Source organism: Aythya fuligula, chromosome 1, assembly GCF_009819795.1.
Source record: "Aythya fuligula isolate bAytFul2 chromosome 1, bAytFul2.pri, whole genome shotgun sequence".
Taxonomy (NCBI): Eukaryota; Metazoa; Chordata; class Aves; order Anseriformes; family Anatidae; genus Aythya; species Aythya fuligula.
This window is the reverse complement of record NC_045559.1, coordinates 169,116,387-169,404,744: the sequence shown is the minus strand read 5'-3', so window position 1 is coordinate 169,404,744 and position 288,358 is coordinate 169,116,387.

The following is a 288,358-nucleotide window of genomic DNA, read 5'->3' as shown; positions in this document are numbered from 1 at the left end:
TAACCTGATTTGCTTGACAAATCCTTTCAGATCAACTTCAGTGTGTATAGGAAACAGCTGTCCTATTACTAAATTACAATTACTAAAAAAACAAACGTTAGTAATCCAGAAATCACTACACTGTTTGCTTTTAACTCTTTACTGACAATAGCCCTTTACTTTCCCAAGAAGTGAAAATCTGTTTTTCTTCCCAAAGATGCTTCAAGATACTGCATCTTGAGCAGTATATAAACAAAGAGTGTACATCCATTTCAAACACGTGAGGACACTATTTTAGCATCATTTAGTTACATGTTACTGAACAGTGTTCCCATGATCTTCTTTGAATGCAGTATTTAACTATGAATACAGGTTTTTAATATGAATTAAAATGAACCATGTCAAATTACAGTTTTTTTGTTTGTATACAAATTTATTTGCATATGCATGTTGAAATATAAAAATACTTTCTGATGTAAACACATCTACTTTTTGCTCAATCTTGTAGTCATTGCTCTAGCCTTATACAGACTTAACTGGAAGAAAACTGATGGAAAGCACTCTGTTTTCTTAAAACTAAAAAGAATAGTCTCATTAATTGCTTTCATGTTATAAGAAATAGAGTTTCATGACTATATTTCTCTGTTGATTTATTATTTTTTTTAGCTTTATACATGAAAATTTAAATTTGTTCTCCTTTCAGTTTCTTCAGTTGATAAAGATGACTGAACCAAAGTACACATGCATGCCTTATATAAGTAATAGTGATATGCCTATAGCTACCGGACATTAAATCCAAAGTTTTGCACCTAGCCATAATCTTAAATTGCCCTTTCATCCATTAAAACATCATCTCAAAAAGACACAAACATAACCCCAAGGTAAAAAGCTTTTCTTTTCCTAAAATCATTAACTTTTTATTTCTTGTATATCCTTCAGTAAATTTTTGTCTTTGTTATCTTCAGTTAGGGCTTCTGAGATAAACTTTCTGTCTTAAAAATGAAACTACTAACAATAACCAATGAAACAAACAAAAAATAAAACAACAACAAAAACAACAAAACAAAATAACTGTCAGTTCTCCAAAAATCAAGAATACAGCTTGCCTGTGAAAGCAGAGGCTTATTTACCTAAAAGATATGAGATCTGAGCAGCCATCATTACTCAGATAATTAGCCTATTGATTAGCAGCTCTGTGGATCAGATGACCAGTGTGTCCTTGGTAGTCAGGATCATGGAATTCGTTCCTTTCAAATTCCTTTTTTCTTTACTTCAGTGAATCTAGATATTAGAATGAGCTTCTTTGTTTTTTAATTCTTATATGTGTATTTATACACTGATCTCTTTTGCTAACCTATTGCTTTCAGATCTTTTAAAATACGATTAGCAAACTGACCATGTAAATTAAGCAACAGAATAAAAATATAAAATACTTTGTATGACATTCTAAACACCCAAAGCCATTCCCCATTTCCTGTATATATACTTTTTTTCTATGAGCTTATTCAGTATCATAGTTTTAGCTGCTGTGGCAGTGTGATGAGCAATGCTTTCCTGGAAGTGGCTGAACACCTGCCTCCTAATGGAAAGTAATGAATTAATTCCTTATTTTGCTTTGACTGCATGTACAGTTTTGCTTTACCTAGTAAACTGTCTTTATCTCAACCTATGAGTATTTGCACTTTTACTTTTCTGATTCTGTCCTCCATTTGGGAAAGGAAGGGGAGGAGAGGAGAAATTTGTTTTATAGCTGATTAACCATTTACTTCTCCTTTTTCTCTAATCTATACATGTTTCAAACCACATCTGTTAAAGAGTCTCCTCTACCCAAGGAGATAATTTCCCTATCTCTAATTTCTTTTTCTTTCTGTCTTTCTTTCTCTTCTCTTGTTGTCTAATCCTCCTAAACTATCTTTTGTTTCACAGATTGCCTAACTGATACATATCTAAATAAACTCAAAGCTTGTATTCTAACCTTGTATTCTGCTTTTAAATTTACTGCCTTTATTTCAGACCTTGAGAAGGGCTTGCATGCCCAAAAGCTTGGCTGATTTTTTTCAGTCATACCAGTTAGTGCAATAGAGATACTACTCCTAATGATAGATCCTGCCAATAAGAACAATTGCATTGAAAGATAAATAAGAAACAATATATTATAACATAGATATCTCATAATATTTATGCATATATTTCTGAGTAAATATCTATATAGCTCTAAACTGGAATACTTTTGTTAGGTTTTCAAATAAGTTTTAGTGATTGTATTTGGAAATAAAATATATATATATATATATTTTTTTTTTAAATAAAAGATTATCTCTAACATATGATACAGTATTAATGTAAAACATTGAACATTTCCAAACAAAAAGTTTATAACTTATTAGTGATCTTCACACAAACTTATTTATAACAGAATGATTTAAGCTAGTGTACACAAGTAGAGGAAAACAATTGGTATTTAAGAAATCACCAGTAGCTCAAGAAGCACATAAATACTACACTTCAATGACAGATCCACATACATTCCCAAGATCTTCTGTTGATACTATAAAAACAGCAGATGAATATTCAGAAAATCAGGTATCTAGAGATATCACCCATCACATAAACAGAGATGGCATTTTTTGAGTTCTAAGTATCAATTGTCAATAGCATATTTTGGCTTACAGGCATTTGTTATAGTGCCTCCAACGGACTGCCGTTATTTAAGTGAAGATCATGATAATGTTGCTAACAAGGAGTTTTGTCAATACTTTTCTTATAATTGTACTTAAATCACCATCATTTTAATTATAGCTTTAAAAATAATGTAAATTGCATGATATACTTTTTTTTGTTTGTTTTTTGTTTTTTGTTTTCAACTTTTGCAGTATTGGTATTCATAAATATTTTTATTTTAATGACAATCAATTTATTTCCATGTAAACAGATCAGCCATTTAAATTAGAAAGAATCAGTAATGAGATAGACTAGATGACAAGTATTCATTTAAATTTCCTCTTCCTTTTTAGGCAATTCTTTAAATTATTTTCAGTCAAGGTAGAATTGTAGAGAGAGCTTTAATTTTTTATTTATTTATTTTTTTTTTCCTTCAAAATCTTTGTTATTGCTTACTAACTCAGTTCTACCATAACTAAATATATGATATTAGTATGTAAAGCCAAACATTATTGTTGTTAATTTTATTGTATATAAAGAAAGATTATATAATCTTTGTGTGTGTGTGTGTTTGTGCTAGTAACTATTACATGGAATTAAGGGTTTATTTTGAGAAATGAAGTTCCAGTAAGTTACTAAGAATAATGACAACAAGTAATCACTTTATTTTTATTTACACATTATCCTGGGGATGTGGTAATTTACCTGTAAATGGTAAGAACCATATTCTCATTTGCTTCCTGTACCTTGTAGGACGTAGAACTTAATTTTGGAAATTAAGGTACTACATCACCTCGTCTTTTTTAGTCAGCTTCTATGGTTTGATTGTGTAAATCTTATTCTATTTCTTGATGCTGCTGACGAACCTCAGACTTTACATTTTTATTATTTTTAGATAATTGAGATTCATTATTAAACATTAAATGGTAATACTTATTAGAATTAATATAAATATGATTCCATCAGAATAAAAGAATTATATTTTATTATTCAATTAGAAGTACCTCAATATTTTACTTAATTAGAAAAAAAAAAAAAAAAGGAAGTAAAGTATTTTCTTCCCCTTTGACATTCATTATCCTTTACCTTCCCACTACAAATGTGTTACAAAAATGGGAGAGCAATGTTCAGTAGGATTGTTATATTGTTGCAATTGGAAACATATTGTGTAAACACAGTATGGGGGAAAAAAAAAAAAAGGAAAGAAAATAAATAAAAGTATTTAGTTTCAGAGCTGACAGAGAAGCATAATACATTTTCCAAAATACTCATGCACTGTTCTGCATGCCTATGACTACTGAAGTGCAATACACAGCCCTATGAGTATGGAGAGAGACAGCCCTGGAATCAGTTTCCAAACAGAAACCATTGTGAAAAGAAAGGCATGTAAAGTCACCGCGCCTTGAGAGAGGTATGCCAGAACTTCTTGAGGACTAATGTGAATGTTAATTGTAGCCCAAACATACAGAGGAGATACATCATTGTTTCTTATTTGGAATTGCAAAGGAGATGATCCCAGACAGGATCACAACCTTGAAACCTTTGCTGAAGTTAAAAATCTACAGGCTTTTAATACATGTATACTGAGAGAAAATATAAAATAAATAAATACATAAATAAATAAGTGTCTGGAAGAAGAACAGGATGAGTAACAGGCATAATCTTATCTGAAGGAGACTGAGTAGTAGTAAAAGATGATCTGTGGTGAGAAACATTTTTAGTTGTCTTTTTCTGAGATAGCACAATTTGTTCAATAAATTTTGTTCAGGTTTGGGTTTAATGTCATAGTGTGGACTGAAAGATAAGTATCACTGAGGAAGAGCTGCTTTTAATATTTATTTGCAGACCAATACACACTTCCCCAATTTAAATACAATTGTAGCACTCTACTTGAACTGTACTGTTTTGGGACAACTGAGATTGTAAGGGTTCTTAAATGACACAAATCAGGGCATGGCATAGCCTAGCAGCTTCCTCCAGGCCAGGGTCAGGAGACGGGAGCAGGGCCACCAGGGGAACCAGGGCAGACACAGTCCTGCGTGTCAGCTACATTCTTGGAGCTAGGCCAAGGCCAGGACAGACTGTCAGGCCTAGGCCAGGACCCACAGAGTGGACTGCTGAGCCTAGACTCAGCCCTGGGTGAACTGCACCCAGCATCAGTCCCCAGGGACTCTGGGACTCAATAGTGCCATCCTGAGCCGCACAGACAAGCCCCACAATGTGGAGCCAGCACCGTAGGCCCTGATAATGTGTGCATCCTGTTGTTGCATACGTGTTGATATGGTTTCCAAAAAATAAAAGAAACATCAAACAGGAGGACAAGAAACAACAAGCATGAAAAAGAGGTGCAGTGCAAGAGGAAAGAGAAGACACTGATCCCCACAGGCATGAACAGATATTGGTAAGTTTTTAGAACGTGTAATGTCAAATGAACATCATTAATGTGCTCTTAATAAACTAGTATTATACTGCTAATAATAAAATATCATTTGATACTGCAGAGATTCAATAAATGAAGGACATATATTACATATATTTACTTTCCATATCATTACCTGAAAATGAAGTAGGTAATAAAAGTAAAATTTAATTCTTATAAACCCAAAGGAATTATTTAAGTATTTTAATTAGCAACTGACTAGATAACTATGATTATATGAAAATAAATGCCAATTCACATGCTAATTTTAGGCAATTAATTGATATCCAATCAACCTATTGAAGTTATTTTGTTAAACACCAGTTAAATCCTAAAGCTCTTTGCGAGTTTAATTTATAAATTACAGTGCAAAAGCGCACTTATTGCTGGCATGGTTGGGTTAATTATAAAGCAACTAGATTAGGTAGGTATTACTTTTTAACTTTATTAAATCTTATTAAAAAGGTTATGTGTTTAATGTACAATAAACATTCAATTTAAATTAAATAGCTGAATTTAATTAACTTTTTAAAGTTTCACACAGTTATGTGATGTTATAGAACTACTGTTTCAGCCCTGAGAGCATTTCTAAGCTGTCTGCTCCTCTCTTATCATTGACTATTATATTTAAAAGACATGTATGATATCAAGACCAGAAAACTCATTATTTTCAAGCCACATCTATTCTTCACACCTAAAAAAGGTTAGCATTAGGTTCTTATGATGTACACTCTTACGTTCACAAAACCTACTTTCACGTGGGTTGACAGACGCCTTCATGTTTGTGAGTACTTAGATACAAAAACATTTGCTTTACATAATGAATTTTTCAAAGAAAGTTTAATCTGATTAAAACAGAATGGTTAATAAATACAGTCATTTAAGGTAGTTCAGAATTAGATTCTGTATATTTTACATGTTAGAATAAACTCTGATGATTCCAAGTGCTTATAAAGATAGTACTGAGTTCACTACATAAGCATCCTGAAAATGACCAAAAGATTCAAACATTTATTTCAATTACTGTTGCAAACAACGTGATTGGAAAGATACAAAAACAAAAATATTCATTAAATTAAGGCAGATGCAAACATGCTAAGACAGCTAGCACTTCATTTTACAATCCTCTTTCCTGACACTGGAAGTTTTTCTTTATTCCTTGGAAACAGTAAACAAAAGGACAAGTAAAATTATTTTTTATTTGTATCATTTTAAAATCATGATTAATATGATTATATAAAACATATATTTACTTACATTTCATCTTTTAAGAAGAAACGATCAAAATCTAGTTCAGTATTCCAAATATGTATGCATATGATAAAATATTTCTGTCTGTTCCACCACTTGCCTAATTCCTGTTATAATTAACCAATAGAAAGAGCACACCTAAAGAGCAGAAACATTCTTTCATGATGTTTGCCTTACAATTTATAGTTCACACCCTCGAATAAAGAGTGGTATTGTTGGGCAAATAAGTATGAAGTAAAGTATAAGTATAGAAATAAGTATTATAAATATATAGAAATAAAGAAATAAGTATAAGTAAATGGCTGGTTAAAACTTCAACGAGTACATAAAGTTTATTAATTTACTTTGTAAACTTTATTTACTTGAGTAGCATACTTAGGTTGTAACATCATGATAAAGTGACAAGGTTCTTTTGTTTAGGGTTTATGAATCAATAACGATGCCTTCAAAGATTTTCTGAGTTCTGTTATCTTGTTGAGGTTTGTACTATATGTCATTAAATACTGAGATGATCTCAGCATAATTCCTTTCACCTTTTTTGAGTTTACAAACTTTAGAATTTCAATTTATCGTTATTGAATATATATATATGATAGTTAACCACAAAACAGTTAGAACTGAGTTAAATTAGATATTGACATAATTAAGCATTTGTACATCTTCAGGTAAATTTCCATTCAGAATACTTTCTCCATAATTAAAATAAATTAAAATGATACATCAGATTAAATAAAGCTGGATAGGAATTAAATTGGGCTTGAGTAAACAGATAAAAATTTTGTAAAAAGATTTTATTTTCAGTCTGTTTCTTTTCAAATTCATGAGAAATATTTTACCTGTTTCAACAGCCTACGGTGCTGGCTCCACATTGTGGATCTTGTCTGTGGGGCTCAGGGTGACACTATATGCACTCTTAACTTACTTTACTAATATATAATATTTAGTAGTTTATACATTTAAAATGGCTAGCTTAAATATAAAATTCTCAGTGGTGAGTTTTCCTTTTTTACTCATAATAAATAATATCTAAAGAAGACTTGGTGATTGTTCAGAGATAGCTGTTTCCTGCTCAGCACATAGTGTCAGTTCATACTTGATCAGTACATGAGAAAACATGGGACATGGAATAGAATTCCCCAAATAAAACTTCATAACAACTCTTCATAAGCCCAAGGGTTTGCAGGGTTCCTTACAGCTCAGCTCTTGGCTTCCCCAAAACAGAAGATGAATGAATTTGTACACCCACCCCTATAAACAGGGATGTTACTCTAAAGAGTAGACAAGTAATTCCTTAGTCAAATTAGCTAGGCTCACATTTAGTATTTTATGGTGAAAACAGTAAAATACATGATTATACTAAAAAGTTGGTAACACAGTTAGTAAGAAAAATGCAATAATAAAACAGAGTTCTAAATGAATGCATAATGCATAATGGTATTGATCAATCCACCTTCTAAGAAGCCTTTATTCTATCTGCTAGTCATGTTGATGTGAAGAAAGCACTTCCCTAGTGAATCTGGAGAAATAAGCATTCTTGTCACTGTATTGTTGGGTATATTTTTTTGTTTGTTTGTTTGTTTTGTTTTAGTTTGTTTTGTTTTAGTTTGGTTTGGTTTGGTTTGGTTTGGTTTGGTTGGTTTGGTTTGGTTTGGTTTGGTTTGGTTTGGTTTGGTTGGTTTGGTTTGGACAGGACAGGGCAGGACAGGGCACGGCAGAGGGTGGGGAGTTGCATAGGTAGCATCTCTGAGAAGGGTCCATAAACTGATAAGCTGGACCATGTCAGATAAGAGCCAGCTTTAAAAGAGCCCTAATGCTGACCAAAGTTGAGCCAATGAGTGACATTGGTTGTGCCACTTTATTATGAGAGCTTATCTTAAGAAGGGTTAAAAAAACTGTGCAACACCAGCTCAGAGAGAAGAGAAACCAAATGTAGAGAGAAACAGCCCTGCAGACACTAAAATCAGTGAAGAAGATTGACAGGGGGTGCTTTCCAGGTACCAGAGCATAAGTTCTCCTGTGTCCCGAGGGAGAAGCCCATGGTGGATGGAGCAGGTTGTCCCCTTGCAGCCCATGGGGTACCACTGCAGGACACATTTCCACACTGCAGCAAATGGAGGAGCCCCCAGCGGAGTAGGTGGATGTGGCCTGGAGGAGGCTGCTGCCCATGAGCAGCTCTGGCCAGAGCAGACTCCAGGCAAGAGATGTAGCCCATGGACAGGAGACCCCATAGGAGTAAGTGATCTAGCAGGAGCTGCTGATTCTTTCCTCTACAGGCTGCAGTTCTGGTCTGGAGTCCACTCCTGCGTGGTCCCTGCATGGGCTGCAGCCTTCTTCAGAACATATCCACCTGCTCCAGCAGGGGCTCCTCCATGGGCTGTAGTGTGGAAACATGCTCCGCTGTGGTATCCCATGGGCTGCAAGGGACAGGCCAGATTCATCTGTTCCACAGTGAACTCCTTTCTCCCAGAAGCTGTTGTTGCACACATTATTATTATTTTATTTATTTATTTATTTTCCTTTCTTTAATATACTTTCACAGACTCACAGCCAGTGGTGCTTATTGTCTCAGTTTTGGCCAGCAGCAGGTTCCTTTTGGAGCTATCTGAAACTGGCTCTTATCAAACATGGGGAAGCTTCTGCAGTTTTCTCATAGAGGTTACCCCTGCAGCTTCTCCCACCCCATTAACAATAACACTAAGCCCAATACAAAAAGTTTCTCAGAATGCAGGAGAGCAGAAAGTAAGAAATTTTAGTTTTTTGGGGGGGTTGTATTTTTTCTTGATGACGGTTTTTGAACAGATACTCATACTCAATTTAATCTTACTTTCTATTCAAAATGACTGCCAGGGCCAATCATGTACTATTAGACCCTTTACCTTCCACTGCATCCACTCCAATGGGATTTAGCTTCTAGTGCCAAAGACCAGCTATAATATTGGATAATATTGTGCCACTTTGGATCAGACTAATGTAAAAATTGCTGTGTGAGAAAGAGCTGTGAGAAGTCATGTGTGACTCCTGTCCCCTCCCTCCCTTTGATGTGGGATTTGCATTTGGGCTCCCAGCAGTGATCCTGACCTGCTGACTTAAGTTCCTGCTTTGACTTTAGACATCATTGCTGTGGTCTTGTTAGGCAGTCATTGAGCTGTTGGATGACCCTGGTTATTATCACCAAGCCTTTTCTGCTTTTCTTGTTCTGGTGCTCTTGTTTTGTGTCTCTGTTGCTGAGAGTACTGCTCTACATGCTTTGCTGTCTCTCTAGGCTTCAGACACCCCATCACTTGCTGTTGTAGTTTCCTGACAATGTCAACTGAACTGAAAATATACATAATTAGTAATTTTCCACGCACACAAAAGAAGTGAATATTGTAAAAATTATTGAAAAAATGACAAATCTCTTGCTAATTCAGATAATATATGTAATGTAGATGGCTTAAAAAAGTAATTGGTATTTTGTTACTGACTTTAACAGTCAGTCCTCATGCATTTGTAGAACTGTTATTTCTTTAACACTAAGACTTTAAAGACGTAGTTAAAAAATAAAAAAGAAAAAAGAAAAAAAAAAGAAAAAAGAAAAAGAAAAAAAAAAAAAAAAGAATGAAATTTCAAGGTCTTGCTTGAAATTTCAAGCCCAGGAAAGACTGAAGACTTTGGAATGTTGGATCATCAATACAGATCTCTTAGCCTTTTACTAGTAATGAGGAAAATCATATTTATTGGGCTACAACGAAAACAGGGTGAGGCTAGACCCCAACTCCTTTTCTTAAGGTAAAGCTGTACAGTTTAGTAAACACTGACAATATCTTCAGTCACCTACTCTGTGTTATCCAGCTTAAGTTACAGCTTGGCACCAAGTAGCTGTTGAGAAGGCAAATGATTACAAAGGAAGGATGTAAGTGATTTGAATAAAAGTATATGTAAGTGTCACCGGTTTCTATGAACAGGGATCTGCCCCTGGCATGCATTGTTTATCAGTAAAAGCAAAGTGTCCTGTTTTCCTGAATCTTAAATCACCCAAATGCCACTCTGTGAGTTTGCTGAAATGAGCAAGAAAGATTTTCTTAAGTTCTGTGAGGATTGTTTGCATTTGGTTCTTATGGTAGGATGGCACCCTGAAATATCTTGTAGTATTTTACAATGTCTGATGTTTACAGGTCAGCCAAATATATCTTTACTTTAGGAAGTGCAGAAGAGTAAGTAATACAATAGCTTTAAAAAGAATAATTGGTGTGTGATGTCCATATTATACTATTATACCCATGGTATACCCATGGAGCTGGTGGCTATTTTGATAGTGCTGGGGGATGTCTCTTTTTTTTTTTTTTTTTTTTTCCTCTTTGGGTATTGTTTTGGATATTGCTCTTATCTTGTGAATTGATTACCCATTTGCAGCTGGAGTGCAGAGAGTGCACTGCTTGAAAATACCCTCAGTTTAGTTTCATTGAAAACAAATTCATTTTATATGCTCTGAGAATTTTCCTTAATGCAAATCAAAATGCAGTAAAGGCATATGACAATTGTGCTTTCAATTTGCATCTGCAATGAGTTCTTGAAACAGTCCTTCCAATTGTTGACTTACTGAGTTTTGATTTGCATAATGGACAGTCTTCAAATCTACAGTCTCATTCCTTTTCATTGAAAGTGTACTGTTAACAACCATTCAGTTCATGGGACAAGACTTGAGTTGTACTAAAAGTCGCTATGGCCTTTAAAAAACTCTGTAAAGTAAGAACCTCCAAAATACCTGTAGTATTCACATTAGTTCCTCAGGTGCAGCTGTTTTGCTCAATAACCTGGCTTATAAGTACCCCACAATATTTGCATATTATAAATATTGTATGTATGGAGTCTACTGGAAGATTTGTTTGTGAAGCACACCCTTATGTGAACTAAAACACTGGTTCATACACTTTAGGTCCTGCTCTGTGTAGTTTTGCAGAGGTATATGTTAGCATGTACCTCTGTAAATACAACTACAGCATTGTATTTGTCTCATTTTTTGTAGTAAATGTACAAAGAAGGATTTGGCTCATACTCACAATAGTGTTTAGCTTTTATATTAAACTTTTATTTACCACCTTTCTAACAGATTAAAGAAAATTTGAAAATAAGAAGTTATATTTAAATCTTGACATAAAGGTTGCACTGAAGTAGTTGTAAGCCATTTTGTAGAGCTATTCTCCAAATAAGGATTTGCTATGTATTTTCCTGAATAGTATCTTAGTTATTTAATTGCTCCTTCACTGAGCTATATAATTTGCTCCAGAAAGGTAGAAACATGATATTAATCTGCTTCAGTTTGCACGTTTAATGCTCAAATACCACTTTCCCAAGATGTGTATTGTCTACTGTTTTAAATATGTTCTGTGGGGAACTGTCACACTGAAATGCCATGCTGCTTTACTGATGATGGTTCTACTAAGTATTAGACAACTTATCTAGTTTCCAGGCAATAATAACATTGTGTATGTGGTTTGTTATTGAAAGTGTCTGCTATTATTTTGTCTCGTGGTCTAATAGAAAACATGTGCACCCTGCAAATTCAGAAAGAAAGGCAAGATATGAAGAATGCAGCTTAATTATATTGCAGCTTTATTATCTGTTCTCCTTTGGGAAATACACAGCAAAGATTCATATAGTCCAGTTCACCATTTATTCTGTATTTGTCACCACTTATTTGGGAAAGGCAACTACTTTTGTCTTGTACCAGATGTAGAGTACTGCAACTTTTTTTTTAAAGAATACCTTCCTCTGTGGATTCTCAGAGAATCAAACCTCTGTAAATAAAAGATAGCAGGACTTGACACCTGCCGAGAAAGGGCACAGACAATTATTTGGTTACCCTCCATTCACAACCGCAGCTGGTACTTTGACAGCTCTACTCTCATACCAACAAAAAGTCTGTCTGTTCCTTTGTCAAAATCCATCTGTTCCTTCCTACCAGTCCTAAATACCTAGTACAGCACTTTTTGATAGGTACCAACTTGGTTCCAACTTGTTTATATGCATTCAAACATTGCTACCTGATCTTTCATGTCTGATTTTGTTCTCTGACAGAATCCTGCAGGTCTTTCTGCAGGAAAGGAGTATATACAGGCCTTCCAAGAAAATGTCCCATGTATGTGCTAAAATTTATACCACGATAAAAAGAAAAAAGGAAAAAAAAAAAAAAAAAAGTTAAAAAGGTCAATCCCCTGAAAAATTCCAAAATTCTAATTCATATATTACTTCTAGAAGCTGTCTTGTGCTCGGCTGTAAGAGCATAAGCAGTGCCAAAACCAAATTGTTCCTATTAGCACTGACCTTCTGGACTGGCACTGGAGAGCTTGGATCTTGGTGGCTACAGAAACATACTGCTTTGCTATCACAGTGCATGCTATTATTATAAGCTAAAAAGTTCTCTGTGATTCAGCAATCCAAGTATGTGACACTACTTTGTATGTTTATATCACCTCAGAAAGTATAATGATGGAAGCAGATGGAACCTTCATCATCAGCCATAAGCCTTTATACCTCTTGTTTTGTGTTTTAGTTTTCCATTGTGGTGTCCATTTGATAAACTGAATAGTGATCAACAACAGAGATTGGGTAAAAGCTGATGAGGATAAAATTAGTATGTTATAGAAGGTTGAATTAGAAAAAAAATAGAAAAAAATAGAAAAAGAAAGTTAGAAAAAAAATAGAAAAAAAGGCAGGAAAAAAATGTCTGTGTAAGCAAAGTAGAGGAACATTTGAACAAAAGAAGCTCTTGTGTAAGAAAATTTACTTTGAGTACCTTTACATTGTTTTAAGAATTTTATTTTAGTATATTTAAAATGTACTATATATTTACGTTGTATATTTAAAATGTACTATAGAGCTACCTTCCTTGACTGTTGCTTCCTAGCAATACAGGACATGCTTCTTTCCTCTTGAGCCACAGTAGACACAGTAAATGCTGACTTCATTAGATATTAACCATGATGATAGATTAGATATTAATCAGGATGTGACCTAGTTCAATGACACTGACTCATAATTTTATTCTCAGAAGTGACAGTCCTGGCAGTGTTTTTTGTTTGTTTGTTTGTTTGTTTTTGTGTGTTGTTTTTTTTTGGGGGGGGGGTTAGTCAGTTCCAAGAAAAAGTGGGAAATGTTGAAGGTACCCAATGAATTTTAAAACTATTTCTTCTATCTGTAAAAAAAATGAAAAATAATTAATGGGAAAAAAAAAAAAAAAAAAAGACTTTGCAGATATTAGAATTTATCTAAATTTTTTTATACCATAACTAACTGACAACATTTCATCTACTCTTAAATTTTTAAATTTATCTGCTCTTAAATTAGCAAATGAGGGAAAAAAGCATTTTTAAATGTAGGCATTGATCTCTTCTTTCTGGTGACCAGCAATAGAACCCAAAGGAAAGGAATGATGCTGTGACAGGAGAGGGTCAAGCTGGATGTTAGGAAAAGGTTCTTCACTGAGAGGGTGGTCACACACTGGAACAGGTTCCCCAGGGAAGTGGTCCCAGCACCACGCCTTGTGGAGTTCAAGAAGCATTTGGACAACATCCTCAGACACATGATCTGATTATCTATCTATCTATCTATCTATCTATCTATCTATCTATCTATCTATTGGGGTGGTCCTTTGGGGACCCAGGAGCTGTATGCGATTATTTGGGTCCCTTCCAACTTGGATTTCTATGTTTATATGATTTAAGAGTGTGTGCATTTTCAAGTGTGTGTGTGACCCCTTGGGCTCTAACATGCCTTTTTCATGATTGCTTCTAAAACAAAAATCATTTTTTTAAACAAGTTTTGGTAGTGAGCAGCCTGAACTACGTGAAAATTAAAAATTATAATTTTAAATAATAATGAAATATAATCATTATATATAATAAACATTACATATTATAATGAATTATAATAAGTGATAGAGTCATAGAATCATAAAATATCCTGAGTTACACAAAAACCATTGAGTCCAGCTCCCTGGCTCCACACAGGACCACCCCAAAATTAAACCATATGTCTGAGAACATTTTCTGATATCCATCTTGAACCTCCTCTGTGGCAGCTTCAAGCTGTTCCCTTGGGTCCTATCACTGGTCACCAAAGAGAAGAGATCAACACCTGCCTCTCTGCTTCCCCTCAAGAGGAAGTTGTAGACCACCATGAGGTCTCACCTCAGTCTCCTCTTCTCCAGGTTGAACAATCCAAGTGACTTCAGCTGCTCCTCATACACCTTCCCTGCTGGACCCTTTATCATCTTTGTTGACCTCCTTTGGACACTTTCTAACAGTTTTATATCTTTTTTATACTTTGCTGCCCTAAACCTCAAACAGTACTCGAAGTGAGGCTGCTCCAGCTCAGAGTAAAGTGGGACAATCACTTCCCTCAACCAGCTAGCAATGCCATGCTTGATGCACCCCAGGATATGGTTGGCCCTCTTGGCCTCCAAGGCACACTGCTGGCTTATGTTCAGCTTGCTGTCGATAGAAACCCCCGGATTCCTTTCTGCATGGGTGCGTTCCAACATCTCGTCCCCCAATCTGTACCTTGTGAGGGAAGAGGTATTAGGTATCTATAAAGGCATGGTTTGACACAGTAATATACTAGAATACACTACAATGCACTTAGATACCTCTGTGTAGTTCCTTGGTCCTTAGATATTCCTGTTTAAAAGTCACTGGTGACGTGGAGGTCAAGTACATTGCAGTCTTACACTTTTTTCATTCTAACAATATTTTAACTGGGAATGTTCTCTGTAGTGATCTATTTATTCAAATATATGTATATATATATATATATATATTTTTTTTTTTTTCTGACTTTGGAATGACATGCTTAAAAAACTTATTCACCATTGGAAATTATACAAGAGATGCTGCTGGCCAGTTTGTGATCTCCTTGCTCAAATCTTTCACAATGAAATTAATCCTACTCAGATATTGCATGTAGCAAAAGATGAAGATTTTTTTTTTAATAATTGTGTGAAGTTCAGTTCTTTATTGTACAGAACATTAGAAGATCATATATATTTATATAATTCTTTATTTTTAAATCTCTATTTGCAATCTTAATCACATGATATTAAGTTATATTTTCTTAAGAGTCGAGATTATGTATTGTTTCATAAAGAAAATTTGGAAAAAACAGTAGAAGACCATATTTGCAGTTAAAGATACAGAGCACATTTGTTATTCAGTAGTCAATGTCAATTCTGCCTTTTCCACTCATTTGATTATGTCTCTGATCCTGTTATCCTCCAGTTTAATCCTTATTGACTCACAATAATTTATTTTAAAAGAAAATGTTTTCTATATGTATGCAGTAGATTGTCTATGGAGATCAAAGTTTTTAGTATCAGATATTTTATTTACACAAGCTGAGAATTTTCTATGCCCTTGGTATAATATGGGAAACAAAGTACATGGCATCTTACTGTTAGTGAACTCATAAATTTGGAAGAGAAACAGGGAATGCTATCTGGGGGAATACTGAAGGTGAAAGCCTTTTGTAGATGGCAATTCTTAATCTGTCACCATTAACTGATTTCTATTAAAGAAAGTGACATAGTATCTCTTTTTGTTATGCCCCTTATATGGGTGAGCGATATCTAATGCTCAAGAGGGTATAGAACAGTCCAGTAGTATGAACTTAAAAGTATAGTCAGAAGTAAATCATGTCTTCATGCTCATAACTGTTTTCTAGTTTGGCCTCTGACTGTGGTGTGTACATGTTACAACTTAACAGATATTATTTATGAGGAAAGAGCAGTTAAAGCTAAGCCAGTAGTTAAGGGGTTGAGAGTTCTTAGGGATTGTTACAACTATGAAGAATTTAAAGTAGTTAATGACTGATAATATTTCTCTGTTTTCTGAGCTACTTCTGTTAATATTTGCATAGCTGCTAACTGCTATCTGGTTTTCATGGGCTGCAGGAGTACGGATTTTTATTTTCCATTGTTTGTATTTTACAACAGTATGCTGAATTATTCTAGTAAATATGTTTATTAGTCAAAAGATATTTTCTCTTTCGTCTAATATATAAGCTCTTTTTGAACAATAACATTTATTTTGCACTGTGCCTTAAACACCATTCAAACAGTTACTTATTGTAATATTTTCTTGTATTCATGTTACATCTCTGATTAGCTGGCTTTTTTTTTTTTTTTTTTTTTTTTTTTTCCTATAACTAATTTAACTATTTCAATTTGTTAATCTGCAGTTCTAAAATCTCCTTGGAGTTCTGTAAAATTATGTGCCATTGGCTACAAAAGTTCATTGGTTATTTCATGTAGCACTCTCTGCTATATTTAATCTGGCCCTGCTGATTCAAAACATTAATTTAGTCCAGGTATTTTCTCATTTGCTCCTTAACAGTGTTGATGTCTGTTCTCTTATGTTCTTCATCTAATCCCAGCATAATTAGTCATTTCACACAAGAGTCCTTCTGAGTGAACTGAAGCAGAGCAAGTACTTAGTAATTTCACTTTTTTTCCCTCCCGTGTATTTCCTTTCTGATAATTAGAACCCCTCCTTTTCCCTTTATCTTCCATTTTCTCTGAAGGATCTAAATAGTTGTCTTTGTTTCCTTATCAGTCACAAAATAATATTACTACTGATGTTTGCTTATCCACATTTATTTTTTATAATGTCTTATTCTGACTTTGCTTACCCTTGCAATAAAGTGTAGTTGCAACAAAATCTTTTCTCTGTATGTTGTGGAATTTCTGCCTTCAGTGCAGAAATATTTCTTATTTTTCATTTGTTTCAGTTGTAGAACTAAATGTCATATGGACAAATTTCAAACCAGTTAAAAAGCCTTGTAGAATATAATATTGATGGTCCTTAAATCATTTTCTATAAATAGACAAGTACTGATTCAAAGATTTGAAGCTGTGGAAAAAAGCTAGTGAAGTGACTACCTGGATCTGACTTACTGGAAAATATAGGCACTGACTTTGGCATTGATTTGACAGAAATCCTGAAGAGGAAGATATGGAGGCTTGACAGTTCAGTGTGCTACAAACAGGGCAGTTGTAATACAGGTAGAAACTTTGTGGTTATGTTGTATAACAGACACCTTATCATCAAAATCATTCAATGTACTTAAATAGCAATAATGTAGGAGAAAATGATAGAGCTTCACATTTTAAAACCTATGGACATATCTAGCAATCGTCCCCGGTCATTCCAAGTGAGCAAAAATAAGAACAACAAAGCAGAGTAAAACTGAACAAAAATGTAACAAGTAAAAGGCAGCAATACACTGAAAAGAATGAATTATACTTAGTAGGATCATAATCTTTGGTAAGAGTGACAACTGAAGAGGCTGTACTTTGAATTATGATCTGAATTAAATATTCATTTAGCTTCTGAAAGGTGAGGTATCCTGTTTGTTATTATTTATCATACATGAAACTTGTTCACTGCATTGTACAACAACAGTGCTGAATGGGCTTTTTGAATTTTCTTACAACTCCAAATACAATTATAAATAGCTATTATTTTAGACACTTGTCTATCTTAGCTTTCTTTAATCTTTAACAGGAGAGTAAGGTGTCAGTTATCAAAACTTCTGTTCCCTGCTGGGTGTGCCCAACTCTGATCCACCATAACACAAATTGTGTAAATATATTAATTCATGACACTTATGGTTATTCAAGAACATAGATATTTTATTTACCTGGTAATAGGCAACAGAGAATGTGCAGTAGCAAAAACATTTACTGCAGAAGGCAAAAATGGACAAGATCAACTGAAATTTGAATGATGTTTCTTAGCAGGCTCACTATGTTTGATTTGCAAGTACAGCCTAATAGTCAAGGACACAGAATATTCCATTCAAGACCAATAAAGTAATTTTAAAAATACAAGACAAACAAACAAACAAACAAACAAACAAAAACAACTGATTATTCAGGGGAATCTTGATATTTAATTTTCTAGGTAAATTTACCTGGAAGAGACAAGTAAAATTTTGAAACAGTAAATGAAACAGAGGCAAAGGTAGGAAAAATAAATAAATAAATAAATAAATAAATAAATAAATAAATAAATAAAAGTCATTTCAACCAGGTGCTAGGTTAATTTAGGTGCTACTGTAATTGTATACTTCAGAACATAACGATATAACTGGATACTTTGTAGATGAAAATGTTTGAATTTTTTGGCCTAATTCAAATCAAAATGTTCTGCATCATCATTTATTAACTGGGAAATTGACATTTCCAAGTGTCTTTCAGAAAACAGGAGAATTACACATGGAAATTATTAGATTGGCAGTTCAAACAGTAGGATGCAACTGACCAGCTTTGTGGCTAAATCATAACACATAGCTACAATTATATTTGCTATCACATGCTCATTATGTGTATTACTTTTATTTTGATTCTAAACACAAATGGAAATGCAAAAATGAGAAAATCTGATCATCCAAACACATTTATCATTTCCATATCCTATTATGCCTAAAATCATGTTGGCATCAGCTATGTATTATTCTATGGTCATCATTTTCATTCACAAGTTGGTCTATGAATATTAACGTATCTTTTGTAATTCTTGGTATCTGATGTTTTGCATAAAAAAAAATATGCACAAAATACATTGCCTTATATGAGTTACTTTAGAAAATATATTTTGGAAGTGTATGTCACAGAGTTTGAGATCAAATATTGTTGTACAATTGGGGAAGAATTTTTATTATTATTATTTTTTTTTTTTTACAATATGTACAAAAAACATTACAAGATTTGATCTTGCACTGTTGCCTTTATTTTTTTTTTGCTTTCTTGAAAATCATGATGGCTGGTCTAATGAAGTGAGTTAAATGCTGTTTTTGCATTTCAGTGCTTCTAGGCAGCTCTGTAAAAATGGATGGAAAATAATAGACTTGGTAAAAACTTCAATGTTATTAGTAGGTCTGTAGTTGTAGATTAGTAGGTCTGGAAGTTGTAGCACTTCCTTAAAGTACTAGAAGAAAACTGTCTCCTTTAAAATTAAACCTTAAGTTCTTAATTACACAAAACAGAGATGCAAATCAGTATTTAAATTTCATTGCCAAATGTTAAAATCTAATGTTTTTGAAGAAAACAAACTTCTTATACAAATCTCTTGCTTAAGTGAGTGGGAGCTTAGAAAAATTATGTTTGTCAAAGTTCTTAATGCAGTCTTAGGTGACTAACTTTGAAAAAATAGGTCCAAAGGGCTAAATTAATGCTTCTATATCAATGTGTTATAATTGAATATGTCTGTTCCTCTTTATATATCAGTTAGGTTATTAGATGTGGTTGTGGTGGGAGAATTTGTTAGAAGACTTTATCAGACGAGTTTTAGACTTCTAAACAAAACTTTCTTAAATTCATTCATTAACAGCACACTTCTGCCTTCTGTATAGTTAACACTAATGGCTGTGGTCCATGATGATTCTTAATTTGTAGAGATCAGAGTGATCAGGCTTGAAAGCTCTTTGACAGAAGTTGGAACTGAAGGAAGCTTGTCATCTTTCTTGTCTGATTTTCTTTAAATATGCTTGATGTTTTTATGCTATTATGCCCTTCCTAAAACACACGTGGTCTCCTCTGCTTTTGATACTTCTTACTTTGCTTAAGATTTTGTCAGTCATTTTCTGCCTATTTGCAGACCGCTGTGCTTATCTTGTCTTCTGTCTGGCAACTTTCTGTTTTTCTGTCACTTGGATACTTCTTACATGCAGATACATGATTCTCCAAATCTCACATACTCATATAGAATGCTTGTAGATTGTGGCTGGCTATGCCATTGAGTGTTGTAAAATGTGTATTGTTGTTAGTTACACGATTTTAATGTATTCACCTTTGGGTTCAATGCCAACTAATACTCATTATATCATGATTAATTCACATAAAACTTGTTTTGGTGTTTTTTGTTTTTGATTTATTTATTTATTTATTTATTTTACTTCTGACTGTTTCATTTCTTTTTTTTTTAATTTTAATTATTAACTATACAGATACATGTATTGCAGCTGCAAGGGACTTGGGACTTCTGTGTGTTAACAAATTACATTTGTTTCACCTATTTATATCTGTATGTGTCCACCATTAAAAGCTGGACACAAATTACATAAAACAGTGTCACGGTTTCAGCTAGGATAGAGTTAATTTTCCTCCTAGTAGCTGGTAGGGTGCTGTGGTTTGGATTTAGGATGAGAATAATGTTGATAACACACTGATGTTTTAATTCTTGCAGAGCAGTGCTTACACTAAGCCAAGGACTTTTCAGCTTCTTGCTCTGTCCTGCCAGTGGGCGGGCTAGGGGTGCAGCAGGAGGTGGGAGGGGACAGACCCAGGACAGTTGACCCAAACTGGCCAGAGGGGTATTCCATACCATCTGACCATCATACCATCATGATAAACAATATATAGAAGTGGCTAGCCAGGATGGGGTGACCAGCTGCTCAAGGGTAGGCTGGGCATTGGTCAGCGGGTGGTGAGCAATTACATTGTGCATCACTTGTTTCATACATATTATTATTTATTACTATTACTATTATTACTCTTGTCATTATCATTATCGCTATTATTATTATTATTATTATTATTATTATTATTATTATTATTATTATTATTATTATTATTTTCCGTCCTAATAAACTGTCTCTATCTCAACTCACAGGCTTTTTCCTGATTCTCTCTCCCATCTAAGAGGGAGGGGGGAGGGTATGTGAATGACTGTGTGGTGTTTAGCTGCTGGTTGGGTTAAACCACAACAGTCCTTTTGGCACCCCCATGTATGGAATATCTCTTTAGCCAGTTTGGGTCAGCTGTCCTGGGTCTGTAACCCCTCCCACCTCCTGCTGCACCCCTAGCCCGCCCACTGGCAGGACAGAGCAAGAAGCTGAAAAGTCCTTGGCTTAGTGTAAGCGCTGCTCTGCAAGAATTAAAACATCAGTGTGTTATCAACATTATTCTCATCCTAAATCCAAACCACAGCACCCTACCAGCTACTAGGAGGAAAATTAACTCTATCCTAGCTGAAACCAGGACAAATAGTAAGATTTAAAGAGGCCTCTGAGATGTCCTTTATATATATTTTACCCATTTATGCCCTTTATAATTCAGTTCACTTAATTTTACTGTCTTACTAGCATGTAAGTACAACATTTCTGTTGTTGTTCAGGGATTAACATTTATGAAAAAAAAAAAAAAAAACAACAAAAAAACTTAGTCCACCATTTCTCCAAACAGTTAGTTTGCTAAAATAGCATCAGAAAATAAAATACTAATATTAATACTTCTAATAAATACTAATACTGCTAATGCTAATAATCTATATTAGCTTATATATGCATATTCTTTCCTTATGATAGATAAAAATCTACATTTTGTTGTGAGAACTTTGTTTTTAAAGTCACATGATATATGCATTCTTTAATGGGTAATATAGAAATCCTCAGTTGTTTTTGTTTTGTTTTGTTTTTATCAAGAATATATTTTTTAATAATGATAACAAAAGTCCTATAAAAAATAAAATTAAAAAAAAGAACAACAGACAACAGAAGACAATAAAAACAACAACACATAATGGAGTTATAAAATAACACACTAAACTAATTCAAGACAAAAGTCATTGCTGGAACCTTAAGGAAGAGAAATATGACCTGGTAATATTTTGCAATCTGTTGCATTTTGCAACAGATTCTACTGAAATTACAAGCTGTGACAAACACCTCTACTTCTGTTTTTGAGCTCTGGTATTATGGTGTCATTTTTGGCCTATGACTCCTAATGTAATAGATTTTAAGTAAAGAATATCATAAAAACATGCTAGATATACACAGGATAAAAGTGGAACTGTGTACAGTAATTTCTAAATTTCAGAAATGCTACTGACAAAAGCAGCCCATTAACCTCAGGAAGTGCCATGACTTTTCCAAGGTTGTAACAAGCCTAGTAAGTATCATGAAAGAAAGGAACAGATTACAAAACAGAATAACTCACAGAGGAAATAAGCATAATAAATAATATGGGGCATGGTGAGATTAAATACAATTTAGGAAATTGAAAGAGCAAAATTAAAAACTGCTGAGGCATAAAAGGAAAATTCCATATAGGTAGGCCTATGAATCAGAAAGACAAAATAATAATATGTAGCCTTTTTTTTTTTTTTTTTTCAGTTTAAAGATTGTGATTTCTATATTAGACCTGGAATAGCTTCTAGTCTGGGAAGGCTTACTGTTTTTTTGGAAGCTGTGTCAGTTAGACTGATGAAAGATATGACCTGTCATTTCAGACTTTGCTTTTGCCTTATTTTTTTTTTTTTAACTAAAAATTTACCAGTCAGACTATGAGAAAACACTTGCAGAGTTAGCAGTTAAAATGCTTCAACACCATTCCTTCTCTTTTTTTCCTTGATACCCAATAAACTCCAGAAAAGGATGTAGCTTTATAAAAGTAAGTTATAATGGCTCCCTAGAGCTGCAAGAGTGAAAAAGCAGAAAAGCTATATCTATTCAAAATTGTTCTTTCAGCTTCTGTGGAAAGATGCTGGAGCAAGTATCAGGGTTTAAAAGAAAGAAAGAAAGAAAGAAAGAAAGAAAGAAAGAAAGAAAGAAAGAAAGAAAGAAAGAAAGAAAGAAAGAAAGAAAGAAAGAAAGAAAGAAAGAAAGAAAGAAAGAAAGAAAGAAAGAAAGAAAGAAAGAAAGAAAGAAAGAAAGAAAGAAAGAGAAAGAAAAAGAAAGAAAGAAAGAAAGAAAGAAAGAAAGAAAGAAAGAAAGAAAGAAAGAAAGAAAGAAAGAAAAAGAAAGAAAAAGAAAGAAAGAAAGAAAGAAAGAAAGAAAGAAAGAAAGAAAGAAAGAAAGAAAGAAAGAAAGAAAGAAAGAAAGAAAGAAAGAAAGAAAGAAAGAAAGAAAGAGAGAGAAAGAAAGAGTGGGACAAGCTAAGATTAAAGTGGCTGTTGACATGCAGAAACTAAACTGAGCTAAATTACATGTTGTTCTAGGAAAGCGTTTTTTCTGTATGTGTTAAGATAGCTTTACAAGAATGTTGTAAATGTACTGGAATGTTTTTCTTCCAGTAAAACAATATATATTTTCTTCTCCACATTTTGAAACTCTGAAGAGTTAAATGTGTATTTTGTGTTTACTGTAGTTAAGTGTAATTTTTGTCTAGTTTCATTCATTATGATGCTACTGTGCATTGTGAAGAGAATAACAGATAACTTTTTATAAAGCTGTTATTCGTGATAGGAATTGAAGATTTCCTTAGCGTTCATGTATATGTGCATTTACATCTTGTTCCTTGGACAGTGACACTGGGTGAATTCTGTTACACTGTGAAAATAATGGCTGCTCATCTGTGAAAATCAGACTGTGGCAAGTGACCTTACCTCTACATTGTAGTAAGTGCAGATATAAATCTATAACTATGTATGTGGTTTAAAAAAAGTTGTACAGTGAAACTTGAAAAAATTATTTTCTTAGATTCTGGCTACTCACAAGGTGGATTGTTTTTGCCAAATACTTCATTAACCTATTACAGTCATACCCTTTGTGAGCAACACTAGCCAAACATGGAAAGATTCTGCTGGAAACAAAACTTCAGCATGACAACAAGAGACCTTTACATTTCAGTGTATCAAGAATATATTGTAGTGAAAGAGCTACAGACATATTTGAAAATTAACACACTTTTATCACAGATCACTTCTATTCCAAACTTATTGGGAATTCATGACACTAATGACAGTGTATTAGCAATTGGTCTGCTTTAGCTCTTTCTTCACTTTCCCTTTTAGCTCTTGAACTTTCTTGTTAAATAATAATTTTAAATTACAATGTTAGCTCTTGGAGACAGCTATAATAATTTTTTTTGTGTGTGTCTGTGTATTAAACTTGTTAAGAATCTAGAGCAACAGTGTCCTACTTTTGAAGAAATACAACTATCAAGTAGTAAATAATTACTAAAACAAAATGCACTACTCATAGTGTCACATTATACTATTTAGGATAGACCTTTGTTTTATATAGGTATTATGGTAAATTTTTAATTATGGTGTGGGTTATGATGTGGGTTAGCATACTACTAGTTTCATCAAAATTATTATGTATTTTAGCTTGCTGTATATTTCATTTCAGTTTTATGTTTCACACACCTTTTAACCAAAGTATGTACTCAGATTCATAAGATGTTGCAATTGCTGCTTTACAAATTGTGAAGTATACTTTGATACATGTTGTTATTTATTTCTCTTTTAAAAGATCTCACATTATTGCTTCTCATGCTCCTCATCCAGAAGCAGTTATGGTGGGTTTAAGCACTTCAAGTCACTAGTTCTGGTGTAAATAAAGACATGTCATCACAGTAATTCATAAGATTAATGTTATTAAGATTGCATCATCTTGTAAATTACCTAGCTAATAAATAATAGTAATGTCACATAAAATCGTAATTAATAGGTTCCATATCATCATCAAACCTACCATTTTATTGATGTCCAGATGATACACGTGTAATGGAGTATCTGTGAGATCAGAAACTGATCAACTAACAGGTTCCATCATATACACATTCAGTTTTCTTTCTTAGTATTGAGATCTGTTAGTAACCCTGAGGCCGTCTTGCTGTTCAATGATGAGTGTCTTCAGGAAAGCATTAATCTGTTCAGTTAACATGTAACACTAGTAGAAAAGTGTTACTGAAGTAAAAATCAATATTTAATCTTCTCAATCAACTCACTACAGTACCACTAATTCTTCCCAGCAATTTTGAGTATTCTGTTTTATGAAGATGAAAAAATAATTCTAAATTTATGTAAAACTTTCCTACCATTATGTTTTCAAAATTAGAAGTGCACCTGGAATATGGTTTATATTAATCTACAGTACATTTCAATTTTAAGAGATCTGAACCTATAAACCTTTGTCACAAATCAGTTCTCTTGCTTTGATTCAAGAAATCACAATATTGTAAATGTTGCCTGTTATAGAATACAACCAGTAAAAGGACATTTTTTACAAAATCCAGTTCAGTAAAATTTGCAAGTAGATAGATACATCCCACTGATTTTGTTGTTGCTGTTGTCAAGTTTGCTCGCTGTGGTGGTTTTACTCATCTGGGCAGCTGAGCTCCATCACAACCTATCTCTCACTCCCCCCTTCTCAAAGAAAAAATGGGCGAAAACCCTATGAAAAAGGGCTCAAGGGTTGAGATAAAGACATGGAAATCACTCAGCAATTACCATGTCCGCCAAAACAGACTCAACATGGGAAATTAATGTAATTTATTACCTATTACTAACAAACTAGAGAAGTGAGAAACAAAAGGAAAGAAACTCAAAACACCTTCCCTCACCCACCCTCTTCTACATCCTTCCCCCAGTTGGCACGAGGGAACAGGGAATGGGGGCTGTGGTCAGTCCCTGACACTTTATCTCCGCCACTCCTTTACAGTCACTCTCTGACCCTGTTCCATGTGGGGTCCCTCCCAAAGGATGCCATCCTTCCCAAACTGATCCTGCATGGGCTTCCAACAGGCAGCAGCTCTTCAAGAACTGCAGCATGGGTGTGTACCATCTGTCTGGAGCAAACTGCTCCATTACGGGCCCCTCACAGGTGGCAGCTCCCCCCATACTTCTGCATGGGCTTCTATCCATGGGCTCCAACCCTGAGACCTGCTCCTGCGAGGGCTCTCCATGGGCCACAGCCTCCTCCAGGCCACATCCACCTGCTCCACTTGGGGCTCCTCCACAGGCTGGAGCATGAGATCTGCTCCACGTGGGACCCATGGGCTGCACGTGCTACCTGCTCCACCAGGGGCCTTTCCACAGGGGAACTTCTGCTCTGGCACCTGGAGCTCCTCCTGCCCTCCTTCTTCACTGACCTTGGGGTCTGCAGGGCTGATGCTCACTCCTTGCTCTCCCATCTGTTGTTCTACAGCATTTTTTTGCCGGCTTTCTTAAACATGTTCTCATAGAAGCACAACAGCATTGCTTATTGGCTCAGCTCTTGCCAGATAAGGGTCCCTTTGGAGCCCTTATCTAACATGGGGCAGTTTCTGGACTCTTGTCATAGAGGCCACCCCTGCAGTCCCCCCACTACCAAAACCTTGCCACGCAAACCCAATACAGAGATTTTTTTTCTGTGAAAAATCAAATATTACACAAATCAATATGATCACAGATTTTTTGTCCAAGTTATCACCAAATGTTGACCATTCTCCATTCTGGTATGCAACTAATGAAATAAATGATTTATTTTTTTTTCATACCTTTTACAAATCACAGGTATAAAGACTATTTTGCAGATTCACAGGGCTTGAGGTTTTATTGTTCTTTGCTTTGTTGTTGCTTTCTGAAACGCAGAAAAAAAAATATTTTTCCTAAAGTTATGCATTTAGTTTTGAATTGGAGGAGAAACTATCTGTCCAACTATAGGACAGAACAAAACAATGTATTATATGAGAGCTAAAAGATTTTAATCATTTAAAAAATTAATCATTTAAAATCATTAAAAAATTAAAATCATTAAAAAATAATTAATCATTTTTAAAATTGAAAGAAACTAATACTGCTGCAGTTCTTTAACTAATATTTTTCCTAAACAGTTTTCTATCCCCGAAAGTAATGCCTGTTTCTCTCTCTCTCTCTCTTTTTTTTTTTTTTTTCTTTTAGGAAAAAATAATTGATATTCTTCAAAGAATATTATTCTTAGATTCTTATATTATTCTTATATCCTATATAAGATAATATATATTCTATAATATTATTCTTATATTCTATATCAATTATTCAAAGAATAATTCAAAGAATAATTGATATTCTTTGGACACAGTGTCAGACAAAAGATTATATATGATATATATACATATAACATTATATAGAGAGAGTAGAGTTGTTAAATATATATATATATAACATTATATATATATATCATATATAATCTTTTGTCTGACACTGTGTATATATGATATATATACATAATGTTATGTGTATATATATATATATATATAATATAGAGAGAGATATTAAATCTTATCTTCCCATATTTAAGGAAATTTAGAAGTAATGTAATAGCGATACAAAATTATGTTTCTGTTAACCCGGGCTCAAAATAACTTTTTTTCCTTTCCTCTGGAAGTAAGAAGAGGAAAAAGAAACAAACAAACAAACAAACAACTCTACATCCTTGATATGGGAAACAGCACAGTCTATTTTTCATTCTTCACTATGAATTTTACTTATTACTATTTTATCTGAATATATATGTGTAAGGACAGAGGAGAAAGGTATGACCCTCTTCTCCCTTGGATATTTACTTAGGAAGGTTGTCCAGGTAGTTTTCTCATATGTATAATAAATCCATCTTCAACCTACTTCTAAAATTTCTCACGGTTATCCCAATCTGGGCTAGTGGTAGATTGCCTGACATAATTCAACGTTCATGTGTCTATAATTATAAAAGCTCAATGAACACAGTATGACATTTGACAATTTCTGACAAATTAAGAAAACCCAGTTATAAAGTTGGAACTTCTACATATCAAAAATGAAATCTTCAGTTTGAAAGATAAGATGCTCTCATAGAGTATGAAAGGATACAGTCATTCATAAAAAAAAAAAAAAAAAAAAAAAAAAAAAATGACAAAAAAATATACATTTCCTAAAATAAAAAAAAAAAAATAGTGTCCAAGATTACCCTTACACTTTTAAAGATGACAATCCAAACTAACAAGACTTCCTGCAGTTATTAGTTTTCCTTTCTTCATTCCAGGAAGTGATGATAAATGGAAGTAGGAATGAAGTAAAGAAATGGAATTTCTTTAATGAAACACAACCATTTCTCTGGCAGTTCCAGTTGTTTACCCTGCTGCCAGTGAAGATGTGCTAGAGCAGAAACAAGAAGGATAAAGCACACTAAATGACATTTCTGTGTCATTTAATATTTATATTTATATTGCCTTGTAGAAAATTTCACCTTATTGAGAAGGTTACTTCATTCATCTCTATTCATCATAGCATTCTTACGAGAAACAGGAACTAACACTAATATGACTAGTATAAAATTTTCTTGTATTTCTTTGATGTCTTTCCTTTTTAATGAGATTATAGCCTCAGCCATCATTTGACAGCTGTTTTCTTTCAAGGGATTTTTACTTAAAATACATTTTTTAAAATATTATAATTTTACTGCTCAATGAACCTTACAATAACAACATTTTAGCATCTATCCGCCATGGCAGATGGCAAACTAATGAGGCCTGCTGTAGCTGCATACTGATATCTTCTGTACACAACACTTCTGTGCTCCAAGGGGAGGTCAAAGAGTTACTTTTATTTATATTCTTTGTTGTATTTGATTGTTGAAAATCATAAAACAGATTATTAGAGAGAAAAAAACAAACAAACAAAAAAAGGCACCTCTTAATTAGATTACTAATGTTTACTGCATGTGATCAACCTACAGAGATGAAAAGAAAGACATAGTCCGTATTTCAGTGTGGTTTAGCTTATATTTTTTTAAAAAGAAATAGCACTACTCCAAGATGATTTTTTTTCCCCTCTATTTAAAATTCATCTTAGAATCAAAGCTAAAGATGATTTTACTATGCATGTCACCAAGCAATTTCAGTAAAGTTTATATTTTACTTTCGTTAGCTTTTAGATATTAAAGATGGGTGCATAGTTAACATTTCACCTCATTTTGTGCTTCAGGACATTAGTGAATATTACCCCTCCAGTGATTCTGTATTTTTTTCTTAATGCAGATACCAGATAATTTTCATTAGATATAACGGAGGCTAATCAAGTACAACTTCATTTTTTAGTGACTTTATGGAAAATGATGTAAAGCAATCATGAAAAATCACAAGTCTGATAATAAGATCAATTGACTTGACTTCAGTCATCTAAAAGTGAGGTGTGTGACATAAATATGTGATCTAGTTTCTCTGACCGAGAGAGGAGAGCAAAGCAGAGCAGAGCAAAGGAAATTCAAAACAGAGGAACAGACAAATACTCCTACCCAGTTTAAAAGAATATCTGGAACATTCTTTGGAGTGTTTTTCTCTGAGGAGAACTTCACCTATAGCAACAGACTCTGTTGCTTACTTGTAGATAGGTTTCACATGTCACAGACATTTTTATTTTTCCTTTTTTTTTTTTTTTCTTTTTTCTTTTTTTCCACTCAGAGGTCTGTCATGAGCAACATGAACAAAGACCAGAGAATGCAGTTCTAGATATGTAACATATTGCCTTTAATATTTCACAAAATTTCTTAGTCAATTCTATGGTCATATTAATGATTGGGAGCTGTCTTGGAATCCCAGTGATCTTATTAAATTAAGATCAAAAATTGAAATATTGGAAAGTAAATTACTTTCAAGTATTTAGTCTGAATTAATATTGGACATAAGCAAGTAAAGATGATGACAACTCTCACTCTAAAACACTGTTCTTCACTGTTTGCCAGGGCTGTTCTGTGCAATTATGTGTCAATAACATATTCCTGAGACCATCCATTATGAAAAGAACAGTCCTGAAGTAATAAATTTTAAAACATCAGTAATATTTATCTGACCTTCATATACACTTCAGCTATCACTTTTCATCTCTTTTGGCAATGTATTTATTTAAACATTTTTTTGTAGAGTACAAAGCTGTAGACTTGGAGAAATGTGGTCACTAAGTCTAATCAGTATTCTTACAATATGTAGAATCATTTTAATAGATTGTATTATTACTCAATTTCTAATACAGATTTTATTCCTGTAGATGCTTAGGGTCTAACATTGTTTTCATTTGCACTGAGAATATTTTCAATATTCTCATTTTACTCACAGTTTAAATATGCTTATATAATTTGATTTCTTCACATTTAGATCTGTTTGTATACCAGTATGAAAGGACTTCAAGACTACTGTATTTTAATAGTAAAAAATATATGTATATATTTGGTTTGCTTTCTGATTTAACATAGATAAAAATACCTTGGCACAGCAGTACAATTTTAAATATTATCATACCCTGAAGATATCTTTTTTACAATTATAAAAATTGTACACTTATACAGTTATATATACTTTTTTAATTATTATTTTTATTTTTATTTAAGTTGAAGTGTTGTTCTGAAATGTCCTGGCTGAAGTAGCTCATAATTTAAGATAATTACCACTTAAAGGAAGGAAAAGAAACTAACAGACTTCATCTATGCTAACCCTGTCAGTCACATATTAACAAAGTCTTAAAAACATATACAGTTAGCTTCACCTTTTTCTGTCCCCACTCTTTGAAGGTGATAAAGAAACAAAAAGATAAAGCAACAAAAATTCCTACAGAATAAAAACTACTACTACTGTAAAGTAGCTATAGACAGAATCACAGAATCACAGAATTTCTAGGTTGGAAGAGACCTCAAGATCATCGAGTCCAACCTCTGACCTAACACTAACAAGTCCTTCACTAAATCATATCACTAAGCTCTACATCTAAACATCTTTTAAAGACCTCCAGAGATGGTGACTCCACCACTTCCCTGGGCAGCCCCTTCCAATGCCTCACAACCCTCTCAGTAAAGAAGTTCTTCCTAACATCCAACCTAAAACTCCTCTGGGGCAACTTAAGCCCATTCCCCCTCATCCGGTCACCAAGCACATGGGAGAACAGACCAACCCCAACCTTGCTACAGCCTCCTTTAAGACACCTGTAGAGAGCGATAAGGTCGCCCCTGAGCCTCCTCTTCTCCAGGCTGAACAAGCCCAGCTCCCTCAGCCGCTCCTCGTAGGACTTGTTCTCCAGACCTCTCACCAGCTTCATCACCCTTCTCTGGACTCACTCAAGCACCTCCATGTCCTTCTTGTAGCGAGGGGCCCAAAACTGAACACAGTACTCGAGGTGCGGCCTCACCAGAGCAGAGTACAGGGGGACAAGCACTTCCCTAGACCTGCTGGCCACACTGTTTTTGATACAAGCCAGGATGCTGTTGGCCTTCTTGGCCACCTGAACACACTGCTGGCTCATATTCAGCCAACTATCAACCATCGCTCCCATGTTCTTCTCTGCCAGACAGCTTTCCAACCATTCCTCTCCCAGCCTGTAGCTCTGTTTGGGGTTGTTGCGCCCCAGGTGCAGGACCTGGCACTTGGCCTTGTTGAACTTCATACAGTTGACCTCAACCCATTGATCCAGCCTATCCTGGACCAATCCTCCTGCAGAACCTTCCTACCCTTGAGCAGATCGACACATGCACCTAACTTGGTGTCATTTGCAAACTTACTGAGGGTGCACTCGATGCTCTCATTCAGATCATCAATAAAAATATTAAACAGGACTGGTCCCAGTACCGAGCCCTGGGGGACTCCACTAGTGACCGGCCTCCAACTGGATTTGTCTCCGTTCACCACAACTCTTTGGGCCCGGCTATCCAGCCAGTTTTTAACCCAATGAAGTGTACACCAGTGCTAGCCAGGTGCAGCCAGTTTCTTGAGGAGAATGTTGTGGAAATGGTGTCCAAAGCCTTGCTGAAGTCAAGGTAGACCACATCCACAGCCTTTCCCTCAACCACCAAGCGCGTCGCTTTGTCATAGAAGGATATCATGTTCGTCAAGAAGGACCTGCTTTTCATAAACCCATGCTGACTGGGCCTGATCACCTGGTTGCCCTGCAAGTGCCACGTGATGACACTCAAGGTAGTCTGCTCCATGAGCTTCCCTGGCACTGAGGTCAAACTGACAGGCCAATAGTTCCCTGGGTCTGCCCTCTGGCCCTTCTTGTAGATGGGTGTCATGTTTGCTAGCTGCCAGTCAATTGAGACCTCCCCTGATAGCCAGGACTGCTGATAAATGATGGAAAGCGGCTTGGCCAGCTCCTCCGCCAGTTCTCTCAGCATCCTTGGGTGGATCCCATCTGGCCCCATTGACTTGCGTACATCCAAGTGACATAGCAGGTCACCAGCCATTTCCTCATGGATAGTGAGGGCCACATTCTGCTCCCCATCCCCTTCTACCAGCTCTGGGTACTGGGTATCCTCTGGGTATCCAGATGATTTATAAAGATGCAAGTTATTCATTCCTTTATTAAAATAATTAGTGGAATGTAAGCCTGGCATTAAGTATAGGTTGGGCATTTTTCAACCATGTCTTCTTTTCTTGCAGAAAATTGAAGCACTGCAATATTCTAGGAATACTTTTAATGCCACTGCCACTGCCTGAGTGCATGTTTATAGATCTTGGTATCAATGTCTAAAAATAAGTGCTTTCTTAAGTCAAAAACAGTATATAATAATTCTTACCAATCTTTGGATGTTTATCCTACATATTATTTAAAGGATCTTTAATATTTCTACTCAACATGAGGGGCTTTTAAGAATGTCATTAAATACTATGCTGGTCAGAAGCTGCTCAATCAGTGCATTTCTTGAAAAGTCATGCAGGAAAACATTAAAGTATTCTCTTCAGTTAGGAATGTATGATTTTCTTCTAGCCTATCAATTGAAAATATAGTTTGAATACTAATAGTAAATTACAAAGTCATCTTGTATACTGACCACTTGAAAATGGTAGTACATCATTTCAAAAATTTGCTTTTATATCTCTAGGTGGTGCTATATGTACCTCTATTGGTTGAAGCAGTAGAAGGAATTTTAATATAAAATTATACAAATCCTAAGTAAGACAAAATAACTAGAATCAAATGAATTAATGTGGAAAAGTTCTTTCTGCTTTTTCTATAGTCCATGAAGCATGTGTTGCCAGGTGATTATGCTCATGAGAAAGTTAATCCCGTGCTGTATTAAGTAGGAATCACAAACAAGTACTATAGAAAGACAACTTCTATTTCCATAGAAAATTTTGGGCTAATTCCTTGTCAGAAGTGAACTGGAGAAGCTCTTTTTCAGTCAGTCTTATTATATACCAAATCTGCCATTCTCCCCATACATATGTATTTCTTTTCCTTTTAACTTCTTTTTAAAATATAGCAGCTGAAACCAAGAGATTCCATTCATCTGTGCTAACCAGCCATATCTATGAATTCCTTCTTGGATAGGTAATACATGGATTTTAAAACCTATACACTTCTAATTAAAATAAATAAATCTGGAAAAAAAAAACAGTTGTTCAGTAAGCATCTACGATTCTGTTCCAGTGGAATTGGATTGATAGTAAATCAACAGGTGTTGATTACCTGTTAGATAATTCCCTATGTTCCCTTATGTTCCTCAGAGACAGAATTACACAGTTCTATCAGTATCACATATACAAAATCCAAGGAAATAATATAGATACATAGGCATAAGAATTTGACTAAACTATCAGAGAATGATTTACATTGGAAGAAACCTTAAATATCATCTAATTCATACACCACTACCATGGCAGGTCTTGAACAAAGCCAGGAATAGAACATCCACAACTTCTCTAAGCTACCTGTTCCAGTACCTCACCACCCTCATAGCAAAGAATTTCTTCCTAATGTCTAATCTAAATCTACCCTAATATGGTTTAAAGTCATTACCCCTTGTCTTATTGCTACACTTCCTGATAAAGAGTCTTTCTTCTGCTTTCGTGTAGCTCCCCTTTAGATACTTGAAGGCTGCTAAAAGATCTTCCCTTCTCCACACTGAACAACCCCAGCACTCAGCCTGTCTTCATAGGACAGGTGCCCCAGACCTCTGGTCATCTTCGTGGCCATACTCTGGACCTGCTCTGACACATCCATGTGCATCTTGTGCTGGGTACCCCAGAGCTGAACAGAGTGATCCAGGTGGAATCTCACAAGATCAAAATAGAGGGGGAGAATCACCTCCCTCAGCAAGCTAGTCATAACAGAATGACCAAGGTTGGAAGGGACCTCTGAAGATCATCTACATGTAGTCCAACCCTCCTGTCAAGCAGGATCACCTAGAGCACAATGTACCTCCCTTGACCTGCTGGTAACTCTGTACCAAGTGCACCCCAGGGTACTGTTGGCCTTCTTGGCCTTCAGTCATGATCAGCCTGCTGTCTACCTCAGCCTGCTGTCCCCCCTGCTTCTTTTGATGCAGCCTAGGATATGTTTGGTTTCCTGTGCTGCAAGCACATATTGCTAGAAAAGAAATGAATGGGTAAAGGTCTTCAGGATCAGGGATAACAATTAAATAGTCTTGACTGAGACACTGTATTTAAAGGAAGACAAAGAATGGTAAAGTGTTTAATGATATGAACTTATGGAAGAAAAAAAAAATCTCATAAGAAGAGCTGCGTCCCATTCTTGAGACTTTTCCAGACATCACAAAGTATGTTGGATGTAAGTGCAAAGCAAAGTCAATATGTACGCTTCGGTTAAATCCCTGTGATACTAAGAGAGACTTCTCTCCAATTTAGTCTTCAGTTTAAGAATCAGTATGAGACATGGAAACAGAGTGTGTCACCTTGATGAATCTCAGGGACATCACCAGATTCCAAATATTTTCTTTAGAAGGTGCTTTTTAATTAAGACTTGGAATGCAAAACGAAAAAGATTCCAGCTAATGATGTCAGCTCAGAATTCAAGCACATCTCTCAACCTGAGATTTTAACAGCATAGTGTCATGTTTTATTTAAGATGGACAGCTGCAAAAAATGAGCATGACACTTTTCCAAGCAAGAGTGCATATTCATGCAATTAAGCATAAGCTTTTTTTAGGACTTTTTTTGACGTCATTTGCATAATTTAATAAAATATAAGGATACAAAGATAAAGCAAAATGCTTCTTGGCTTATTACATTGTTTCACAGCATTAGACATTACCCTGTCACAAATTCAGCTTGTGAATGCTGCTTGCTGGTAGCATCTGTTAATATAAATCTTGTCTGTGAACAACAGACTGCTGTGTTCCTGGCTTTGTCTGCTCTGTAACTTATTTGCAGTAAGGAAAACAATACCTTACCAACAAGTAAGGAATGTAGGCCTGATTCAAAACGCAACTGTAGATTGTTCTATTGACTTCAGTGTGCTTTGAAATCAGCTTCTCTAGAGAATCCCTTGTAAAGAAATTTCTATGAATGCTCATCTACACTTAGCATACATTCAGACTTTCATTTATTTTCTTGCAACACACACTAAAAATTCTCTTGGAAATCTTTTACAATGAAAATAACTATAATCATATGTCAGAAAATAATAATTCTAGTCTATTTACAGGGATAATTACATTTTTACTGGAGAAGGAGACCTAACTGAGAGAATAAGAATATAAGAATGATTCTACCCTAGTTGTTAGGTCATACATACATATATGTCTAGTATTTGCTTAAATGAGTGTGTAAATAATGCAAAACAATTTCAAGAAAATAAGTAGCATTCATATCTTCAAATCCTCCAAAGTTCCTTCAAAGCTGACCAGATCTTGGTGAGTAGGGAATTCTTTAGTAAGGGAAGAAAAACAGCTTTAAGATGCCTAGAATAGAAATAGGTTGTAAATGAAATGTTTTATATATTATTTTTTTTTTGCTCTAATAATTTGAATAAAAGGGGAATGTTTTACTTCTCTACCTCTGTCTTCTGAGAAAAACAAAACACAACAAACAAACAAAACAACAAAAAACGCTGTATTAGGACTTTAGTTTTTATTCTCTTCAAGCTAATACAGGCTTTTGTGTTATTTGTCAAGACCCTCAGAGCATGAATAGGCTTTAAATGTTCTGACAAGCCTCATCTGAATCCCCTGCACTCCGTTTCTTGCCTGTGGGCCAGCAAGTGTCTTTCAAGCTCAGGATCAGTCCCTCAGATCTAGACCGAAATATACATGTATTTTAGGTGTGCTGGAGCACCTCTCCAATGAAGACAGGCTGACAGTGCTGGGGTTGTTCACTGTGGAGAAGAGAAGTTTCTGAGGGAATTTATTTGTATCCCCCAAAATCAAAGATGTAAGGAAGATGTGAAAACATGGATTGTTTTCTTGGCTCGATGGAGCTGTATTCACTCTGAAGGAAGCTAATGCTGCAAATTCTTAATATTACTGGCAACAACAGTTTTTGAGGATTATTACAGTTGACTTTTAATGTCCATTCAACAGAGCAACTTCTATCCGTTCCACAAGTATCACATCCAGAAAAGCCCTTATAACATCTTTTCTATGGCCACTTGTCAGCAGCCTAACATATAACCACAGATAACATTTAGTGGATTTTGCTGCAGTGCTGAACTTTTCACTAAAGATGATCAGCAAGGCCACACTGCCAATTGCCTGGCTCTGCCTCAGCCAATACACCGTACAGGTCTTTCCCAGGTGAGCATGAGAGTGTGCTGCCACAGGGAAAACATAGCTGAGTTGCAGGCAGTTCTCTATGAATTTTTCGAAAACCTACCTGACAGTGCATGTTCACACTAGGAAACTGCAGAGAATTAACTCACAAATCCTTCGACCTCAATTTCTGTCCAGAGAAATGGCCATTGCCACTTGACCATAGATGGAAATTCTGAAAGTTCTTGCAGCTAATCAGAAGTTATAATTCTTATACATAAGTTACATTTACAGAAAAAGTAGAAAGTATTTTGGAAATGCCCAAAGAAATCTAAGTTGGACTCAGCAGAGACAAAGTGATGAATGTATGAACTTGAAACAAAAACTGGGTTACATAGCCTGAACCTGGTTCAATAACAAAATAAAGGAGACAAGCTGTTTGGAAGAACATAAGAAGCAAAGGGGAATGGAAAGTGAGGATCTCTGCCCTCTGAGGCACACACAACAAAAGCACTAGCTGGAAAGAAGAAGTTAAGTCTGCATAGCACATTCAATTTTTTTTTTTTACAAAGAGTGACTGATGAGGTAGGGGAGAGGAGAGAAGAAAGCATTCTAAAAGAAAGTTCCAGCCTGACCTCACCAAAGATCTGTACCTGGATTCTACAGCAACGCCTAGATCTGGTCAAATGTCACTCACCCATAGCTTACCTTCTTCCTAGCAGATGTGGAGTTGATCTGATGTATCCTGTACTTGTTGATAAGAAAGACATAGCTTCTGTAAGGCTCCCTTGTCCACCTCTTTGAAGGACCAACTGGTGAATGAACCGAAGGTATCCTCTCAGTTGGCTGGTCTTGTCAATGAGTGGGAACTGACATCATTTGGTGTGAACTAACGTGACTGAGTCATCTAAATATAGACATTTTAGGCACTTTGATCTTGTCTGATTGCCCCCGCATAGGTGTTTAGTGCCATTAGAAGTATCTTGTGGTATCAGTCACATCTCGATATTATTAAGATAATGTAGGGAACGTATGGGAGAGCTGTATGCTTCAGAAGTAAGGCTTTAGGATGGGTGGGAAATGTTGAGAACTTTAAATCACTCCAACAACCTCTATTTTGGCAGCCATATTATCCCACAAGTGCCTATTTCTCCTTGTCAGTTGCTAGGGGATTGTGGTTGATTAGCACTACATTTGATCAAACAAATCCTACCAACATAATTTTGCTTGTAGTGTTATATTTTTGCACTTTAAGAGGACAAAGCTTTGAAGTTGAAAATCTTTTCTAAATACCCAGCCTGAAACACCAATGCCTCATGGAGCACTTCATGTTGCACAGTAAGTAGAGATGGTAAGAGATTTATAAACGCACACTGTTTCTGGCTCGATGAAAAAAGATCTCTCTCGTTTTGTAACTGCAGTAAAATAATGTTTATATTTGAAGACTTCTCCTTGGTCTGTCTGCTCAAAATTTTTCCCTAAAGGTTTGAAGTTGTTTGATTATCAGGACCAAATCTCCATGCTACTTCTGAAAGATGCCTTACATCTATCACCCCTTCTGTCCTGACAGCACGAAGACATGAAGCAAAGGCAGAGTAACTCTGGCTCCTTTTGTGCTTTTGAGAGCGATCCCCTTCCCCCAGACCAAGCGTTGCTGAGGTGCTAATCTCCATACCGCTTATAGTTTGTACAGAAGACAATAACCATATACCCATTATAGAGAGAGATCTGTACCGGCACTACCCTACAGGAATACATAGGTTTGTTCAAATGTCACTCACCCGGTTTTCCTTCTTCCTGGCAGAATTGTAATAGATCTGATGTATTCTTTACTTGCTGATAATAAACATAATTCAGGTGACAAAATATCAACTTGCTTTATTGGAGTTGGACAAGCTGGAACAGGTAGCTATTCCCCATATGTGAGGTAGAGAAAGAAAGGATATTAAAACCAAAAAGGAAAACACAACCTTGTGAAACCTAGAAGTGTCTTACATAAACTGTCAGAGCAGAGTGCCTTGTGCACAATTAATATATATTTACTTATAATCTGGAGTATCAAAGGCTCTTTTGCTTTATGTATATATACATACAGGAGTGCTTAAATTAATATTTTTTTATATATGAGTAGAATATATCACAGAATAACAGAATGTTAAGGATTGGAAGGGATCTTGAAAGATCATTTAGCCCAATCCCCCTGCCAGAGCAGGAATACCTAGATCAGGTCACACAGAAACATGTCCAGGTGGGTTTTGAAAGTCTCCAGAGAAGGAGACTCCACAACCCCCCTGGGCAGCCTGTTCCCAGGTGTTCTGTCATCCTTGCCATAAAAAATGTTTCTTCTCATATGTTAGTGGAACCTCCTATGTTCCAGCTTGCACCTTTATATATTTATAAAAATTAATAAGGTCAATATATATGTACATGTATTATCAAAGATTTTAAACACAAGATATTTAAAGATCATGATTAAATTATTTACCTAATTTTTACTTTATCATTGTATGCATAAGTTGGGAATACTGTAAACACCCTCTCTGTGATTCAAATAATGTTAGAAAAAATCCACTTCTCATTTGGGCTACAATGCCATAACGGTGAACAGAATTCATCTCACTACAGTTTCCTTATGGAGAATTACTAGGCAAAAGCCAATTAGAACTTATCATACTGCTACTCCTGTATTAGAGGTGTTGTTTAAGTGAACTTGCTGCTGTTTCTTTTCTCAGCATCTGGACCTATGCCAGAAGTTCATGGGGATATAATTAAGGTCTTCACATGCCAAACAGTGAATGAAAAACTCATGAAACATTACCAAGTAGTGTTTAGGGGGTAAGTTTTAAAGAAAGTCCTGCCAGGAGTAGAGGAAATGATACAAGATCTGGAAGTGGTAAATGCTTTGAGGATATTTTAAGAGAACCAGACAGCTGCTCAGGAAACTGAAAACATACCATCATGTTCATTAGTTCTTATTCCTGAAGAGAGGTTGAATTTGGGACCAATTCAAACTGAGGGGCAAAGGATTAAGAGCATATCTCATTCTTCAAACTTACAGGAAAGCTCAGCTGTCATGCCACATTAAACAAGTATCTACTACGTACAGAAAAAAAAAAAAAAAAAAAAAAATGAAGCCATTACATGTACTAACAATTTCTGCTGTACAAGAACAAACCATCAAAATGCACTAAGGTTACACAGTGTTTGATATACACTATAACCTGTGTTACAGTACTTTGTGATTGTAAATATTCATTTAACCATTTAATTTATGGCATCTCACTTTTAATACATCTGATAAAAGCATAGCTTTAGAGGTAGAGACACTGCCATTTTTTATTTTATTTTATTTATTTTTATATATATAAAAAAAAAGAAATATCTTTACACTCTGAGTTTTGAGTCTGGTAAGAAATTGGCTGGATGGTCACACTCAAAGATTTGTGGTCAATGACTCGATGACAAAGTGGAGATCAGTAAGGAGTGGTATTCCCCAACCAGTACTGGGACTCATGTTGTTTAACACCTTAGTCAGTGACATGGACAGTAGAATCAAGGGCACCCCTCAGTAAGTTGGCCGAAGACACCAAGCTGTGTGGTGTGGTTGGGACTCTGGAGGGAAGGGATGCCATCCAGAGGAACTTTAATAGTCTAACATTAAATACAGGCTGGGCAGAGAATGAACTGAGAGCAGCCCTGAGTAAAAGGACCTGGGAGTGCTAATTGATGAGAAACTCAACATGTGCGCTAGCAGCCCAGAAAGCCAGCTATATCCTGGGTTGCATCAAAAGAAGCATGATGAGCTAGGCAAGGGAGGTGATTCTCCCCCTCTGCTCTTGTGAGATCCTACCTGGAGTACTGTGGGGCCCCCAGCACAAGATGGGGATGGACCTGTCAGAGCAGGTCCAGAATAGGGCCACAAAGATGACCAGAGGTCTGGAGCATCTCTCCTATGAAGAGGCTTAGGTAGTTGGCATTGTTCAGACTAGAGAAGAGAAGGCTCCAGGAAAAACTTATACTGGCCTTCCAATACCTGTCATTCCTATAATGGGAAATACTGAACTGGACCCAGCATTCCAGATGCCTCACAAGTGCTGAGCACAGAGGAAGGTGAGCTCCCTTGAGCTTCTGGTAATGGTTCTCCTACTGTAGCCCAAGAGTCTATTGGCCTTTTTGGCTGTAAGGGCATATAGTTCCAGGTTGACTTGGTGGTTAACAGAACATGTGTGCAAGGCATTATTCCTGACCAGGTGAAAATTATTTCCCCTTTTTGGAATTTCGTGACATTATTGTCCACCCTGTTGATGTCTCTTTGAAAGGCAGAACAACCATGTGTTTTGTCAGTAACTCCTCCCATTTCTGTATAGTCTGCAAACTTGCTGAGGGTACACTCTGTCCAATCATCTATGTCATTAATGAATCACGGAATCATCTAGGTTGGAAGAGACCACTGTTAGACATTTTTGCATGCAATATTAAGCCCTGGAGCACACTATCGGACACTGGCCTCCAGCTGAACTTTGTGGTGCTGATTGTAACTCTATGAGCCAAGCAGTTCAGCCAGTTCTAAATCCACCTTAAATTCCACTTATTTAATCCTCTGGTCCATACATTTTCCATTTGTCAATGAGGATGTTATGGGAGGCAATGTTAAAAGACTTGCTTAAGTCAATCCTTTTGCTGGTGCTATATCCCCTTCTCTGCTCGTGTCTTCTTGTATGTCTTTTTTTTTTTTTTTTTTTAATAGATGTAATATAGTAGTGTAGATGTAAATAGATATAAAATAGTAGTGTAGCCTGGGAGGCAGCTAAGCACCACACGGATATTTGTGGCACCACACAGCCACAGTGGGATGCAGGACAATTTAAAAATAATTAAATAAATAAATAAATAAATAAAATTGTGGGTTGAGCTACATACAGTTTAATAAGAAAGAAAAGGAAAAAAAGAAAAAAAAAAAAAAAAAAAAAGAACACACTAAGCAAGTGATGCACAAAGAAGTTGTTCACCACTAGCTAGACCACATTGGTCTAGTTCACATTGGCTAGACCAATGCCTAGCCAAGCATCCCAAGCAACAGCAGCACTCTGGCCAAATCCCCGAGTTTTATTGTTCAGCATGACACCCTTCTGGCTAGTTTGGGTCAGCTGTCTTGGTTCTGTCCTCTCCCAGCTTCTTCTGTACCCCTAGCTTCCTTGCTGTCAGGGCAGTACGATGAGCTAGAAAGTCCTTGGCTCTGTTTAAGCACAACCCTGCAAGAATTAAAACATTATTTTCATCTTAAATCCAAAACACAGCACCATACCAGCTACTAGGAAGAAAATTAACTCTATCCCAGCTGAAACTATGACACAGAAACAAGAGAATTGAAAAACGTAAACAATTCAGGGTGTGCTGACCCAAAAGGCACTAAAATTCATTAGATAGAGACATGCATTTTCCATAAATCCAAGAAAAAATTGCTTTTACCTTTTTCCTGTGCTCAGTCAAACATAACCTTGTGCCTAAGGTTACAGATCTCTGCTAAGATGCAGAAATTAAATGGTGTATCATTAGCTCTCTCTGGGGCATAAATTATCTCAAATGCAAAACATCTGAGAGTATCTCAGATGCAAAGCACCTGAGATACATGAACATGATATATGAACAGAATCAAGTCCTCATAAAATTCATCTGTATTTACTGTCTTTTTCAGATACTGTTTGAAGATTTAAGAAGATTGATGGTTGTATTTGACTTTATACATGATCTAGTTATTAAAACAACTGCCCTATAAGTCTACTAACTATAACACTTGGAGATTTTACGTTGAGTGCTTTAGAACATCAAAATGCAGACTTTCTACTGTCTATTTTCTGGGCAAAGATTGACTAGTATGTCCTTCATATTCATCTAAACAAGATGAATTCTGTGTTCTCTCTGGTAGCACAATTTCAGTAGAATATACTGATAGTGCCTTATCTTATCTCTTAGTCAGGAGTCATCCTGGACCAGAATGCAGAACTATCAATATGCTGTGTACATTGTATGCGAACATTTCCTGGAAATTAAAATAATAATAATAATAATAATAAATGCACACCCTCTGGTCATACTATTTCTTAAAATACAAGCTAAAACATTGGTGTGTTTTCAACGCTGTTTTGGTCACAAATCTAAAGCATACCATCATGAAAACTACAATAGAATCATAGAATTATTTAGGTTGGAAAAAACCTCTAAGATCATCACATCCAAACCTTAACCTACCACTGCCAAGTCTACTACTAAACCATATAAAAAAAAAATAAATAAAATAAATAACTCTATTAAATAACTATATATAGTTATTTAATGTATTTATATATTGAATATAGTTGTTTATATATTAAATATAGTTATAACTATAAATAACTCTATTAAATGAATAATAACTCTACTTGTGCTTAGTTTTTATCTAAAGACTACTAACTGCACCACTTCTACTACCGTGGAGTAATAGCATTGACTTGGTAACCGAAATTGACTAAAACAGGTTGGAAGTACATGAAAGGAAAATAAGATGTATCTGTATCATATTAGTGTCCTGTTAGTACTTAGTACCTTATTTTATCTGCTGAGTTGCTATTAGTTGCATTTCTATTATAACAAACTGGTTTTATTCCAAAATATGCATCAAAGAGAAATTTCAACTGTAGCTTCAATGAAAATTGCATTCACCCACATAAAAAAAACACACAGGATTAAAGAGTAATGAAATGGTAAGTTCATTGCATTATAGATACTCTTCCCCAACAGTGCTAATAAATAACCAAGTGAGATCCAATACTGTAATAAAGAAATTTTTGATGCATGTTTTCATAGAAAAATAATAATTTTACTGTAAGATTACAGAAAGAAATAATAATAATAATAATAAAAAAGAACTAGAGAAAAGTTCAGGTAATTTGAATTCTTTCTTGTACTGTATCATTTCTTTTTGGATTTTACAGAGCTATAGATTTAGTTTATAAATATATATAAGTTGTTTATTTTTCCTTTCCTCAAGAAAATTAATAGGTAGTTTATTTTATATCACTAAAGAGGAAAGAACCTTATTCTAAGCATATGTTATACACAGTATCAAGTTGAAAACAACAACAACAAAAAAAAACATCTAGAGCTCTTCACTCCTTACAATGTACAGCACATTTACCTGAGAGCTTGCCCCAGAAAACTATTTGTCTCTCTTCCTCCAGAACGGTTGCATACTCTATTTCTGCCAGCTGGACCTATAACAATAATTAGGGACGTTAGTCTCTGCCTACCTGGAATAATTGCAGTGTAATTATCCTTACCATCCTGAAAAGGTTCATGAATGTAAGAAAAAAAAAATCAATGGTTGGACAAAGGACAAAAGGATAAGCAACAGACTGCTTGTCACTATGAAGTACATCACTTTGGACGAGACAAATTAAAAGATAAACTTGCCGAGGCGATTGGCTCTGGGGCAGATATGTTCTGCAGTGGAGCGGGGGATCGGACAGGCAGGGCGAATTTTTCCGGCACCAAGCCCATTCGAGGGAGCTGCCAGGATCCAGCAGCCCTTGCGAGGGAGGTGAACGAGATCAGAAGGAGGCGTAGGTGGAGCCAGCAGCACCCTCCCCCCAGCCATTCATAAGCTGCCCTTAGGGAGCATGAGCAACCAGGAGCGTGGTGACCAGGATGGGCAAACAGGGGGTAGCATGTCAGAAGGGAGTGGCACGGCAGTTAGCACGGCTGTTCCCACAGGCAGGGAGAACTGGAAAGGCAGAGTGCTCCCCCCCCCGCCCATACAAACACCTCCTCTAATGGTGGTCTACTGCTAGCTCAGCTGCAATGGTGTACACCAGGCACAGTGTGCCCAGGAGCTGGCGGGGCTCATTGAGGGGGCTTTAAACTAGGTGAGAAGAGGGATGGGGCTGAAACAAGGCTTGTTAGAGTTGTGCCAGGGGTAACAATGGCAAGGCTGGGAGAGAAGGCAATGGCCCAACTGAAGTGCATCTACACTAATGCACACAGCATGGGTAACAAACAAGATGAGCTGGAAGCCATTGTGCGGCAGGCAGGCTACGACTTGGTTGACATCACGGAAACATGGTGGGACCACTCTCATGAATGGAGTGCTGCAATGACTGGCTATAAGCTCTTCAGAAGGGACAGGCAGCACAGAAAGGGTGGTGGTGTGGCTCTCTATATTAGAGAGAGTTTTGATGTCACAGAACTTGAGACTGGGAATTATAAGGTTGAGTCCCTATGGATTAGGATCAGCGGAAAGGCCAACAAGGCAAGCATTCTGGTGGGGGTCTGTTATAGACTGCCGAACCAGGATGAAGAGATGGATGAGGAGTTCTACAGGCAGCTAACAGAAGTTGCTAAATCATCAGTGCTTGTTCCTGTGGGGGAGTTCAACTTCCAAGATATATTCTGGAAGCACAACACAGCCCAGAGAAAGCAGTCTAGGAGGTTTCTGGAGAGCGTGGAAGATAGCTTCCTGACACAGCTGGTTAGTGAGCATACTAGGGGAGGTGCCCCACTAGACCTTCTCTTCACAAACAGAGAAGGACTGGTGGGAGATGTGGTGGTCGGAAACTATCTTGGGCAGAGTGACCATGAAATGGTAGAATTCTCCATTCTTGGAGAAGCCAGGAAGGGGACGAGTAAAACCGCTGTATTGGACTTCCTGAGGGCTGACTTTGAGCTGTTCAGGACACTGGTTGGTAGAGTCCCATGGGAGGTGGTTCTGAAGGGCAGAGGAGTCCAGGAAGGCTGGGCACTCTTCAAGAAGGAAATCTTAATGGCGCAGGAGCGGTCTGTCCCCACATGCCCAAAGATGAGCTGGTGGGGAAGAAGACCGGCCTGGCTGAACAGAGAGTGGTGGCTTGAGCTTAGCAGGAAAAAGAGGGTTTACAATCTTTGGAAAAGAGGGTGGGCCACTCAGGAGGACTATAAGGATGTTGCGAGGTGGTGCAGGGACAAAATTAGGAAGGCCAAAGCTCATCTGGAGCTCAATCTGGCTACTGCCATCAAAGACAACAAAAAAATCTTTTAACAAATACATTAGTGCAAAATGGAGGACTAAGGCGAATTTCCAGCCTTTACTGGATGCGGGGGGGAACTTAATTACAAAAGATGAGGAAAAGGTGGAGGTGCTTAATGACTTCTTTGCCTCAGTCTTTAGCGGTAAAACCAGTTGCTCTCTGGATACCCAGTACCCTGAGCTAGTGGAAGGGGACGGGTAGCAGAATGTGGCCCTCATTATCTAAGAGGAAATGGTTGGCGACCTGCTATGTCACTTGGATGTACGCAAGTCAATGGGGCCAGATGGGATCCACCCGAGGATACTGAGAGAACTAGCAGAGGAGCTGGCCAAGCCGCTTTCCATCATTTATCAGCAGTCCTGGCTATCGGGGGAGGTCCCAGTTGACTGGCGGCTAGCAAACGTGACGCCCATCTATAAGAAGGGCCGGAGGGCAGACCCAGGGAACTATAGGCCTGTCAGTTTGACCTCAGTGCCAGGGAAGCTCATGGAGCAGACTACCTTGAATGTCATCACGTGGCACTTGCGGGACAACCAGGTGATCAGGCCCAGTCAGCATGGGTTTATGAAAGGCAGATCCTGCTTGACGAACCTGATCTCCTTCTATGACCAAGTGATGCGCTTGGTGGATGACGGAAAGGCCTCCCTTGACGTCAGCAAGGCTTTTGACACCGTTCCCCACAACATTCTCCTCAAGAAACTGGCTGCTCATGGCTTGGACTGGCGTACGCTTCATTGGGTTAGAAACTGGCTGGATAGCCGGGCCCAAAGAGTGGTGAACGGAGACAAATCCAGCTGGAGGCCAGTCACTAGTGGAGTCCCCCAGGGCTCAGTGCTGGGACCAGTCCTGTTTAATATCTTTATCGATGATATGGATGAGGGAATCGAGTGCACCCTCAGTATGTTTGCAGATGACACCAAGTTAGGTGCATGTGTCGATCTGCTCGAGGGTAGGAAGGTTCTGCAGGAGGATCTGGATAGGCTGGACCAATGGGCTGAGGTCAACTGTATGAAGTTCAACAAGGCCAAGTGCTAGGTCCTGCACCTGGGGCGCAACAACCCCAATCAGAGCTACAGGCTGGGAGATGAGTAGTTGGAAATCTGCCAGGCTGAGGACCTGTGAGTACTGGTGGATAGTTGGCTGAATATGAGCCAGCAGTGTGCTCAGGTGGCCAAGAAGGCCAACAGCATCCTGGCTTGTATCAAAAACAGTGTGGCCAGCAGGTCTAGGGAAGTGCTTGTCCCCCTGTACTCTGCTCTGGTGAGGCCGCACCTCGAGTACTGTGTTCAGTTTTGGGCCCCTCACTACAAGAAGGACATGGAGGTGCTTGAGTGAGCCCAGAGAAGGGTGACGATGCTGGTGAGGGGCCTGGAGAACAAGTCCTACGAGGAGCAGCTGAGGGAGCTAGGTTTGTTCAGCCTGGAGAAAAGGAGGCTCAGGGGTGACCTTATTGTTCTTTATAAGTACATTTGAGGAGGCTGTAGGGAGGTGGGGGTTGGTCTATTCTCCCACGTGCCTGGTGACAGGATAAGGGGGAATGGGGTAAAATTGCACCAGGGGCATTTTAGGTTGGATATTAGGAAGAACTTCTTTACCAAGAGGGTTGTGAGGCATTGGAATGGGCTGCCCAGGGAAGTGGTTGAGTCACCATCCCTGGAGGTCTTTAGAAGACATTTAGATGTTTAACTTAGCAATATGGTTTAGTGAAGGACTTGTTAGTGTTAGGTCAGAGGTTGGACTCGATGATCTTGAGGTCTCTTCCAACCTATACTATTCCGTGGTTCTGTGATATCCCGAGATTTCAAGCATGTAGGTTTTTTTAATGTTTGCTCCCTGAAATAAAATATAGGATTCTATGGAAGTGTATGGACTTCTTATATGATATTGAGCAAAAAGTGAAAATGACACGTCAGGATGAGATTCCAGCAGGTGATATGGCAAACAAAAGCTTGCTGGTAGCTAGAAAGCAAGAACTCTCACAGTCTGTGTTGGCTCATCCTGAGACCACAGGGTGATGACTTCAGTTAATTGCCCTTCCCAGCTGCAAGTGCTACCCTAAATACAGAGTTCATGTTTCTTCTAAAGTAAGTCTTAGTTTCCAGTGTTTAGTTCACTCACCCTGGATATGAGATTGTTATTTGAAAAGCTGAAAATTCAATTTTCATCCTCACAATAATACGTCTCAACTATTATATTGCAGAATATATTGATAACCACCTGAGTCTGTTATTTCTCTCTCTTCTTGTAGCCTTGTCACAGGGACAAACAAAACACAACAAGATTCACTGAGGACAGGAAAAATAGAAAAATGTAAAGATGTTGTTTTTACAGATACTCACCTGAAGGGTAGAGAGGGTCAATCTCAAGTCTCAAGTCTGAATGAGACAGTCACTGGATAAAACAAAAATAAACTGACAGTTCCAAGAACAGAACTGAATATTTCCATGTAATATCTATGGAGACTAAGTAATTCTGATTCTTTCTTACTGGAAGTGTATCTTGAATTGTTCCTTCTGTGCAAACAGATTCTTTATTGTTAGTCCCTAGAACACTGGATGCATGCTGTGGGTACATATGGGCACAGGACCGTCCCTTTGACACCCTACTCAGGACAAGTTGGTCTTGGTTTTGATCTGGACTCCAGGTCAAAGGTCTTGAATGCTCAGCCTGGGGATTAATTATCTTTAGCTTCACCCACCAATCTAAGCAAATCTTAAAGCCTTTGTTTGTGGTAGCTCTTAAATATTTTTGTGAAATTGATCCTTTTGGTAATTTTTGTCCTGATCAGGTTCAGCTGCATGAGACTTCTTAAGCAGTTTTGTACCTATCATAAACCTACTGTGCACATGTGCAGCAATTTAATTGTGACAAGGGTAAATACAAGAGTAAGGATCCCTGGATTAGTTAATAAATGACTAGGGGATTTTAGATCACAGTATTGGACCTAGGGAAAAAAAAAAAAAAAAAAAAAAAAAAGCTTAAAAAGCTTAAAAAGCTTAAACCCTCTACTGGATTTGACTATTTATACCAGTGCAATTTGCAAGTGTATAGAAAATATTCAGACCATTTCAATGTAAGTAGTAGGGAACTAGAAAGACACAGCCCCTAACAATTTGTTTCAATGCCAGGACTCAGAATTCTAAGTCCAGTCTTGCGATATTTTTTCTGGTAAAAATTCAGAACTGTGGACTTAATAATAGTGGGTTTAAAAAAAAATCTTGTAGCAATAATTATTTCTGTGACAGTCCAAACACTGAAGAGCTTTTTTTGATTACAGTCACACAGCACTGAATCTTTCAGCATTTCTGTCACAGAGCTCTTAGTAAAATTCAAGCCAGCTACTTATCATTTAGTTCTTCAACTGGAAAACCATTAAACAATAAAGAGAAACATGAACAGGAAGAAGGATCTATACTTGCATGATCTCCCTTGCCAGGGAAATAACTCTTTGGCCTCTGAGTACTTGGCTTGCTAATGCTTTGCAGCTTTCATTTCTATACAATAAATTATGTGTCACAGCATCATGTGTAAATAGTGACAAATGATTTTTTTAATTTTATTTTTTAATAATCATTGCATGTAACATCTTAGAAAAAGTGATACTAGGATCTGATTTTAAAATTCTGCTGAAGTTACTAATTTACAATTCAAGATTTCTCTCCAGATCTTAGGCATTTCGCAGAAGAGAGGAAGGGAAATAAAGGCAAAGGAAAACAAACAAACAAACACACCAATACAAAGTAACTCCTTATGTTATTTCCTCCTCCCTATCTTTAAAATAAACAAACAAAATATATACATACATATATATATATTTAAGAATCCCTAAATTGTTAGATTTGTTTTGGGATATTTTTTTTTCTTATGTTTTACAGATGAATTTGCAGAAGCATTCAAGCCTAGAAAATACTGTTTCTTTCTCTGTTACTTGTGTACATTAATCTTTGTATAAGGCTATTGCCTGACCTGTTGTGCCTTAAACCCTGGGAATACCACATACAGAATTAAATCCATAGGTTGTCATAGCATAACACCAGAGAGAAAGAGTTGATAATAGTAATGTTTATTGTATTACAGTTTTAAATGTATTAATATTAATGAGGCATTTTTATGTATTAATTTGGATTGTGTTAATGTAAATGGTCTTATAATGACTGTTGCATTTTTATTAGAAGTTTTTAATTAAGCTAACAGTGCATCCTGAAGTCTATGTATGATTTATTCCCTTTTGCCCATAAAAGAAGTTGAGTATAATATTGCCTATTCTCTCTGTCTTTCTCTTTTGTTATTTTCAGAATGTGTATAAAACTTATGTTTTGCAATGTAATATTTATATTTAAATATTTATCCTCTATATGTTCCTTTATTATAAGGGGCCCTTTTTTCTGGTATTAACTGTTCTGTAGCATACATGTCTTTAATACAGAATTAGGAACAAAAATTAACAAAAACTTTGTATTTTGGTGCAGGATGCTTCTGCCTTCTATTCTTCCAGGTATTACTGTGTTGAGTACTTGGATGAAGTCTGATTTTAGGAACTGTATTTTTGTGTCATTTCTCCAAGTACAGTTTATGATATACTTTGCATTGGTAAAGTTTCTCAAAACTGCATAGGGAACAATACAAAAAATAATAATCCTGAAGTCACTAAGGGTGCAATTTGTTTCACTTAAATTTAGCTATATTAGGTAGTACGTAACTACCTAATATAATGTAGCCATGTCCATTTCATTTATAATCAATAAAGATACACAGACACTTGCAGGAAAATATTGCAAAATCTATAGATTACTGGGATTACAGAGACATGATAAAGTAGTTTGCATGACTCAGGTGCTGCCATGGGTGGATACAGGATTTTAAGTGCAGGTTGGGGAACTAAGGAAGTATTCACCTCAATGTAATGGCTGACCAAGATATTGACAGTTTATGGATAAAGTTCAGGAAAGAGACTAATACAGATGACATGATGGTGGGTATTTTCCAAAGACCACATGATCAAGAAGAAAAACTGATGGAGACTTCTTTCAACAACCAGAAGTCTCACATTTCTAGGCCTTAGTTGTCCCAAGGAACTATAATAATCCTGACATCTGTTAAAAGGGTACCATGACTAGGGATTCTCTGGAGAATATTTTAAAAAAAGAAAAAAAAATAAAAAAGTTGTAGATTAGATGCAGGTCACTGATGTGGCAATGGTCACATTAGCCAACATTGTTAATTGACAATGGTCACAATGGCCAACTAAGGAAGTTGCTAAACTGGATGTGTTACTCACAGATGAGGATAATTTACTTAGTGTATGAAGACTGTTGGCAGTCTTGGCAGCACCAACTATGAGTCAAGGGTCTAGTGACAAAGTATATATGGAAGGCTAAGGTAGCACCTTCTTTGCCCTGATCTTTACTGGCAAGTTTTACCCTCAGACCTTGTAGGTTATTGGTTCTAGTGTTAGATTCTAGAAGAGTGAAACATTAACATGGGAAAAAAAAAGGATGTAGTTGAGAACTGCTGAGTTGTATTTTACATGTATATACATGTATTGAACATAAATATTCATCCTTGGAACAAGATGGGGTGCATTCTAGGGTGGTGAGGAAGCTGAAAAATGCCATTGAAAGGATGTGAGTCTTTCAGTTTTTGATCATGGAGACTGGAGGATGTTCCTGATGATGGGAAAAATGTAAATATCATATATGCATTTAACAGGACAAAGCTATGAGAAGCTACAGTCAGGTCAACCTAACCTCAGTACGTAGGAAAATCATAAAGCAAATATTTTAAAAGCCATTTACAAGGATCTGAAGGAAAAGAGAGATGGTTTAAACAAATCAAAATGGTGTGTGACAAGCATGATGTCTTTCAGTGACAACATAACTATTCTTGTGTATAAAATGAGAGGAGTGGATGTTGTATAATTTGACTTAGCAAGGTCTCCTGTAAAAACTTTAGAGCCAACGTAGTGAAATAAGGTACACAGAAAATTGGCTTGGCAATAGGCTTTAAGGGAGTGGGGAATGACAATATTAATTAATCTTTTTCATGGGTCAATACAAAGTTCAATGTTGTTTAATGTCTTTATTAATGTTAAGTTATTAAATTTATTAATTTAGTTTATTAATTAGTTTATTAATGTTAAGTTAATAATTTTATTACCTGTGAGATGGAGTGAATTTTTTTGCAGTTTTAAGGATGAAGAAAAACTTGTCAAAATGGTCCATACACTGAAAGGCAGGACTGCTGTTAAGAAAGACCTGGCAGCCTGGAGAAGCAGGATGACAGGAACATCATGAAGTCCTGGAACATCATGGAAAGCCCTACACCTGGGGAGGAATAAGCCTATGCAACAATAAAGACTGTGGGCCAAAAACACTAGAAAGCAGCTTTTCAGAGAAAGAAATGGCCCTATCTAAACATGTCAACAGTGTACCCCTGCATATAAAAGGCCAATCACATCCTGACCTAAAATGGCAGAAGTGCAGCCAAAAGGTCAAAGGGAGTCATTATTGTCTCTTATTCAACATGTCTAGAAGATTGTTCACAGCTTGGGATTCTGCAGTACAAGAAAGGCATTAACATGCCAGACTGAGTCCAACAAAGAACCGCCAAGATGTCTGGAGCTGGAGTACAAGATGGACAAATAGAACCAGAAAAAACAGCAGACAAGATTAAATGAAGATATTATTGCTGTCTTTAATTATTTGATAGGAAAGTATAGCAGGGACAGAGTTCTTAGGGGTACACAATGGTGAGATATGAGTCAAGGAGTACAACCTTTAGGAGACAATATTACAATTAGGCATTGGGAAAAAAAAAAAAAAAAAAAGCGAAGGATAATTTACTCATGTAAGTAAAATGGCAAAAGGAATTGATCATATATGAATGCAGCTAGGCTTGTACATCTCTTGTTGGTGCCTAAGAGGAGTAAGTGGTTGGTTTTTGGTTTTTACTTCAATGGGAGACAATGTGAGACAACAGAGAGATCCCCAATCTGACACCTTTCTGAATCTCTAAGTGGGGAAAAACTTCTGTAAACCATAAATATACGTATTTGTGAAGGAGATGAAAATCTCCGACCCTCACAGGGCTAAAATGAAATGTTGAAACCAATTTTAAAAACAGAATTAATGTCTTTCTTCACCTTATGCCCCTCTGTAAATTGTGATAAGTGCTGACTAATATAGTTCCTTTTACAAGGAACTGTAAATTTTTGGAGCTCAAAGTCCTTACAGAATGAATCCTGAATAAATGAAACCTTACTGTGTCTCATATCTACAGAAAACAGAAAGATCATTGGGGGTAAACATTCAATTTTTATAAACTGTGAAGAAATATCTGGAAATAGCTTTCTGGAAAAAAGTCTTTCTTCATTGACTGGAGGTAGACTTAATAACTAGTTATGCCCAACTGCTAGACAAATTGTTTAGATAACATAAATCCTAATCCTCAAAGCTTTGGCTGCTGTTGATTGACTACATGTATGACAGTCTTTCACTTGTAAGTGTAAGAGATGTAAGACTACTGGTATAATCTACCAGTGAAGGAAAATGTAATACTATCACAGCAGGAGACAAATTTCCCTTTAAGTGTTGATATATAGATACTAAAGAAAAATTATACAGGGTTTTTGGATTTCAAAGTACTCAGCTATTACCTGTACTCTTAATTTCATAAATGACTTATCTATACTAGAGAATATTTGCCAGATGTAGCATATGTACCCTGGTCAGAGCACTCCTTCATTCTGAACTCTTACTACATCTAAGCCATCTATCTGACTGCAGAGTTCTAAAAATTAGATTATATTTTTCCCCTTTAAAAAGAGATAAACAAATGTAGGTAAAAAGGGAAGCAATAAAAATAAAATGAAGAATCTATTGATTAAGTTTTCTGCTTTCTTGTAATGTTTGCTTTGATTTGTGGCATACAACAGGCAAAGTGAAAGGGAAGTAACTACTTAAATTGCTAAAATAAAACTGAATTACAATGAATAATTATAGCAGTTGGCTCTATTGTTACCTATGTAAGATATAAAGTCGGTGACAAGAAGAGGGGAGGGGAGAGAAAGGGAGGGGAGGAGACAGAATGGAACGGAACGATTTCCTGTTGGTCCTTGAGTTTTTTCATTCATCTTGAATGTGAATGAGAAATATTTTCTAACATTTTGTTTGTTTTGACAGTAAAGCTGCTTGTTTCTTCAATTAAGAATATCCTCCAGCAGAATGGGAAAATTAGTTCTATATTTTCTCTTCTGTTACTCTCAGGGCACTCAGTAGCTATTTTGATGTCTGCTTTCAAGAAGGCTTTTTGATAGAAAGTTTGATCTAACAGTAAACACAACTAATAATTTCAAAATTCTGAAGAATATACACGTAATTGAAAATACGAAGTGAAGGTAAGTGGCTATGGAAAATTAACTGATGTTCAATGAGGGTTCCCAAACTTTTGGTAGTGGTCTGGCCTAAAACAGGCAAAAAATAAAATTACCCTTACGGCATTTGGGAGCAAGAAATCTCGTTATAGCAAGCAAGCTAGGGGTGTACAAGAAGCTCGAAGGGGACATAGCTGTTGCAGGAAGCACGGCCGAAAGCATGACAGACACCAGTATGGTCAGATCATGCTCCATTTTATTACCCAAATAACCTAGCTTTTATAGTGAACTAAAGAGAGGCAAATAGTGTCTCACACAAGATTATCAGTCAAAAGCACTCAGACAAGCAACTACAAGAAAACAACCCCACCTGCAAGAAAACAACCCCCTTGTGATTAGCAGTCACATAGACCTTGTCCTTGAAGCCAGCTGCTGACAACTGGATTTTTCTAAATTCCTCAATTGGGCAATGTGGGAACACTGTCATGGGAACTTCTCATAGTTGCCCTGGTAGCTTGGTTTGCTCAGCTGCAGCAAGCTGTGGGATCTTTGCTGTTTCAAAAATCCCTCAACACATAGCTAAGATAGGTGACCCAAACTGACCAAAGAGATATTCCATATTATATGCTGTCATGCTTATGAAATCTGTGTGTGTGGGGGGGGGGGGGGGGGGGTGGAGAGAAAGAGAAGGAGAGGGAGATGTTCAGTGTTATCATTTGTCTTCCCAAGAAACCATTACACATGATGAGCCCTGCTTTCCTGGAAGTGACTGAACACCCGCCTGCTGATGGGAAGTAGTGAATTAATTCCTTGTGTTGCTTTTCTTGCACATGCGGCTTTTGCTTTACCTAGTAAAATGACTTTATTTCCACCCATGAGCTCTCACAATGTTACTTTCCTGATTCCGTTCCCCATCCCACTGTGGGGGGAGTGAGCGAGCATCTCTTTGGTACTTCCTTGCCTGCCAGACTAAACCACAATAATGGGCTATTTTGGCTTTAAAATTTTGCTATATCCCTTAACACACAATAACTCCCTAAATGCTAGGATGCTGTAATATGATTCAATGCTTTGGAGAAATAAGAGAAAATGAAACAAGCTCTGTGAGAACAAACAATTTTTAAAGAATGTTTTTGTTTTGTTTTGTGTTTTTATTTTTATTTATTTTATTTTTTTATTACTTTTGAGGTTAATCATAACATTTAAGATAAGAAATGTTCCAGCAGTGGGATCCTTTAATCTCTTATAAAAATAATGATTATATGAACTTTTTTCTTTCTTTCTTTCATGATCAGAAAAGAAATAATGGTGTATTTGAAAATGTGCAAAAGTCTGACATCCTATATGTTCATTCAAATGGAGAGAAGACCTGATCAAATTACCTGATACTGTTTAATTATCTTATGAACTTATTATCTGTTGCTTTCTTAAAATTTGAAACAATTTATTAAGTTACTTTGTTTTTTACAGGTTTTAGCAGATGAACATCTTCTAAGGTCAGTAGGGTATATTAAATCATTTAGTCAGACTGCCTATACAGAATAGGTCATAGAATTGTTCAAATATTTATCCCCACACATTGTGATTGACCTTAAAATTCATTCCAAAAAGGCACCTATTCTTGACTTGAAGATTTCAATACAGGAGTTCCCTTCACTGATTGGTGAAAAATGCACTTATTATTTAAAATAGAGTAAAACGATTCTTGTGAATTTGTTTTATTTATGGTCTATTATCTCACGTTTATTGTGAATATTAGCCATTTCGACGTTACTAATGTGGACAGCTGAGCTATGTGTTTTTATGTTTGACTGATTAACTTAAATATTTTACAAGTGAAAAGTAACTCTTTACAGGAAGAACTATCTTCTCCCTCCCTCCCTGCCTTCCTTTCCTTCCTTCCTTCCTTCCTTCCTTCCTTCCTTCCTTCCTTCCTTCCTTCCTTCCTTCCTTTCTTCCTTTTCTTCCTTTCTTTTTTTTTTTTTTTCCCTATCACTCCAAAACTCTAAGTAATTTATGTGCATTGTTTTCTCTTTGTATAGAGTGGATCTGAATGCCTTTTTTGAAACTGAAGGTGGCTCTGAAGGAAAAGGAGATATGCAACTCCTGTTTCACATGTGCCCCAGTTACCCAAGACTCCAAAATGCAACTCCTTAAGGCATGGTCTGACAACCCAGAACAGCAGCTCCAAAACTGAGGTTTACCTGAGAGTGAGATTTTTACGTGTGGACACAAAACAGGAAAGCTGAGGACTTTGATGTCTAAATAGGTAACATCAGTCAGAACTTGGTTTTGGCATACTTCAGCGGGTTTTGAATTATCACTAGGCCTGTAATAAGAAAAAAGAAAGTCGATTATGTAATGAAATGATAAATATCTGCTTCTTACCATCAAATAGACTTGGCAAAACAAGGGCACTTACAGGTTGGACACAATGTGAAGAGCTCAGTCCTGTGAGGGAGCAGTAATGGCAGACTACTCCATGAGAGAAGGTGAGCTGGGATCCAAAGGTGACAAGAAGCAGGCAGTGCAGTTGCCTCACTGGCAAGGAGTCAAGAAATTAAATTAGCAAAACTGGATCTGGATCAGGTCCAGAGACAGAAATCAGTATCAGGTATAAACTGGTGATTATTGAGCAGGTCCATCGTGATGAAGCCAGGAAGCCAAGTCATTAACTGAGGTATGGGGTCAGGGTCAAGGGGTTAGAAGATGGGGCATAGATCACATCTGTGGTGTAACACAGACAGGACCAAACAAGAGATCCTCAACTTCATCCAGCTCCCAAGGGAAAGGAGGGAAAGGCCTTCATTTCAAGATCGTTTGTTTCCACAACAGTTCCTATCAGCAAGGAAGCTGACCTTAGATTTAACCAGACAAACTCCCAGGAGAACCTGCACTCACCCTGGCGAATACTGTTAAATTCTGTTCAAACTGAAGCTCAGAATCCTAATTTCACCAGGGTCATAAACAGCAATTCAGATTATTGAACTCCAATCCTGCCTCAATTTCTTGCATCAAGACTCATTAAAGTGCCACAATTATTCTCAAAGTTCCCTAAACATCTGAAGTTAGTCACTAGCACACAAATGCACATTGCTAATAATGGATTACACTCTAATTCTCAATTCCTTTTTTAATTTTTTAACATGGAGATCAGGTATGTAGTCAGCAAAGGTTGTTCATGTAAGAGGATTGCCAACATGATTACCCTGAAACATCATGATTCAAAATAAAAAAAATATAAGCAATGAAAGGAATAGTTTTATCAGGATGTGAGATGTGTTCATCTGATTCATGTCAGTATGGAACAATGCTAGGGCTGCATTGTATGATGAATGTGACCTTCTGTTTTATATACCCTTGTATAACCACAAGTCTAAGAAAAACAGAGTGGGTAATGTATATAGTTCTTGTATCTTGCAAAGGAATGTTTTAGCAATTCGTGTCAATAGAGAGCTTGAAGGGAAATGTATTTGTAGACGTTTCCTTGAAGTCTCTGATATCTGGGGGGTTTCAGAATAACTGCTAACTATTATGACTATTGCATGGGACACTATGCAAGTCTCTGATATCTGGCCAGGAGATCAGGAAGACAGGGAGAGCTGAAGAACAACTAAAAGACAAAGCTTGCAGGGGACGCTGCACAAGTCTCTGACATACAGCCAAGTTGGACAAAGGAGAAGGACAAGAGGGAGGAAGACTATGAGCCTTCAGCACGAGAGACCCCCAGAGACCCCTACAGGGACCACCGGAGACTGATACGCATGCTCCAGTAGGAGGCTTTGGATTCCGGAAACTAATTATAATAACCCTGTTTTTTTTAGAAGTAGTAATGAATATGTATTAGCCTAGGAGCATAAAAATCAGCTGCTTGATATAACTGGTGTGCATCTTGGTGGAGCAGAGACACCCAGCACTGTTTGCTTACCTCTATTCCTTTAATAAATTGTAAACTTATCTATAGCCCTATTTTGAAGACTGAGTCATTTATTAGAAGGACACTCACTCCCACTGTACTTTTTTTTTTTCTTTCCACTGAATGTGTGAATGTGTAGGTGATGAACATAAAACAAATACAAGAATAATTTTGAAAAAGTGCAGTTAGTGTTTCAGGTAATAGAATAACTGAAAAAAAATAATAATAACGAAGGCTCAATTTAGGCACATATATACTAATTATTTCTGAAAACAGGTAATTAGTTGTGATTACATGTTATATTCCATTGGCTCGTGTGTGAATGTAGGTTCTTAATTTTAAGCATTTTGAATGTTTTGGTATTAGTGATTTATTCCAGCTCAGAAAAAGAAAACTGTGACAAAAAAAGATAAAACCATATGTCCTATATCAACCATAGATAGTTAACAACAACAACATGAAAACATTAAGTGTAAATTACTTGACAGCAAATTTCACAGCAGCAAGTTCATTTTTTCCACTCTTCTGACAGGTTTTTTGATTGTATCTCTATTTCACACAATTTCAGAGCAAACTAGAGATACAGAAGCACTTCATAAGAAGGAGGAAGAATTCTAGTTTCTAAACACACATTTAAATGAAAACTTGGTGACAGGAAAGCTCAAATTGCTCCTTTGAAACTGAAACAATGATGGGGCATTATGTCAGAAACAGATGAATATGAAAGACTAAAACGATCTCCATCACACATGTAAGTATAGAAGCCCCACCTCTGTAGAAGCATACGTGCTTGTAATTGTGACTATTTTTGTTGTCACAGAGAACATTAATAGAGCTGATCACTCCCCAACTTTTATAAAAGAGAACAAAGAAAATAAAAAAGAGAAGAAAAGGGGGAAAAAAAGAGTGATGAGTAAGCTTCCTAAAATTGTTAATTCTGTTGTCGTTATTTATAAGTACTAAATAACTGTCAGTTTAACATCTGGATATTAGCTAAGACTAAAAACAAACAAACAACAACAACAACAAAATGGAATATGGAAGCTATATCTTATTGCATTGTCATCTTCTATTTTACACAAGGATGGGGGAATTCTGTGAAAGTTATCAGAATATAATGATTGCCATTACTGCTATCTGGATAGATCCTCTGCTTGATTGTAAATTAAATATAATTCATAACTGCATTCTGTACAGTTCTTCCTCATCATTCTTATTTGCTCTGTAGCTCCATTAGATACTAGGAAAGCAAATTATTGTATATTCCTAAAACAATGGTTGTTTCATCAGTAATTGGCACCATGGCCAATTTTTTAGGTTCAAAAGCCACAACCTAATTCTCATGCCGTTTTTTCTATTTTTTTCCTTCTCCTTTTTTTTTTTTTTATTGTTTGAATGTAACAAACTGCAAATATTTATTTACAAAATTATATAGAGCTAATTGCTTCTGCTATTCAGTTACACAACGTATAATCTTTTTATTTCTCGGTTCATGAGAGTTCATACAAACTGCATATACTTTGAATGTGAATTCAGCACAACCATTTAAACACACTGCAAAAATGAAACATTTGATACCTGCATGTTTTATGCTTGAAAAAAATAACCTATTGTTTATGTGAAAGTAATATCCTAAAAACTGGTCCAAGGATGCCTCACATGGTGAAGTGTTGAACACTTGTCATACCTTGTTCCATTCAAGCATGACAGTTGTATAATTTCAGCAAAAAATATAGTAAGTCATGACCTTCAAGATACATGGTACGGAGTTTCTACATTCCTATTGCATAAAACTTCACTCTGGAAATTATTTATCTCAGAGAAATTCAAAGATAACCAAACAGAAACAAAAACAAACAATAACAACAGCAATAACACCCACAACAATACATCTACAACAACAACAAGTTGTGAGTTTATATGTTTTGGTGGTTTTACCAAGTTGGTCAGCTGAACTCCAACACAACCACTGTCTCATTCCCCTTCGTCAAAGGGAAATGAAGAGAAAATGCAATGAAAAGGGCCCAAGGGTTGAGATAAGGAAAGCGAGACTCAACAGTTATCATCACGGGCAAAACAGGCTCAGCATAGGGAGATTTAAATAATTTATTGCCTATTACTAACAAGCTAGAGCAGTGAGAAACAAAAAACAAACTGAAAACACCTTCCCTCAGTCCACATTCTTCAACCTCCTCCCCTCAAGTGGTGCAGAGGAATGGAGAATGGGGTCTGTGGTCAGTGTGTAATGCTTCATCCCTGCCACTTCTCAATGGTCGCACTCTGCCCATGCTCTAGTGTTAGGTCGCTCCCATGGGATACTGTCCTTACCAAAATGGTTCTGCATAGGCTTCCCACAGGCAGCAGCTCTTCGAGAACTGCTCCAGCATGGGTCCATATCACAGGGTCCATCTATCAGGAGCAAACTGCTCCAGCACAGGTCCCCCATGGGCAGCAGCTTCCCCCAGACTTCCTGCTTCTGCGTGGGCTCCTCTCCACAGGCTGCAGCTCCGGCTCAGGGACTACTCCTGTGGGGGCTCTCCACAGGCTGCAGCCTTGTCCAGGCCACATGCACCTGCTCCACCGGGGGCTCCTCCATGGGCTGCAGTGTGGAGATCTGCTCCACCGTGGGACCCATGGACTGCAGGGGGACAGCCTGCTCCACCAGGGGCCTCTGCACAGGCCGCAGGGGAACTTTGCTTCATGGCTGGAGCACCTCATGCTCTCCTTCTTCACTGACCTTGGGGTCTGCAGGGCTGGTTCTCACTCGTCACTCCTCTCTCACAATTGCTTCATTCTGCTTCAATCTTTCTTCAATCTGCTCTCACAGAGGCACAACCAGTGTTGCTCATTGTCTCAGCACCAGCCAGCAGCCGGTCCCTTTTGGAGCCAGCTGGAGCTGGTTCTGATTTGACATGGGGAAACTTCTGCTCACAGAAGCCACCCCTGCAGCCTTCCTGCTACCAAAACCTTGCCAGATAAACCCAATACACAACTACAGTGTAAATGGCCAATAACTTAGTCTGAGTTCCCTTACAGAGTGTTTCTAATTAGCAAAGTAGATCTGCAATTGAATGTACAGTTTGATCTACTGACGGTTTTCTCTTTTGGTCAGTGAAAAGTCAATTTCACTGTGCCTTGCAGTGGAAGATGCACTGAAAAGTGAGATGAATCTTTAACAGCAAACTCAACTGACACCATTTTTTGGCAGACAGGGTTGTAAATCCTCTAGACTCTGTTCTGTTCCAAGACAGCAATAAGTCTAAATATATATATACACGAAAGTGTGTGTGTGTGCATGTGAGTGCATGTGTCTGTGATTGTCTTTAATGGTACTAGTAATATTTTTATGAAACATATCCAACGTTGGTCAACAGGTATTGAATCTACCGTCTTTTCTCCATTAAAAAATCTACCCTGGAACAACTACTCTCTAGTTTTGAAGGAAAGTCTATTTATGAGGACTTGTAAAATAATAATTTTTATTATTTTTTTTTTTACCAATACAAGATTGCAATAATCCAAGCCTCATTGAGTGCCTTCATTGCAATATGGGTTTAAGATAAATAGCAGTACATTTTTTTCCCTATGTTGTATGAGCATGTCTTCTTTTCACAGTTATAATGTCTAAAACAACATTATTCTCTGCTAATCATAAATTTTCGGGAACTGACATGAGTTGACCAACAGGTTTTGAACCAAATGAAGAGGAAAATATTTGCACTTATTCCTTTAAACTTTAGTTACCTGTGGTGAATAGCGGTCTTCTTCAAAGAACAATACTTATGTGCATAATGATAACAGAATGCAGCTACTTTTAAATTACTTGCCCTTTGTCTACCACAATTTAAAAAGAGAAAAATAGGTTTATCTTTTTCTTTCAGGTAGGGCTATGTGCCCTTTTCCACAATACGTGCTTTTCAAGATGTACCAAACACATTGCATAATTGGCATACATTTCCCTCAGTAGGCATCACAGTGAGAAAAAGCATGTGAGAATGCAGTATTTGGCTAAGTCATGAAATACTGCTTTTTGAAATAAATTGCATAAAATAAATAGCAAGAAATGTTAAATTTCTCAGGGTATGCATTCCCTTCTAGTGAAAGCTAGAACAATAAAAGCTTATATCTTATGTACCCCTTGCTATGTAAGGGCACAATGAATTAACAACATTGTATAATACATTTTAATATAGTTTACAAAAAAAAACAAGACAAAGATTGTTACAAAGACAAGAATACAAATGATTCTGTATACTTGTGGTGGTTTTACTGTGCTGGGCAGCTAAACCCCACAACCGCTCTCTCACTCCCCCTCCTTTAGATAAGGAGGGGGAGAAGTAAAGCAAAGAACAACTCACGGGTTGAGATAAGGATAATTTAATTAAAGGGAAATAATTATAATAATTAAATAAAGACTACCATGAACTAAACAATTTAACTAAGGGGAAAATAAAAGGGAAAGGGGAAAAGGGAGGAAAACAAACAAACAAAATAAATGAAAGCTATATGGAAATGCAGAGGAAAGAAATTACTCTCTACTTCCCACAAATGAGCGATGATTGACCACGTCCTTGAAGCAAGGCCTCAACGCACGCAGCCGGTGTTCGAGAGGAGGACCGACGTCTTCTCAACGAGAGCCCACCCCTCCTCTCTTCTTCCTGTTTCCACCTTTTATTGCTGAGTGTGACACCACATGGTATGGAATATCCCTTTGATTGGTTTAGGTCAGCTGCCCTAGTGATGTTTCTCTCCTCACTTTTTTGCCCACCCCCTAGGAGGGTTAGAGAAAGGCCCAACGCTGTGCCACTGCTGCTCAGCAGTAGACACAACACTGGTGTGATAACACTGCTGTTCCAGCTACAAGTACAGAGTACGGCACTGTATGGGCTGCTGCCGGGAAAGTTAACATTCCAGCCAGACCCAGTACAACTTCCACCCCTTATTCCATAACATTTGTGTCACACTCAGATCCCCATACTTTAGCATACAAGCATTCTCATCATTATCCCTTGTCCTTTAACAGGACAAGGATTTAACAGGACAGGATTAATAGGCAGATGTATCTTTTCATTCCATAGGTCTTTCTTGGAAAATGTTCATAAGAACTGTTGATGATTAGGTCTTCATCTGCCAAAGTGGCCACTCAAGGCAGGCGGAGTTGGATGTCTGGACACCAGCACCAGCTTAGTTCAAGTCCTTGTTGCACTGCCCGGCTCCTTGCAAAGTTGACCTGTCGTTGATCCTACAGCATCTTCCTACAACATATAACTTAGATTATAGATTAGTTTTCTCTCAATGTCAAATCTCCTTGAGGCACACACTTGATATCCCCATTCTTTTGCATGAGCCACCAGGTATACCCTGGTCCTTGGGCGAAGACAATCCCACGAGTGGGTTTGCCTTTTCCCGAGGCAGGAGCAACCCACACTGCCTTCCCCATCCACCTTCCTATATGCACTACGGGAACCTTAGCTCCTTTCACAGTGTGTAGGGGTTTTGTTTCGGCAGGACCAGCACGGCTGTCAGACCCCCTATTGTTAACTAGCCAAGTGGCTTCTGGTAGATTTGTGTCCCATTGTTTCCACGTCCCTGCACCTAATGCTCGTAACATAGTCTTTAACAGTCCATTGTACCTCTCAACCTTCCCAGAGGCTTGTGGGTGATAAGGGATGTGGTACACCCACTCAATACCATGCCTCTTTGCCCAGGAGGTAACAAGATTGTTTCGGAAATGACTCCCATTGTCAGACTCAATTCTCTCTGGTGTACCATGACGCCACAATACTTGTCTTTCCAGGCCCAAGATAGTGTTTCGGGCTGTGGCATGGTTTACAGGGTATGTTTCCAGCCACCCAGTAGTTGCTTCTACCATGGTGAGTATGTACCGTTTGCCTTGGCGAGTTTTTGGGAGTGGTCCGATATAGTCAATTTGCCAGGCCTCACCATATTGAAACCCTAACCATCTCCCCCTGTTCCAGGGAGATTTTACCTTCATGGCTTTCTTGATTGCAGCACAGGTCTCACACTCATGGGTAACCTGTGTGATGGCCTCAATGGTCAAGTCCACCCCTCGATCACGAGCCCATCTGTAAGTGGCATCTCTCCCCAGATGTCCTGATGTTTCATGGGCCCATCGAGCTACAAACAGCTCACCCTTACGTTCCCAGTCTAAGTCCACCTGAGCCACTTCAATTTTCGAAGCTCGATCCACTTCTTTGTTGTTCTGATGTTCTTCAGTAGTGCGACTCTTGGGCATGTGGGCATCTACATGACGTACTTTAACATCCAGGTTTTCTACCCGGGCAGCAATATCTTGCCACAGGGTAGCAGCCCAGATAGGCTTACCTCTGCGCGGCCAGTTGCTCTGTTTCCATTGCTGCAGCCACCCCCACAGAGCATTTGCCACCATCCATGAGTCAGTATAAAGATACAATACTGGCCAATTTTCTCTTTCGGCAATATCTAGGGCTAGTTGTATGGCTTTTACTTCTGCATACTGACTCGACTCACCTTCCCCTTCCATGGCTTCCGCAACTCGTCGTATGGGATTCCACACAGCAGCTTTCCATTTCCGATGGCTCCCTATCACACGGCAGGATCCGTCAGTAAACAACGCATACTGCTTTCTGTCTTCTGGCAACTCATTGTATGGTGGTGCCTCTTCAGCACGGGTTACCTCTTCTGTTGGCACTCCGAAATCTCTGCCTTCCGGCCAGTCCATAATCTCTTCCAGGATTCCTGGGCAATTGGATTTTCCCATTCGAGCCCGCTGTGTAATTAACGCTATCCACTTACTCCATGTAGCATCAGTTGCATGGTGTGTAGTGGGAATTTTCTCTTTGAACATCCAATGTAACACAGGTAGCCGCGGTGCCAAGAGGAGCTGTGCCTCTGTACCCACAACTTCTGAAGCAGTTCGAACACCCTCATATGCTGTGAGTATTTCCTTTTCAGTTGGGGTGTAATTGGCTTCTGATCCTCGATAGCCCCGGCTCCAGAAGCCCAGAGGTCGACCTCGAGTTTCTTCTGGGGTTTTCTGCCAAAGGCTCCAGGTGAGCCCATGCTCCCCAGCTGCAGTGTACAGTATATTTTGCACAGCTGGTCCAGTACGGACAGGCCCAAGGGCTACTGCATGAGCTATTTCTTGTTTGATTTGTTCAAATGCCTGTTGTTGCTCAGGGCCCCACTCAAAATAGTTTCTCTTTCGAGTCACTCGATATAGAGGACTCACAAGCTGACTATAGCCTGGCACATGCATTCTCCAGAATCCCACGAGGCCTAGGAAAGCTTGCGTTTCCTTTTTGCTAGTTGGCGGAGACATTGCTGTTATTTTATTGATCACATCCATTGGAATATGGCGACGTCCATCCTGCCATTTTACCCCCAAGAACTGGATTTCCTGTGTAGGCCCCTTGACCTTGCTCTGTTTAATGGCAAAACCAGCTTTCAGGAGAATTTGGATTATTTTCTTCCCTTTCTCAAAAACTTCTTCTGCTGTGTTGCCCCACACGAGGATGTCGTCAATGTACTGAAGATGCTCAGGAGCTCCCCCTTGCTCCAGTGCAGACTGGATCAGTCCATGGCAAATGGTAGGGCTGTGTTTCCACCCCTGGGGCAGCCGATTCCAGGTGTATTGGATGCCCCTCCAAGTGAAAGCAAACTGCGGCCTGCATGCTGCTGCTAAAGGGATGGAGAAAAATGCATTAGCAATATCAATTGTGGCATACCACTTGGCTGCCTTTGACTCTAGTTCGTACTGAAGTTCTAGCATGTCTGGCACTGCAGCACTCGGTGGCGTGACTTCATTCAGGCCTCGATAGTCCACTGTTAGCCTCCACTCGCCATTAGACTTTCGTACTGGCCATATAGGACTATTAAAGGGTGAGCGAGTCTTGCTGATTACTCCCTGACTCTCCAGTCGGTGAACCAACTCATGGATGGGAATCAGGGAGTCTCGGTTGGTGCGATATTGCCGTCGGTGCACCGTTGTGGTAGCAATTGGTACCTGTTGTTCTTCAACCTTCAGCAATCCTACAACAGAAGGGTCTTCTGAAAGGCCAGGCAGGGTAGACAGCTGCCTAATCTTCTCTGTGCTCAAAGCAGCTATGCCAAAAGCCCACCGGTATCCTTTTGGATCCTTGAAGTACCCTCTCTTGAGATAGTCTATGCCAAGGATGCACGGAGCCTCTGGGCCAGTCACAATGGGATGCTTTTGCCACTCATTCCCAGTTAGACTCACTTCAGCTTCCAGTACAGATAGTTGTTGGGATCCCCCTGTCACTCCAGAGATACAGGTGAGTTCTGTCCCTTGGTAGCCTGATGGCATTATGGTACATTGTGCGCCAGTGTCCACTAAAGCTTTGTATTCCTGTGGTTCTGATGTTCCAGGCCATCGGATCCACACAGTCCAATAAATCCGGTTATCCCTCTCCTCTACCTGGCCAGAGGCAGGGCCCCTCTAGTCCTGGCTGGAGCGTCTGCCACTTAATTCTTGCAAATGCACAAATTCTGGCAAATGAGAGGTAGAGGTCCCTTCATCGTGGTCAAGAATAACATCAGCTCTTCTACTGCCTCTGGGGTACTGCCCAATAGAAACTGGAGCAGCATTTCTCTTAGGAGCCCCTCTTCTTGCTGCTGTATTTCCTTTCAGTTCACGTACCCGAGCAGCTAGGGTTGAAGTAGGTACACCATCCCATTTCCTCATATCTTCCCCATGGTCACGCAGATAAAACCACAAGGTGCCACGTGGTGTACGTCTTGGGTACTCTCTCTCTTGAGCAGGCGAATGCTGATTCTTAGTGGCTGAAGTATCACTCTGTCTAGATGAGGGGGAATATACTTTCTCCACAAGCTTGTCAAGTCCTTTAGACAATTTCTCCACAGCTGAGACACAGGACTGTAGCGGAGCAGAGAGATTGTCTTCATATTTTTGAAGTTGGCAGGAGACATCATACATTGTTGGTCCCATCCCCTCATCCCAGTGAATTGCTGCCAGGGTACTGGCATGTGCTGCTGGTGCACTCCGCACAAATTTACGCCACATGGATGTTGTGCACTGGACTTCATCGGGATCTTGAGGTGTCTGGGCATTGTCCAAATCACTATAAATCATCTCCCGCACAGCTAATTCCCGCAGATGTTGGAGACCTTTATCCACAGTGGTCCACTTGCCTATGTGATATACAATATCTTCCTTATGGGGATATCTTTCTTTGATAGCTGCCAGGAGTCGTCTCCAGAGGCTGAGGGCCTGTGCTCCTCTCCCGATTACTTTGTCGATTACCCTTTCTCTAGAGAGGGATCCCAGCTGCTTGGCTTCATTGCCTTCTAATTGTAGGCTACTGGCCCCAGCATCCCAGCATCGGAGCAGCCAAGTGAGGATGTGTTCACCTGGGCGTCGACCATAATCCTTTCGTATTTCTCGCATCTCACTCAGGGATAAGGATCGAGTGATTTCTGATTCCTTTATGATTTCCGTCTCGTCTTCCTGCTGTTTTTGTGATGGCTCTGCTTTAGAGGTACCTGCCAATTCCCCTTCTCCCTCCTTCTTAGGAGAGCCTTCTTCCCTTACTAAACGAGCTGACCTCCGTTTCCATTGTTTTGACTTGACTATGGGGGCGACTGATACCATAGTTGGTTGGTCCTCTGGGTCAGCCACAGCATGTGTTACCTGGTCATCAGATTCAGAGACTTCCTCCCTCTCTTCAAGTTGCTGGATGATGTTAAACAGTGTTTGATAGGAATAAACCAGGACCCAGCACAATGCTGCAAGCTGTTGTTCTCCGGCATTATCAGGATCAGGACATACAACTCTCAAACATTCTACCAAGTTTTTAGGATTTAGCACTTGCTCAGGGGTGAAGTTCAAAACTATTGGAGGAGACACTCGTGACAGGTATCTGCTAACATCATCCCACACACCGTGCCACTCACCACGAGACTGTTTCGGGACAGATTCCCAAATAAGTTTTTTAAACAATCGACTAAACTTAGAGAGAAAATGAAACCTGTTATTCAGAATTAGAAATAGCAATACATGGGTTACAGATGGATCTTCAAAATACTCCCAAACTGTTGTAATTAGCCCACTGTGAAAGAAGGGAAAGGTACCATTCCTGATATTATTAATAAACTGGTGTCCAGATGAGAAAAGGAAGGCAGTGTAGTTCTGAATATTCTCTGAAAGATAGTTTCCATGGGACCCAAATGATAACAGCGCAGAGCCTGAATTCCAGAGTAAAACCAAGGTCAGTGCTTGGCAGCACAACGAATTAAAAAAAGTGAACACAGATTGTAGCACTTGGTCGGATCGGATATATAGGAGAAAGGAGAATATGACACGAATTGCATGACATATGAACAAAGCCATTATTATTAACAGGGCAAGGAACATGGTTACTAGCAAGCAAGTGTGTTAGTTGTATGCGTTTAATCAATTCTATTGTTATCTCAACCCTTCGAGCCCCACGTTGGGCGCCAAAAAGGACTGTGGTGGTTTTACTGTGCTGGGCAGCTAAACCCCACAACCGCTCTCTCACTCCCCCTCCTTTAGATAAGGAGGGGGAGAAGTAAAGCAAAGAACAACTCACGGGTTGAGATAAGGATAATTTAATTAAAGGGAAATAATTATAATAATTAAATAAAGACTACCATGAACTAAACAATTTAACTAAGGGGAAAATAAAAGGGAAAGGGGAAAAGGGAGGAAAACAAACAAACAAAATAAATGAAAGCTATATGGAAGTGCAGAGGAAAGAAATTACTCTCTACTTCCCACAAATGAGCGATGATTGACCACGTCCTTGAAGCAAGGCCTCAATGCACGCAGCCGGTGTTCGAGAGGAGGACCGACGTCTTCTCAACGAGAGCCCACCCCTCCTCTCTTCTTCCTGTTTCCACCTTTTATTGCTGAGTGTGACACCACATGGTATGGAATATCCCTTTGATTGGTTTAGGTCAGCTGCCCTAGTGATGTTTCTCTCCTCACTTTTTTGCCCACCCCCTAGGAGGGTTAGAGAAAGGCCCAACGCTGTGCCACTGCTGCTCAGCAGTAGACACAACACTGGTGTGATAACACTGCTGTTCCAGCTACAAGTACAGAGTACGGCACTGTATGGGCTGCTGCCGGGAAAGTTAACATTCCAGCCAGACCCAGTACAATACTGCACTCGAAAGATATATTCTATCTCTCCTTTGCCATTTTCCATCATCTCAATTTCAATGCATGCTTCATCATTGAAGTTTATTTGTCTGCTTCTATCATAGAGAAAGCTGCAGTGGCATGGTATGGAACAGTGGGCACATACATTGCTCACAAGTAAAATATATTTTCTCTAATATTTTTAGAAAAAAAGTATACTATATATAAAGTAATTTCTTCAATATTAGGATAAATTCTTTTGAGAATATAAGTTTGTCTCTGAACTAACGTCTCAAGTTATATGATATAATTCTCAAACTCAGAATCTGAAGATATGTAAGGGTTAGCTTATGAGTCGTTGTGTAGAACCACTTTTTGGGGTTTTGTTTTTCAAATGTCAGTAAAAATTCATTGTTTAAAAAAAAAAAAAAAAAAAAAAAAGAAAAGTGTATTTAAATGAGAAGCCTACATATGCCTGCCTTGTAAGATTTTGCATTTCTCAAACTCTAAAGGAAGTTTCTTTCGATTGTTCTTGTAATTTCATGTGGATCTCAGAACAAACAAAAATTAATTTTACTTCCCACTTTCCTATTTTTAGTTCCTTATTTAAGTGGCAGAGACATATGAACTACCTAAATAATGCTTTGCTGTTAACTTTACTTGATATGCCAAATCAGTTTAATTACAGTTTCTATAAATAATCCATGGAAAATACTTCCCTGAACAGAATGCACTTTTCCTTCTGTATGTGGCACATTTTAATACTTAAAAGCATTAGAACAGATGTTAGGTGCCTCCTAAACTTGTTTTCAGTTTTCTTTTATTTATATGTTAATGAGAATTTAATTACTTCATGAATACTTAAACAACCTGAGGGTGCCTGATATCATTAGCTGGAACATGACAAGCACCTCAAGTGACCACATGGGAAGACTAAAATTGCTTTTAGTTTAGTTGAAGACAGAAAGATGAATTCATTTCACCCCCTACTATGACACACAAAACACCTGACACACAAAACTGAATAAATAGTGGGCACTGCTTATCCACTTCAGCAAGACAAAAAGTATCTGTGGAAGGAATGTACACATAAATACATAAATTGTTTCCTTTTCAATTTGCTTCTCTATCCTTTAATAAAGAATCTATGAATGTCGGTTACTGCATCTTATTTTTTCTTAATAATGTTTTAGGGCAAAATTGTTTTCTGTCATGTAAATTTCCTTGTTCAGAGCTTGTAGAATTATGCACAACTTAGACATGCCCTGGAGTGGTCAAATTATCCAGGACAGAAAACAGTACAGAAAATGCTTAACCAAGTCTGTCAGGAAACTTTTTGTAATGCAAATATTATATGTGGGTGTTCCAAAGTAACAGATAGGCATTGACTCTGACCCATGTAAATAATCAAGGAAAACAGGAGATAAAATGATAATCATGGAGTAGGATTATTAAATCTATTATTATTAACAGACTGCAACCTACATACTGTGTTCAGTTTTGGGCCCACACTACAAGAAGGATATTAAGGCCCTGGAGCATGTCCAGAGGACTACAAAGCTGGTGAAGGACCTGGAATGCAAGTCCTATGAGGAGCAGCTGAGGAAACTGGGGTTGTTTGGTCTGGTGGAGGCTCCTTATTACTCTATACAACTACTTGAAAGGAAGGTGTGGGGAGCTGGGGGTCAGCTGCTTCTTGCAGGTAACTAGTGATAGGACTAGAGGGAATGGCCTCAAGTTGCACCACGGAAGGTTCAGGTTGGAAATTAAAAGACATTTCTTCTCAGAAAGAGCAGTAAGACATTGGAAGGGGTTGGCCAGTGGAGTCACCATCCCTGGGGGTGTTTAAGGAAATGTTGGATGTGGTGCTTAGGAGATGGTTTAGTGGGTGATATTGGTGGTAAGGTGATGGTTGGACCAGATGTTCTTGGAGGTGTTTTCCAACCTTATTGATTCTATGATTCTGTGATTTTCTGCATGTCGTATTTGTGGTCAGACAATGAATTTACTGTTGTGTAGTACACACGAAGAAAATAGTGTTTCTGAATTATGTAGGACACCACTCTTACATTGTTCATATGGTTCACTTTCTCGAAAAAAAAAAAAAAAAAAAAAAAAAAAGCAACAACGAAACCAAGAAAATAAACAAACAAACAAAATTCCCAGTCTATGGGAGGACTATCTTTGGAAGAATTTAATTTCATTTAGATTCTGATCACGTAGATACTCCCTCTTCAATAACTTTTACTTCTGTAAATACTGCAAAGAAGAGCATGTCTTAATGCAGACACTTTTTAAATCATAAGATAAGGTTTTGCATCTTACAAGAAGAAACATGTTTTTTGTTATTCACAGTATCGTATATCCACTAATATTCAGTACTAAAATAAGTCAAAACTGTAGCTCCTGTAGCTCAACTAAACATGACAACAAGGCTGTAAATAAAAATAGTATTCAAGTTCCTAGATTGAACACTTTGTCTAATTTGTTATCTCTCTTGGCTAGGCACGAAATGGAAAGTAAGTGCAGCTTAGAACAAAAAAATAACCAAGAGTAAGATGTAGAGGATAGACCACAACACACTGTAAGAATGATGATTTTACACATAAAAGAGTGCAACTCCTTTCTGAATGTAAAACTCTTGCCCTGAGGTAGTCATATTTGTCAGAGTAACATGCAAGCAGCAAGTATCTCACTGACCTTTCTAGTTTTGTAACAATATTATCCTTTTAACGCTGATGTCTGAAAAATGTTTGCAGTATATTAGGTCCAAAAATGATTTCCTTGATAATCACACATGTCCAAGTTAAAGCTGTAAAGCTTTAGTTTGCATTTGCTACTTTTTTCCCCATATCATTTATTTCCTGCTGTGCAGTCATTGCTATCACTTGTCCATGTACCAGTGAAATTTTTTATTAGTTAGGCCCTAGGATCTAGGACAGTGAAATACAAGGCCAAGCACAATAGGTGCAACATGCCTTCAACATAGCCTATAAGGACCAAGAATAAGAGCCTAAACTTGAAAAAGAAAAAAAAAAAAAAAAAAAGATAATCAGAAGAACACGGTCCAATGACAACTTCTCTCACATAGCTCCTTCATGTCTGATCCAAGGCTGCACAACACCGTATAAGCTGGCATTGAATACCAGTAGCTAACCTGTGACAAAGGTCCTGGTGCGTTCGTGGTTGTTTTCCTGAATTATATTTTATTAGTTATTTTATTAAGTTATCAGTTATTTTATCAGTTATTTTATCAATTATATTTTATAGTTATTCAGATGCTTCTATATGGTAATAATAAGAAAGCACATGCACATGCACATGCACATGCACATGCACATGAAGGCTAGGGTTGGCTACCACCTCAGCAACGCTTGGTCTGGGGGAAGGGGATTGCTCTCAAAAGCACAAAAGGAGCAGAGTTACTCTGCCTTTGCTTCATGTCTTCGTGCTGTCAGGACAGAAGGGGTGATAGATGTAAGGCATCTTTCAGAAGTAGCATGGAGATTTGGTCCTGATAATCAAACAACTTCAAACCTTTAGGGAAAAATTTTGAGCAGACAGACCAAGGAGAAGTCTTCAAATATAAACATTATTTTACTGCAGTTACAAAACGAGAGAGATCTTTTTTCATCGAGCCAGAAACAGTGTGCGTTTATAAATCTCTTACCATCTCTACTTACTGTGCAACATGAAGTGCTCCATGAGGCATTGGTGTTTCAGGCTGGGTATTTAGAAAAGATTTTCAACTTCAAAGCTTTGTCCTCTTAAAGTGCAAAAATATAACACTACAAGCAAAATTATGTTGGTAGGATTTGTTTGATCAAATGTAGTGCTAATCAACCACAATCCCCTAGCAACTGACAAGGAGAAATAGGCACTTGTGGGATAATATGGCTGCCAAAATAGAGGTTGTTGGAGTGATTTAAAGTTCTCAACATTTCCCACCCATCCTAAAGCCTTACTTCTGAAGCATACAGCTCTCCCATACGTTCCCTACATTATCTTAATAATATCGAGATGTGACTGATACCACGAGATACTTCTAATGGCACTAAACACCTATGCGGGGGCAATCAGACAAGATCAAAGTGCCTAAAATGTCTATATTTAGATGACTCAGTCACGTTAGTTCACACCAAATGATGTCAGTTCCCACTCATTGACAAGACCAGCCAACTGAGGGGATACCTTCGGTTCATTCACCAGTTGGTCCTTCAAAGAGGTGGACAAGGGAGCCTTACAGAAGCTATGTCTTTCTTATCAACAAGTACAGGATACATCAGATCAACTCCACATCTGCTAGGAAGAAGGTAAGCTATGGGTGAGTGACATTTGACCAGATCTAGGCGTTGCTGTAGAATCCAGGTACAGATCTTTGGTGAGGTCAGGCTGGAACTTTCTTTTAGAATGCTTTCTTCTCTCCTCTCCCCTACCTCATCAGTCACTCTTTGTAAAAAAAAAAAAAATTGAATGTGCTATGCAGACTTAACTTCTTCTTTCCAGCTAGTGCTTTTGTTGTGTGTGCCTCAGAGGGCAGAGATCCTCACTTTCCATTCCCCTTTGCTTCTTATGTTCTTCCAAACAGCTTGTCTCCTTTATTTTGCCATTGAACAAGGTTAGTTGTCTATATAAAGTAAATAGTTTAAATAAGACAAATATTACATAAATTGATTACATCCTTGTTATGAATGTTATTTTAGCTGCTATTAGGGTCTAAACAGGAATCTCCAGGGTAAAATCAACATGGCCAAGAAAATACAGCAGTGTTCTATTTATATGTCTGTATCAGATGTAATAAGAAGATCCCTTTGTACTTTTTCAAGTGAAACGGACAGTGCTAGAGCAGGTTTAATCTCATCCTAAATTAGATATTTGAAATAAGGTAATCACACCTTAAGTGGAAAGGAAATGGATCTCAGATTCATATCCTCCAATAGCCTGAAAAGAACAAAGATCCATTACTCTTTTTATTTCTTTAAATTTATATATGTTTTTAAAATTTATCTTTTTGTTTGTTTGTTTGTTTGTTTGTTTTTAAACTAGGAAACAAGTTTGAACACTTATATTGTTGATTTTCACTCAAGAAAAGCTCAGTAATAAGAGAGGAAATAACCAAAACTACCTGAGAGAATTTTTGCCCCAAAATTGTTTATGCTGCAGAGAAATTTACAATAATGAAGTTTTTTAGATGATCATCAGCAGGTTTAAATCGTAACTATGAATTTACCAAGAGGCAATTGAGATGAGTGATTCACTTTGAAAGGTAGTATGAAAGATGTGGTGGTTTTACCGCGCTGGGCAGCTAAACCCCACAACCGCTCTCTCACTCCCCCTCCTTTAGATGAGGAGGGGGAGAAGTAAAGCAAAGAACAACTCATGGGTTGAGATAAGGATAATTTAATTAAAGGGAAATAATAATAATAATTAAATAAAGATTATTATGAACTAAACAATTTAACTAAGGGGAAATAAAAAGGGAAAGGGGAAAAGGGAGGGGGAAAGGGAAAAATAAAAAGAAGGGAGGAAAACAAACAAATAAAACAAATGAAGGCTATGTGGAAATGCAGAGGAAAGAAATTACTCTCTACTTCCCACAAATGAGCGATGATTGACCACGTCCTTGAAGCAGGGCCTCAATGCACGTAGCCGGTGTTCGGGAGGAGGACCGATGTTTTCCCAACGAGAGCCCACCCCTCCCCTCTTCTTCCTGTTTCCACCTTTTATTGCTCAATGTGACATCACATGGTATGGAATATCCCTTTGATTGGTTTAGGTCAGCTGCCCTAGTGATGTTTCTCTCCTCACTTTTTGCCCACCCCCTAGGAGGGTTAGAGAAAGACCTGATGCTGTGCCACTGCTGCTCAGCAGTAGACACAACACTGGTGTGATAACACTGCTGTTCCAGCTACAAGTGCAGAGTACGGCACTGTAGGGCTGCTGCCGGGAAATTTAACATTCCAGCCAGACCCAGTACAAAGAAGGATATCAGCTTGTGTTGGAGAGCCAGCCCTTGAAGTGAGAAGAGAGTGCCTGAACAGAAATCAAACCTGGTTTGACACTACCAGAAGTCACCACATGACAATTTGACCGCTGCCCAGGCAGGGCACAGCATCCTTCCTGTAAGCTGCTGTGAGCAGCTGCATTCAAGCTACTGGGGTGATACTGTGGGTTACAATACATGGGGACCCCACGTCAGGTGCATGGCCTCATGGATTGCTTTCCCACTGGTGTTTGCGTAAGTGAGGTATAAGGTGTAATTTTTGTGCATCAGAGATGTAAAAAAATATGGAGCACCTACATCTACCCCAGGGGGTTTGCTGTGTGTTCTTGAGGGAAGGATTAGAAGTCCCTATAATGAGTTGTAGAAAGACTTTTAGGACATTGGTCCACAATATATAGCTCACTGACTACTAGTAAATTACATGTTGTTAATAAATCAGTAAACCACTTCTATTCTGATTTCTTTCAAGCCAAGTGAATAGATGAGTTTTCTCCCTGCAACATATGAGCTAAATTATTAATGATTATTTTAATTAATAATTCAGATCTCTGATTTCCACAACAAAAGGAAAAGTATTTCAGTCAAAAGAAAAGCCTGATAAACAGAACTTCTTTTCTACATTTGAAAACAGACACAAGCAGAATTTAATAAATTGAAGACTGCGTGGGATTTTAGAAAAGATATGTGAATCTATGAAGTGGAACTGCTTTAAGTTACATGTGCTATGCAGTTAAAAAACAAAGAGAAATTAAATCAAAAAGCTGTTTAAATATATATATATATATATATATATATATATAAATCCTAGTTATCCAGATGTTTAGCTTCTTGTATATGCTACCTTTGACAAAATTTTATCTTGCAGTTAACCACTTACTTATAGTTGATTATTTTTATAGCAATAGCTGTTATATATATATATAATATATATATATCAGGGACGGGAAGGATATTAACTAAGCAGGCAACTTGCAGGAACATTTGGAACTTAGACCATCCTAAAACTGTTCTCAGCAGGTAACTTTGATGCTGCCATCCTGTTCTGAAGACAAAAATAATTTGCTGACATAAGTATTGTCAATGTTTTGCCAGCTAGCCTCATTCCTGACAAACTGCACTGAGGATATTGAGTCTATTAGGATAGATCACAACTTCACAGCAGAAGACATGAGGGAGCTTTTAGAATAAGCCAGCTTTCCTTACTAGTTAACTTATAATCAAGATGAAGTAACAGCAGTAGTTCATTCACTGTGTTCTGGGTATGTTAACATGGCATGGTATTTTATGTATATTTCCTTGCTTGGGGCTATGACACTTCACACTATGACAAAGTTCCAAGATGAAATCCTAATGTCTTTGAACTCATCTGGAAAAGTATTGATTCTGCAAGGCTCTGGATGACACAAGTAGTCAAAGACATCTGAAAATGCTCATATTACCACAATTTCAAAGAATTTAGCACTCCATTTTAAAATCTGTGTATTTGATTCAGTGTTTCAAATACTACCTTCTAGCTACAGAATATTCTATTGTAACAGTAATCTTGGCTTTGCATGTTTAATGGAAGAATAGATAACATTACATTAACATTTATGTTAATTAAGGCTGCAAACAAACAAAAACAAACAAACAAACAAACAAAACTCATAAAATAATATGTTAGAGGAATTAAAAAACCTAATCACAAAGATTAAGTGTTTTGTTTTGTTTTGTTTTTCCTGAATCAAAAGTCATATAAGAAAGATCAGAAGAACTCTGGAATTCTTTCCCATTAGCTGCTGTCCAGTAAAATAGAAAATCATCTCTTTCTCAATTTTATTTGCTCTTCATGAACCTTGAATTCTTTGAATGCCAGTAGACCAGACCAGTGCAATATGATTCTTCTCCTTCTTACTCTCCTCTTTCCTGGAGTCTGAATATTAACGTGATTTCTTGTGAACTAGAAGAGAAAATTCTGATGAGTCTTCTCAGAATAGATCATAGGTGAGTTCTCTATGCTAAATGGTAGAGCATAGATTCTTCTCTCTCTCTCTCTCTCTCTTACATATTTCAATACATACAAATGAAAATATGTTAATTCCTTTGTCTGAATAGTCATAGTAAAGTATTCCAGATATTGGATTATATAACTAAATGATATATAGCAGTTTGTGAGCAGTTCATGGTATAGCCCTATATAAATCCTACACTTGTATTGCTGATATACATCTATATTCAGAAGAACCAAGTAGGATCTGGTTTGATAAACCTAATTGAATCATTCACATGTGAATATGTGAATTCACATATATTTAACCTCAAAGTTATTAACCAGTGGGAAAATCCTTAAAATGTTTTCCTTATTTTACCTATTTGCTGACAGTTTCTTTTCTGGTATTTATTTCATCATCTGGTATTTCATCTGGTATTTATTTCATCATTTCATATTGCAGTTGAAAAGTACATTTTTGCACCTTTTTCAACAAACAAATAACAAAACAGCCATGTCAGGAGTTCCTGAAGCAAGCAACTGTGATTTATCTATGATGAATTAATTTATTCTGTCCTGTTTTCACAGTACAAGCTTGACTTCTGCTTGTGAGTAGTTTATGATAATCTTTATGAAGTACAATGGCTTTAAAACTAGTACAGGTGCACTGCTTAAAATATTAAGAGAACGTGGTTGACCAAAACCACTAAGCAATTCCTTTCTCATAACTGTCCTAAAGCTATAATTAAGTGCTATTATAGCTATACGAGACTACATATTTTTTTTCATTTGAAATTAATGTTGACAGTCTAATTTTAATACACAAAATGACATATTTTAATACACAATGAATATAAGTGAAGTTCCATGGTTCTCTGCAGTAAGAAATAACATTGATCTGAAAATAATCTGCCTTGAAGTGGTAGAATTTGAAAATCATACATTTAGAAATTTATTTAGAATTATTAATTTGTAAACAGCAGGTGCTCTTCAATCTGACTGAGTGATCTTGCCATTTCTGAGAGCATAAAATTCAATCAAAGAAATTAAATGGAAACTGTGGATAAATAACTCCAAAGAATTAAGTCAACAGTACTAAAGCCATAGGCAAAGGAGAACCTTTCTACCTTACTGCAATACTTTTTCAAGTTCATATTTAGTACTAAAGAGGAATACTAACTCACTGTGATGTCTCAGCATAACAAGATAGAGTTACTATAATTTCTTCAGTTTCACAGAAAATCTTTTTAGCACTTAAAATATATTTTTTATGAGTAAACTTGAAAAATTGCACTGCTTAACTGTATCCTATTTTATCTATTTATCCTAACATTATCTAAATGGGAAGCTAGAAATAGCTTGCATAATTTTAAAGTAATGAAAGTTCAAAAATAAGGCATTTCCTCTTGTTTATCTAGATGTTAATCACCCAAAGAATAAAAAGGGGAAAAACATTTTTTTCATTGATTTTCAGAGTTTTGCTATTCATATGTACAGGATATATTAACAGCAAGAGGAAGGCCAAGGAGAATCTCCATCCTTTACTGGATGCAGGGGGAAACATGAATACAGAAGATAAGGAAAAGAGGCTGAGGTTCTTAATTCCTTCTTTACATCTGTCTTTACTAGCCAGACCTCTTATCCTTGGGGTACTTAGCCTCCTGACCTGGAAGTCTGGGACAGGAAACAGAAGAAACCCCCCACAGTTCAGGTGGAAACAGTTAGAGACCTGCTGCTCCACCTGGACTGTCACAAGTCCATGGGTTCAGATGAGATCCACCCAAGGGTGCTGAGGGAGGTGGTGGATGTGATTGCTGGGCCGCTTTGCATCACCTATCAGCATTCATGGTCATCCAGAGAGGTCCTAGGTGACTGGAGACTTGCTAATGTAACACCCCTCTATAAGAAGAGTTATAGGGAAGGAGGACCCAGGAAGATACACTCCTATCAGCCTGACCTGAGTGCCAGAAAAGGTGATTGAAAAGGTAGTCTTGAACGCAAACACGCAACTGGCTTGCATAAAAAACAGTGTGACTAGCAGGGCTAGGGAGGTGATCGTCCCCCTGTACTCGGCTCTGGTGAGGCCGCACCTCGAGTACTGTGTTCAGTTTTGGGCCCCTCGCTACAAGAAGGACAAGAAGTTAGGAAGAACTTCTTTACCGAAAGGGTTGTTAGACATTGGAACAGGCTGCCCAGGGAAGTGGTGGAGTCACCATCCCTGGAAGTCTTTAAAAGACGTTTAGATGTAGAGCTTAGGGATATGGTTTAGAGGGGACTGTTAGTGTTAGGTCAGAGGTTGGACTTGATGAAGTTTGAGGGGAAGTGTTGATCTGTTGGAGGATTGGAAGGTCCTGTGGAGGGACCTGGACAGGTTGGATCAAGAGTCAGAGGCCAGTGGGATGAGGCTCAACATGGCTAAGTACTGGGTCCTGCACTTTGGCCACAACAACCCCATGCGACGCTACAGGCCTGGGGCAGAGTGGCTGGAAAGCCATGCAGAGGAGAAGGATCTGGGGGTGCTGACTGATGCTCATGAGTCAGCAGTGTACCAAGGTGGCCAAGAAGGCCGACAGCATCCTGGCTTGTATCAGCAATAGTGTACCCAGAAGGACTAGAGAGGTCATTGTTCCCCTGTACTCTGCTCTAGTGAGGCCACACCTCGAGTACTGTGTTCACCTTTGGGGCCCTCACTACAAAAAGGACATCGAGGCACTGGAGCATGTCCAGAGAAGGGCTACGAGGCAGGTGAAGGGCCTGAAACACAAGTCCTGAGAGGAGCAGCTGAGGGAACTGGGGTTGTTTAGTCTGGTGGAGGCTCAGGGGATACTTTATTGCTTTCCACAACTACCTGCACAGAAGTTGTGGGGAGCTAGGTGTTGGCCTTGGCTCACAGTTAACCAGCTATAGGACTAGAGTGAATGGCCTCAAGTTGCACAAGGGGAGGTTCAGGTTGGAAATTAGGAAAAATTTCTTCTCAGAGAGAGTTGTTAGGCATTGGAACAGGTTGCCTAGGGAAGTGGTGGAGTCACTGTCCCTGGGGGTGTTCAAGGAAGGTTGAATGTGGTGCATAAGGACATGGTTTAGTGGGTAGCATTGGTGGTAAGGTGATAGTTGGAGCAGATGATCTTGGAGGTCTTTTCCAAACTTAACGATTCTGGTTCTAAGAAAATATAATTAAGTAGGTAGAAATCTAATATATTTAATATATTAGAATTATATAATAATAAATATTAATTATTATTAATTAATAAAATAATTAATTAATAAAATAAAAATTATTATAAATATTATAATAAATAAATATATTCTAATAAATAATTAGAATATATTAGTCAGGAATAATGGAACACTTCATTTTCTTTGACACAATTACTAGAGCATATTGCATACTGTTATATTCACTAGTTGTTTGCAAAGGCAGAAATATAAAGCGGTTTGTTTGTTTTTCCTGACTTTCTGTGGCTTTTTTTACTTTGTCTTGAGTGGTTTTCTAAATTGAAGGCAGGACAGTATTTTCTGTCAGAGCTATAATTCACTCATGTCCTAGAAAAGGAAATACACCTGTACTGAATTTGGGTAGTAGTGTTTCTTTAAAAATAAATAAAAAAATAAGTTGCATGTAACCATTTCTCTTGTTGGGTATTTGAAACAGTGTATACAGTCCAAAATGGAAGTTAATGAGCACTAGTGTCTAAACTGTGAATTTAAGAGAGTTTGTGCAGCAATAATCACTTGGCTTTCAGCATTGCTGTGATGATCCAGTTTTGGGGAGTAATTCCTCTAGTGATTCAACAATGCTATTGTTGTGATACAGTGTTGAGTTATTTTCAGTCATGATATATTAACATACACTTGTTTTTTTATAATGTAATGTAATCCCTTAGCTCTGGGATTTCAGTGCTGACCTGAATCCTTTGTAGTGTTCATATTGAACTTGAGCTGAGCTCAAGAAAAAAAATTCAAAATATGCTGCTTTTGAAAGCTCCAACTACATAAAATAGTGTCTAGCTACACCTGAAAAATTGTTTGCCTACCTCCATTTTCCATAGCTATTAGCTAATCTCTACTTTCAGCTTTGCAGCAGTGTTGCTGCATACCCACCTGATTGGATGATACACACAGTAAATGTCTTAAAGCTTGAAGGCATCTCAGCTCATCCAGTAGAAAAAAAAAATATGAAATAATAAAAATAATAAAAATTTATGAACACCTTTAAAACTAAATGAAAAACAAATGAGCAAAACCAAAGGCAGTCCATATGTATGAAACCTGAAGGGAATTTTGAGAAGAGATAACAGATAAAGCCCATAATGCTTGTCAAAGCTCCCCTTATGCTTCTTTATGAGTTTATCCTATGCACATGATGATATACAAACCCATGTTCAGACTTCTGTTTAGATGGTCTTCGTGAATTTGGAAGAGTAGATGCAGATTTGTTTAGCACAGATCTCATGTGCATCATGGTGCTTTTTATCAGCTTCCATTGTGCATTATCTTTTCTTAAAGTAACCTAAGAAAAAAAGATGACACAGAGGAGATTTTTGACAATGCGAAAGGATTTTTGTAATGGACATCTTAAATCTGAGAGTGGTGGCATTCAGGATGAAACGGAAAAACCTCCAGGTTCTAGAAAAATGTGGATCCATGAAAATGTAGAAAGAGTATGCATTAAGATTATTTTCCTGGCCTGGTACAATAGACCTATTATGGTATCATTTGTAGTAAGTTCTTATTATATTTCTGAATACTTGAAATTTTAAATGAATAAAGATTGATTACCCTGCTATAACTTTACTAACAAACATAAGGTTTCCACAGTCTTATATTCAAATACACATCACAATTAGGCTGTGGGCTAAATCTAGTAAAGACATATGAAAAATGTTAAATTATTTATATAAGCTAAATGGCTTTATTGGTCAGCCTGATATCTCCACAACAATGAAAGGTAGTGATTAATGAATTGTTCTAACAAAGGGGAAAAACAGGTTGAAATCCACTCAAAGAGAGAAGATATTTCTTCCTGAATGAATGAAATTCCTGAATTTCTTCCTGAATTTCTTCCTGAATTCATTTCTTCCTGAATGCAAAAAAAAAAAAAAAAAAAAAAAGGAAGTAAACTATAGGATATTTAGTGAAAAATTTGTATCATATTTTCTTTCCTTTTCTTTCTTGCTTGCTTTTTTTTTTTTTTTCAGATGCATTTTGTTTTTCTTGAGAGATTTCAGGGTTTTAAACACACACGCATATAAATATACATGCTTGTGGTGTGTATATATTTGTATGTACACACAGAATCAAAGAATCATCTAAGTTTGCTAACACCTTCAAGTTCACCAAGTCCAACTGTAGAACTGAGCTACCAAGGCCCAACACAAGACCAAATCCCTTAGTGAAATGCCCATACATCTTGAATACTTCCTGGGGACTCCATCACTTTCCTAGGCAGCCCATTCCAATATTTGACCACCTTCTCTGTTAAGAAATTCTTTGTAATATTCAATCTAAATTTCCCCTGGCACAAGAAGAGGTTGTTTCCTTGTGTTGTATCACTTGTCACCTAAGAAAAGAGACTGACACCCTCCTCTCTGCAACCTTCTTTCATATAGTTACAGACAGCGATGACTTCTCCCCTCAGCCTTCTCTTCTCTAGGCTAGACAAATCCAGTTTCCCCAGTCGCTCCTCAAAACACTTGTTTTCTAGTCCCTTCACCAGCTTCATTGCTCTTCTCTGCACACACTTAACCAATTCACAGTCCTTCTTGTAGTGAGGGGCCCCAAACTGAACACAATATCTGAGGTGTAGTCTCACCAGTGCAGCTTACAAGGGGGCAATCACTTCCTTAGTCCTCCTGACTGTGCTACTTTTGATGTATGCCAGGATGCTGTTGACCTTCCTGGCCACCTTGGTATAGTGCTGACTCATGGCTGTTGACCAGCACCCTCATGTCCTTTTCTGCTGGCTAAATTTCCAGCTACTCTTCCCCAAGACGATGCTGCTGCATGATGCTGTTAGGACCCAGGTGCAAGACCCAGCACTTAGCATTGTTAAATATCAAGCATTTGGACTTTTCCCATTGACCTGCCCTATGCAGATCCCTCTGCAAAGTCTTCCTACCCTCAAGTAGAGCAACAGTCTAACTTGGTATCACGTGCAAATATATATATATGTGTGTGTGTGTGTGTGTGTGTGTATAAACATATTGGTATATATTTTGATAACTGCTATATATATGTGAGCAAGAGAAATGGGATTTACTGTACTTTCAGCCATGTAGCAAAGCTGTCTTTATTTTCACAGAAAATAAATAAAAGATATGCATCTTCAAAACTAATATATAAGCTAACCTAAAATAAATATCAAAACAAGCCCTTTGATAGCTTGAATTCTTCTCACCTATGCATCTCTGTTGTCTAGAGAAGAAATTAAATTTTAGATGGCTAAACTTTAGCCCAAGAAATCCTGGCTGTAGACTCTCAACACTCTGTCCAGGGAAATACGATATTCCTAAAACACAGTCACCTTCAATATTGGTCATTGACTGATGTTTTGCATTTTGGTCCTAGATGTTTAACCTTATTATTCAGCTTTGGATTCTTTCTGTTATCTCTGAAATAAATTCCCAAGGTCATGGAAGAGTTTGAATGGCAAAGAACCTGAATCCTTAATCCCAACCCCCAAACTGCCCAATTTGCCACTGGTCTTCAAAACACTAGTAGATGAATGACTTAAAAGTAATAAGAACGATGCAAAAAATGGGATGTTAGTACTGTTTATGGTGCTGTTTTACAAAAAAAAAAAAAAAAAAAAATGACGTGTTTTCACTGTATATGCAATATACAGGGCAATTCTGACTGCATTCTTTACATGAGAAATTGTGTTAGATCTTCTTTTCAGGGATACAGGATTTTCAAAGTCTTTCCCCTTCCCTTCCCTTCCCTTCCCTTCCCTTCCCTTCCCTTCCCTTCCCTTCCCTTCCCTTCCCTTCCCTTCCCTTCCCTTCCCTTCCCTTCCCTTCCCTTCCCTTCCCTGCATTTTCTTTCTCCCTTTTTCCTCTCTTATTTTTCTTTCTCTGTCTCCTGGGTCAGGTGAGGTATAGATCAAGGTCCAACTTTTATAACTGAAAAATAAATGCAAGTTTCCTTCTTCTCTCATTAGAAAGATATGCTCTATTTAACATAACATATCTTATTTACATTTTTTATCATTAAAAAAAAATATTTTTTTAAATAATTCAAGCAAATGCAACTACAGTCATTTTTAAAAACAGTTTTCTGGAAAATTCTGGTGTTTTGCAGAAACATTTAATAGTCATAAACTGACAACCATGAAGATAAAAATGATTAGCATGGATTTTAACTCATTTCTCTTGTTTTTAAAGTGAGGTTAGCGTGATATATTTTCTAATCATTTTGAAACAATCACACATGATTTTTCACCAATTTTCATGACAATATTTTGACAGAATAGCAAACAAAGTCCAAAGTAAACAGAATCCTTGCTAGTGATGTGTCTGTACTGCTATGGCATACAAGAGAGAATGAGCAACACCAACCACAAAGACAAAGAGCACAGTTATGGAGTCACAAATAAAATGAAAGACTCTGACATGATAATTGCTAAATATCTCTTTCTAGTTAAGCAGAAGCAATATTAAGAGGTAGTTGGTAGTTTCTAGCTGTCATTTTCATTGCATGCTTTGAATTTTGCTTTCAAATCCATCCATACATCATTCCTAACCAAGCTCTAATATTTCAGACATAAGTCCTTGTAAGAGAAACAGTAATCTAAGAAGTAAATTCCATGAATTACCAATGAATGAAGAATTTTCTAGAACCCAGCTTTAAACTATTGTCGTGAGTTACATTAGGAGAAAAAATGTAATTCATTTATGTACCAATACAGAATGTGTTGTAGCTCAAGAATTTATTTGGTCCTGCACTAATAATGGAGGACTCAAATCATTTCTGCTTGTTTTGAATTGTGATCTTGTAGGTCACACCTGCAAGTAAAGCACTCGGTGGATCTGTTTTCCAGTTACATGCTTGGATAATGTGTGTTTTACTTGTGGCTGCCAGAATACCAGATCTAATAGAACAGTGATAATCAAAACAAGAACAAAGTTAGTAGAAGGAATATAATGAATATACAATTGCATGTGTAAAACTGCATCACTAAATTACAGTATGTTTGACAGTTGTTTTTGGTGATGAGTCCTCATTAATAGGAGATAAGTAAAACTGAGTTTCAGGTAACTCAATTCTTTCTTTTTGAAGGACTTCTAACAGTTTATCAAGATATTAAATCCCTTTCCTTTTGTTGTGGTTTAACCCATCCGGCAGCTAAACACCACACAGCTGTTCGCTCACCCTCCCCCCTCCCTCTCTGGGATGGGGGAGAGAAACAGGAAAGTGAAGCCTGTGAGTTGAGATAAAGACAGTTTATTAAGACAGGAAAACAATAATAACAATATTAATAATGATGATGATGATGACAATAGTACTACTACTACTAATATGTACAAAACAAGTGATGCACAATGCAATTGCTCACCACCAGCTGACCGATGCCCAACCTAACCCCGAGCAGCAACCCCCCCCACCCCATTCCAAATAGAATACCCCTTTGGCCAGTTTGGGTCAGCTGTCCTGGGCCTGTCCCCTCCCAGATCTTGCTGCACCCACAGCCTGCAGGGAGAAGCTGAAACATCCTTGGCTTGGTGTAAGCACTGCTCTGCAACAATTAAAACATCAGTGTGTTATCAACACTCTTCTCACAGAATCACAGAATCACAGAATTTCTAGGTTGGAAGAGACCTCAAGATCATCGAGTCCAACCTTTGACCTCTAACAGTCCCCACTAAGCCATATCCCTAAGCTCTACATCTAAACGTCTTTTTTCATCCTAATCCAAAACATAGCACCCTACCAGCTACTAGGAGGAAAATTAACTCTGTCCTAACTGAAACCAGGACAACTTTATAGCTAGTTTGAAAACGATATAGGTTCCGTTAACAATTAATACTCTATGATTCTTACCTAATTTCTGCCTTTCTTCTTTTTCTCTCGTTCATGAAACTGAATTTATGACACACTTTTTACTGTGGATTCAAAGAACACCAAAAAGATATAGAATTGATATTATGCTTCCGATGAATTTGAAGATTAGCAAATTTTATTAAACAAGTAGATTGTTTTCTGTTTGTGCAGATCTGTATAGTTTCTGCTTTCACAATGGACATTTAATTTTATGGATCAAAACAGTCATGAGTTTAGAAAATAAATGTAGAGTTCAAAATTCTATTTTGTTGATATGAATTTTCCAACAATAAAAAATACACAAATGATATCTTCTTCTTTCTATAAATATCTGCAGATATTCTTAATCGCCCTTAGTTCTGTAAAAAGGTGCCTTTCAACTGTAACATTAAAATAATGCAAATGCCAAGTGAGTCTACCGTAAACCTCAGCAAATGAAGAATAGCAACTTCTGCAATGTAATTTTATTGTTTCTTTTGAACTTTGCAGTCTGAAACTAGAGCATGATCAGGGTGGAGTAAAGAGAGTGGCAGGTCCTACCAGCCAGGACAGTGGATCCTGACTGCTTTTAGTTAGCTGTTGATGTCACTACTTTTCAGTAGTACCTATCTCATATTTCTATTAATATTTTCTTTGCCAGACATTATTTCTGTATCCTGACACACCAACCAGACCCTACCTCATTTTCTGTTTGTTTCACCTTGCCTTGCCTTCCCTAAAGACCAGCTGAGCTATAGATAATGGTTTCTGCCATGTGTTTCATTTCAGCATCTCAGAGTGTGTGCCAGTGTTTCAGACTCTGGGAGCTCTCATTAACAACATCACTGCTCACTGAGATAGGAGGATAGAATGGCCAGCAAATTTTACTTTTGGCTGAACATCTCATTAAGTAATTTATATTGTTCTTCAAAAACTGCAGTGTAATAAGGAAGATGGAAATGCCAATGGAAAAAAAAAAAAAAAAAAAAAAAAAAAAAAAAAGAGCCAATAAGCATATTTACCAAGATGAGAATCTATTTCAGAAAAGGATATCCATAAAAGAGATAAGGAACCCTACAAACTATGGGCCATCAGTTTCATAAGATTCATAAGATACATTTTGTAATTTTATTTTATTTTATTTTATTTTATTTTATTTTATTTTATTTTATTTTATTTTTCATCCAAACCTCACTCTGGAGGGTGTGATATAACTGTGGTATTAATATGACATGAATCCCTAATTTGAAATAGGAACACTGAGAAAATCAACCCTGAGGAAATGAAGATATATATATATATATATATATTGTTTTTTTTCCCCATAAAAAAAAATTGTATAAAGATTCTTTATCCCAACCAATGATTATGGGAGCAAAGGTTAAAAAGACATCCTTAGCTGGCAGGTGGATAGTTATGATCATTTAATTGTTTCAGAAGTCCACAGGATACTCTCTTTCAAGAAATATATTTGCATTATAGAAATAGGCTGAAAGTCAAGGACGCTTTGATATGAAGTCTGGGGTACTGCTACAATAAAGTGCATGATTATTAAAAATAAAGTTAATAATTCAAATAGTATTTACAATTGGTGGATTAAAAATAAAAAATTAAGAAAAAAATCTTAAAAAAAAAAAAAAAAGTAATTTATAAAGGAGGGGTAAATAAAAGAAACATTATAAAATATCCATGACCTGGATAGTGGAAGTTTTGTTAATATAAAAGTTCTTCAATACTTTAAGTGTTTGAGAAGTTAAAAAATAAACATATATTAGTTTCTTAAAAACTATTGTGAAAAAATGTCAGAATGAGTCTGTCATAATTTGTGATCATTGATCTGTCCTCACCTTTCAGGTAAATAACATCTAATGATCTGAAAGAGATGAACACTTTACAAATGTTAAACTATCCATCTGTGTGATTTTAATCCTCTACATCTCAAGCAGTTTGCATTTAAAAACAGAAGTTAAATTCAAAATTTCTCCTCTCCTCTCCTCTCCTCTCCTCTCCTCTCCTCTCCTCTCCTCTCCTCTCCTCTCCTCTCCTCTCCTCTCCTCTCCTCTCCTCTCCTCTCCTCTCCTCTCCTCTCCTCTCCTCTCCTCTCCTCTCCTCTCCTCTCCTCTCCTCTCCTCTCCTCTCCTCTCCTCTCCTCTCCTCTCCCTCTTCCTCTTTCTCTCTTCTCCTCTCCTCCTCCTCCTCCTCCTCCTCCTCCTCCTCCTCCTCCTCCTCCTCCTCCTCCTCCTCCTCCTCCTCCTCCTCTTCCTCTTCCTCTTCCTCTTCCTCTTCCTCTTCCTCTTCCTCTTCCTCTTCCTCTTCCTCTTCCTCTTCCTCTTCCTCTTCCTCTTCCTCTTCCTCTTCCTCCTCCTCTTCCTCTTCCTCTTCCTCTTCCTCTTCCACCTCTCCATTGAATTTTTCTTTAGCTTGTAACTTGAGGCAATTTTGTCTATCGCTAGTTACCTGTGAGAAAAGGCCGACCCCCAGCTCCCCAAACCTTCCTTTCAGGTAGTTGTAAAGAGCAATAAGGTCTCCCTTGAGCCTCCTTTTCTCCAGACTAACAATTCCAGTTCCCTCAGCCACTCCTCACAGGACTTGTGCTCCAGGCCCTTCACCATCTTCTTAGCCCTTCTCTGGACACTCTCCAGGGCCTCGATGTCCTTCTTGCATTGATAGGCTCATTGCTGAACACAGTACTTGAGGTGTGGGCTCACCAGAGCCAAGTACAGGGGAGTGATCTCCTCCCTGGTCCTGCTGGTTACTCTATTCCTGATACAAGCCAGGATTCTGTTGAAGTAACCTGTGCCCATGTGAACAAGAAGAAAGAACAGGAAGGAGTAATTTTGGCTGAATGGTCTAGATGGAGCTAAAACAAAAACAAAAACAAAAACAACAACAAAAACAAACAAACAAAGAACAAAAACAAAAAAACAAACAAACAAAAAAAAACAGGTGTATTTACCAGGTACTCACAGCCTCTCTTAAAACTACACAAAGTTTCTTTTCAGAACAATTATTTCTGTACAGCTCATATAATGAAGAAGATGGAGGATGCGGAATGAGGGTTACACATGCAGGATAGGTACGTATGCACATGTAGGTCAATCAAAGCAGAACCTGGAGGTATGCCTGTTCTGAGGATTGTGTCCCAAATACTCATCCTGCTTTGCATGTAAGTTACAGATTCCAAATTAAAACAGAAACTGAGAAAAAGCCATTATTCGCCTGAGGACTAGAACTGCTACTAGCTGTTATGAACTTCTGACTTACTTTTACTGATGAAATTCTGAGTCAGTGAAAAAACAAACAAACAAACAAACAAACAAAAACTGAAAGTCTGCCTTTTTCTAGGACTCTTTAGAAGCCAGATGACATGTATATATACATTCTGAGGCTACAAAAGAAATTCAGAGAACATCCAGATGAGATAATAAGAAGAGGATCTGTCTGCATCTAAATAAAGTATAAAAATTCATATATTGCATTGAAAATGCACTGTTATAAATGTATAAACAGCAAAGTGAGGAAATATGAATAAAAGAAGTTAGTTTTGCTCATTTTTGCCTCTTTCTTTTATTTTTGTTCTTTTGTCTGTCTAAAAGCTTTTTGTTTGTTTGTTTGTTTGTTTTTAATAAAGCACTTATTCTCTGTAAGCCTCATGAACACTTGTTTAGAGATAAATTGTATGACAATCTCTGCAGCTGACTGATACCACTAACAACTCCTCCATGCTAGATTCCATGTGTTTTCTTTGCAATTCAACCTCATTTAGTACCAAGCTTTCTCAAAAGACACAAAATGCAGAAGTCTGGTAAATGCATGCATATGTTGAGATGTAAAAGAAAAGGGAGAGCAAGACATTACATTTATATAAGTGAGGGTAGGCATACTTTGTTGTCATATGGTTCATATGGTATGCCTGTGCCAGTCCAGAAAATAGACAGTACCATTGGCATAGATTTTTTTCTCAGCTAATAAACCCCTCCTCTCAGACAGCACAGTGCTGCCACTTGGCTCCTGGATTACAGCCAGAATCCACCAACCCAGATTGGAATGCAGGCAAAGCAATCTCATATCACACTGCACCTGCCTATGGAGACACACTGTCTTCCCAATATGTATGTATATTCCATTCTCTCCATGTCAGTAGCTGACATTTGAAGATGTCAGCCAGATTGCACTGAAGGCAGTCGCAGTGGAAAATGGTTTTTGATATGAAACTCAAAGTGAGAAATTTTATTCAATGTTTAATTTTTAAATACTTTTAAAAATATTCAAACAAATTATCAGAAGCTACTTCAAACTGAAAAATTAGCATCAGAGAATCTCCACATACTGGCAAAAATCTTAATAGATATGAATTGTAATAGCTGAGATATACATATACATATATTTCTCTGAACATTTATACCAAGCTATTTTTATTTTTATTATTTTTACTTTTATTTTTATTTATTTTTTTCTGATATCTATGTTTGGTCTGTTTGTTTGTTTTATTATATACTTTTATTATATACTTTTCCTCTTCCAGATGATCAGAGTTAAGGCATTTGAATAATATTGATACTTGCATCAAGTATTCTAATAGAATAAAAACATATACTTCCATATATTTCTGCTGTGACTGAAGCCCGAGAACATTTTTATAATATATATTTCTTGATGATAAAACTCTTTCAGATTGCTTCCAGGGGCCTACAGATTTAGCCAAAAACACAACTTCATTTATAAAATAATGTTTTGTGCTTAAATAAATAAATAAATCCAGGTCCATTAGTTTCCAAGGAAACTACAGTAGCTTCTGCATTTCTGCATATCTTTAGACTAATACATTTTTTTATTAAAAAAAAAAAAAAAAAAAGTTGTCATGACTTTGAATATGAATTACAAATTCCTCTTCCATTTTGTAGCAAAATATTTCACAGATTCACTGCACCTTAGAAAACACAGAATGTTTTTGTAAATCAGCTTAACACACAGAGGTTTCTTCCTGCAATAATTTGTAAAAAGTACACTTATACTACCATATTTTTTTACCAGTTGCATTTACAAAGAAGAAAGTTTAGAATGACGGCAATCAATCAGTGAAACAAACAAACAAAACCCCCTACCAACAAATAAAATTTTGAAAGTTTCTGGTCAAAATAACAGAATAACAAGCCCCCTAAATCTGGTTGAGAGGTAGTTAGTTTGAGTGACAGAGTCTTCTCACACCTTGTGGAATTCTTTATTTATTTCCAAGTTATTTCTGCTGGGGTTATATACTCTTGCTAAAAATCTTATCTCATACTAGAGAACCAAACAGTCTAGAAACACATTCCAGTGTTCCAGCCCTTGTAAAGATTAAAAAAGTAAGCTAATAAACCTAAACTGAGGTAGGTAATGAACTAATGAATACAAATCAAATGCATACTTTATATTACTGGGAAAAGTTTGCATTTGCCTGTTCAGAAACAAAGATTACTTTTTTTTTTTTTTTTTAATCAAAATTTTCCTTTGTAATGAGCAGTAGAAAAAAACATATATATTAAAGGAATAAGTCTCTACAGTCCTTAGATTAAACACAAGTTAGCTGCTTTAATTTAGCATTCTGATTCTCTTCCATACATTGCAATTGTTTACTTGCTTATGTAAATGGGGTGGGGGTGGATAATAAAAATAAATAAATAAAATTTTATATTGGCAAAACTACACTTCATCTCTAAATGAAATGAGAATAGAGAACATAATAAATAAATGAAAATAACAGATAAATTAAGGTACTGTAAACATAACAAAAATAAGAAAAAAGAGGAGGATAAAGTACTATTGAATCTTCAGTTTTATACTGATACGAAAATAATACAGTTCTACTGCAGATATATCTAGAGAAGTCATTAATCTTCAAATATTAATCCTAAATATGCATACAAAATGTAAGCACTATAAATATAACTTACAAATAAAATTCAAAAAGATTGTAGTGATTTGATGATTCAAGCCAAAATCTATTAATTTGCTAATGAAGTGAGTTTTAGATGTACTTTACCCAAATCCGTTAACCTTCCCTTCTTTTACAAATTAATTGGAATAGCACCAATCTGCTGACTCTTGAATTTCCATTGTAGTAATGATATGTTGATTTTTTTGAATAGTTAGTGATGTCAGGTCCCTCAATAAAGTCTGATTGCCTGTGACTATTTATAGTTCATGCTATAAATAAATGACACTTATTACTGAATACAGAAACAGTTGCAAAACATCTAGTGTTTTCACAGACAGTAGGCTTATTATTTAAAATTTCTACGGTCATATACCTTTTGTTTTGATTGCATTGAACATAGAGTAAGAAAGAAAAAAAAAACTGCTTGAAAAGTAATTATCTAGAACTAAGCTTTCTGTCTACAAAATCTTCCAAAGTACTCATGTTACAACCATTCAAATATGTTTAAGTATTAGTACTTTTTTTTTTTTTTCCTAAACGTGTTTTTAAAAGTTCTTATCAGCTACTTTACATATATTTACGTGTGTGTGTGTGTATTGATTTTGAAAAATTTGAAATTGAAAATGTTAAAATCATGAAAGAGCATTTGGCTGTGTTGTTTGCAGAACTCACAAGTTTGGTATGAAGCAAAGGACAGAAAATTAGAGGCAAGCTTTGGGATCTGTAACAACTAGTGTACTGATCAGAGCTCTGTTGCCTGGATTTTAGCATCTTTCCTGGAACAGCAATCCAGCCTCATTTTTCAGTCTGGGATTTTGAGTTTCATAGTCAGTTATATTCTTCATGGTATATATCATTCTTACTTGTGAAATGAAGTTTCAGGAATAAATATTGACTAAATATTGTACTAAAGTCTTTGAGAATCATGGAGACTGTGAAGAACAAGGTGCATGAAAGGCATTTGGTTCTGTAAGATGGTTGGTTCTGGTGCCTGCTTCTTCCTGTGATGTCTTATTTTATTCAACAGTTACCTAAACAGCCTATGATCTCAGGAAACTATTTCCAGCTGAATGTCCCATACCTTCTGGGGTGGAATTATATGTGTGCACAAGACATAGCACTTTAATGTCATAGCTCAATAAATGCTTAGATGTTTCTGCAACAATAAAGATCAAAATAACAGTAATGAAGAGTGGTAAGTATTATGCTAGTGTTTTTATCGTGATTCAAAGTAATAGGACAGAGGATTTTTACTAGTTAAAAAAAAAAAAAAAAAAAAAAGGTTCCATTAGTGACAGAATTTTACAAGTTTACTCCACTTTCTCTAAAACAAACAACAACAACAAAACACTTTTCAAAGTAGCAGCCCAGTCTCCATTCATAAGTGCAATAACTGCAAGCATAACTGCAAGCAATTAATAAACAACATCTAATAAAATGAAAACTCTGCTTCAACTGTGATACAGGTAATTCAGTGTTGAGAGAAGACTCTGTTTTGTCTTTGATAGGTCCTAAAATGTGATTTCATTGGTAAAAAGATTCTAGATGTGTTCCCACTGTTAAAAAGCAACTTTTTGTTCCACCTTTGTTCTACAATAACTTCTATGGCTGCAATCAATCACTTTAGTCCTGTACTGCTCAAAATCAATCAACCCTGAATGTATTGAGTGCATTCAGAACTGCAATTCAAATATTAAGTAAGAATATATATACCACAATAATTTCTCTCTGTGACCATTTACCCTATAAAATGCATATAAATTATACTGACTCCTGTAAAGAAATAAAGAGTATCTTTCCACCTTATAGGGAGATTCAAGTTTTTCTTAAAATTGACACCACTGTTATTTTTAAGTATTATATAATATATTATCTTGCCCATAATGTCTACTATTACTAATAGAACTAATGTGTGTGAATCAAACAGATGATGCATCCCTCAATAAGAAAAAGAACAATTTTATGTTAATTTTATCAGACTCAGGCTAAATATTTTGACCTCAAGACAGCAGTCTAAACATATCCTAGAATCTTTCATGTTCTTTTTCCATAATACATGATTTTTTATTTTTTTTTTTTGTAGTAGTAACAATGTTTGTGGAATTTTTGATTCTTTTACAGAAGAGTCTGATTTCTCTTACAATGATTATTATTGAGAAGATAATAAAAACTGGAAGCTCCTATTTTCAGTCTAGTTTTGGTACTGAGAAAGAGACACCTTAAAATGCATCTGCCTTATATGTTTATATCAGGGCAGACTGAGTCACAACATGAAAATGCCTAATTGTCCCCATATGCAGAAGTAGACTATGGAAATAATCTGATTTTTTAGGAAAAGAAGCCTAGCTTTCATAAAGTAAGATTTTTATTTTTGTTTAAAGAAAAATAAATATAAAATTCAGAACAAAGAAGAATGACAAAACAAAACAAACAAAATAAGCTATTTACAAGATTTACAAGTAAATAGAAACGAATTACCAGCAATTCTTCTATTTCCAGCTCACCAGACTCTATAAAATGTTCCCACTGGCACAATCCTCCTTCTCTTGGACATTCATGTTTTTTACTTGGACATCATGAATGATTGGGAATGATTGGGATTGATTAGGAATATGATCTGAGCTATGGAACAGCCCAACATTTAATATCAAAACAGATTTTGAATCTTGAATTGATTTTCTATGAGTATTGGAGTGCTTGGAGTTTGATATTAAGTAAAAATGGTTAATTATTTATTCAATGAAATTTGATAATCAAAATATAAGTCCTTGTAAAGTTGTAGAGAATGAAACAGCATGACTCAATACTTCCAATTTGAGACAGACAGCAAAAGGAAACAAACATACAAGTAAGTTAGTGCATTACAATTGAACCTACTATTATTCAATGTTATAAAAAAGTCTGAAGTTACAGTTTGTTTAAATGCATCTTTTACTGGCACAAATAAAAGTGCAAAATTAGTAAAGCAAACTATTTTTTTTTTACTCATTATTGTTGTTGAATTCAACTTTATTAAATGTTTCAATGCATATTGCTTCTGAATCAAGTTGTTTGTCTGAGGTTCCCTCCAAAGAAGGATGCTATACACAAATCACCCTGAAAACAGTATTTCCAAAGAAGTTTCCTTAAAGTGTATTTTCCTCTTCCTCTTCTTCTTTTTTCTCGTTTGTTTGTTTCAAATTCTTTTGAAATATTGCAGTTTACATAAGAAAAAAGTATCACTCAATACATACTGATCACAAAATATTTGCCCCCATTTTATACAAAATATTATTCAGGCAGTTCTCTAAAATTGATTTCATTTAAGAAAAATGAACCTGGACAGGTTGGGTTGATGGGCAAAAGCCGATGAGATGAGGTTCAACATAGCTAAGTGAGAGAGCCTGCACTTTGGTCACAGCAACTCCATGCAATGCTATAGGCTTGGGAAGGAGTGGCTGGAAAGCTGTGCAGAGAAAAAGGATCTGGGGGTGCTGATTAATGCTCACCTGAACATGAGCCAGCAGTGTGACCAGCAGTGTTGTTGGCATCAGCAATGGCATCCTGGCTTGTATCAGGAATAGTGTAACCAGCAGGAACAGGGAGGTGATCGTCCCCTTGTATTCTGCTCTGGTGAAGCCTCATCTTGAGTACTGTGTTCACCTTTGAGGCCCTCACTACAAGAAGGACACCGAGGCTCTGGACTGTGTCCAGAGAAGGGCTACGAAGCTGGTGAAGGACCTGGAACACAAGTCCTGTGAGGAGTGGCTGAGGGAACTGGGGTTGTTTAGTCTGGAGAGGAGGTGGCTCAGGGGAGACCTCATTGCTCCCTCCAACTACCTGAAAGGAAATTGTGGGGAGCTGTGGGTCAGCCTCTTCTCACATGTAACTAGTGATAGGATTAGAGTGAATGGCCTCAAGTTGCACCAGGGAAGGTTTAGATTGGAAATTAAAATTGGTCTTTTCCAATCTTAATGGTTCTGTGATGCCAGGAAGTGCTTAGATAGCCAGATAGCTATCTGGCTATGTATTGATCTACTTCCTGTAGACAGATTTCATTGACACCACATTTGTAAAAAAGAAACTAAATATATATTTGGGAGACATTTCATTTCCTTGTTTTTAATTTCTATAGATTGATATCATTATTTAGTTTAGGACCTTAAATTGAATAAAACTGCAGAAAAGAAAAACTGCAGAAGTCTCCTGTGCACAAGAAGAAAACAACAACAGCAACAACAACAAACATTATGGTGAACTCTGTAATGTCTCATGCCTTCAAAGCATAACAAAGTATAAGTGAGATGAGAAGAAATGACACATTTGCCATTCAAGGATTTTTAATAATTTAAAAGACAGATCAGATTTTAATCGATTAAGAGCACTCAGAAATGAAATCATGAAAATTCCTCCTTCCACTGTGTATACAAGTTCATGTCAGTGTCAAGCCTATATTTTTTAGCTTTTTTTGATCACTTAAAATCGAACAAAAAATCCCACAAGTGTCTTCTTTCTCCAAACTTTCATAATAGGAACTAAATACTTAGTGTTATAAAATCTTGAATCACACAGAATCACAGAATTTTCTAGGTTGGAAGAGACCTCAAGGTCATCGAGTCCAACCTCCAACCTAACGCTAACAGCCCTCCACTAAACCATATCCCTAAGCTCTACATCTAAACGTCTTTTTTGAAACTATAGCTTCTTGAAGATGTCTTCATTATGCTCTGAAATACATCTTAATACTCACTGTGAAAATTTGCCAGTGTTCCCAATTGTCAGTTTTAGCTTTGAGAAGCTGCTGAAATACTAATTTTTATACCATTTTAATATATTGGTTTTATTATACACCAATAGATTTTGCACTGCACCATATTAAAATAATTTTCCTTGCAGAATTCTGCTGATCTTAGACCACTTTCTTACTTCCTTGTTTTTCCTTGGGATAATTACAATTGAAATAAGACAGCAATGGTATTTTAATACTGTTTGGTTTTGTTGTTGTTGTTGTTTTCTTTCCCAAGGATGATTCCAGTTTTTACTTTCTTTGAAAATCTGCAATTTTATAAGCACAGAATGTAATCAGGAATAAATACTTCCCCTTTTCAACTGCCATCAAGAGCTGGAAATGGGAAATTGAATCATCTTAAACACAATGCTAAAACAGGATATAATTTGATTGGGACTCCTTAGAATCTCTTTTTTTTATGATATATATTAGACGAAAATTCACATTAATTTTACAGGAGGGACAGTATTTGACAAAGAGGCGTGAAGCATGCTGATATTATGCCTCTTTTGTGTCTGCTCTTTTTGACCACTTTTATTATATAAACAGAATGCTCATCTAAAATTTCATATTACTGCTAAAAATATAATAAATAGAATAGAGCAGAACTGAACAGAACTGAACAGAACTGAACAGAATAGAATAGAATAGAATAGAATAGAATAGAATAGAATAGAATAGAATAGAATAAAAACACCAAACACCTGTCAGGACATTTATCCTATCTATTAATGATTTAAAACCAAATATTTTAGTTCCAAAGTATTTTGCTCAAAATTCAAAATATTAAAATAATAATAATAATAATATATATATATATATATAGGAACTTTAAAATGAATGTCAGTTTAAAAAAAAAATAATAAAAAACAACTTTGTTTTAACATTGTAAATGTAGTTTAACTTCAAAATGCAATTGACAGCATAACGTATACATAATTGATCCTTACACATACATAACGTAGACAACTGATCCTTAAAGTAATGGTACTTAGTAAGATGAAACTGTGCTTTTAACGTATCATATATACTGTGTTATTGCTGTTTTGTTGTTGTTTCCTTATTAGATTTCATGGATTTCATGGATTAGAACCCTTCTTTCTAATATGAAATTACTTAATCTTTACATAATTATATTTTTTCCTTTCAGGGAAATTTAAAAACAAACTAACTAAATAACTAACAAAAAACAAATAAAACAGAAAGAGAGAGAGTTTGGGCTTAGGGGAAGAAGGAAAAGGGTAGAGATGTGAATAATTACTGTAAACACTTTTTTTTTTGTCTTTTTTTTTTTTATCATTCCTGTTGCACAAAATCTCATAAAACATCTTTATGCTATTAAATATATATATATATAATCAACATTATTAGCATATTAAAGGTGAAAGAATTCCAAAGCGCCTTTTCCTTTTTGTTTGTGGAATTCAACATGATTTCATTTTCAGTACTTACCACTGTTCCAACCTATGCATACTCAGACAAATCTATTTTCTTAGATGCTTTCTAACCTCTAATTGTGCCTAAATTCACCTTCATTTTGGCACAGAATTCAAAGTAGCATTCTGTGCTCAAACATGCAATACTGCTGTACAATAGCAAGCAAGCAGAGTTTTTAAATTCTTAGATGTTCATGATCATTTAATATCCATGACTGTCTGTGATTCAAGCACTACTAACCTCCTGAGATTCATTCTAAGAGTACTGCTAGCTACCACAGCAGATGCTGCAAACTGACGATGAATGTCAAAACATTAGTGCATTACTTTTGCTGTTCTTACTATTAATGCACATCTCAAAACAAAGAGGGATTTCTTGTTTGTTTTGTTTAGATTCTCCCTTTTCCCTTCTTCCCCTCCCTCCCTCCCTCTTTCTTTTTCTTTCTTTCTTTCTTGCTTGCTTGCTTTCTTGCTTTCTTGCTTTCTCTCTCTTTCTCTCTCTCTCTCTCTTTTTCTCTCTTTTCAGGTTAATGTCTCCTAAGGTACCTCAAATTTTACTACTCCAAGCTATTAATACAAGACATTTATTCAGAAATCAATAGGCAGACAGAATAAAGTGGTCAGTATTAGAATCACACATTCAAAAAAACTTGCCTTTGAGAGCAGTAAATTTCTCAGCTGCAGCATGTTGCTCAGGACTGTATTCAATCACTAAGGATGGAGACTCCACAACCTCTATGGGCAACCTGTTTTGGTATTCCAGCACCCTCACTGTAAATAAATAAATAAATAAATAAATATATATATATTTTAAATCACAGATTTAGAAGGAAATATCTGTTTTTCAGGTTGTACCCATTGTCTTATCCTTTTCACTGAATACTACTCAAAAGAGGATGACTCCATCTTTTATGCTCATCCATCAGATTTTTATAAACTTTGATAAGGTTCTCCTGAACCTTTTCTTCCACAGGTTGAACAGTCACAACTTTCTCAGCCTCTCCTCTTTCAGATGCTTCAAGCAATCATCTTTGTTCTTTCACTGAACTTGTTTTGGTATATCCATGTCTATCTTGTACTGAGGAACGCAGAACAGAACGCGGTACTTGAGGTGAGTGCTGAACAGAGGGAAAGGATCACATTGCTTGACCTGCTGAGAATGCTGGGCTTCTAATGAGCCCCAGGGGCTGTTCTCTTTATTTGCTGCAAGGGCACATTGCTGGCACATGGTTAAATTGTGCAACAGGAACCGCAGAGCCTTTTTCTCCATTCAGTTAGCTCCCAGTTTATACTGGTGGATGGATTATGTAGCTTACAAACTCAGCACATTGTTTGCAACTCATGTTTTGAGTCAAAATACACCTTTGTAGAGGTATAAATTTTAAATGTTAAATTCACATACGTCTCCAGAATATCTGGAAAAGAGGTATGAGTTTGATTACTTATTTTTAATAATATTTCTTTAGATTATTAAGATTTTTAACAATTACCATGTAGATATGAAAACTGTTAATGTTTTACTAGGGCAAATATTCAAATCAGACAGTAAGAGCTTTCTTTCATCACATTAATAAGACTCATATAAGAATCATTAACTAAAGAGATTTTATTTTTTCTTTAAAAAAGAACAAAAAAAATACAATATATTATACAGATGAAAATTAAACCTGCTCACTTAAGGATATCTTGGGACCCAAATATTAAAAGTTTTAGAAGGATATTTGTTTATTTATTTGTGGCAGTTTAAAAATAACCCTTTTTCCGCTGACCACAACTGTGTAGAATCCTATAGGGAAGAAATATCTTTATTGATGATTTGGTTGAGGAAATTGAGTGTACCCTTAGTAAGTTTGCAGATGACACCAAGTTGGGGGAAGTGTTGATCTGTTGGAGGGTAAGAAGGCTCTGCAGAAGGACCTGGACAAGATGGATCAATGGGCAGAGGCCAATGGGATGAGGTTCCACACGGCTAATTGTTGTGTCCAGCACTTTGGTCACAACAACCCCATGCAGCACTACAGCCTGGGGCAGAGTGGCTGGAAAGCTGTGCAGAGGAAAAGGATCTGGGGGTGCTGATTGATGCTCGCCTGAACATGAGCCAGCAGTGTGCCCAGGTGTCCAAGAAGGCCAACAGCATCCTGGCTTGTATCAGCAATAGTGTACCCAGGAGGAACAGGGAGGTCATTGTTCCCCTGTACTCTGCTCTAGTGAGGCTACACCTCAAGTACAGTGTTCACCTTTGGGGCCTTCACTACAAGAAGGACATCGAGGCACTGGCGCATGTCCAGAGAAAGGCTACGAGGCAGGTGAAGGGCCTGAAACACAAGTCCTGTGAGGAGCAGCTGAGGGAAATGAGGTTGTTTCATCTGGAGAGGAGGTGGCTCAGGGGAGACCTTGTTGCTCTCTATAACTACCTGAAAGGAAAGTGTGGGGAGCTGTGGGTCAGCTTCTTCTCACAGGTAACTAGTGATAGGACTAGAATGAATGGTCTCAAGTTGCACAAGGGGAGGTTCAGCTTAGAAATTCAAAGGCATTTCTCCTCAGAAAGAGAAGTCAGGCATGGGAATGGGTTGCCCCGGGACATGGTGGAGTCACCGTCTCTGGGGACATTTAAGGAGAGGTTGGATGTGGTGCTTTGGGACATGGTTTAATGGGTGATGTTGGTAGTAGGGTGATGGTTGGACCAGATGATCTTGAAGGCCTTTTCCAAACTTAAATGATTCTATGATTCTATGAAATGCATCTTCATCATTTAAATTAAAACATATTTAAAATTTACAAAATAACTTTTTGTCCTGCCAAAGTTTAACTTAAAACACTTTTTTTCTTTTTCACAAAAGTTCATAATAATTTAATATATATATTCGAAGAATATCTTCGTTTTTTCTTTTTTACCACTAAAAATTCTACCATCATCCATTGAAGCATTTTTTCCCCCCGGTGTTAGGAAAAGTTCTGCTTATCCACAGGGCAGACATCTCTCAATATATCTGTTGAGACATAAAACATGAACATTTAAAAGAAAAAAAAAAAAAAAGAGAGAAAAAAAATCACCATTTTTCAGAATTCAACTCTTTATAGTTAACACAGAACTGGTTAGTTCCTGGACTGCTATTAGGAAAACAAACACCATTTTACTTTAGAAGTCTCATTAGTACTGTCCTGTTCCAGAAAAAGTTCAGTGATGACTGAATTTAATGTGGGATTTATCCAAACATAGATATCCTTTCCAAATTAGTTATTTCAACTTTATAGTCATTCCTGAGAAGAAGGGCATGTCTTCTCTGACCTATTTTAGATATTCTTTGGATTATGACCAAAACTTTTTTTTTTCTCTGCTGTTTATGAAGAGATCTGAGAATGAATAGATCATATGAAGATGTTCAATAGATGTCTATTCCTGCATGAGGGGAATCCCATGAATAACTGAGTACTTCTACTGCAAAAACAGTTCAATAGTTAAATAGTCTCTGGCTGTTGATAGCTTACTGGTGTACTGACTTTGTAAATGAATACAGAGCATAAGTGATATATTTTAGAAAACAGGGGAAGACAAAGATAAAGATGACTGGAGCGCACAGTATTTAAAATTGAGGTTTTCTCTTTAATGGAATATTAATATTACATTATACTCAAAACTGCATTACCATATGGCTGTCTTAATACCCCTTAACAGTATTTTGTATGAATTTATTGCACTCTTCCAAAGGAAAGACATAGAAGAAGGATGTGTCAATATTAATGCTAATAGAGGTTAAACTGTTTTCATTAACAAAATGGATTCCTGCTCAGAATAGGACTGTCTGATCAGCAGGTCCCTTCTTTTCTTCTTGTTCCTCCCATGATTTCATTTGCTTCCACTGGACACTGAAAAAACAGAGAATGAGAAAAGTCTATTCTGTCACAACCAAGCATTCAAAAAAACATATTTTTTAACAGGATAAAGTAGAAGACATAAAGAAATTCAGAAGAAAACACAGTTTTCTAAAATTAAAAAATAGAAACAAACAAACAAACAAACATTTTTGTAAGGCTTAATTAAATAATGAAAGTGTAATATAAATTGCAGGGCTTATTTATTTATTTATTTATTTATTTATTTTATTCCCTTGATTTTTAATCTATTTTTTTTTTCTTTTGGTCTTGACCTCATTGAAATCATTGAGATGCTTCAGTAATCATAATTTGTCTTAATTTGTTAGTTAACTTTTTACATTGTAGAATCATAGAATCATTTAGGATGTAAAAGAACTCTAAGACCAGTTCATCTAGTCCAACCTTTGCATTAGTCCTGCCAAGTCCACCAATAAACTATGCTACTAATTTCTACATTCTACACCTACACATTTCTTGAAGACCTCCAGGGATGGTGACTCAACCACTTCCCTGGGCAATCTGTTCTAATGTAGAATAGACTAAAGGTCTAAGGTCTTCCCTGAGCCTTCTTTTCTCCAAGCTAAACAACCCCAGCTCCCTCAGCCGTTCCTCAGTAAATTAATTCTCTAAACCCTTCAGCAACTTCTTTGTCCTTCTTTTGACATGCTCCAGCACCTTGATGTCCTTGTAATGAGGAGCTTCAAACTGAAGACAGTATTCAACATGCAGCCTCACCAGAGCAGAATACAAAAGGCCAATCATTTTCCTAGTCCTACTTGCTACACAATTTCTGATACAAGCCAGGATGCTGTTCACCTTCCTGGGCACACTGCTGGCTCATATTAATCTGGCTATCAACCAACACCCTTACATCTCTTTCTGCCAGGCATTTTTCCAGCCACTCTTTCCCCAGCCTATAGTGTTGCATGGGGTTGTTGTGCTCCAAGTGCAGGGCCTGTCACTTAACCTTGTTGAACTGCATATAATTGGCCTCAGCCCACTGGTCTTACTGTGAAATGTGTTCATCTGATTTGTATCAATATGGAACAATGCTAGGACCACATGGTATGATGAATGTGACCTTCTGTCTTACATACCCTTGTATAACCACAAGTCTAAGAAAAACAGAGTGGTTAATGTATATAGTTCTTGTATCTTTCAAAGGAATAGTCCAGCAATTTGTGTCAATAATGGATAAGAGAACAAAGGGGTTTCAGAGTAACTGCTAACTATTATGACTATTGCATGGGACACTGTGCAAGTCTCTGATATCTGGCCAAGAGATTAAGGAGAAGAGGAAAGCTGAAGGATGACTAAAAGACAAAGCTTGCAGGGGACGCTGCACAAGTCTCTGACATCTAGCCAAGATGGACAAAGGAGAAGGACAAGAAAAAAAGCCTGGGAGGAAGACTTCGAGCCTTCAGCATGGGAGACCCCCAGAGGGACCACTGGAGACTGATATGCATGCGACAGTAGGAGGGTTCAAATTCCCACAACTAATTATAATAACTCTGCCTTTTCTAGAAGTAATAATGAATATGCAGGAGCCTAGGAGCATAAAAACCAGCCACCTGATGTAACTTGTATGAGTCTTGGTGGAACAGAGACTCCCGGCACACCCAGCGCTGTTTGCTTACCTCTATTTGTTTAATAAATTATAAACTTTGACTGTAACCCTATTTGGGACTTAGCCATTTATTACATTACCTATCCAGTTACCTTTGCAGAGTCCTCCTACCCTCTAACAGATCAACACTCACACCTAACTATGTGTCATCTGCAAACTCACTGAGGGTGCAATTGATCCCTTTGTCCAGATCATTGATAAAGATACTGAAGAGAACTGTCCCCAATACTGAGTCCTGGGGGACACCACTAGTGACTGGCCTCCAGCTAGATATAACCCCATTCAACACAACTCTTAAAAACCCACCCAGTTTCTAATCCAATGAAGTGTATACCCCCTTCCAAGCCTTGAGCAGCTAGGTTTTTTTCGGGAGAATGCTATGGGAAATGGCATCAAAAGCCTTACTGAAGTTTAGGTAGACCACATCCACAGCTTTTCCCTCAACCACTGAGTGAGTCACCTAGAAGGAGATCAGGTTCATCAAGCAGGGCCTGCCTTTGATAAACCCATGCTGACTGGGCTACATCTCCTGGTTGTCCTGTAAGTGCTGCATGGTGGCACTTGGTAACTCCATGAGCTTCCCTGACACTGAGGTCAGACTGACAGACCTGTAGTTTCCTGGATCCTCCTTCCAGTCCTTCATGTAGATGGGCATCATGTTTTCTAGATGAGTAGAAAATATTCAGTCATCATATTTTCTAGACAACTAGAAAATATTCAGTCAAGTGGGACCTCCACTGATAACCATGACTGCTGAGATATTATGAGGGAAAGCATCTTGACGAGCACTTCCACCAGCTCCCTCAGTACGTCCTGAGGCAGATACCATCTGGTCCAACAGACTTGTATATATCTAAGTGCAGTATCAGGTCTCTAAATGTTTCCTTGTGGATTATGGGGTCTCCCTGCCCCTAGCTCATGGGGCCAAGTACCCAGAGAACAACTGGTCTTGCTACTAAAGACTGAGGCAAAGAAGTCATTAAGCATTTTTCTCATCTCTTGTCACTATGCTCCTCTCCCCCCCCCCCCCAATACAATAAAGACTTGAAATTCTCCTTGGTCCCCCTTTTCTTGAGCATATATGTATATATGTATATATACGTATATATGTATATATATATTAGCAGCAATAACCAAATTGAACTCAAGCTCAAGTCCAGCCTTCCTGGACTCTTTTGTCCTCCAGGACTACCTCTCAAGGTACTCTGCCAACCAGTATCCTAAACAGGCCACAGTCTGTCCTCCAGAAGTCCAGGGTGGCAGTTCTTCTAACCCCTCTCCTTACTTTTCCAAGAATCAAAATTCCTGATTTTTGAGCCCAAGATATCCTCTAACCTTCACATCACCCCCAATTCCTTCTGTATTTATGAGCAAAATGTCCAACGGGGCACCATCGCTAGTTGTCTCACTCACCATCTGTGTCAGGAAGTCATCTTCCACACACTCTAGAAACCTCCTACTGTTACCTCTCCACTGTGTTTTAGTTCCAGCAAACATCTGGTAAGTTGAATTCCCCCATGAGAACAAGGGCTAGTGATTTCTCCCAGTTGTTTGTAGAATATTTTGTCTGTCTCTTCACCCTGGTTAGTTGGTCTATAACAGATGCCCACCAGGACATCTGCCTCATTGGACTTCCCCCTGATTCTTACCAATAAACACTCAACCCTATCATCTCCATTTTTAATCTCAAATCAATCCAAACACATCCAAACATATGGGGCTACCCCACCACCTCTCCTTCCTAGCCTATGCCTTCTGAAGAGATTGTAGCCATCCACTGCAATGCTCCATTCATGCAAGCCATCCTACCATGTTAGTGATAACAACTATGTCAGTTTTCCTGCTGTACAATGGCTTCCAGCTTCTCTTCTTTGCTGCCTGTACTGCATGCATTGGCATAGATGCACTTCTGTTGGACTAGCAGAAATCCTGACACCTTTTCTGGGGGAGAAGCCCTAATTCCTGAATGATCATTCCCAGGCACCTTTGTGATTTCTAACCTGTCAAGGTCCCTTGTGCCTTTGCTGTTGCATAGTTCTCCATCCACTATCTCAACAAGGGTGACAGACAGATGGACCTCGCTAGCACATCATCCCGTAAACATTGTTATACCACCCCTGGGTTTGTCTCTGTCAAGCCTAGTTTTATCTCTTTTTGCCTTCAAATCTACTTTGAAGCCATACAATGAAATAAAATGAGCTCTGATAACTCCTGAGCAAATATCCTTTTTTCTTCTTAGAGACAGGTGAACCCTTTCCATTGCCAGCAGGTCTTGTGTCTTGTAAAACGACCTGCAATAAAAAACCCAAAGTGCTGCCTGTGAAACTAGGCTTGGAGTCAGATATTGATTTGCTGGCTCTTCCTGTTCCTTGCTTTGTCAATTCCTGCAACTGGAGGGATAGAGGAAAATTCTACTTGTGCTGCTTACCCCTTAACTACTTGTCCAAAGGCCCTGAAGTCTCTTTTGATTGCTCTCAGACCTTGCCTTGAATCTTCTTCATCAACTACCTGAAAAATCAGTAACAGGTCCAAGGGCTGAATGAGGGCAGGAAGTTTTCTCTTCACATACCTAATGCAAGACCCAGCAAGGCAGCAGACCTCCTTCTGAAGTGGGTCAGGCCTGCATATTGGGCCTTCTGTTCCCTTCAGAAAGAAGTCTCCCACAACAAAAACCAGTCTATTTTTTTTCTTGGTGGGAGCTGTTTTAATGCAGCGTCTACCAATGTGACCTTAGCATTACCTCCAAGACAGATGTACAGTGTTCCTCAGTATTGTTTAGATCAGCCTGCAAAGCTTCATACCTATTGTTCAGGGGCACCTAATAAGGTGGGAAAGTCCCTGAGGGAACATGTCTGTAGCACTTGGCAGGGACTTGTTGCCATTGCTCCTTATCCTCTAGGTCAGTGCTTTCAGCTGGGTGAAGGGAAAGAAACCTCTCTAAAGAGCACCCCTTCTGCCTGCTGGGCCTGTCTCAGGGAAGGCAGGGAGTGACTCTAGTAATCTGTTTCCTTCTCAGACTCCCAGATATTCCTCAGCCCATGCACCTCTGTCACTATGTGGAGGAGTGCCTCCACCTGGGTGCACCTCCTACAGGTGTGCTTGCTGCTACTGTCCTGACCTGGAGTAAGAGTAGGGCACACCCTGCAGCTCAACACCTGGGTGGCAGATGTGTTCCCCCTGGGGCTCTGCCTGGAAGGCTGTGTTGCTTGTGCTGAGCTCTGACAGGCCCTGGCCTTCTGCCAGGTGGATGCCATTGCTCACTGATCAAGCTGGCCAAATTTCCATGCCCTCCTGCACAAACTGCTATGCCATGCCCTGACTGCAGCACCTTGCCCCATTTGCCCATCCCAATTGTGGTGCCACTAGTCACTGCGCTCCCTCAGGGCTGCTTTTGTATGATGGAGTGAAGGGGGGTGAGGTGCTCTTGGTTCTACCCAAGCCACCCTTGTGAAGGCTGCCAGCTCCTGGCATCTTCCTCTGCTGCTTAGAGTTGTCTTAATGTAGGAAACCCCCTGCACACTGCAATCCCCCAATCTGCTTCAGAACACATCTGTCTCAGAGCAGATTGCCTCAGCGAGAGAGATGCACCACAGTGTCATAAACAATGCCATATAACCACTGATATTACAGTTGAACACCAGTGTTTAGTGTAAGGGTGATTTATGTCAGCATTACCATTGTCTTATGCAAACAAATTTAGCTATAGAGTGTCTGTATCTGGATACATTTTACCTGGCATCTAATCATGGGTTCACATAGTTCCGTTTGTTTTTCTAACAACAACAACAACAAAATCATAGAATTTTGATTTACCATCCATATGAATTTCAAAGTGGAAGAAATATCTGCATGGGAAAAAGGAAAGAAAAAGTTACACTACAGAATTCATGGGCAACATTCCAATGGTACTGGAAAACTCTGGAATGAAAAGACCTGATCTCATTTCTCACTATTTCTGCAACCTTTTTATCATGAATAAGTAATTTTTCCCTACAAAAATATAAGTTCTTGCAACCTGTCTGTAGTATGATGATGTTACAATGCTTACTTAAATTACTTTATTCAGTTATTCTGTATAAACAAAAACTATAAATTACATTATTATATTTTAAAGGACTACTAATTGGCTTTCTAAAATGAAATAAAATTTCCATACATAGTAAAGACACTGTGAGTTATTTCCTGTATGACGAAATGGAGAAATATTGAATGTAAGCAGAAAGAAATAACAGTATATGTGTGTGTAAATTTTAAGTATTGTATTTAGTTTGTTCTCATAATTATCAAAAACATAATGTGGAAATACAAAATATTTTTGAAAAGTATATGGACAGTTTCAAAAAGAATATGAACATTTTTAAGTGTTTGAGCTAATGTAAGTACTAAAAAGTAATAAGGAATAATTCTAAGCTGTAGGGAGTGCTAGTCATCAAACATGTAAACATATATGAAGTTATGCAGGATAGAAAACTGCATCCTGCGTACCTTTGTAACTACCAGGAGTACCTGTGTGAAGGTTCATGCCAAAATGAAGTATAGATATTTGAAAACACTGCTATGTCTATGCAAGAATTCTGTTGTAGTCATAACTTTTTTTTTTTTTTTTACTTTTATTTTTTCCCCCTAGGCAATAATAAACAAACTATTCTAATAGTTTATGAAATACAGCCCTTTCTCAGGTATGACATTTCTAACATATTTCACTCAAGCTTTCCTATTTAATATAGTTTCAAGTAATATAACTTCCATGCATCAGCTGAAAATTAATCAACCTGCAGCATGTGCATTTGTCAACATTCAACATATTTTCAATAGAATAAAGTCAGAAAATCTGGTTTTCTGAGATACAAGTAACATTTCTATTCTGGTTTTACCTTCTCAGAGAGAAAAAAAAAAATGTTTTAAAATGTCGACTCTCAACAAAACATAGTACAATCACTTTATTCTTATAATCAATAAAAAAAAAAAAAAAAAAAAAAAAAAAGGTTCAATGCAAACACACAGAGACCCCAAATAAATGAAAATCTGTGTTTTTCCAGCTGCAGGGAAAGTAATATGCACAGAGTGACACCAGAGTATAATGCTCATTAACCAAACAATGTACCCATCTCATTTCACTGTTTTTCAGTCTGACACAAATAAGTTCTTCCCGTGCTACTTTGAGCTGTCCAAGCAGGATCACAGTGTAAAACTTGTGTTGTGTAATCACAGGGCTATGTGTGAGTTACTAAGCCCTGCTAAAAGACTTTGGAGACCTACCAGACAGATCTGAAGTACTGCTCTGACCACAAATTCTCTTTCAGGAAGGAACCTTTGTTTATAAGTCTCATTTATGTAATATAAAATCAGATGGCTTGTGCAGATCCTAATGAATGCTGTTTAAGGAAAAAAAAAAAAAAAGTCCCTCAACAACAAAATCCAATGATTTTTAATAGACTATTCTGTTCTTCAAAAAATAATAACTTAAAATTAGCTACTATACAGGTGTTGTTCCACTGAAGAACTATTGAAATTCTTTTCTAAATTCTTTGCTTAATAGGCCTTACCAATGAGAAAATGAGCTGGAAACTTGGTTCACCAACTAAATGTCATTAACCGGATACGTATTCTTCAGACTTAATTGCACATTACAATATCAAATGTTTGAATGCCCAAAAGATAATAAAACGTAAATGCCACTACCATGAATGTAATAACATCTTAATAACTTAAAATACATTACATGTGAGAAATTACCATCAGGACGTAAGAAACTGCAAGTAGGGTAAATCATGTATTCATGTATTTGCCAAATGACAAAATGACTTGTATGAAAACACGATCAATCTGTTTCTAACTCTTTTCCCTTTTAGTTTCTACACTTCTCTTTTAATTGAGTATTGAATCTCACTCTAATTATTCTGAAACATACAGGTGACTCCCCATTTTTATAAAAGCATGTTTTAGTTATTTTTTAAATCTGTGAATATTCCTCCAACTGTCTACCTTTGTAGAACAAAGCTTAGACTATCAAACAAAAATTTATAGAAAACTGTGACAAAATCTCTGCTGTGTATCATTTGTAAGGGTAAATTTCTTCCCTAGTTCTATTGTAAAATGTTTGCATGACTCATCTTCAGCAAATGGCTGGAATAACATCATTTCTTAAGATGAGCGTGAACTGTGTTTATGTATATTGAATACATGAAACTGGCTGAAAAGCTGTTTGCCCCAAATTGATCATCTTAAAGAGGAAAACAGCCCTTGGACTGATTAAGCCATAACCAGCAAGTTACAGAGGCTTTTGAAGGAATGAAGGAGGCAGCTGTGAAAGAAATCTAAAGAAAGCATGAAATTGCAGGCAGAGGCAGGGGAGAGACCTTACAGTGGAAGCAGCATCAGTCAGACCTAGTTTGACACTGTCAGATGCTACCCCTTGGCATCAAAACTCCTGCCCAGGCTGGGCATAGCAGCCTCTTCACAACTTGAGCAGCTGTGTTCCAGCTGGTGGAATGGCTCTGTGGGGTATAACGTGGGGGCCAACAACTCACCTGGGCGTTTTGCCTCATGGGAGACTTGCTCTCCAGCTTACGCATTAGCAGGTTGTAGAGTTTACCTGTACAGCTACAGGTAGAGGCAAAGGTAGAGTATCCATGTCTTCCCCCAGGGAGAGGGAGCACACTGTTCTCCCAGAGTGGGTGTTAGCAACTCACAAGGCCTTTGAGAGAGGGGGTATGCATGTAACTGTGTAAGTGTATGCGTGTGTGTGAAGCAGGGAGAATGAAAAAATTGGAATTAGTTATAGAAGAGTGTTTAGGAATTTGATGAATTTATTAACATTTTTACATGTGTCTAGTATTTGGTTTATCTGATGTATTGCCGATATTGCTAATTACATATTGATAAATTAATAAACCACTTCAATCCTGATTTATTTATGTTACTGGGGGAGAGAAGGGTAAACAAGGTGAGTTAAGTAGTTCTACTTTGTAATAATCATGTGGTAAGATAAATAAATACTATACAACACTAGTTAGTATCAGCAAAGAAATAGTATTACTTCTACAAAAATGACTGGTCATGACTCACACTATGTTTTAATTACTTTAAAGAACTTTCACTGGCAAAACTGATAAATACAAATCGTCTTAAAAAATTAAGCACATATTATGTAACCCCAGTTAGTCACCTTAAATTTGATATATTTTAAATCACAGAATCATAGAATCTTATAATCATAGAATACTTTGGGTTGGAAGGGGCCTGCCATGGGTAGGGATACTTTCCACAAGACCATGTTACTCAAAGACACATCCAGCCTGGCCGTAAACACTTCCAGGGATGGGGCACACACAACTTATCTGGGTAACCTGTTCCAGTGCCTTACCACCCTCACAGTAAAACATTTCGTCCTAATATCTAATCTAAATCTACCCTTTTTTAGTTTAAAGCCATTATCCCTTGTCCTATCACTATACTTCCTGAAAAAAGAGTTTCTTTCCAGATATCTTGAAAGCCCTCTTTAGGTACTGGAAGATCACTGTAAGATTTTCCTGGAGCCTACACTTCTCAAGGCTGAACAACCCCAACACCCTCAGCCTGTCTTCATAGGAGCTCCAGCCGTCATGGTCCTCCTCTGGACTCTCTCCAACAAGTCCATTTCCTTCTTATGTCAGGGGCTCCAGAGCTGAGTGAAGTACTCCAGGTGGAGTCTTCATGAGAATGGAGTATCAGGGGAGAGTCACCTCCCTTGACCTACTGGCCATGCCCAGGATATGGTTTGCTTTCTGGGCTAGAAGCACATATTGCTGGCTGATGTTGAGTTTTTCATTAACCAACACCTACAAGTCAGTCTTCTCAGGGTTGTTTTCAATTCATTCTCCACACAACCTGTATTTTGCTTGGGATTGTCTTGGCCCAGATGCACTTGGCCTTATTGAAATTCATGACATTTGCATTGGCCCAAGTGTTGGACTCCTTAAGGTCCCTCTGGTTGGCATCCCTCCCTTCCAGTGTGTTGACTGTACAACTCAGTTTGGTGTTGTTGGCACCAAACACTAAATATCTCTAGAGTCTTCTAAAAATACTTCCAAAAGTTTGTAGAACAAGAGAAGTTTAGTGCAACTTGCCAATACTGAATCACCTTTTAAGATGAACACATAATTACAGAATCCCATCGTCTACCAGATGACTTAATTGGCTCTTAATTGAAACAGGTTTTTCCAAAATAGAGATTTAGATTCACAGATTATTAGACCAAAGATGTTGAACGATATACTGCATTATGGGTTGTATTGGTCTTATGGGAGAAAGCGAAATGGCAAAGACTGCTGAGACTGATGTATCCGAGTTATTAATGAATTCAATGACATGCCATGTCCCATAGTGTAGTAACATGGTCTCAAGAAAGAAATTCTTTGAAAGAGGAAGAGGCTGAAATGATTTTCTATTCCAGGATGTGCTTTACAACTTGACTTACTTTTAAGGACTGACTCTAAGTTAAGGGGAAAGTATGGGGTTCCTACTAACATCAACCCATGGAAACCAAAACATTTCAAGGACTTTGAGTTTTTAAATTATTCATGACATTCTTTTCCTTGGAGATTATATAGTTTATTCTATTACCTGAGAACAAAATTAGAAGGATAACAGGAATGCTGCACAGAGTAAAGACAAACTTTAGGAAACTATCAGGTATAGATGAGGCAGATGTCAACAGAATCCATTAAAAAACGCAATTTATTTGAATTTCTCCTTTGCTTGTCTCATATTGGTGATATCATCATGTCCGATTCCATGCCAATTTAGCCATAGTTTTGTTCTTTTCCCCACTGATTTTTGCATGTTTTCATAATTTTCATGTAGACTTCTGTATTCTGTCTTAGCAGAAGATTTCCACAAAGCCCTAAGGTCCAATGTCATCTGCAGATACTTGCTCCTATTTCATAGCATCAGATAATTTTACCCTCATGTTAAGTAAGAACAGAAAATATCCCAGAGGATCAAAAAATACACAAGTATTAGCCAAAGAAAGTAAAACAATCCTGCAGTAACTCATCACATGGTAGTTCTTGCCTGTAGGAAAGCCTATGGATTTCTCTGTAGGAACAGATATTACTCAGGAGCTTTCCTTCTCTAGTCTGCCTGATCTGAGGGCTAAAAGCTTCTAGTAGGATCAGATTCTTCCATATTTCCATTCCTAGTGTTGACAGAGAAGTGCAAAAAAATGCATCTAACCACCTAAGTGTCACTTCATCCAGCCCATGCTTGATGCCTGTGTGGTATCATTATAGTTTTCATTCTTCAAGCACCTACTCAGTCCATCTGGAGTTACTAGTGGGGATAAGACATGTCAAAGCAAATTGTACTGCCTCCTACTGTGGCACAATTCCAGCCTCCCACTGTGACACAGTTCCAGTGGGGGCTTGTCTTCAGAGGAGTTCTATATGCCTCAAAGGCAACAAAGAGCTTCAAATTATGCTTCAGTATAACCAGTAGGCTATGCAGACTGGATGTTTAGCTAGTATTCTTTAGATTTTATTTATTATTTTTTTTTGATCATCAATGTTTGAGAAAAAAATCATGCAGATATACAACAACTTATCTTCTCTGATGATAAAGGTATCAGATCAAATAACTGCCCTTCTGATCTTTGAAAACTGTGCAAAAATAAGCTTATGGGTTTTGTCTCTACTTCAGAGATAAAGTCTACAACTGTATCATAGAACTTTAATGTTATTGATTATTGGAATGAAAGTGGGAAGGTACAGAGCTTAGTTTTATATAACATTTATTTAAACAATATTTCCATAAAAAACTATTTTCATGTTTAAACTTTCTTTTCATAGATATTTTTTTATTTTATTTATTTATTTATTTTTGTGTGTGTGTGCAGATATAGAGCTGTAGATGGATATTACATAGATAAAGATATAGATATAGATAAATAGAGATATATGCCCTTGGAGACACAAAGAAAAAAAAAAAAGGAAAAAAAAAAAACATACAAAGTTTTTTTAGCTTTTAACAAATGAAAATAGGCACTGTCCTTTAAAAATATGGTGAGGGGAGGGCACATGTAAAGAACCGAGGAATTCTGATAGCTGAAGCATTTCAAATAGATGATTAATTTACTGATAATATTTATCCAGAGATTTAACTGAAAAGGGAATAAAGGTAAATAATTTCACATTTATAATAGAGGAATGATGCTCACAGTAAGGATTTGACTCTAAGATAAAAGACAGAATAAGATGTTCATGAGCAGTATGCTATCTATCCAAAACCACTGAAAAAAAAAAATATTGGCCATCAGAGATCACTTTTTCAACTAAGGTGCTGATAGGTTTGCTAATACAAATAAGATTCCTGTCTATGTAAGTTTTAGCATCTCCTACTTGAAAAAAATTTAATATACTTGCTCCATTTTAACTTGTGCATTTTAGCTCATAAGGTCAAAGCAACCCTCTTATCAGCCAACAGCAGAGCCACAGCAGGAATAGGAGATGCCATCTTAGATTAATGCAGGTGAAAATTGCCTCCAATTTTTCATACTTCTGTCTCTTGTGTGCACTTTAAAGTTTCATTTTTATCTCAGAGTATTCTCGGTCACACACCTCCTTATATTTCAGGAATATATTTGAATGAATTTTTACTTACAATTATTTTTTTCCAAATTTTGTGGCAGAATACAAGAATAAGCCCCAAGAAATATCTATGGATAATGTAAAAATGTAATCTCTTACCTTAAATATACTTTAAAAATTACTATATCTTACAAGTGAGATTTACTGTCATAGATGTCGAATCCATGGCAAAGTGTCAGCCAAAAACTGTGTTTCTGCTATGCTAGAAGTACAGTCAGAAGCTTTCTGATACCCTGATCATTTATGGAGAAGATAATTTTGAATTATGCACGATGCTTGTATATTTTTTATACTGCAATGTGCATTTCATATCTTGAAATTTCTTCATATCCTCATATCTCTCTGGCAGTTTGCATTGCAGCCTCCAAAAAGAATGCATCATTCTTTTACCAATTTCAACAGACAAGAAGTAAGAAGTCTAATATGTGGAGGCTTTTGTAGTGCCACATAAGAATACTGTAATTAATTAATTTTGCTCAGTTTTCAATTTGGGGGAAAAAAATCACTCCATATGGGAAAGTATAGGAAGTTTATTTATTTTTTTTTATTTTCCTAAAAGATTTTTAAAAAGTATTTATATATATATGTATTGCAGTTTACTGTAGGTTTAATTAAAGGTTAATTTACTAATGATCTCAATTGTTGTGTTTCCTCTGTCTTTTCTATTTCTGCTGTCAAAGTGAAAAATTCTTAACACAGACAACTGCACATTAAAATCTACACTGATCTTGTGTTTACTCCCGACTGAGAAGGCATTATTCTTTGCTGAACAAAACCTTTTAACATATTACTGTCTTGTAATGAAATTGTTATTTCAAAAAAGTTACCAGTTTTCATATTACTAGGGTTGGAATGTGAAATATGCTCAGAACTTTACCTGAGACATGCCTGTTTCAAATGATTGTGTACCTGAAAAATGTGCACAGTAATAACAATTGCTTTTGTCCATGCCGCATCTCATTAAAAGGATCTTTCTGTACAACCATGGAGGATAACTGTATCAAGCCTAACACCTTCTGAAGTCAGCATAGTTTGAGGCAGTGATAATTTAGCATGGAAGCTGCTATTAGCCTGTGTAAATTATTCATATTTTTAGCAAAATTCTCATGTGGAAAACAAGAACCATAAAAAAGAGTTAGACAATGTGAAGAATACCAAAGTTAGCGAGTCCAAAGTGCTTGACACAGTCACAACATCATAGGAATATTGCACTCACTTTAAACAACATATGTTACAAACAAATTCCAAAAGAATATTTTTACAATTGTCTTTAAAAAAGTAAGCATAGCTTTTATTATCTTGTAAGATTGAATTGTTTCCACATTAGAGAATTTTCTCTCCAAAATAGAGATTTAAATGCAAAAACTTGTAGTGTTTTTCTCTGGAACTGAAGGGTAGATTTTTCCCTTATGAAAATGCATTTCAAAGTATTTAAATAATATGTATACGTATAAAAAGTATCACAACAACATGAGTTTCTGGTGGTTTTAACGTTGCAGGCAGGTAAGCTCTACACAGCTACCCAGTCACTCTTCAGTCTCTCCCCAGCAGTGCAGGAGAAGAGAGTAAAGAAGATAGAACTGATAGAAAACTTGTGGGTCAAGATAAAAACAAACAGCTTAATAAGAGGAAGGAAGGAAGGAAGGAAGGAAGGAAGGAAGGAAGGAAGGAAGGAAGGAAGGAAGGAAGGAAGGAAGGAAGGAAGGAAGGAAGGAAGGAAGGAAGGAAGGAAGGAAGGAAAGAAGGAAGGGAGGGAGGGAGGGAGGGATTCACTTAGAGCATCCCTGCAGAGAAGGACTTGGGGGTTCTGGTGGATGAAAAGCTCAGCATGAGCCAGCTTTATGCACTTGCAGCCCAGAAGGCCAACTGTGTTCTGGGCTGCAACAAAAGAGGAGTGGCCAGCAAGTCAACGGGGGTGGCTGTCCCCCTCTGCTCTGCCCTTGTGAGGTCCCACTTGGATTACTGCATCCAGGTCTGGAGGCCCCAGAAGAAGAAGGATGTTGATCAGTTAGAACAGGTCCAGAGTAGGGCCAAAAAGATGATCAAGTGGCTGGAGTACCTCTCCTATGAAGAAAGGCTGAGAGAGCTGGGGCTGTTGAGCCTACAGAAGAGAAGGCTCTGGTGTGACCTGATTGTGACGTTTCAGTACTTAAAAGGGGCTTATAAAAAAAGATGGAGATCGACTCTTTGCTTAATCAGATAATGACAGGAGAAGGGGGAATGGTTTTAAACTTAAAAAGTGGAGATTTAGATTAGAGGTTAGGAGGCAATTCTTCACTCAAACAGTGGTGAGGCACTGGAACAGGTTGCCCAGAGAGGCTGTGGATGCCCCAGCCCTAAAGGCATTTGAGACCAGGTTGGAAGAGGCCCTGAGCAACCTGATCTAGTGGGTGGCATCCCTGCCCATGTCAGGGATGTTAGTACTAAATGATCTTTAAAGTCCCTTCCAACCCAAGCCATTCTGTGACTCTGATTCTATGATACTGTAGAATACTTTGGCCAGAAATTAGGACCCATTATGTTTGAGATTATAAGAGTTAAGTTTTTCATCAAATTCCCTCATATATTTCTCAAATATTAGTCTGATTCTTCTCTTATGCTTACAATTATTTTAATTTCAAATAAATTATAATCTGCTTGAATTATGTAAGTTAGAATCTTTCTATCCATACCAATGTTTCAAAGCTTTATGTTATGCAAAATCAAATAGTTTTATTGTCTAACTTAACTTTTCACTTATTGATTTTATGTCATTAATAGCATGAGAAACCATGTGTTTTCCTCTGATAGTATGGGCCACCTTCTATATGTTTTCAGTTGTGTTATTTTTTGATCGTTTTTTGGTTTTAATGTATTTTCATTTTACTTTTCTCACAATTGCACAATAAGCACAGCATTCATAATATTCTGCATTTCATCTATTGCATACACTGATTTCTACTTATTAAAACTTAAGGCTAAATGCTTTTGGTTAGCTACAGATGATAACAGTTCACAAAAGGTTAAATCTATCTAATGTAATCAAAGTTTTCTCTTTTAATGCCTGCCCCTCTGCTCCCCTGTACTGGGTCTGAGTACTATTGCTGAGTGTGCAATAAAAAGTGAAAACAAGAATAAGGGGGGGAGGGGGGGGGGTGAGCTCTCGTGAAAATGTCGGTCCTCCTCCCGAACACCGGCTACGTGCATTAAGGCCCTGCTTCAAGGATGTGGTCAAGCATCGCTCATTTGTGGGAAGTAGAGAGTAATTTCTTTCCTCTGCACTTCCACACAGCCTTCATTTGTTTTATTTGTTTGTTTTCCTCCCTTTTTTTCCTTTCCTCCTCCCTTTTCCCCTTTCTTTTTTTTTTTTTTCCTTTAGTTAAATTGTTTAGTTCATAATAATCTTTCTTTAATGATGATTATGATTATTATTATTTCCCTTTAATTAAATTATCCTTATCTCAACCCATGAGTTGTTCTTTGCTTTACTTCTTCTCCTCCTCATCTAAGGAGGGGGAGTGAGAGAGTGGTTGTGGTGCTTAGCTGCCCAGAACGGTAAAACCACCACATGCCCTCATGAAGAAGCTGCAGGTGACCTTGAGGCCTCCCCTCAGTCTGATCTTGTCTAGGCTAAACAATCTAAGTGACCTCAGCCAGTCTTCATACGTCTTTCCTTCTAGAGTCTTCAATATCTTTGTAGCCCTTCTTTGGACAGTCTCCAATAGTTTTATGGCCATCTTATATTATTGTGCCCCAAACTGCAAACAATGCTCAAGGTGAGGCCATGCCAACGCAGAGCTGAGTGAGACAATCACCTCCCCTGACATGCTAACTACACTTTTGTATTGCGTTTATGTCACAAAGGGCTTGGTAGCAGGGAGCTGCAGGGGTAACCTCTGTGACAAAAGCCCAGAAGCTGCCCCATGTTAGATAAGGGCCAGTTTCAGCTGGCTCCAAAGGGACCCACTGCTGGTAAGAGCAAAGCCAATAAGCAATACTGTTTGCACGTCTGTGAGAGCAGATTTAAGAAAGGGAAAAACAACTCCTGTGTCACAGAAGCTGAGTGAGAAGCAGCCCTGAAGACACCAAGGTCAGTGAAGAAGAAGGGCAGGAGGTGCTCCAGGTGCTGGAGCAGAAGTTCCCCTGTGGCCTGTGCAGAAGCCCCTGGCGGAGCAGGCTGTCCCCCTGCAGCCCATGGGTCCCACATGGAGCAGATCTCCATGCTGCAGCCCATGGAGGAGCCCCTGCAGGAGCAGGCCCTGGGTCAGAGCTGCAGCCCATGGAGAGGAGCCCACTCAGGAACGGGGAGCCTGGGGGGAGCTGCTGCCCATGTGTAGTGGGTTTACGTGGCAAGGTTTTGGTAGCAGGGAGCCATAGGGGTGGTTTCTGTGAGAAAGATCTAGAAGCTGCCCCATGTTTGGGAAGGGCCCCATTGTTTTCCAGATCCGAGCCAATAAGCGATGTTGTTTTGCGCCTCTGTGAGAGCATATTTAAGACAGGGAAAAAACGCTGCGCCAGACAGCAGCCGGGAGAGTCAAGGGAGTGGGAGAACAGCCTTGCACCAAGGTCAGTGTAGAAGGAGGGGGAGAGGTGCTCCAGGCGCCGGAGCAGAAGTCCCCTGCGGCCTGTGGTGAGGACCATGGTGAAGCAGGATGTCCCCCTGCAGCCCATGGAGTACCACGGTGGAGCAGGGTTCCACGCTGCAGCCCGTGGAGGAGACCACGGTGGAGCAGGTGGCCCTGCACCGACGGAGGCTGCCGCCTGTGGAAGACCCCTGCCGGAGCAGATTCCGGGCCGGACCTGTAGCCCGTGGAGAGGAGACCACTCAGGAGCAGGTGATCTGGCAGGAGCTGCTGCCCGTAGGGGAGCCAGGTTGGAGCAGTTTTCTCCTGAGGGATGGACCCCGTGGTACGGACCCATATCTGGAGCAGTTCTGGAAGAGCTGCTGCCTGTGGGAAGCCCACGCCGGATCAGTTCATCAAGGACTGCATCCCGTGGGTGGGACCCCACAGCACAGGGGATGAGAGTGACCGAGAAGGAGCGGCAGAGAAGAAGTGCTGTAGACTGACCATAACCCCCATTCCCCGTTCCCCTGCGCCGCTCGGGGGGAGGAGGTGGAAAAGGGTGGATGGGGGGGGAAGGTGCTTTTGTTTTTTTTTTCCTTTGTTTTCTCACTTCTCTCGCTTGTTAGTTGTAGGCAATAAATCTTACTATCTCCTTATGCCGAGTCTGTTTTGCCCGTTACAATAATTATTGTGTGATTTTCTCGTCCTTATCTCAATCCTTGATCCCTTTTCACATATTTTCTCCCCATTCCTCTTTGAGGAGGGGGAGTGAGAGAGCGGCTGTGGTGGAGCTCGGCTGCCCACTCGAGCGGAACCACGACACCATGGGGGACCCATGCTGGAGTAGTTCGCTCATGATAGATGGACCCTGTGATATGGACCCATGCTGGAGCAGGTCTCGAAGAGCTGCTGCCTGTGGGAAGCCCATGCAGGATCAGTTCAGGAAGGATGGCATCCCATGGGAAGGACACCTTGTTGGAGCAGGGGCAGAGAGTGACCGTGAAGGAGCAGTGAAGACAAAGCATTAGGGACTGACCACAGCCCCCATTTCCCATTTCCCTGCACTGCTTCCTGTGACAGGGGAAGATGGACATAGAAGTGTGTGGACTGGGAGAAGGTGTTTTTAGTTTTGGTTTCTCACTGTTCTAATCTGCTATTGATAGGCAATAAATTATATTAATCTGCTTATGCTGAGCCCATTTTGCCCAGGATTATAATTAGTAAGTGATTTCCCTGTCCTGATCTCAGCCCTTGAGCCCTTTCCATCATATATTCTCCACTTTTTTCTTTGAGAAGAGTGAGTGAGATGGTGGCTGTGGTGGAGTTCAGCTGTGTAAGCACTACAACTGTGCTTAAAGCAGCCCAGGATATGGTTGTCACAATCATTAGTAGACATAATCATTACTAGACAACAAATAACCAAGAGAAGAGACCTCTTAAAATTAGCTCTATTGTAGTATCAAGTTACTATTTGCACCTTCTTAGACACAAAGTTAATCACCAGATAATTGCTAATCCATAAAATCACACATCATTAGTTTCAGCATTCATGGAACTGCTTACTTAAAAACTGTAACATTGCAAACAATAAAGGTAAATTAGGGTAAAATAATATTAATATTTTTCTTCCTTTTTTTTTTTTTTTTTTTTATTATTTAATTAAATCCTTATTAATTTCCAGCTTGCTGACAACCAAATAGAAAATTTTCAGTTACAAGATTAGCTGAATCATTGAATCCTACCTGTTGTACAATAGAAGACTGGTTATAATCCTGTTTCTATATTGGAACTTCTAAAATATGTTTTGCCTGGAGAGGGCAGTTTTTGGCTTGTCTGTGTGAGCTGCATACAGTACATTTTAAAACAGTGTCATCCTTACTGATTGCTTTTTCTGATTTGCCATTTACTTGTCTTCTGTTTATTATTAGCCTTGTTATTACTGAATGAACTCTTGTATAGTAATGAACCTACCAGCTACTTTTTTTTTTTTTTTTTTTCCTGTGTGTATTTTTCCATTGTACAATGCTTTCCAAAGACTTAACAGTTTTGCATATTAATGTTTTTCCTTGCAGACCCCTAAGGGACTCATCTCTAAAAAGTAACACCAGACCCTACAGTATAATGCTTGACTTTTTCTATCAACTATTGTTCTATACCTACATAATCTTATCTATTTGTTGCTGTCTAGAGGATACAGTGTTGACCCTGCCTGCTCAATGTACCTCATGCCTTCGAGCAGTGAGGCTTTATAAGACTTATCCCTCCACCTATATCAGCAGTTTCATCTGCAGAAATACATTCTGACTGAGTAAGCCTGGGGTAGACAATGCTTAATTCTCCATTACAAAATCTTCCAGGAATAGAAGAGAGATTTAGCTGCAGGGCATCTACCCTGTCAGCACCCTATTATCATAACACACCATTTACTCTGTTACTGGTTTTAAGTTGGCCTTATTCAGTCTGATTATCATGTTAGAGCCTTTTCCTGTATCACTGTACACCAGTTTAGAGCGTAACTTTATTCAGCTGCTTATTGTCTACCTATGACCAAATACAGTTCAGATTTCCAACACTTAAATTAGATGTTACAAAGTCAAAATGCAGGCCAGTTGTAAACTAAGAAGGAAAATAACATGAAATGAAGTAAATCAAAGAAGAAATAGCTGTTGATAAAAAAGAAATAAATTATAGTTCCAAGATATACATATATTTTTCATAACTGACAGAATAGATTCATTCTTTGCATTGATATGGAGTACAGCCAAATATAATAGATATCTATGTGTTGGATCACAAAGATCACACATAATTTACTCTTTTCCTCCATATGATTTATCACAGAATCACAGAATCACAGAATTTCTAGGTTGGAAGAGACCTCAAGATCATCGAGTCCAACCTCTAACCTAACGCTAGCAGTCCCCACTAAACCATATCCCTAAGCTCTACATCTAAACGTCTTTTAAAGACTTCCAGGGATGGTGACCCCACCACTTTCCTGGGCAGCCTGTTCCAATGCCTCAAAACCCTCTCAGTAAAGAAGTTCTTCCTAACATCTAACCTAAAACTCCCCTGGCGCAACTTAAGCCCATTCCCCCTCGTCCTGTCACCAGGCACGTGGGAGAACAGACCAACCCCCACCTCGCTACAGCCTCCCTTGAGGTACCTATAGAGAGCGATAAGGTCGCCCCTGAGCCTCCTTTTCTCCAGGCTGAACAAGCCCAGCTCCCTCAGCCGCTCCTCGTAGGACTTGTTCTCCAGGCCCCTCACCAGCTTCGTCGCCCTTCTCTGCACCCGCTCAAGCACCTCCATGTCCTTCTTGTAGCGAGGGGCCCAAAACTGAACACAGTACTCGAGGTGCGGCCTCACCAGAGCCGAGTACAGGGGGACGATCACCTCCCTAGCCCTGCTGGTCACACTGTTTCTGATACAAGCCAGGATGCTGTTGGCCTTCTTGGCCACCTGAGCACACTGCTGGCTTATCCCCCAAGGCGTCCAGCACCTTATAGTAAACTTAGCACAACAAATAAAAACATTAGGCCGCAGCATCAATATCCAGCAAAAAGAAAGGAGGAAGGATTAAGGGACTTAACAACCTATAATTTATTAAACATACCTCCAAGTTTATAAAATCATTTTCAAGGTTTTAAAACACTATTTGTCATAGAAATCTATTTTTTAAAAATCATCTGTCACTATTCTGACTGCATCCAGCTGAAGCTGAGGGAAATGACTGTTTGGTTCTCAAAGGACAAAAAGGTAGAATAAATACAACATAGAAACTCAATAAAAGTTTATAAGTTAAATGTGTTTAGAAAAAATCATAATTCAGTTTATAAGAATGTAGTTAGCATTTGGTACCTTTTTTCAGTGTCCAACTATATTCTTAGAAATTATAGTTATGTCTTGAAGCTGCTATAGTTTTAGTTTTTCTTTCTCTTTCCTTCCTTCCTTCCTTCCTTCCTTCCTTCCTTCCTTCCTTCCTTCCTTCCTTCCTTCTTTTTTTTTTTTTTTTTTCCAGTTGTAAAACAACATAGAAATGTACACTAATGCTCTAACAAAGAGCATGCTTCCAAATTACATTTTCTTTTTAAATTTAGAGAATATTAAATGTCATTTTAGACAGATAACAGTTTGAAAAAAAAAATGGCTTGAGTCAATAAACCTTATGTAATTATGTAATCAGATTTTGAGAAACTACTTGCCTGATTAAGATACAAAGATATGGTCTCTTGCTTCCTCAAAGTTGAAAAATAAAGTATCAAATTCTGAAATGACATTATAAATTTATCACATATCTAGAACCGGTTTAAAATCTTAGAAAAATATCAATACGAAGCTTTAGAGTATTTCCCAGTCCATGGTCCAAGAACAAGTGTTTGTGCCATCATAGGTTAATAACCATGTCTCGCAGTGCTGATCATGTCAGGAATCATTCTAATACCACCACAATATAGAAAATTCTGAAGCCTGGGAATGTTCCTAGTACAATCTAATTTCTAAAATATGCATACTTTCAGTAGCTTCATAGCACTTTGTTCCGCATACTGTTTCACCTCATGGATGTTTCTCCTCATTAATCCTTGTCATTTATTTTACTTATTTTACTTTCTGAAACACTGTACCTATTCATCATTCTGATTTTATTGTTATTGTTGTTTCTCAATTTACAAAATAACATATTAAAATACAAACATTTTATTTCTTGAAAATCTAAATGGAAAGAAAATATTAATAGTTTAAAAATCTTTAACCTTTTAAAAGGAAATGAATGCTCCATTGTGTTTTTTCTGAAAGACTCATTTGTCAGAATCTAAATTAAAAAAAAAAAAAAAAAAGATTTGCTTCTGATGCCATGTTTCCCGCATTGAATCATATTCTAAAAATAACCATTCTTTTTAGTAAATACTTCCAGGGGTAATCATATCACTCAATTACACACACAGATGTGGAGAAAAAAAAAAAAAAAAAAAAAAAGCCTTTTTAAAATTAGATACCTATCCTTCTACTAGTGCCTGACAGCGCTTCAATAATACATCTTATCTGCTGAAGACAGCCAAGTACCTTTAGTAGCATTCAGAGGATGACACAGAGAACCTTAATTAGAACCTGATTTAAAGTAATGATCTTTAAAAATATTTCAGCTGAATCATAATACCTTTATTCAAATACATTTTGTAAGTTATCTGTATGTCTGAATGGGAGTTTCATATGTTTCACAGTTGCTGCAGTTCTCCAATTAGTATTCAGACCTATAAGCTGGTTTTGAACATAGTCTTCAGCAAAATAACCAACAGATTAACTGACCTTCCCCCAAAATTGAATAGATAGATTTCTATTTTGCATAGTAGAATCCAATTTACAAAGGTATGGAGTGTATTATTTCAATAGCAGCTAGTCTACTATGCAGGCAGAAAAGCAAATGTGTGATGTTGAGCTGAGAGCAAGTAAAAGTAAGCTCACATGGTTGTTCAGGTGCAACATAAGGGTCAAGAAACTTCTCGACTACTTGACAGCACAGAAATTGTAACACAGAAATGATCGTTCTATACTTTTATTGTTTTTTATACTCTCCCCACAGCATTAGATTCTGCCTATTGTCAGAGAACAAAAAATGGTTTATCTGGTGGAAACCAATGTGCAGGTTTTTTTTATATTTGTTTGTTTTTCTGTTAGAAAAACTTTTCATCCATCCAGGTGTGAGAGGAGAAAGTCGTGGTTCCTATCACTGTTCCCTAGGTATCTTCTGTTTATATCCAATGGTAGTCTGACTGTAAAATGGGCATCTATTTCTCAAGAATAAAGCATTTCTAACTGGGCATCTAGTGACCTCTGTGTTTTAAAACATTTACTATTGATTCTAAATGTCTTCTGGAATTAGAGATTCAGAAGACAGGGACTGAATGTCTACATGAAATCACTACCTTTTTGGTTTTCTGAACTGTAGTTTTTAGCTGAAGTTTAAATTTGATTATCTATGTGCACATTTTAAGTTAAACTTTTACACAACTCTGGACAAACTATCATTCACCTGCACAATGTTCACAATTGCTTTTTTCATCAAGCAAAATAAGGGAGGGTTACATTTAGTCATCAGAGTAATGATTCTTTGAAGAGTACAATACTGACTGTGAATACGATTGAATATGTGAACACTCCAGTAAATATGATTTTGAGCATTATTTCTGAAGGCCTTTTCTTAAATTTGTCTGGGGCATCATAGGTCTGGGATGTTTTTAGCTTTAATTTGTTATAATGGTTCCTAGTGGTCAAATGACCATCCTGTTGTAGTGGAAGTCCTAGAAATACATCTACTAAATACCAGATGTCCCCAGCAAGTCAGTCAAGATTGAGATGCTGACCTGCAGGCTCAGACAGACATTGATTAGAAGGATTAATATAGCAACAAATAAAAGAGATTGTCATTAATGATTTTTCTTCTATAGAAGTTTTAAGGACATTATTAATTAGGTCATTATGTAAAGAAAACTTGGACTATTAATGTTAGTATTATTCCATTATACCATGCTGTAGTTATCAGGTGCAGTAACAGATGCTTCTGATGAGTAAGTGTGGCAACACTGAATGCAAAATAAGTAAGAAATATTGTATCTGATACAGCAATGTAATTAAGTGTAAGTCTAATAATAAACATAAGCAATAGAGAAGACAGCAGTGCTGAAGTTGTATTTTACCAAGTCAAAATCCTATGTATGTCAAAGCACTGAATTTTCTGCTTTCTACTTTACAGTAGCTCTCACATGATCTGATACACCTGACTAACCTCATCTCCTTCCATTACAAGATGACCCACTTAGTAGATGAGGCTGTGGATGATGGCTACCTGGATTTTAGTAAAGTGTTTGACATGGTTACTCACAATATTCTAACGGAGAATCTGACTGTTTTTGACTTGGACAAGTATGTAGTTTGGTCTGTGAAGAAGTGGCCAGATGGCTGGCCTCAAAGAGCCACACTTAATTAAGTTCAATAAAGTTGGTGGCTGGCCACCTCCCAGGGCTCAGTACTGCGGCCAGTTTTGTTTAAAACCTTTATCAATAATCTGGATGAGAGGATCAAGTACCGCCTCAGTAAATTTGTGGATGATACCAAGTTAAGAAGTATTGTTGCTCTGCTTCAGGGTAAGAAGGCTTTGCAGAGGGATCTGATAAGGTAGATCGATGGGAGAAGTCCAAATGCTTGATATTTAGCAATGCTAAGGGCTGGGTCTTGCACCTGGGTCCTAACAGAATCATAGAATCACAGAATCACAGAACTGAAGGGGTTGGAAGGGAACTCAAAAGATTATCAGGACCAACCCCCCTGCCAAAGCAGGTTCCTCAGAGCAGGCTGCCCAGGTAGGCGTCCAGACGGGCCTTGAATATCTCCAGAGAAGGAGACTCCACAACCTCCCAGGGCAGCTTGTTCCAGTGCTCTGTCACCCTCACCATGAAGAAATTCTTTTGCATGTTGGTGCGGAACTTCCTATGCTCTATCTTGTGAACATTACTCCTTGTCCTGTCCCTGCAAACCACTGAAAAGAGGTTGGCCAAATCCCTCTGTCTCCCACACCTCAGGTATTTATACACATTGATGAGATCCCCTCTCAGTCTTCTTTTCTCCAGGCTGAACAGAACCAGGTCTCTCAGCCTTTCCTCATAAGGAAGATGCTCCAGGCCCTGTATCATCTTTGTCGCCCTCCGCTGGACTCTTTCCAGGAGATCCCTGTCTTTTTTTGTACCGGGGAGCCCAGAACTGGACACAGTACTCCAGGTGAGGTCTGACCAGGGCAGAGTAGAGGGGGAGGATCATCTCCCTTGACCTGCTGGCCACATCCCTTTTAATGCACGCCAAGATCCCACTGGCCTTCTTGGCAACCAGGGCACACTGTTGGTTTACGGTTAACCTGTCATCCATCAGGACCCCCAGGTCCTTCTCCTCAGAGCTCCTCTCCAGCAGCTTGTCCCCCAGCCTGTACTGATACTTCAGGTTGTTCCTTCCCATGTTCAGGACTCTACACTTGCTCTTATTAAACCTCATTTGGTTTATTCCTGCCCATCTCTCTAGCCTGTCCAGGTCTCACTGAATGGCAGCACAGCCTTCTGGCATATCAGCCACTCCTCCCAGCTTTGTGTCATCAGTGTACTTGCTGAGGGCAGACACTATTCCCTCATCAAAGTCATCACTGAAGATGTTGAACAAGACCGGACCCAGCACTGACTCCTGGGGAACATTGCTAGTCACAGGTCTCCAGCCGGACTCTGCGCTGCCGATCACCACTCTCTGATCTCATCCAGTCAGCCAGTTCTCAACCCACCTTACTGTCCACTTGTCTATCCCACACTTTCTCAGCTTTGCTAGCAGGATGTCATGGGAGACAGTATCGAAAGCCTTGCTAAGTCAAGGTAGATGACATCCACTGCTCTCCCCTCATCCACCCAGCTGGTGATGCCATCATAGAAGGCAACAAGGTTGGTCAAGCACGACTTCCCCTTGTTGAATTCATGCTGACTACTCCTCATAACCTTCTTCTCTTCCAATTGCTTGGAGATGGCTTCCAGAACAAGCTGTTCCAACACCTTTCCAGGGACAGAGGTGAAACTGACTGGCCTGTAGTTTCCCAGATCCTCCTTCTTGCCCTTCTTGAAGAGCAGAGTGACGTTGGCTGTCCTCAAATCTTCAGGTACCTCTCTCCTGTTCTCAGGAGAGTGGTTCAGTGATCACCTCTGCCAACTCCCTTAGCACACTGTCGTGGTTCCGCTCGAGTGGGCAGCCGAGCTCTACCACAGCCGCTCTCTCACTCCCCCTCCTCAAAGAGGAATGGGGAGAAAATATGTGAAAAGGGATCAAGGGTTGAGATAAGGACGAGAAAATCACGCAATAATTATTGTAACGGGCAAAACAGACTCAGATATATATCAGACTCAGAGATAGTAAGATTTATTGCTTATTACTAACAAGCTAGAGAAGTGAGAAACAAAGGAAAGAAACCAAAAGCACCTTCCCCCCCCCATCCACCCTCTTCCACCTCCTCCCCCCGAGCGGCGCAGGGGAACGGGGGAATGGGGGTTATGGTCAGTCCACAGCACTTCTCTGCCGCTCCTTCTCAGTCACTCTCATCCCCTGTGCTGTGGGGTCCCTCCCACGGGATACAGTCCTTGATGAACTGATCCGGCATGGGCTTCCCACAGGCAGCACTCTTCCAGAACTGCTCCAGATATGGGTCCGTACCATGGGGTCCATCCCTCTAGCAGCAAACTGCTCCAACCTGGGTCCCCCACGGGCAGCAGCTCCTGCCGGGTCACCTGCTCCTGCGTGGGCTCCTCTCCACGGGCTACAGGTCCAGCCCAGAATCTGCTCCGGCAGGGGTCTTCCACAGGCGGCAGCCTCCGTCAGTGCAGGGCCACCTGCTCCACCGTGGTCTCCTCCACGGGCTGCAGCGTGGAACCCTGCTCCACCGTGGTACTCCATGGGCTGCAGGGGGACAGCCTGCTTCACCATGGTCCTCACCACAGGCTGCAGGGGATTTCTGCTCCAGCGCCTGGAGCACCTCGCCCCCTCCTTCTGCACTGACCTTGGCGCCTGCAAGGGTGTTTTTCTCACTCCTCTCACTCTCCCAGCTGCTGTGTGGTGCAGTGTTTTTTTCCCTGTCTTAAATATGCTCTCACAGAGGTGCAAAACAACATTGCTTATTGGCTAAGATCTCGAAAACAATGAGGCCCTTACCAAACATGGGGCAGCTTCTAGATCCTTTTCACAGAAACCACCCCTATAGCCCCCTGCTACCAAAACCTTGCCACGTAAACCCACTACACACACATGGATGCATCCCATCGGGACCCATGGATTTGTGTGTGTTGAGCCCACTCAGATGCTCCTGAGGAGGAAAGCTCAGACATTTTATTCCTTGTATTAACTTTGCCATACTGTGGAACTTTCCCAGGAGGTGCTGCAGAAACTTGATGTTCACTAAAGTCCAAGAAACTTTCAAAGAAGTTCCTGGAAGAATAATCTTTCAAGAGTTATTAACACAAAGTCACAGTCTCTGGTTGAGAGATCCTCACAAGCCACTGAACCCCTTTATTCTTGTTCTTTTTCTTTTGTTCTTCCTTAGGAATCTGTTGTTGGATGTTGCTACTGTAATGAAACTTTGGTCTGATCTGGTTTGGCAGTCATTATTTCAAACTGTTATAAAGTTATAGAATCGAGTTCAGCCAATATGGAAGTGAAACAGAAAGATCATGGCTTAGTTAACAGATTAATCATTACTGTTTAGTTAAATTAACTTTTCAGTTTAGCTGTCCAAGATAGAATCCATTATATATCAAGGAAAAGAACAGTTGCTCCGATTAGAAAAAGAATCACAACTCCGATAAGATGGTTACATTAGTATATAAGGAAACGATAACATAATTCATTCAATAAGAGTTAGGTAATGAATCTTTCTCTTACCATTTGGAATGCACTGAAAGACCCACCAACTAGAGCAAGCTTCACCTAAATATAGCTCTGTGACTCTAGTTGTTTTATGAGCTGTGAGTGTATTAACTTTGTTTAGCCAGGCTATATTCACAGTTCTATAAATGCTTATTCTTTAAACAAGCATTACTGAACAGTGCCTCTAAAACCTTGGGTCTTTACTTATGAGTTGTGGGACACTGAGATAAAGTTATCTTCAAAGCAAAAATATTTATAACAGTGTTTGGTTTTGTTTTTGTTTTGTGTGTGTGTGTGTCATATTGGCTGTCATAATCAAAAAAATGGAGAACTCTCTTGGTTCAAATGGTTTTGTAAATGACAGATAACATGTTTGTTTTAAACTTTGCATCATTTGTTCTTGGAAGCACCCTTTCTCGTCTAGTCTTGGTAATGGAAAATCAGGAGATGCAAAATTTGCTTGATATTAGAAAAAAATGATTATTGGAATACAAACAAACAAACAAACTTTGATTAGTGCAAAAAGGTTTTAAAAAGAAAGAGGATTACATACTAGTATTGAAAACAGGAACTGATTCAGAGTCATTAAGAATGACATTAACAGATGTAGTTTCATTCAGGGTACGCAGTACTCATTGGATGTGGGAAAACAGTGGAGGTAACTTCATGGTTAAAGCTAGGAAGTAATCCATATGTACTACTCATACCAGTATCTCTTGCCTCTATTGTCAACACTGCTAGTGTGAAGCCATTCCATGTTAATGTGGTAACATTTACAGAACTATTATGTAGGAATGTATAGGAATAAAACTATCTCATCCAATTTCACAGTTTGGTATTAGTTAACAAGGGTTTTTGGTTGCTTCTTTTTGTTTGTTGTTTTAATTGTTTACCCTACCTCTCGTATAGTGATGCAACTTACATTCTTAAAAGGGAAGTAAGTTTTTGTTGGAGAAGATAATCCATCAGACTCAGCTGTAGTTTATTCCCTCTTTTTGAATAAATTGATATGGTCTCAGAACTGATGGTCTGTATGAAAACTACACGTTATAGGGCAGATTAAAGATTATAGGGCAATGTTTGGTCTTCACTGAGAGTATTTTGCGTGAACAAATCACATGGATCATAGACACATAGAATCATGTTGGGTGGAAGGGACCTCCAGATGATTGTCTTATCCAACATCCTACTCAAATCCCATCCATTTAGAACAAGTTGTCTAGGATGTTTTAACTGTCTCCAAGGACAAAGATTGTACAGGCTCCCCAGGCAACTCACTGAGTGTTTAATCATCTTCAGGTTAAAAATTTATTTCCTTATGCTGAGTTGTCACCATTGCCTCTCATCCTTTCTCTGTAGATCTCTGAAAGAATCAAGCTCTGTCTTTTCTCTGCTCTACCATTAAGAAGTTGTAGACAGCAGTAAGGCCTCTCCTTGGTTTGCTCTTCTTAACGTAGAACAGGACCTGCTCTCTTAGCTTCTCCTTACATCATGTGTTCCAACTCCCTGCCCACCTGTGTGACCTCTGATGGATTTGCTCCAGTATATTCAGTCTTTCTGGTACATGGGAGCCCAAAACTGAGTGCAGCACTCCAAGTACAGTTCCACCCATGCCAAAGAGAGGGGGGTGAATAACTTTGTGATTCATATCAATATATTTATTGATGAAAACAGTGATTTAGCAGGGCTCAACTGTGAATGAGACAGAAATGTAACATTTAGATTTTAAGTTCTAAGGGTAAATGTAGCATTAAGAAGATGCATGATGGCAAGGTCACTTGATTATTTACTGCACAGAGGACAGAGTCAGACTAAAAATGTCAAGGAGACCCTCATGCTGAGTCATGAGGTTCAGGATAGTGTCCCTTTTGCCATACAAACTCTGAGGAGTCTAGCCACAACCATACCTTATCCCAATCCCACACTTAAGGGTTTATGCCTAAAGGATTATATGCACAATCAATCCTTTATATCACTTAGCTATGATTACAAAGTTTCAGTACACTTAGCAAATTGAAAGGTTTCAACAAGCTAGCTCTTAGTCACTTGCTAAGTATCTGTCTCTGGTAAGAAATCTCTCTACCTTGAGGAATAACCTTGAGAGGTGTTCCTGCTTAAGAGGAAAATCCTGACATGCAGCTTGCTGCAGTACAAGAATGCTCCATGGGCTCTAGGCTGTCCCCTATTTATGGGGTAAGATGACTACTAGTCATATTTACATACCAGCCATATTTTGTTGGTGCATGTTCCATAAGACCTTGGATCTATTTCCCCTGAATTGACCTGGAATCTGGTTCAGCTATGATAACCAGACACATGTATCATGGCTGCCACTGACGGTTATTGCCTGAGCATGGTTACAGGTAAAATATCAAGTTAGTTGGCCCAAGAGGAGTACACTGCCACATGCCAGCTCAATAACCTGCTTAAAGTCAATTAACTGGCTCAAGAAAATGTGTGCACATCCTTTTGCTTAAAGATATACAGTTAATTTTTTGGGTTTTACTTAGATGAAACTTAAAATACAGACCCATTTTCATGTTTATCATTCTTGAAAAAGAGCTACATGTAATGATCAGCAAATCTGGATGGAAATGGTTTTAAAATTAATTCAAGAATCAGTGAGAGAAAGATTTAGGGCATACCTAAGGTATTTTCATGAGACACTTATAAATTTTAATGCTTACAAAAAGAAGGGCTTGGAAAGGAAGACCAAATCTCAGAAATATTTCAATAGCAACTATGTAAATGCCAAAAAATACATGACTTAAATAGCACTGACAACATTGATATGTGTTCTCTTTTCAACTACTTTTTTTTTTTTTTTTTTTTTTTAATAAGTGTGCAATAGGGAAGGATGGCACATAAAGTATAAGGCCTATAATTTAAAAAATCTTTAAAAACATAATACCTTCAAAGTCTTACACCTATTAAGCATAGTTCAGGGGAAATAAAATTGTGTCTGGTCTGAAATAGTGCCAATTAAAGATAAGTAAAAGGCTAATATTAAAGTCAAAGGCAATTCTACATGTTAGGTAAAGTTTCACAGGCAGCATCTGGAGAACTGTCTTCTTTTGCCATGGTCCAAAAAGGATCAGTTCATTGGGACAATGTCGAAAGAGAATTAACACTGTTGCTTGTCTGAGGAGTAGACCCAAGAGAGGCAGAACTCTTGAGTGTTTCATGTTTTCCAATGACTCCCTTGCTGCTATACGAACTATAGGCCATTACTTCACAACACCCTTATAAGGACTGCCAAGCTAATAAAGCAAAATGTTTGCATGTACTTAACCCACAGGGGGGTGAGAAATAATCTGGCCCTCAAATATAAAGAAAATTATTCTAGCAGGAGCAAGTAGTTTCCCCTCAAGGTAAAACAAAGACTACAGTTAGAAGGAAATTTGAGAGGAGAGAAGGACACCAAACCTCTACCCAGTCCACTCCTTCCAAAATAGGATGACATGGAAAGTACTTAAAAGGTGTTGGTATCTTGAAGGCTAGGTTTGTTTTTTTTTTGTTTTCTCCAGGAATAAGATTTGTCATAATGATATATATTCTGTAGTCCTACAACTGTCTGTTAAAAACATGTTGACAGAAGAAGTATGAAATTAGTATTGAATTTATCTGCAGAGAGGGACGTGGGAATCCAGGTGGACAGCAGGTTGACCATGAGTCAGCAATGTCCCCTTGTGTGCCCTTGTGGCCTAGAAGGCCAACAGTATCCTGGAGTGCATTTGGTAAAGTGTTGCCAGCAGGTCAACGAAGGTGATCCTCTGCCTCTACTCAGCCCTGGTGAGGCCACACCTGGAGTATTCTGTCCAGTTCTGGGCTCCCCAGTACAAGAGGGACATATAGCTCCTAGAGCCAGTCCAGAGGAGTGTCACAAAGATGATTGGAGCACTGGAGCACCTGTCATATCAGGACAGGCTGAAAAGACTGGGCCTGTTTAGGCTGCAGTTTGCTTTCACTTGGAGGGGCATCCAATACACCTGGAATCGGCTGCCCCAGGGGTGGAAACACAGCCCTACCATTTGCCATGGACTGATCCAGTCTGCACTGGAGCAAGGGGGAGCTCCTGAGCACCTTCAGTACATTGACGACATCCTCGTGTGGGGCAACACAGCAGAAGAAGTTTTTGAGAAAGGGAAGAAAATAATCCAAATTCTCCTGAAAGCTGGTTTTGCCATTAAACAGAGCAAGGTCAAAGGACCTGCACAGGAAATCCAGTTCTTGGGGGTAAAATGGCAGGATGGACGTCGCCATATTCCAATGGATGTGATCAATAAAATAACAGCAATGTCTCCGCCAACTAGCAAAAAGGAAACGCAAGCTTTCCTAGGCCTCGTGGGATTCTGGAGAATGCATGTGCCAGGCTATAGTCAGCTTGTGAGTCCTCTATATCGAGTGACTCGAAAGAGAAACTATTTTGAGTGGGGCCCTGAGCAACAACAGGCATTTGAACAAATCAAACAAGAAATAGCTCGTGCAGTAGCCCTTGGGCCTGTCCATACTGGACCAGCTGTGCAAAATATACTGTACACTGCAGCTGGGGAGCATGGGCTCACCTGGAGCCTTTGGCAGAAAACCCCAGAAGAAACTCGAGGTCGACCTCTGGGCTTCTGGAGTCGGGGCTATCAAGGATCAGAAGCCAATTACACCCCAACTGAAAAATAAATACTCACAGCATATGAGGGTGTTCGAGCTGCTTCAGAAGTTGTGGGTACAGAGGCACAGCTCCTCTTGGCACCGCAGCTACCTGTGTTACATTGGATGTTCAAAGAGAAAATTCCCACTACACACCATGCAACTGATGCTACATGGAGTAAGTGGATAGTGTTAATTACACAGTGGGCTCGAATGGGAAAACCCAATCACCCAGGAATCCTGGAAGAGATTATGGACTGGCCGGAAGGCAAAGATTTCGGAGTGCCAACAGAAGAGGTAACCCGTGCTGAAGAGACACCACCATACAATGAGTTGCCAGAAGACAGAAAGCAGTATGTGTTGTTTACTGACGGATCCTGCCGTGTGATAGGGAGCCATCGGAAATGGAAAGCTGCTGTGTGGAATCCCATACGACGAGTTGTGGAAGCCATGGAAGGGGAAGGTGAGTCGAGTCAGTATGCAGAAGTAAAAGCCATACAACTAGCCCTAGATATTGCCGAAAGAGAAAATTGGCCAGTATTGTATCTTTATACTGACTCATGGATGGTGGCAAATGCTCTGTGGGGGTGGCTGCAGCAATGGAAAGAGAGCAACTGGCAGCGCAGAGGTAAACCTATCTGGGCTGCTACCCTGTGGCAAGATATTGCTGCCTGGGTAGAAAACCTGGATGTTAAAGTACGTCATGTAGATGCCCACATGCCCAAGAGTCGCACTACTGAAGAACATCAGAACAACAAAGAAGTGGATCGAGCTTTGAAAATTGAAGTGGCTCAGGTGGACCTAGACTGGGAACGTAAGGGTGAGCTGTTTGTAGCTCGATGGGCCCATGAAACATCAGGACATCTGGGGAGGAATGCCACTTACAGATGGGCTTGTGATCGAGGGGTGGACTTGACCATTGAGGCCATCACACAGGTTACCCATGAGTGTGAGACCTGTGCTGCAATCAAGAAAGCCATGAAGGTAAAATCTCCCTGGAACAGGGGGAGATGGCTAGGGTTTCAATATGATGAGGCCTGGCAAATTGACTATATCGGACCACTCCCAAAAACTCGCCAAGGCAAACGGTACATACTCACCATGGTAGAAGCAACTACTGGGTGGCTGGAAACATACCCTGTAAACCATGCCACGGCCCAAAACACTATCTTGGGCCTGGAAAGACAAGTATTGTGGCGTCATGGTACACCAGAGAGAATTGAGTCTGACAATGGGAGTGTCCTGGTTTTAGTTAGAACAGAATTAATTTTCTTCCTAGTAGCTGGTGGAATGCTGTGTTTTGGCTTAGGATGAGAAGAGTGCTGATAACACCCCGATGTTTTAATTGTTGCAGAGCAGTGCTTATACCAAGCCAAGGACATCTCAGCCTTTTGCTCTGTCCTGCCAACAGGCAGGCTGGGGGTGCAGTAAGAGCTGGGAGGGGACAGACCCAGGACAGGTGACCCAAACTAGCCAAAGGGGTATTCCATACCATCTGACGTCAGGCTAAACAATATATAGGGGTGGCTAGCCGGGGGGAGGGGGCCGGACTGCTCGGGGTTAAGCTGGGCATCGGTCAGCGGGTGGTGAGCAATTGCATTGTGCATCACTTGTTTGTACATATTATTATTACTTTCCTATTATCACCATTGTAACATTATTGTTATTATTGTTATTATTATTTTGTTATTATTATTTTCCTGTCTTATTAAACTGTCTTTATCTCAACTCACGGGCTTCACTTTCCATTTCTCTCCCCCGTCCCAGAGAGGGAGGGGGGAGGGTGAGCGAACGGCTGCGTGGTGTTTAGCTGCCAGCCGGGTTAAACCACGACAGGGAGTCATTTCCGAAACAATCTTGTTACCTCCTGGGCAAAGAGGCATGGTATTGAGTGGGTGTACCACATCCCTTATCACCCACAAGCCTCTGGGAAGGTTGAGAGGTACAATGGACTGTTAAAGACTATGTTACGAGCATTAGGTGCTGGGACGTGGAAACAATGGGACACAAATCTACCAGAAGCCACTTGGCTAGTTAACAATAGGGGGTCTGACAGCCGTGCTGGTCCTGCCGAAACAAAACCCCTACACACTGTGAAAGGAGCTAAAGTTCCCGTAGTGCATATAGGAAGGTGGATGGGGAAGGCAGTGTGGGTTGCTCCTGCCTCGGGAAAAGGCAAACCCACTCGTGGGATTGTCTTCGCCCAAGGACCAGGGTATACCTGGTGGCTCATGCAATAGAATGGGGATATCAAGTGTGTGCCTCAAGGAGATTTGACATTGAGAGAAAACTAATCTGTAATCTAAGTTATATGTTGTAGGAAGATGCTGTAGGATCAACGACAGGTCAACTTTGCAAGGAGCCGGGCAGTGCAACAAGGACTTGAGCTAAGCTGGTGCTGGTGTTCAGACATCCAACTCCACCTGTCTTGAGTGGCCACTTTGGCAGATGAAGACCTAATCACCAACAGTTCTTATGAACATTTTCCAAGAAAGACCTATGGAACGAAAAGATACACCTGCCTATTAATCCTGTCCTGTTAAATCCTTGTCCTGTTTATGGACAAGGAATAATGATGAGAATGCTTGTATGCTAAAGTATGGGCATCTGAGTGTGACACAAATGTTGTGGAATAAGGGGTGGAGGTTGTACTGGGTCTGGCTGGAATGTTAACTTTCCCGGCAGCAGCCCATACAGTGCCGTACTCTGCACTTGTAGCTGGAACAGCAGTGTTATCACACCAGTGTTGTGTCTACTGCTGAGCAGCAGTGGCAGAGCATCAGGCCTCTCTCTCTAACACTGCTAGGGGGTGGGCAAAAAGTGAGAAGAGAAACATCACTAGGGCAGCTGACCTAAACCAATCAAAGGGATATTCCATACCATGTGATGTCACACTGAGCAATAAAAGGTGGAAACAGGAAGAAGAGGGGAGGGGTGGGCTCTCATTGAGAAAACGTTGGTCCTCCTCTCGAACACTGGCTGCATGCGTTGAGGCCTTGCTTCAAGGACGTGGTCAATCATCGCTCATTTGTGGGAAGTAGAGAGTAATTTCTTTCCTCTGCACTTCCATATAGCCTTCATTTATTTTGTTTGTTTGTTTTCCTCCCTTCTTTTTATTTTTCCTTTTCCCCTCCCTTTTCCCCTTTCCCTTTTTATTTCCCCTTAGTTAAATTGTTTAGTTCATGGTAGTCTTTATTTAATTATTATAATTATTTCCCTTTAATTAAATTATCCTTATCTCAACCCATGAGTTGTTCTTTGCTTTACTTCTCCCCCTCCTCATCTAAAGGAGGGGGAGTGAGAGAGCGGTTGTGGGGTTTAGCTGCCCAGCACAGTAAAACACATAGAAAAGAGAGGACTGAGGGGATGTGTATCATTGAAGTGTATAAATACCTGAGGGGAGGGTGTCAAGAGGATGGGGCCATATTCTTTTAAGTTGTGCCAAGCAAATGGACAAGAGACAAACTGAGGCACAGGATGTTCCGGCTGAATATGAAGGGGCACTTCTTTGTGACTACTGTGAGAGTGACAGAGCACTGGAAATGGTTGCCTAGAGAGATTGTGGAGTCTCCTTCTCTGGAGATATTCAAAAAACCTGCCTGGATGCCATCCTGTGCAATGTGCTCTTGGTGATCCTGCTCTGCAAGGGGATTGGACTAGATGATTTTCAGAGGTCCTTTCCAACCTCAGCCATTCTGTGATTCTGTGATTGAAGATTGTTTAAAAATATTAATTATATATAAAAACATTATTTTAGAAATACTTTATATTATTGGCCACTCAAGCATCAAAGTAGGAGTTTTTTTTTTAAGTAAAAAAAAATAATAATAATAATTAGGTGTAATAGCAGTTAATAATGACATATAAAGGGATACCACCCTCCAGAAGTCACATTAGAGTTGTAGTCTGATAAATGCACTACAATATACGCCAAAATTCGGTAACTACAGCCTTCAAAGTAACTTAAAAACCAACATCTATAGCATAAGATTGATTTTTAAGCATGAGGGAAAGAGAGAGGAAAATGAATACTTACAAAGAATAAATCATTTGCCCAAGATTTCACAACAGATTAGGACTATGATGTGCTATAATAGGTTAAATAGGACTGAAATAGCAATATAAGAGCAGAAGTACTTTGAGAAGTTTGTATTCTTTAGAATTAAGGATGCTCATAAATGGCAAACAAGCACCTATCTTTGTCTAAGGGCATCTGAAATGGAGAAAACAGGCTTTGTGGCATTTCAGTATCCTAAGAAGATTGATTTAGTAATCAATGATGTAAGCCCTTGAAATTTGCGATGCAGTGACAGTCTTGTTTCTTATATAATATATCTGTGTTTAGCATACTCACCCTAGAATTAAACAAAATGCATGGCACTTCTCTCTTTCTAATTGTATTTGAAAGAACAGTTCTGTCACCTCAAATATTTCTGCTAAATACTAGACTACTTGTCTCCCTCTGAAGTATCTGTTGACTTCTGTACTAATATTCTTTGCTTCTTTTGTACAGTATCACTTACTTTTAACTCTTAGCTCCTCAAATAGTATGCTTTGAACTCCTGTTATAAGCTAAAATTTGACATATTTAATGTGTCTATCTACATGAGGATTGCAAAGAAGATCATATTCACTTGCTTGAAGGGACAGGCTTCACAAAGAAAGCTTAAGGAATTGAGAAAATAACATCAGAGGACAAACATTTCCTTAAAATTGTCAGCCTCCACACTGAATCAATATGTTAAATCCAGTCATCTGACCTTGACTAACCTTTAGGCATAGACGTATTATCTAAGTGTACCCCTACAATGTGGAGTGCAAGGACAGGATTTGAATTTTACTTAGGTTGTTAATAATGTAAACATTTACACTAGATTTTTTTTTTTATATATATATTGGTGTTTGTTGTTGTTGTTGTTGTTGTCCATTGACTCTAAAGTCTAGACAGTTAGCTTAGAAGTTAAAACTACCTTCTAGATTTTTAAGTATGCTGAGATAAATTCCACCTGGATATTGCAATCACACCATTTTCTGTTCCTGATCTGTTTACCAGTGCCATCCTGTATCACTGTTCCTGTAAAGAGCTACCCACTTCAGAAATGATACATAAAAAGAAGAAAAAATCTCAAAAAAAAAAAAAAAAGAAACAAAAACAAAACATCTTGAACAAAGCATTTTCCACTTTCCTTTGTTTAACATTAAACTATTAGACATGCTGGTTCTGACTTAATACACTTTGTATTCTAAGTGATCAGCTCCCAAATACAAAGTTGGAAGGGACCCACAAATATCGTTGAGTCTCTTCCAACCTAGAAATTCTGTGATTCTGTGAGTCGAACTCCTGGCTCCATACAGTATCACCCAAAAAAATCAAACCATATTTAAGCACTGGTCAAATGCTTCTTGAAGTCCAGCAGACTCAGTGCTATGACCACTTCCCTGGAAAGCCTGTTCCATTGCCCAACTACCTTCACAGTGAAAATTAATTTATTGCCAATTAAAATGCAATTACTTATTTAGGTAGCATGAAACAAAAAGTCAAAAATATTAAACCAAGTACTTTCTTCCCCTCTGTCCCATGCTTCACTCCTTCATTCCCAACTCCTCTACTTCCCTTTGCCTACCCTCAGGCGGCACAAGGGGAATGTGTGCTGCAGTTCTTTTGGGAATATCTCTTTGGTCTACCGTGGCCGCCTCCAAATGTAGCACTCTCACTCCTTCTCCAATCTTGGAGTCTGAAGGGTTGTTTCTCTCACATTTTTCTCAGCCCTTTTCATCTTGTGCACACCATTTTTAACCCTTTCTTAAACACGCATTCCCTGAGGTGCTGTCATCTTGGCTGATGGTTCCAGCCATGCCCTGCGGTAGGGCTGTTGGAGCTGTCTGGAACAGGCTGTGTCCAGCACAGGGCAGTCCTGGCCTCTCCTCACAGAGGCCACCCCTGCAGCCCCCTACTGCCAACACCTGGGCTCCTGCATCCAACACAACTGTTGTCTATCCTTGAATCTTGACCATTTTGTCATCTGCCTATTCTTTGTTCAACTGTACTGCTGAAGAAGTGGGAGTTATGACAGCACCAAACTCAGATCTCATTCATGGCAATATGTCTCAAATAGTCACTATAGTTTCTAAAAACTTTCAAAAAGAGTTTTAAAATAACTGTTTGGCTATCAGTATTGGTTGAGTTAAATTTGTGGTACAGAATCTAAGTAACTGAAATAATGAAATACTGTTAAGAATAAAATGCTCTAGGGCATATACTTAAAGGAAAGATGCCAGCAGAAAAGCCTTGACAGAAAAGCTGTTTTTTCCTTAGCTTTCAATAATATTTTTTTTCTTTTTTCTCTTTACCCTGTGACAGTGATAACTTCCCTGCCAAATACAACCACTGCCTCTTTAGATTGTAATTTTTGTCAGCAGACAACTCATTTCAAAATATCTACATATCTTACAGTTTTGGTGTCTGGGAAAATTATGTCATTAATTCATTACAGGACTTAAGGACAGTATTTTAAGGTCCTAAACCTCTGAATATAGAGGTTTAGAAATATAGAAATATTTATGCAACAAATAATATGAATCCTCTATTCTCTTTACTTTACTTTTTTTTTTTTTTTTTAATTAAAAGCTTTGAATTGAATTTATATTGATTTTTTTTTTTTTCCAGAATTCTGTGGATATCACAGACTTGACAGAAATACACAATGAGAACCACATCGACTCCATTAATCCTTCATGTTTGCCAAATACCAAAGCATCCCAGCACCATGTTGCTGGTCTGGTTACATGTCACACGTCACAGAAGCTGGAGGTTTAATCACTGCCTTCATTTAAAACAGCATAAAGTCCCTAAATGCATATTTGATAAAAGACTGCAGAAGATCAAGGACCTGCAAACAAAACATGTTAAGCATAAAGAGCTAACCCAAATGAAAATGTCTCATTCTGATCATGCCTTATGTTTATCCTTTAAAGTATGCAGAAACACTATGGAAAGAGACAGATGTAGCTTTCAGGCCAGATGTACAAGTGAATATTGTCTGTTAAAATGACCATGAGAAAACCTTGTTGAAAGATTGTCTGGATTAAGTGAAATCTAAGCAAAGAAAGCACGTACTGTTTTATTTCTCCTGGGTTCAGGGAGACAGTGTTTAATGTTTTTTACTCTGTTTGTAAGCAAATAACAGCCCTTATTTTTAATTCTACTGTGAACATCTGTGATTCTGAACTATGGAGAGCCATTCAAGTAAAAGGAAAAGATGTATGTGGGATGAAATAAATCCTAAAGGAGAATGAAACATTTGAGGATTTTGAAGTCAGATTCTGTTTTATTCAATTTCATTATTATCATATTTCATAAGTTATCTCTTGGATTTTGGTAGCTGAATCATAAATCATGGTGTTACTGAAATGAAACAAGGATGACAAAACCTAGCTTATAGTAATTCTTATAAAAGCCTATCATATAAGCAAATGCTTCTCTTTCTGCTTATATTAAATTGAAGTATAATTAATTTTCTCCTTTGTTAAACACAGATTCACTTCCCCATCTTCAACGGGAACGTTTTTGTGAATTTTGTGAATACTAAAATAACATGACCTCACTGGACAGTATCTGGGTTACAAGAAGCCTGCTAGCATGTTACTGGATGCTGTGATGCAATGTTATAAGATTTATGACTGAAACAATATTAAAAGGGGACATAGAGGGTATTTTGTCTCAAGACTATTTCTGCCATAAATCCATTTCCTTTGTTTATAAGATAAATTATTTAAAAATCTTATTGCATGCTGAAATAAGATGCATATAGTTTACTTGTCAGTGTGTTTCCTGAAAGAGAGAAAAATATCTATTTCTCCCTTGTCTCTTGCCTGTTTAATTATCATATTCAGGATGCAGTGAAATTCTTGGCATTGTTGAGAATGTTTTTTTGTTGTTGTTGTTTATTTGTTTGTTTGTTTTTATTCCCAAGGGAAAATAAATTTTTCAAAAGTGATTAACAAACACTATTGCTTTCGGAAGCCCATATTATTTCTGATTTTGAAGTGTACGTGTCACATTTTAATGCATCTTGTCAGGTTTAATCAATCAAGTTGATGCATGTGAGACATGATCCAATTTCACATGATCAGGATTACTTCATTTGACATACCAGCATGTGACATTTAAGGTCAAAGTAAAGACAACAGCAAACAAACAAAAAATTTGCAGTGTCTTAATAGATTTTAAGAATAAAGAACTAACCTCTTGAAGCCACATAAGGTATTTGTGTTCAGATGTGAAACACTTGTACTTTAACTGTCTGTAGTATTTTGGTGTCCAGATTAGATTTTCTGCATTAATAAATATATCCAGTACAGTTTGTCAACACAGAGCTGGAACCTGAACGCTCTAAGAACCTTTATTTTGTGTTGATAATTCATCTGTAAAGACTAATAGAACAACCCAATACGGAGAAATAGAAAATGCTTACCTTTCTGTTTTTGAAGACTGGGTAGAGAAAGTACTAAAGTATACAGTACATGCTGTTGTTATTCCAAAAGCATCCTCTGTCTTTACATATATATTTTATGAAAAAGCAATTGAATAACAAATGCAGAACTGATTTATTTTTTCTTTCTACTATATATATATAATATATATACACATATGTTTACTACATTTGATTTTAGTTCTGTGATATTTGTTACTAGGCAGTAACTAAACAGGTAAAATAAATAGGGAAATGAAATTGGTTTATGAGCTAATATAGCCCAAGTTGGAAGTAATAATGGATTTGTTTACTATTATTTGTGTTTTTATCCCTACTGAGACAGTAAGAAAACCGTGGCAAAGTGTATTTGTGATTCCAATTTTCCCGCTACAGAGTCTTGTAAGTACGTAGTAATAACTTAAAGCTTATTTTGGCTGTATCTTTAGAAAGTTAAAAGAAGACAATTACCGGTAAAATAAATAATCTTTTAAGATTCCTCTGTGGAAACGTGGAAAGTTGAAGCACAATAGAAGGGATTAATACAGGTTATACAGTGTGGAAGTCACTTTACTTGGTATAAACCTCAGGGTAAACTTGTCTTCAAATACTGCTAAAGGTAGGATTTTATATATTAATTTACCCAGTGGATACTTGACATATTACAAAATAGACATACTTTTGAAGAGTTAAAATAAAAGGTATCTCTTATTGGCTGTGTTAGAGCAGATTTTTTTTTTTTTTTTTTTTTTTTATGTACAATAATTGCCATGAATTATTGTGAACAATTTTGTTTGAAAGTGTTTACAGTCACTGTCCTCCTTCAGCTGCTTTGCAATCTACAATTACAGTTTCAGGTGTGATGTACTAAGTTAATATTTTTTTTTTAATTTAAAAAAGTTTATAAAATGTTCGTCTCAAATTCTATTTGAACTAAATTGATATTTTTAAAAAGTTCTTTATCAGGCAAAACTGCCCCCCCCCCCCCCCCAACGCAGTTTGATATCTCATTTAACGTAGTGCTCTGTTGCAATGGTGCCCTACCAGGTGCAGGTGTCCAGGTGCTGGTGGTGGGGTTCTGCATGGCAGCATTTGTTAGAAGAGACCGGGGCTCCCCTGGGCCAGTCACAGCTTGTTCCAGCCAGCTCCAACAGCCCCACCACCAGGTATGGCTGGGCCCAGCAGCCAAGATGGTGGCTGTCACATCAGGGGAAACAGTTAAGAAAGGGTAACAGATGCTAGACAGACAGAGGAAGAAGTAAGAAAAGAGTGGAGAAATAAAAGTGTGAACACCAAGGTCAAAGGAGGATGTGCATTGTGGCACCAGAGCTGGTAGTCACTGCAGCCCATGGAACATCCACGCCAAAGAAGACATATATTCCTTAGGGAAATGTGGCCCATAGACGGCACACCTGAGAGCAGAGGAAAAGTGTAAGAAAGAAGCAGCAGGATAGGGGCAGAACCACAAAAGTAAAAGTACGAGAACACAGGGGTTGAGATAAAGACAGGCAAAGCAAACGCTGTGCATGCAATCGAATCAAAAGAAGGAATTCATTCACTACTTCCCATCAGCAGGCAGGTGTTCAGCCACTTCCAGGGAAGCAGGGCTCATCACATATAATGGTTTCTTGGAAAGACAAACACCATTACTGCAAAGGTCCTCCCTCTTCCTCCTCCTTTACCCCACCCACCCTTTATTTCTGAGCATAATATCATATGGTATGACAACACAGATGTCTTTATATGCACACCCAGACTCCCTACTGGCAGGGCAGCATAAGAAGTAGAAAAGTCCATGGTTCTGTGTAAGCACTGCTCTGCAACAGCTAAAAGTGTCAGTGTGTTATCACCACCACTATCCAAAGCACAGCATTTACAAAGACTTTATGAAGCAAATTAACCCTATCCCTTCCAAAAACATGATAGGGTGTCTGGAATGAAGGAATAAAGTTGAAACTGGGAAAGGAGGCAGGAAAGGTGTTGTTTAAATGTTTGTCTTTATTTCTAGTTACACAAATTAGTAATTAAAATTAATTTTAATTGGAAATAAATAAAGTTAACTTTCCCTAGTTGAGCCTGTTTTGTCTATGATAGTAATTTTTAAATGGTCTCTGTCTTTATACTGACCCATGAACCTTATTCTGTTTTCTCCTGCTGTCCCACTAAAGAGGAGAAGTATGTGAATGTCTGGGTGGGCATTTGACTGTTTGCCAAAGCTACCATAGATACCCACAATTTGTTGTTGTTGTTTATTTTGGTTCTTTTTTAAGCTTATGACATAGGAAACATATAAGTCGGAATAGTAACTGAATAGTAACTGTTCCTGTGTCCACTGAAAGAGCTTCTGTGCATGTGAAATGAAAAAGAAAGGAGGTCAAAGGATGGTTTTGTGACATATTCATATTTGCAAAGATAAGCATTAATCTGAGGATGAAAAAGCTCGATTTTAAACATTTTAATAAAGCAATAAAGGAGATTTATGTCTGGTAAAACATTGTCTGGTAAAAAACATTCTGAAGAGAGGCACCCACTGTCTTTTGAATTAACCAGATTAGTTTCACAGCTCTCAAGTTAACTTGACCATGTTTCTCTGTATATGCCCAGGGATTCATGGCATGGTGATGAGGTTATTAGCCTATACTACAGCATGATATCTATGCATTACATATATAAATGTATACAAATATTAAAATATCTAACATAAAACTTTATAGACATGAAGCAAATCTCCAATTACATAAAGCGGCTTTAATCAGTGGGGAATGGATTGGGGTGCTGAATTTTAAAATTAGTAGGATAATAAAATAATCTATTGAAAATTAATAGATAAAAATAAAAATCCTACAGCAGTCATATTAACATGAATCAGAAGAACATTCCAGCAAATTTACTAGGGATTATTTTATGACTCAGTCCATTCTACTCAGGACTATATTACTATTGAACTACAGCTTGTAATAGCAAAACAGCAATGCTATTGTCAATGAATATTCACAAATAAAACACTAACAATATATTTCCATTTCTATTTAATTTAATTTAATTTAATTTAATTTAATCTATTAATTTAAGGATCATGTTCCTTCTTTCCTCCCAAATGTTATTTTCAAAAATGTTATTTTCAAAAGGTATTTCATGTTTTAGTATTGCCTTAGTTACAGAATTCAGTCCTAGAATAATAATTAAAGGTAGCTTCTGTCATTTTGATGCTGCTCAAGCATAAATTAGGAAGACTGACATATATCCTTCCAGAGATGTATATATCACAAGCAGATGCACATCTTTATAAACTGAGTGAGTAACAGAGAGCAATTTTCATATTCACAGAATACAGGGAAATAGTACTATGATTTGTACTTTGGGAATTATTAAATCTTCTGTTAAAGGCTGATTGAGAATATGAGGTTTGATTTTTTTATTTTTTTTTTAATATCCTGTTAGCTCAGGTCACTTCTGCAACCTGATGACAAATGTTTTTACCAACATAGTCTGAAACAAATTGAGGTCAGTGTACATTTTCTCATAGCCTTGCTCTTAGATTTCTTCCATGAACTGCAGAAGGTTTCAATTTACTGAAGCACTGAAGTAGGTAAGATCCAATCAAAGTAAAAGCAGAATCAATAAAGGCTCGCCTCAGAGGGCTAAATAGTAGTGACATCAGATGGGGAAAAGTTGTTCGCAGATCCAAAATACTATTGTTCCGTACCCAGAAGAAAGTGAAAATGCAGCTGTTTTTATATGACTTGTTTACTGAGATGTATTTGACATGTTTGGCAACCAACAATGTGGATTTTCTATGTAGGATAGGAATGTACCTATCTGTTTTGGCAAACACACAGGAAATAGAGGCAATTTGTGGAAGCCAGTTGGAGGCCAGTCTGAATTCTGCTAATCTTAGTAACATATTTATGGTTGCCTTATCACCTAACATTTAAGGGTTGATTAATCTTAGTAACATATTTATGATTGCCTTATCACCTAACATTTAAGGGTTGATTTATGTGAATTATATATTTTAAAACACTATGATCAATAAAACATGCATAAAGTAGTCTCATAAACAGTTGTGTGTTTCACTGGATATGTGAGTCTTGTAAAAATGAGTTTTACATCTGTAGAGCTCAATTCTCTTTGGAAATAAACTAACTACATGTACTTGTGTACAATTATTTGAAATAAATTCTCATTTAATGGTAGCATTATATTATATAGAATATATGATTTAAGAGGAACAAAAGTGTAATCTCTAGTTATAGAATAGTTGTATAAGCATGTTTATATATACTTTTAATCTTGCTTTTAAGAAAAATTATTTTTTTAGCTGAGTATCACTTAAACTGCATTATACTCAGTGCAGCACTGTTGTGTCAGCAGTCATACAAATTATTTTTCATCATTAACTGTGATTTTCCTTTCCTGACTTCATTTATTAGAAAATAGAAATCTGAGGTGGTTTTTGTTTGTTTGTTTGTTTACTTTTGATGACATAACAAACCTATGAGATGACTTTTCAGTATTTATTGTTTGTAGAATTTTCACGAATGACGTCTTAGTCTTGTATAAGGAAGTTGTGTGAGATGTTATGTTTATTTATTTGAATATCTATTTGAAATTAGTCTAATTAATAAAAATAGAAAACATAAAATAAAGAAAACACTGTAACACAGAATTCATGTATGACTTCAGTTACTTCAGTCCACAGTAACTGGTAACTGATAAACTGCATTCTTTTTTTTTCTCCAAGGTAAATAGATTATCCTGTTCCATTCGAAGAACTAATCTGGCAGAAATCCTGTCTAAAATAGCTAATATGGTCCTGCCTAAAATGGCTTTTACTGTGCTTGCTCAGAAAAATTATGGAATAAAATGGTTGCTGCCAGGCCTATGAATTTGTGGTAATGTCCTGACTTTTTTTGGATCTTCTTGGGGTATGAGCTAGAGAAAAAAATGCCAAAAGTCCTCTGAAAATATAACATCTGGCCATTCTTGTTCAGACTAATGGTTTATCAGGTTAAATATACTATTTCTAAAATAGTAGCTGTTGTGGGAAGAAAATAAGATCAAGGCAAGCTTATAGCTATGTTTCCATGTATTCTTTCCTATCTGAAATACATTGATCCCATCAATCTGCAAAATATAGGACAAAGAAATCGTTTTTTTTTTAATATAGCATTATAACAATATGAACAACTCTGCTGGGAAAATGGCACTAAATGAGTAAACACAAGTTAAAGCTCTCCATATTTCTGTGAATTAAAGAAATATTTACCCTCCCTACTGTGATCACCAAACCCATGATTTCAGGAAACATCTTGGGGAATATCCTTTAGATATCATATTGATGGCAGCAGCATAGTGGTCCGTACAGCACAAGTAAAATAGCAACTGTACAATCTCTTTTTCTTTTTTTTTTTTGAAATCTAGCTGTACCATGACATAAACTAGTATATCATAATTATGGAATATTTCCTAATAAATTTAGTATATTTTATAACTCAGAATATTTGAAAATTTTTTAATTTATTAATGTTGAGCATAAAATCACACAAATATGCATCATAAAAGACCACTCAATACTCTTTTATTGACGTACAGTGGAACATAATGACTACAAATATCACAGAATCACAGAATTTCTAGGTTGGAAGAGACCTCAAGATCATCGAGTCCAACCTCTGACCTAACGCTAGCAGTCCCCACTAAACCATATCCCTAAGCTCTACATCTAAACGTCTTTTAAAGACTTCCAGGGATGGTGACTCCACCACTTCCCTGGGCAGCCTGTTCCAGTGCCTCACAACCTTTTCAGTAAAGAAGTTCTTCCTAACATCTAACCTAAAACTCCCCTGGCGCAACTTAAGCCCATTCCCCCTCGTCCTGTCACCAAGCACGTGGGAGAACAGACCAACCCCCACCTCGCTACAGCCTCCTTTAATGTACTTATAAAGAGCGATAAGGTCGCCCCTGAGCCTCCTCTTCTCCAGGCTGAACAAGCCCAGCTCCCTCAGCCACTCCTCGTAGGACTTGTTCTCCAGGCCCCTCACCAGCTTCGTCGCCCTTCTCTGCACCCGCTCAAGCACCTCCATGTCCTTCTTGTAGCGAGGGGCCCAAAACTGAACACAGTACTCGAGGTGCGGCCTCACCAGAGCTGAGTACAGGGGGACGATCACCTCCCTAGCCCTGCTGGTCACACTGTTCCTGATACAAGCCAGGATGCCGTTGGCCTTCTTGGCCACCTGAGCACACTGCTGGCTCATATTCAGCTGACTATCAACCATCACTCCCAAGTCCTTCTCTGCCTGGCAGCTCTCCAACCACTCCTCTCCCAGCCTGTAGCTCTGCTTGGGGTTATTGCGCCCCAGGTGCAGGACCCGGCACTTGGCCTTGTTGAACTTCATGCAGTTGACCTCAGCCCATCGGTGCAGCCTATCCAGATCCTCCTGCCAAGCTTTTCTACCCTCAAGCAGATCGACACATGCACCTAACTTGGTGTCATCTGCAAACTTACTGAGGGTGCACTCGATGCCCTCGTCCAGATCATCGATGAAGACATTAAAGAGGACCGGCCCCAGCACTGAGCCCTGGGGGACGCCACTAGTGACTGGCCTCCAACTGGACTTGACTCCATTCACCACGACTCTTTGGGCCCGGCTATCCAGCCAGTTTCTAACCCAACGAAGCGTGCGCCAGTCCAAGCCATGAGCAGCCAGTTTCTTGAGGAGAATGCTGTGGGAGACGGTGTCAAAAGCCTTGCTGAAGTCAAGGTAGACCACATCCACAGCCTTTCCCTCATCCACCCAGCGCGTCACTTTGTCATAGAAGGAGATCAGGTTCGTCAAGCAGGACCTGCCTTTCATAAAGCCATGCTGACTGGGCCTGATCGCCTGCTTGCCCTGCAAGTGCTGTGTGATGACTCTCAGGAGGATCTGCTCCATGAGCTTCCCTGGCACTGAGGTCAAACTGACAGGCCTGTAGTTCCCCGGGTCTGCCCTCCGACCCTTCTTGTAGATGGGCGTCACATTTGCTAGCCGCCAGTCAACTGGGACCTCCCCCGATCGCCAGGACTGCTGATAAATGATGGAAAGTGGCTTGGCCAGCTCCTCTGCCAGTTCTCTCAGTACCCTCTGGTGGATCCCATCTGGCCCCATCGACTTGTGCACATCCAAGTGCCGTAGCAGGTCACCAACCAGTTCTTCATGGATAGTGAGGGCCACATCCTGCTCCCCATCCCCTTCCACCAGCTCAGGGTACTGAGTATCCAGAGAACAACCGGTATTGCCGCTAAAGACTGAGGCAAAGAAGGCATTAAGCACGTCCGCCTTTTCCTCGTCTTTTGTAACTAGGTTTCCCCCCGCATCCAGTAAAGGATGGAGATTCTCCTTAGTCCTCCTTTTTGTGTTGATATATTTATAGAAACGTTTTTTGTTATCTTTAACGGCAGTAGCCATCTTGAGCTCCAGATGAGCTTTGGCCTTCCTAATTTTGTCCCTGCACAGCCTCGCTACATCCTTATAGTCCTCCCTAGTGGCCTGCCCACTTTTCCAAAGCTTATAAACCCTCTTTTTTCTCCTAAGATCAAGCCACAATTCTCTGTTGAGCCAGGCTGGTCTTCTTCCCCGCCAGCTCGTCTTTGGGCACGTGGGGACAGACCGTTCCTGCACCATTAAGATTTCCCTCTTGAAGAGCGCCCAGCCTTCCTGGACCCCTCTACCCTTCAGAACCGCCTCCCAAGGGACTCCACCAACTAGTGTCCTGAGCAGCTCAAAGTCAGCCCTCCGGAAGTCCAATACAGCGGTTTTACTCGTCCCCTTCCTGGCCTCGCCAAGAATAGTGAACTCCACCATTTTGTGATCACTCTGCCCAAGACAGCTCCCGACAATCACATCCTCCACCAGTCCTTCTCTGTTTGTGAAGAGAAGCAGAGATAAATATATATTCAGAGATAAATATATAATATAATAAATATATAAGCAGAGATAAATATAACCAGAGATAAATATATATTCAGTTATTAAAAAAAAAACACAAAACTATTCTATTATGTATTTGCTAATGTTACCACATTGTTCACTGCCTTTATTATGAAGAAGGTTTTTCTTCATATTTAACATAAAATCTTTCACCAACAAAATAAGGAAACCAGGTGATTGTCCTTTTCATAGAAGTGTCTTTAGTCAGCTAAATAAAGTAAAACCAGTGTCTTTGACCTTTCCTACTAAGATATCTTTTCAAATTTTCTTGCCTTTTTTGCCATCATTACCTGTTTACAATTTTGACTATAATTTTCTTTCAAAGTAAGTCCACATGAGACTGAAACTTAGGAAAGAGAAAATATAATCTGAATTTAAAACACATGGCTTTCTAAATTAAATATATATATATATATATATATATATAATTTATTTATTTATTTTTCATAAAAAGAGTAACTTTCCCCCTGTAGTTAATTTATGGACCACTGTGGTCCTCTAAATCTTTTGAGATGTTTAAACATTTCATCAAGCATAACAGTGTCCTACTGTCAAGCAATGCTTGTTACAGATTTCAAATCACCTTTATCTTATCAATTTCAAATTCTAAACTTGTAATGTGTTTGTAAATGCTCTAACTTGATTTCATTGGATTTGTTGATACCATCAATAATGTTTGGAATTTCCTCTTAAGTTCTACCAACTAACTAAAATGAAACTATTGAACAAAATTACATCCAGACCAGAAAACTAACATACTACCCAATCAAATAAATAAATAAATAAATAAATACATAAATAAATAGTGCCAGCTATTGATTCAGCATGAATTTCAGTCAGTTGTGACCTGTCTCTGAAGTATCTGGCTATTCTCTGTTTTGATTTTGAGAATGTCATCTTAGACACTATAAGAGTTTGTTTTTTTTTTAAGTAACAAAATTATTTACAGTGTTTCAATGTCATCCACTATGCTAGTTACTCTGTCAAAAAAGAATACTGGATGATTATGTCCCAATTTGTTAATGAGACTTGGACTCTTTAGAATTGCATACTGAAAATCAATGATTAATATAAAAGGCACTGGAGGTAAAAACCAGCGTATTCACGATCATAATTCTTCCTTCATACAATCTGCTTTTGTCTTGTCAATGTCAGTTGAATATTGATAACTTCCAGCAGCAGAATGTACACTTAATTTTTCAAGCACAGAACAGACAGCTAGCTCAGTGCTCAATGAACTACTTTTATATGCTAAAATTCTACATTTCCACTTTGTTGTTGTTGTTGTTGTTTTCCTTAAGCTGTTCAGGTTTCCTATAGTTCCTGTAGGAATACAGAGAGGAGTGTAATCTTTGTTCTATGCATGCAAATTGTGTTGGCTGTGTCAGACATGTTTAGCTGGTTATATATATGAAAATGTGTTCTGAATGGAGAGTAAGTGCATCAGGCTATCAAAAAGAAAGGTCTAAATATAAATTTATACTGCAATATTACCCTACTTATATGTATTACTACATGTAGAGAAAGGAAAGGAAAATATTTTGAAGTCAAAATATTGGTCGTATTCAACTATGCACAAGCAAACTTGTATTGTCCATCTCCCTCTTCTCTTCTTACTTCTCCCTTCCCCGTTTCCTTTCCCCAAAGGAAAAAAAAAAAAAAAAATCCTTTATTTTCTTTGACAAAAAATGCTACATAATTTTTTATTAATAGTATACACAATTCTTTTTTTTTTTTTTTTTTCCCTGACAAAATTCAGAATCATTTCAGCTGGAAATCTATTGGAGAGCTAAGGCTGTCTTGGTCCTAAAATATGAACTAGTAAAATCCATTCAGTATTAGAGTTATCTCTCTTTTTTTTTTTTTTTTTTTTTTTTTTACCATTTATACAATGGGCATGAAAATAGTAATTAATGTTTGCTTTCCCAAAGCCATTTTAACTAGTAACACATTTTACTAACACATCAGTACTGAATACATTTAATTTTACATGTCTCAGAGTCTCAGTCTCTGAAGTTAGGAAGGACAGTCATATTACCTGCTTATATAAGACCACGTTAAACATACAATAGAAGTACTGCATCCCATTCAACAAGCATAAAGACTTATGGAAACTGAGGATCCTATTATTTAAATATATGTCACATTTGATACAAATTAACATTTTAAAGAGCTGTTAAAATAAAAATCAGAGGATCCAATTCACCACACATTTGTATATGTGAAAATATGGTTTAGTCCCAAATAAGAAATAATATTACTTATTATATACAAACATCATTTCACATGTAAAGTAAAAACTATGGTACCAAAGCAAAAGCAGCACATGGATTAGGTGTAGAAACTGCATACCGTATCAGTTTTTTTTGAGTTTTGTTTGTTTTAATAGATTTCCTTTACAGCAGCATATTTGTTTAATACTTGCATAATATATTACTGCTAATAATATAACACATTCAGAAGCTGGAAACATCATGTGTAAATAAAGCAGGTGATGTTCAGCCAAATTTCACTCTTCTTTTTAGGATGGTCAGTGAGGGAAGATTTTGAAAACATATAAATGTTTCTGAAGTCATAAAGACATTAGTGTCTTCCTTTCTCTTTGCTGCTATTGTTTGTGCACCAAGCATAGCATGACAAGCATACCTGAGGGTATAATCACTGTTATATACAGGGTTTCTGTTCAGTGAAATCTGCATTTGAGATGCAGAATTGTTAAATGGAAGAAGGCTTTGTGGAATATTAAAAATTAAAAATAATAAACTAATATAAAACTAGTCAAAGGGAATTTTTGGAAGATCCAGTGTGTCTGCTCAGAACTCTACTTAGCACAACTTATTATTTATTTATTTATTTGTTTGTTTGTTTGTTTGTTTATCACTGTGCAGTCCATTAAGGATAAGTAATTTCCTTTTTCTATGTGTATGTGTGCATATGTGTATAATAGAACCATAAACGCATATTAAGAAAAAAAAAAAAAAAAAAAAGAGATATTGCATTACAGGTGAAATGTCAGCTAAGTCTGTAAGTTAGTGTCTGTAACTCTATTAAAACTTTTTTTTTTTTTTTTTTTTTTTTTTTCCCCCAGAATTTTATGATACAAATTCATGCCTGAGTTAAACCTTGAAGCAGTGGCATCTTCTTTCATTGTAATTAAGGTAAATCAGTTAATTTCTGGTTGATTAATGCCATATATTTCTTCTATAATATCTCAAACAGTGGCAAATAAAATGCCTATCATATCTGAATAAAGCAAATCATAAAACACTGTAAAACACATACCATTTTAACAGCAAAGGTTGCTACCATAGTACCTACAGCATCTTGCTACAGATCTGCAATTGCAAGCTTAAACTTTGCTGTGGAGTTGAGTTGAAACTGTAAGGAATGTTTCAGCAATTTGTGTCAATAGAGTGTTTGAAGGGTAAACCTTGAGTCTCTGATATCCGGGGATAAGAGAATAAAGGGGCTTCAAAATAACTGCTAACTATTTTGACTATTGCATGGGATGCTACACAAGTCTCTGATATCTAGCCAAGATTAAAGATAAAGGGGAAACTGAAGGACGACTAAAAGACAAAGCTTGCATGGGATGTTGTGCAAGTCTCTGATATCCGGCCAAGATGGACAAAGGAGAAGGACAAGGACGAGGCCTGGGAGGAAGACTATGAGCCTTCAGCACAAGAGACCCCAAGAGGGACCACCGGAGACTGATACGCATGTGCCAGTGAGAGGGTTTGGATTCCAGGAACTGATTATAATAAACCTGCCTTTTCTAGAAGTAGTAATGAATATGTATTAGCCTAGGAGCATAAAAAACAGACACCTGATGTAATGTTGGAGGAGCCCAGACTCCCTGTGCACCCAGTGCTGTTTACTTGCCTTTTATTAACCCCATTAACCTTATAAAGCTAAATAGACTCAGAATTTGTAACAATTTGGTGACCCCTATATGATCCTATTGGGTTCCAAGGCTGTGAATGGCTAAGGGAGGCTCCCCCACCCTTGTTTCATTGTGGCCCTTTGCCAGGAGCAGTACAGAGCCCAGCAGGGTTACGAACATAAGAGGCAAGTAAAGAACATGGAGCTCTCCCCTCCTCTGGTTTAAACCTGTGATTCTGTGCACGAAGATCTGAACGAAGATTTATCATTTCATGAGTATGCCATTTGGTTGGGTGGATTCAGTTGTGTGACTGTGTGTAAGGGTGTGATTGAGACAGAACTCAGTTCTGAAGCAAGTGCAGAGGTCTTCTGACCGCGGTTCCGATATCCCATGAGGGACTCAGCCGGTGAAGGACCAAAGTGGTCGTTCTAAGTATTTGTGGTATAAGTGATAATACTCACAAGACACCTTTAGATACCTGTATCACAGCCATGAGTTTCAGAACTTTTTTTGTATAAAAAGATGTTCCAGGAATGGGTCAGGGACAAAGCAGATCCTTAGACTTGGGAGGTTCAAGAAGGGGCCTTTGGTTAAAAAAGGGGGAAAGATTACCAGCCGGATAGTCCCTTAGGGCTAATGTTAAGATATTGGGATAGTTTTAGAAGCACTAAACATAAGGATAAGGCGAGAATAATTCAATTTTATATGGTTAAATGACCAAAATTGGCCAATATTTGGGTCCACAGAGGACTGGGTCTGTCAGGCTTTGAACATTTATGTTGATAGTAGAATACCCATGGATCCAGAAAATAGCAAGTATGCTGCAGCCTGGTTGGGACTAATGGAATTGCCCACGACTCATATATTTAATATACGAATTAAGATTACTTCATTCTCATTCTTGTAAATGTATGTCAGCCTTCTACCTATATTAATATAGTATACACATAAGAACTAATTAATGCTTTTCAGTTTAATTATGTTTACAATGCATGTAGTAAACATTAGCATCTGCTTTAGTGTATAATGTGAGTACTAATGCAGGCTTTCACATGCTGTGGCATATTCCCTTATTTTCATATTTGAAATGTCACTTGGTAATTGACATGTATATAGTATTATCAAGGTAATACTCTATATTTCTTAGTCATTGCATACTCAGTAATAAATTATTATTCAAAACATTTTTCATTTTTCCTATCTCTTTAGATTAATTTCATAGTTAAATATCTACTTTGACTTACAGCAACAAAGTAATACCATATATACTGTATTTAGACCTGATTTTGAGATTCTGTTCTTTCAAACCTCCCAAAAGACCCAGCTCCAATGAAATGTTATTGTTTTGTACTATGAAGAACACTGAGATCTTTACCCTATTGCTGTTTGGTCATCTGTTCATAATGTTGAAATATTCAGACTATGGTTAACTCTCCTGAACTGTATTATGGGTCTCCAGGGAATGTCAAAGTGTTATTCTCATTTGCCCTAAAATAATAATAAAAATAAGTCAATAGAATTTACTTATTTCTTAGACTATCCTAGCAACACTCAAGTTCAAATTGTTTTTATGTATTTGATTAGAAAATGATATTAATTTGAATTTACTTTCAAACATTTTGGCACTTCAAGCTCTTAGTTGGCCCTGTTAGGGTTCAGATGTGTTTGCAATTGATTTTACTACCCCTAGAAGAGTAACTTGAATATCAGTAACTGATAATAATCAATAACTTGAAAATCAATGCTGGAAAGATATTTTTATATAAATTTCTTTATGAAAAAATATTGGCAGTTTAGAGCAATAAATGCCTATTTCTAGGCTGATTTCTTGACACTGCTGACATGCTGTTAATGGTGGTTCTGAGCTTATTCCATATTACACCTCCGCACAGAGGACAAAACTAGAAACCATCTACAACACCATCCATAATTCAGGTCTATAAACAGAAAATAATATAACAGCAACCAAAAAGCTGCAAGTGATGCTTTCTCCTCCCACACACAAATGTCACGGCCTGTGGTCAGCTACCTGGTATATTAATATTCTGTGGCTGGTTTCTGTCTCTGAGTGAAATGTCTGTCAAGTGAGCAGAGGGACAGTTAGTTATAGGTTCTTAACCAGCTGGATGTTGATTTCATTTGAATGTCCGTGTTGTCTTTGCTATTCTGCACTATGTCTGTTCAGTTTAGATTGATTTGCATTTTCTAGGATTCTCATATTTTGTCTTTTCTATGTTAGGAATACCTTGTTTTTTTACCACTTTTTTTTTTTTTTTTTTCCAATACTGAATGCAGTTGACCCAAATACCCCTGCATAGGTCAATATTAAGCCAAATAAGCCATCAAAAAGAAAACAATGATGTATTTAATTAGATGACTCCATAAACACAAACTCATATAGAAAACATGTCATGGATATGTGTAAACAATGACTTACGCAAAGAGATAACATAGATAGTAAGAGACAGTGGGACACATTTTTTTTTAATCTTATGAGCTTTTTAAGATAGAAATTATAGTCTTTCTATACATAATATCAGGATGGGATTCACATAGAACTTAAGACACCTATGTAGTGTCAATTAAAATACTGCATAGGTGTCCTTGTGTGAGCTGAATGTCTGTTTTTCCACTATTGTGAATGGTGATATGGTCAAAAGATATCATAGAACACTATTTAGTTTATCCTGCAGTAGTCGTCTACATATTTCTATATACTCTCTTGATCATACTGATAAAATATTTGAAACACCTATATAGAGCTGGGTGTTACCACACAGGTAACTGTCTTTTTGAGAAGACACCAGAACCAGGCAAGACACCATAAGCCATTTCAAATGATACTAGATGAACATGTTAATCAATTGAAATAAGCTTCAGATCTCTAGTAACTAAAACAGAAGCCGTATATAAAGGCTGTTATGTAAGTGTAAGTGTACAGACTTCCAACTTTGAGGTAACTGATCATTACAGTTCATCTTCATACAGTCTATATGTTTGGTGAATAAAGGACAACAGTGTTTCAATAGACCTAATCATCTTGCACAAATACAAACAGATGTCACAAAATTCCTGAAAGTTGACTATAACTCTATTTTTAAACATATTAACATGAACTTCCATATAAAATACGTTTTATAATCAAAAAAAAAAAAAAAAAAAAAAAAAAAAAAAAAAAAGAGTAATCTGGACAGTATTGTTCTACTTGCAGCTACTACAGTGTTCCCCTGCCACTCTCAACCCCCCCAAAAAATATAAATAAATAAATAAATAATGTTCCTGATGCAAAAATGTTTATTTCATTATTTCTAAAGTATACTACATGCACTATGATTTATTTATTTATTTTTAATCTGACCTTAACAGTTTCTCTTAATACTGGAAGAAAATCTTATTAATTAAACCTTACCGTGATATGAGGAAACTGAGTGAAATTGATCCTAAACATCCCTTACAGTGAAAATATGTAGTGAACCTACAGGATTTGCCTGTATTACTGTTTAGTTTATATCAGGAGTGAGCTTTAGAAACAAACTCCTGATAGTTGTTATTTGCTTTTCATCATTGTGATGAAATTGCATTGTGAAATGGTCTCAGGGTCCGTGAACTAACTTCCTTTCAGGTGAAACTAAACAAGAAGATAACATCCAGGAGCTCATTTAATATACTTTAGCCTCATTCTGTCCATGGAATTAGACCAGACCACTCTGAATTAAAAACAAATAAACAAACTACTAATGTCCAATTGTATTTGTAACACAAAACTCAAGAGGTCTTATCAGCTTCTTATATATGAAATTTACATATAACTTAAAAAAAAAAAAAATGTTTTTACTGGTTCCCCATAAGAAACCAGTTTCTTTAAATGATTGGTTTTGATAGGCTTCTAGTTAAATCAATAAGTGATGCTGAGAACAAGTTTTCTAGGCACAAAGATAAAAGAAAAACAGAATTTACTGTTGGCTATATACAAGCAGATATATTAAAATAAATAAATCAGACTTGACAAAATATTAAGGAGTCAACTCTATGGTGTGAGGTACAAAGGAAATGCTGAAATATATGTACAACACATATTTAAAAGCAGGTATTAAAATTTTCAGAATATTTTGTCCATGTATCTGTACTTGAATTGACATAGAGAAATATGTATCTGTCTTTTCATGTTTACTGATTTTCTTTTGCACCAGAATGGATCTTATCTTATTGACATCAATAATATTTTTCATAATATATAAACACCTTGTTTTTCTATTGGCAGTATTCCCAGGAAAATATTCAGCGTCATATGTTGCTTTATCAACCATGTATATAATGAAAGACAATAACTGCTCTACCCCAACTGGATTTTTAGTTTTGTTTTCATTAAATCGGCTGGATCAGTAGGAAAACATGATTTTTTGCAGCATTTCTGGTTTTATGCCCAATAATATTTGCCACTAGAAAAAACATATATTCTATTATCTTTGTTGCTATTTTGTAAAACTGATGTGTACAGATCCAATTACACCTCAGATGCAGTGTATTAACAGGCATTCAAATACAGAGTAAAGAATCAGTTGCTGATCTAAAGATAGTTATGTCAGATAAGGAAAAAATAAAATCACAGTATATAATAATAGATAATTTAAGTTATCCAGCATACATGAAACTATTTTCAAAAAGAAAATTACCTGTAAGTGGATATAAATCTTAATTTATAATTGTTTTGTAGATATTCAGATAAGCACATTGGACTTTCATATTTTTATTGCTTGGTAAAAATAACTTAGAATAGGAAAAAAAAAAAAAAAAAAAAAGCAGACAATACCACTAGCATCTGAAATACACAGACTGAGGAGGAAAAAAGAAAAAAATATCTTCAAATAAAAGTAAATAAATAAATAAACAGGTTGTTCTTCAAATTGAAAAGTACAATTGCCTTTTGAATAAACTGTTTGACAGTATTTTCTAAACTGCTGACATGCTGAGTACTGCCGATACTATGATCTACTGCTAAAAGTCCTCTATTGTCATTTCCTGAATTCAAGTAAGGAGAGTGAATATGGAAACTACTACTTGATTAGCAGCAGTTAACAAAGCAAATAAATAAATAAAGGTAATTATTATTAAAAAATGCTTGAATTGCCAGAGGATCAATGTGTTTTTCTCCCTGCTATGTCATATATATCAGTTTCTGAGCAAGGGGTAATTTCTGATATTCTTTAGCTCTGTGGGATTTTTATTTGGAAGTTATATCTATACATTTCATCCTGTTGTTTTTCCATTGTCTGCATTAAAGGAGTGATAATAATCTTCAGGATTTAAGAATAATGGCACTGAAATTAGTGAAGAATTTTGTTCTCCTGGTTAATAATCTCATTTTCTTGACTGGACTATTTATTTTTGAATCTTCCTACAGAGACAACGTACTGGTCTTTATGGGCCACCATTCATTTCTCCTATAGTGCACTATAACCCTTGAATACTGGGGACACAGCCATAATGCTTCTGGCTGGCAAGAATTGAAAGGTAAACCTCTTCAGAATCTTCTAAAATTACTTTTTGATCAATGTGGAGAATTGTTGACTGAATTTCTGCTGAGGCTAAGCAGATTACCTCTACAACACTCACCACCTTTGTAAGCCACTCCTAGAAACCCAAATACATGCAGAGCACAAAAACTTTGCAGAGCATAATACACTTCAGGAAACATCTGATTTCCACCTTTTATTTATGATACTGGACGTATGTGGGAACTGGAGAAGTAATCACTAAACTTTAATAATGGAAGCTAGAGTAGCCATTGTTCCAGCATTCATGAGACAAAATGATTGGAACTACACCCTACTTCACAGCCTCTTGTAGTCAGGGTGTTTCATTAAGGCCTTACATAAGGACAAATTAATATAAATAGATACATAACAGTTATGTATGCATAACAACATGAAAAGACTAGTAGCTTTTAAGAAAGCTGGAGGTTAAACTGTCATGGATTAACTTTAAGTGAAAAAGTTCGTGTTTGCTTTTGTTCTGAGTTTCTCTTTAGCACAGCAGTGGGGAAGGCTGTCATAAATTCAGTTGTGGCTCCCTGATTCTTAGGGCAGAACTGATTTCCAGTACATGTTAGAGAAGCTGGAAGCTGTTCCATTTCACACCAGCTCCCTGACATTTCTAAAGTGACATTGATAGTAGGGTGATGGTTGTACAAAATGATCTTGAAGATCTTTTCCAACCTTAATGATTCTGAGATTCTATGATTTTAAAGGTACCAGACAGGATTAACTAAAGTACGGTACAATCCATATACACCTTTTTTTTTTTTTTTTACTCATTTAACTTGCTTCACTAGAATGGGTGTGACTGCAGCCACCTATCCTAAGAAATGATCAGTTGATTCTAATAACTTTAACCCATATGATTTCAAGACACATCTGTGATATACCAACTGCATGTGCTGAATGATTCCCAAATGTCTATTTTCTGTGTAATAGCGATCAACAATAAAAATCTGTTTTAGAAGAGAAACGTATGTTCAGTCACACCTTGTTGTAACGCTTCATCCAGACATCCAGAATGTAGCTGTTCACAACTGTCTGTAAAACTTTTCAAGTCCTGAATTGCTGTTCATAACATGGGACTTCATCAGGATTTCTAACATACCAAAATACTCTTAGTTACAAGATTAAACAGATAGATCCACAAAGGTGGAATATAACAGCCTGATTCTTGGCCATCATATTTTTTCTTACAAAAATGAATGGCAAATTAATGAAAGGAACTCTTGAAACACATGCATACTGGGGATATGATGATAAAAAAGCAAGTGGCTAAAAACAAACTCAATTATTTGAAATGGATAATTACACTTAATTGGTTGTAATCAAGGTGGAGAAAAGGAGAACTTAGAAATGGTGTGGTGAATTGTGTATAAAATAGTCTAAGTGAGATTCAAAGTTTTCTCAGTGTGGTGAAGACCAGACTGTGGTATAGAATAAACTGTAACAAAGAGAATACCAGACTGCAACTGAAGGATTTAATTGTAGCTAAAAGTACGACAGTTGATAAAGAATATCAGATCTGATACAAATGGGGAAACTAGTTAACATGGAACAATTACTTGAAACAATAGAGAGAACAGTGGAATAATGGTCTGCACTAGGTTGCTAGCTGGAGCGAGAGTAAGGAATCTAATTAAGACAAGCCATTAAAATCATTATATCCAGTTGGTGGCACAGGAAGTACGTTTCATAGAATCATAGAATCATAGAATCACAGAATGGCTTGAGTTGGAAGGGACCTTAAAGATCATGTAGTTCCAACCCCCCTGCCATAGACAGGGATGCCACTCATTAGATCAGGCTTGCCACATACTGGGGGTACTGGGGGCCCCAAACCTGGATGCAGTACTCCAAGTGAGACCTCACCTTCCTTGACCTGCTGGCCACACCTCTTTTGATGCAGCCCAGTATGCAGTTGGCCTTCTGGGCTGCAAGCGCACACTGCTGGCTCATGCTGAGCTTCTCATTCACCAGAACCTTCTCTGCAGGGCTGCTCTCAATGAGTTCTCCCAATCTGTACTCATGCCTGGGATTGCCCCTGCTCAGGTACAGCATCCTGCACTTGGACACGCACTTGCACATTTCCTATGCTCTAGTCTTTATCATTGCCACCTTCAGTCAAACCTGAGATTACCACCTTAATTCTGTTCCCTGAATGACTAAATGCTGAGCTTGTTTCTTTCCCTTCGGCTTCGCTTTCCTCCCCTTCCTTCTTTTATGCCATCTCTCAGAAAAGTAATATCTAGCATTAGACATTGATTAATTAAACACACAATTAATTTGATACAATTTAAATGAGACAGAAAGTTACACTTAAATTATACTGTTTCCTAATTAAAGTTTTATATCATGATGATTCTTCTACCCTTTATTAACATTAAAGGTGTAATAATGAGTGATCAGTGTTTTCAGAATTACCAAATTAAGGCAGTTTCACTTTGAAGTGAATGAAGTTATTAATACTTGAGTATCTGATCCTATATACAAAGGCAGAAGAAGTAACCTGTGTATAGATAAATTACTAGAAAAAGCATATATACACTTTCAAATGAGTAGATTGTATATGTTTTGGAAAATCAGCTGTAATCCAATTGAAGACTTTTTTAATAAAACCTGCAAGCAGTTTGTTTCTCTGTTTGCTTGTTTGATTTTAATGTTTTACACATGAATATAAGATCAAAATATATGTTGGTATACACCTTTCTGAGTGATAGTTTGGATTTCAGATTCTTTGAAGAAAAAAAAAATCATCTTTAAAGATAATGGAATTAGAATTCCTTTGTACTCAAAAGAGAGGATTTTTATTGTTTATTCAAAAATTGGAAGAAACACACTGGTGAGGGGTCTGGAGAACAAGTCCTATGAGGAGTGGCTGAGGGAGCTGGGATTGTTCAGCCTGGAGAAAAGGAGGCTCAGGGGTGACCTTATTGCTCTTTATAAGTACATTAAAGGAGGCTGTAGCGAGGTGGGGGTTGGTCTGTTCTCCCATGTGCCTGGTGACAGGACGAGGAGGAATGGGCTAAAGTTGTGCCAGGGGTGTTTTAGGTTGGATGTTAGGAAGAACTTCTTTACTGAGAGGGTTGTTAGGCATTGGAATGGACTGCCCAGGGAAGTGGTGGAGTCACCATCCCTGGAGGTCTTTAAAAGATGTTTAGATGTTGAACTTAGCAATATGGTTTAGTGGAGGACTTGTTAGTGTTAGGTCAGATGTTGGACTTGATGTTCTTGAGGTCTCTTCCAACCTAGACAATTCTGTGATTATAAAATAGAGCAAATATATCATATTAATGCTTTATTGCCTTTTTGTAAAACACCCTGTCATGGTTTAACTCGGCCGGCAGCAAAGCACCACACAGCTGTTCGCTCACCCTCCCCCCTCCCTCTCTGGGATGGGGGAGATAAACGGAAAGTGAAGCCCGTGAGTTGAGATAAAGACAGTTTAATAAGACAGGAAAATAATAATAACAATAATATTAATAACAATAATAATAATAATACAATGATGATAATAGTACTGCTACTAATAATGTGTACAAACAAGTGATGCACAATGCAATTGCTCACCACCCGCTGACCAATACCCAGCCTAACCCCAAGCAGTCTGCCCCCCTCCCCTGGCTAGCCACCCCTATATATTGTTTAGCATGACGTCATGTTGGGAATTGGCATAATTGTTTGATCTAAGCTTGCTTTAAGCAACCAGGGGTAGGCCTTAGAAATCTCAGGGCCTGCTGTAGCTGAGCAAACCAAGCTGCCAGAGTAACTGTGAGAAGCTCCCACTGCAATGACTCCCACATCACCCAATTAAGGAACTCAGATAATATTGTTATCAGCAGCTGGCCTCAAGGACTAGGTCTACGTGGCCATTAAGCACAAAGGGGGTTGTTTTCCTAACTTCTAATCAAAAGGGGGGTTCTTTTCTTGCAGGTGGTGTTATTTTCTTAACGGTTTGTCTGAGTGTTTTTGACCAATAATCTTGTGTGAAACACTGTCCACCCCTGTAAAATTCACTATAAAAGTTGGGCTATTCGGGCAATAAAATGGTGAAGCATGATCTGACTCTACTGGTGTCTGTTGTGCTTTCGTCCGTGCTTCGCAACAATGTCAGATGGTATGGAATATCCCTCTGGCTAGTTTGGGTCACCTGTCCTGGGTCTGTCCCCTCCCAGCTCTTGCTGCACCCCTAGCCTGCCTGTTGGCAGGACAGAGCAAGAAGCTGAGATGTCCTTGGCTTAGTATAAGCACTGCTCTGCAACAATTAAAACATCGGGGTGTTATCAGCACTCTTCTCATCCTAAGCCAAAACATAGCATTCTACCAGCTACTAGGAAGAAAATTAATTCTGTTCTAACTGAAACTAGGACACACTCATTCATTAATGTGTTACTTTTGAATATTGTAGACAAAATGTCATGTATTATTATTGTTTTTAACTCAACTGTAAACTTAAACCAGCCTCTATCTTTCTATAATAATTAAAAATCATGAAAAGTTTTCATAACTGATTGTGAAGTTCTAAATTTTTATAATCTTTTCTATTTTATAATGAATCAAATAGTGATATACAATTAAGTGCAATACAACAGAATTCTTATAAAATTATTGGAAAAAAAAATTGAAGGAGAAATACATTTACAAAATGTGTTATATAGCGTGAATTAAAGCTAATAATGTAAAAATAAGCTAAATATTAATAGAAAACTAAACACAGTCTGGATTCAGTTAAGGACAGAAAAAAAAAGTATATGAGTATTGATATATCAACTACTTCTGGTCACAAATATAAATGATTTTTTCTATATTCTCTATAGCTCTGAAACTTCTGTAATTGTTCATCAATATTGTCCACAGGATACACTGTCTCTGGATTGAGTGAGGAAGAAAATGCCCAGGAAAGGTCAATAAATTATGATATTATCATTCAGGATATTATGATGAATAACAGTAAAATGAAAATATAAACATCTCTATTAAGTCCAACTCAAATAAGTGCAAATGTCTTTCATGATGTTTTCAGTATCTTATGAATGTCCTGAATTGAAATGATCCAACAGCTCAAGCACAAGCAGTAGACACATAGCAGAGAGTGTACTTATGTAGTAGTGTTTAGAGGAAATTTCACAGGTGATATATGAAGCTGATCTTGATTAGGATGCTTGTCGGCTGAGAAAAGGAGATTGTAAAGTTTCTAATGATATTGCACCCCCATTTTGTTTTGTTACAGCATCTGATCACATCTGCCTAGTTTGGTCCATAATTTTGGAGTACTTTTTTGATGTCCTACCATTGGTAACACCTCACATAGCAACATCTATTTCTACTGTTGTCTATACTTTGTTGGAAAATAGCGTTCCTTATTCATGTCTTTGTCTCTTTTGTTGGTCTCCAATCTGGCCTACAGCTTGAAATAATTCTGCAGCAGGCCTTAGCACAAATCTCAATTCCCTGAGAAAAGGAAACTCTTAAGAATAGAAAATAAGATCACAAGTAACACAGGTCTTTCATAAGTACAGGTTGGGGTAATAAATAAATAAAAATAACATGGTTTGGGTTTAAGATTGCAATTGCTGCAAGGGAAAATAGTACCAAAGTTCCTATATAATAGCTGATTAGAAGCCAGTTGTAAAGTAAGCTTTCATTTGAACCTTCATTATCATAAAGGAATTCTAGATTTTTTTTTTGTTGTCTTTTCAACAGTTTTCCTAAAGAATGTAATAATTCTATACTTCTGCCAAAAATCTTAACAACAAAATACTTAATAACGAACAAACAAAAAAGGTTGTTTAAGAGGGTCCTCATCAGGGCTTTTAGTGGAAACACAAAGTGTGGAGTTGATACCATGATTTCTAAATACACAGAATACCTTGCAAGAATTTGTCATGTTCTATAAGAAATGAAAAAGAAAACTTTCCACACAGTCCACACACACACACATAGAATGAGAATTATTTAAAATGTCAGGATAAAATGTTAGGGATATTTTAGGACCTGTCTTCTGAAGTGTTAATGGCTTTTTCTCTGTTGTAACAGGATGAGATGTGTTGTATTCAAACATTGAAAAGAACCTGAATTTTATTTAAATTATATGTCTTTCTTATTCATCTACACAGAAGTACATACACTAAAAAGTAGAAGTAAGAAATTTTCATGGTAATTCACTATACCTGCTATATTTTTGTAAGCTCCCAAGACACTTTCACTCTCACAATATCTTCAGTCATCTATCTTCAGATTCTTGAAGTGTATTTTGTATCATTGTGTGTTATATTCTGAAACATGTTTACAAATATTGCACATAAGTGTCATTTGATGCTTGAATTTGTGAGCACCACTTTGTAACTTAAGGAAGTTTGCCAGAAGACAATGATATAGTGGATTTGTCTGATATCTTCCAAGACTGAGTACCCTAAGATGATTAGCATCAAGGACTGTACAATCTGAAAGCATATTCCTACTCTGAAAAGTGCCCAGAAATCATAGTTTTTTGATGTTGTTGTTGTTTTCTATTTCTCATGTTTGTGACAAATTTCTGTGTTAGATTTGCAAGTGAAAAAGTTTATTTTTCAAGCTGGTAGCTCTGAAAGCTTAGACAGCAAATATTTATTTATTTATTATTTTTTCCATCACTAGCAATAAGCATGCTCAAGCCAAACTGGATCATAGGTAAACCTCTTTAACCCCCAGTTGTCTATAACTAATGCTAGCCCTATTGAATCACATTGCCCTGTTCAGATGTAACCGACTGATTGGAATTTATTAAGGTATTCTGTGATGATGGATAAACTAAAATAGAAGGTCTGTCAAATCATATGTTTGATGGTTTAACATGGCTGATGCATGTGACTTTATCACTGCACCGTCTGATTTTATCAATTAAAATTACTGTTTTTTACAATTTACCAGCCTTCCTCAAACTGATTTTACAGCACATGAATAAAGATTATTTTTGTTGTAAATGATTTTCTTATTAAGATGTGAGTGTTTCTTCATTCCTTTCTGTAAGATAAAGTTTAGGTACATTTGATTGTTGTTTTTTTGTTTGTTTGTTTGTTTGTTTGTTGTTTTTTTTTTTTTGGTTTTGTTTTGTTTTGTTTTGTTTGTTTTTTTAGTACTCTCACAACTTTCCCATCCAAGGGAACTTAGCTGCTATGCCAATATCAAATTAGCTGTGAAATAAAGGATTTTGTGTTTTGCTAATACATACAATTGTACATATATATACATTTAGAGTTTGTTTTTACTTCAGGGATCCCTAATTACTCTGGGATTACTCTTATTCTAAACTTACTCTTACTACTGGAGTACATAAGAAGTCACTTTAATGAAATAACCAGTGTTGCATCATTGAAAATATAATGTAAGCATAGATCTTTTATTAACAGTGAGCTATTAAAGCTTTTGAACTTATTACATTTCTTTATGCTGCTACATGATAAAAGCACTCCAGATTTTTTTTTTTTTTTCAAAAATACACATGTAATTACTGTTACTTATACATATTTCTAATTAGCATTAAAAAGGCTTGGGGAATTTTTTTCTTACACTGTACTTCTCAAATACAGCTGTGTCTCTTAAATCCTAAACACTGTGAATCAGTGTTTAGTTACAGGATGTCACATCAAATATTTAGAAATGAATATGTTTAGACTGATGTAACACAACATGACATAATACATAAGGTCATAAATGTGGTGAATTTAAAGGCTTTTACTTACTTTCTTTAAACAAAATACACCTGAAATTATTTTCATTAGTTTTCAATGAGATCAACATCTTACAATTTTCAGAGATAGTGTTGATAGCATACTTCAGACTGTAAATATAAAATACATATATATATTTCTAAAGGAAATTATGATGATTGTAATATTGCTAGCTAATATTTGTCTAATTTAATTACCAGTATCATTGAATGGGTATAGAACACAGTTTCTTCTACCATTTAAAATTGAGTGCATTACAGAATTAATCCCACAAACCTGTTTTGTTTTGTTTTTAATATTAATATTATTGAGGCTGTAACAATAAAGGTTTTGATCGGAAAAAGAATGGCTGGTTCCCCTTCTCTTCCTTTACCTTAAAACGTCAGAGATGTTTCTGCTTGTGTGTATTAAAAAGAGTTTTATATATATATATATATATATATATATATATGTATATATATATATATATATATATATATATGTATATATATATGTATATTTGTTTAAAATTCTTACATCCAAAGGGGTAAAAAAATCTACAAAGTGTCAGCATACATAGAACTATAAATATAGAGTAGCAAGAAGATATACAGTATATCAGTGTGAAGTTGCTCTTACTCTATCCTCATCTAAGTACAATGTCAATGGGAATAGCTTGGCTCTGTAAGCAGAAACAAACTTAGTCATAACAGGTAGAGGAATTTGCTTAAGCATTGTTTCTGCTATCACTGATTTTCCTGTCCTTGTTTCTCTGCCTCCTGAACAAAGGAATCACTTACTGCGATGACATACTATTTGAGGATATAAATTTCCATATATTTTAAAGATTCTCCTCATTACTGTTATAGCTATCTTCCTAACTACTGATATATATGTTGCAAAAGTCATGCTTACTAATTTGTCTAAGAAAAACATTTGCACAATTTATCACAGAAATGTTTTGGCTGTGGAATCAGTTCACTCCTCTCACCCACTATTCTCTCTCCCCACTCCTTCTTTGACCTCTCCAATTCTCCACCCCCCCACCCCAGAACTGCAGATTCCTTTGTTTTCCCATTGATGTGGAACTTAGTGTCCTAGAGACAGTTATCTTGGAGAAGTCCAAGAACTTCCTCAGAACCACATTCAGGAGAGGTGACTGTTATAAAACCATAAACCATGGAAGGAAGTCTCACTTTATTGATTAATGCAGTTAATTAATAAGGCTAGAACCTCATGATAATATTGTCCTAGCTGGTGAATTGCCTTGTCTTGTGAAGTATATAACTAATTCTGCTGCTTCTACTGCTGTTTATCCTTGTGATTTTTGAACATAATTGGGCTTTCTGTACTGACATTGGTGTGTTTTTTGTTATCGTACTTTGTTGTGGTTGTTTCCACCACATGAGTAATCTCATCAAGAAACAGATAAGGTTATTTATGTGAGAAGGGGATAATGTGAAAAACGACATCACATTTTACTTTTTCTAGCAATGTTCTTGTGTCTCAACAAAACAGAACACATTTTCACAGGAAGTTTCTATTACATAATGACAATAAATATTTACAGTTAATGCAAGCTTAATTAGTCTTACATATGGGAAGAATAAACAGTTTTCTTCTGACTTGCTCTGAAATAGTCCTCTCCCAGCCCTGAGAAAGCAAGTGACAATATTTACTGCTAACCCTCTCCAGCAAACAAGGTAGCTGAAACAATTTGGTAATGGAGCAGAAGAAAAAAAAAGAAAAAAAAGAAAAAAAAAAAAAAGAACTGCTAAAAATCTACCATGACATTGAAAACTGAGTTTGAGGTACAGCCTAACATACTAATGGTAGAAACTCAAAGCCGTGCTTCTAGAGAAGACACTGAGTAAGTGGCTTGTGATTTACACATGATTACTTAAAGCACAGATGAGCAAAATGAAATGTTTAGTGAGACAGTAGACATATTTACTATATTCCAAAGTAATACATATATATATTAATTCTAAATTAGAAAATATAAGTACTCATTGGTTTCCCAACATATCTGACTTTATATGCAAGAAAACAATTTGTATAAAAGTTAGTTATAAATGTTATTTGCAAAGTCCAAAACTTTCAAAACCAAATTGAACATAGTCAATACATATAACACAGTAATGTTTGTTATTCTAATATAGATATATTTAAATGTAATATGGATAAATTTATATGTATGTAAAAAAATCTGTAGTACTCTTAGCTTACATGTAGTTCAAATAACTATTAAATTAGAAACAGACACCAGGAATATCCTAAAAAATGTTCTTACCTTTTCTTTAATGTTCTTTTAGGAGCTTATTGAACTATTATTTAGTAGAGACTTCATTCAGGTTAAAAAACATGATAAACTGAGATTTAGAAGTGTCAAGATGAAAAATGCTGGAGTAAATAACAAAAAAAAAAAAAAAAAAAAGGAGGAAAATTATTCTTACACTTTGAAAACAAAAATATCTACTTCAATTAAAAATATTAAATTCATATTACCTGTTATTGTAGAAAAAGTATGAGTACTTCATTCAGTACTAGAAAAACATTGAAAAATAACTCACACAGAAGTAAAAAAACATCTAAATCAAACAAAACAAAACAGTGTGGCTTCAAAAAGGAAAATTAAAATATACAAATATTTGTGTGCATGTGTGTATTTGTGAATGTGTGTGCAGAGAAAGCTGTATACTTCATTATGTTCTTTTTTGTTTGTTTTGTTTTAAATATTTATTCATTTGTTTATTGTTCTAAAGAGAAAGTGTGTTAGGAAGAAAGATTTCCCATATGTGAGCGAGCCACTTAACAGAAATAGAAGGCTTTCCAGACACAGGCATCTTTATTCTTAGATAGATGATGGCACATAGTGGTTTGACAGCTATTTAGAATTAAAATTCATCTTCCCCTTTCAAAGATTTTTCTGTGTCTGTATCCCAAACAATGAAATCAAGGACAGTCTTTGCACAAACATTTTATGACCATATAATGCCATTCTGTAAGTCATGAACAAAGTGAGGATCTGATATTTAATTAATAGGATTAATTACATATTCATTCTCCTTCATTTTTCTTCAGCTGTGGACTGTGGAATTGGTGCTCTTTTTCCAGAGACTCTCCCAGATATGCTTTCTGTAAAGTTATTCTCTACTTTGCAGCTTATGGGACAAGGAAGCTAAGAAGAATCACAGAATCACAGAATTTCTAGGTTGGAAGAGACCTCAAGATCATCGAGTCCAACCTCTGACCTAACACGAACAGTCCACACTAAACCATATCCCTAAGCTCTACATCTAAACATCTTTTGAAGACTACCACGGATGGTGACTTCATCACTTCCCTGGGCAGCCTGTTCCAATGTCTAACAACCCATTCGGTAAAGAAGTTCTTCCTAAGATCCAACCTAAAACTCCCCTGGCGCAACTTTAGCCCATTCCCCCTCGTCCTGTCACCAGGCACGTGGGAGAATGCCTACCTCGCTACAGCCTCCTTTAAGGTATCTGTAGAGAGTGATAAGGTCGCCCCTGAGCTTCCTTTTCTCCAGGCTGAACAATCCCAGCTTCCTCAGCCACTCCTCGTAGGACTTGTTCTCCAGGCCCCTCGCCAGCTTCGTTGCCCTTCTCTGGACTCACTCAAGCACCTCCATGTCCTTCTTGTAGTGAGGGGCCCAAAACTGAACACAACGACAAAGTACTTGCACCTGAGCAGGCACAGTAGTACTTAAATTTTTTGAATTCCATATCAGTTCCAATCCCAAATTGAAGAAAAATTGGGATTTAGGAGAAAAATATATATTCTATGAGATAGATTTGTCTGCAGTGTTATACATTCTCTGAATCTCATTCTAGTTAACTGACACAAATGTAAAGTTCGAGATTGTCTTTGACAGACATAGGAACAGGTAGTAATAACATTGAAATATGATGCTTTCAAACAGACAAACTCAGGAAAAAAAAATATTTTAAAACCCACAAAAAATCATTAAGTTTTATGAAGTGGGAAAAATAGAAAATGGTGAAGCATAATTTTCAAATGTTGCATCACTCCAAAATCTGTTTGCTTACATCTTTCCACACTCATACGTCCTGCTACTTCCTTTGAAAATTAGAATTCTTTGATATTCTTTCTGGGCATTCCTTTCAGAGATTTATTTATTTATTTATTTATTTATTTATTTTTACTATTGTTTTGGGCAGGGGACAAGAGTGTATGAGATTTATCTTAAGAAAAAGGAAGAGAACATGTGTGTTCCATATAGAGATTAATCAGTTATGGTGAAAATTCTGTTTGAAATCAATACAAAGAAAACAAGAAAAAAATCAAAAGCTGTCAAGCAATTATTTTTTTTTGTAAGGGCAGAAACTTGAGGAAAATAGCAGATTTTGTTACCCCTAGCCTATATCAGTGAACTACAATATGACAAATTCCAACTATATCTTACACACCATTTTTTACTAGTCAATCATTTCCTCCCATTATGTCTTCTCCATGTTCTTACATTTTCAATCAAATAATAATTAGCAATAACTACAGACAGAACTTTGAAATAGGCACATGTGCCTATTTCATCCTATCTATTAACACTTATCTATCATGACTGTTGATTGTAATCTGTTATTCTATGGTTTGTAATCTGGTATTCTATTGCTTGAACTATTACAGATAAACTGTACAGTACTCTCTCTGAAATTGCATGAGATATATACTCAACTAGATATTATTTTTTTTTTGGGGGGGGGGATAACATATATCAATATAAATATTAGTTTTCTATCTGCAGAAGCACCTGTGATTATGTAATACAGAGGTAATCTCTCATTTCCACAAAGAGGAATGTAATTGATTCTTATATAAAACTAATTGGGCTTTATTTATTCTTTTAAAACTATGTTGCAAAATTGAAATTTATTGCAACAGAACTAAGATTTTCTCTTTAACATTACTTGTAGGATATAATTATTTTTTTCTAATTTTAACTTCCTGAAATTTTGGGGCTGGATTTATCTTACTTAGTTTTAGGTATCTACAAATTTTTCTTTGCTTGTTTGTGTTTTTATCTACTGTTAACCTAGTCATCTGAACTCCTTTACCCATCTCTTATCTCGTATCTTATCTTATCTTATCTTGTCTTGTCTTGTCTTGTCTTGTCTCTTGTCTCTTGTCTCTTGTCTCTTGTCTCTTGTCTCTTGTCTCTTGTATCTTATCACTTATCGCTTATTGCTTATCTCTTATCTTATCTCTTTGTTACGTCATAGGAATCATTGTGTACTCATGGCCTTCATCACCGACTAGAGGTGATGAAAAACCCTGGACTGCTGGGTGAAATTAACCCACTTCATAAACCAAGAACTAAGTAAGATTTTACTAATTAAAGAGTACTGAAGAATTAATTTATTTTACTTGGTGATTTCTTTTCTTCCCTTCCCTCCCCCCCTTTTCTTTTTTCTTTAATTTCAGGCTTTACAAAATGGTGTCCATCCATTTTTTTCCTACAAGATTCTGAATAAATTTGCAAATATAAATTTAATTTGCATTAAAATAATTTGAGAAGAAGAATGGTGTAGCATGAAGAAAAAAAAAAAGTTTTAAGAAAACCCTTCTGTCATAATGATGAATAAAGTCTGAACTACAAACAGGTCTACGCAATAATAACAAATTTCTATGGGCTGAATACTGAAGGCATGATATAACTGTTTAAGAATAATTTTCAGATCTCATTGGCTGTTTTTACAATAGATAATTACATCAGTCAATGAAACCTGCCAACTATTATGAAATAAACATTATTTCTAGGTTTCTGTTTACCTAGATATAATCTGGGATACATGCCTGTGTATTTCTACTTAGACAAGAAATGCTTACTTGCATGACTGGAAAGAATAACAACAGTGTGACTGAGTGAAGAATGGTCACATAAAAGTCTGAGGACTTACTTTCACTATATATTATTATCCTACATTTTGGTCTTCCTGTGTTGTTGATTTCTAATATATTTCTATTTGCAAGTCATTAAATTGTCAAGTGTGTATACTAAGAAATCACTAGTACATCACTAATGGATACATTAGTTAATGCTACACTTTAATGCACGTGAAACAAAGTTTTCCTTAACCATCTGAATTAGTGGATGAACATATATTTATTTCTTTGACTAGGTTCAGTGTCTTGACTTTCTACAGATAAACAGATAGATATGCTATTGCATATGATCTGACATGAACTTAAGTGAAGGAAAACACATTAAGAGAGTGAAAAGATTTGATTAAAATAGATAGATGTCACATTCAATATTAAGACATTTATTTCAAAAAAACACATTTAGAATTTTCATCACAGAGTTACAGCAGTTTGACAAGTTTACTTGATGATACCTGAACTTGATAATAGAATAAACTACTAAATAATGTTGTTATGTAATACCCGGTAAGTGCAAGACTGAATGTCACAGTTGCTCATATGAATAGCTAACTATAAAGGTGTAATTTAGGTCTAAAAGTAAATTGAGAGTATGTGCAGAAGACTAACATTCAGAACCCAATACAATATTATAAGAAAAGTCTAATTTAGACCATAACAACAACTAATTTACTATTAAAAGTAGACTTTTCAAAAAACATTAAAAGTAGAGTTTAACTTGTTTACCTAATAATAAAGAAATATAATAGACTGCACTAATTTTAGTTCATTGTACTAGTTACTATTTACTGAGATGTACTCTCTGCTGAAAAAAAAAAAAAAAGAGAAAAAAAAAAAAAAAAAAAAGGAATAGGTACTTGAATAGGTACTTACAACCAAGATGACACAAATCACAAACTTACAATTGGCATGAGGCTTGGTATAGAATGTGTCCTTTAATTTTGTTATTATTTCTGTCATGCCGCAACATAGTAAAAAACATATAAAGGGGTCTCATATTAAGTTGACAATATTAATTCACATGAATAAACACAAAAGTGCATTTTTCCACATTCATTTGCCAGGCAAACATTGACAGCAGCAGAATGACGTTAACTATATGCTAAAAAAGGTGATTCATATAATTTAAAACTATAGAATTGTAGAATCATTAAGGTTGCAAAAAGACCTTTAAGATCATCTGGTCCATCACCCTACTGTCAATGTCACCCACTAAACCTTGTCCTTAAGCACCAGATCCAAACTTTCCTTGAACAACCCCAGGGACACTGATTCTACCACTTCCCTGAGCAAACAATTCCAATGCCTGACTAATCTTTCTGAGAAGAAATGTCTCCTAATTTCCAACCTGAACCTTCCCTTTCGTATCTTGAAGCCATTCCCTCTAGTCCTATCACTAGTTATCTGGGCCAGCCCCCTGCTCCCCACAAGTTCCTTTCAGGTAGGTGTAGAAAGCAATAAGGTCTCCCCTGAGCCTCCTGTTCTCCAGACTAAACAACTCCATTTCTTTCAGCTGCTCCTCATAAGACTTGTGCTCCAGGTCCTTCACCAGGTTCGTAGCCCTTCTCTGGACATGCTCCAGGGTCTTGATATCCGTCTTGTAGTGAGTAGCCCAAAACTAAATATAGTACTTGAGGTGTGGCCTCACCAGAGCAGATTATAGGGGGACGTTCACCTCCCTGGTCCTGCTGATTACATTATACCTGATACAAGGCAGGATGTCATTGGCTTTCTTGGCCACCTGGGCACGCTGCCAGCTCATGTTCAGGTAAGCATTGACAAGTACCTCCAGATCCCTTTCCTATGCACAGCTTTCCAGCCAATCTGCCCCAAGCCTGTAGTGTTGCATGGGGTTGCTGTGGCCAAAGTGCTGGATGTGACAATTAGCCATGTTGAACCTCATCCCAGTGGCCCCTGCCCATTGACCCATGCTGTCCAGGTCCTTCTGCGAGGCCTTCCTAACCTCTGGCAGATAGACGCTTCCCCCCAACTTGATGTTGTTTGCAAACTTACTGAGTATGTACTAAGAGGAAGAGGAAGAGGAAGAGGAAAAGGAAGAGGAGGAGGAGGAGGAGGAGGAGGAGAAGGAGGAGGAGGAGGAGAAGGAGGAGGAGGAGGAGAGGAGAAGAGAGAAAGAGGAAGAGGGAGAGGAGAGGAGAGGAGAGGAGAGGAGAGGAGAGGAGAGGAGAGGAGAGGAGAGGAGAGGAGAGGAGAGGAGAGGAGAGGAGAGGAGAGGAGAGGAGAGGAGAGAGGAGAGGAGAGGAGAGGAGAGGAGAGGAGAGGAGAGGAGAGGAGAGGAGAGGAGAGGAGAGGAGAGGAGAGGAGAGGAGAGGAGAGGAGAGGAGAGGAGAGGAGAGGAGAGGAGAGGACTGAATTTTCCTTCTTTTTGAAAATATTCCTTCTCAGAAAGGGGCAGCACTGCAGAAATGGATAGATCAGTCCTGTCTATGCTCTATGATAACATGAATTATTATGATGTACACAGATAATGTTTTACGCTAATGTAAATACCTTCATATAGTGTTATCAATCCAGACCTAATAAATTGGAGTTTGAAATAGTGTAAAGACATTGAAGTTAATGAAGGGAAATAGAAACAGGACCTGGTTAATTTTTGGTATATCTCAACATTAATTTTCTCTTCTTGAGAAATTATATATATATATATATATATATATAAAAGACAGTCAAAATTGGTGGTTCCTGCTTTCTTTAGGACACTGTGTCATTCAGTGTGTAGCAAGGATTAAATCTGCTCTCATGAATGTCAAAATGATTTTGTAATTAACTTCACAGCATGATGAGGCCCTGGGTCTTTATAAATAGTGTTGAGTTACAACTCATGGAGTTCTCCAAAGTTTTGATAGTTTTTAATATTATTATTTCACTCTGTTTTTATAAAGAGATTCAGGCTAACACTTCAGCTATATATTTTTAAAAGCTAGATATTTTAAAATATTTCATTCTATACATTTTTTTTTTTTTCTCACCAATTGTTCTACAATCTGTAGTGTGCTATTTTTCTTACTTTAATTTTTCTGACAATTTCTGTTATAGTTCAAAAAAAACACAGCAAGACTGAGATTGAAAAATTTCTGTTATTATACTGGGTAATTGTTTTATTCAAGCAGAAAAATACAAAGGCAAAAGTGTGCTTTAAATGTCAACTGGAAATAAAGTATGTTTGTTCTGTATGTATATCTGCCTTGAGAGAAGCAGCATAAAAAGAGAAAACTGCAGCAGAAATAAAATATTTTTATTAAAGTGATTGTGTTATATTTCTTTTATTTTAATTAATAATAAATTATAGAGTTTATTATTAATATAATATAGTGTAATATATATAAAGGTAGCTTTCAGTGCTGGTATTATCTTAATGTTATAATTAATATAGTAATTATTATGTAACATCCAGCACATTATGACATTTTGCCTTTTCCATATGTTTAATAAAATACAACAACAGCAATGACATCAAAATTCCTTAGTGATGATTGATTGCAAGCTGGTTAAGGATAAGAAAAGTTTTCAATTACATTCTTCATTGTTTACAGAAAAATATAAATTCCAGTTCAGCATTTGCTGTTAAATGTATAACAAGACCTTCAATTATAAAATGTTCCCAGCTTGGATAAATTAATCACTGGGCTATAGAAATACAATAAAAATCCAGAATGAGCATGTATTACAGACCTTTTTCAATAATTATTCTGCTTCTGAAATGATAATGAACTATATTGCCTCTGGACATCACAACCCAAAATATAGTGAAACCAAACCAAGCAATTTTCAGTCACTGTACATTACATGCACACAGATCATAATTTTTTAAGTACAAACCAAACCAAACTCTACCAAAAAACAGGATATGTTAGTCTTCATTAAATAATTATCACAGCTATCTGTTGTTAAAAAGGTGGATTGAGAGGTACAAAAAATAAATAAATAAATAAATAAATAAATAAATAATTCCTTCTCAAATACATATCTTGAATTTCCAGCAATCAAGTTTAAAATTTAGGCTACATAAAGAAAGTGGGGCAGAGGGGCAGAGCAAACTGAAGTGCAGTATTTTAGTCCTTTTTAGTCTGAGGAATGAAGCAAACACTGTTGTCTTATTTCAGGGCTAAAACCACAAAGATAGTGTTCAGAAGTAGGCAATATGCCACTTCTATTTTGCCTAGGTTTTGTTTGTTTGTGTATGCCTATGTATCATGTGTGCTGTATGTGTCTTTTATTTATTTATTTATTTAAAATAGTGACTATAGCAGCTGATCTTCAAGCAGTGTTCAGTGTACTCAGCCTAACATTCTTTAGAATGTTACATAGTAAGCTTTAAAGAGTCTTCCATTAACTCATAATTTCAGTGGGAGTATTGTTGGGAAATTCCCTTGGATATTAACACTTAAGTTTCCTCTTCATCCTTGTTCTAGATATTAAAAGAGGTGTGTCATTCTAAGAGCAATTCCATTATCAGTGTATCTGTGTAACACGAAAGAGAATACTGCCATCTAATTTTGTGTTGATAGATAGAAACCACATAAAATTTATCTCTTCTATTTGCATTAATCTATTTAGCAGAGTCCTCCACATCTTGTCTAGCACATGATACTATAACCAGGTCAAAACAAAACATCTCCCACAAGTCTGATCCAAATTTTACTGAAATCAATGTCTTTCAACAAGTTAGGGCCAAATTTAATACACTTTATAAAACTGATAGTCTGCCCCAGATGCTTCACTGACTACTGAAATCAAAAATTATTTCTGACCTTCTGTTCAGTCTAACCACATATTGGTCTGAATCAGAGGTTCACCATCAAGTTAAAAAAAAACAAGCAAATGAGACATTGTATTTGCCAAATAAAATAATTTAGAATCTATGTCACAACAAGGAGGACATGAAGAAAAAATAGACAAACAGGCATAAAAAGTTAAAAAATAAGGCTAGCTTGAATACAATCTTTTATCACTAGTGGGAAATGATTCTCTGAGAAGTACTAGAAGAATTAAGGTGTTAATTTCAGTTCTCTTATTCATAACAAAAGCATAAGTCATGCTCATGCCCATTGTTATAAATGGCTCAGGATTCAAATTAGGATTAAATAAAAATAGGATTTATTGAAAGAATATAAAGGAATAGAGGTAAGCAAACAGCGCTGGGTGCACTGGGAGTCTCCGCTCCACCAGGACGCACACCAGTTACATCAAGCAGCTGATTTTTATGCTCCTAGACTAATACATATTCATTACTACTTCTAAAAAAAATAGATTATTATAATTAGCTTCCGGGGTCCAGTCCCTCCTACTGGAGCATGCGCATCAGTCTCCTCTGGGGGTCTCTAGGGGTCTTTCATGCTGAAGGCTCGTAGTCTTCCTCTCCCCTTTGTACTCACTTGGCACCATACCAAGTTTATAGAACATTTTCTGCAGGTCTTGTCTCCCAGCCGTCCTTCAGCTTCTTTTTTCTTCTTCTTAATCTCTTGGCCCCCTGGCCAGATACCAAAGGTCTGCATAGTATCGCATAACAGTCACTAGGTGTTATCAGTTGTTCTGAAACTCCCAGACATCAAACACAAACAGCTTTCTTATTGACACATCACGAGTAATTAAAACATTCTTCACCAGCCATTCACAGGGTCAGTCACTATAGCAGTGTTAAGTTAATCTCGAAGAAGACAGGAAAAAAAAAAAAAGGCTGTAACTGTTAGAAATAGAAGTCCGGAATAACAAAAGCAAACAGGTTCATAAATTTAAGGAGTGTTTTCTGAAGACTTGATAAAATGACTAGAATGAGGGGGAGACTGGGACACACTGCATCTGTGGTTCAAGAATTAAATTGCCAGTGCAGGGCCCAGAGGCAGACAGGATTCAAACAGAATTGTTCTTTATGGACACGAATTGTTAAAACATTCCTCACACCATTTTTAAATAAGAATAGTAGTTTAAAATTTTAATAAAAAATATTCATGTTAACCAGACTGAAGCCTATTAGCTTTCTGTATCAAGCTACAGCATAACTACTTTAAGTATAATTTTCATTTCTTATGTTATTAATGTTGCCAGTCATTCTGTGAATTACACTGTTCATGACATATTTCAAGCCAGATGAACCTTGAGAAAAAGTGGTGTTCAGAAACTTCATATTAATGTTGTCTTTTGCTACATCTGTATTTCTATTTCTGAAGAGAGCTATAATATAGACAAAACTGTTTCAAGGAACTTAAGCAGAAGCAAAGGGAAAAAAAATATTGAAAATTTGAAAAAAATATATTGAATAATTTACAAGGTTCAAAGTACATATGAAGTCACCGTAAGGAGAGAAAGGTATTTGGAGTCAATCTGGTAACTTAACTTGTATATTTTAGCATAAAACATTGGATTTATGTCACCAGGTTTAAGCTCCTTAAAAGTTAGTCACCAGCTGAGCTTGTCATATTGGATTCTTTTATAGTTAATAGACAGTCATCTTCTGAAATGGTATCTTAATATAACATATAAAGAGCCTAGAAACAGGTTTAGTTAATATGGCTAAATCCAGGGAATGTATTAAATTGATCAAAACTGACTCCTTTAAACACTCTCTTAAAACAAAACCAAAAACCATGAAAAAAAAAAACAAAAAACAAACAAAGAAACAAAAGCACTCTCTTTTCTCTGTTAAACACTCATCTCAGTCTTCTACTCTCCCCTTACCTTATCTACTTGAAATCTTACTTCGTAAACACATCATTCTTTACTTTGGCCTTACCAGCATGACTTAACCTTGAATTTCTTAGCATTTGTGACCTGAGATTGTGCTCCAGAACCAGCTGTTATTTATTTATTAAAGAACCCCAGAATCTTCCAATACTGAGTTATGGGATATTCTACTGAATATTCACTGGAAAATATAGAAATAGAAGCTGTGTGTATATACCTGTACACCAGTGCCATTAACTTCCATGGCCTTAATGCATCACTGCCAACTGTTGCAGGATCAGCCTTCTATCAGCTGCAAGCTGAAAGTCTGAAAATCACTTACTTAGAGCACTTTCTAGAGTCACCTATATTTAATACAGGTGATGTATAAGTATGATCTTTAGTACTCCAAAGCTTCATATTAAAACTGTCCCTCACTGTGCTATACCTGTGCATGATTTCTTCAAATATTCAGTGGTGAAGGCATAGCAAAAATCCATAAGAACGCTCCATGTTCTGGTCCTTTTTTTTTTTTTTTTTATTAGCACTACAGGGTGCCTCAAGCAAGGTGCCACATGGGTGAGAGGAATGATACATTTATCTATCACTTTGAAAGACTTATGTTTTTGATTGTAGCTCCTGTCTGTCTCATCATCTCCTTACATGTTGATAATTGCTGTGAGAGAAGTGTCAGATTCAGCTGAAAGGAGAGCTTCTTGCATTGTAGAGACTGAGGAAGGCAAAGAGCCAAAGGTGGGTACTTCAAAGAGATTTTGATATGGAAAGGAAGCTACCCTTTCTGTATTCTCCCTTAAATGATCTTTCAAAAGTAGTGACAGGACATTAGAGATACCACTTCAGAGGTAAGGGAGCATAGCCTCTTTCTCTGAATAGTAGGAAGAAGCAAGCAAACAGCACCATGTGCAAGTACACCTCACAAAAAAAAAAAAAAAAAAAAAAAAAAAAAAATCACAGACAAAACATTGACTGGGGACATCATCCAATTATGTATGAAAAAGCTGGTGATTTTAAAAATGCTGGTGTGAAAAAGACAGAAGAAAATCTAGTTCAGAAAAAGTGTGTGGAAGAAACTCATGAGGTTGGTCAGGTTCACTGATCTGAAGGATAATATCCCCAGGGGTGGTCTCCCAGTAATGATGCTCAAAAGTCCTTCAGAGTCTCTCTCAAACCTGCTGAATGGCTATTGTGCTTGGCTGCAGGAGAAAAATGTCTACATGACAGAAAATAGGGATACTAAATAAAGGCTCTTCCATTAAAACTTTAAAAGAGCAGTGTAGAAATAAACAATAAGTCACTTGGGATTTGGCAATTAGGCTTTCCTTACTCAGAAGTTCAGGTAAAAGAACTAATAGTTTTCAATAAATGTACACTTAGATATTTTCTTAAGATAGGTGACTTCACTAATAAGTTATTGTATTTTAACTACTTGCTCTGCAGTTTGAAGGAAGCCTAGAAGAGTTAACAGTTTATTATCTCCCTCAACAGTCCTTTCAATGACTTTCCACATAAAATTAAAATTGTATTTAAGTTTCTTATATAGTAACCATTCATAAAATGGATAACATAAAGTTTTTCACCAAGGCTAACATGTGCCTTTTGTCACATTGAATTTCACATTCTGTGACAGAAACCTTCTTAAAAGTATACACATTCTATATTCCTGAAAATACTATTTTGATTCAATATCAACCTGACGTGAATATGACCCTTGTTAATCTTTTAAGATACAGGAGATCAAATTTAATTTTTGATAATGTAACAAAAATCCAGACAAACAGCAAGCAGTCCTCATGGTATATACAGTATATTTCTCTAATTTATCAATAAAAGGATTTGTACACATACTAATCCTACATTTTATGAAAATATTAATTTGATATGGTGACTCGATACTGTGAACTTGTAGGAAACTCATATGAAAGTGGTAGCCTTATCACTTCAAGTTAAGGTTTTATTCTAGAGAGATAAATACAGGAACAGGGAGGGTGAGTTTGGAGTGTGATGTTGAGCAAAAAAGAGGAAATTATGCCCACATTAGACTCCACAATCTACCTGGGCAACCTGTTTCAGTACTCCGTCACCCTCAGTGAAGATGTTTTTTCGCATGTTGGTGTGGAACATCTTGTGTTCTATCTCGTGGCCATTACCCCTTGTCTTGTCCCCACAAACCACTGCAAAGAGGTTGGCCAAATCCCTCTGACTCCCACACCTCAGGTATTTATACACATTGATGAGATCCCCTCTCAGTCTTCTTTTCTCCAGGCTGAACAGAACCAGGTCTCTCAACCTTTCCTTACAGGTAAGATACTCCAGGCACCTTTCTGGCCCTCCGATGAACGCTTTCCAGGAGATCCCTGTCTTTTTTGTACCAGGGAGCCCAGAACTGGACACAGTACTCCAGGTGAGGTCTGACCAGGGGAGAGCAGAGGGGGAGGATCACCTCCCTTGACCTGCTGGCCACGCCCCTTTTAATGCACGCCAGGATCCAATTGTCCCTCTTGGCCACCAGGGCACACCAATGGCTCGTGGCCAACCTGTCATTCACCATTACCCCCAGGTCCTTCTCCTCAGAGCTACTCTGCAGCAGGTCATCCCCCAGCCTGTACTGATTCTTCGGGTTGTTCCTTCCCATGTTCAGGACTATACACTTGCTCTTATTAAACCTCATTTGGTTTCTTCCTGCCCATCTCTCTAGCCTGTCCAGGTCTCACTGAATGGCAGCACAGCCTTCTGGCATATCAGCCACTCCTCCCAGCTTTGTATCATCAGTGTACTTGCTGAGGGCAGACACTATTCCCTCATCAAGATAATTGATGAAGATCTTGAACAAGACTGGACCCAGCACCAACCCCTGGGGAACACTGCTAGTCACAGGTCTCCAGCCAGACTCTGTGCTGCCAATCACCACCCTCTGATCTCGTCCAGTCAGCCAGTTCTCAACCCACCTTACTGTCCACTTGTCTATCCCACACTTTCTCAGCTTTGCTAGCAGGATGTCATGGGAGACAGTATCGAAAGCCTTGCTAAGTCAAGGTAGATGACATCCACTGCTCTCCCCTCATCTACCCAGCTGGTGATGCCAACATAGAAGGCAACAAGGTTGGTCAAGCACGACTTCCCCTTGTTGAATTCATGCTGACTACTCCTCATAACCTTCTTTTATTCCAATTGCTTGGAGATGGCTTCCAGAACAAGCTGTTCCAACACCTTTCCAGGGACAGAGGTGAAACTGACTGGCCTGTAGTTTCCCGGATCCTCCTTCTTGCCCTTCTTGAAGAGCAGAGTGACATTGGCTGTCCTCAAATCTTCAGGTACCTCTCTCCTGTTCTCCAGGACCTTTCAAAGATGATAGAGAGTGGTTCAGTGATCACCTCTGCCAACTCCCTTAACACACGTGGATGCATCCCATCGGGACCCATGGATTTGCGTGTGTTGAGCGTACTCAGAAGCTCCTTAACCACTTCATTGACAACAAGGGGGGAGATCTCCACTTCCTTTCTCTTTCTCCTCCTTTCAGGGTTGAGGAGTCCCGGGGGGAAGTCCTTGAAACGAAAACTGAAAAAAAGAAGGCATTCAGTATCTCCACCTTTTCAGCGTCTCCCGTTACCAGGACACCCCCCTTGTTCAGCAAGGGACCCACATTATCCCTAATCTTCCTTTTACTGTTTACATACTTAAAAAAAAAAAACTTTCTTATTATCTTTTATCTCTTTGCAAGGAAATTTAAATAATCAAAACACACAATTCTTCAAGTAATAACTCTGAAAGGAAGACAAATAAATATCATAAACTACAGGTTGGCACTGACTAGACCAATGGAACTATACCATAATTTTGGTTATTTGATGCCTATTTAAGTAATCTTCTACTGACTTGCAACCCCAAATTCCAGATGGATCTATTCAGCAATCTGAAGTCCTGATACTATGAATAGTAAAATTCTCATGAATGTAGTGATGAGATGACAGTGATAGTCTAGCCTCATCATCTTAAACTCAAACCTTTATTTTAATTTATATATTTATTATTTGATGTGGACTGTGAAAGTTTTCTGGGATTGGGCAAGGGTAACATTTGATCTTATTTGTGCTTTTACTAACTGGAAGGACTGAGGTGAACAGCAGCTGAAGCCCTAGGAACCTTTTCCTTATCCCCTCTCTTTTGCTAGATACTTTCAGCCTGCTCAGGAAATCATGCTGTTGGTGACAAAGAACAGAAAATTGGTTACATTAAGAAAAATAGCTGCAGAAATGTTAATAATCTTTAGCAAATTGATTTATTTTTTCTTACTTTTAGACAGATGAATCTCATTGTAAAGATGTCTGAGTTTAATTTCCATTAATTTCAACTGATTTATAACATAAAATAGACTGAGGCAATTTGAATTCTTCAACACATTTACTGAAATGCAAAAGTGGTGATCAACTATTTGTAGTGGACATGATAACATCTCTGACTAAATCTAAGAAATAAGTTGTGCATAGCTCCTGAGAAGTCTGGAAGACTGAAGGAAGTCCAAGAAAGAGTTCAAGGGACCAAGACAACCCTACAGTGACATATCTTATGAAACCTCACATATATATATAATTTACTTGTAGTACAGAATCAAAGAAGGCTTAATGCCTTCTTTGCCTCAGTCTTTAGCGGCAATACCGGTTGTTCTCTGGATACTCAGTACCCTGAGCTGGTGGAAGGGGATGGGGAGCAGGATGTGGCCCTCACTATCCATGAAGAACTGGTTGGTGACCTGCTACGGCACTTGGATGTGCACAAGTCAATGGGGCCAGATGGGATCCACCCAAGGGTACTGAGAGAACTGGCAGAGGAGCTGGCCAAGCCACTATCCATCATTTATCAGCAGTCCTGGCGATCGGGGGAGGTCCCAGTTGACTGGCGGCTAGCAAATGTGACGCCCATCTACAAGAAGGGTCGGAGGGCAGACCCGGGGAACTACAGGCCTGTCAGTTTGACCTCAGTGCCAGGGAAGCTCATGGAGCAGATCCTCCTGAGAGTCATCACGCAGCACTTGCAGGGCAAGCAGGCGATCAGGCCAAGTCAGCATGGGTTTATGAAAGGCAGATCCTGCTTGACAAACCTGATCTCCTTCTATGACAAAGTGACGCGCTGGGTGGATGAGGGAAAGGCTGTGGATGTGGTCTACCTTGACTTCAGCAAGGCTTTTGACACCGTCTCCCACAGCATTCTCCTCAAGAAACTGGCTGCTCTTGGCTTAGCCTGCGCACGCTTCGTTGGGTTAGAAAAAGGCTGGATAGCTGGGCCCAAAGAGTCGTGGTGAATGGAGTCAAGTCCAGTTGGAGGCCAGTCACTAGTGGCGTTCCCCAGGGCTCGGTGCTGGGGCCGGTCCTCTTTAATGTCTTCATCGATGATCTGGACGAGGGCATCGAGTGCACCCTCAGTAAGTTCGCAGATGACACCAAGTTAGGTGCGTGTGTCGATCTGCTTGAGGGTAGGAAAGCTCGGCAGGAGGATCTGGATAGGCTGCACTGATGGGCTGAGGTCAACTGCATGAAGTTCAACAAGGCCAAGTGCCAGGTCCTGCCCCTGGGGCCCAACAACCCCAAGCAGAGCTACAGGCTGGGAGATGAGTAGTTGGAAAGCTGTCTGGTGGAGAAGAACCTGGGAGTATTGGTTGATAGTTGGCTGAATATGAGCCAGCAGTGTGCTCAGGTGGCCAAGAAGGCCAACAGCATCCTGGCTTGTATCAGGAAGAGTGTGACCAGCAGGGCTAGGGAAGTGATCGTCCCCCTGTACTCGGCTCTGGTGAGGCCACACCTCGAGTACTGTGTTCAGTTTTGGGCCCCTCGCTACAAGAAGGACATGGAGGTGCTTGAGCGGGTGCAGAGAAGGGCGACGAAGCTGGTGAGGGGTCTGGAGAACAAGTCCTACAAGGAGCGGCTGAGGGAGCTGGGCTTGTTCAGCCTGGAGAAGAGGAGGCTCAGGGGCGACCTTATCGCTCTCTATAGGTACCTCAAGGGAGGCTGTAGCGAGGTGGGGGTTGGTCTGTTCTCCCATGTGCCTGGTGACAGGACGAGGGGGAATGGGCTTAAGTTGCGCCAGGGGAGTTTTAGGTTAGATGTTAGGAAGAACTTCTTTACTGAGAGGGTTGTTAGGCATTGGAACAGGCTGCCCAGGGAAGTGGTGGGGTCACCATCCCTGGAAGTCTTTAAAAGACGTTTAGATGTAGAGCTTAGGGATATGGTTTAGTGGGGACTGCTAGCGTTAGGTCAGAGGTTGGACTCAATGATCTTGAGGTCTCTTCCAACCTAGAAATTCTGTGATTCTGTGTGATTCTGTGATTCAGTGTAGGGTATGTCCCACGGGATGCAGTCCTCCCTGAACTGATCTAATATGGGATTCTCATAGACTGCACTTCTTCAAGAACTGCTCCGACATGGGACCACACCACGTGGTGCAATCTTTCAGGAATGGACTACACCAGCATGGGTCATAAAAGTAGCTTCCATCAGATCACCTGCTCCACTATGGGCTCCTCTCCACAGGCTACAGTTCTGTCCTGGAGTCTACTCCTGTAGGGGCTCTCCATGGGCTGCAGCCTCCTTCAGGACAGATCCACCTGCTCCACAATGCTCCTGCTCCAGCCCTCTCCATAGGCTGCAGCTTTGAGATCTTCTCCTCTATGGTATTCCATGGACTACAGGGAGACAGCCTGCTCCACTATAGTCCTTTCTATGGGCTGTAGGGGAACTTCTGCTGCAGTGCATGGAACACCTTCTCCCCTCTTTATTCACTGACCTTGGTGTCTACAGGGTTATTTCTCACTGCATTTTCTTATTCTTCTCTCCCAGCTGCTGTTGTGCAGAGTTTTGTCTCATTCTTAAATATACTATCACAAAGACATAAATGGTGTCACTGATTTTCTTAACTTTGATCATAGACAAGTCCCTCTTTCAAGCTGGCTGGAAATGGCTTTTATCTAACACAGAACAACTTCTGGCATCTTCACACAGAGGCCACCCTTGCAACCCCCCTGTTACAAAAAGCTTTGCACATAAGTCCAATACATGAAATGCACATGAATAAGATTGTCCATGAGCCTTCTCTAATCCAGGCTGAACAGTCCCAGCTCTCTCAGACTATCCTCACAGTCATCTTCACAGAACTGAGCTGGACTCCATCTAGTATGTCAATATCTCTCCTTTACTGGGAGCTTATGGATAGAAGCAGTACTACAGGTGTGGCCACACCAACACTGAGTAGAGGGGAAGGATTGGGAAGGATCACCTCTCTTATCTTGCTGGCAGTATTTTGCCCCATGCAGCCCAGGGTACCATTAGACCTCTTTGTATCAATGGTGTGTTGCTGACATATGTTCAGTTTGGTGTCTACCAGGATTCCCAAATTGTTTTCTGCAAAGCGGCTTTCCATCTGGTTGACCCCAACTGGTGCCTGGGGTTGTTCCTCCCCAGGTGCTGGACCCTTGAACTTCATGAGGTTCCTGTCAGCCCATTTCTCCAGCCTGTTGAGGTCCCATGGTGGCAAAACAACCCTCTGGTCTATCCAGCACTCCTCCCAGTTTTGTCTCTTTATCAAATTTGTTGAGGGTACATTCTATCCCATCATCCAGATCATTAATGAAGATGCTAAACAGGACCAGACTTAGTATTGATCTCTATGGTAGTATTGGATCCCTGCTAGTTACTGGTCTCAAACTACAACTGGAATGTTGCACCACTGACTACTGCCCTTTGGTCATGGCTGTTCATCCAGTTTTGAATACACTTCACTGTCTGCCCATCCAGCCCACAGATCAACAATCTGCCTATGAGGATCTTATGCGTGACATTGTCAAAAGCATTAATGAAGTCTAGATAGACAATATCCATATGAAATTTGACAATGTTTCATGCTGTTGATAACATCTCCTAATTCTCTGACAGAATTGTGTAAACCATAATTTAATATCTGAGCTTTTAACATACATCTCTGACTCTTATGTGATATATGACTTTTTTTTTTTTTTTTTTTTTACTTTTCTATGCCAAGATGATTTATTTGTTTGCTTGTTTCTTTGTTTGTGTAATTAAACTTGAATTAATCACTGTTAGAAAACTAAAAAACAAGTGTAGCAAAAAGGAGGCCAAATTAGGTAGTATTTTAAGAGATAATCAATGTCATCAAAATGTATGGTGATTTTCTTTTCAGTTTGTGATATTGTCACAGTTTTACAGCTCTGCTAAAACTAAGTGTAAGTTAAATGTTATATTAGAAAGTAACAAAAGATATTGCAAACAGATGACGCTTTCAGGATATATTAATATTTTTTGGGTCTCCTCTACTTACAGTGATCTAAAATGATAAAAGTTGAAAGTAGGAGCGAATTTGCCTTTCTTATACAACTACCTTTTACTACAGTTCAAATGGCTGCATTGGATACCTAATTTTTGCTTTCTAAAATTCTGAGTTGATTTTCCTAACTCTCTCTGTTGTCTGGAGAGAAATAAGCACCTCAGGGGGCACCTCATTCTACTAAATTAAACACCTATTTTAAAATAGGTTAAATTGTTCACTGGTGGTGTATTGATTACAGAAAGAATTGTGGTTGATTAGTTGTGTTCAGACAGCTGGACTGGGTATTTAACTTATTTCTACTTTAAAAATCTAATGTTTCTTGCAGTATTGTGGAGAGAACATTGACAACTAGACTTCAGGACTATACTTTTAAACAGTGGAAAATAGGTGTGATAAATCCCAGCACTTCCTTGAAACAGCTTACCAAAGCTCAGGTTCAAGTTTAAGTAGGTTGTGAATTCAAGCATATTAAATCTTTTACTGAATGTGTTTTTGTTTGTTTGTTTGTTTGTTTGTTTTTTCTTCTTTATTGTTTTAAACATTTTTTTTTAAAACATGATACATGATCTGAATTTACAGCACTATAAATATATTCCCTCTTTTGTTAGAGCTTTCACTTAGAAAAATCAGCTACGAAGATGAGGGGCTAGATAATGGAAATTAACAGCAACCTCCTTCTCCAGCTGCTCTGGCCCAGGATCACTCTTGTCCAGGTGATGGAGTCCAGCCTGGTACCTGCCAGGCCCCTCTGCCCAGCCAGCACCCCTGCACACATCTCTCTCATCTGCGCCACTGGTTCCCTACTTCCCAGCTGCTCCAGCATGATGTTTGCCAGCAAATACACACACATCCCACATACACATGGTTTGGGTCGGACACAGGCACTGCTCCCAGCAGCCAGCACCAGGCACATGGGCTGTGATCTGTGGGCACCAGCACAGAGTTCTTCACTCGCCTCACTCATCCTCATTCCCCAGCAGCAGGTTTTGGGGCCATGCCAGGGGCCCACCCCAGGAACTGGAGGCTGAAAATCCCCACCCACTCCAGGAGCTCATGTTAAGACCTCATTAGCTTTTTTTTTTTTAAGACCATAGGCTGGGGCACCCACACTCCAGTCTGACTCCAACAGCTGGCCTCTCATCCTCACACATACATGCACACACACAGTGTTCCCCCCAGTAGCTAGCACACAATGAACAGAAAGCAAGATTACACAGAAAGATAGCTGAGAAAGTGTTTAATAAGAGAGGACAAACTCTGATGACCAGGCAGAGGCCACAGCCGGACAAGTGTACTGACAGTCTCTTTTACACTTCTGACCTCTTTTATACCATTTTCTGCCTATTCCTCCTTTTTTCTTACCTCCAGATCCATCCTCCAGCTTGCCACCCATGGGCTTGCAGAGCTCCATTAATTCACGAGCCCTTTCTGTCTGGCCCCCTGGATCACAATCCTGCCAGTTCAGATTGATCTTCCTGAAAGAGGTCAAGTAGTTTCTTGATAGGCCATCAGTCAGTGTGACTGGGAAGTTTGTTTCTTATTATTGTCTCCATGTGTGTTTTGTTATGTCTGTGTCTCTATATAGTTTTGTTTCTGCATTTTTCCTCTTCTACTTTGTTTTCCCACTGACAAGGTCCTTGAGCAGATGACCTTGTTGGAGTAACTCACACTCTCACATGCCCTCATCAAATAGTGCAAGTGATGAGGTTTGGTTCCGATCACTGCCTTCTTTGTAATTTGGCAGAATGGTTCGTATCTCTGTATGTTATTGTTTATGGCTTCCTCCTTTACTTATTTTCCATTATTATACTGGAAAAGGTCCTAGATGAAAAATTCTTGAAGATGCAAATGCTCTGTCTTTCCACCTACCGTTGCAGAGATCACTTAGCTATTAGCTGTGAGGATTTTACTATTGAATCCATAGTAAAATGAATTAATTAATTGCATTTCACCCAATCATCAGACATTTGTGTGTAGTAATGAATTGGAGAAGTCTCAAAATTGCAAAAATAACTGTCAAACAGTGGAAATAAAAATTATCTCATCTGCTTTCAGTCAGATTTTACCTAGTTTAAGGAGTATATAACAAATAGAAAAAAAAATAATTACTTTGCCACTGAAATTTATGTAAACTTCCTCTAAGCACACAGAAGACACACACACAAAAGTATTTTACATTTTCTTATAAGAACATAAAATCTTTAATGAACAATTTCTGTTCAGCTCAGCGAAATATTTTGAAAATTGTCTTATGAAATTATAGGGCAAGTTCTTTAACATAAACACAGTTGAGCACTAGCTTACGACTAAATTTAAGGTTTTAATTTCCAAAATTTGAATAAATTAGACTGCTTAAAAAAAACAAAAACAAAAACAAAACAAAAAAAAAAAAAAAAAAAAAAAAAACCAACACCAACACACACACACACAAACTCACACCCACAGACACAAAAAGATTCCTTACCAGAGGAGTGGAAAGAAATAATGCAAAAGGTTGCAGGCAGAGATCTTTGCTGTTGCTGAAATGTTTCAAATTAAGTACAATTTCAAATTATATGCTGTCTTAAAGTGTGGTATTGTGCAAACTAAGGCAAACTGTTAAGATACCTATATGGTGATATATACCTTGTAATCACAGTGCTTTCTGGTAGTATGAGAATGGATTCAGAATAATGAGAAATAGTAAGTCATTTTAACATTAAAGTGAAAATGAAAACATGTAGCTTTTAACATGTAACATTCTAGCATGTAGCTAAAAATTGTTACTCAGTTTTATAGATATATGGCATGCTTCTTTGAGATTCAATAAAAATTATTGAAAAAATATATACATAAAGTGGTTCTGTGTGTAGAAGTCTTTACATGTCATTTTAAAGGAAGGCTTTGGAGAGAAACTGAGGAAAAAATGATGCAAAACTGCATTTTCTTTTTCATATCAGCATGAAATTGCAGATAAATATATCCCAGATGTCAGCAGTAGAAAGCTTCTGGTTTATTTTGTGATCTTTCAGAAACTGTGATCCAAGATGCACATAATTAAAAAATAAAAAATAAAAGTCTAATAAGATCAGACTAATAAGAACAAAAATTAGCACCACCAACAACAAAAACTTTGACATATACAGAAGAAATTATAATCTTATAGCAGTTACTAACTGTTGACTTACCAGGGCTTCAGGTGTCCCATATATCTTGACATCTATAGTCTGAAAGATCTCTTCCTGACATTTATTAAATAAAATCACAATGTATGAACTATAGTCACTCTTCCTTACATTTGCGATCAGACTGGTAGATGAGGGAAATCCTGTTTGATGTAGTTTACCTAGAGCTCAGCAAAGTCTTTGACACGGTCTCCCACAGTATTCTTCTGGGGAAACTGGCTGCCCGTGGCCTGGACAGGTATACTCTTCTCCGAGTCAAGAACTGGCTGAACAGCTGTGCCCAGTGGGCTATGGTTAATGGAGTTAAGTCCAGCTGGCATCCCGTTACAAGTATTTTCTGCCAGGGGTTGGTACTGGGGCCTATCCTGTTTAATATCTTTGTTGATGACCTAGATGAGGGTATTGAGTGTACCCTCAGTAGGTTTGCAGATGACACCAAGTTGGGAGGTATTGTCGATTTGCCTGAGGGTAGGGTGGCCTTTCAGAGGGATCTAGATAGGCTGGACTGCTGGGCTGAGGCTAATTGGATGAAGTTTAACAAAGCCACGTTCCTGGTCCTACACTTTGGCCAAAATAACACCATGCAGTGCTGTAGGCTTGGGGCAGAGTGGCTAGAAGACTGTAAGGAGGAAAGGGACTTGGGAGTGTTGATCGATGCTTGGGTGACCATGAGCCAGCAGTGTGCCCAGGTGGCCAAGAAATCCAACGACATCCTGGTTTGTATCAGGAACAGCATAGCCAGCAGGAGCAGGAAGGTGATCATCCTCCTGTACTCAGCTTTGGTGAGGCCGCACCTTGAGTACTGTGTTCAGTTTTGGGCCCCTCACTACAAGAAAGATATCGAAGCCCTGGAATGTGTCCAGAGAAGTGCAACAAAACTGGTGAGGGATCTGGAACACAAGCCTTATGAGGAGAGGATGAGGGAACTGGGGTTGTTTATTCGGGAGAAGAGGAGGCTCAGGGGAGACATCATTGCACTCTACAACTTCCTGAAGAGAGGTTGTGATGAGGAGGGGGTAGGCCTCTTCTCTCAGATAATTAATGATATGACTTGAGGAAATGGACTCAAGGTGCACCTGGGAAGATTTAGATTAGATATCAGAAAAAACTTTTTCTCTCAAAGAGTAGTCAGGCAGTGGAATGGCCTGCCCAGGGAAGTGGTAAAGTCACCATCCCTTGTGGTGTTCAATAAGCGCCTGAATGAGGTTCTACAAGGTCTGATTTAGTAGCTTAGTGGGTAGTACTGGGGATGGGAGCACAGTTGGACTAGATGATCTTGTAGGTCCTTTCCAATCCTGGGTTTCTAAGATTCTTGTTGTTGTTGTTGTTGTTGTTGTTGTTGTTGTTCTTCTTCTTCTTCTTCTTCTTCTTCTTCTTCTTCTTTCTGTAGATGTGAGGCTTATGGACATGGTTTAGTGGTAGGCTTGGCAGGGCTAGATTAATGTTTGGATTTGATGATCTTTCTAACATAAATGATTCTATGATTCTAGTGTTCTATTACTGTTTTCTTGGTTGATAACAGATACCCTTTCTACTTCAAATTTGGTATTACTGTTACATTTTTTTTGAAACTTTCAACAGTCAGGTTAGGGAGTGATAAAGTTGAAAATCATGATTTCTTTAGAATCATTTCAGAAACCTGTCTATGGAGCTTTGTCTTCTTGCAAACTCACACATTTTTATTATTACTGTTTTTCCAATGGCCAGAAGCAGTGATGGATGTTCTAATGAAAAAAATAAACAATATATACATGTATATATATATAAAAAAAACATATAAGTTTACCATGTCTAGGAGCTTCTCACTGTAACATGGAATATACAACCATAAGACAAGGTGAATCAAATTGTCATCTTGGCATTATCTGTTAAGATATTTCTGTATATTTTGTATTTTATTTTTTCCCTCCTTTTAAAGTTTCTCTTCACAAGACCTTCATGATTTACTTCATATAATTGTTTTTCCTTACCTTAACCACAAGATATACTGTAGTAGGTTAAAAGTAATTTCACTTTCCACTCCCCAATTGCATTTTCTGGTGAGAAGCAAATGTTTCTGTATCTACACTGATGTATTAAGCTTAACCAAGACTTAAATTTATTAATTAGGTCTTATTATTGAGGATTTATTATACTAGCACAATTGGTTATGGCATTTCAGCTCATTGGTTCAATATTCGGAAATATACTTACCTCAAATTCACTGCTTCCTAATAGCAGTACTTGTAAAATTTCTCCAATTTATCCTCATGTGTTCTACAACATGCATATGTTGTTCATTCTCCTTCCAGAAGGAGGACATAACAAAAAAATCACTCTTCAGAAAGATCACTCTGAAAGGTAACATTATTTGCTTTTTAAAATATTTGTATGCATTTACAACTCTTAATTTGTTATGACTTTTCCAAGATGGGGAAAATTTATCTCAATGAGTGAGCAAACAAAGTGAACGAAGATAATCTTGCTCATTTTTATAAATTAATAAGCGCTTAAAATACTTTAAGAGAATTGCTGAAAACATCAAAGACATATTTTCTTGTTTCCCTTTAAAAATAGATTATGTAAGTCATCTCTCTGCCTAAATGTAAACCAATGTATTCTCTTCATTTTGCGTGAGATATTATTCTGACTAGCAACCTGAATTATAAAGTGTCAGAATTAATGGCTCATATCTACACATCTATTTAAAAAAAGTACATTATATTCTTGAGTCATTTTGAATACAATTTATTTTACCTAGCTTCAGATGCTTTAATTCAGTTTCCTAGCCTTTTTAATGCCTTTTTTATTATTTAACTATTTTTATTTATTTCACATGATAGAATAAATTTTCAGAGAAGTTTAAGATAGGTACAATGATTTTTTGGCAACAGCTGTCTTGACAATGTATGGTAATAAAATTAGTTTCAGTTAGAAGAGGATTCCTAATATCGCCATAATTGTGTTATGAAATGTCTTATAATTCCATAAAGCCCCTCAGGTTTAATATCTAACCCTGAACCCGATTTCTTGCACTAGATTCAGAGGAAATTATTTACATGTCTGTGGTGGTTTTACTCAGGTGGGCAGCCGAGCTCCACCACAACCTCTCTCTCACTTCCCCTCTCCTCAAAGAGGAAGGGGGAAAAAATTCAACACAGAGAACTCGAGGTCTGAGATGAGAACGGTTTAATTAAAGGGAAAGGGAATGGGAAGAAAAAGAAACAAACAAAACAATAAGTCCACACAGAAGCACAGAGAGAGGGAAAAAATTATTCTTTACTTCCCATCAGTGAGCAATGTTCGGCCACGTCCTGGGAAGCAGGGCCTCAGAACGCATAGTGGTTGTTCAGGAGGAACAGCCCCCTCCCCCACGAGAGCCCCCCCTTTTATTGCTGAGTGTGACATCAGGTGTTATGGAATATCTCTTTGGTTGGTTTAGGTCAGCTGCCCTGGCAATGTCCCTTCCCCATCACTTACCCACCCCCAGCCTGCTGGCTCTTGGGGGCTTGGAAGGAGTCCTGATGCTGTGCCAGCACCATGCAATAGACACAACACTGGAGTGATATCAGTGCTGTTCCAGCTACAAGTGCAGAGCACAGCACTGTGTGGGCTGCTGCAGGGAAAGGTGACTCCAGCTCAGACAGACCCAACACAATGTCTCTGTTGAATTCCCTGTCCCACATATGCATTTTGAATGCAATTAAAAAATAACACTTTCTGTCACTGCATTACTATTGGGAAAACAAAACAAAACAAAAACAAAAACAAACAACAAAAAAACAACACTAAAAAGATAAAACACACCAGAGCTTGAGATCAGCTATGTTCTTGGAAAATTCTAGAGGTCATAGTGGTCTGTCTGTAATTCCTTACATATTTTCCATATCTTAATTAACAAATGGTAGGTAAAAAATATTTAGAAAACAGACGAGATGTTGAGAGAAGACAGATGAGGGATGCTGAAAGAAATGCTGAATATAACAAAACTAGCTAAAAATACATTATATTTTTCTTACTACTTAGCAAGACAAAAGAATGAAATGCTACATGGCACAAATTTTTAAGATGCTTATTTTAATATTGTCAAGAAGAATTTTAAAGCTTGGGCATTGTTTATTTTTAAGGTATACATTTTTTATTTTATCTTATGGTATATTTAATTCCCTAGTCTTCCAAAACAGAGAAGAAGCAACTTTACTTAATATGTAAAAATGAATATTTAATAATAATGTCTAAATTTTGTTTCCTTCTGGTAACATGAAACTTTCCACAGCTATTTCAAAATTACTATAATTAACCTTGTAATGATGCTGTCTGTTAGTCTCATCTAAATATAATGGATTTTGTGTGATAAAGACTTTCTGCAGCTACATATCATTTAGGAAAATACAAGTAACTGTACCCAGATAAAATCAAAGTAAAATTCATCTGTTCTCTTGGGTAAGAGCAAAAGTTTATATACTTTCTGGCAATGATAAGATTCTGATCTTTCATTTCTTATTGGTTTATCAGGAATTTTTTATACAAACTACTTTTGAATTAAGTTTCATAATAAGAAAAAATAAAAGGAGAATCTCCATCCTTTACTGGATGCGGGGGGAAACCTAGTTACAAAAGATGAGGAAAAGGCGGAGGTGCTTAATGCCTTCTTTGCCTCAGTCTTTAGCGGCAATACCGGTTGTTCTCTGGATACCCAGTACCCTGAGCTGGAGGAAGGGGATGGGGAGCAGAATGTGGCCTTCACTATCCATGAGGAAATGGTTGGCAACCTGCTATGGCACTTGGATGTGCTCAAGTCGATGAGGCCGGATGGGATCCACCCAAGGGTACTGAGAGAACTGGCAGAGGAGCTGGCCAAGCCACTGTCCATCATTTATCAGCAGTCCTGGCGATCGGGGGAGGTCCCAGTTGACTGGTGGCTAGCAAACATGACGCCAATCTACAAGAAGGGCTGGATGGCAGACCCGGGGCAGACCCCCAGTTTGACCTCAGTGCCAGGGAAACTCATGGAGCAGATTATCTTGAGTGGCACCACGCAGCACTTGCAGGGCAAGCAGGCCATCAGGCCAAGTCAGCATGGGTTTATGAAAGTCAGATCCTGCTTGACGAACCTGATCTCCTTCTATGACAAAGTGACGCGCTGGGTGGATGAGGGAAAGGCTGTGGATGTGGTCTACCTTGACTTCAGCAAGGCTTTGGACACTGTTTCCCACAGCATTCTCCTCAAGAAACTGGCTGCTCATGGCTTGGACTGGCGTACACTTTGTTGGGTTAGAAACTGGCTGGGTAGCTAGGCCCAAAGAATTGTGGTGAATGGAGTCAAATCCAGTTGGAGGCTGGTCACTAGTGGCGTCCCCCAGGGCTCGGTAATGGGACCAGTCCTCTTTAATATCTTTATTGATGATCTGGATGAGGGGATCAAGTGCACCCTCAGTAAGTTCGCAGATGACACCAAGTTAGGTGCGTGTGTCGATCTGCTTGGCTCTGCAGGAGGATCTGGATAGGCTGGACTGATGGGCTGAGGTCAACTGCATGAAGTTCAACAAGGCCAAGTGCCAGGTCCTGCCCCTGGGGCCCAACAACCCCAAGCAGAGCTACAGGCTGGGAGATGAGTAGTTGGAAAGCTGTCTGGTGGAGAAGAACCTGGGAGTATTGGTTGATAGTTGGCTGAATATGAGCCAGCAGTGTGCTCAGGTGGCCAAGAAGGCCAACAGCATCCTGGCTTACATAAGAAGCAGTGTGTCCAGCAGGGCTAGGGAAGTGATCGTCCCCCTGTACTCGGCTCTGGTGAGGCCACACCTCGAGTACTGTGTTCAGTTTTGGGCCCCTCGCTACAAGAAGGACATGGAGGTGTTTGAGCGGGTGCAGAGAGGGGCAATGAAGCTGGTGAGGGGTCTGGAGAACAAGTCCTACGAGGAGCGGCTGAGGGAGCTGGGCTTGTTCAGCCTGGAGAAAAGGAGGCTCAGGGGCGACCTTATCGCTCTCTATAGGTACCTCAAAGGAGGCTGTAGCGAGGTGGGGGTTGGTCTGTTCTCCCACGTGCCTGGTGACAGGATGAGTGGGAATGGGCTAAAGTTTTGCCAGGGGAGTTTTAGGTTGGATGTTAGGAAGAACTTCTTTACTGAGAGGGTTGTTAGGCATTGGAATGGGCTGCCTAGGGAAGTGGTGGAGTCACTATCCCTGGAAGTCTTTAAAAGACGTTTAGATGTAGAGCTTAGGGATATGGTTTAGTGGGGACTATTAGTGTTGAATAATTTTGAATAATTGAATAATTTCCTTAACTGAGATCTAAGTAGAACAACATCTTCAAATTACTCATAATTACTGGGAAAAAATATTTTTTACTCATTATAATCAGACACAAAGCAGGTATAACTTATTTTCATTCATGAGCTACCCTAGTAAAAACTGAACCTAAGGAAAAAAAAAAAAAAAAAAAAAAAAAAAAAGGAAAAGGAAAAGAGGAAGTGAGAGGAAACATGCTCCGTAAGAAAATTAGTAACTGGTAGGGATTTTCATTTTTCTGAAATAGAGTATAATTTGGAATTATTTGGTCTTGATCTAGCAAAATTAGTGATAACTTGAAAAGTCAAAAAAGAACAAAATATTATTACCTGACTGTTAAGAAACTGATTTCCTGCAATAATTTCCTTTTCTTTTCAGCATTAGGAGGGAGAACTCCACCATGTCTCTTATCACTGCTGTGTTGTAGTGACTAACAGGCAAGTAGTTCTGTTAAATAAACTTTACTTAGGGTGAGCAAAATAGAAGGAATTGTTCTTACTTTTCTTGTGCTAATTTACAGAAAAGAAGAGTGCTTTTCTGGAAAGGCTGAACATGAGCAAAGCAACTCTTATCAAATATGGGTATTATTACCCATATTTACAGGATGAGAACAGTCACCATTTGTAAAGTGGTAAAATATCCTTAGACATATTAACTGGCGTTAGCGGAGAGGTTAATGGACAATAATGGTTCCTGGCAATTCTCATCTTTGTGTTTCTAAATGTATTCATAAATCTCTAGAGGCTACTTTAAAAAGTTTTGTGAAAGCTAAATTGCAGGTTCTGTCATTTATGTCATTATTTTGACAATCCAGATCAAACATTTATTTGAATATTAATGAAGAAGACTTCCATGTCTTAAAATTATCACATAGGGAATATAATTAAATTGGATTTCAAAAGCAGCTCTTTAGATATAGATTAATAAAGATAGAAAAAAAAAAAAAAAAAAGAAAATGAAATTACTTTTTCTTCCCCCCCCCCCCCAAATTAACTCCTTTTCTTAGCCCTGTTTTCTAACAAGAACACATGGTGTATATTGTGATTTATTTATTTGTAATTTATTTATTTATTAGTATATTGAGAGGAACATTTAAAAGAGAAAATGTAAGAGAAAGATTTTAAAGTCCTTTAAGTTTCTGAGTAATTGGAAATAAATGGAAATAATTTACTTGCAAATTTTTAAAGGTGTATGGACCAAAAACTAATTTTACAGAATCACACAGAATCACAGAATTTCTAGGTTGGAATCATAGTTGATTCCTCAAGATCATCGAGTCCAACCCCTGACCTAACATGAACAGTCCCCACTAAACCATATCCCTAAGCTCTACATTTAAAAGTCTTTTAAAGACTTCCAGGGATGATGACTCCACCACTTCCCTGGGCAGCCTCCTTTAAGGTACCTGTAGAGAGCGATAAGGTCACCCCTGAGCCTCCTCTTCTCCAGGCTGAACAAGCCCAGCTCCCTCAGCCGCTCCTTGTAGGACTTGTTCTCCAGACCCCTCACCAGCTTCGTTGCCCTTCTCTGCACCCGCTCAAGCACCTCCATGTCCTTCTTGTAGCGAGGGACCCAAAACTGAACACAGTACTCGAGGTGAGGCCTCACCAGAGCCGAGTACAGGGGGACGATCACTTCCCTAGCCCTGCTGGTCACACTGTTTCTTATGCAAGCCAGGATGCTGTTGGCCTTCTTGGCCACCTGAGCACACTGCTGGCTCATATTCAGCCAACTATCAACCATCACTCCCAGGTCCTTCTCTGCCTGGCAGCTCTCCAACCACTCATCTCCCAGCCTGTAGCTCTGCTTGGGGTTATTGCGCCCCAGGTGCAGGACCTGGCACTTGGCCTTGTTGAACTTCATGCAGTTGACCTCAGCCCATCAGTGCAGCCTATCCAGATCCTCCTGCAGCTCCTTCCTACCCTCAAGCAGATCGACACACGCACCTAACTTGATGTCATTTACAAGACAAGAAAAGATACAAGGAACTAGAAATAAAATTCAACTGGCCAGAAACGACATTAACTTCATTAGAATATTTGGAAAACTCATCTAAAGAAGCTCCGGTTGTCCCGCTGTCTAACCTCAGGTTGCCTAGCAATACCACATTTGTACAAAAGAGGTATGGAGGACTCCTTAGCTATATGAGAAGTTAGCACTAATCTGTAGGTCTAGAGAAGATACTCGTACATCTGTCGTGGTTCCGCTCGAGTGGGCAGCCGAGCTCCACCACAGCCGCTCTCTCACTCCCCCTCCTCAAAGAGGAATGGGGAGAAAATATGTGAAAAGGGATCAAGGATTGAGATAAGGACGAGAAAATCACGCAATAATTATTGTAACGGGCAAAACAGACTCGGCATAAGGAGATAGTAAGATTTATTGCCTACAACTAACAAGCGAGAGAAGTGAGAAAACAAAGGAAAAAAAAAAACAAAAGCACCTTCCCCCCCTATCCACCCTTTTCCACCTCCTCCCCCCGAGCGGCGCAAGGGAACGGGGAATGGGGGTTATGGTCAGTCTACAGCACTTCTTCTCTGCCGCTCCTTCTCGGTCACTCTCGTCCCCTGTGCTGTGGGGTCCCACCCACGGGATGCAGTCCTTGATGAACTGATCTGGCGTGGGCTTCCCACAGGCAGCAGCTCTTCCAGAACTGCTCCAGATATGGGTCCGTACCACGGGGTCCATCCCTCAGGAGAAAACTGCTCCAACCTGGCTCCCCTACGGGCAGCAGCTCCTGCCAGATCACCTGCTCCTGCGTGGTCTCCTCTCCACGGGCTACAGGTCCGGCCCGGAATCTGCTCCGGCAGGGGTCTTCCACAGGCGGCAGCCTCCGTCGGTGCAGGGCCACCTGCTCCACCGTGGTCTCCTCCACGGGCTGCAGCGTGGAACCCTGCTCCACCGTGGTACTCCATGGGCTGCAGGGGGACATCCTGCTTCACCATGGTCCTCACCACAGGCCGCAGGGGACTTCTGCTCCGGCGCCTGGAGCACCTCTCCCCCTCCTTCTACACTGACCTTGGTGCAAGGCTGTTCTCCCACTCCCTTGACTCTCCCAGCTGCTGTGTGGTGCAGCGTTTTTTCCCTGTCTTAAATATGCTCTCACAGAGGCGCAAAACAACATCGCTTATTGGCTCGGATCTGGAAAACAATGGGGCCCTTCCCAAACATGGGGCAGCTTCTAGATCTTTCTCACAGAAACCACCCCTATGGCTCCCTGCTACCAAAACCTTGCCACGTAAACCCACTACAACATCTCAGCTTATCACTTTTATATTCAAGTTAGAGAAATATATATTTTTAACGTTTTTTCTTCCAACCTGTTTACGATAGGAAAACTGGCATATATAAGCTGGTATCTATAATATCTTAAATTAGTATATTTGTCTCTGTTTAAGGTTACTACCTTAAGTTTAAGTTTCTAAGGAAGTTTATGGTGGCCAGCTCAGATGTCACACGTGTGTGCTTCAGATCCAATGTATATTGGTCACATACCATACAGTCATACCACAAGACATAGCTCACCAAGACCCACAACTCATTTTCCCTCTCTCTTTTTGTTCTTGTCCCTCAAAATTGATTCCAAGGTCAACTTTCTAAGGAACTGGGTCCATTCACAACATCACAAGTGCTCCTCTGTCCTCTATTATCTCTGAGCTTCTGAGAAGATAACAAAATGCAACCTGACTACGTAGTCAGTGAGAATGATAAGCCAGGCTTATATATATACTGTGATCTTCAGAGAAAGACCTAAAAATCCAGAACTTCTTTAATGACAAAATGGGAAAGTCTGGAGCTGTTCTTCTCTTGTTTTAGGCACCAGATATCCTGGAAAAGAAAAAGAGTTTATAAGCCAGAAAACAGAAAATGCATTTTTCTACTTTTTACTATAATCATACCAACTTACTACAGGACTTTATAAAATAGAACAGTATATTTATTCTTGGATATATATTTTAATGCAGAAAATACAGAAAGTTTTGTGTTTCATTTCCTTTTGTTTATTTTAATAATAAACAGGAAAAAATATATATAGTCACAAATGGATTATTATGTCACACAAGACTCACCATTCTGAGGTTTCAAACAACAATCCTAATTTTGGAATCAATTAATTTAATCACACAATTGAACAATATTGCAGAGTATTATTTTTTGTTACGGCAGATCTTTATTCAAAACATATGAAAATAAATGAAAGCTTAGCTATTGATTTAACTGAATTTAATATCAGATTTCTTGAGCCATATATTTGCATAAAAATTCTTATTCTTTATGCAAGATAGCCTCTGATGAAAGAATAAACTGAAATAATATTTTTAATTCATTTTTATTCCTGGAGGCCATAAGATACTTTCTTTTCTCTTCTGCTTTTTAGTTTCAACCCATGCCCCGAAAGTAAAGAGAAGACTTTGCTTATTTTGTAGTCTAAAAAACATAATTTTGTAATTCCTATTGCAGTTATTTTATTGGCCTGACAAAGAAGACCCTCAGGACTTGTCTGTTCTGTCTGAGTCTGATAGTTTTAACTATGATAGCAATTATCTGGCAGACAGGTGTCTATCACCTAACTTAGTCCTGACTTAGCTCTGCGATTACCCTCTATGATAAAGTTCTGGCAATCCTATGTAGTCATTAAAGAAGAAAATATTGATTTTCGTCGATTTGATTTTGAAGATCTTTACAGTGCTTTTGGAAACTATCATGCTGCTATACCTAATAGTTAAGTGGTGCAAACAGTCAAATGTTTGTTCGGAAGCAAGGGGAAAAAATATCAGCCAAGAAGGCTGTATTAAGATGTATAAAAACAGCTCAAAGTGGACCAACTGAGGGGAAAGTTCCACCAGACCTAATGAAACTGATGACTGTTCTTTACCTCCCTCGTGCCCATGTCTTCACCATGTCAATGACTCACAAATGTTACTATTTTTGTAATCAGGACAATAATAATTTGTGTTTTGATTAGACTGTTAAGACTATAATTATACTACTAATAATTATGGAACACATATCTGTAATGGTTCCCTTTACCCACACCAATATTTTAAGCAGAATTATTTCAATAAATACAACATTGGTCTAAATCTCAAGAAAATACCAAATTCTGCTCAGATTATGTAGATTCACTCTTCCTTTGGATGGTTGTTGGACCAGCTTACTTGAGGAAAAGTATAGTGTTGGTCCTTTTGTTTACCCTACATGTAATTGTTATTAAATTATTATTATTGTTGTTGTTGTTTGTTGTTGTTGTCATTGTTGTTGTTGTTGTTATCATTACTATTATTATTATTTCCTTTGTTGAGGAACCTTATTTTTTTTTTAAAGAACTTATCACTGCACAAGCATTATGGAATAGCACAAAAACTGCATTAAGGATAGTAAATTAAACATATCCAGGACTGTTGTTTGAAGTTCAGGTCAGCTGCCATGGAGCGGTTTGCATTCATAGTATTAAATTCTCTTGCGCTCTAAACAGTATGGACACACCCTCAATAAAAATATTCCTTCTTCTATGGTATCTCTGAGAATATACTTGACAATTACTAGGAAAACAGTCACTTAGCTCAGGCAGTACTATGTCAGCTACTGTTCTTACTGTTGAACATTACAGAGAATTGATTTCTAGTGAGTTGGAAGTAGCTTAGATGTAGCTTAGATATAACTTAAACATTTGATCCATTTATATACTTACATATTACTTTTACTAAATACTGAAATATTATTCCATCATAATAAATGAACACCTCTCGATCATCTATGTAATAAGCAACTTTGCATAGCAGAGAAGTATACTTATTTTTACTGTATTTCAGTGACAGCGGACTAAGCCAAAGATCATATCAAAACCTATCCATGAATTGGGGCTGAATTCATTCTTTTAATTCTTGGAATATAATTGTGGGAGACTAAAAGTATTATATACTACAGCTTTAGGGTATTCAGTTTGGTTTCCAGTGGAAGCTTATAGATGGTGTGAGTGTTTTTTTATGTTGTGCATATTCCAGCTGTTAGTAATTTGAAATTCTAAATGACTTAAAAACAGCAGTAATCACTTATGTTTTGGTTTCAGCTATACCAAATTTTCTCTGCATCACCTCTATAACCAGAGCATAGGGCAATCACCAACTATATGAAATTTAACAAGAGCAGATGCCGGATTCTTCATCTGGGACAGTGTAATCCTGAATGTATGTTTAAGTTGGGAAACAAGTGGCAAGAGTGCAGCCCTGCAGAGAGCAATCTTTGAATTTTGGTTGATAGTAAACTCAATTGGAGTCAGCAATGTGCTCTGGCAGCCAAGAGAGCTAACAATATCCTGGCATGCATTAAGCACAGTCTAGCTAACTAGTCAAAATAGTTGATTGTCCCACCATACTCAGAACTGGTGAAGACTACTCAGCTTCAAATCCTGTGTGTAGTTTTGGGCTCCACAATATAAGTAGGATATGAAAATATTCAAATGTGTCAAAGGAGGGCAACAAATATGGTGAAAAGACTAGAAGGTAATTCTTATGAGGGATGGCTGAAGATATTTGGTTTATTCAGCTTAGAGAAGAGGAGAGTGAAAAGTGATCTCATTGCTGTCTAGAACTTCCTGATGAGGCTGAGCAGAGACGGAGGTGTTGATGTCTTCTCTGTGGTGGTTTAACAACTGATGTGCAGCTAGCCACTACCATGCCACTCTCTCATTCCCCATCCTCAGAAGGATGGTGGAGAAAATATGATTTTAACAAAACCACCACCACCAAAATGAACTAGCAAACAAAAGCATGTGGTTTGAGATAAGGAGCAGTCTAATGAAAGGGAAAAAAAAAGCAAAAAAAAAAAAAAAGCAAACAACAGACAAACAAACAAACAAAAGATCACATGGAAGCAAAAGGAGAAAAGAAACATTTACTCTCTACTTCCCGTCAGCAAGAGATGTTCAGCTATTTCTTGGGAAGCAGGGTCTCAATACATGTAGTGTCTTCTCAGGAAAACAAATGCTTTCCTAACAAAAGTCCTCACACCCAGCTTTTATGGTTGAGCAAGACATCATATGGTATGGAATATCCCTTTTTTTAGTTGAAGTCAACTGTCTTGGCTATTTCCCCTCCCAGACATTTGCCCACCCTCAGACTGGTGTTTGGTGAGAGGGAGGGAAAGCCTTGTTCCTGTGCTAACATGGCTCAGCAATAAACAAAACACTGGTATGGTATCAGTGTTGTTCTAGCAAAACACCACACAATAGGGCTACACTGGCAAAAGTGAACTCCATTCCAGCCAAACCCTGTACATCCTCCCTCTGGTGACTAGGGGAAGGAAGCAAGGGAATGACTTAAAGCTCTGTTTGGAGAAGTTCACATTGGATATTAGGAAAAAGGTTCTTTACTGAGCAGCTGGTCAGGTACTGGAACAGACTCCCCAGATAAGTGGTCATGGCCACAAGCCTGTTGGTATTAAGGAAACATTTGGATAATGTTCTTAGAAATATGGTGAAACTCTTAGGTTGCCCCATGAGGAGTCAGGAGTTGGACTCATCCTTGTCAGTCCCTTCTAAATCAGGATTTTCTATGATTCTACATTGAATATATCATTATCGATTATTTAATTCATTCTGTAAAGATGTGTCTCTCCCCTTTAACTACAAGAAACTTTAGGAAAATAGTGGCCAAAGAATGACACTTCAGTTAAGTAAAAATGCAGAAGGATGGATCTGTCTCTGAGAACTACATCAGACAACCACAGGAGAAAGGCAGTTCCATGAGAGGGGATGGACTGTGAGCACAGGGTAACCTTAGTGAGGGCATAGTCTTGAAGGTTGAACAGAGTTGGGTACTAGTAACAGCATTCATCAGCAGTCCATTAACTATCACATAGCGGTAAGACAAAGAAAGGTTAATGGTGAGGTGCTAGATTCATGGTCATGCTTGGAAATCTAGTCAGCTCTTCAGAAAAAAATGGCTCAGCCTATCGGTATACTCACAGCCCTGACTTTGAGAGTGATGCTGAAATTAATAACAAAGTGGAGCTGAAATTAATAACTCATTGCTATAGCTGTTATTAAATTTTAAGTATGAATTACAGTTATTGCAGCTGCTTAAAATAAATGCATAGTAATACAAAACAAGCACATAATAAATACACAGATAAATGTGGAGATCCTCCTCCCAAATGATCCAAATTAAACTTTTGGCTTCAGTGTTACTTTTAATAGCGTACCTTAGACAGACTACATTTACTTACCTGTTTGAACTCGATCCAGAAAACAACTCGTACGTATGCATGGTTTTAATTACATCAGATATGTTAATTAAACATGTTCTCTTCTGTTTTAATCCAGCAAACCTTAAATAGAAGTATTCAAATTATATTTTTCAGAACAGATGTAGGTGAAGGAAGACAGAATAGCTCAAATATAAGGAAATCGACACTCCTATCTATCAACTTAACCCCACCTCTTCTGGAAATATGTTTTTTGTTTGTTTGTTTGTTTGTTTTGTTTGTTTTTCAAATTTTAACACAGTTGCAGTTCAACTAGTAGGTCAACATATGGGTGAATTACTTCTAGATTAAATTGTATTTACAAAAGATTAGGCCATTAAAGAAAACTCTATAGCTTATTTGTTAAAATCTTTTATGAATTAGAAATGGTGAGGAAATTTGTTTTTTGAATTATTTTATGAAGATGTTACAGTTGTATATTTAAAGTGATATTGCTGCTTAAATTACATTCAATTCCATACATATCTATGGAATCCAACACATGGCAGAAAAGTAGCAAGCAAGAAATTTAGAATCAACTATATATGTAAATATCTATTTACCACACTTTCAAAAAAGAATTACGTATGCAGTTATTAGGTGTCAGATTATAACGGGCTGATATGTCTACACTTATGTAAAACATAGATTGGCTTTTGTGGCTGCATTTATTTTATTAAAAAGTTGTTATTTCTAGTGGCTTACTAACAGTATACAGATTCATTGGTTCTTTCTCATATTCATGTGAAGCTCAACTATGTGAAGCACTCAAGCATGTAATTGAGTTAAGTAAAGAATGTTGGCAAGTGTTGAGCTATTTTCTAAGTAGGAATACTAAATAGTAGGAATATTATACACATGCTTAAAACTAAAAATTCAGGTGCATTTAATCAAGTCTGAAAAGGGGATAGTACAACTTGCTGACTCATCAGTAACTCTTAGTGAATTATTCAGAAGACTTTAGTTTAGTTTAGTTTAGTTTAGTTTAGTTTAGTTTAGTTTAGTTTAGTTCAGTTTTAAATGCTTATTCAAATGCTAATTAGATTCCTGCTCTGCTTCCTTGCTGGAGTTTATATTGTGAGGTTTCATTACAGCATACTCAGCGTAGAAATATGCTGAGTATGTGTCAGATAAGAAAATTAATAGCTTTGGAATCTTTAAATATGGATAGTGGTTAAATTGATTTATCACAGCCCATTTAGTATAAGGATGGACTATTCACTGTGCCAAATAGTTGCTGTCTTGCCTACATTTCTCTACTTAACAGACTAACCTTTTTTCTTGAAGAGTTAAAATTTTAAAGAATGTTTCCTAGTGACATTGAATCAATTCCCAGACATAAAAGAATTAAAAATTCATATGATAGACACTCCCAATGAATGTATTACTTACAGTGTTAAGGTGTCTTTTTGACTCTCCAAGTCTTTATGTTTCTGCCATAAAGTGTTGGTGAAAAAAACTAGAACAGCTTTCTCAAGACAAATGAGAGACTCGCTTGTCATTTCCTCTTTTTCACAAGGACAGATAACTCAGGACATTCAAGGTCTAGATTCCAGTCTAATGGAGTGAGAATTCCATTTCTTATCCATTAATATTTTCCTAGTAACTAGCGTATTTATTCTAGGCCTTTGATCTTTTATTGGTTAGAAATTCTTCTGGGGAAGATGGAGGCAAGTGAAGTTTCTGAGTTTGTCCTTTGGCTGTACCTGCATATATTTCCATGTTTGTATATTCATCCCTAAGTCTGTATCCAAATCTGTGCCTCTTTATATGTCCTGATTCTTTGAGAAGGAAACAAAGACATTTTGGAATAAAAGAAGTCATCACTTTGGTAAGTTCCCTGCTTTGAAAGTCTGAAGACAAGCACTGCATTTAGCCTATACCTGGCCCATACTTGGGACATAGCTAAGATGGCTACTCAGGCAACAGGATGACTGAGCACACACCAGAGCTAACATTCAAAGCATGTAAGTAAAACAATCAGTTCCTATGTGTCAGAACTGGCATTTATAAGGTCTATTAAAATAATATAAAGTCTGCAGTTGCTTTAAAAGACTAGCACTTGTTTTGTTGTTTCTGAGTGAGATACAGAAAACTTATATTAATATCCCACCACTGTAAAAAGTGAATAGGGAGCATTAGGATTCTTTGGATGAAAAGTACCCAATGCTTCCATGAATAGCAGGATTCTTGAAAAAGCATTGGCAGCTGCTTAGACAAAACCAAGAGAAAAAATGTTGAGGTTAGAGAGAAACTCTAAAAAGACTGTCTACATCAGGGTTTGTTGATTTACTCAGGGTTTCAGAACAGTGTCCCAAAGACTGACTTTACTGTATCCTTCCCAGAGTAATTATGTACAATTGTTTTTGAAAAGAACTGACAAATTACTTATATACAGAACGTACACAAAGAAAAGAATAATTAATTGTATTGTTTTTCATTCTAATTTAATAGCTTACAAGTTAGAAGAACTTTTTTTTTTTTTTTTTTTTGGGGGGGGGGCAGATTTTATTGTTTCAATTCTTGCTTCACTTCAAGTTGAAAGGATTTACCTTTTTGGGGAGGCTGCTAATAACTAAATTATCTGTTTGGATTTTTTTTTTTTTGTCCTTCTTGTTGACACTGCATTATAGTGCAAAAATTAATTCAAGAATCATGGGACAACAGAAGAGAAAAGGAAGGAAGGAAGGAAGGAAGGAAGGAAGGAAGGAAGGAAGGAAGGAAGGAAGGAAGGAAGGAAGGAAGTATTCTTATGGTTTAGGCTTGTGACAAGGACATTCACCTCAAAAAGTTCCTATGGGCTTGGGGGAGTAATAATACCTATCCTCTTGCTGTGCTTTAAAAGAAGGTATTGTGGTCTATTTAATCTTAATTAATCAGTCAAATCAGAGGTTTTGTCTGATGGACTGAAGATAAACTGTTCTCTATTTTTGAATTGACTCTTTCAAATCATTATAACTGCGTAAGGGTTCACTGTGTTATCTTACACTCTGTATCTCATCTCCCTGGTGTACAATATACTCCAGAGTAGGTCTGGGGAAGGTTAGGGAAGGGAAGGTTAGTTAGCAAAACAATGCAGGAATTTATGACAGCAGCATTATCCCAAGCAGAATGAAGAAGTTATCCTCAAGTCCTCAGGGTTTATCTTTAAAAGACAAGAAAGCTAGTCTGAATATAGTATTAAAATAGTCAGAATGCACTTGGCTGTTTGTAACAGAAATAGAAGAAATTTGGTATAGTGCCATTAGCTATAACAGTTAGGAGAGAAAAAAAAAAAAAGTTTATTTTTAACCGATAATGATGGTTAAGTTAAAAAAACAAACTCTAGAAACTGTTACTAGATTATTCTAAACAGAAGTAGACGGACAAAATTAAAAACTTAATCTACTCATAAATAAGTAAAATTGTAGAGCAAAACACATTTATATATATCTGGATACAAGTGAATATGTTTCCACTAAAACCAATTTGCACAACCTGCATTGACTCATCATAATACTGCTATCATCATATCTGCTGCTATCTGAATGTTTTATTATATGATAATACAAAATAATCACTTTAAAGAACTGATCTGTGTTGTTATTGCTGTGTTCATGATATGGAAAGGCTGGCAATATAATCTAATTTACTTTTCAAAATGAAAAAATTGCATATTGTAGGAGAAGAATGGTGTTCACAGAACACCATTCCCTCTTGTAGGGAAGAAAAAATAAATCTAGAGTTCATATCAGAATTTTTAAACTATGAATAGATCTTTGAATTGTAGCTAAAATAGTGGGGGTCTTTGGAAAATGGAAGAAAAGCAGAGAAAGTTAAAGCAATTGTCAAGCTTCCTGAGGAAACTAGACAATTAATCTAAATGTAAGATCTTCAAAGGACAAAACAACAAGCAATGAAAAATATTCAACTACTCCCTTTCTTGCAGAATGACTTATTCTAACACTATAGATATGGCAACAAAGTTTAGAGGCAGCCAATCCATAATGATCATTTTATTTTAGGTACTCTTCCCCTAGAAGACAATCCTTTTGTGTGAGAGAATGCAGTTTGCAGTTGACTACATCTGAACCCAGTTTTCTCCGTAAGAAGTACTAGACCATTAGAGCTTATGGGAACTTTTAAAAACTCTGCCAGAAAAGGTTATAAGACTTTTAATAAGTGAGACATTGACCCTTTGAGATAACTTACAGTTCTTTAGAAGGAATCAGAGTGCTATGATCTAAATGCAGCTTAGCTTTTTCCCATCTTCTTCTTTCATCAGCAAACTTAACAGCTGGGGTCTCAGACAGGACACATTTGACAGATAAAGGACTCAGAAGCCAAAGTCTAATATAAATTTTTTAGCAGCAACATCTGTGTCTGTTGCAAAGCCCTTGGCTGATTTCTTCTCTGGCTGCTTGGTTGTCTCTACTGTGTTTGTGACTAGTGCTGGCTATGCAAATATGTAATGGCCCCTCGTACCCTCTTGGGGAACTAAACTGCTGATAAATTTTGTAGGTTTGCCTTGTCCCTGGGATATATATATATGTGTGTGTGTGTGTGTGTGTGTGTGTGTAAAGCTTTGAGTGACCTGCAGCTGGAGCAGTTTGTTCCTTATTTGAGAAAAAGGCCCCTGAACAAATGCTCACATGTACACTCTATGCAAGGCCAATTGATGATGCTGAAGGAGTATTTTGCAGTTTGATGTAAAGTCACATTCTTTTTAGATATAACATATCCTCAAGCCACTGAAAATACCAAAGATGTCAGAAAGGGAAATATTCTGGAGAGCACAGTGTACAGCCACTGTTTGTTTTACTGTGTTATGAATACACAAATAGAGGGCAAGCCCTTATTTTCTTACAGAAGATATAGATAAGTGCCTCATTTATGCACAAGTTTTTGTAAAAGGGCACTAATGTTAAATATCTCAGAATTTTGAATTCATCAAGATTTATACTGTGAATCTCTTTTTTTTTTTTTTTTTTTTTTTTTTTTTTTTTTTTTTTTTTGTACAACACATTTAATCTAGTTGCAATCTGGTCCAGTCTGGTCTTTCACTTGTAAACCTGTCATGAAAGCAAAATGCTCAGTAAAATGCTTCCAATAGAGAACTTTTTTCCAAATGAGTGGCTGGCTCTTTATTGACAAAAAATTAAAAGTTTATTATAAATATATCTATAAAAATATAAAATACTGAATATATACATATATTTTCTACAAGAATTCTTTAAATATATCCTAAGTCCCAAAAGATGTTTGCATGTATTTAAACCTGTGTGCTGTGAGCATTCTTTCTTTCTCTGCCTCTAGTTACTCAGACTCCCTGCCTTTGCTACAAGCTTATAATTACTATTCAACTGAATTCAAGCCAAAATACTAATATTCTGTTTCTGCAGACTTACTTTTCAAATGCGTTCTTGAAGATGAATAGTAAGGACAGGGTGACACTCTTTGTCTAAGAGAAATCCTTCTCCCTTTATGCACAGAAATGCAGTAACACCTCAGGGTCTGACCGTCCAATTCCCTTGGGTTTCTCTTTGCATTTTGGTGATATAAAATGCCTGCAAATAGAGTAAATATTGCCAACAGGGAATATTAGGGCATACGGAGCCATTCAATGGAGTGGCTGAGACAAGGGTGCGTGACTGAGAGCCTCAAGACACTGCAAAAAGAATGAAACAGAAGCCTGCACACAGTTCTGATTTTCTCCAAGAATGGAGATTGGGCAGGCAGAGTTTTGGTTTGGCTCAGAGTCAAGTTCCTTCCACAGAGGAGAAATCACACATGCACACATAAGAAGGATTAATCTGAATAACTTCATTACAATGCTTTAAACTGGGAGGGGCAAAACAAAAAAAAAAAGGACAAAATAAAAAATATATATATATATATATATATGGACAGGAGATGGGCAGAACAAAAAACAACAAGAACAAAAAGCAGATTTATATCCTTGTTTAATGTTGGATACAAAGGTGATAGTGACTCAAGATTAAGGCATCTAACTCTTATTTGTCCTCTAGCCTATGTTAGACACATACCCAAACTATAAGCTAGTAATATCTATTAAATACAAAGACAGACTAATGCATTTAAGGACCAGAGTCGTAGGTATCAATGTCAGGCAGATGACTAGTTGTTTTGCAGTTACGAGTTTTACGAGTGATTAGATTTCAAAATCTGTCTGACAGTTCTTAGTACAGGCTTTCAGTTTTTTAAATATTGTTTACAAATTCTAATATTTTTGATGGATAAAACTGAAACTATACTATACTATACTATAACATATACTATACGATACTATAACAATATACTATAACTTCAACAAAATACTATATATTCTTTGGTTATGATGTTTTCATCAGAATGAAGAAATCTGTATATTTGATATAAACCAAGAAATGTATGAATTTAGAATTTGAGTGACTACATTCATTAAGGTTGGAAAAGACCTCCAAGATCATCTGGTTCAACCATCTCCCTACTACCAGTGTCACCCACTAAATCATCTCTAAACACCAGGTCCAACCTTTCCTTGAACACCCCCAGGGACGGTGACTCTACCTCTTCCCTGAGAAACCCATTCCAAATCCTGACTACTCTTTGTGAGAAGAAATGTCTCCTAATTTCCAACCTAAATTAAATTAACTCTGACATAACTTGAGACCATTTCCTCTGTTCCTATCACTAGTTACCTGTGAGAACAGGCTGATTGCTGATTGTTCTACCAGAGAGGTGATTGCAAACATTTTATTTCTTCCTTTGTGTTATACTAGGTCTATCCTAGTATAACGCAAAGTACTAGCTTTATACTTGTAGGTGATACACTAGTGTTAGAATTGCAAAAAAGCATGAGTTTAGATAGACAGTGCACAATCTATATTTCAAGTATTTCTTGTTATCTTTCCACTGATATTTGTATAACTGATATATTATTAAAGTGATTCTATTCTATATCTATTACACTATTCATTATTTTGTTTCTACTTTCTCTTATTTAAATATTATTTCCTGTATTTTAATGCATAAATATGTATAAGAGTATACTGATTATGTTCAGGAAAATCTTTCTTAACATTTTTGCAGACAAGACGATTGAAGTTCCATGAACAGCTGAAGTTCCATGCAGAATTAAAAATGGAATTAATATATCCTGCAATGTACAGAAATAGATCATATCAAGTACCAGAAAATATTTTGTGAGTAACTATCATACATTGATAGATAAGAATTAGATTTAGGTTTTTAGATTTCAGATTTTTATGTTTAGATTATATTTCCAAGTAGGATCTCCTCTGCCTTGTTAATTTGCATGATTCTGGTTTTAAACATTTTATATTACATTACTGCCATTTAGAAACCAATAAACTTTTATAATGGGGGATATTACAATTTTCTTAGGAGAACATATTACTCTCTTATGTAGAGAGGTATTAATAACAACCATATGAAGCTTTGAATGCCAATATAAAATAACTCTGAGATATTGATGATGAATGTCTACAAAAAAATAATAATAAAAAAAAAATGACAGGCTAAAAAGTCTTAATACCCTTAATACCAACATGAATGAAAGTATTTATTAAAAAAAAAAAAAAAAAAATTTTAGAAACAGTATGCATTTTAATGACAAACTTTAGCCATTTCCCTGTCTTTTAATAATGTGTTTTACTGGAATTTAAGAGAATAAAATATTATCTCTACCTGAAAAATATAAAAATATTCAGTTAGAGCTAGAGTTACTACGCCTAAGGTTAAGCAGCATCATGTCAGTAAAAGATTTTGAGTTCAAAAGAAATTAAAAACAGCCTTGATTTCTTTGCTCCCTATTCACTGTTGTCTTATCCATTAATGCTGCAAAGTGTTACACTGAATAAATAAAACTTTGCAATATACCCTTCAGCATAGAAATGTATTTTGAAACCCATTTTCCACATTTCTGTTGTGAGAAATTGAGCACAAATATTATTAAGAAATACAGGAATCAAGTGCTGAAACCCGAACTCTTGCTAATCATAACCTTGTGATTCTTAAAAGAAATACATAGGAATGATAATCATGGATATGACTATAGTGTAAGTTAAAATTGGTTCTTCAATCCCCGAGTCACCTTGTATTGTCACAACAAGGTTGCAAGCTATATGCAGGTGTTATATTTTAACTGAGCTGTGAAGCAGAAGAGAATTTTTTGGCTAATAAAACTGAGGTTCAGGCCTGGTATGCTTGTTTCTATTGTGTGGATTGACTGGCACAATCTGTAGATGTATTTGTAGGCCAAATGTGACCTTCAGTGAAGAAAGCCAAGCACACGTTGAACTGTATTGGCAAGAGAAGCCCTCAGATCAAACGAGGTCCAAGTAACTCTTTACCTTATATGATGCACTTGTGAAGACACATCTGAACTTCTGGGTCCATATATGGGTTCTCCTATACAAGACAGATATTTATACACTGGAGTGTGCCCAGCAGAGGCCACTGAGCCTGTCAGAAGGCTGGAGTAAAAGGCATGTGAACAGTCTAAGTGTGATTAGAAAGCAAAGAAACTTAAGGGGACATCTTATTGTGTGTGTTTTTTGTTTGTTTGTTTGTTTCAATTCTCTATGGAAAAAAAAACGTATAAAGGGGATGTAGCCATATAACTTCTTGGAAAAAAAAAAAAAAAAAAAAAAAAAAAAAAAAGTGTGACAAATCAGTCCAATGTGAGAATTCTGGATATACCAAGAAAATGTTTGCTTTGTTATGAGCAGGAAATCTGACCTATGAAAGTCCCTTCTGAAATAAATTATCTTAGAAAAATGTAGTTGTGAGGGCTTTCCTAATATTATAAAGATATTTTTTACTGTAGAATTAATACAGTGATAGAATTCAAACCTTAAGAAATAGCATTCTTCAATCAAATGCAAACTATGCAGTCAATAAATCAAAATGGTTAAATGATGTTTTTTTTTTTTTTTTATGTTCTCTGTGTAGTGCAGAAGGACAAATGACATGCTATAATTGTCTCTTTTGCACTTACATGACATGAGAAATTCAAATATTTTAAATAGGAATTACTATCCCATTGCTCTTTATCTCCATTAGCAAATTTCTTCCACAAGCCCTGTGGAAATGGACTGCAGATTGTGCAGAGGACAGAATCCAGTTTCATGCCCAGGTCAAGCCCTTGTGTGCAGTGAGGAAGGTAGTGTCCCATTTAAAATCCCTGCATACTTATTTTAATGACAAATGCTATTAAAATGTAGACTTACATGAAGGAAAGAGTATCTTGCCTAAGTAATATCAATTCAAGTATCTCTTAATCATTCTTGATTTTACAAGGTGTAGTGGGTTTACGTGGAAAGGTTTTGGTAGCAGAGGTACATAGGGGTGATTTCTGTGAGAAGGATCTAGAAGATGCCCCATGTTTGGTAAGGACCCCACTGCTGACCAGAGCCGAGCCAATAAGCGATGTTGTTTTGCGCCTCTGTGAGAGCATATTTAAGACAGGGAAAAAAAACACTGCACCACACAGCAGCTGGGCGAGTGAGAGGAGTGAGAAAAACAGCCTTGCAGGTGCCAAGGTCAGTGCAGAAGGAGGGGGAGAGGTGCTCCAGGCGCCGGAGCAGAAGTCCCCTGCGGCCTGTGGTGAGGACCATGGTGAAGCAGGCTGTCCCCCTGCAGCCCATGGAGGAGACCACGGTGGAGCAGGGTTCCATGCTGCAGCCCATGGAGGAGACCACGGTGGAGCAGGTGGACCTGCACTGATGGAGGCTGCCGCCTGTGCAAGACCCCTGCTGGAGCAGATTCCAGGCCAGACCTGTAGCCTGTGGAGAGGAGACCACGCAGGAGCAGGTGACTTGGCAGGAGCTGCTGCCCGTGGGGGACCCAGGTTGGAGCGGTTTCCTCCTGAGGGATGGACCCCATGGTACGGACCCATATCTGGAGCAGTTCTGGAAGAGCTGCTGCCTGTGGGAAGCCCACACCAGATCAGTTCATCAAGGTCTGTATCCCATGGGTGGGACCCCAAAGCACAGGGGACAAGAGTGACCGAGAAGGAGTGGCAGAGAAGAAGTGCTGTAGACTGACCATAACTCCCATTCCCCCGTTCCCCTGCGCCGCTCGGGGGGAGGAGGTGGAAGAGGGTGGATGGGGGGGGGGGAAGGTGCTTTTGGTTTCTTTCCTTTGTTTCTCACTTGTCTTGTTTGTTAGTAATAGGCAATAAATCTTACTATCTCCCTATGCCGAGTCTGTTTTGCCCATTACAATAATTACTGCGTGATCTTCTTGTCCTTATCTCAACCTTTGAGCCCTTTTTGTCATATTTTCTCTCCGTTCCTCTTTGAGGAAGGGGAGTGAGAGAGCGGCTCAGCTGCCCACTCGAGCGGAACCACCACACAAGGTCATTATACATATGTATTCATAATACTTTTTGGTATATCTTCTGATACTGACGAAAAAAAAATCTGTAATTGTAATGGGTTTATGTGGCAATGGTTTGGTAGTGGGAGGCTGCAGGGGTGGCTTCTGTGAGAAGAATCCAGAAGTTGCCCCATGTTAGATAAGGAGCCTGATGCTGGGCAGAGCTGAGCCAGTAAGCGATGTTTGCACCTCCTATGTTTGCACCACCAAACTTAGAGCAGATCTAAGAAAAAACAAAATAAACAAACAAAAAAAAAAAACCCTGCTGCACAACAGCAGCTGGGAGAGTGAGGAGTGAGAAACAGCCCTGCAGACACCAAGGTCAGTGAAGAAGGAGGGAGAAGAGGTACTCCAGGCACCGGAGCAAAAGTTTCCCTTGCAGTCTGTGGAGAGAACCATGGTGAAATAGGCTGTCCCCCTGAAGCCCATGGGTCTCATGGTAGAGCAGATCTTCATGCTGCAGTCTGTGGAGGAGACCACAGTGGAGCAGGTGGATGTGGCCTGAAGGAGGCTGCAGCCTGTAGAGAACCCCCAATGGAGCAGATTCCAGGCCAGAACTGTAGCCTGTGGAGAGGAGACCACGCAGGTACAGATGATCTGGCAGAAGCTGCTGCCCATGGGGGACCCGTGTTAGACTAGTTTGTTCCTGAGGGATGGACCCCATGGTACGGAACAGTATCTGGAGCAGTTCTTGAAGAGCTGCTGCTTGTGGGAAGCCCATGTAGGATCAGTTTGGGAAAGATAGCATCTTGTGGTAGGGACCCCATATGGAGCAAGGTAAGAGAGTGAGTAAGGAGGAGTGGCGGAGATGAAGTGCAGTGGACTGACTGCAACCCTCATTCCCCCATTCACCTGCACCGCTTGGATGGAGGAGGAAGAAGAGGGTGGCTGGGAGAAATGCAATTTTGGTTTCTTTGCTTCTCACTTCTCTAGCTTCTTAGCAATAGGCAATAAATTTTACCTTCTCCCTACTTGGAGTCTGTTTTGCTCATCACTATAATTGTTGAGAGATCTCCCTGTCCTTGTCTCAACCCTTAACCTCTTTTCATTGTATTCTCTCCCCCTTTCCTTTTGAAGAGGAGGAGTTAAAGAGCAGTTGTGGCTGAGCTCATTTGCCCACCAGAGTAAAACCACCACAGTAATGTAAGTAATCAACACAGGAGATAAATCATTGGATTAATCAGTTCTGATAAAATGATTTATTTTAATAGATTTTTACCAATTCTTTGGAAACCGATTTTTTTACCTTTTTTTTAGTATCCAGCTCTTGCTATCTATACTATATGGTTCAGTATATAGTCTCAAACCATAGCTCTTCCAACAACACCTCTTTCAGGAAATGCATTTGCTTTCCCTAGCCTTCATTCCTCTCCAGTTTCTCTTTCACTACCCCTGTTAGACCTGCCAACTAAGATCCTTGCTTAAGTTCCTTGTTTGGGGGAGCACAGAGGAGGGTGTAGTAATAATTTCTACAGTTTAAGTAGCATGTATTTGCCAAATGAACTGTTTTGGGGAGTGATAATGCAGGTTAGAAATCAAAAAAGATGATGATCATACCAGGTGGCTGGGCATGAGCAGGTGAACGGAGTAAGGAGAATAAGCAGAATGACTGCAGTTGGACCAGTTTTACTTTATTTGTCTATTGCTTGTTTTATTTAGAAACTCTAATGGGGATTTGTTGTGCCTTGGAAGAATATTCTTGAAAGATTATGAAGGTATACAAAAAATCCAGTCCAGAGAAATCTTATAGTGAGGGCTTTCTAGACTAGTCTCGACTTTCTTGAACTAACAGAAAAACTTCCATTAACCTCAGTGTCTAGCTCGAGTAGAAATCAAATTCCTACAGCAGGAAACAGGTCTTTTGTTGAGCAAATCATTTTAAACCATGTTTGTGTACAGTTAGCATGGCTTCATAACCATTAGTTATGGAGCCTCCTTCTCTGGAGATATTCAAGGCCCGTCTGGATGCCTACCTGGGCAGCTTGCCCTAAGGAACCTGCTTTGGCAGGGGGTTTGTACCCAATGATCTCTTGAGGTCCCTTCCAATCCCTGCAATTCTGTGATTTCTGTCTTCAAACTTATTTAATATTAACGTTGCACTGGGTGAAATTCATGGCATTAGAAAGAGGAAACAAGCTGTATGGAGCATACAGAACAATGCCTGTCTTTTAAGTACCCATCCTCTTGGCTTCTATTTACAAGTGTAATTTTAAAGGAACATTCTTGTGTATTATAAGGATGCACATTTTCCTTCATTTAAGATTAGTATTTATATGAGAGAAACACTATGGTATGCTACAAACCCTGGGTTCAGTTAGACTGCCTATGTCTTAGGCCTGTTTTAATTCTATAGTTGGATATTTAATATGGCTAGTGTGTTGTTTGAAGGAAACAGCTTTTATAGTGTGTAGAAATCATTTGGATGGCATCACAGATTTCTGATGCCAAGGTCTGAAAAATGTTTTTCCAAAGGCAACATCTGGCTCCTTGGCACATCTAGTTTATAGTATCTCAGTGCCTCTAGGTCTATTGTATCGCTGGACATATTTCATAGAATCATAGAATATCCTGAGTTGGAAGGGACCCTTAAGGATCATCAAGTCCAACTCTTGACACCGCACAGGTCTACCCAAAAGTTCAGACCATGTGCCTAAGTTCACAGTCCAATCTTTTCTTAAATTCAGACAGGCTCGGTGCAGTGACCACTTCCCTGGGGAGCCTGTTCCAGTGTGCAACCACCCTCTCTGTGAAGAACCCCCTCCTGACGTCCAGCCTAAATTTCCCCTGCCTCAGCTTAACCCCGTTCCCGCGGGTCCTGTCACTGGTGTTAATGGAGAAAAGGTCTCCTGCCTCTTGACAACCCCTTGCGAGGAAGTTGTAGACTGTGATGAGGTCCCCCCTCAGCCTCCTCTTCTCCAGGCTGAACAGGCCCAGTGACCTCAGCCGTTCCTCGTACGTCTTCCCCTCAAGGCCTTTCACCATCTTTGAATGCTAATTCCTTACTTTGTAAAATTAAAAAGACTTTATTGCTGTTGTTGTTTACATTTTGTAGAAAGTATGTACAAGCACATATACAGTGAGAAACTTGTACTTCTGTGGAGTATTTTTAGTTCTCTACATCAATAAATCTGTTCATTACCTGCATTCATACTTATCTGACTATCTGTACACATGACAAAATATATAGCTAAATAATTATAGGAGGAGGAATTTTTTTTTTTTTTTTCCTTGTGTTCAAACCTTTGCTATCTATGTTACACTGAAGTCATCAGGGACTACTTTATTTCTTCATCTTTACAAAAATAAATATTTTTCAAAGAATCACAGTAGTTTGACACATTAACACCAATAGTGAAAAGTTTTAATTTGTAGCGAAGCCCAACTTTTGCTCATATTTAGCTGGACCATTTCTCATGTTTCAACTTTTCCTTACCTACCATCCTTTCTTCTCAACATTCACTACTCTGATTTATTAAAAAATAAAAATAATAATAATGAAATAAACACAAAGCACTTCTGTCTTCGGGTATTATTATTTTATCATAGATAAACAGATCTCTTTCTTTTCCTCTGTTTTTGTCATAACATCTTTCCTCATTGCCAAGATTTTATGTCTTTCTTGTATACATTAGATTACTCACTGTTCTTTATTCTTCCTGTCCATGACAATCGTTTATTTCCCTTTACTTTAGCTGTGTTTTACTCAAAAGCTGACCAAAAGATCAGTGACACCTAAGAAAAACAAATTTTATACAAGAAATTCTTTATTCAGTCTATTCCATTAAATCCTTAATAATCTCCCTTTTTAATGGAGTTCAAAACACCATGTGTCAGCATGGTGGTAACTAAGTCATCTAAGACAATTAAGGCTGGTTGTAGAAATTTTACTCACTGATTTGTGGAACTTGAAAAAGTGGGGTTAGTGAATTAACACAAAAAATAAAGAATTAATTGTTTTAATTAGTTTCATTTTTTTCTTAAAGAATTCTCTAAGTCCTACATCCTTAAGAATTTAGTCTTTCAGACTGACAGTAAAAAAAAAAAAAAAAAAAAAACTAACAAATAAACAACAACAACAAAAAAAGACACTTCAGCTTGTGAGTCAATATATGGTGTTTTATCATTTACCTTTAAAGAAATCTAGAAAGTGTGGGATTTTGTAATAATGGGAGCTGTCACATTCAGTCCTCATTTTTTAAAATCACTGCAGGACATTTTAAATTCACTCCAAAATCCAATCCTTGCTATAGAATTCATATCTTCATCATTCTGTAACTTTCCAGGGACTATGAACATGATTTTTTTTTCTTTTTTTTTGTTTCTCACATGCTCTTCACACACAACTTTTTCACTTCCGGTTGCAAATAGGGGAAAAATATTCTGAACTAAAATGATCTTTATGGTGTCATATACAAATATACATGTATATATATGCAAATATATATATGCAAATATATATATATTAATTAGAATCATTAAGGTAGGAAAAGACCTCCAAGATCATCTGCTTCAACCATATCCCTATTACCATGTCCCTAAGCACCATGTCCAACCTTTACTTAAACACCTGGAGGAACAGTGACACCACCACCTCCCTGGGTAACCTGTTCCAGTGTTTGACTACTCTTTCCGAGAAGGAATGACTCCTAATTTCTAACCTAAACATCTCCAGGTGCTACTTGAGGCCATTCCCTCTAGTCCTATTGTAAGGTATCTGTGAAAAGAGGCTGATCCCTGGCTCTCCACAACTTCCTTTTAGGTAACTGTAGTGAGCAATAAGGTATCCCCTGAGCCTCCTTTTCTCCAGACTAACAACCCCAGTAACCTCAGCTGCACCTCATAGAAGGGCATCTGTTCCAGGCCCTTTACCAGCTTTGTAGCCCTTCTCTGGATGTACTCTCTGTTGTCTTTCTAGTAGTGAGGGGTCCAAAACAGAACACAATACTCAAGGTGAGACCACACCAGAGCAGAGTACAGGGGGACAATCACCTCTGTAGTTCTGCTGGTTACACTATTCCTGATACAAGCCAGGATGCTGTTGGCCTTCTTGAACACCTGGGCACACTGCTGGCTCATGTTCAGCTGAGCATCAATCAGCACCCCCAGGTCCTTTTCCTCTGCACAGCTTTCCAGCCAATCTGCCCCAAGCCTGTAGCATTGCATGTGGTTGTTCTGCCCCAGGTGTGGGACCTGGCACTTAGCTATGCTGAACTTCATCTCATTGACCTTTGCCAATTGATCTAACATGTCCAGGTCCCTCGGCAAGGACTTCCTACCTTTGGGAAGACAGGCACTTCCTCCCAACTAGGTGTCATCTAAGAACTTACTAAGGGTGGACTCAATTCCCTTCTCCAAATCATCAATAGATACTAAAGAGGATGGGCCCCAACACCGACCCCTGGGGAACACCACCAGTGACCAGTTGCCAGATGGATTTCACTCCATTCACCACTACTCTCCGGGCCTGGCCATTCAGCTAGTTTTTAACCCAGCAAAGAGTGTACAAGCCATGGGCTGCCAGCTTCTCCAGGAGAATACTGTGGGAGACTTTGTCAAAGGTTTTGCTGAAGTCTAGGTAAACTTCATCAACAGCAATTCCCTCATCCTCCAGCTGGGTTACCTGATCATAGAAGTGGATAAGGTTGATCCGGCAAGTCTTGCCTTTCATGAACGCATGCTGACTGGGCCTGATCCCCTGGCTGTCCCACATATTCTGTGTGATTGCCTTCAGGATGACCTGTTCCATCTTCTTTCTTCTCACTGAGATCAGGCTGACAGGACTGTAGTTTCCTGGGTCCACCTTATGACCTTTCTTACAGATGAGCATCACATTAGCAGGTCTCCAGTCATCTGGGACCTCTCTGGATGACCCTGACCACTGATAGATGATGGAAAGCGGCCCAGCAATAACATCCAGCAACTTCCTCAGCACCCTCAACTGGATCCGATCTGGCCCCATGGACTTGTGACAGTCCAGGTGGAGCAGCATGTCACTATTTCCACCTGAACTGTGGGCGTGTTCTTCTGCTCCCCGCCCCAGGCTTCGATGTCAGGTGACTGAGTACCCCAGGGGTAAGTGGTCTGGCTAGTACAGACAGATGTAAAGAAGGCATTAAGAACCTCAGTCTCTTCCTGATCCTCAGTGGTCATGTTTCCCTGTGCATCCAGTAAAAGATGAAAATTTTCCTTGGTCCTTCTCTTGTCATTAATATATTTATAAAAACTTTTTTGTTATCCTTAGTTGACACATATGAACAGGAAATACATTTTTGGTGCAAATCCCCAGAGAATTAAACAAATAAATGATATTCAGACACATTTACAGCACTGAAAGAAGTTTGATAGAACATTTAAATTTTTGTACTTTTTTTTTTTAACCTTAAGCTCTTAGTGACTAATTAAGGTAGTTCAGTTACTTTTAGTTAGTTAATTAGTTAGCTAATTTATCTACAACAGAAAACAGTCTTATACTGAATGTGCTGGTCCTCCAAATACATTCCAGTTGAAGATACATTAAGTCACCCTGGCCAACATCTTTGTTACGGAATTTAGAAATTATATCAAATCAGCTCTACTAAATGATGAACAAGTTGTAGCATGTCTGCAGGGAACCCTCTGAAACAAAAAGTGTAACCATGAAGAGACCTAATTTATTTGTCATAAAAATGACAGTCAACCTTAACAAGGTGTCGTGGTTTAACCCGGCTGGCAGCTAAACACCACGCAGCCGTTCGCTCACCCTCCCCCCTCCCTCTCTGGGACAGGGAAGAGAAATGGAAAGTGAAGCCCGTGAGTTGAGATAAAGACAGTTTAATAAGACAGGATAATAATAATAATAATAATAATAATAATAATAATAATAATAATACAATGATGATAATAGTACTACTAATAATAATATATACAAACAAGTGATGCACAATGCAATTGCTCACCACCCGCTGACCGATGCCCAGCTTAACCCCGAGCAGTCCGGCCCCCTCCCCCCGGCTAGCCACCCCTATATATTGTTTAGCATGACGTCAGATGGTATGGAATACCCCTTTGGCTAGTTCGGGTCACCTGTCCTGGGTCTGTCCCCTCCCAGCTCTTACTGCACCCCCAGCCTGCCTGTTGGCAGGACAGAGCAAAAGGCTGAGATGTCCTTGGCTTGGTATAAGCACTGCTCTGCAACAATTAAAACATCGGGGTGTTATCAGCACTCTTCTCATCCTAAGCCAAAACACAGCATTCCACCAGCTACTAGGAAGAAAATTAATTCTGTTCTAACTGAAACCAGGACACAAGGACATGAATATTTTGTTTATAAAGTAAAGCAAAAAACACATTTTGCAAATCACAGAATCATAGAATTGTAGGGGTTGGAAGGGACTTGCAGAGATCATTGGGTCCAACCCCACTGCCAAAGCAGGTTCCTCAGAGCAGGCTGCCCAGGTAGGCGTCCAGACAGACTTAAATACCTCCAGAGAAGGAGACTCCACAACCTTCCTGGACAACCTGTTTCAGTGCTCCGTCACCCTCAGTGAAGACATTTTTTCTCATGTTGGTGTGGAACATCTTGTGCTCCATTTGTGGCCATTATCCCTTGTCTTGTCCCCACAAACCACTGCAAAGAGGCTGGCCAAATCCCTCTGTCTCCCACACCTCAGGTATTTATACACATTAATGAGATCCCCTCTCAGTCTTCTTTTCTCCAGGCTGAACAGAACCAGGTCTCTCAACCTTTCCTTACAGGGAAGATGCTCCAGGCACCATATCATCTTTCTGGCCCTCCGATGGACACTTTCCAGGAGATCCCTGTCTTTTTTTGTACCAGGGAGCCCAGAACTGGACACAGTACTCCAGGTGAGGTCTGACCAGGGCAGAGTAGAGGGGGAGGATCATCTCCCTTGACCTGCTGGCCACACCCCTTTTAATGCACTCCAAGATCCCACTGGCCTTCTTGGCCACCAGGGCACACTGTTGGTTTATGGTTAACCTGTCATCCATCAGGACCCCCAGGTCCTTCTCCTCAGAGCTCCTCTCCAGCAGCTTGTCCCCCAGCCTGTACTGATACTTCAGGTTGTTCCTTCCCAGGTTCAGGACTATACACTTGCTCTTATTAAACCTCATTTGGTTTCTTCCTACCCATCTCTCCATACAGCCAGGACTCGCTCGATGGCAGCACAGCCTTCTGGTGTGTCAGCCACTCCTCCCAGCTTTGTGTCATCAATGTACTTGCTGAGGGTGGACACAATTACCTTGTCTAGGTCATCACTGAAGATCTTGAACAAGACTGGACCCAGCACCAACCCCTGGGGAACACTGCTAGTCACAGGTCTCCAGCCAGACTCTGCGCTGCCAATCACCACCCTCTGATCTCATCCAGTCAGCCAGTTCTCAACCCACCTTACTGTCCACTTGTCTATCCCACACTTTCTCAGCTTTGCTAGCAGGATGTCATGGGAGACAGTATCGAAAGCCTTGCTAAGTCAAGGTAGACGACATCCACTGTTCTCCCCTCATCTACCCAGCTGGTGATGCCAACATAGAAGGCAACAAGGTTGGTGGAACATGACTTCCCCTTGGTGATCAAAGCTGACTACTCCTCATAACCTTCTTTTATTCCAATTGCTTGGAGATGGCATTCAGAACAAGCTGTTCCAACACCTTTCCAGGGACATAGTTGAGACTGACTGGCCTGTAGTTTCCCAGATCCTCTTTCTTGCCCTTCTTGAAGACCAGAGTGACTGTGGCTATCTGCCAACCTTCAGGCACCTCTCCTGTTCTCCAGGAAATTTCAAAGATGATAGAGAGCGGTTCAGCAATCACCTCTGACAACTCCCTCAGCACACATGGATACATCCCATCAGGGCCCATGGATTTGTGTGTATTAATTCTACTCAGTTGCTCCCGAACCACGCCCTCCTCAACCAGAGAGGAGCTCTCCATTTCCCATACTATCTCATCCCTCCAGGGTCCAGGAGTCTTGGGGTAGGGGGTGGGGAGTCTTTGAAGCACAGACCAAAGCAAAGAACACATTCAGTATCTCCACCTTCTCGGTGTCTCCTGTTACCAGGAACCCCCCCCCCCCCCCCCAACAAACAAACATACCTTATTCAGCAAGGGACCCACATTATCCCTAGTCTTCATTTTATGGTTTACATACTTAAATAAACCCTTCTTGCTCATTCACACAGGTCTCCTGCCCCCCTTCCCCAAATTCCTACTCTTCGGGATGCACCGATTCTGAGCTTGGAAGAAGTGCTGTTTAAATGTTGTCCACTTCTCACAAGCACCCTTACCTTCTAGCAATCTAGCCCATAAAAGATCCAACAAACTTTGGATCAATAAAAGATCCAACAAACTTTTGTATTCCTTCAGCTGTGTTTGGGATGGCTATAATTTCCTTCCAGCATCACATAATTAAAATTATTGACACATATTGTTAAAAACATTATATCTCTCATTAAAGTAAAGATATCAATGGACAGCTGGCTATTCCTCCTATATCCATGTTTAAATAAATCATAATGAATTTTGATCCTCGTTCATGGTGTGTAACTCCTAAGACTATATTATGTTCCACATAATAATCTATATGCTAAGGGTACTTGATTCAGAATGCTGGCAATACACTTATATATTTGGCTTGAAAGTGGATGAAACACTGTCTTTATGATTATTTTTCTTGTCATTAGGTGCTTCAGTTTTACTCAAATCTCCTTTCTGGTAACCAGCTTAAGCATCTTGACTTTTTTTTTTTTTTTTCCCTGCACTTGAATAAAACATACTGCACTATATAAACTATAACATGTATTAAGGGAAAAAAAAAAAATAAAAATCAGCACTGCCAGTACTAACTCATCTAACAGTCAGATGTTGAAGACACTTCCTTAGATAAGAGTTTATGTCTTTGGTCTCATCAGCATGTGAATCTTTCCCCGTATCTTCAGTTATTGTTCTTTCTGCCAGGTTATTGACTATTTTAATTAGAAATGGTTTGAACAGATCCCACTGATTTAATCTAATTTGACAGCCAGTCTCAGTCTTCAGTGAAGCCCCTTAGTTTTGGCTGAGGATATACACTTTTTGCATCTTCTGCCTCCTTCCCCAACCAGTGTATTTAAGTCCAGTGGGCAAGGATCGTTTGTAGAACGGACAGCAGTTCTATAATGCATTTTGATTGTACAAGCCTCAAAATCAATTAAAAACTGCAAACTTTACTGCAGATTATACCTCACTAATTTATCAAGGAACAGTGTATCAAGGTTGCGTTAGGACTGAATCAAACAACAAAAAAGAGAACTTTCTTCAAAGTATCATTAGTCAGTGGAGGGAAGTGATTGTCCTGCTCTACTCTGCACTGGTGTGACCTCACCTTGATTACTGTGTGCAGTTCTGGGCACCACAGTACAAGAAGGACATTAAACTGTTGGAGAGTGTCCAGCAGAGGGCGATGAAGATGGTGAAGGGCCTAGAGGGGAAGACATGCAAGGAGCGGCTGAGGTCGCTTGACCTGTTCAGCCTGAAAAGGAGGAGGCTGAGGGGAGACCTACAACTTTCTCACGAGGGGGGAGTGGAGGGGCAGGCGCCAATCTATTCTCCTTAATCACCAGTGGTAGGACCCATGGGAATGGTGTCAACCTGGGGCAGGTGATGGCTAGACATCAGGAAGAGGTTCTTCACCGAGAGGGTGGTTGCACACTGGAACAGGCTTCCCAGTGAAGTAGTCACTGCACCAAGCTTGTCTGAATTTAAAAAGCGTTTGGACCATGCACTTAGGCACATGGTCTAAACTTTTGGGTAGACCTGTGTAGTGTCAGGAGTTGGACTTGATGATCCTTTTGGGTCCTTTCCAGCTCGGGATATTCTTTGATTCTATGATTCTATGAGTATGGAAACAATAACTAACCTTATTTTTCTCATATAATGATAAGAACAGGACTTCAAGAAAGAGTTCATAATCTCAAAAACTAGTAAACTAGTTTGTGTCTGACTAACATCCTCAGAGTCCTCAAATCCTTACATTTTCATTTACATTTCAGTTAGAACCAGTTACCTTTTTGTTTAGTTAGTTTCTGGAGATCCAAAAGCCAAACTAGCAAGTGAGGTCTCCTTGAGGTAGTACAGATACTACAGGTGCAATGCCTTATAACACCTACTTATTTTTCAAAATCTGAACCACGGTGTCACCATGCAAATAAATCTAGATTCTGTGTCTTCTCAAATCAGCTGGAGCTTTCATGTTGATCACAAATGAAGTTTGTCTTAAACCTATGAACAGAGAAGTAGCTACCTAAGACTTTTTGTACTTTTTACCTTGACAAATCTACATGGGAAAATAGTTTACTCAGAGAATGAGATTTATTTGGGGTAATATACATTTCTCTGTTTCAATACCAAATGTTTTCCACGTAAACTACACACTTTCATCAGTAAACTAGTAGTGCATGAGGAAACAGAAAGAAGCCTATGTTGCATATTGTTAGAAAGTGTTTGAAGTGCAAGCTGACAGAATAAATATTTCAAGGAGGAAAAGAAAAAGACAAAAAATGTATATTTTTTTTCTTTATAACATTTTATAAGACACTACTTAAATAACATGATTTAGTTCTTTTGGATAATTGTTCCTAGATTTTTGTAAACTTATGGCAAATGTGTTCATGAAAAATATGCCTGTCACAGAAAATTTGGAAAGAATCCTAGGCTGCCCAATTATGCAAGAGTTATAGCTCATGTAGGGGACACCTACTGTTTTAAAGAGAGAAATGGGAATTATATATTTTCCACAAAGGAAGTTCTGTCTGGAAGATTTAATGTAACTGGGGCTTGAACAAAAGATGTTCAGCCAGTTTATTTTTTTATTTTTTATTTTTTTTTAATTTTCTTGACACCCATTTTGTCAACAACAATTAATATAAGTGCTGCAGTGGTTTGAATCCAGCCATAGGCATTTTATTCTCACTTCCTTCTTGATATATGTTATGTAAAGAAGAAACACACTGAGGAAAGAGGCATATTTCCAACTGTTGCTGTTTTTGTGTGCGTTTTTTTTTTGTTTGTTTGTTTGTTTCATTTTGGTTTTGTTCCCTCTTGAAGGACTTGAAGGATACTCCCTGTACATATTGCTAATATTAATAATTTCATGTTCTTTTAATTACTTATATATTACTTAATATAATTTATAAAACACTTTTTTTTTTTTTTTTTTTTTTTTTTTTTTTTTTTTTTTGCTTATTGCTTAAGACACTGGGAAAAGTTATGTTTTACTACGGTGGTTCCAGCTGCATGAATCTAACCAGAAAGACTTCTCAATAACCCATTCAAACTCTGCTTGGAAAAGTCAGTATTGGAAGACTAATCTCAATATATACTTCAAAATCAGTTATTTTTCATTGTACTATGGAAGATAGAAGATTATTTTTTAAAAACATAAAGCTAGTTTATGAGATCTAAGAATTTGAAATAGTTATTGCAAAGACTAGTGCTTAAAAATTAGTGGGAATGACAGATTAGTGAAAAAAAGCTATGGTAATAATCAAAAAGTGACCAGATCAACACACCAAACTGTAGACTGGCAACTGGAAAAGCACTGGGGAATGACTTATGACCTTCATTCATTCACTGTAATGCATAATCTCTGTTTTAAAACAAAAGACAGGTATTTCTACTGACCTAAATAAAGTATTTTTCTCTATTATTATTGTTATCATGAATAATTTTAATAATAATTTATGAAACTGAAATTAAAGCAAACAACAACAACAAAAACATTATTTTTCTCTGTTTTATCTAGGAGATAAAAATGCTAACTACTTTTGTGTTGAAAATGCCAGTAAATTTATTGGACTTGCAATTCTTTTATTCAGAGGTTAAAAACTTAACCTTTCTGATACTACACCAGAAGTTCAGTAATGAATGTTTTAATATTTAATTACCTTTTTTCATTGCACACTAGAGCAGAAAGTGGGAAGGTAAGGTTATTAAAGCAACAAGCACATGTAAGAATAACAATCAGAAAAGCAACAAAAACATGGAGTAAACTGAATCATAAATGTGGCTAATGTGGCTAACTAATGCGGCTGATAAAAGTATTCTGATTTTGAAAACTGTCCCGAAATGTTTTACAAAACAACCAGAAAAAAAATAAAATAAAATAAAAAAGAAAGAAAGAAAAAAAAAAAAAAACTTTTGTGGGATTCAATATCTTTCACAAACATAAAATTGAAATTCTCCAGCTTTACAGAAAACTGATGTTTTCTTCTTTAAATTTTACAGTATCATTATTTTTACAAGAACCATTTTGAATATTATTCCATTATTTTATGTTCCATACATTTGAACATATTCCACATTCATTATTGCATATTACTCTTCCAATTTTAAATAATGCTTTGTTAAGACCAGCAATTTGCTCAGACTTTGTTTCAACATATTCTTATATTATTTTGTTTTGTTTATTTTTAATTTATTCTATTTTTACTTTTTCAGACCTCAGATAGGGTTGAACAAGGCTTGGTAAAACAAATGCATAGTTAATTATTTTAGGCAATTAATTGATCAATCCTGTCATCTTCTTGGAATGGAATTTTATGGATATATAAGGGATTATATCCTGTTTACTCAAGATATTTTTAAAAACAGCATTAGTTTAAAAAGTTATCTGTTCAAGATTATCATAAAAATAGTAATTTGAGAATCCAATAAATAACACTGTCCTTCTTAGATTCATTAATCACATCCTACATTTAGAGTAGTTGAACATGAGAACAGTATTTCCAGTCATGTTGGAATTATTATTTTCTATTCAGGGGACCTCATTATGCAAAGTTTTCTAAGTATACATACTTTTGACATTGGTCAAAAGCTGCTTATTGGTATAATCATCTTTTTGATTGAGTCTTGAACATGTTCTTTTAAATTTCTGATTTGCATCACAACAGTAAGGTTGTATGCCTGCGGTTGCAACATCATAGTAGTACCTTGTTTGGAACTCCTGCAGTGGAATTTTTTATTTAACTTTAACTTTGGAAATGCATATACCTCTGAGTTTCTCACAGAAGTCAACATAGAGAAATAAATACTTTATTGGGAAATGCTTCAGATTACTGTGGAATGAGCTGAATGCATTTGTCCAAAAGAAATCAATTGCAGTGACTGTTACTGAAACTTTATGGCACGCGTCTGTAACAATATCTCTGGAAAGACGCAAATGTATATGTATTAAATTTAACAAATATGAGTAATGACACTGAGTTACTTTCAGTATAACTGAGTTACTTAAGCCCTAAACAATTAAATAACTATTTTCAATAAAATCACTTGAATTAGCATGTCGCTTTGGAATACTTTAGGATAAAATATAGATTAAAATAACACGTATATTCATTCTGAAATAAAGCTGAAAGAGTTATTTTACACTTTTTCTAGTTCACTAATGTTCTGTCTTGACCTGAGTAATACTGATATAAATTTAGCATTATAAATAGGGTAAAAATTCCAGATTGTACAGCAGCTGGGAGACAGTTCTGCAACCCTTCCCTCTACCTTCCCTTCCCTCCCCCCGCCAAAAAAAAAAAAAAAAAAAGGCTAAAAAAAGGCTAGTCTAATAAGCAGAGTAACTTGAGATCACCATCTTCTTTTTTATATTATTTATTCAAAACATGGCAGTAACCACCTCTGGATTGAAATTTGCTACAAACTGTTACATACTTGTAAATAAAGTGCATGGTTCCAAAATGTTTGATTATTTTACACAGGTGACGGGTGGGAGGTTACTTGACAGAAATACTTCAGAGTATAGCTAATCTGTATATGTGAATTAAGTATTTATTTGCTTAACAAAGGAAATTCTGAATATCACAGTAATGACACTAATATATTTAAATTGATTTACAAAGTGATTAACATTGCCAGTAATATCTTTTTGTGCAACCTTTCTCTTAATAACTTTAAAAATTTTGAATTACACATTTGAGGATGTCAGTTTCAATAACATATGAACAAATTGAAATTCAGATATCATATTTCCTAAATAGTAATTATAAAATAAATTATACTATTTTGAAACATTTAAAGTATTCCAAACCAAAACCGTGAACAAATTATTACATTTTTTTTAGGGGAAAAGATTAAAAGGTAAAAGGTTGGCTCTGCAGTTTTAGTCCTACTCAGTTTGAGTGCTCTCCAGTCTCATTGATTTTATTGCACTTCATCATCACAAAGGAATGTACAACAACTTATTACAATGTGGAAGAAAGCCAAGAAACTCGTGACTTCCACCCTCTAGTACTGATGGATTTTGTTTGTCTGATGATCCCAATTTTGTATGTGGAAGAAGAAATTTCCAAAATCACATTTCTGCTCTCCATTGACTATAGTTAACTTACATATAAGTAATTTGAAAGCTATTACTCTGAAACCAAAACATTCTATTGACATTAGTGCCTGGTGAAAATAGATCCGATATAAAAAGAAGATTTCCCAATGAAATCAATATTAAAACCAAAGGGGAAATAGATTTTTAAGTATACATGTAAGTACATTTTGAATTACTTGCGGGAGTTTGCTTTTTAACTTTCTTAAATGTTTCTCATTGATATCACATGCGCTAGACTTTGGACTTACATCCTTACATCACTGTTTATTAATTCATCCAGAAAGAAATATGTTTAAAAGGGTTTGTTTCATCTGTTGCAATTGAGGCAAAGTATGATCATTAGAGATTCAACAATAATAACATCATCAACAACAAAATCATTTACAAAAAAAAAAAAAATCTACACTTAGAAAGTGGTTTCATACATTTTCTAGCCTCAAGCTAAACCAACTGACATTATGCTGGAGATAGTGGTCATTATCTAGGAGCAAATACAGCAAATCTTTTCTGTTTCCTTTTGTAAGCTTAGTTTAGATATTTATCATTTAACATGCCTTTTGAGAATTCTATTTTTATGCCTTCTGCTCTTCAATTTAATGTATTGAAAATATTAACTTAGTCAAAACCTGAAAGTAATAGACTGTTGATAATTATGTACAATACCATTTTTTGAATGAGTTCAAGTCTAACTCTTTTTTCTTGATGAAGAAAATGCTACAAGATGATGAAGTTGGTGCAAGAAAGTTTCAGTCCTCAGCAGCACTTCTGAATTGTTATTGATTTCAGTAAAGACTTACTTTTGTGTGTTGGTGTATTGGTTCTGCAAGCGTGATTCTGCCTGATATCAGACAATTGTCTCATTGCTTTGAGCTTCAGTGTCTCTGAGGAGCAAGCAGAAGAAAAACGTATTTTTAACATTAAAATGGTAAAAAAGTGACTAAGAACACAGAAGGAATAAGCCAGGGGAGTTTTAGGTTGGATGTTAGGAAGAACTTCTTTACTGAAAGGGTTGTTAGACATTGGAACAGGCTGCCCAGGGAAGTGGTGGAGTCACCATCCCTGGAAGTCTTTAAAAGACGTTTAGATGTAGAGCTTAGGGATATGGCTTAGTGGGGACTGTTAGCGTTAGGTCAGAGGTTGGACTCGATGATCTTGAGGTCTCTTCCAACCTAGAAATTCTGTGATTCTGTGATTATTAACAAACATATACTAACAAATAAAAATAGTAGACCTATAAATGGATCATTTTTTTACATAGTTAATGGAAATAAAATTTCCTTTCTGCATGAATTTTCTCTATGTAATTCCAGAAAGAGTTTATTTTTTATATAAATAATAATTTTCTTAAAAGTATGTACATTTTCTAATGTTTAGATTTAAAATACATATTTTGATCTTAAACAGGTAAATTTTATATGTGTGAAATTAACTTATATTCTATTAAATTCTATAATAGAAGATAAGAAAAATAGTTATAAATAGTAGGTAAACTTAAAAAAAAAAACTAGCTTTCTACTATTTCTAGGGTTGCTACAAATGATTAACTATAGTATTTAGGAAAAACAAACAAACAAAAATTTTATGAAAAAGACAGCTGAATGTTCTGATTTCAATCACCAGACGTTTTCTGGTATAAATCAGTTTATTACAGTTAGAATAAATGTGTTCCAGTATGTTCATCTACATTGCAGATGGACATACAGATATTAGGGTTTTGATATATATATATATGAGAAAATAGAGTGAATATATATAAACAAGTAATTAAAAGATCTACAGTAAACACATGGAACTTAAAAATTATAGCAGTTAAAACAATTAAGGAATTAGATTACTCATAGTCCAAAGATTTTCTTAGTAGTAAGGAACATATTGGACACACTGAAGTCAACAGAATCTTTGCTATTTCTCTCAGGTACACAAGGAATTCTGTTACAATCTTTTAGAGCTTTGCCAAATCCTATTACATGAATATTATCTCACCATAGCATTTTTTTTTTCATTTAACACTCTCTTGTTTGCAGAAAGAGCTCCTTTTTCTCCTTTTTTTCTTCTTACAGGTCTGAAATTTATTTCATTGGATATGACAGGGCCAAACATATTGTCCATGCTAAGAAACAATAGAGGAATTAAATCACTTCAACCTTGGGAAACCTTGAAAACTTAACACTTTTGAAGGTGATAGAAGATAGAGTCAGTGTTAAACCTCTTGTAAGTATACACCTAATGAATTACTGGCACAAATATGTTTAACTTGCAAAATTGTGTTGGTTAGAGTGTTCTCTCCTTGCATGTTTACATTTCCAAAAAACTTCTATCTACCTCTAAAATATGGGCTTTCCAGTGGGAAAAAAAATGGACTTTGTTAAAGGGATGAGGCAAATATATATATATATATTAAAAAAAAAAAAAAAAAAAAAAAAAAAAACATACAAAATATAAAAAATACAAAAATAGAAATATATAAAAAAATACAAAAGTTACTTTAGTTCATCAGGTGAGCAATGCATCTAGTTCAAAAATATAGCTCAAAAAAAATAAAAATTAAATAGCTTAGAAAAAGGATAAAAGAAAATGTTGTATGTGAGAAAAATATAATGCTTATAATCAAATTTTCTTTTTCCTGTTAAGGTTAGATTTCTCCTGAAATATATTGTATATAGGATCTGATTCCATTTGTTTTCAGCAATATAGAAATACTGTATATTATATCGTACTGTTGTTAATGTTCAATTTATTCCATCCTTAATATATCGCCTTTAGAATTGAGAGATTCATACTATAATAATGAATTTAGGATGTTAACTCCACATGTCCTCTTTTACGAGTTAAATATAATGGTTTTAATTTATAATATTCCTCTTAATATTGCATAATCTTCATGATAAGGGTGACGGAGCACTGGAACAGGCTTGCCCAGGGAGGTGGTTGAGTCTCCTTCTCTGGAGATATTCAAGAATTGTCTGGATGACTACCTGGGAAACCTACTCTAGGGAACTTGCTTTGGCAGAGGGGTTGGACCCAATGATCTCTTGAGGTCCCATCCAGCCTGTACAGTTCTGTGATTCTGTGGTACTGAGAGAGCTGGCGGAGGAGCTGTCCAAGCCACTTTCCATCATTTATCAGCAGTCCTGGCTATCAGGGGAGGTCCCAGTCAACTGGTGGCTAGCAAATTCGATTCCCATCTACAAGAAGGGCCGGAAGGTAGACCCAGGAACTATAGGCCTGCTAGTTTGACTTGAGTGCCAGGGAAGCTCATGGAGCAGATTATCTTGAGTGGCATCACACAGCACTTGCAGGGCAACCAGGTGATCAGGCCCAGTCAGCATGGTTTATGAAGGCAGGTCCTGCTTGACAAACCTGATCTCCTTCTATGACAAAGTGACGCGCTGGGTGGATGAGGGAAAGGCTGTGGATGTGGTCTACTTGACTTCAGTAAGGCTTTGGACACTGTTTCCCACAGCATTCTCCTCAGAAATGGCTGCACTTGGCTTGGACTGGCGTACGCTTTGTTGGGTTAGAAACTGGCTGGGTAGCTAGGCCCAAAGAGTCATGGTGAATGGAGTTAAATCCAGTTAAAGGCTGGTCACTAGTGGCATCCCCAGGGCTCAGTACTGGGACCAGTTCACTTTAATATCTTCATCGATGATCTGGATGAGGGGATCAAGTGAACCGTCAGAAAGTTTGCAAGTGACACCAAGTTAGGTGTATATGTCCATCTGCTTGAGGGTAGGAAGGCTCTGCAGGAGGATCTGGATAGGCTGGACCAATGGGCTGAGGTCAACTGTATGAAGTTACAGAATCACAGAATTGTCTAGGTTGGAAGAGACCTCAAGATCATCGAGTCCAACCTCTGACCTAACATTAACAAGTCCTCCACTAAACCATATCCCTAAGCTCTACATCTAAACGTCTTTTAAAGACCTCCAGGGATGGTGACTCCACCACTTCCCTGGGCAGCCCATTCCAATGCCTCACAACCCTCTCGGTAAAGAAGTTCTTCCTAAGATCCAACCTAAACCTCCCCTGACACAACTTTAGCCCATTCCCGGTCGTCCTGTCACCAGGCACGTGGGAGAACAGACCAACCCCCACCTCACTACAGCCTTCTTTAATGTACTTATAAAGAGTGATAAGGTCACCCCTGAGCCTCCTTTTCTCCAGGCTGAACAAGCCCAGCTCCCGCAGCTGCTCCTCGTAAGACTTGTTCTCCAGACCCCTCACCAGATTCGTCACCCTTCTCTGAACATGCTTGAGCACCTCCATGTCCTTCTTGCAGTGAGGGACCCAAAACTGAACACAGTACTCGAGGTGTGGCCTCACCAGAGCCAAGTACAGGGGGACAATCACTTCCCTAGCCCTGCTGGCCACACTGCTTCTTATACAAGCCAGGATGCTGTTTGCCTTCTTGGCCACCTGAGCACACTGCTGGCTCATATTCAGCTGACTATCAACCAATACTCCCAGGTCCTTCTCCACCAGACAGCTTTCCAACCACCCATCTCCCAGCCTGTAGCTCTGCTTGGGGTTATTGCGCTCCAGGTGCAGGACCTGGCAGGACTTGGCCAGAGAACTGTGACAAATCTGGTGAGGGGTCTGGAGATCAAGTCTTATGAGGAGCGGCTGAGGAAGCTGGGATTGTTCAGCCTGGAGAAAAGGAGGCTCAGGGGTGACCTTACGCACTCTATAGGTACTTTAAAGGAGGCTGTAGTGATGTGGGGGTTGGTCTATTCTCCCATGTGCCTGGTGACAGGACGAGGGGGAATGGGCTAAAGTTGTGCCAGGGGTGTTTTAGGTTGGATATTAGGAAGAACATTACCAAAAGTGTTGTTAGGCATTTTAATTTTGCTGCCCTGGGAAGTGGTGGAGTCACCATCCCTGGAGGTCTTTAAAAGACGTTTAGATGTAGAGCTTAGTGATATGGTTTAGTGGAGGACTTGTTCCTGTTTATGTCAGAGGTTGGACTTGGTGACTTTGGGGTCTCTTCCAATCTAAGTGATTCTGTGATTCTGTGAATACAGCAATTCAGAGACAAATATATTGTAACCTTATTAGCAATAATATTTACTAAATATCTAAATAAATTTATCTGAAACATAAGCTAATATTTTTTTCATTATTGACTACAATTAACTTAAGCTGAGAAATATGTCTGACCAGCTTAAGTTCTCCTTATTTTATTGCAGACATCCTTGACTTTGTTAGTCATGTGAGATCTACTTGTTTCTCATATCTTGCTAATGTGGTTTAGCTTAGTTTATTTAGTCTTTTTCAGACTGGCTCTTTCAAGTTGATACTGTCCAATGGAAAAAGAAAAAGGATAGAATTTGCCCCAATGCAAGTGATGGACAACTTTCTGACAATTACAATCAATATTTTTAATTTCTTTTTTCAAATTATTTTTTTATTTGAAGTAAACACTTTTGTAATTTCTAAAGTACATTCTTATTTCAAGTAGAAAATCTGTATTTTTTTAAATTAACTTTGGATCTAGTCTTTGAATCAGAGATGATTTGCTCAAATAGTCCACATGTATTGAAGATATAACTATTTTCTCTCCTCCTCGTGTTTTGGAGGGAGATCAGATATTAACTTAAGTGCTTATCTCCCATGACTCTGTTCTAATTTTTGACATTCACTCCAAAAATAAAAATTTAGATTTCCTTTTTCTTCCTGTTAAAAATCTCAGGTATCTGAAGAATTCATTTTCTAGATACCAAATACAGTATGTCATTTCTTACTATAAATAGCAATACTTTTTATATTAGAGAATTAAAATATCTTTTTCATTTTCTTCTCTATTATTTTTTAAGTCTAAGTAGTGTCACAGTACCATTTTTTTTTGTATTATTATTTCCAAAAGATTTTCAGATATAATTCTGCAATTATTACTACTATTTAGTGCTTTCACTCCAGTTACTGTAACTCTAGACATTGATCTCTCTGGATTAATCAGGAGTAAATGAGTTAGGACTACTTCATGTCCTTTGGGCTATTTTAACAAATAGCTAACGGGGTTGAGAAAATAGCTTCTGGGAATAGAAATTTCTGTTCAGAACTTTGTTATGCTCTGACATTAAATCAGTTTTTAGATTTCAGTGACCATTCTCACTTATATAAATATAACAGATATTTATTTAAAACAAAACAAAACAAAACAAAAACAACAACAACAACAACAACAACAAAAAAAAAACACTAACTAAATATACAAGATCCAGATGATTGAAGTTAAATACCTTACACAGGGGCTGAAAGATAAAATGAAAACTGGCATCGAATAAAGTATCCCAGATAACCTAAATTAGATTCAACATAACAGAGAAGATATAAATGTAGTTTAAAATGAAGTGCAGTATTGCATAAGATGTGGGAAGACTGGACAGCATTCACAAGATAAGGTGGGTAATAGGCACACTCCCACAGAGCCAAGTAAAAAAAGACTGAAGCAACTCAGGAGCATTTAACAAAACTTGGATGATACACAATACCTTGTTTCCTTGGATTTTACATGTTTGATTCAAGATCACACACAATAAATTACTTCTATCTTGTTGAATCTCAGACTTTTGTATGAATTAACAGATTAACATCATGAATTTTCTGTTGATGACAGAAGCAGATAGACATCCAGGGAGTATATCTGTCCAGTTCTACCCCAGTAGAGGATTCTCATATGCACTGGAAAAACAAGACAAACGCAGACAGTTCTTATGGTGAAACCTATCTCAAAGCACTGACAGTGAGTTCTCAACTACATCTGCCCTGCAGTTTAGGTATGTGCAAGGGGGAGTGGAAAAGGGAAAATAAGTATAGATGAACCATTAACAACTTTATTTCCTTATGACATGATTGTGGAGGGAGACCAGTGGGTAATAAGAATCACAGGAACAACTTAGGAAGTGGGTTTTAGATATGGAGAAAATCAAAAAGTGATTTTGGTGGAATGATGGGATCAGTGAAGTCATCTTCATCTAATGAACTAAATTAGAAAAGCAGTAAGTAGTGAAGACAACAGTGCCTGATTGGGGAAGACATCTAACATGAACCTGTAGATGCTTGAACGGTTGGTGGAACTCTGCGTCTAAGGGTTGGGCAATCATCCAGGAGCCTCTGGCCCCTTTCCCCTTTCTGTTCCCCCAACCCCCTCTTTTTTTTTTATATATATATATATATATTTTTTTTCTTTTTTCCTTTCTCATGCTTTCCTTGTTTGCTATTTTACACAGCAGAACCAGAACAAAAATCCCAACTGCCTCCAACTAGTTCTATTATTTCTTAACCTCTCTAGAATTGGTGCTTTCACTTACTAAAATCAACATATTAAAAGGGCCATAATCACTTTATTGCATGGAAATAATTTCTGCAGATAGGCAATAATCTATTTCCAGTCCTGGATATCTGTTGCACTTTATAGATACTCCATTCTTCTATTAAAGGCATTTGATTTATGACAATACCTTTGAACAGTAAAAGATTGAGGGTTAGCAATAACTTAAAATGCAGGAGAAGAAATATTCCTTTACAATGAAAATATCCTTAAATTCAAGAACAGTTCAAGAAATGGTTATAAATTATTTCAACATTATTATGATTCTTTGTCTTTATAGTTATATAGTTAACTCACTATTCCTCCTTAGAGAATATAGTGGTCTCACTAATCAGTGTATTTCTGACAGACTTTCTGACTGTGACTGATTTCTACTTCAAGTTAATAATCTATATCTATAAATAATTTTATCTCTTGGTTACTAAGCATAATCATAAGTGTATTGAGCTATACAATACTTGTAGAATAAAACTTTTCAGATAAATTTCCCGTTACGGACACAAGTTTATCAATATTTTATGATATACTTACATGTTGTATAGAGAGGAAAAAAAGCTGTATGCAGAATTCTGATTAAAACCTTTAAATCATTTTCTCTACATCTCCTGATAACCAACTTTGCAATTTAGTGTCTGTCTTGGTTATGTTCCCAGCAGGTTATTAACAATTAATTAGCAATACATCTCAAATGCTCTCTGAGCAAGTGTACTAATTGCATGGCACCAGAATGATACTCGGTAAATAAACTGAAGACATAACCATTTGTTTCAGAAAAGTCATATACACAGTTTACATATATATTTTGTGTTATATTCTAGCCTTTACTCAGAGTTGCAGACAAGAGGCATAAAGCCTATTTATGAGTTTTGGGTGAAACTCTTCAACCAGTACACAACAGATAAAAAAATATTCATTTAGTTTATGTCATATTCCTTTCTTATCATTTCTATCATATTTTTTCCCTGTTTCATTCTCCCTCTATGCCAGAAATCTTGCTCTTCATATTAGAAAGGAAACTTGAGGAAAAGTGACCTCCCAAGAAACACCTGGATGACTAAAACAAACAAACTTGCAGATTCTGAACAGGGTCAAAAATGAAAACAAAAGTAAAGCAACATTTTTACATATACAAATTGAAAATATAAATAGATGTTATACATAACAATAAAAGTTACTAAAATAACTAACTTAATGGTTTTGGATTTATGAGGTACTGGAAAATCTACTTCCAATCTGTTTTTACATACACAAATTCAAAATGTGAGTAATTGTTATATATAACAATAAAAGTTACTAAAATAACTAACTAAAATAAAACTGGATTTGTGAGGCATTTGAAAATCTATTTCCAATCACTGCAGCTTTTTTTTTTTTCTTCTGTTAAACAAATTGGAAGTAATATATGAGACATATTTTAAAATTCTTTTCAGTAGCTTTCTTAAATTGCTTTCCTACCTACCAGCATAGAATGTGTTTCTTGTTGAATTCCTTTTCCACTTTCAGAAAACAGGGAGGGAGATTTTTCTCTCTTAGTTTAGTTCATGGAGTGCGGACAGAGGAAGTAAAATAAAAAATCCAAATACCAACTATTTACATTGTATACATTATGGGAAAAAGTGTATTTTACTTCCACCTGTTGTAATTATACATTTCAATACATTTAATGCAGGAATTAATTAATTCCAATAAAATAAAACTGTTATTTTTTAATTGGAGAAAAAGAACTTTGCTCATATTGTAGTTTCTGGAAGTTTCTAATACATTTCTAAAATAATAGAAGTTTCATGCACTCAAAAGAGGTCTAAAACTTCTGTCAACATCATAGTTTGAAAGACAGTAACAGTAAATGTGAAAACCTCATACATATTCAGATACTGACACTAGTATATTAAAGCAATGTTGAGTTAGAATCATAGAATCATTAAGTTAGAAAAAGACTTCCAAGATCATCTGGTCCAACCATCTGCCTACCACCCATATCACACATTAAACAAAGTCCCTAAGCACCACATCCAACCTTTCCTTAAACACCCTCAGGGATGGTGACTCCACCACTTCCCTGGGCAAACCCATTCCAGTGCTTGACTACTCTTTCTGAGAAGAAATGTCTTCCAGTTTTCCACCTAAGCCTTCCCTGGTGCATCTTGAGGCCATTCCCTCTAGTCCTTTCACTAGTTATCTGGGAGAAGAGGCCAGCCCCCAGCTTCCCACAACTTCTTTTCAGGGAGTTCAGAGAGCAATAAAGTCTCCCTTGAGCATCCTCTACTCTGGACTAAACAACCCAGTTCGCCTCAGTTGCTCCTCATAAGACTTCTGTCTTCTGGGCCCTTCCCCAGCTTTGTAGCCCTTCTCTGGAAGGGGTCCAGAGGCCCTACCAGGGTCTCGATGTCCTTCATGTAGTGAGTAACCCAAAACTGAACATAGTACTCAAAGTGCAGCCTTTACGGAGAAGATCACCACCCTAGCCCTGATGGTTACACTATTTCTGATATAAGCCAAGATGCTCTTGGCCTTCTTGGCCACCTGGGCATACTGCCAGCTCATGTTCAGCCAAGCATCAATCAGCATCCTCAGATCCTTTTCCTCTGCACAGCTTTCCAGCCAATCTGCCCCAAGCCTGTAGCGTTGCATGGGTTTATTGTGGCCAAACTGCAGGATCCCACACTTAGTCATGTTGAGCCTCAGTCCATTAGCCTCTACCAATTGATCCAATATGTCCAGATCCCTCTGGACAGACTTCTTACCGTCAGTACATCAACACTTCAACCCAATTTGGTGTCATCTGCGAACTTACTGAGGGAGCACTCAATTCCCTCATCCAAATCATCAATAAGTTTATTAAAGAGGATGGGCCCCAACACTGACCCCCTGGGGAACACCATCAGTGACTGGTTGCCAGATGGATTTCACCACTACTCTCTGGGCATGGTCGTCCAGCCAGTTTTAACCCAGCAAAGAATGTACATGTCCAAGCTATGGGCTGCCAGTTTCTCCAGGAGAATACTGTGGGAGACTGTGTCAAAGGTTTTGCTGAAGTCTAGGTAGATTTCATTAACAGCATTTCCCTCATCCACAAGGCATGTCATCCAGTCATAGAAGGAGATGTGTTGATCAGGCAAGTCTTGCCTTTCATGAACCCATGCTGACTGGGCCTGATCCCCTGGCTGTCCCATACATGCTGTGTGATTGTCTTCAGGATGACCTGTTCCATCTCCTTTCTCGGCACCAAGGTTAGGCTGACAAGCCTGTAGTTTCCTGGGTCCTCCTTGTGACCCTTGTTGTAGATGGGCATCACATTAGCCAGTCTCCAGTCACCTGGGACCTCTCTGGATGATCCTGACCACTGACAGATGATAGAAAGTGGCCCACAAATCACATCTGCCAACTCCTTCAGCACTCTCAGGTTGATCCCATCTGGCCCCATGGACATGTGACAGTCCAGGCAGAGCAGCAGGTCTCTAACTGTTTCCACCTGTACTGTGGGCGTGTTCTTCTGCTCCCGATCCCAGTCTTCCATGTGAGGAGGAAGAGTACTCCAAGGATTAGTGATTTGACTAGTAATATACAGATATAAATAATTTATTAAGAACCTCAGCCTTTTCCTGATCCTCAATAGTCATGTTCCTCCCTTTGTCCAGTAAAGGACAGAGATTCTTCTTGGCCCTCCTCTTACCATTAATATATTTGTAAGAGCATTTTCCTTAACCATAGTGGTCAGGTTGAGCTCATGCTGGGCTGTGGCCTTCCTGATTTTTTCTCTGCATATTCTGGCAACTTCTTTCTAATCTCCCTGAGTTGCCTGTCCCTTCTTCCACAGGACATAAACTCTCTTTTTCTCCCAGACACTCAGCAAAAGTTCAGTGTTCTTCTCCACTGTTTCATTTTATGACACACAGGGACAGCCTACTCCCCCACCTTTAAGACCTCCTTCCTGGGGAGTGTCCAGCCTCCCTGAACCCCTCTGCCCTTCAGGACTGACTCCCAAGGGACCCTTCCTACCAGTGACCTGAACAGTTCAAAGTCTGCCCTCTGGCATTCCAAAGTAGCAGAGTTAATGTCCCCCTCCTGACTTCACCATAAATAGAGAACTCTACTATTTCGTGGTCACTCTGCCCAAGAGTCACCCTGTCCCCACATTTCCCACCAGTCCTCCTCTGTTTATGAGCAGCAGGTCTAGTGGGGCACACACTCTGGTAGGCTCACTAAGCAGCTGAGTCAGGAAGCTGTCTTCCACGCACTCCAGGAACCTTCTAGACTGCTTCCTCAGAACTGTATAATATATGCAGCATATGTCTGGGAAGTTAAAGTACCGCATAAGAACAAGCACTGGCAATTGTGAGACTTCTGCCAACTGTTGCAGAATGCCTCATCCATCTCTTCATCCTGGTTTGGAGGTCTGTAACAGACACCAAAGAGGATGTCCGCCTTGTTGGCCATCTCCCTGATCCTTATCCATAGGGACCTCACTTTACCATTCCCAACCCTGAGCTCAACAACACTGAAATGCCCTCTAAAACAGGGAGCCGTGCCACCGGCTCTCCTTTGTTGCCTGCTCCTTCTGAAGAGCTTATAAAAACTCATTGCAATGCTCCAGTCATGGGAATGGTCCCACCACATCTCATTGATGATAACCAAGTCATAGTTTGCCTGCCATGCAATGGCTTCCAGTTCCCTCTGTCTCCTCCTTTCCAGGCTGAACAATCCAAGTGACTTCAGCTGCTCCTCATATGTCTTCTGCTCCTGACCCTTCACCATCTCATATACATCCTTTGGACACTCTCTAACAGTTTTATATCATTCTTATATTATGGTACCCAAAACTGCACACAATACTCATGGTAAGGCCACACCAGCAAGGAGTAGAGTGGGAAAATCAGTTCCCTTGTCCAGCTACCATTTCTGTGCTTGATGCACCCCAGGGCACCATCTGCCCTCCTGGCTGCCAAGGCACGCTGCTGGCTCATGTTCAGCTTCCTGTCAGTCAAAACCCTCAGATCCCTTTCTGCAGGGCTGATCTTCAGCCTCTCATCCCCCAGTCTGTAGATATAAACAGAGTCGCCCCTTCTCAGGTGTAGAATCCATCACTTGCTCTTATCAAACCCCATGTTGTTGGTGATTGCCCAGCTCTCTAATTTGTCTAGATCTCTCTGCAAGGCCTCACCACCCTCAACAGAGAAAGGTCATATTGCATTTTACGTTGTTTTCAATCTCATTAGTGGTTGGAGGGTGTATTTAGTACTATCTGTTTATATCTTCTGTCATTCATACAGCAAAAATAGAAGTAACTTCCTTACCTTGATCAATTTGCATGAACAATCCGTTTTGCATGAACAATCAGATTTACTGATTCAGTAGATAGCTCATTAGTGTTGCTTTAGAGCACAGATGCTCACTAGGGATGCCAGAGATCCACAGATCTGTTCTTGTATATGTGCAGGAAATAAATACTATTGAAGGAATATATATTGTAAGAACTGTTCATAGTTGAGTACACAAAGGAATGATAAATTCATAATCTTGCCTTGCAGCAGTTCTTCTTTTCAGAATTCCATTCATTTTTGAAGTAGCAGAATACATTACCAACCTTTAATTATCAACACCTTCTCCATAAATTAAACTTTTTTTTTTTAATGATTTAAATGTGCTTAACGTCAATGTCTTATAATGGACATTCTCAAATTTTCTCTTTGTTTGTTTTCCTTACAGAAGGTTATGTTTCCATTGATCTCTGTTGTTTTTGACGGAATAATAGATGCATATATTAGAAGTTTCCAGCTAGAGTTCTGCTTTTGTGTATGCCTCACTGAAATTAGCTGCAAAAACTCTCCTTGTTTTTCACTTAGAGCAGAAATGTTTGATCCTTAGTGACAGATAGCAATAACTTGATGGATCAAATATTTGAGAAAGCTATTTGTCTAGAATTCAGAAAAGATCAGCAAATCTCAAATTGCTTAAGAGTTACTTGTAGCAGATAAAAGATAATGCCAATACATACACTTATAAGATATCCTTACTCAACAAGTCGTATTTCAAGACAAATATATTAACAAATTAATGACATTTAGTGAGTTGCCAAATGCAAGTAGTTACAAAGAGAATAATTTTCACTTAAAGAGTACATTTCAGCAGTGACTTTAATTACTGAGCTTGTTTCCTTCAAAATAATTTATATAGGGTTTTGGAAAGGAAGAATACATACAAAACATACTAGATTTCTTAAGGATAATTTTATTTAAAAATAGTCTGTATTATCAATTTTATGTATGTATATCAATAGACCTAGGTGAAAGTGGTTGTGAAGTGATTAAGAATAATTTAAGATAAGTTATTGTTATGGCTTCACTTTGAGAGATTGTAAGAAAAATAGGCTTTGAAATGATCATGGATACAGTTTCCCACTGTGGTGATTTTACATCCTCCTAATTTTGTCTGGAGTGACACACACACACAAAAATAATGTTCTAATCCCCCCCCCCCCCCCCATGTCTGCATCTCACCATCTTTTTTTACTTCTGTAAATTAATGAAAAAAGATATCATATAAAAGATGCAACTAATGTAATATCATTCATGTAAGAAGAATGGTTATGAAAAGCTCTTGAGATCCCAGCTACTAGTTGTCTGAGCTTATACTGCTATTGTGAGATGTGATTGAAACAGAAACTAAAGACAAAAACAATGTATAATTGGAGAAAGATAATATTGCCTCTCTTTTTGATGTCTGAGGAATCTTTTCTGAAGTATCAACACATAGCTCTGAAGATTTGTTTTGTTTTGTTTTTGAGAAGATGAAAGAAGACCTGACTCAGTGGTCCAGAAGAAAGGACTAGAATATAAGTGCTTTGCATTTAGACAATATTCAGGTCATCAAAGACAAAATTAATGGTTATTAGACCATATTCTACAGATAGAAAAAAGAATCAAATTTTTCATAATATAGGTTTCTTCAGTTTAACAGATACTGATGTAATTGTAAGTCATTAAAGATGCATAAACTGACACTCAGAGTAGAAATAAGACATTTATTGATTATAAGATAAATTCAACTGTGTTAGAAATTGTTCATTGTTTCCTACGTTTAAGGTTCATAATTATTTTTATTAAATTATTTTTATTTAATTATATTTTTTTATTTATTTTATTTTTATTCATGCCACTTGAGAGCCTGTGGGTAAAATTTAAGGACTGGACCAACAAAGGACATCTTGTGGTTGGGGTCTACGACAAGACACCTGATCAAGAGAAGCCTGTTGATGAGGTCTTCTTGCTCCATCTACAGGAAGCACTGCACTCACATGTTCTCATCCTCCTGGCTGATTTCAACCACCCATATGTTTGCTGGTAAAGCCACATGGCAGGCAATAAGCAATCCAGGAGACTCCTGGAGTCCACTGAGGACGGCTTCCTCATTCAGGTATTGGACAAACCAACAAGAGAAGAAGCATTACTAGACCTCACCGATACAGAAGATCTCATTAAAGAGGTTAAAAATGGAGGAAACCTAGGTTGCAATGACCACAACCTGGTTGAGTTTGTGATCTCTAGGGACATGGGCCTGGTTGAGAGCAAAGTCAGGACCCTGAACTTCAGAAGAGTTAAATTCCAGCTCTAGCTGTTTAAAGAATTAGTGGAGGAGATCCCATAGGACACGGTCCTTAGGGACAGAGTATCTGATCAGAGCTGGCAACACTTTAAGGATATTTTCCTTTGAACACAAGAGCTCTCTATTCCCATATGCAATAAATCAAGCAGGGAAGGTAGGAAACCAGGTTGGTTGAATCTGCTGGTCAAATTTAGACAAAAGAAGGAAATGCACAGACAGTACAAATAGTGCCATGTGCCCTGGGAAGAGTACAGAAATGTTGTCCTGATGTGCAGAGATGGGATCAGGAAAGCCAAGGTTCAGATGGAACTAAACTTGGCAAAGGATGCAAAGAATAACAAAAAGGGGTTCTACAGGTATATTGGCCTCAAAATTAAAACTAGGGAGAGTGTAGTGCCTCTGACAAATGAAGATAGAGAAAAGGTAATGGCAGATGTGGAGGAAGCAGAAGTACTTAACTTCTTGGCCTCGGTCTTCACTAGTAGTCAGGCTTCCCACATCTCTTGTGCCCCCAAACTTCTAGGCAGGGGCAGAGGAGTGGACGCCTTCCCACTGTAAGTGAAGAACATGTTTGTGACCTCCTGACACAAATTAATAACTACAAGTCTGTGGGCCCTGATGACATGCATCTCAGGGACCTGAATGAATTGGCTAACGTAGTCACCAATCCAGTCTCCATCATATCTGTAAAATCAGCGCAGTCAGGTGAAGTCCCCGGTGACTGGAAAAAAGGAAACATGACTCCCATTTTTAAACAGGAAAGAAAGGAAGGCCAGGGAAACTACAGACTGGTGAGCCTCAACTCTGTGCCTGGCAAGATCATGGAACGCATCCTCCTGGAAATAATGTTAAGGCACATGCAGGACAAGGAGGTGATCTGAGAGAGCCAGCATGGCTTTACCAAGGGTAAATCATACCTGACCAAACTGGTGGCTTTCTATGATGGAGCAACTGCATCAATTGACAAGAGAAGACTGACTTATGTAATCTATTTGGACTTTATAAGGCCTTTGTCCGAGTTCCACATGATATCTTAATCTATAAATTGGAAAGATCCCTGAAGGTGGTCAAGGCCAGGCAGGTTGTGGTCTTGGCCAGCCTGATCTAGTGCCTATGATGCCGTGGGTGGGGGGGGGGGGAGAGGGGGTAAAGGAGAAGGGGGGAGTTTAGATAATCTTTAATGTCCTGTCGTGGTTCCTCTCGAGTGGGCAGCTAGGCTCCACCACAGCCACTCTCTCACTCCCCTCCTCAAAGAGGAATGGGGAGAAAATAAGATGAAAAGGGCTCAAAGGTTGAGATAAGGACAAGCAGATCATGCAGTAATTATTGTAATGGGGAAAACAGACTCGGCATAGGGAGATAGTAAGATTTACTGCTTATTACTAACAAGCTAGAGAAGTGAGAAACAAAGGAAAGAAACCAAAAGCACCTTCCCCCCCATCCACCCTCTTCCACCTCCTCCCCCTGAGTGGCACAGGGGAACAGGGGAATGAGGGTTATGGTCAGTCTACAGCACTTCTTCTCTGCCGCTCCTTCTCGGTCACTCTTGTCCCCTGTGCTGTGGGGTCCCACCCAGGGGATACAGACCTTGATGAACTGATGCGGTGTGGGCTTCCCACAGGCAGCAGCTCTTCCAGAGCTGCTCCAGATATGGGTCCGTACCACTGGGTCCATCCCTCAGGAGCAAACTGCTCCAACCTGGGTCCCCCACGGGCAGCAGCTCCTGCAGGGTCACCTGCTCCTGCGTGGGCTCCTCTCCACGGGCTACAGGTCCGGCCTGGAATCTGCTCCAGCAGGGGTCTTGCACAGGCGGCAGCCTCCATCAGTGCAGGTCCACCTGCTCCACCATGGTCTCCTCCACGGGCTGCAGTGTGGAACCCTGCTCCACCGTGGTACTCCATGGGCTGCAGGGCGACAGCCTGCTTCACCATGATCCTTACCACAGGCTGCAGGGGACTTCTGCTCCGGCGCCTGGAGCACCTCTCCCCCTCCTTCTGCACTGACCTTGGCGCCTGCAAGGCTGTTCTTCACTCCTCTCACTCTCCCAGCTGCTGTGTGGTGCAGTGTTTTTTTTCCCTGTCTTAAATATGCTCTCACAGAGGCGCAAAACAACATCGCTTATTGGCTCGGCTCTGGTCAGCAGTGGGGTCCTTACCAAACATGGGGCAGCTTCTAGATCCTTCTCACAGAAACCACCCCTATATCCCCCTGTTACCAAAACCTTACCACGTAAACCCTACATGTCCTTTCCAGCCCAAGCTCCTAAGCGTCTTACAAAGAAATAAGTGTTTGGAAAAACACTATCATGGGACTAGACACCAGTTCATTTGCCAGTGGACTAATGGCTTGGGAGAGTCTGATATTGCAAAGCAAATGGAGGCTCTCAGTACCATCAGCAGTAGTACCATCAACAGAGCTTTATGCACCACGTGGAATTTCTTTTAATTTTTCATCTGAATTTTCAGTTCTAAGTATTCATGAACAAAATAATCAGCACTTTACTCCGATATGCCCTCTATAACTTTGATAGGTAAAAACACTTTCTCTGGTAGTTTAACTGTAAAATCTGTTGCCTCAAAGGTGTAGTTCCTGCATACAGTCAAGCATCACTCTTGGGAAATGGCTAGTTGCTATGAGCAAATCAAGTCTTTTAAGATACCCCTAATGACTGAGAGTGGTACTCACTGATCTTTCCTACTAGGATATTTCTAGATTTGTTATTTTTCTTTAGCAGACTAGTGTTGTAATATATAAGCAATAAAAGGAGACAGAATATAAAAGATCTGTGAAAGGAAGAAAAAAAATATTCCTGCTGTTGATAGAGCATAAAAGTTCTTCAAGTACAAAGAAACAAGTGGTGAAACCCTGTCACTCATCCAGATACTGTCTCATTTTATTCTACCTCTGACAATTTAAAATAATATCTATATGTGATTTGGTTGCAAACTACAGTCTATTTTGTGGAACACTGTCCATATTTAAGCAGCAAAAACAAGACAACTCGGAATGTGAAAATTTAGTCACTCAGAATTCAAAGTGGACTGAAAACCAAACTCAAAGTATTGCATGTTGTACTGGATTCATGAGTTAAGGTTTTGGTACCAAGGGAGACGCAGGGCTGACTTTTATGAGAAAAGTCCAGAAGTTGCCCCACGTTAGATAAGAGACAGTTGCAGTCAGCTTCAAAAGGGACCGATGGGTGGCAAAAGCTCAACCAATGGGGTACTTCAACCACCCTGATATCTGGTGGAAAGACAACTCATCTAGGCACAAACAGTCCAAAAGATTCCTGCAGAGCACTGATGATAACTTTTTGATACAAGTGGTGGTGAAGCTAACAATGAGAGGTGTTCTGCTAGACCTTGTACTAACAATCAAAGAAAGACCAGTTGGAGATGTGAAGTTCGAGGGTGGCCTTGACGACAGTGGCCTTGAGCTGGTAGAGCTCAGGATCCTGCATGGAGGAAGCAGGGCAATATGTAGGGTTGCAACACTGGACTTCAGGAGAGCAAGCTGCTGTTTCTTCAAGAGCCTACTTGGAGGAATCCCAAGGGTTAGGACCCTAGAAGAAATGGGAGTCCAAAAAAGCTGGTTAATATTCAAATATCACTTCCTCCAAGATCAAGATCAGTGCATATCTATGGGTAAGAAATCAGTCAAAGATGACAGAAGACCTGCATAGATGAGGAAGGAGCTCCTTGAAAAAATCAAATAGAAGAGGAAGGAAGCTTACAGAATGTAGATAAAGAGACAGACCACTTGGGAAGAATATAGGAATGTTATCAGAGCATGCTGGAATGTGTCAAGGAAGGCTAAGGTCCATTTGGAATTAAATCTGGCAAGGAATGTCAAGGAGATCAAGAAGGGCTTCTTAAAATACATCAGAAGTAAAAGAAAGACTAGGGGAAATGTAGGCCTTCTGCTGAATGATGTGGGTGCTCTGGGAAGAAGGATACAGAGAAGGCAGAATTACTGAATGCTTTCTTTGCTTCAGTCTTTATTGCTAAGGCCAGATGTCAGGAATTCCAGACCTTGGAGACAAGAGAGAAAGTATGAAGAAAGGAAAACTTTCCCTTGGTCGTGGAGGGCTGGGTTAGAGATCACTTAGACAAACCTGACACCTATGGATCTTGATGGAATACAACCGTGAGTGCTGAGGGAGCTGGAAGACGTTATTGTTAGGATAATCCCCCCTCATCTTTAAAAGGTCAAGAGGTGCCTGAAGACTGAAAGAAAGCCCATGTCACCCCAGTCTTCGAAAAGAGCAAGAAGGAGGACCCAGGCAATGACAGGCCGGTCAGCCTCACCTCCATCCCTGGAAAGGTGATGAAGAAGCTCATCCTGGAGGTCATCTCCAAGTATATGGAGGATAAGAAGGTGATTATGAATAGTCAGCATGAATTCACCAAAGGGAAACCATGATTAACCAATCTGATAGCCTTCTATGAAATGACTGACTGGATAGATGAGGGGAGAGAAGTGCAGTCAATAATGTCTACATTGACTTCAGCAAGGTTTTGGACACTGTCTCCCATAACATCTTTATACATAAACTCAGGAATTGTGGGTTAGATGAATGGACAGTGAAGTGGATTGAGAGCAGGCTGGATGACAGAACTCAAAGGGTTTGTTCAGTGGTGCAGTCTAGTTGGAGGTCTGTAGTTAGTAGCGTCCTGCAGGGATCAGTAATGGGTCCAATCTTGTTCAACTTATCTATCAAAGACCTAAGCAAGTTTGCTGATGATAGAAAACTGTGAGGAGTCACTGATAAGCCAGAAGGCTACATTCAGAGAGACCTGGACAGGTTGGATAGCTGCGAGGAGAGGAACCTCATGAAGTTCAACAAAGGAAAATACAGGGTCCCACACCTAGGAGGAATAACCACATACACCAGTACAGGTTTGGGGCTTACCTGCTAGAAAGAAACTCTGCAGACAATGACCTTGAAGTCCTGGTGGACAGCAAGCTAACCATGAGCTGGCAATGGGCCTTTGTGGCCAAGAATCACAGAATCATCTAGGTTGGAAGAGACCTCCAAGATCACTGAATCCAACCTCTGACTTAACATTAACAAGTCCTCCACTAAACTATATCACTAAGCTGTACATCTAAATGTCTTTTAAAGACTTCCAGGGATGGTGACTCCACCACTTCCCTGGGCAGACCGTTCCAATGCCTAACAACCCTCTCAGTAAAGTTCTTCCTAATATCCAACCTAAACCTCCCCTGGCACAACTTTAGCCCATTCCCCCTCGTCCTGTCACCAGGCACGTGGGAGAATAGACCAACCCCCACCTCATTACAGCCTCCTTTAAAGTACCTGTAGAGTGAGTAAGGTCACACCTGAGGCTCCTTTTCTCCAGGCTGAACAAGCCCAGCTCCCTCAGCCGTTCCTCATAAGACTTGTTCTCCAGACCCTTCACCATATTCGTTGCCCTTCTCTGGACTTGCTCAAACACATCTATGTCCTTCTTGTAGCAAGGGTCCAAAACTGTATTAATTATACATGTATAATTAATATTAAACAGTAAATTAACTATTATAGAGTATGGCCCTGCAATCATGGACTTATGAATATCCAGTTTGCTCAACTATTCCCTGACCTGATGTGCGTTGTACTGAAGAGTAGTTTCCTTGCTCCAGCATTTCAGACTGATCTCTGGGACCTCTCAGTCTGATCTCTGGGATCTCTCATTTGATTCTGACACCTTCTTTTTAAATAACTCTTTTCCCTTCATCTGGCATCAGGTCACTGAACCTATTTCCCAGAGATGCATATCTGTGGAAAGAAAAGATTTTTCCTGGTTGTCAGAAGTCATTGTCTTCCAACCTTCTTCTATTTCAGGAATTTTGAAGAGCTGCTTACTCTCGTCTTTCCTCTTTTATACCTTTAGGGGTTCAGAACCTCATCTCTGCAGTATCTTTGTGAAACTGCTGTCAATCTCTTCATCATCTGCAGTGGTGCTGCTCAATCTAATAATTAATATTTGTTTATTTTATCATTTAATTGAACTAATTTCAGAAAATGAACAAAGAAGCAATCACAAAATCACAAATAATGGTAGACCAGAGCAGCAAAAAAATCAGCTAAAGCCACCAGTAAAAGTAACACAGTATAATCATAGTATACAGGCCAGTATCTATCAGACAAGAAAATGGGAGTGTTACAATAAAGGATTTAATAAATGCCTTGTCAGTAGCAACAGGTAAAATGAATCTCCAATTAATGAACTCATTATGCTTCATTTTATCATCATGGAGAAGTGCAGATAAGCCTCTAGACCCATCATGCTGTAGAGAAGAGCACATTTCATACAAAATGTTGATATAAATCATGTCTTTAGAGGATCAGCACAAATGTCAGGTTTGCGTAGAATTTTATAAAATAATCAACTTCACTCGCAGGAATTAAAGAGATTCAATTAACATCATGCTACTCAACAGATTTGGTAAACTTTTCAAAACTATGTAATATTCAGTAACACTTACATAAATATTATAATCATTACAAACTTTGTTAGATTCAAACCTAATCTCACCTCTTGCTAAATCAGAAGTCTTTTAGGGCAGAGTATATCATAAGAAATTGGAGATGTCTGTGGAGTAACCGTCTACATCCAAGCTAACTAACCTTGACTTCCTTCTTAGTTCTCCCAGTCAAAAGAAATAGGTACTGTTGTGACATTTTTAATCTCACAAATTCTAATAACTTATTTCAAAATGAGACAAGTTATACTACACAGTTTTGTGTTTGTTTTTTTTTTTTCCTCTCTGTAAGAGAGACTGTAAAAGCATGTAAAGCGTATTAAAAAGCGTGTAAAGCATGTAAAAAAGCATGTAAAAATGTCTCTGTCTAGAATTCATCTCATCTAACTTCAGCCATTTACAAGTGAAATATCTTGTATAAAGTAGTTTTCTAAACTCTCCATTGTATGAGTCTTCATCCAAGCTGTGATTCTTTTAATCTGTTTTAAACAGTTATTTTAAGATTGGATGAATCACCCAGACTGTATCTATATTTCTTACTTCTGAATGAAACCTAAGTGATTAACTTAGAATAAACATGAAAAAAACAGGGTAATGGTTCCTTATCTAGAATGACAGGCAGTTAACTAGAAAAAGGATGTCACAATCCCCATGATTCTTTGCTCAGAACTCAGAAACCTAACCTCCAAATTACCCTCAGTATTTATTGTGAATAAGGTATGTACATGTTTTTTACCAAAACAATACAATGCATTTCCTATCTTTTCCACTCAAAACTTCCACAAAACTTTTTTTTTAGTTCACTGGTTAGAGGCCTCAGCCCAGGAATTCAGTATCTGATATTCAGTACTTTCTTCTGTCTGAGAGGCATATTTCACATATGACTGCTCTCTATATCCTCAGAATGTGTTGTGTTCTGCAGTCTGTTTTATTTTTATTTTTGTGTGTGTGTGTATTTTTTTTTATTTGTTTATTTGTTTCACTTGCCTAATAAGGTGAGACCTGAGTTTTAGTTACAGCTCCAATGACTATATTACTACTCACAGTACAGCGAATAAATACCCAAGCATTCACAGGGAAGAAATAAAAAGTAATTTTATACTGTTTTAATTAAAGTTTGAAGAAAAGTAAATGTCTTTACAAGAGCTAGTGTTAAAGAAAGGTAATTTCATGTTGTCAGGAGAATAAGATATATTAATGCTCTTATAAATATGAGAGATTGTATAAAACACCTTTAAAAGACCAGAAAAAAGGCCACATAAGGAGAAATAAGGTTTTCAAGTTTATGAAGGGAGACTGATGACTGGGATTTTAAACAGCAATTTTAAATCTTCACAAATACTTATAGACAGGAAAGAGGCTTAAGCAATGGACTGATATTGAGAAGTATCATTGGTTTTGAAAAGAATTTAAAAGGTTGATAACATACACATACATAAATGTGTTCCAGGCATAATAATTTCTTTCCATACTTGGACTTCAAACATTTATAGACCTATCATATCCTGATTCAGTCAACAGTTAGTCTGTAGATATTTATTTATTTATTTACTTATGTTCCTAGTAAATCACCTCTAACTGTACTTGGATAATTTTATTGTTTCTCTCTGAACTGTTTCCGGTTTATCAGCATGTTTCTAAGACTGCTGAACCCAAAATGGCACATGTTGTAGACTGGTACATGAAAGGAAACAATTAATCAAAGCTAGTGTTTTGATGGGGTTGCATGTGAGGTGAGGGTAACTTTTGTCACTAACTAACCTGTCAGAGAGTTTCTAACTGGTTGGACCATGTAGTGGTTTCAAAATGGTAAGCTCCAGCACACTTCTCTCTCATTCCCCCTCCTCAAAGGCAAAAGGGAAGAAAATATGATGAAAAAGGTCTCAAAGTTTGAGATAAGGACAGGGACATCACTCGCCAATTGCCGTCATGGGGAAAACAGATTCAGCATGGGGAGATTAATGTAATATATTGCCTATAGCTAGTAATAGACTAGAAAAATGAGAAGCTAAAAGCAAACTAAAAACACTTTCCCACTCATCCACCTTATTCTGCCTCCTCCCTGCCAGCAGCACAGGGGAGTGTCTGGCACTCCTTCATTTTCACTCTCTTCCCTGCTCCTTTGTGGAGTCCCTCCCATGGGATGCCATCCTTCTCAAACAGATCTAACACAGACTTCCCATGACTGCTTCAAGCACTCTTCTAATATGGATATCTACCATGGGGTCCATCCTTCAGGAATGGACTTTTCCAGCATGGGTTCCACATCAGCAACATTTACTGCTAGATCACCTGTTCCACCTTGGGATCCTCTCCATAAGCTGCAGTTACTGACTGGAGTCTGCTCCTGCAGAGGCTGCCACTTTCCTCAGGCCAGATCCACCTACTGCACAGTTAGCTCTGCCATGATCTGCACTGCAGAGATTTGCTTTACTCTGGTACACCATGGGCTGAAGGGGGAAGACTGCTCCACAGGCCACAGATGAACTTCTGCTTCGGTGTCTGGAGCACCTCCTCCTCTTCCACTTCTTCTCTGACCTTGATATCTGCAGGGCTGTTTCTTTCTACCTTTTCTCATTCCTCTCATACATCTGATGTTGCACAGCAGTTTTTTTCCCTTTCTTAAATCTCCCCTCCCACACAACCAGTGACACTCATTGGTTCAGCTTTGTCCAGCAGCAGTTCTGTCTTCAAGCTATTGAGCTGGCTCTTATCTAACATGGGGCAGTTTCTGGACTCTTCTCATAGATGTTATCCTCCTATAGTCCCCTCAATACCAAATTTCCATATGAACCCAATACTGGGAGCCTTATGGATGGGAAATCAGTGAGATATATATGCTGTAGTGGACAGATGAACTGGGAGGAAAGGTATTATCAATGTGGAAATTCCATGAATGAAATGATGAGAGGACTGGAGATAAAGCAAAATGAGTTTAATGGAAAAGATATAAGACGAAAGGAAAAAATATCAAAGAAAAAATAAGGAAGAAGATAAATTGAATAAAAAAAAAAAAAAATAAAGACTGCAAAAAGGAAAAGAAAAGTAACAATGAGAAGAAAAATGTTGACAAACTGCAGGAAAAAAAATAAAAAAAAATCTGTCTGCCTACAAATATGAGGGACTATCCCCTGCCTCTGTAAGTTGGATTTGAAAACTGTATTATAGGCTTCTTACCTTAAATTCTTTCATTGTTCCTTTTTCTCTCTTTGGTGGATGTCATATTTTCTGTTCAAGTATTCTTAAAAGAAAGAATATTACAGTCAATGTCCAAGAAGTTTTGCCTAGATTATCTGTTTGCATGTTATCTATATTTTTAAAAAAGGGTATGAGCTTTATACATTAAAAAAAAAAAAAAAAATCAGAATGCAAAGTCTAATAGCAATAAGCACTCACTAGAAACGGAATCAGTTAATCAGTTGTTGGAAATGAAAGGTAGAAATAAATAAGATAAGAAAGAGGAAATTGATGGCAAGATAAAGAATGCTTTCTGGGAGTTTAGTAGAGTGAAAGATCACAGAATGCAAAAGCATTTCCATCTCAGGGTAAGATTGTCAGGCTTGTCAAGAAAACTCAAATGTTTATCATCACAAAAAGTTTGTGACCTGGAGAGAAGTCCTTGTAGATTGTCCTTGTCTCTTTTTTTCTCCTAAAGAAAGAAAGAGACTGAGGCTTATAGGCACCACAAGGAAATAAGGTTCATAGAGACAATCTATTTTTGTACTCCAACATGAATTAATTGTGCGTAAGATTCAAGGAAAAACACAGGACTGAACATCCCTTGTTTGAACTTAATACCCATTGTATTGGGTTTTTCAGTCCAAACGAACACTTAACTGTGAAGACATTTCAGATGTTCTTAAATTACCTTTGTGGATAAGAGGAATTCAGTGCATTCACAGAATCGCAGAATCACAGAACTGTAGGGGTTGGAAGGGACCTCGAAAGATCATCAGGTCCAACCCCCTGCCAAAGCAGGTTCCTCAGAGCAGGCTGCCCAGGTAGATGTCCAGACAGGCCTTGAATATCTCCAGAGAAGGAGACTCCACAACCTCTCTAGACAGCCTGTTCTAATGCTCCGTCACCCTCACTGTGACGAAGTTCTTTCGCATATCAGTGCGGAACTTCCTGTGCTCTAACTTGCAGTCATTGTCCCTTATCCTATCTTCACAAACCGCTGAGAAGAGGTTGGCTACATCCTTCTGTCCCCCACCCCTCAGATATTTTTATACACTGAGGAGATCCCCTCTCAGTCTTCTCCAGGCTGAACAGACCCAGGTCTCCCAGCCTTTCTTCACAGAAAATTCATTCTGGTAGATTTCACATAGCCTGTACTGGGAGTACATGCACCAAATTCCAGCTAAGATTTTCTTTTTCTTCAAGAATATTAAACAGTTTTATTCTATATTATGCACAGGGTTCTGGGAGGCCCATGTTGGGTAAAGTATAGCATGTGTACTGAAAATTAACTTGAGTATGATATCATGCCTAAATTTAATAAAGCATCACAGAATCCAAAACACTGGAAACACTCAATTTTAATATCCTCCTTGTCATCTTTCTTCTATGATCCCACTTACTTTTTATAATAAGCTCACTGTTCCATTTTACTTGAAACCACAGTTTTAGTAAAACCACTGGTAAGGTCAGAACACAAGGTTTATGGTCCTGCTCTCTATGGCAGTGATTTGGTGCATATATGACCGTCAGATGCTCTGGAAAGCTTCAAAATTGGTCAGTTTGTCCATAGTCAGTGTTTTTAATAAAATAACATTATCATTTTCACAATCTTTTGACTCCCTTCACACAATCAAATATACATATATAGCATTTGTAATATATCTGTTGATATGACATAGAGTTGTATTATAAATTAGTTATGAATTACCTACAATTATGAATTAGCTGTGAATTAGCTCCAGTTCAATCAAAATTTATAGGCTAACTAAGACTGAATTCTTAGTAAAGTTCCACACAAAGATCACTACATATACACTAGGCAGGAGCTGGATCATTTTCAACTGGCAAAGTACATTAATACACTTAATGTACAGTTACAGTATGTAATAAGTTAGAGGGGTCATGTTAACCATAAGAAAATCTTTATAGATAGTTCTATAACTAATCCAGGTGCCAGCCTCTGTACTGTGAATATTTATAGAAAGGTGACTGAAATCTAGGCACAACAGTCTTAAGTACTGAAATGCTGAATTTCAGATCTAAAGCCTTAGATTTTTACTTGTATCTTCAGGAAATGAAGGGTATTCACAAAAGTTAACTAGAGAGTCTTGTTTCCTATACAGTCAGTGGAGAGAGGTCAGCTGCTCTAGGGATGGATTCAGAACATCTAAAAATAAGCTCCTGAATTACATTTGAATGATTCTCTGTGCAATGATGGAGGTGACTGTGGAGAACATTTCCACAAGAATAACTGTTTTTCGTGTGCACATGATGTTGCTTCCCAAATAATTTGAATGTTGGTCCCACAGTAGGAGAAGAATTTGTAATGGTGAGTGGAAATATTAGTAAACTATGGGACTGTGCGTGTGTGTGTGTGTATATATATATATATATAAGCATCAGCAGCACAACAGTAATATTTAAAATTTATCTCAGTTCTCCCTACAAATAATAATAATAACAATAATAATAATAATAATGAAATTAATCCCTTTCAATCATTTTTCCCTCTCCCATTACTCCTATCTCCTTGGCTATGACACTGTTTAAGAAACCTGTATATGTTCTTCATACAGAGAACATAAGCCAGGCCCCCAGATGAGGATTTCCTAGGTATCATTTTAATAACAAAACTATGACCAATTAAATAAGTGTAACTTTAAAGATACACTTGTTTTTAGATCATATAAATAAAAGATTAAATCATGATTAGGAATAAATTAATTGGGTACAGGTTGAATAAAAAACTTGCAACATTGCAGTAATCAAAAATTTACAGCTGCCTAGTTTATTTAATATAGCTTGGATTTCCCAGAAAGAGAATTCTTCACATGTTCCTCTATATGCTCGGGAACTATAGAAGGCTAACCATTTGGGCAAGGTAAGTCTACCTATGTGATACCTACTTTCTTGCAATTGGAGAATGAAAAAAAACTAATGTAAACTCTTGCTACTTGAGAAATAAACAAACTAAATTAAACAAACTAGCAAAAGAAGAAAATTTACTGCGTAACAGAAATGTGGATTTATTCTGTATGGTTTCATAAAGAATGAAAATTTCACATTAATTAGCATAAATACCTTCATAATTTGATAGTTTTCCATATTAAATAGTAATAAAGTAACATAACTCTGATACCTTGTAAAAGAATAATTATAGTAATGATAATAAAAAAGAAGGGATTCCTGTCTTCCTTCATTTCTATCTAACTGTATAATAATTAACTGTATTCGAACAAACAAACAAACAAAAACAAACAAACAAAAACACTTTAACCTCACATCTCTAGTATTTATTTCATAAAATATGCACATTTGTATGATTTTTTTTTTCAGACAATTACTGATTATAAATGAAGACCAAAATAAGTCTTCAAGCAAGCTCACATGTAATTTACAACTATGTGTGTTTCAGCAGCTGCCAGTATTGTGCCACTATACATGTTTTACATTTGCAACATAGTCCTCTATGTTAGAAAATGCATCTATTTCTGTCTGAGGTAATTTTCTCTACTCTATTCGTTACAGTTTGTATAACTGAAGACTTTTAATTAGAATTAAAGAATCATAGAACATCCCAAGTTGGAAGGACCCATAAGGGTCGTCAAGTCCAATTCCTGGCACAACATAGCTCTACCCAAAATTTTAGATTATGTGACTAAGTGCACAGTCCAATTGCTTCTTAAATTCAGACAGACTTGGTGAAGTGACTACTTCACTGGGAAGCCTGTTCCAGTGTACAACCACCCTCTCAGTGAAAAACCTCTTTCTGATGTCAAGCCTAAACTTCCCCTGCCTCAGCTTAACACCATTCCCGCGGGTCCTATCCCTGGTGTATATAGAGAATAGGTCACCTGCCTCTCCACTCCTCCTTGCGAGGAAGTTGTAGGTCCCCCCTCAGCCTCCTCTTCTTCAGGCTGAACAGGCCCAGTGACCTCAGCCGCTCCTCATATGTCTTCTCCTCTAGGCCCTTCACCATCTTTGTTGCCCTCCTCTGGACACTCTCCAGCAGTTTAATGTCCTTTTTGTATCATGGTGCCCAGAACTGCACACAGTACTCAAAGTGAGGCTGCACCAGCACAGAGCAGAGTGGGACAATCACCTCCCTCGACCAACTAGCAATGCACCCCAGGATACAGTTGGCCCTCCTGGCTGCCAGAGCACACTGCTGGCTCATATTCAACTTGCTGTCAACCACAACCTCCAGATCCCTTTCTGCGGGGTTGCTTTCCAGCTTCTTGTCGCTCAGTCTGTACGTAAAGCCAGGGTTGCCCCATCCCAGCTGCAGGACCTGACACTTGTTTTTGTTAAACTTCATGTGGTTGGTGATCGCCCAGCTCTCTAATCTGTCCATATCTCTCTGCAAGGCCTTTCCACCCTCATCCAAGTCCACAACTCCTCCAAGTTTGGTGTCATCAGCAAATTTGCTCAGAACACCTTTTAGTCCTGCATCCAAATCATTTATAAAAACCTTGAAGAGGACTAGTTCTAAAATGGAGCCTTGAGGGACCCCATTAGTGACGATGCACCAGCCTGATGTGGCCCCATTTACCACAAGCCCTTGAGCCCTGCCTGTCAGCCAATTGCTCACCCATCATATGATGTTTTTGTTAAGTTGTATGCTGGACATTTTGTCCAACAGGATCCTATGGGAAACCATGTCAAAAGCCTTGCTGAAGTCCAGAAAAATCACATCAGCTGTTTTCCCTTGATTGACTAGATGGGTGATATTTTCATAAAAGGAAATCAAATTTGTTAGGCAGGACCTACCCCTCATGAACCCATGTTGGCTGGTACCAGGAAATCAGATGAAACAAAGGAACTTATGTTTTAGGTAAAAAAAACTTCATGCAGGAAATAGCTGATTCAGTCATGCAATTCTCAAGTGGAAGCGATATGAACTTTCTCAGCTTTAGTACAAGTACAAAGAACAAAATGTATTTAAAGCCATTTCATGCTAAACTATAACAGTTTCCAAAGAATGAAAATCTAGTACTATTAGATACTATTAGAACTCTTCCCTCATCTATGATTTTTAAATTCATCATTTGCTTGTTATGAAAAACAGGTTGGAAACATATTAGATGTAATAATGTTTATTAAATAATGTAACATTTATGTAGAAAAAAAAAAAAAATCCACAGTATCTTCCTGGGAAGATGAGAGTTGCTTGCTTCTGTAGTACAGGAATTCATCTGGATCAAGTCAGATTGGGAGTGACTATACGGTATATAAAACACTCTGATCTGATGAATTTCTAATGTGAAGCATACATATGTTACAGGAACTTGAGTTGGTAACCAACTCCACTGAATTCCAGTTGCAGAAGTGTGTCTAAGGTGTTACAGTACATGACTGGAATAGTCTTGTTATGAGATTTCCTTGAAGCCTTGAAGTATATGTAGCAAGCAGCACCTTTTCATAAACAGTTATAAGACTTACACTTTATCTAATTCAGAAAAGTAAGCGAACCTGTATGTCATTTTCACATGGCATTAGAGTACAGGAGACAGATTGCACTTGCTCAAAAATACAAGTAATAAAACGTCATAAATAAACACATTCATATGTGAAAATGTACTGTAATGCATGGAAAACTGTTACTTCCAGCCTGTACAAATTTGAAACAACGCTAGCATCTTTTCTTGGCAGACCTGTAGCAATTCCAGTGACATACTATGCTTCAATATCCTTCATCCTGGTTACTCATACAGCTGTTGCCGCAAAGGAAGTTTAACCAAGGAGCTGTTCCTTCATGCCATTAGTAATTTAATAAACAAACTAATATTATTAAAAATCAAAATATTTCAATATTTCATATTTCAATAATCTTCAATAAACCTCCATCTTTTTGAACTAGTATATCTCAGAAACTTATAAATTTATATTTCAACATTCATTATTTTTATATATATAAAAATATATAGTTACAAAGAGGTTTGATTTCTATGGGATTTGAAACTGTTTCAAATCTTGGTGATTTTGTAGAACTTTGGGACACATAAAATCTAACTCATTTTCTAATACATATACTGAAATATAGTAAAATTTTAATAAATTTATCAGAATTGTATTTTGTATCCTCCGTTTCAACAAGGGTACCTTCTTACTTTGCAAATTGTACAAGTGCAGTGTTGTGAATCCAGATGTTTTCTATCACATATGTAAAATCATACTCTGAGATTCTATCATTCATTTGTATGGAAAAAACAAAACAAAACAAAACAAAACAAAACAAACCAACCAACCAAACAAACAAACAAAAAAACAGATATAAAATCAACCAGCTTCTACGTTCTAAGATTTATATAGCCCTAAAGTCTTTTGGATTATCACCAGTGAAATTTGTATAATACAACTATGTGGAACAGACCAAGACAAGTGTGGGCCAGATGCAGTTCTGGCATCCTGAAACAAGAAAGTCACTCAGGATTGCCTGCACTCTGTTTTTCACCATATTGACAGTCTTTTGGATGGCAATGGGCAACTGATTTATTTTTTTATTTTATTTTATTTTATTTTATTTTATTTTATTTTATTTTATTTTATTTTATTTTATTTTATTTTATTTTATTTTATTTTATTGCATTGCATTGCATTGCATTGCATTGCATTGCATTGCATTGCATTGCATTGCATTATATTTGTCTTTTCTATATGCATAAGAAAGCTTATTTTCAATTTTCTGATCTTCATGTCATTTCCGGTTCAGACTATCAGCTCAATTTCTGTCAGAACAGGTGATTTTCATAACAACCTTTCATCAGTATTCAGCTTTACATTTCCATTTTAGCAAACCTTAATAATGTGATTTTCCCAAGGACCTAGTTTCTAGTAAAGAGTTAGAGTTAGACTATTTTCTGCAAGTGCAAATTATCTAACAATTGCCTACTAGGAAATCAAAATATAATAAGGTATTGCCAGAAGCTGTTATTCTTTGCTGTGTTAAGCGGTGCTTTAAGGAAAACCATGACTGTAATTTTGTTGTTTCTGTTGTTCCAACAATATGTTTCCTGGAAGGTGAAGTGACAAGAAATACTTTCAGTAATCTTTAGTTAGAAAGAAAACAATACAGATTTCCTTCAGATGTGGCTATCAACACATTTTTCATTTGTAGTTCTACAGATTTTATACATTACTCTGGAATAATTTTATTTAGTGGAACTTAACGTTAGCTTGCGAATTTTATTTTATTTTTAATAAAATATCAAGAACACAAAAATGTTTCATATGCTTCATTTTCTTCTCTGATTTAAGTTTACATTGAAGTGCAGATTTTTGATTAAACTGCTTTTTTATTATTATTTCTTCCTCTCTCTTTTTTTTTTTTTTCCCCATATATTTCACACTGTGGTTGTGGTTGTGTATTACAAATTAGAACTCAAGGCATTCTTTCTTTGGTTTCAGGAAATATGCTTCTAAACCATATTTCTATAGCCACATGATTAATATTCTGGTCTTTTTCTGTTTTAAGACTTTCAGATACATATATACATATATATATACTTGCTGGTCTTGAGTTCAATAATCATATGAATTTAATGTTTTAAAGCTGAAGGGATAGCTTATGAGACACAATATCTCTGTTCAGTCAGTTATGATTTACTATGTAAATATGTAAATATACCAAATCAATCTTGGTTATTTTACTAGTATATATAATATAATTAATAATGATGAGAGTAAATAAAAAATAATAATAATCTAACAACAACAATAGAAATGGCTGCTTAGGTTCTTAGTGACAGAGAGTCTTAGCAGAACTCCATCTGAAAATGAAAAATGAAAAAAAATATATTTGAAGTTCCTATATGAATTTGTAAGAAGACTGCCCTGGAAAATAATCATACATAACCGTAGCATTACTTATGTTCGAGGTGATCCCTGAAAATCACTTGGTCCAATTCCTGCTCTGGTAGGATCAGCTTTGAAGGTAGATAACATTGTTTCTGACCTTATCCAGCTGAGTTTTGAACATTCCAAGGACAGAGATTCTGTAGCCTCTGCAGTCAACTTATACCAATATTTGATAAGCTTCACTGAGAATTTATATATATATATATAAAACCAGAATTTAATTCATACTAATTTACATCCTTTATCCCTCTGTCTCTGATCACCTTTGAAAGGTGACTGTTTTTTTTTTTGTTTGTTTGTTTGTTTGTTTTCTGTGGAAGTAGGTGTCCTCAGCTACAACGTACAGGATATTTCTTGCAGTCAAAAACCTGAACAGATAATATGATTCCTCAGCACTTTCATTACTGTTGAGGTCTCTAACTTGAAGAGAGACATTGACAAGATGGTGCAAGAAACTGTACTCTTCAGAAAGTCATTGCCTTGGTTGTAGTGTATCTAATAGTCCTATGCAGTCTGAGCAGCTCCTCTAGGATCTCTTCAATGTCTTCTGCAATCAGTGTCAATGCCTCATTTATTCATCCTGGTTGACACACTGATCTTTGTTCTCACTCCACAGCAATAGCTAAACCAGTGCTTCACAAAAATTGTTGCCTAAGAGCTTGGTATTACCAAATGAATTAACAGGGGTAACTGAAGGTTTAGGCACATCAAGAAACAGAAGTAGAAATCTTATTTTTTGTTTGTTTTCAAATAACAAATAACTCATGTTAACTGCCAATCCCTACTTGCTGACCTTCTTTACCATGCTCCTCACCAGAAAAACATGAACTACCTTTCATACCACCTTCTTCTTTTGTAGCAGCAGAAAAATGTAAAGAAAAAGTGTCTATGTGTTCATTTTGACCTAGTTTTCAAAGTGATACTATTTCTAGATAAACACAACAGCAAAAAAAAACGATGAAAAAACAGGTTACTCTATTAATTTATTATAGTATATACTTCTCAATTGTCCTTGTTTTGAAACTGTTTAGTTTTATCACATCCATCAGTGCTACTCTTGATTAAAAGGAATACAAGATTAAGAATATCTGATGGTTAATCTTGAGAGTTCACTAGTGAAACAATGAGAAATATCACAAAGAAAAAAATAAAAATACTACTGTATTTTTCTATAAAAAGCTCAATATAGAGAACTTAATAGCTACTTAATAATTAATTTGTTTTCACTATAGTCTGCATTTCATCACTTTTTTTTTTTTTAATTACATGACAAATGATGATTTAATCCAAGTACAGATTTTACATAATTGTAACATTTTCAAGCACATAAAAACCACTGTTTTCCTTGTGTTATAGAGTATATTTAATAGAACGAGATTCTGGAATTACAATGAATCTGTGAAGAGCTTTTATGTTTGGTGAATAGTGAATAATTTTGTGTTTGCAGCACAACAATTTACAGAACAATTTTTATTTTTGCTCAGTGAGCTGAGAATCTTCTAAATTGTTCTTCACTTTCTCAACTCAGCCTTAACATTATTTTCCTTCTGAAGCTGTTGACATGGATATTCTAAGAAATTACCTCTGTGTTAAGTTTAAATTAGCTGTCATCATTATTCAGAAAAGAATAAGACTGAAAGCAAATCATATCATTAGCAACAGCATTTTCATCAGTAACTTATTTTCTACTCTGTTTACTGCTAAATGTACAGTTTACCTAAAGATAGAGTAAGAGAAGAAGTACTAACAAAGGAATTAATAGTGAACATGTAAAATGCTTTGTTGTAGCATAAGCTGTATCATAAAAAAGTGTTGTTCCAGAAGAAGTAGGATGTATGTCCTTGTATATAAACTATTGTTTAAAGCTTAAAGCAGGATGGTGTTTTATGCATACTTACCTGACATACATGCCTTTAAGAAGACAAGCAAAAGAGACAGGAGACCTGCATGGAGCTCCTCATTTGAGCTCCTAGCAAAGTTCAAACAGAAGATGGAAGTTTCCAGCATGTGGAAAAAGGATCAGGCCACTTGGGATAAATATAGTGACACTGTCACAGTGTGCAAGGATGCAATAAAAAAGGCCAAGGCTCATTTAGAATGAAATCTGTCAAGGGACATAAAGGACAGTAAGAAGGGCTACTTCAGATGCATTAGTAGAAAAAGGAAGATAGTGTAAAATGTTGACCCACTGCTGAATGGGGCAGGTGTTCTCAAGACAGAGAATACAGAGAATGCAGACTTACTGAATGTCTTTTTTGCTTCAGTCTTTACTGCTAAGATAAGTAAAGATCAGTCTTTATTGCTAAGTAAAGATTCAGTCTTCTTTACTGCTAAGTAAAGATTCAGTCTTTACTGCTAAGACAGAGGCAAAAAAGACATTAAACAGCCCTGCTTTGTCTATGTTCCTGCCTGTGAGGTGGCCATCCTCATTAAGGAAAGAACCAATGTTTTTTTTTCTGCTCCCCCTTACTGTGAAAATATTAAAACAAACAAACAAACAAATAACTTTTAATTGGTCCCACAGTACTGGACAGCTCCAACTCTAATTGATATTTGACCACACAAATTCTCTTCCTACAACAGCGAACAGCTTCTCTGTAGTTCTTCCAAGTCATCCAACCTCACTTCCAGTGGTTGGAATTAACAATATAATACAGTTCAATTGTTTTTACAATTTAATTTGTATGATGGCACCAAAAATTTGACAAGCATTCTTACAAGAAAAGGAAATTTCACACCCTTAATTTTTTTTTCTGTCATCATACTATGGTTTCAAAGCATTTGACTGTATCAAATATTATTTCATAAACACATAGTAAGTGAGATTATTTGATATTGATTAGATGAGCAAAGTGACATTCACCTACTTAGATGTAGTCTAAAAACTGGACATATAATGTAAGCTTTATTTATTCATTTATTTATTCATTTATTAATTAATTCATTTATTTATTTAATGTATCTTTATTTATTATCAATTCAGATGAGCAGAGTTTTAGCAGGGTGCTACATGGAGATTGTCATTCAGATTCAGTAACATACAAGAACTTGGATTAGAGAAAATTTAATACGTAATTAATTTCCCCCACCCCCCCCAAACCACACCCATTTTGTCTGAGGTGTCAGTTCTAGAGGAACTAAATCCTGTCAAAGACATATTATCTTGTACAGTATTGAAAATGTATTTATTTTTTCACACTTGCACAAAATATTTTGCAACTGTGTACATTTATACACCAAGACTCACAAATTGAGATTTTGACCTATATTGTGTCCCTCTGCAGAAATTATATACAAACACAGTGATCCTGCCACTGAAAAAAAAAAAAAAAAAAAGTATAAAAATGTACATTCAGGATAGAAAGTACAAAATTATAATTTAATGTGGAAAAAAAGAAGTCATGTTGAATCCATGTTATTTAGTTTAAAAGAAAATAATAATTAAATATTTTTGTTAACTAAAACGACGAGGGGGAATGGGCTTAAGTTGAGCAAGGGGAGTTTTAGGTTAGATGTTAGGAAGAACTTCTTTACTGAAAGGGTTGTGAGGCATTGGAACAGGCTGCCCAGGGAAGTGGTGGAGTCACCATCCCTGGAAGTCTTCAAAAGACGTTTAGATGTAGAGCTTAGGGATATGGTTTAGTGGGGACTGCTAGCGTTAGGTCAGAGGTTGGACTCGATGATCTTGAGGTCTCTTCCAACCTAGAAATTCTGTGATTCTGTGTGATTCTGTGAAAAGCTACAAGTGCATTGTTCCAAGAGAACTATAGCTGAATTTATAAGTTGCACTAATAATAATACTTTCTCCTAACTTATGAAAAGAAAAAATCTTACTATGGAATATGGGACTGAAAATAAAATTAAAATTACATAATAATTTTAAAAAGGTTCCTTTTTTTTTTTTCTTGAAATTATATCAGTTAAAAAAATAAAGAAAGAAACAAACAAAAATAAAATAAATCTTTTTTCTTGTTTCCTTTTGTATTTCTAGGTTAATATTTATATTTTTAAAAAAATTTCAAAATACTACAATATATATAAATATAATATATAATATATTATTACTTAATATCTCTTTATATATTATGTATTTATGTTATATATATATTCATAAATTAAATATATCACGTGCATATATATATAAAAATCTTCAACATATTATATATATATAATTTGTATACTCATTTCTAGATTTCTCATGAATGATAGCTTCTTTCTACTTTCTAGAGATTCTATTTTTACAGCTGGTAGGCATAAAAAGGCTGTAACAGGCTGCTTTCATGAAAGAAGAATTAAAAAATGATAATAATATCTGACATAGACTTACATTCCAAAATGTCCTCCTCATCTGTTATCTCAGAAACCAATTTAGCAGTCAGAGAGCTCAGGTAATCAGCTTTTCTGGAGACAGAGAAAGATTAAAAATAAAGATAGAGAGTAAAAACTAAAAGATAGAGAGTAATATATCATTATTATGTAGCCCAGTTCACCTTAAACATCTTAAAGATTACTGTACTTTCCTCATGACTAAGAAAGAGTAATTAAAGATAATACTCTCTGAGAACACATGAAAATATCCTATTAAAAGCATTGAAAGAGGTGTGAAATAACTTTTTTAAACTTTGAGTCTAACAGAAAATAACATGTCTGAGAGAATGGCTTGTTAAACTTGACCTGAATTTCAAGATGACTAGAATCAATTTTTACCAAGTAAATTATCCAGCAAATAATTATACTCAGTCTAAATTTCAAATAAACATATACACTTATCTCTATATTAAGAATTAAACAAACATTGTGAGATGGACCTGTTAAAATTAATAATAATAATAATAATAATAATTTTTAAAAGAGAGAATGGAAAAACAGAGAAGAAAGATTTAGAAAATATTTTGAAGTTTGGAATCACAGAATCACAAAATCACAGAATTGTAGGGGTTGGAAGGGATCTCAAGAGATCATCGGGTTCAACCTGCCAAAGCAGGTTGCCCAGGTAGATATCCAGATGAGCCTTAAATATTTCCAGAGAAGGAGACTCCACAACCTCCCTGGGCAGCTTGTTCCATTGCTCCGTCACCCTCACTGTGAAGAACTTTTGCATGTTGGTGTGGAACTTCCTGTGCTCCATTTATTGTCTATTGCCCCTTGTCCTATCCCCACAAACCACTGAGGTGGTTTGAGGTGGAAAATAGGTTGGCCAAATCCCTCTCTCTCTCCCACACTTAAAATATTTGTAAACATTTATATGATATCATAAATGTCAGCCACTGTAACAAATTTCTGTCAAAAAAGCCTTCCAATACTAAAGAGTATGTTGAAAATAGCCAGCTCATTTCCATCAATTAAAATCCAGGAAGATAATGAGCTTTTTTGTGTTAGAGACTGTGCATAATTTTGCAGAATAGAGTTTTCCATTTTAAGCCAAGTTTCCATCATAATACTATGAAAATTGTTTATCAAGGGTTTGTTATTTTCTAAATTTATTTCTTCTCGATTGGTTTTAGAATTCATACATAATATTACATTCCCATTGTTATAAGCCATAGTAAACTACACTTTTTAGTTTATAAATAATTATAGTAATACATCAATTTTGAAAAACGATATTACAATAATTATTGGACATTTTTACAATTTCATCCCCAAACATTAATAAAACCTTTTTATATGTTATAAAAATAAACCCACTATTTCACAGATATTCTGAATGTGGAGTCAACAGTTAAAATGCCAGCCCGATTATATTGCATAGCTATGACTGAGGCTGCTTAATATCATTTTGAAATTATATATTTCATACATTTATTTTTATTAAGTTCAGTTTAGGTGGCACACATACAAATCAAATCCTTTTTAAGATAATTTGCTGTGCACTTCACGTTCTGAAATCAGTAGGCATTTGATTTAGACATGTCCATATACTTTAACAGAATTTAATAACATTTGTTCTATACAGTATTTTGAATGTATAAAATCATAACCTAGAGGGTCATAACTTTAATATAAAACATTCATATTTATCTAAAAATGACAATAAAAATGTATATTTAGAGACTTCTTTCTGCCAATAAACTCGATAGATAAAGAACAGATAAATTTAGGAAAATTAAATAAAATAAAAAGAAATACTGTCCTTAGTTAACATATTGGATTTCATTAACACTAATTAAAAAGGCGAGGAGTGAAAATAGAGGCATATGCATTATAACTTGCATTATTTGAACAGTTCCTGATGTTCTGTTCCTCTGATAAATGAATATATTCCACATTATTGGAGAGTGTAGAAAACATCTAAAATGTGGGTAATTAATCCTTGTATACATAGTAAGGTACTTTTAATCAATCAATAAACAGCATATCAATCAGTAAAACTACTATTATAACCTCAAGTAAGATTAATTTTCTTCTGGTGTAGTTTTTTTTTTTTAAAAAAACTTTTAGTTCATACGCTTTAAAAAGCTGTTCTTACACCAATATTTTAATTTCCATGATGAAAGGTAGACAAATGTTAATAACTATTCTTAAGCAATACCTTTGAAGTACAGAAAAGAAAGACTACAGAGAAAGATGACTTTTTTCTGTTCACATGTCCATAGAACAATATTCAAAATACATCTAAAATTAGATGGAAAACTTCACATTTTGTATTATTAGACTTATTAATAAGATAAGAAACAAACTGATAACACACGCATACACACACACACACACAAAAAAAAAAAAAAAAAAAAAAAAAAACAGAGAAAAAAATAACTTTAGAACTGGGAAAGTCAAAAGGAGATTAGTAGTAGTAGTAGTAATAGTATTGGTAGTAGTGGTAGTAGTAGTAGTAGTAGTAGTGACCTCTATCATGATGTATAGCTTATTATAGTGCAGACTTTATATTTCTCAGATGTTAGTCTTGCAAACTAAATTAACTAAAGAGAAATTTACAGTTTGCCCAAGGAATATTCTAAAAAATGCTACCTACCTATATTTTCATAGAAAGATACAAGGTATTGCATAAACTTTTTCAACTCCACAAAAAATGCAAATTGTTGCTACATGAATGAAATGAAGCTATATTGAAATGAACAAATCATTTGAATATATTCTGTATACAGATTAGCAAGATCTTGAGTAAAAGTTAAAATGCTTAATGAATAGATACTGAAATCTTACCCAGAAATTAAAATATAAATATAAAATATAAATATAAAATATAAAATATTATAAAATAAATGCACATATCTGAAAAATGTTTAATGTAGTAAACATTTGTAGTAAATGTACTAATGTAGTACATACTGTATCCACTTTATCGTTACTCAGAATAAACATTCCATGCTGTGACTCTTACTTTTAGTTGCCAGTCTTAATAAGCATGGAATAATAATCATGCTGTTACTAGTCTTAATATTTTTGTTTAAGCATGAACATATTACACAGTAACTAGTGTAATAGTTCCTTAGAAACTTGGAAATAGGTTGCTTTGGGATATTTTGCTGCTGGAATGGAATTTTGTCTTATATGAGTGTTTCACAGAGATCTTAATGAATAGACAATTATACAAAATTTCTCAGAATGGGATCAAATAATTTTATTTTATTCACAGAAAACAAAAAAAATCTTCCTTCTTGTTTCAAAAAAATTTCTGAAACAAATCAGAGAGTGCCTTGTAAAATAGTTTTAATCAGAACACAATGTATTAGAAAATATAGACACACACACACACAGTTTTACAGTCACCAGACATGGTGTTAAAATTTCTGTAGTTCATTGATGTTAAATGATTTATCCAAACCTTACTCAAAATAAGGATGAATGGAATCCAGCATTAAGAATTAATTAGTTTCCCAGGAAGCAAAAATAAAAGGAGAAAGAAACATTTTTTCTATGAGTGTAAGAAACAAATACTTTATTTCATAATCAGTTGCTGTGCCAACAATGGAGAGTTGTCATTAGACTCATACAGTGGAGGATTTGGATTAGTCCTGGTTCATCAATGAAGCTCAAGCAACAAGGAACAAGTTCTGTATTTTCACTCAAAATACACTGATAAAGTTACACAAAAGAAACAGGGCATATCTGTATAGCTATAAACCATATATTTCCAAAAAAATTGGAAATTCTGTGATACATCATTAAATTGATTTTTATTCTGGTATATCTTTTTATTATTTATACTCATATACTCTTATATACTCTCTGGTGCTTCTCTTTATTTTGTGTGTCTTTTCTTATCTCTCCCCTTTGTTACATTTCAGATTTTGCTATGGACAAAAATGGAATAAACCTTGTATATGAAAACAAAAATTTATTGTTAGCTTAATTAAAAATTTTAACTGCAATCAAGATTTATTATATAGTTAATATAATCTTAATTAACTATTAGTCCAGGTAAAATAAATAAGACTAGGATTAGCATTCCAAAATTACCTAATATTAGTAAAACACAAAACCGAAACCAAACCAAACCAAACCAAAAACCAAAAACAAACAAACAAACAAACAAACAAACAACAAACAATGCTGCAGTTAAAGTTGTTATGCAATAAAATCTTCTGCTTTGTTGTTGTTGTTGTTGTTGTTGTTGTTCTTTGTTTTTGTTTTGTTTTTGTTTTCTTGCAGAGTGTAGTTGGGGTCATTTTTGTGTCTTTTCTAACTTTTTGCACTCCGATCATTCTTTATCAGTCTGAAATTTTATTTTCCAACTATTTATTTTCCATTTTAGTCTATGTGGTTCATATTACAAATATTAGATGCTTAGAGTGTTCACCCAATATGTAAGCTTGTGTTACTGTCCCTAACTGAGCAGTACTGAGTTGTCAACAGCCCTGAAATCAGTTTTGGTATCATCCTGTGTCTAGACCTTTGGGATCTCTGCAACCAGTACACCTGGTCTGTACTACTTTAATCAGCATCATTATTGTAGGGTTATTAGGGTTACAGATAGGTCATTCTACACAGCATAACTTTTTTTCCCAATCAATATATATATATATATTTATATATATTAAATTTTATATTTATATTTTTATTTATACCAAAGTTATTAACAAAGGGTGTTAAGATATCAAAGACAAATCAGATTTTAGCCACCTGGCCATTAGATAAATATTGAAAATAAGAAAACTAAAGCAAACTGCAAACAAAAGTTTCAGACACTTTAGGAAATCCTGAATTCTAGTTGTGTTTAGGTCAGAGGTGGACTTGATGATCTTGAGGTCTCTTCCAACCTGGAAATTCTGTGATTCTGTGATTAATACAAAACTTGTCCCTTGCAGTGACAATATTATACTTATCAGACTATGGGGCTACACTTTGTACTACATCATGCTGCTGTGTATCAGCATTTTTCATCCTATACCTGATGAATTTCAACTTATGGGCTTATGAATTAAAGTTGCATTTTTTAGATAACATTATCTACTATTTAGTTTTATTTCGTTGATTATAGAAGTTGGATGTTACACTTCTGCATGTCAACTTTTAGACCAATAATATTATTACTTTTCAAAAATGAGTCATTTTAATGGGCAAGATATTGATTTTCATGTATGGAGAACATATGCATGGCACGACCAATCTAAATTCACAGTGAAGTTGTGGTTTCTTAAAATGCCATTGGAGAACTTTGAAACATGACAGATACTGATTTTGAATAGTTTATCAGAGAGTTCATCTATCTGAATTCTTTGCCGTAATTTACCCTGGTCCTTCCAAAGATAAGTCCATATACTGTTCCTAAGAAAGACAAAGAATTACAAGTAACTAATAAAAATTGATGAGATGCTAAAGTAAAGCATCAAGAATATACAACAGTGTTTTTTTGTTTGTTTGTTTGTTTAATAAACCCACGGTTGTTTATAAGAGTTGAGGATTTTGACATAGTCCGTGAAATTGATTAATATCTGACACCAAGTAGATGATTTTACAAATAATAATAATAAAAATAATAATAAAAAAGTGTTACTTCAACATGAGAGTAGTTGGATTTGAACACATTTGGAGGTGGAAACAAAAAACTGTGTAGATGAAACAGTTCAATATGTGCAGTTTAAAAAAATATTTTTTTTTTAAATTTGCACAAAGTTGTGATACCGTCATGGACACAACTGTAAGTGTGTCTGACTTACTCCACCTAAAAAAATAATGGTCACCAAACCGATTGAGAACTATCAAAAGGAGGATAGCAGTCTTGGGTATCTTAACAGTATGAAAATACAATATTCACTAAATCTGAATGTTATCTCAGCAATACACTTGTATTGATTCGCTAGACCTGAAAAGGCTGAGCGTTTGTTGTTCTCTCACATGAGCTAATATGTACTAATATGTAATTGAGATATGCAATGGCAAAAAGTAAAGACCTTGAGAGCTGCAAAATCTGTCCAAGCTGACAAGTAAATAATTGAATAATTAATAAACACCAGTTTCATTTTGCCATAATTATATTTATTAATATGCTTTCTAGTGATTTCCATTGTATCTGCTTGTCTGTTAACAGATGCTTTTTTAGATTTAATGCTGTAAAAAAGAGACAAGAGTGAGATCTGTTCTCACTTACTATTATTATTATTGTTTATTATTATTATTATTATTGTTGTTGTTGTTTTTATTGTTATTATTATAATAATATTAATAATAATAATTTTGGGTTACTCTGTAGATACCTAAACTGGTATATTTATAGATAATTATATGCTGATGCTGCTTAAAAATGTAGACTCTAATAAAACATAATTATATACATATATATGTATAAAGAGAGAAAAAAAAAAATGTAAGAAATGGAAGAGAAATAATGAAAAATAAATAAACAATAGTGTTACTTTTTTGTTGTTGTTGTTGTTGGAAAAAAATACAGATATGACAACATTAATCTCAGTAAATGTTTCTCTCCTGAGTTTAGCTGAAATCTGCTTACCTAGTAAATATGTGTTAATTGTTGTTACTGAATCTATTCATTCTGACCCAAGATGTCACATCACTGTGGCTGAAGCTGTGCTTGATAAGTTATTCTGGCATTAATCGCATTTATTGTTTGCAAAGCCACAGTTCTCTTATTCATTGGTAGTGCCCTTGGGAATGCAAGTCACTGTTATCTAACAACAGAATCTACAGCTGCTCTTGCTGACTTCAATGTGAGTCTTATTTCCTCAGCAGAGGTCATATAGAAGCAATTGAAGTCAATTTTATGAGACATCTGTTGTATTTATGGTTATAACTATTTTTCAAGATAGCCCTCAAAAATAACAGTTGCTAAAAGGAAATGTGAATACTATCAGGCACCTTAAGATTAAACAAAAACAAATAAATGACAGAAAATATAAGAAGTTATTTGACGATTACAGTTAAACATGACAAATTACAAAATTATACAAAATGAAGAAACCCATACTATGGGGTCTGAAATACATTCACTTTTGCAAAATGTGAAAAGTACAACTCAAAATCATTTTATGCTTGTAAACTTCTGAACATTAATATATTGCAATACCAAAATACATATATATTAAATATCTAAATGATATATCAATAACTTTTTTTTTTTTTCCAAATACCATATGATACAGAATTATATTAGATTGTTATGTATTTATATCTGGAAAATAAAAGAAATAAAATTGTGAGTATTTAGAATTATGATGATGATGACGATGATGATGATGATGACGACGACGACGACAACGATGACGATGATTATTATTATTATTATTTAGTGTTTTCTGGTTTTTGTTTGTTTGATTGATTGATTAATTTTTTGTTTAGATAATGTTTCCTTAGATAATATTTCCTTAGAAGTATATTGCTTCAAATTAAGAAATAAGCAGAGAAAGTGTTTATATTCATTATAAAGCATATCATCTTTCTGCATAATGTGTATCCAAATGCATAGTATATTGTTTTTCTCCTTAAATGTAGGTGTCTTAGAGTTAGGAAGCCTAGACACTCTGTACTCCCTAAAGTAGAGAGTACTTTATTTAGTAATATAGCATACATAAAATTGAATATTTTTCTTCAGTTTAAATGAAAGATGAGGATGTTATCTGTTTATTATTATTATTATTATTTTTCATTTACATCAATGTAAAAAACAGCAATCTAACCTTTTGCTCATGGAGTTATAGGAGAGTAGGGGTAATGTGTTCCTTGAAGACAGCCACAGACTGTTGGAATTGGTGTCATATTGTCTTAAGGCTTTCAAGAATTAGTTCCTTCAGATTTTTGGTTTCTTAAGATTGTGTATATATATTTATTTTATTTTATTTTATTTTATTTTATTTTATTTTATTTTATTTTATTTTATTTTATTTTATTTTATTTTATTTTATTTTTCTTACAGACTATTTTTCTTTAGGGATCTTTACTGAATACTACTTAAGCTGCGCAAGTTCTCCTGGAACATTTATTTCTCTCAAGTGTGTTAGTCCCATAATATAGAATTTGCCATTAGATTTTTCTGATTTGACTGGGCTGCACTACAAGATTTCTTGATGTTTGCATTTAGAAACTTTGTATCCCTCATATCCCCCACCTCCCCTTCCCTCTTTTTTTTTTTTTTTTTTTTTTTTTCCCCTGCATATTCTCTCTTGCAACTCTCTATACACTGAAAAAAATATTCTGTTTTCCTACAAAATACTTTCGAAGCTGAACAAAACCCAGATGGCTGTCTAAAGGAACAGTCTCCCAGAATGCTTACAATACCCACCAGATGCTTTTTCCAAGGGTACCTCTGAAAATACCATACAAACTTAAGAAACATGATTTGACATTTCCACAAAGATTTCTCTCTGCTAAGTAGTTCCACATATTGTTTTTTTACATATATGATTACACCACTTTCTATATAAGCAAATTCCATCATTTCTCTTGAGACTGCAGTATAGATGAGGCCAGCTGGAAAATGACCCTATCCAGTCCCTCTTTTAACTTTAATCATGGCACTAATAGAAATCCTCCATTACTACTATATAAATATAAACATATAAATATATATTTATAAACTATATAAATATAAATATATACAATATAAACTGCCAAAAAAATCGGGATTAAACCAGTTCTAAGCCAATGTCACACCCTCACTACAACTTAAATTAGTTTTGCAACACTTACTCTTTTCACACATCAGCTCGTCCTTGTCTCCAAATATTGTGACTTTGTTAAGAGTTATCAGTTGTATATATTTAATTCTATTAGATGCCTTTTTAAAAAGAAATGTGGTACTTTTTACAATAATATTTGTTTTGTATTCTCAGATGAACTATATATATATCATACCAATCTTGGTTGTGGTTGAACTGCTTCCACATTCTGAGGGTACATCCACATGTACCACTTGCATCCATATCTCCCATTTGCCATGAAAGTACTTTAGTACTTTTTCCAGGAGACACCGTAATCCCAGTAAAATGCTTTAGAATTATTCATACAGTTAAGTGTATATCAACCTTCTTTCTGGGACCATAATAAACCTCAAAATTTGTATATTGTACAACCAGAAGGTGATCATATACCAACTGTGATTATAGTTATCTGGCTAGGACCTCTTTTCTGGAGGAAACATTATGTGTAATTAAGGTAGTTTACTTTAGGTAGGCAGTATTTGACATTACATAATATTACATTTGTTGGTTACTGTGACATGAAGAATAGGATACTGGTTGTACTGAGTCAACTAAAAGTACATCTAGCCCAGAATACCACTGAATGTCTGGGGAAGAAAGATACTTCTGTTAAAATAGAGCTACATAATTAACATGTAATTAATTTTTAATTACTCTACTAACTCTGTTTAAAATGAAATAGCCCAACTCCTTGTTTCATAGGAAGAGTAATAGCTGAATAAGTAGATGCAGTCAATGTTTTAAAGATCTCTATCAGACTTCTCCTATGTATACTTTTTAAAGTTTTCTTCTCTCTTTCTCTCCCTCTCCTTTTCCCTTTCTCTTTTCCCCCATTGGTAATCTACTCTGCTTATATCCTCCTATCTGTGCTTAACATTATAGATATTGGAAGCTTTGTAGCTACTGTCATTTAGAACAACCTTTCTTTGCTTCTCTGCTTCAATGCCTCAGCATCTCATTTCACATTTCAAACATACCTTTTCTTCCTTGACTGTTCTTATTTTGTCTCTCTCTTTATCATTATTCTTTTTAAATTTATTAACCAACTTTGAAAAACTGCATATTTTACATATGATAATAAAGTCAAAACATTATAATGGTAGATGTTCAGGAAGATTTGTCACTATCACAGATTTTGTTTGTTTTAATCACATATGTAACTTCAACGTGTTAAAATAAATTTTTACTAAAGAAAAGTGATACAGACGTTATTGTCTCAGTTCAGTTGCCCATGTATTTCCTACCAAATGTCTTCTGAGACATCCTAAAGTACCCCAACTGGCTTCCAGCTGCCACTTCAGAAAGGTCCCTGTCATCCAGAACCATATCTGTCAACTGCCCAGGAATCTTTCAGATAACTTAAGATTTCTCAAAAATACTGTATTCAGGTAACCAAACTGACTTCTGACTTCCTAAAATGACTGAACAAATTGTTCCATAGATATCCAAGACTGTACAGACTAGATCTACAGTGGCTTGGGTTGCAAAGGCTGCCACCCCTTCCTACTTTTTCAAGTATGATCAAATGATGTTGTGACAAGGAAACTCTGAAATGTGAAAAATGTGTTTATGTCCCTTAGAAAAATCTTGAAGGGAGCAGGAGTACAAGTAGTGTTCTCCTCTGTCCTCCCAGCTCGTGGCTGGGACCCAGGAAGAAGGAGACAAAAGGACCATGTGAATGATTGTTTGCAAAGCTGGTGCCATGCCCAGGGTTTAGGTTTCTACTACCTTGGACACACTCTTGAGGGAATGGGTATGCTGATGGTGCAACTGACTGGGTGGGGTTCTGGAAAAATGATACTATGAATAGCCCAGCTGAAATGCCTCTACACCAATGCAAACCACATGGGAAATAACCACTATCTTGTGTGTGATAGTTAAAGAACACGCCCATAAAGAACAGGTTCAGATTGGGGTTTACCTGATCAAGGCCACCTGATCAAGGGAAGCCTGTGGATAAGGCATTTTTGCTTCAACTACAAGAAGTATCATACACAGCCTCAAACTGATGGGAGACTTCAATTACCAGGACATCTACTGGGAAAACTACACAGCAGGCTGCAAGCAATCCAACAGATTCCTAGAGTGCATTGAGGATGACTTCCTGGTCCAGGTATTAGACAAAACAACCAGAGGAGAAGTGTTACTTGACCTGGTGCTAATCAGAAGATCTCATTAAAGAGGTCAAGACTGGAGGCAGTCTGGGTTGTTGTGACCTCACCCTGGTTGAGTTTGTGATCTTGAGGAATACGGGCCTGGTTAAAGTCAGGACCCTGAAATTCAGAACAGAAAAAATCCAGCTATTTAAAGATCTAGTGGATGAGATCCACTGGAACACTGTCCTCAGGGACAAAGGAGTTGAACAGAGTTAACTGAGGCAAAGAAGTAACAATGTTTTCCTTAGAGCACAAAAGCTCTCCATCTCCAGCGAAGAAAGCAGGCAGGGAGGACAGGCAATGGCAAGATTGAGCAAGAACCTGCTGGTCAAACTGAGGCACAGGAAGGAAATGCACAGGAAGCTGAAGCAGGGACATGTGGCCAGGGATGCTGTCCAGATGTGCAGGGATGGGATCAAGAAAGACAAGGCACAGATGGAAGCTTAGTAAGTGATGCAAAAAATAACAGGAAGGGATTCTAAAGGTACACTGTCCAGAAAAGAAAGGCCAACGAGCATGTACCCCCCCTGAGGGATGAGAAGGGGGAACAGTTAATAACAGACATGGAGAAGGCTGAGCTACTCAACAACTTCTTTGCCTCAGTCTTCACTGCAGTCGGGCTTCCCAAACCTTTAGTTGCCCTGAAAATGTAGATGGAGGCTGGGGGAGGAAAATCCCTCCAACGGTAAATGAAGAACAGGTTCAAGATCACCTGATGAAATTGAGCATGTCTATGGGACCTGAAGTCTATGGGACCTGAAGACATGCATCCCAGGGTCCTGAATGAATTGACTGATGTAATTCCCAAGCCTCTCTCCATCATATCTGAAAAGTCCTGGCAGTCAGGTGAACTCCCTGGTGACTGAAAAAGAGGAAACATCACTCACATTTTTAAAAAGGGTAGAAAGGAAAACCTAGAGAACTACAGACTGCCGAGCCTCCATTCTTTGTCTGGCAACATCATGGAAAAGATCCTCCTGGAAACAATGTCAAGGCACACGCGAGACAAAGAGGTGACCTGAGACAGCCATTATGGTTTCACCAAGGGCAAATCATGCCTGACCATTGGGTGGCCTTTTGTGATGGAGTGACTGCATCAGTTGACAGGGGAAAACTGACTGATATAAGCTACCTGGACATCTGTAAGGCCTTTGACACAGTCCCACATGACATCCTTATCTCCAAATTGGAGAGAAATGGATTTGATGGGTGGACCAGTCAGTGGATAAGGAGCTGGTTTGAAGGTTGCACCCAGAAAGTGGTGGAATGGCTCTATGTTGCTCTATGTCCAAGTGAAGGATAGTGACAAGTGGTGTCCCACAGGGTTCTGTCATGGGACTAGTACTGTTTAATATCTTTATCAATGACATAGGCAGTGGAATTGAGTGCACTCTCAGCAAGTTTGCAAATGACACCAAGCTGAGTGGTGCAGTTGATACAACAGAAGGAAGGTAAGCCATCCAATGGGATCTGGACTAGCTTGAGAAGTGGGCCCATGTTAATCACGTGAGGTTCAACAAGCCCAAATGCAAGGCCCTGCACCTGTGTCAGGGCAATCCCAGACATAGAATCATAGAATATCCTGAGTTGGAAGGGACCCATAAGGATCATCAAGTCCAACTCCTGACACCAGACAGGTCTACCCAAAAATTCAGACCATGTGACTAAGTGCACAGTCCTAACACTTCTTAAACTCCAACAGACTTGGTGCAGTGACTACTTCCCTGGGGAAAAAACTGTTCAGTGAAGAACCTCTTCCCGATGTCTAGCTTAAGCTTCCCCTGCCTCAGCTTGACACCATTCCCATGGGTCCTTTCACTGGTGATTAAAGAGAATAGTTTGGCGCCTGCCCCTCCACTCCCCCTCAGGAGGAAGCTGTAGACTGCAATGAGGTCTCCCCTCAGCCTCCTCTTTTCCAGGCTAAACAGGCCCAGTGACCTCAGCCGCTCCTCATACATCTTCCCCTCTAGGCCCTTCACCATCTCAGTAGCCCTCCTCTGGACATTCTCCATCAGTTTCACATCATTTTTGTACTGTGGTGCCCAGAACAGCACACAGTACTCAAGGTGAGGCCGCACCAGTGCAGAATAGAGTGGGACAATCACTTCCCTCGACCAACTAGCAATGCCATGCTTGATGCACCCAAAGATACAGTTGGCCCTCCTGGCTGCCAGGGCACACTACTGGCTCATATTCAACTTGCTGTCAACCACAACCTCCAGATCCCTTTCTGCAGGGTTGCTTTCCAGCTTCTTGTCACTCAGTCTGTACGTAAAGCCAGGGTTGCCCCATCCCAGCTGCAGGACCCGGCATTTGCTCTCGTGAATCTTCATGTGGTTGATGATTGCCCAGCTCCCCAATCTGTCCATATCTCTCTGCAAGGCCTTTCCACCCTCATCCAAGTCCACAACTCCTCTAAGTTTATGGTCATCAGCAAATTTGCTCAGAACACCTTCTAGTCCTACATCCAAATCATTTATAAAAACCTTGAAGAGGACTAGTTCTAAAATGGAGCCTTGGGGGACCCCATTAGTGACGATGCACCAGCCTGATGTGGCCCCATTTACCACAAGCCCTTGAGCCCTGCCTGTCAGCCAATTGCTCACCCATCATATGATGTTTTTGTTAAGTTGTATGCTGGACATTTTGTCCAACAGGATCCTATGGGAAACCATGTCAAAAGCCTTGCTGAAGTCCAAAAAGATCATACCAGCTGTTTTCCCTTGATCGACTAGATGGGTGATATTTTCACAAAAGGAAATCAAATTTGTTAGGTAGGACCTACCCTTCATGAACCCATGTTGGCTGGGACCAATGACTGCATTTCCCACCCGGTGTGCTTCAATAACTTCAAGGCTTCAAGGATAAGTTCTCTATAATTTTACCAGGCACTGACGTGCAACTGACAGGTCCATATAAAAATCATTAAGGTTGGAAAAGACCTTCAAAATCATCTGGTCTAGCCATCACCATACTCCCAATGTCACCCAGTAAGCCAAGTCCCTAAGCACCATGAGTACAGACTGAGAGAAGAACTCATTGAGAGCATCCCTGGGGACTTAGGCCTTCTTGCGGAAAAAAGGTTTTACACGAGCTGGCAGTGCATGCTTGCAGGCCACAAGGCCAACTGCATTCTGGGCTGCATCAGCAGAGTAGCCAACAGGTTGAGGGAGGCGATTGTCCCCTTGTAGGGCCCCAATTGGAGTACCGCATCCAGGTCTGAAGTACCCATTACAAGAAGGTTGTGGATAAGAATAGGTCAAGAGAAGGGCCACAAAGATGTTTAGAGGGCTGGAGCACCTCTCCTATGAAGAAAGGCTTAGAGAGCTGGGTCTGTACAGGCTAAAGCAGAGAAGGCTCCATGGAAGCTCATTACAACCTTTCAATACTTAAAGGGGGCTTAAGAAAAACATGGAGAACAACTTTCTACTCAGTCAGATAATGTCAGGAGAATGGGAAATGGTTTTAAACTAAAAGAGAGGAGATTTAAGTTAGAGGTTAGGAGGAAATTCTTCACTCAGAGGGTGGTGAGACACTGGAACAGGCTGCCCAGAAAAGTTGTGGGTGCCCCATCCCTGGAGATGTTTAAGGTACCTTGTTGGATTCGGTCAGCCTGATCTAGTGTGTGGAATCCCGGCCCATGTCAGGGATGTTGGAACTAGATAGTCTTTAAGGTCCCTTCCAACCTGAGCCATTATATGATTTATAATAATTATATGATCCTATGATTAAGACAATTAAGTCATTTCTCCCCTAAAACAGATTTAGAGACAGATCCAATGGAAAAAATTTCATCTGTTTAGGAATACACTGCCTGAAAAAGCTTGGTCTCAGCTTCAGTAGAATAATTCTTAGTGCTGTGCATACTGACTTAATTCTCTAAATGTTTAAGTATGGATATATGCACACTCAGGCTGTGGTTCACATGAACTGGACTACTGAGTGGTACCCTAAAAAAAAAATCATCATTTATCAACACTCTCAGGTGGGTTTTGTCACTTAACTGAAACCTGCAATTAGACACCTCTATTTTGACTCACAACTAGAAAACACCTTTTACTGTCTCCTCCAATAAGGCTTTAATTATCTAGATCATTGCTTGATCTTTCTGAGAAGAGAAAAACATAAAAATAATCTATTTTCTTCACTGCCGTTGAAGTTCAACAGTTTCTGTGGTCTTTGCATTAGGTTTCTTACAGCTTTTGACCCACAACAGTCTGCTTATGGTAGCCTTACAAACCACACATTGTAACATACTTTTGATATATTTGAACACTAAAATGTTACCATAAAATTCAGTCAAAGAAACTCTCTAAGACTCAATATGGAGTTTCAGAAAGCAGACTTTCTCTAATTGCAGCGTCATACACACATACTCTACCTAGCGTACATCAGTATCAATAGCATGACTAAGTATCAAAAACATCTGCACCTACAACACAAGTCTCAACACAGAAACCTTGATCAAGCTGGTGAACGTGAGCAAGGGATTAGAGTGCCTTAAAAAGAATTAAATCTCTTCCTTGGTATGTTTTATAGATTAGCTTCTGGCTAAGCAATAAGTAATTAATCAGGTCCACTAAGAACAAGAAAACCATCTGGATCAAAATCTCTCATATTTCCCCACTGTGAACTAAACTCAGACTCTTTAGGAAGGTGCTTTAGACTGTGTCTCTGTTAGACAAATGAGATGTGGATTGATCTTGTCATCCTTTGCTTATTATATACTTAGGATGAAAAATGTTTTTCAACAGTGTTTAAGGAGAATCATTGCCTTGAAAATTAACCAAAGTTCATGACTATAATTTCCCGTAAAATACTCTGTGAATTCGTTTTTGGAGGGCTTGTAATCAGGAAAAGACAGAGCTTGTTGTCCTTCCTTCTAATAAAAGCACCTGCTTGGAAAATTGATGTGACTGGTACCCCCTACTCCTAATCCCTGACAGCATGGTTAACATAACCAACCATAACACAAATATCCATAATATGGAAGCAGGCTGTTAATGTTACCTCCTGCCCCCTTCTCTTTCTCCCTTTCTGGCCCCAGGGTATAGGTCATCCATAGTGGGGGTGATGAAGAGCAATAGTGTTATTAAGACCCAAGTGCTGGATCAACAAGAACATATTGGGAGCATTGGTTGATAAGGTGTTTAAGTCCATTGTTGTTATCAGTAGTCAAGTTCTAGGTTGCCAGGAGATTGTGACATTTGCCCTGGAGCAGGAAAGCCTATCAGCACAGGGAACACTATCTATAAAATCAAGTGGCAGCAAGCAGTAAGGGGGACTGAGACAGAAACTGCTGTTGGACAAGAAAACTCATTATCTTTTGGTGTCCAAGAACACCTCCAGCATCATCTTCTTCTCCTATGGTTGGGTGAATGACATATATTCTTTTATATAAAGCCCAAGTCTAGGTTATAAGTGTATGACATCCTGACTGATAACAATTTTACCTGATATTCAGAGGATCCACCCACATGACTGAAAAGCCTCTAAGACTGAGAATTCTAGAAATTCTGTGCAAATATAAGATAAGCTAAGTGCTAGAAATTGTAGATAATAAGCTATGCTGATTGATATTGTGTGTGTGTGTGTGTGTGTGTAATAATAAATCTCTAATTATAACCACAATCCTGTGGTCAGTCCTCATTGTGCCAAGGATCCCTAAAGAACCCTGTTCTTGATAGTATCAATGCCAATTGTTTCTGTAAATTTTCAGAAATATTAGAAATATTAAGTATGGTTCCCTCACGTAATTATCTCAGCACTCTTTATTCTTTTTTTTCTTTTTTTTTTTTTTTCATATTTTCCATGTATTCCACAGTGGCTTAGTCTAGCATCCATAGATGTTCCACTATTCCAATAAATTAAAGCTGATTCCTTGAAGGCATCTTATTTCAGGCATTAAAAACACTTGCTGGAGTGAGGTTTGTGTCCATCAAAACTGAAGAGATAAAATATTGGAATATACATGTATATTATCTATACTATAATATCTATATAATATACGCTATAATATCTATAATTATCTCTATATTATCTATCTCTCTCTATATATTATATATATACTGCCACTTGCCGAGGCAATCGGCTTCGGGGCAGACGCGTTCTGCAGCGGAGCGGGGGATCGGGCCAGGCAAGGCTAATTTTTCTGGCAGCGAGCCTACCTGAGGGAGCCGCCAGAACCCGGCAGCCCTCGTGAGGGAGGCTGACGAGGCGTAGGCGCAGCCAGCAGCACGGCCTTTCAAAAGCTGCCCCTAGGGAGCGTGAGCGACCAGGAGCGCGGTGAACAGGGCAGGCTAACAGGGCATGGCGCATCAGAAGGGAGTGGTGTGGCAGTTAGCGCGGCAGTGCGAGTAGGAAGGGTGAGAAGGAAGGGCAGAGTGCTCTCCCTCGCCCATACGAACACCTCCTGTAATGACAGCCTCCTGTTGACTAGGCTGCAATGGTCTCCACCAGGCACGGTGCTCTCTCCAGGAAGATGGTACACACCCAGACCGACTGCCCATCCAAAAATGCGGCAATTCAGGTCACTGGATGCAGGGAGTGCCTGAGCCTGTTGCTGCCATTGGCAGGAGGCAGAGAAACTGTGTGCGTGAGGTGTGAGCAGGTGGATGACCTGGTCCACATGGTGGCCAAGCTCAAGGAGGAGGTGGAGAGGTTGAGGGACATCAGGGAGTGCGAGTGGGAGATAGACTGGTGGAGCAACTCCCTGCAGGGTCTCAAGGAGAGGTACCGGAGTGAGACACCCCAAATGGGGGTGGACCCCCTGCCCTGTCACCATCGGGCAGAGGGAGGGGACCTGGGAGTTGAGGAGGAATGGAGACAGGTCCCTGCTCTACCTCGCAGGCGATGTCCTCCCCCACTGGCCCCACCTTCCCAGGTCCTCTTACGCAACAGGTTTGAGGCCCTGGAGATTGAGAGACCAGTAGCTGAGGAAAAGGTAGAAAGTGTACCCAGGAGGATGCCTAGGGCAAGGAAGCTGACTCCACAACTCAGGACTGCCTCCACCAGGACAGAAAGAAAGAAGGGTGATTGTTGTGGGAGACTCTTTTCTCAGGGGAACAGAGGGCCCTATTTGTCAGCCTGACCCTACATGTAGGGAAATCTGCTGCCTCCCTGGGGCCAGGGTCAGGGACAAGAGTAGCATCCTGGTTGGGGTCTGTTATAGACCACTGAACCAGGATGAGGGGACGGATGAGGAGTTCGACAGGCAGCTGACAGAAGTTGAAAAATCATCGGTGCTTGTTCTCATGGGGGATTTCAACTTCCCTGACATATCCTGAAAGCACAACACAGCCCAGAGAAAGCAGTCTAGGAGGTTTCTGGAGAGCGTGGAAGATAGCTTCCTGTTGCAGCTGGTTAGTGAGCCTACCAGGGGTGGTGCCCCACTAGACCTTCTCTTCACAAACAGAGAAGGACTGGTGGGAGATGTGGTGGTCAGAAGCTGTCTTGGGCAGAGTGACCACAAAATGGTGGAGTTCACTATTCTTGGTGAGGCCAGGAAGGGGACGAGTAAAACCGCTGTATTGGACTTCCGGAGGGCTGACTTTGAGCTGCTCAGGACACTAGTTGGTGGAGTCCCTTGGGAGGCGGTTCTGAAGGGCAGAGGAGTCCAGGAAGGCTGGGCATTCTTCAAGAGGGAAATCTTAATGGCGCAGGAGCGGTCTGTCCCCACGTGCCCAAAGGCGTGGAAGAAGACTGGTCTGGCTGAATAAAGAATTGAGCTAAGCTTGAGCTTAGGAGAAAAAAGAGGGTTTATAATCTTTGGAAAAAAAGGGCAGGCCACTTGGGAGGACTATAAGGATGTAGCGAGGCTGTGCAGGGACAAAATTAGGAAGGCCAAAGCTCATCTGGAGCTCAAGCTGGCTACTGCCATTAAAGACAACAAAAAATCTTTTTACAAATACATCAACGCAAAACAGAGGACTAAGGAGAATCTCCATCCTTTACTGGATGTGGGGGGAAACTTAGTTACAAAAGATAAGGGAAAGGAAGAGGTGCTTAATGCCTTCTTTGACTCAGTCTTCAGCGGTAATACCGGTTGTTCTCTGGATACCCAGTACCCTGAGCTAGTGGAAGGGGATGGGGAGCAGGATGTGGCCCTCACTATCCAAGAAGAAATGGCTGGTGACCTGGTACGGCACTTGGATGTGCACAAGTCGATGGGGCCGGATGGGATCCACCCAAGGGTACTGAGAGAACTGGCAGAGGAGCTGGCCAAGCCGCTTTCCATCATTTATCAACAGTTCTGGCGATCGGGGGAGGTCCCAGTTGACTGGCGGCTAGCAAACGTGACGCCCATCTACAAGAAGGGCCGGAGGGCAGACCCAGGGAACTACAGACCTGTCAGTTTGACCTCAGTGCCAGGGAAGCTCATGGAGCAGATCCTCCTGAGAGTCATCACGTGGCACTTGCAGGGCAAGCAGGCGATCAGGCCCAGTCAGCATGGGTTTATGAAAGGCAGGTCCTTCTTGACGAACCTGATCTCCTTCTATGACCAAGTGACATGCTTGGTGGATGAGGGAAAGACTGTGGATAGGGTCTACCTTGACTTCAGCAAGGCTTTTGACACCGTCTCCCACAGCATTCTCCTCAAGAAACTGTCTGCACGTGGCTAGGACTGGCGCACGCTTCATTGGGTTAGAAACTGGCTGGATAGCCGGGCCCAAAGAGTCGTGGTGAATGGAGTCAAGTCTAGTTGGAGGCCAGTCACTAGTGGCGTCCCCCAGGGCTCGGTACTGGGGCCGGTCCTCTTTATTATCTTCATCGATGATCTGGATGAGGGCATTGAGTGCACCCTCAGTAAGTTCGTAGATGACACCAAGTTAGGTGCATGTGTCGATCTGCTTGAGGGTAGGAAGGCTCTGCAGGAGGATCTGGATAGGCTGCACTGATGGGCTGAGGTCAACT